General features: G+C 43.2%; 1 long non-coding RNA gene and 1 other non-coding gene across 3 annotated transcripts; both read left to right on the top strand.

Moving 5' to 3' along the window:
- Window positions 1–325: 325 nt before the first annotated feature.
- Window positions 326–113,800, top strand: LOC134732055 (uncharacterized). 2 transcript variants are annotated; one of them, XR_010114965.1, is made up of 3 exons: window positions 326–422; window positions 23,031–23,148; window positions 109,989–113,800. It is a non-coding gene; the product is annotated as an uncharacterized lncRNA (long non-coding RNA). The 2 variants fall into 2 exon arrangements; XR_010114966.1 differs by lacking the exon at window positions 109,989–113,800 and adding an exon at window positions 24,636–24,700.
- LOC129461337 (small nucleolar RNA SNORD56) lies at window positions 67,213–67,283 on the top strand. Its single transcript, XR_008650488.1, has one exon. It is a non-coding gene; the product is annotated as a small nucleolar RNA SNORD56 (small nucleolar RNA).
- Window positions 113,801–243,793: the final 129,993 nt, after the last annotated feature.

Raw genomic sequence — 243,793 nt, 5'->3', positions numbered from 1 at the left:
AAAGGTGAAAAGAAAAATTGGTGGCTTCAACTAAAGTACTGTTTCCAGACACGTGGGTCATACAAAATCGCCTGGGTAGCTTGTTAAAAACACATTTATAGGCTCCTCTGGACTTTTCCTCCTTGATCAGAGGTTCTCAATCTTCAGAGGGCATCAGAATCACCTGGAGGGAAGTTAAAATGCAGGAAGGGACCTGTAATTCCCACGTGTTGAGGGAAGGAAGTGATTGGATCATGGGGGTGGTTCCCCCATGGTGTTCTCGTGATAGTGAGTGAGTTCTCACGAGAGCTGATGGTCTTAAAGTCTGGCACTTCCTCCTCGCACTCACTTTCTCCTGCTGCCTTGTGGAGAAGATGTCTGCTTCTCGTTCGCCTTCCACCGTCATTGTAATTTTCCTGAGGCCTCCCCAGCCAGGTGGAACTGTGAGTCTATTAAACCTCTTTCCTTTATAAATTACCCAGTCTTGGGTATTTCTTTATAGCAGTGCGAAAACAGATTAATATATAAGCCTGCTCAGGATGAATCCTACAGCTTACTGTGCCTCCTAAAAATTGCAAATCACCTCCATTTCCTCATTTTATCGCAGCAGGTTGAAATAATTTGTTTAAACATCAACCTGCCCTTTGCTGTTCACGGGTGGCCTTCATCTTTGTAAGCGTATTCCAACCCCAGACTGCAATAGTGGAACAGGGTCTGTGCTTAGTAAACCTTTGGTTTCATCAATCAGTGACTTGGGAGCTGGTTCCGGGCAAGTTCCAGCTGATGCAGATGATGTAGAGGATGGTGGTGGGTCATGTGAGCTCCATCAGCTTGGCATGGGTGGATGTGCTTTGAGAATCCTCTTGCAAAAGTTCTGTCCTAGAACTGGGGTGAACCCCTATTACCAAGACAAGTCCTCTGAGCTTAACTTGCCATGAAGATCCTGATATCTCTGTAGCGGTCTAGCTTGGTTTCCTGACTCAATCCCTCTGTGACTTAATTTTTTCCCTGTACAAAACTGGAGCTCAGTGGGGATAGGGATTCATTCCTCTAGCATGCTTTCAAAAGCTCAAATATCTCCTCTGCTACCCTCCACTTATCTCAGATTTCCACCATTATGGATTCATTCCTTTGTGTTTGTCTTCGGGGGCTGGGATGTGGAGGATTGAAAGAGCTCCTGAGAAAGGAAGACTTCTCCAGTCTTCCTGGTCTGGTTAGATATTCTCACAAGATTAGGAGCACCTCAAGGAATATGTCTCATTGCCATTGTGCATTTTATACTTAGTACAGCCCTTGGCACATAAAAGCTGCTTAAGAAAAGTTTGTTGAATGAATAAATGATTCTCAGAAACCCACAGCAGATGTGTCTGTAGAGAATCCCTCTAGATCACCACCTCAGTCTATAAAACAGGGCAGATCCCTTTCCTTCCAGGCCTGTTCCAACGTAACAGTGAGAGCATGGAAGGAAGGTCTCACCTAGTCTCTGCAAACTTCATACCATATCCCACTCTGCTCAAGTTTCCTGGTCAATTTCACTTCCTCCAAATAGCGGGCTCCTTCCTATCTCCAGGCCTTTGCACAGGCTGGTTCTGATGCTTGGATTAGTTCCACTCCCATCCCATGGAGAGTTTCTTAGCTTCTTTTAAGTTGGCTGGGATCTCCCCAACTAAAATTATTCTGTGTCTGAAAAAGAAATGATGCAACTTGCATTTTTTTCTTTGCTTAATTTCTCTGCCTGAAAGTGCCGGACACCTGGCGCGATACCTGCAGGGCGCATGGTGAGGGGCTGAGTAATCAATGGGCTGAATGGAAGCAGGTGGTGGGAGCGGAGGATGTGTCCTTCCACGGAAGGCCAGCAGGTGTCGCCACAGACCGGGAAGAGGCGACGCGGCGCGGATTCACCTGGCGGCGGCCCTACCTGGAGGCTGGCGCGCTCCGCCTGCCCAGCCCCGCGCGAAGCCGAGAGCCTCGGCGCTGGCGTCGTCCGGGCAAATTGGGAAAGCAGTGCCTGGAGCCACGGGCAGGGGAGATGAAAGGCGGGCGTGGGCGGTCAGCAGCGCCAGGTGAGGCCAGGACCGCGCTGAGTCACGGCCCCTGGGCCGCGGGGTTGGGGTGGGGAAGGCCTCGCGCTTGGGCGCCTCTCCTCCCTTGTGCTTGGTCGCCACAAAACTCCCGAGATGATTTTCCGCGGGCCTAGAGTCACAGCGCCCTTCACTCATCAAGCCGTGTATGCCCGGCGTTTGCTGTTCCAGCCTCGCGGCCACTTGCTGAGGTCGGTGCTTTGCTTACCTCTGTTTTACAGACGCACCAATAGAGGATCAGAGAGGGGAGGTCACTTGCTCAGGATCACACAGCACCCAGTTAGCAAGTTGTAGAGTGGGGATTTGAACCCGGATCGGCCTCCGGAGGCTTAGCTCTGATCCTGGGTGTCCCCCTGTTTGACCTTAAAGTTCTGATCTCCTATAAATCATGCCCTATTTTTACTGTAATTTCTATTTTTCTTTTCCATCCCTCCCTCCCTCCCTGCTTGCTTTGTTTTCTAAAATGTTGTGGTAAAAGACACATAGCATAGAGATTCCGATTTTCACCATCTCGTTTGTTTGAGACAGGGTCTTGCTCTGTTGCCCAGGCTGGACAGCAGTGGTGGATCTCAGCTCACTGCAGCCTCTGCCTCCTGGGTTCAGCCGATTCTCCTGCCTCAGCTTCCAGAGTAGCTGAGACTACAGGTGCCCACCACCATGCCTGGCTAATTTTTGTATTTTTTGGTAGAGATGAGGTTTTGCCATGTTGGCTAGGTTGGTCTTGAACTCCTGACCTCAAGTGATCTGCCTGCCTCGGCCTCCCAAAGTGCTGGGATTACAGGTGTGAGCCACCGTGCCCGGCCCCATTTTCACCTTCTTAAAGCATACAGTTCAGCACATTCAGTGTTGTGTAACCATCATCACTATCTAGTTTCCCAACATTTTCATTTCCCCCAAAAGGAAACCCTGCACCCCATTCTCCTCTCCTCCCAGTCCCTGGCAACTGCTCGTCTGCTCCCTGTCTCCATGGATTTGCCTATTCTGGATATTTAATTTATCTTTTGGCTCAATACCCTCATCCTGTCTCAGGCTATCCCCGTGGTATCACAAAAGACCAGGAAGTTGGAATCCTCAGACCAGTGGTTCCCAAACTTTGTTTCACTTTTGGAATCAGCTGGAGACCATTAAAAAAAAAAAAAAATGGCTGAGTATGGTGGCAGCACCTGTAGTCCCAGCTACTCTGAGGTGGGAGGATCCCTTGAATCCAGGAGGTCGAGGCTGCAGTGAACCGTGATTGCGCTGCTGCGCTCCAGCCTGGGCCACAGAGTAAGACATTGTCTCAAACAAAACAAAGCAAAGCTGTGCTTGGCTTCCACCCATCGACATTCTGAGTTAATTGGCCTGTGATTGGGCCAGGACATCAAGCCTTTTGGCACATAGTATTTTTGTTTGCTTTGCATTAATATTATTTTTGATGGACAAATCATAATTATACGCATTTACCCTACTGATGCCCTCTTACCGTTTTCCTGCCTTTCTAGATATTTAACCTCTTTGTGCCCATTTTTTTTCCTCCTCCGTAAACTGAGGGTCTTAATGGTTCCTACTGGTAGGTTTATTGTGCTGATCAACTGAGATTATGTCTGCGAAGTGCTTAGCACCGTGCATGGGTTATAGCAAATGATATTCATCGATTGTTTTGCATGGGGTGGGCAGGGGGTAGAAGCGAGTGGATGCCTGAAAGACCATGAGCTCATTGAGGACAAGGACTGGGATTCTTCTCGCTGCATACTTGGCATTCAGTGTAGACCTTGCCATTTAACAGAAGTTTTTTCAATATGGAAAGAGGCTCTTGGTTGAGATCACACGCTCCTGTCTGCCTTTGCTCAGGCTGGGCCCCTTGTCTGGAATGCCTTTGCCTCTCCTTCCTCCCTCTACCCTCCCACTCTTCAAGGCCCAGGGCATTGGGACCCACTATATCAGGCCACCCTGCAGCGACTGAGGATCCCACTCTTTATACAGTTGTGTGTGTGTGTGTCCTGTTTCTATCACCTGACTCCATTGTTTTAGGAACCAGCCCATGTCTCCTGTACATCTCTGTGTCAGGCATGAGGCTAGGCACACAGTCGACATCTGCTAGGTACCACCTGAGGCCTCGATGACTTTCAGCTCCTGGGGAAGTTGGGGATGAGGATCCTCAGTGCCTCATGCCTCTGATATTCCTCCTTCCCCATAAGTGCATCCCAGGGAAGAAGATTGTTGTGGGCACCCCCCGGCCACCCCACTCTGTGTTCGCTTATAAAATCCCATTGTTGGGGAAAGGACTCTCTATTCAACAAATGGCGCTGGGATTGCTGGCTGCCATGTGCAGAAGAACAAAACTGGACCCTACATTTCACCATATAAAAAAACCAACGGAAGGTGGATGAAATATTTAAATGTAAGACCTCAAACTATAAAAATCCTGGAAGAAAACCTAGGAAATACCCTTTTTGACATTGGCCTTGGCAAATAATTTTTATCCATTCACTGGCTGTGGGAACCTATATGACCCAGTTCTGGCCAATGGGAGTCAATGTCAGCTGCTCTGGGAAATTCTGGGAAATGCCCTTTCTCTCCTCTCCCCACTGCATTTAAGAGGCTGACAGTCGTGGCTGGAGCTGAGTCTGAGTTGAAGCCACTAGAATGGCAGTAACATCAATCCTGAGCTCTGGCATTCTTGAGGTGCAGAAAGCCTTGGATGGCTCACTTCGGAATTATTATTCAGGAAAATCCAACCCCATGGCTGAAGGCACTCATGGTGAGGTGTCTGTTTGCAGCTGAACACTTCCTAACCATTATGACCATTCCCAACCTGCTCTTTCCCTATTTAAAGACAGAAGGAAGGGCAGACGCTCAGGGCGAATTTGCTAATGTTCTTCTCATTGATCTTGGAGTAAAAACTCCAAGGAACTGGAAGTACTTAGTGATGTTACCCTGTAGGGTTTATTTTTATTTTCTTTTATTTTTTGAGATGGAGTCTCGCTCTGTCACCCAGGCTGCATGGAATGCAGTGGCACGATCTCGACTCACTGCAACCTCCACCTCCCAGGTTCAAGTGATTCTCCTGCTTCAGCCTCCCAAGTAGCTGGGATTACAGGTGCCTGCCGCCATGCCCAGCTAATTATTGTATTTTTAGTAGAGATGGGGTTTCACCATGTTGGCCAGGCTAGTCTCGAACTCCTGACCTCAAGTGATCCTCCCACCTTGGCCTCCCAAAGTGCTGCGGTTACAGGAGTGCGCCACCGTACCCGGCCACCCTCTAGGGCTTGTGTCCACAAGTAATAATAATATTGATAAAGGTTAATATCTTCAACACTTCCTCTGTGCCAGCACTTTATGTGGATTATTCGATGCTCACTCCTTCCTATAACCATCCCATGGAAGCTGTTTTTATCCTCATTTTTACAGATGAGGAAGCTGAGACTCAGGGAATGTTGGTAATTTGGTGGTTGCGAGATTTTTTGTTTCCTGTTGCAGACAGAGCCTCATTTCCATTGTGAATCGGTCTCCCTCGCATCTCAAACACTCTGGCTCATCTCTTCATCACCCTCATTCCCTGGGGTGCTTTCCTTGCATATGGTTGGTGCTTCACAGATGTCTTTGAGAACTGTCACACCTACTGACAGGTCACCCCCTGTGATTCACTGTCTGCTGTCTTCTGTCACCTGCCATTCACCAATAAGTATATACTGAACTCAAAGGTCTCTTTTAAATGTTCTGTGTGTGTGTGTGTGTGTGTGTGTGTGTGTGTGTTGTGGGGTGCAGGTGGAGAAAATGGGCCTTATCCTTAGTAAAAATACCAGCTACCATTTGTCAAGGGCTTGCTGAGGCCAGGCACTGGGCTTTACATCCTTTTGTTTGCTGTTGTTTAATGCCTGCAATAGCTCTGGGAAGTCTTTCAAGAAATCAAGACTCTGTGAGGACATATGATTTGTTCAGAGTCACCCAGAGTGGATTTGGACCCAGGCAATATGCAGCTGGAGCCTGTGTCTTAACCTGGAGCAGAGGACGTAGCCTTGCACGCAGTCAGCATGTCCCTAACCAGAAGGGAAGCTCCTTCCTCTTTAAGGGAAACTTCGCTGGGGTGGAGATACCTGAGTTGAGTCTTGAAGGATGAGCAGGACTCCCACACGTGGGGAAGGGAAGAGAAGTTTTCACAAGAGAAAGGAAGGAAGGAAGGGCCTGGGCAAATGCATGGAGGTGAGAAAGTGTGTAGCTTTTTGGGGACTGGGGATTATAACTAGAAACCAGAACAGCTGGTCCCAATGTACTGCTTACTTATAGGAGTTACTGATTAGAAAGTTGGCACCATGGACTGAATTGCGCCCACCCCTGGTTCATAGGTTGAGTATGTTGGACCTTACCCTTAATGTGGCTGGCTTTAGAGATGGCGCTTTTGGGAGGTGATTAGGGTTAGATGAACTCATGAGAGTAGGGGATTTTAAGAACAGGAAGAGATCTCTCTCTGCATACACACTGAAAATAGGCCACAAGAAGACGGCCATCTGCAAGCCAGGAAGAGAGCCCTCACCATAGACTGACCCTGCAGACACCTTGATCTTGGACTTCCAGCCTCCAGAACTGTGAGAAAATAAATGTCTATAGTTTAAGCCACTTGGTGTGTGGTACTTTGCTAATGGCTGCCTGAGTAGACTTAGGTGGCTTCTGCCTTGTGATGTCATAGGCTTCTGAAGGCACTGCCTAGATGGATGCCAATTCTTCTGGCTCCTTTTAAAGGCAAAACCCATCCCACAGCAGCACAGCTGCTTAGATGAAGCTGATGGCCTCTTTGGAGAGTGGAGGTGGGCAGGACAGCTGTTAATTCTGGGGGATTGATTTCTCTCAGTGAGAATTTATTGAGCACTTACTATGTGTTAGGCACAGAGCTTGCCTTTGCAGAACTCATAATCTGGTAGCAGGGGGGCCATGAAAATGATTCCTCATGTCAGTATCATCATATGTGATGCCACTTAGCAAGCACCTGCTCTGGACAATGGTGCTGTGTGCTTTACAAACCTCTATCTCATTGAATCCTTCTGGCAGCCTTAACAGGTAGAGGGTTCAGAGGACTCATGTGACTTGCTCAAGATTCTGCCACTAGTAAGTGACAGAGATGCTGGGACCTCATTCTGGGACTTTTGGGCTATAATGTTCACATTTTTTTAGATTCTCTTGTTCTGTCTTAATATCATATAGGCAGGGAAGTGGGATTCCAAAGAGAAAATTTGCCTACATTCTGGGCAGTAAAAAGAAATGTCTGTGAGAAGGAAATTGATGAATAGATGATTATTACTTTAATTGCAGTAACAGCTAACATGGATTCAGTGCCAGCGAGGCCCAAGCTAACCATGTCACACATCCTATTTAGTCCTCACATGCCCTTTGACACAGTCACTAGATTCAGCCCCAGTTTACAGATAAAGAAACTGAGGCCCACAGGGTTAAATATCTTGCCAAGGTCACAGGTTTACTGTGGAAGAACCAGGATGTGAACCCAAGGCTTTCTGGCTTCAGTCTGAAGTACTTTTGCCTTCTCATGTAATGGTGTGTTGGTAAGCTAGTTGTCTGGGGAGATAAACCCAAAACAAACAACTCTGAATTTTGTGTGTGCTGATTTCCATGCTGTAATACCCTCACCATGACTGACTTCAGGGTACCAACAGTTCAATAACCAATTCCCAAAACTCCTATTTAACCATCAGTCCCAGCACATTCCAAGGTCACCTTTCAGTCCAGCCAAGCTGGTTATTACGATTGCAAGAGGACCCTACTCATCTGCAAGATGTCTACAGCCCTGGTGGCTTATGGGGTATCTGGGCATTTCTATTTATTTATTTTTATTTTTATTATTTTTTTGAGGTAGAGTCTTGCTCTGTCACCCAGGCTGGAGTGCTGTGGCGCGATCTCGGCTCACCACAAGCTCTGCCTCCCGGGTTCATGCCATTCTCCTGCCTCAGCCTCCCGAGTAGCTGGGACTATGGGCGCCTGCTGCCACCACGCCCGGCTAACTTTTTGTGTTTTTAGTAGGGGCAGGGTTTCATCATGTTAGCCAGGATGGTCTCGATCTCCTGACCTCGTGATCCGCCCACCTCAGCCTCCCAAAGTGCTGGGATTACAGGTGTGAGCCACCGCGCTCGGCCTGCTCATTTTTTTCTTTTGTGAGACAGAGCCTTGCTCTGTCACCCAGGCTAGAGTGCAGTGGTGCAATCTTGGCTCACTGCAACTTTTGCCTACTGGGTCTAAGTGATTCTCCTGCTTCAGCCTCCAGAGTAGCTGGGACTACAGGCATGCACCACCACGCCTGACTAATTTTTTTGTGTTTTTAGTAGAGATGAGGTTTCTCCATCTTGACCAGGCTGGTCTCGAACTCCTGACCTGAGGTGATCTGCCCAGCTTGGTCTCCCAAAGTTCTGGGATTACAGGCATGAGCCACCGTGCCTGGCCCTAGGCATTTCTTTTAGGAGTGCCATCTCATATGTTGTCCCTCTGAGACTTGATGGACCTTATCTGTGAGATGGATCTGGCCATCCCTTGCCCTTCCTCACCTGTAGCCCCTTGCTTTGCAGCTCAGGTCAGGCTGAGCACCACAGTATCCAGCAGGTGAAGGTGTTCCCTTGTGTGGGACACTGGAAAAAGGCTGGCTGGTTGGAGCTGTCTCTCTGCTCTTCACATCCCCTCTACCGTCAAAAGCTTTCACAGTGATTAGTTCTTCCCATGAAGGCATCTTGTTACAGTTGTACCAGGAAGGCCGCTCTAAATCTCCAACCTGAGATAAGAAGGCCGCCTCTTCTTTAATCTCCCAGCTTAGAGGCTACATGTTAATATGTAAGAAAGTGTTTCCAGGCTTGGGGTGGGATAAGAGGAGAGGTCGTCAGAGCCTGGCTAAATTGGATTTTGAATGCATACATTTATTGAAAGACCCTTCCCAGCTGCACGTGGTGGCTCACACCTGTAATCCCAGCACTTTAGGAGGTCGAGGCAGGCAGATCACTTGAGGCCAGCAGTTTAAGAGCAGCCTGGCCAACATGGCAAGACCCTGTCTCCCCTAAAAATACAAAAAAAAAAAAAAAAAAGGCACTAGATGTGGCCCACATCCGTAATCCCAGTAATCCCAGCTACTCAGGAAGCTGAGGCAGGAGAATTGCTTGAGCCTGAGACATGGAGGTTGTAGTGAGCGGAGATGGCGCCACTGTACTCCTGCTTGGGTGACTGAGCAAGACTGTCTCAAACAAAACAAAACAACAAAACACCATTCCTGCTCATTGAAGCTGTGGGGCCTGATGTCCCTCAGTCATTTCTTTAGAGTGATTTTCACTTGTGCTTGGACCAGGGGGCCCTGACAAAGGGTCTGTGTTTCTGGAGAAACCCAGCTAGGCATGGGGCTGTCTGCAGCACCAAGTCCAAAGACTGGCCAGTGCACATCCCCCTCCCAACCCCAAACACAAGGACCGTTTCAGGCCTGAGTCTTGGCCGTCTCCCCTTCCGTCGGCTGCCATACTCCTGGCAGGACCCAGTGGGAGTAAACATGGGAGACAAGAACCAACACTAAGTGAGCACCCACCAAGTATATGCCAGGTTCCAAGTGAGGAAGGCTGGTCGTCCGGCTGAGCTGGGCTTGACCCTTGTCTTTGCTCCTTAAGTGCTGTGTGTTCCTGGGTAAGTCATTTAACTACTCTGAGCTTCTGTTTTCTCCTTTGTCAAGTGGATGATGCAGTAGCTGCTTCACATGGCTGTTTTGGGACCGTAATAGACCTTTAAAGGGGCAGGTGGTAGGTTAGAGATTGGTCTGGCTTTGTTTTGTTTTGTTTTCAATAGATTAATCCAAGAAATATGTCTTCATTGTAACACTTGCTGGCTGGAACCTGTAGCCACTGTTTTGTCCTGGCCCCGCAGGGAGAGGGCAGGGAGGTAACCAGAGATTTACAGGCTTGATTCCTGAATTCTTACAGCTTTTCCCAGAATAGTTAAGACTCAGTGAAAGATCAATGAGAGTGTTAATTCCAGTGGTTCCCACATTCGTCAGGGAAAGTGGATTTTCAGACAATGATATGATGAAAATCTTCGGCCAGAATAACTTGGTTGAGACTTCCCTCAAGCCATACTGCCTTAGAGTCCCCCACAAACAACACTTCTCTCTTGACAGTCACATGCGACGTAATACAGCAAAATAAAAGTCACTTTTCTTGCATTTGTGAAAAAAAGGAAACTAACTGTACACTTTGTTTCCGATCCAGTGTAAAGCTGCCACCTCTCCTCTATGGAGAAGAATATCTTTTATTCTGATATGGTGTCCTTCTTTCTTTCCCTCTGGGGATTGGCCAGTACCTTCTCTCTCTTATGAAATGATAGTGAATGATGGTTTTATGTTTTTGAAATGTATTTTTGAATAGGCAAGACACACAGATGACTTAAAGGATTCAAAGAGGGTAACAGTTAAAAGTGAGTCTCTCTCCCTCTCTGGCTCCCCAGTCATCAGTAGCACCCCCTGAAGGAGGAGAATCGCCGTTGCCATTTCCTTGCAAATCATTCCTGACCTTGTCTAGCCCATGCATGTACACTCTCATGAGAAGGGGGCTGGCTGTATCACCCCAACAGGGCAGAACTTGGCTCTTGGTGCAAGGGGGATATCTTACATGCTATTTACATTTTATTTTACTTTTATTTACTTATTTATTTATTTTGAGATGGAGTGTCGTTCTGTTGTCCAGGCTGGAGTGCAGTGGCGTGATCTCTGTTCACTGCAGCCTCCACTTTCTGGGTTCAAGTGATTCTCCTGCTTCAGCCTCCTGAGTAGCTAGGGTTACAGGCACCCGCAACTATGCCTGGGTAATTTTTGTAATTTTAGTAGAGATGGGGGTTTCACCATGTTGGCCAGGTTGGTCTCGAACTCCTGACCTCAGGTGATCCACCTGCCTTAGCTTCCCAAAGTGCTGAGAATACAGGTGTGAGCCACTGTGTCCGGCCGCTATTCACATTTTATAATTGTTATATGCATAGTGCTGCTGCCTGTTATATTTTGGCTTTGCTTCAGTCTCACCTCGTCATTGGCCAGGTCCACCAGTTATACCATTGTTCCTATGGACAAGCAGGATCTACTTTATTTTTATTTTTTGATGGATGCTATCATTTTTTAGGAGACCTTGGGTGTTTTTCTTTTGTTTCCATAGGTTTTGGGGGAACAGGTGGTATTTGGTTACATGAGTAGGTTCTTTGTGGTGATTTGTGAGATTTTCGTGCACCCATCACCAGAGCAGTATACACTGAACCCAATTTGTAGTCTTTTATCCCTCACCCCCTTCCCACCCTTTCCTCCTGAGTCCCCAGAATCAATTGTATCATTCTTTTTTTAGAGATGGAGTCTCACTCTTTACCCAGTTTGGAGTGCAGTGGTGCCATCTCTGCTCAGTGCAACCTTTGTCTCCTGGGTTCAAGTGATTCTTGTGTCTCAGCCTGCTGAGTATCTGGGATTACAGGTGCATGCCACCATGCCTGGCTAATTTTTGTAGTTTTAGTAGAGATGGGTTTTCACCATATTAGCCAGGCTGGTCTCAAACTACTGACCTCAAGTGATCCACCTGCTCCTCCCTCCTGAAGTGCTGGGATTATGGTGTGAGCCACTGTGCCTGGCCCCATTGTATCATTCTTTTTTTTTTTTTTTTTTCTAGATGGAATCTTGCTCTGTCACCCAGGCTGGAGTGCAATGGTGCCATCTCGGCTCACTGCAACCTCCACCTCCTGGGTTCAAGCAAGCCTTCTTCTTCAGCCTCCCGAAGTAGCTGGGATTACAGGCGCCCACCACCACACCCAGCTAATTTTTGTATTTTTAGTAGAGACAGGGTTTCACCATGTTGGCCAGGCTAGTCTCGAACTCCTGACTTCAGATGATCCACCTGCCGCAGCCTCCCAAAGTGCTGGGATTACAGGTGTGAGCCACTGTGCTCGGCCCATTGTATCATTCTTATGCCTTTGCATCCTCATAGCTTAGCTCCCACTTGTAAGTGAGCACATACAATGTTTAGTTTTTCATTCCTGAGTTACTTCACTTAGAATAATTCTCCAATTCCATCCAGGTTGCTGTGAATGCCATTAATTCATTTCTTTTTATGGCTGAGTAATATTCCATCATATATACACACACACACATGCATACACACACACACACACATATACACACACACATACACACACACACACACACAGATATATATATATATATATATATATACACACACACACACACCACAGTTTCATTATCCACTCGTGGACTGGGCAGTTGGGCTGGTTCCGCATTTTTGCAATAAGCAGCATCTACTTTATAATAAGATGATTGCTTCTGTCTTCGATGCCATCTCTATGGTCCTTACAATGAGTTGTTTTCTACAGTGAGTGGGTGTTTGTCCCAGCCACCACATTCTCTCTCTGGTATCCTTAGGGCATTTTTTTGTGAGGAGACTTCTCTGTAAGATCACACAGGGCCTCAGAATCCCACTCGGCATAGTGGTCCGGGATATGGGCAAGGGAGGTGAAACCCATTTGACAGCACTGCTATAATACTTTAGTACAATAGTTTCCAGACTTTGGTATCCTATACACCAGAGTAATTTTTAAAAAATTAGAGGATCTAACATACGGTTGTCAACTTTGTTTAGACAGAAACTAAAAAATAAAAAACCTTGCCATGTAAAATCATCTGTTCATTTTTTTAAAAACACATTTGTTAACACCAAAAGACTTGGAAAGACATTTTCAGAATATAGGGTCATGAACATGTTTAGCTTTACTTAAAAACAAACTTTTTTTTGGCTGGGTATGGTGGTTCATGTCTGCAATCCCAGCACCTTGGGATGCCAAGGTGGGTGGATTGCTTGAGCCCAGGAGTTCGAGACCAGCCTGGGCAACATGATGAAACCACTTCTCTATAAAAAATACAAAAATTAGCTGGGCATGGTGGCACGTACCTGTAATCCAGCTATTCAGGAGGCTGAGGTGGGAGGATCGCTTGAGCCCAGGAGGTGGAGGCTGTGGTGAATGTTGCATTTCACCCAGTGCACTCCAGCCTGGGCCACAGATCAAGACCCTGTTTCAAAACAAAAAAAAAACAAAAATCAAATTTCTTCCCCTCATTGTTCCCGTTTTACTCTGGACACATAAAAATCTTCATTGTGAAATGACAACAGCTGGTGGACCACAGTGGCCAAAGCAGTGATAGATGGTGATATGTAGCGTGTCCATCTTCCTCTCTCTACAAATCACTTTCCATCTTCGAGGTTTGTAAAGACTTGTTTGTATGGCTTCGTAAGTAATTCTATGAAAAGTCAACATCATTACCTTGGTGAATTGAAAACTTACATATCTCAGATCCTACTGGAAGCTCACTAAAAATGACAGTAAATAAATCTTCAAGAGCACAAACCTGTAAGTTCAAAGAAAATAGAAGACATTAGATTTCACAGACTGTGACTCTCCTCTTGGGTGGCCTTTCTGTATCCCTTTCTTTGTCTTTTGGTTTATAGTTATTTTTAAGTGACATATAATAACTGTTTATATTCATGGGGTACATAGTGATGTTTCAATACATACAATATATAGTGAACAGATCAGGTAATTCGCATATCCATCTCAAACATGTATTATTTCTTTGTGTTGGGAACATTCAATATATTCCTTCTAGCTATCTGAAACGATTTCAGATGTTATTGCTAACGATAGTCATCCTGCAGTGCTGTACTCTCTAGCTCTCCTATTTCCTTGCTGCAATGTTGTGAGATGCCCTAAAGAGACACCCTGGTTGGGGGAAACTGAGGGTGGCCTCTAGCTACTGAGCAACTGAGGTTCTGAATCAGGTAGCTCATGAGGAACTGAATCCTGCCAACAGCCATGTGTGCGAGGTTGGGAGTGGTTTCTTCCCCCGTTGATCTTTGAAATGAGACTGCATCCCAGCGGATGTGTTAGATTACAGCCTGTGAGAGACCAGGAGTCAGAGGACTTGGATAAGCTGTGTCCAATCTCCTGACCTATAGAAACCATGAGTCAGAGTCAAGCAACTGTAAAACAGAAGGTGTTTAAGCCATCAGGTTTTGCGGAAATTTATTGTGTAGCAGCAGATAATTGATGCAGGAGGGATGGGTAAAAAAGCCAACCATGAGCAAACAGATTTGTACTCTTAGCTTTTCAGAGAAGCTCAAAATTTGGAGACACCAGATACTGCTGAGTTTGGGAAGGAGAGATGGGCTGAAAATAGATGAAAAGATACATAAGGGGAGCTGGGCTCTCAGATCCCCTCTCCAACACTGCAAATGCAGGGGACTGCTTTCCCTTCACTTTAGCTAAAATGTGGAGGTTTGTACCTTGAGGATGGGGATGGAACTGACAACAGGAAGATCCAGTGAAAATCTGCATGGTGAACAGAAAGGCCCCTGTTCACTTCCCTCACTTGGCCTCCAACCAGTAGCCAGAGGTCCTCTCTGGGAAGACTGAGCGTCCCAGCTAAAACACCCACAGAAAATGCTTTTTGGGTGTCTCTCGAGGAAGGAGCTAGCTTGTCACCTTATTGCCCTCCCACAAAGCCCACAGGTTGAAAGCTCCACCTAAACAGACTGAACCTTCAATCAGTTTTTAGTGCCTCATATAACAAATGACATGCAGAGGTCAAATCTAACAAATAAGAAGAAAAGTGGAACTCAGAGGATACATAGACAATTCAGAAGGTAGAAAAACGTTTCTATAAACATCATAATTAATATCTTTAAAATCATGAAACAAGAACTGGATGCCATAAAAAGAGCACTCAGAATAACTAAGTGCTCTCAAAAATACATACATGTATCAATACATCAAGAAAAAAACAATAGAGGAATTGGAAGAGAAAGTTGAGAAAAAGTCCTAGAAGTAGAAGTTAAATATGAAGGGATACAAAGTAAAAGTGAAACAATATTAATTAATCTAGGCAGTTCAACATCTGATTAAGTTAAGAAGTTATATGAAAAAGGTACTTGACATGCATGTTTATAGCAGCAAAATTTGCAATTGCAAAAATGTGGTACCAACCCAAATGCCCATCAATCAACGTGTGGATAAAGAAACTGTGGCATATATATAAATGGAATACTACTCAGCCATAAAAACAGAATGAATTAATGGCATTTGCAGCAACTTGGATGGAATTGGAGACTATTATTCTAAGTGAAATAACTCAGGAATAGAAAACCAAACATATGTTCTCATAAGTGGGTGCTAAGCTATGAGGATGCAAAGGCATAAGAATGGCACAATGAACTTTGAGGAAAGGGTGGGAGGGGGTGAGGGATAAAAGACACTACAAATAGGGTTCAGTGTATAGTGGGGGTACAGAATCACCCAAATCACACAAATCACTAAAGAACTTATGTAACGAAATACCACCTGTTTCCCAAAAACCTATGGAAATTAAAAAAAATTCCAGCAAGAAAAAGGAAAAAAAGAGTTGGACGTTATAAAGAAATAATACAGGAAAATAAAAAAAAAACATTAACGTTGACTTTAAAGGGTTTATCTAGTACCTAGCATGATGAATGACAAAAGACCCACATCTAGGCATGTCATCAAGAAATTTTAGAAATCTGTGTTTTAACAAGTTCTCCCAGCAATCTGTTTTAACAGGTCTTCCAGATGATTCTGCCACATGCTTCAGCTTGAGAACCATTGGTCAAAGCCAAGTCAGACCTGCCAGAAAGCAACCTTAATAGATACACTTTTCACCTGCACTTTTCTAAACTCTAGGGCTTTCTCTTTCCATTGTGGGTTCCTTTCATGCTCTCCACCACCCTCATAACACTTATCACAATGTTGATAATGGTTTTCTTCCCTCTACCCCTCACTCAACTTTAGGTCCCTTGTTGACTCACTATGGCATCTGCAATCTAATCAATGACTTTAGTATCTAGCAGGAGTGACCTATAGAATATGACTGTGACTCTGACATAGTGTAATAATATTTCGTCAAATGTGGTCAGATACTCAGGATCATATTAGCATATCTAATTTTTATTTCAATCAAATTATTTTAATGAGTATTCAAAAATATAGTCAGCACATCAAATTAAGATTTTAAGGATATTCTTTTTTTTCTTAGTAATTTTTAAGTTTTAAATGAAAGCAAATTACTATGTAAATATACAGTGATTTGCAAGTATGTCAAAAATCCTGATGGTTGTTTGTGGTCTACTGATGTTTAAGAAACATTGCTATGAAGGATATTGGTCCTGTCCAGCCTTCCCGATGTCTTTAATGATTGGACAGTGCTGGCTGCCGTTATGTCTTCAGTAGATGTCCATGAAATCTTCAAATACTGCATGCTTTATTTTCAGGACCAATCCTATTACTGACACACCTAGAAGTACAAGACCCTAATGCCTCCATCATAGGATTCTCCTTCCCACCCACCTCCCCACATCCCGAATATGACTCCCTCTCCTACATCTTTCTGCACATGGGCCCCTCTGCTGTGCCCTTTGGAGCATATGACCCATGATCTGCACACTTCTCTACATCCTAAATATCTTCTCTGGAACATCCCCTCAAATTCTTGCTCCAAATGAAAACTGGCTGCTCCCTGAGGATACCTTTCCCCTATAGTCTCTGTATCAAGGCTGTGGTTTCCTCCCAACTCTCCAGGACTCAGTACCTGGAGATAAGGTGGGTGTCCTTCATCTTTCTCATGGATACTTGGAAATCCTCTTTACTCCATCCTCCTCCAAAATCCCCAGCTAAGGGGATGGCTTGAGCCCAGGAGTTTGAGCCTGGAATGAACTATGTTCGTACCACTGCACTCCAGACGGCGATAGAGCGAGACCCCATCTCTAAAAGGAAAAAAAAATCCTAGCTAATTTAAAGAGCTTTTGAATAGACTCCTGCCTGGGTTAGCGTCTAGTTCTCTGGCTCCCTTTCCACCATCACTTTTACTATCATGCTCGGTGGCTTCAGCAATGACATGGACGAACCACCCAACACCCTAATGTCTCCGATCCTAGAACTTCTTGGCTCTAATGATGGCTGTATTGCTGCAACTTAACCACCCAAATATATTGCCAAAACTCAGAACTTGACTTCAATGCCACCTCCTCAGAGAAGCCTTTTTTGAACTCTACTCCCTGCAAGCTAGTTACTTTTCACAATATCACCATGTTCATCTTATTCCTAACACTAATTAACACCCAAAAGTATCTCATTTAACTATTAACTTGCATGTCTGTTGTCTGTTGTCTCAGATCCAGTTCCCTGAAAACAGCCTGAAATGGGAATGTAATTCAAGTGATTTATTAAGGTGGTTCTTTTGGGGTCGGGCGGAGCAGTAAGGGAGACAGGATAAGACAGGCAAAAAAGTCAAGCAAGAACAAGAATACAGTCTCAAGCATAAGCAAATAGACCAATGGAACAGAATCCAGAATCCAGAAATAGATTCATACGCACATAACTTTCAACAAATGCCCCAACACCATTGGAAAAGGACAGCCTTTTCCACCAGTGGCACTGGAATGACTCAATAAATATTTGAAAATAATTCTCTACACCTACCTTGCATTACACACAAAAACTAATTTGAGAAGGGCTGTATGCCTAAATATGAAAGCTAAATTACAAAAATTCTAGAAGAAAACATTGGAGACTATCTAAGCCACCCTAGGGAAGGCAAAATATTTCTTAGGAAAGTCACAAAATTTACTGATCAAAAAAGAGAATTGATGAATGGCACTTCATCAAAATTAAAAATTCATTTTCATTAAAGGACCCCAATAAGAAAATGAAAAGACAAGGCACAATCTAGGAGAAATTACTCTTAACACATGTGTCTGTCATGGAATTGTATCCGAAATATATTTAAAGCCCCACACAAATTGATAAAAAGATAAAGAAATGGGCAAAAGACTTAGAGACACTTTAGAAGAAAAGATACATGAATGGCCTGTAAGCATGTGGAAAAGCACTCAATATTATTAACCATTAGGGAAATGCAAGTTGAAACCACAGTGAGATATCATTTCACATTCACTAGAATGGGTAAAATTCAAAATCTGATAACACCAAGTGTTGACGAGGATGTGGAACAACTCTAACTCTCACATTGTTGGTGTAAAATGGTATATCCACTTTGGAAAACTGAATGTTTCTTATAAGTTATACATCCACCTTATGACCTAGTCATTCCATTCCTACTCATCTACCAAGGAGAAATAAAAGCATATATTCACAAAAATCATGTGTAAGAATTTTGATAGCATAATGGCTATACATTGGAATAAACCTGAATTTTCATCAATGGAAGATAGGACAGCTGGGCACAATAGCCCATGCCTGTAATCCCAGCAGTTTGGAAGGCTGAGGCAGGAAGATTGAGCACAAAAGTTCAAGACCAGCCTGGGCAACATGGTGAAATCCCTGTCTCTATACACACACAAAAAAGTAGCCGGGTGTGGTGGTGTGTGCCTGTGGTTCCAGCTACTTAGAAGGCTGAGGCAGGAGGACTGCTTGAGCACTGGATGTCAAGGCTGTAGTGAGCCATGATCATACCACTGCACTCCAGCCTGGGTGACAGAGCGGGACCCTGTCTCAGAAAAAGAAATTGTTGCCTATTTATACAATTGAATACTACTTAGCAATAGCAGATGACTTGCTTCTGGCAGTAAAATATGTATGATAAAAGATGAATTACTGATACATATAGCATATATTAATCTCAAAGATATTACATTGGATAAAAAGATACATGCAAAAGTGTTCATATTGCATGATTCCATATATATGAAGTTCAAGAAGAGAAAAAGTAAATCTATGTTGATTAAAAATCAGAAAAAAATGGCTATGAAAAAGGTTGGGATGAACTGGAAGCGGGCAGAAGATGGTGATAGAAATATTTTTGATGGGGGTGGTATTACTGGCAGATATTTGTCAAAACTCATGGAATTTTATATTTCATATCTGTATTTTATATGCAAATTTTGTCAATTTAAGTAATATAAAGTATCCAAAACAAATGTAATAGGAGGAGATAACTTCAGTCTGATCCCATGGGGAGCTCCAAAACATGAATTGCACCATGGAGCTGGTTCTCCTTTGAGGCATGGGGGCTGGGCTTTTGTACTCCATGCCATTTATTTAGTCTCCCAGAAGGGGAGGGTAGTTTAGCCTTCCAGGAGAGGTGTCTCTGATTTGTCTGAGCATGACAGCTATGAGTTATCAGCCAACAACAGTGCAGATGGGGGACAAGGGCACCTTCCAGTAAGGAGGGTCTGTGTGGGGCACCACCTGCATCTGCTGCAGTCCACCCATTTGCTTCTCACTTAAGTTCACTTTATCCAGGCATGGTTTCCCCAGGATTCTGGTTGGCCACAATTGTGGAAGAAGCTTATGTGAGAAAGGCATGAACTTAGAGGCCCTACTGCTGCAGTTAGCCCAGGGTCATCACTTGTACTCATCATCTCCTTTCTCCAACACTCATTCTAGACTCCCCTCTCCTTTTGCTGGTCTAAGTGGCTGACCTAGTGGCCCAGACCCTCATCTGAGAGGGGTCTGAGGTTGCATGTCCTGATCAGGCTGCATTGCCCATTTACAGTTACTTCTAGGCATGAGGGTAGCAAGAGATGCCCAGTGAACCAGCTGAGCGCCATACATGGACCTCCCTGGCTCTATTATGTGGCTGCAGCCTGGCTTCTTCATGATGATCAGGATCAATTGCCTTCACCAGCATAGTGATTACTTTTTTTTTTTTTTGGCCTTCAGGCCAACTGGCACAGGGGGCCAGCTACCATTTGCGTATAGTGGGCTTATTACTTTGTCCTCTGGAGAAGCCTCTTCTCTCTGAGTACTAGGGCTGCTAGACCTACAGAACTCCAGATTGCAGGGATGGAAAGCACAAATCCCCAAGCGAGTCCCTGCAGAGCCATGTAGGCGGGACACTCCTATGCCTGTCTTCCCACCATTAAAATGTCAGGTCATTGAGGCCAGCTGCTATCTGTCTTGCTCACTACTGTATCTTCGTTGCCGAGAATGGTGCCCAGAACACATTAGCACAAATGATTATCAGCCAATGTCCAGAAACTAGCTTGATGCTTTGTAGAATGTGTTTAAAGAATATCATACAAGTATTCTGTAAGACATTCCATCTATTTTATGATTACAGAGTTATACATGTTCATCATAAATAAGTTAAAATACAGAAAAAGCAGAAGAAAATAAAAATCACCTGGAGATAACCTGTGTTAACCACTACTATACCATGAACAGTCTACACTGGTGGCGTCAAGCGTGTTCCTGGAGCACTGCAGTTTCGGAGGAGATACTCTGGGAGTTCTCTGGAGAGGAAAGGGGAGAGTGTATCCCTCCCCCACTCCATAACAGGAATCCTTTTACAAGTTTTATTTAAATTTTGTTTGAAAGAAAGCGTTTGCAACAAAAACAAACAGTTGAAAACCACCAGTCTACACCACGGAGCTGGCAGTTCTCATTCAGCTGACATCCCATTTCATATCGCCATCAATGAACAGAGCAGATGGTCTGGGATCCACTATCGTGTGTGGCAGTTGCTGGCATGTGACCAGCCCTTGCTGTGGACTCCCTTTCTCCTAAGAACACTGCGGAATTAAGTGATAGACAAAGGGAGACTTTACTGCAAAAAAACAGATGTGGCTGACTGGAAGAGACCAGCAGTAGTTGAAAACGGAACTATGAATGAGTCATGTTCAATCATCTCAGACAAGCATAAAAGTATATAAAAGATTAGTGCAGAAGAGAATTTATACCAGTCTCAGCACTGTCTGGGAACATGATTTAGATTAAAAGAAGGAAAAAAAAACCCATTTCCAAGCCACCTGGAGTGCCGTCATCAGCAGGCTTTTAGATTTTTGGATTTCAGTATGTGTCACTATAAATTCTTAGGCCATTTTTATTTTCGGAAAGGCACTTGGATGTCTAATAGAACAATTAGACTTGGACAAGACTTTATGTGGTTCTGATTCAGGTGATATGTCAAGGAGATGTGACGATTCTGGCCTCCAGACTCAGGGTGCAGGCATGCACCCACCTGGTCTCCAGACTCAGGGTTCAGGCATGTACCCACCTGGTCTCCAGACTCAGGGTTCAGGCATGCACCCACCTGGTCTCCAGACTCAGGGTTCAGGCATGCACCCACCTGGTCTCCAGACTCGGGGGTCAGGCATGCACCCACCTGGTCTCCAGACTCAGGGTTCAGGTGTGCATCTGCAGCTGAGACAGCACATTCATCCCATACCCCTTTGATTTGGTGCTCAGGCCAAAATATGTGTCTTTATTCAACTGCGCTTGAGTTTATTGTTTTAACTGGGAAAACAAAGCTGGGTGAGATGCCGAGGAGGTAGAATGAAGGGCTGGTGGATTTGCCTGGTGTCTTTGTTGAGATGAAAATGCGATTTGATGATTTGAAGTTTCTAAGCAATTGCTGCTGCTCTTGGTTTCCTTTGGTTGTAATGAACACGGTTGACTTCACACCTAGCAACCTGGTTACCACCCAGCTTGGCTCGATGAAAGATGAACACAAATGCACTATATCCTTACCAACATTTGATATTATCCAACTTTTTAATTTTAGCCATTCTGGTAGGTAGGTAGTAGCCACCAGAATTTGGTGGGTAGGAATTTGAAGTGATATTTTCCTGGTAACCAATGATGTTGAGCATTCTTTTCCAGTGTTTACGGGCTGTTTAGAGAAACCCTTTTGCCACATGCCTGTTGACCCCAATGTCCATTAAAGTAGAATGAAAAATGGGGTACCATGGTTCCATCATAGAATATTATACAGCAATGAAAAATGAATCAAATACAATTACTTGCAGTGACATGGATACATTTCACACACACAACACACATATACACATTTTGTATATATTTTGAGGGAGAGAAGCAAGCTAAAAAAATATGTGCTCTATAGACATTATGGTCAAATGTATAAAATTCCAAAAGAAGCCAAACTAAATAAGGGTGTTAAAACTCAGGAGAGACAAAAGGTTACCTTTGGTTGGAGGTGGAATGGTGGAGTGTTTGGGGGTTGCAGTTGATGTTCTCTTTCTTGACCTGGGTGTTTGCTTTGTAATAATTTACTGATCTATATCTGTGTGACTTGTACATTTTTTCTGTATATGTGTTATACTTACAATTTAAAAAAGGAGAGAGAGATGGCAGGAGACAGCAAGAGAGAAAGACCCAGAATTGTCGCCAGGGAGAGAGACCCCAGGGAGTGGGCCAGGCTGGATGGGGCTGGGAATTCACCCCATGACTGTCTTCTCTGGCCATCTCACCATCTGCCCACTGATGTTTTGGGGACATATTTCACATTTTTTTCTCTCATGTTGTCCTAGGCTGGGTTCTCCAGGAAGCAGATGGACTCTGGGACAGAGTTTAGGTTGCAGGGTATTTATTGTGGAGTGCCATGGGGATCTATGCCTGTGGAAGGTCGGGGAAAGAAGAAGCAGGAATAGGCAGATGGGGAAGTCGAGTTGTGATGAGGGTTCAATGACGGCTTCAGCCCAATGACCCCATGGGGAGCTCTGGAGCTGAAGTGGCTCCTTTGGGTTTGTCCCATGTCAGCTGGGAGGGCCAGGCCTTTATACTCCTACATACATTGGTCGTTGGTTGTGGGCCACCGTGTATTAAGCATGCCTTTTCATTCTCATGTTTTCATACCTGGGACCCTTGCTGACTCTGCAGAGACTGCCTCTCCTAAAGCCAGCCAATTCCTTGACAGAGTAAATAAGTGGACTTTAAGTACAGCTTTCATATGCAAACCAACCAGCCCAAAGCCCACAGGCCCCACCACCTCCTTTATTGGCTCTCACACTATGGGCCACTATCCACCTACCCTAATCACTGCAGGGCCAGGTACCAGACAACTAGGGACAGTGCGATGCCCCAGAACCTACTGAAGTTATTCTAATGAGCCAATCCCAAGCCTGCTTACCCTGCCTCACCTGTTTCTTCCTTCAGAAACCGCAATCAAGGATCTTGCCTACTTTTTTACCCATTCCCTCTGCCTCCTGAACATCCCTGGTGCTGCTCCCCTGTGGCCACTGCATGGCATGACAAGCTCCCACACTTGGGATCTGTGAGTAACAATCTATCTTTTTAATATTCAATGGCCTCCTATCTGTTGACTTTGCCATACCTGAATAATAATAATGAAAACTATAAAGCCTACATTTAAAAACACACCCTAAGGGAGAGCATCAGGATAAATAGTTAATACATGCAGGGCTTAATACCTAGGTGATGGGTTGATGGGTGCAGCAAACCACCATGGCACACATTTACCTATGTAACAAACCTGCGTGTTCTGCATATGTATCCCAGAACTTAAAAATTTAAAAAGATAAAAAAATAAAAACACACCCTGAGACAGGGTATGGCTTTCTGCACCTTGAGCCATCCCTGGAAAGGCTGATAGCTGTAGGCTGTTTGCTGACAGGGCGTTCCTGACGGGGATGGTCTGTGTCCATCACAGAGTCTTTACCTTAAGGTCTAAATAACCCTTCATTGCAGGGCTGGGATAGGGAGAGACAAGTGAGTCACTGCATGCCCTGAGAGTGGGTGCCTTCTAAAATTTTGCTCCTTACGTGCTTAACTTGCCTTGTCCTGGTCTCAGCCCTGCTTCCCTCTCTTTGCTCAGCAGCTAGGGTGATCCTGTGTCTCTCCTCTGTTCAAAACCCTCCTCTTGTTCCCTTCTCACTCAACATAAAAGCCAGAGACCTTCCTGTGCCCTCCAAGGTTCTACAGGATCTGGCTTCCATGAGCTGTCTGTCCTTATCTCCTGCTGCCTCCCCCTTGCTCTGGTCCAACCACACTGGCCTTCTCACGCTTCCTCCACAGGCACTTCCTACCCCAGGACACGTTCACTTCCTTTGCCCTCTACTGGCAATGCTCTTCCCCCAGGTCTGCCCTTGGCTTATTCCTTTATGTCCTTCCATTCCAGTCTTTGCTTAGCCACCTACTCTTAAATTCCAGTGCTTCTCCCATCCCTGGCACTTCCTATCCCGCTTCCCTGCTTTATATTTCTCCATGTAATAATACAGTGCATTTGACTTATGATTTCATTGAATGTCTATTCTCCCCACTTGAATGTAAGTTCCAGGGAGTAGAGTGGGGAAGAGGAGGATTTTTGTTTATTTCATTCATTGCTGGGTCCCCATAGCCCAAAACAGGGTCAAGTGCATAGTCTTAAAAAATCATCCACTGGATGACTGCCAAGGCATATGTTTTGCAGAAGGCGCTCAGGTTGGCTCCTCTGCAGCGGTCTTGGACCAACTCTGGTTCAACACCCAGGACGTTCAGTTTAAATAAAGATGCATTTTAATTTCGCCATCTCTGCCTGCTCATATTCCTCTTTCATGTCTCTCCCTCCCCTCTTTCATATCCATTTTCTTTCTTTCTCCCACTCCTTCCCGCTTTTTGGTACTTGATGGAATCACATTAAACTAATAAACCTTTCATTACTTGATTGTACCCGTAATTACGCACACTGAGAGCTGGGTTTGTTTTGATTTTCTGCAGACTTTGGGTCGCTGATGCTTTTGAACACTTGTTTTTATTCCTCAGTTGCCACTTGACCTTCCCCCCACCCCCGTTTTAAAAAGGATGAAAAGCCTAGAAAAACATCAGAAATATCCTTTTATTTTTCCCGCAATGTATTTGGAGGGTTTTGTTTTGATTTTCCTCTTAGAAATGGGGGGTGTTAAAAAAAGAATCACATATTGCTAAACTGGCCACCAGGTTGTAGATTCTGAGATGAGAAGGAGTTAAAGTTTCCATTTACTGGGGGCCCTGAAAGAATTCATGTTAAAGGGTAAGTTTGGTGTAATCCCCTGAGCTGCCATTGAGGCTGGGGAAGGTTGAATTAGACCAGGGCCTCTCAACCTGGGCACTATTGACATTGGGCTGAAGACTTCCTTTAAAAAAAAAAAAAAAAACTGGGGGGGACAAGGTCTCACTCTGTTACCCAGGCTGGAGTGCAGCAGCAGTGTGATCATGACACACTGCAGCCTCCAAGTCCTGGGCTCAAGCAGTTCTCCTGCCTCAGCCTCCCGAATAGCTGGCATCACAGGAATGAGCCACTGCGCCAGGTGGGGCTGAATGATCCTTGTCGTGGGAGCTGTCCTGTACATTCTAGGATGTTTAGCAGCATCTCTGGCCTCCATTTGCTAGGTGTTAATAGCACCTGCCCTCATTTGGAACAATCAAGCATGTCCTTCAGGGGTACAATCACCCCCGGTTGAGAACCACTGGATTAGATCAAAACTTGTGTGAGAGTCTTCATAGCAGCATTATTCATCATAGCTAAAAGGTGAGCATAACCCAAATACTTGTCAACTGATGGTTGGGTCAACAAAGCGTTGTGTATCCATACAGTGGTATTATTCAGCCATAAAAATAAATGAAGTCCTGACCCATGCTACAACATGGATAAACCTTGAAAATATGCTAAATGCAAGAAGCCAGATGAGACAGGCTATTTATCATAGGATTCTATTTATATGAAATGTCCAGAACAGGTAAATGTATAGAGACAGAAAGCAGATTGGTGGTTGCCAGGGGCTGGGGAAGTGGGGGTGGAGGGGTGAAAATTTCTGGAACTAGACAGTAGTGATGATTGCACAACATTGTGAATGCATTTAATGTCACTGAAATGAGCACTTTAGTTAAAATGCTAATCTTTATATTATAAGTATTTTACAATTAAAATAAACCCACAATTCATGTGAGCTGCTTTTGCTGTATGTACAACAGCCATCCTCACACATCAGGACTCTCAAAAGTAAAAAAGATTTGGTCCTTTCTCTCCCCTTCTAGGGGAAGACATCTCCTTCCATCCCCCACATTTTCCTTTCCCCCACCCCAGGGATAAGAATCACCAATTTGCATGAATCAGATTCCAGTATATTGATGGGAGAAATCTTTCTTGGACATGGATATTTAAAGGGAATTATTTCAATCATCTTTTGTTATAACAGGATTACGTCTTTAACAACAACCATTTATTTGCTCACAATTTTGTGATTTGCACAGGGCTCAGCAGAGAACGTTCGTTTCTGTCCTGTGTGGTGTTGGCTGGGGCCACTCTTGTGGCTGCATTCAGCTGGAGGTGTGACTGAGGCTGGGATGTCCAAGGCAGCTTTCCTCACACACCTAATAGTTGGTTCTGGCTCTTGGCTGGGGCCTCAGTTCTTCATGTGGCCCCACTTCCTCCAATGGTCTAGACCAGCTTCCTGACAGCATGGTGCCTGGGTTTCAATAGAAGTGGGAGCTGAAAATTTCTTAATACCCAGATTCTGGAATTTACTCAATGCCATTTCCACCATTTTCTATTAGTCAAAGCAAGTCACAAGGCAAGCGCAGATTCAAGCAGTGGGGTTATAGACTCTGTTTTGACAGAAGGAGCTTACAAACGACTGCAGCTGTGATTTCCAGAGTCTTCTACAGGGATTAGGACATCAGTGGGTATGGTGTTTTTAGAAGACCCCAGACCCTGTGACCAGGGGTGGTGCTTAGACTCGGCTCTTAGAATTCTTTCTTTTCCTTCCTCTTTACACAGCCCTACACTCTTTTCCTTGGGGGGAAAAAGAATTCTCTGCTTTCTGCTTTTGTTTATCTTTGGCTCAACAAATACTTCTTGAGAACCAGCTTACATCAGTCACTGTTCTAAGACGCTGAGAATGCGACAGTGAGCAGGTCGGTTAGGGTCCCTGGCTTCAGAGCTTCTGTTTTAGCAGGGAGAGTCAAACCATTGACAAGTAAGCAAAAGATTTAGCAAGATAATTAGTGATAAAAGCTCTGCTGGAAATGGAACCAGCCATGGAGGAAGCTTGAGGCAAGTGGCCTTGGATAGAAGAACAAAGTGAGGGGGAGAGAGTGAAGGGGGTTAGATTAGGTGTCAGAGCAAAAGTTTGGATATGGGCCTATAAGTTGCCTAGGATTGGCTAAAATGCAGACTCTAATTCAGAGGGTCTGGGGGAGGCCTGGGACTCTGCATTTCCAACAAATCCAGGTGATACTGATGCAGCTGGTCCCTGGACCTCATTTTCAATAGCAAGAATCTAGATCTGGGTCAGCAAACCAGTGCTCCTGGGGTCAATCCAGCCTGCCACCTGTTTTTGAAAATAAAGTTTTATTGGAACAACGCTCTGTTCATTTATTTATGAATTGTATTTGGCTGTTTTTGTGATGCAACAGCAGAGTTGAGTAGCTGCCACTGACACTGCATGACCCACAGATCTGAAGACCGGTACTATCTGGCCCTTCACAGAAAACAGTTTGCCAGTCCCTGGTCTAGATTACTAGGTTCTTGAAAGAGTTTGAATTTTTTCTCTGAATGTGATGGAAAGTTACTGGAAGGCTTGAAGCAGGAGATGATGTGGTCTAAATTAGGTTTTAAGATGAACTCCCTGGCAGCTTTGTAGAAAATGAATGCAGGGAACCAATGTGAAAAGAAGGAGGCCATTTAGAAGCAGAGATTACCCAGGAAATGTAGCCCAGCTACAGTCCGTTTATAGTGAATTCTACTCAAACCTCATCTGTTTTATGTTTACCTCCCTTCTTCTGTAGAACATTCTACTTTTTAAGTTATGGAAATTTGAATAATTAGATCATTCTTGGCATATATATTATAATTTCCATGGCTTGTATGCGACCTTCTTCTTCTTATTTTTGATAGAGTCTGTGTTACTCAGGCTGGAGTCCAGTGGCTCAATCTTGGCTCACTGCAGCCTCAACCTCCTGGGCTCAAGTGAACCTCTCACCTCAGCCTCCCAAGTAGCTGGAAACACATATGTGCACCACCTTGCCTGGATAAATTTTATTTTTATTTTTATTTTTACTTTTAGAGACAGCATCTCTCTATGTTGCCCAGGCTGGTTTCAAACTCATGGCCTCAAGCAATCCTCTCGGTCTCCCAAAGTGCTGAGATTACAAGTGTGAGCCACCATGCCTGGCCTTTTATTTTTGTTTCAAGGATGATGTACTTGTTAAATCTAAAAACAGAAAGTAAAGCATTGGTTAACAACCTTAGAGAAAGTTCAGGAAAAAGAACCAGGGGCCCATTTAGAAGGCTGTTGGGATGATCCAGATGGGAAAGGAGGGAAATGATGTGGGGTTGGCCTAGGGTGGCAGCCCTGGAGGGGAGGGGTGTATGAATCCTTGCCTTAGTGGCCTTGATTCTGGAACTTGGGTATAAGGAGTGAAACAAGTAGAAAAGGCTTTGAGTCTGCAGTAGACTTAAGGCTATTGTAGCCAAAGGTTCTTTCTAGGTGGCCCAGCCCTGTTGAGTTGAGTGTAGGAGGAGTCTATGACCACCTTCCACATGTCCATCCATGCATATCATTCCCTCAGGGACCTCATGTGGTCTGGGACAGGATTCCAATATTCCTGAATCTTCTAGACATAATATCATCTGGTTATATTACATTGTTAGTGTTATTTTAAAAATTATTTATTTTTTAATTGACAAAAATTGTATATATTTATGGTTTACAACACGATGTTTTGAAATGTGTATGCAGTGTAGAATGGCTAACTTGAGCAAATTAACATGTGTATTACCTCAGATACTTATTATTTTGTGCTGCAAACAATCTGCTCTCTTAGTGATTTTCAGTAATACAATACATTATTAATTACAGTCACCATGCGTAATGACAGATGTCTTGAACTTACTCCTCCCAAATGAAATTTTGTACACTTTGAACAACATCGAGAGATGTTATTAGTTATTATGTTATTACTAGTATTACATTAATAACCACATTATTTATTAAATTGTTAGTGTTAGATTAGTAATTACATACATAACCCTTATTTTCGACATGCTTCCTATAAATTTTTAGGACACATTCTGATGAGTACAATGACTTAGATAGTGAAATGTTCTGGCTAAGTCAGCAAATAAGGTGATGTCAGCTGGATTCAGAAGGTGGCACCATTATTTCTATTCTCCTGGGGCTAGAAGGTTCTTTTTTTTTTTTTTTTTTTTTTGAGATAGAGTCTCTCTCTGTCACCCAGGCTGGAGTGCAGCAGTGTGATCACGGCTCACTTCAGCCTCAACCTCCTGGGCTCAAGTGATCTTTCCACTTCAGCCTCCTGAGTACCTGGGACCACAGGCGTGTGCCCCACCATGCCCGGCTAATTTTAAATATTTTTGTAGAGATGGGATTTCACTATGTTGCCAGAGCTGGTCTCAAACTCTTGGTCTCAAGTGATCTTCCCACCTTGGCCTTCCAAAGTGCTGGGATTACAGGTGTGAGCCATCGTGACTGACCCTAGATTTTTTTTTTTTTTTTTTTTTTGAGATGAAGTCTCGCTCTTGTCGTCCAGGCTGAAGTGCAACGGCGCGATCTCAGCTCACTGCAACCTCCGCCTCTCGGGTCCAAGTGATTCTCCCGCCTCAGCCTTCTGAGTAGCTGGGATTATGGGTGCCCGCCACCATGCCTGGCTAATTTTTGTATTTTTAGTAGAGACAGGGTTTCACCATGTTGGCTAGGCTGGTCTCGAACTCCTGCTCTTAGGTGATCCACCTGCCTTGGCCTCCCAAAGTGCTGGGATTACAGGCATAAGCTACCGCGCCTGGCCAACCCTAGAAGATTCCTTAAGAGACTCTATATTGTCCTTAGAGGATTTTAGAAATAGAAATAGCTATTCCATAGGCTTTGGTTAACCTTCTTTCCTCCTTTAAGAAAGGAGATGCATGCATTATCAGTAGGAGGGAATGAGACAAGCAGCTTTTGAAGGGCATGATGGAAATTTCTCAGAAATGACTATACAACTGAATGGCTTTCCTTCTGAGGGAAAAGCATGTCAAATCATGAAAGTTCTGGAAAAGGGTCTTTGAGATTGTCAGGTAGACAGCTGAGGAGACTGGGGTCTCAAGAGGGGACAGGATTTACCCAAGGACATACAGGGAGTCAGCTGCAGAGCCAGTACACGAGCTTAGGTTTCTTCCGACTTCTTGGCCGGGACATTGTCCCAGGGCCTGACAATGCCGAATGGCTTTCTCCACAAGGAAGGCTGCACACTTGCACACTGGTGCCCTTCAGATATGCTTTGCGCAGCCACAAGGAAGGCTGCACACTGGTGCCCTTCAGATATGCTTTGTATGGCCCCCATCGTGGTGATTTGGCTTTGTTTTATTTTGGTGCTGCTCATTGAATTAGTTGCCTTCATTTAAAAAGGGGAAGATTCTACCTAAGAATCTGGATTTGTTTTGGAGTTCTCTTGGAAAATTGGAGGAGCTAACAGACTAGGTTCTCAAACCTGCAGGGTTACAAGTGGGTGGAGCTGAGCAGTGGCTTTTTTTTTTTTTTTTTTTTTCTGAGACGGAGTCTCGCTCTGTTGCCCAGGCTGGACTGCAGTGGAGCGATCTCCGCTCACTTCTAGCTCCGCCTCCTGGGTTCACATCATTCTCCTGCCTCAGCCTCCCGAGTAGCTGGGACTACAGGTGCCCACCACCACGTGCGGCTAATTTTTTTGTATTTTTAGTAGAGATGGGGTTTCACCGTGTTAGCCAGGATGGTCTTGATCTCCTGACCTTGTGATCTGCCGGCCTTGGTCTCCCAAAGTGCTGGGATTACAGGCGTGAGCCACTGCGCCTGGCTGCTGAGCAGTGGCTTTAGATGGAACCTAGTCCCCTTTATTCTTTTTTTTTGAGTCTCATTGTGTCACCCAGGCTGGAGTGCAATGGGGCGATCTCGGCTCACTGCAACTCTGCCTCCCGGGTCCCAGCATTTCTCCTGCCTCAGCATCCCGAGTAGCTGGGATTAGAGGCACATGCCACCATGCCCAGCTAATTTTTTTGGATTTTTAGTAGAGAAAGGGTTTTGCTGTGTTGGCCAGGCTGGTCTCAAACTCCTGACATCAGGTGATCCACCCACCTCAGCCTCCAAAAATGCTGGGATTACAGGCGTGAGTCACCACGCCCGGCCAGAACCTAGTCCCCTTTAGATGGGACCTGAGCTTTTCAGTAGCCACGGGGACACCCAGCCCTTTCTCTCAGAATCTTTGCATATAGGGCCTGGGGAGTCTGCATTTTAATAAGCTCCCCTTGATGCTCACAGGTGCAGCAAACCACTATGGCACACGTTTACCCATGTAACAAACCTGCACATCCTGCACATGTACCCCAGAACCTGAAATAAGTTGTAAAAAAAAGCTCCCTCATGACCCTGGCCCTTTCTACAGTTGAGAACCACTGTCCCACCCCTCACATGCTTGTTAGTTTCCTCAGTGTCATCCGGCTATAAGCCTTGGGTCCCATCCTAGATACAGCTTCAGTGCCTAGCAGATACACGCTGAAACTCTCACACCATCACTTGCTAGTGAGGTGACCTTGGTTAGTTTTTCCTGCCTCGGGACTCACTGTCTCTTTGAAATGGGGACATGGATGTGCCAGCTGTTCTCTCTGTGCCCCTCCCCGCCCCCCATAACAACTCTCCACTCTTCTCACCTAACTCTATGCTTTGGGGAGCTGACCTGAACAGACGATCACCAGGTTCCCTCAGCCTCTGGCTTGCTTTTGGGATTGGCCGATGGACTCATTGGTGAGATTAGAGGGCAGAAGAGAAGCCCGGAATAGCCTGTTTCCATAGCTCCTTCCTGCTGGATGTGGTTTTAGGTCATGCTTTCTTCCCCCCTGACCTCAGCTCCTGTTGGGGTGGTTCCTCTCCCATGGTCCAAGAACAATATTTTCTTTGGCCAAGAGTGGTAACAGCTCCCCACTTTTGCTGGCCCTCAGGAATTTCAGTATCTCTTGGTGGTTCCTTTAGCCCTGTCCACACCTGTGTTTATTAAACTCTCCTCAATTAAACCCTTTGAGTGTGCCAACTGTCTCCTGCTGGGACCCCGAATTATACAACAATATCCTAGAGGCTTCAGAGAGGTCATATACACAGCCTGGCACTTAGTGAATGTTCAATACACTTATAGCTATTGCCCTCATTATTACTACTAATATTCCTGTCATTACTGTTATCCCAACATAACTAGAATTATAGGCTCTTGTAGTTGGAAAGAAGCAAGGAAATCATTTCCTGTCTGATGTTAGAAGAATAGCACCTGGCCTGTGTTTGTTGAGTGAATAAATGAATTTCTTCAGTTGGGGATGTCTCTCCTTTCATGCCTCCTGTTACATGGCACTCCTTAACGGACAGGGTAGCTTCCTGTGTTACAGGATGGCTTTGTTAATTCTACCAGGAAGCTCAGCAAACATAGGGCAGGTTATTGAGTGCTTTGCTGCCCTTGGCATCCAAGGCAAGAGACACAGGATTATGACCTGTGAATCAAAGAAAAATGCTCACCAAAATAATCAACCCTCCCAGGAGCCTTGTACAGCCCAGGAGGAAGATGTGGAGCCTTAACTCAGCCTGCAACTGGAATCCTGACAGTCCTGAAAATGGAAAAGCGTCTGGAGTTTTGGGTACTCCCAATGCCCCAGTTATCCTTTTATTACGCTGATTTACAGCATAACTTCATAGGAGACACTCTGATGAGCAAAATGACTCGGGTAACAAAATGATCTGGCAAAACCAGCAACTAAGGTAAGGAAGACTGGATAAAGACAGATGTGTTATTATTTCTCAAGGGACTATAAGATAATTTAAGAGGTTCTATAGTGTCCTTAAAGATGTTTATTGAAAACTTTTTCACTCTTTTCATGAGATCTCTGCTACAGATGCTGAGCCTAGAGGGGAAGATAAATAAATAGATGGAGGCATAAGATAGACAGCATTGCTGGCTCCTCTGCCAGCTCCCGTGGCCCCAGGTGCAAGGGTACAGCACATCATCTTGCCTTTGGACCGCAATCAATGGACCAGGCAGGAAATGAGAGGAAATTAATTTCCCCCCCTCTTATTTTTCCCTTCCCTGCCATCCCTCCTGTTTTTGCACAAGGGCCTTTTAAAATGTTGGTTACTCTGATTACAGCGCAATACAGTTCGCAAGAGCCTCTTCTTGACTAAACTCTCTCTGCCCTTAACCAGAATGATTGGCCGGTTGCCTTGGTAATTGTCCTCATTCGCCGTGTAGAAGCCACAATTATGAAGGTTTTCTGGGTACTGATCCTCTTAGTGCCTTTTTCTTAGAAGTTCGCGACAAGATGGGACAAAGGAGACCTAATAGATTTATTGCTCTGGCCCCTTGGAGTACTCAGGAGCTCATGACATACAGACATGAGCCGTGAGTGCCATTTAAATTGGTTGGCTTTGCCCGGAGAGAAAGCTTTATGCTCAAGAGAGTGGCTGAAGTCCTATTAGTTAGAGGGCCAGGGACAGAGAATAAACCTGCAGGCCTAGTTTCTCTACCTTGGCTCATAATGGAAACCCTAGATGGGCCAGGCCAGGTGGCATCTGGGGCCGAGAGCCAGGGCACTTTATCTTTCACTGATAATTGAAGGAAATGGACATGTAACTGCTCTCTCGAAACTCCAGCATGATTCAAGTTCAAGGCAGGAGAGCTCCGTGGGTTGTTGAAAAACCCAAGCTGGAAATGTTCTGGGCAGAGATGGCTCTTCACCCTCTAAAGAGAAACAGGACTCCATTAGCTGCGGGTAATTGCAAAGAAGAAAAAAGGGAAGGATGATGATTATGATGATGTTGATAATCATTATCACAATAATCATAGAATTTATCTGTAAAGGGTACAAGATGCTCACATTCATGAACTTTGCTGGTTCTCACAAAAGCCTGGGGGTTGTTAGCCCGTTTTTACAGATGAGGAAATTGAGGCACAGGAATGTAGGACAACGTGTTCAGGTTGGAAGGTGGCAGAGCTGGTATTCAAACACACACACACACACACACACACACACACAATCTTCCTACCTGACAGCACCTTCTTTCTCTAAAATAAAATCAATGTTAAGTTTTGTTAGGGATAAAGTATCAAAGAGATCTTTGAGCTCTAGTTTGAAGACTATCTACTTAGCTGTTCCGAGAGCTGAAATGCCTTCATTAGAAAGCCTTTGAATCTTAATGTGTCTCCAACTGGAACAGAAAAATCTCTGGTGGGGGTCACATCCATGGCTATTTCATCCAGAAGAACAACTTTGTTTGGTAGGTAGTAGCTGCGTTGAGAAGGGTTCTGAGGCTGTGTTTGGATTTACTGGGAAAGGATGCCATATTCGTTAGTAACGTTTGCCATCATGGAGCAATGGAAGTCATGTGTTGGTCTCCTCTGCAGGCTTATCAGCTGATTCCCTACTTTAGTTCCCAAGATTGCTTTTCTGTTATTATCTTTAGCTATTATTTTTGATTTTCAACTATTATTTGAAAACCCAGAACTATAATACAAGGTGGCTCTCACATTCACATTACAATTTGCAAGTCTTTTTATATATAATTTTGTTGTATATGATATGGCTTTTTATATCTCTGTTTTTCCATGTATTTCCTAAGAATACAGATAGCCTCTAATGTAAGCACATTGTGGTTGTCTACTGCAGATAACTTAACATTGATGCAATACTTTCATTTACCATCTGTAGTCCAGCTTTGTGAATGGACCCAACACGGTTCTCAGCATTCCTCTAGGATCCAGTCCAGCATCAGGTATTGCATTTAGCTGTCACGTCTTTTTAGATTCCTTTATGACATGAGCAAATTTGACATTCCCACAATTTTGAAGTGTCCTGGCAGAGAGGCTTAAAATATCCATTTATTTATTTGATATTTTTTGGGGAGCCCAATACATGTACTGTGCTGGATGCTGGGCCTTACCAAGATAAATTTGGCAATCGTTGCCCTAAGATAACCATCAGAGCAATGAAAGCTAACATTCATTGAGTAATTGTTATGTGCCGACCACTGTAGAAAGCACTTTATACATATTATCTCATTTAATCCTATGGTCCTACAAAGTATGGGCAGTATGATCATTCTCACTGAGGTTTTGAGACGTTAGGTAGCTTGCCTAAGGTCACACAGGCTGTACAGAGAGACCAGATTTGGTCTCAGGCAGCCAGGCTCTAGAAATCACACTTTGAACCACTGTATTATTCTATCTTGGAGAAATATTAATAAATCCAACAGCATATTAGAGTGGGTAAATAGCATATAGATGATTCATTCATTGATTCACTGATTTGTTGATTAATTAATGAATTTATTCATTTATTTGTTTCATTAACTGATTCACTGATTAATTCATTCAATTACTTATTAATTGATCCATCTATCCATCCATATATCAATTTATCTATCCATTCATTTATTCATGTCTCTTGTGGACAAGACACTGTCTTGGGTGCTGGGATACAATGGCAAAATACAACAGATGTAGTCTCTGACTTCATGAAGCTTACTGTTCCATGGGGGAAGACAGGCAATAAATAAAGTATAATTAGTGTTATGCAAGTAACAGTATAGGGAGTAGGAAAATCTAACCTCATCCAGAGGGTCAGGCAAGGTCCCCTTGACAAAGTGCCATTTAAAGGCTGTGTGGGAGTTAGGTAAAGGAGGGGGGGGTTGCTTCTGTCTAGAAGAAAGCAAAGAGAGCTTCCTGGAGGAGGCTGCAGAGGAGCTGAGGTTTAGAGTGTGGATGAAGTGTTAAGATGATTCAGAGGTGAGTGAAGGGTGTCCAAGGTGGAAGTAACAGCATAAGAAAAGGTAGGGAACTTGTAGGAATGCATTATAGGAAGTTCCAGCCATATAGTCATTTCTCCCAGGTGCATAGACTTTCCTAGTGGTCATCCATGTCTCAGGGACTTTTCATTGAGAGGCTGTGGACTAATCTTTAGTGCCAGTAAAATACATTGAGCATCTAAATCTTTTGTTTTCATGAGTTGGCCTCTCAAATGGGTACCATTTTGGGTACAGAACCTACTCAGCTCTGTATTGACCCATGCACCTCTTGAGTTCAGGGATAATTAATTCTAAAATCTTATTGCACAAAAATATATTGAGTGTCTCCTAGGTGCCAGCAATTATTCTAGCTGCTCAGGTTACAGTAGTAAACAAAACAGAAAAAAAAATTCATGCTCTCCTGGGGCTTGTATTCTACAAATTTAATTTGTAATTTTAATTGCAAATTTATTTGGAATTTACACATATAGGGCATTTTAGGGGTTGAAGCTCCCTTTGGTTTGAGTACAGTTGTCCAGATGAAGTGGTAAAATCTTCCCACCTGGCATGCAGGAGACCCAGAATAAATCCCTGCTCTACGCCTTCGTTTCCTCATTTGTCAAAGGAGTAGGCTCACTTAGACCTTTAAGGTCTTCCCAGACCTGAAATTCTTGGATTCTATGAACCGGAGGAGCAGACACACACCAGGAACCGCAGGCGCCTGTGTCTGGGTGAACCTGGACGTTTACTGCTTTTGTTCCCTGTTTTCATGAGGGGCTCCGGGGGGCGCTTCCTGACAGTTCACCCTTCCAAGGCTAATCAGAATTCTCTCTCTGCTTTGGTTTTCTGCACTTTGACTTGCATCATAAATTATTCTTTCTCTAAATGGCAGGCGTAGGTAAGTTACCAAAAGGTCATTCAGAACCCCGATCAATCCCAGCTGCTTTAATTACTTTAGTGCTGTTTGGACTTTGTGTGTGTGTTGCTGTATCAACCCAGAGAAGGAGCTCAAGAACTGTTTTCTGCAAAGGTGATTGAATTTCCTTTAAGGAAAGTTAATTGTGTTGGCTTCTGTGCGTGTTGGGAGAACACCCATCTGAGTAGACCTAGTATAGCTATTAGTAAAAGAAGGTAATGTATTTGCGGAGGCATCACTGGTGTTTGGCAGCCTGATGCAAATTTTGGAGACTAAATGAAGGATGGAACCAATGGAGAACTAAGATTAAAACCATCTAAAAAGCATCTGCTTGTTAAAGTAGGATGGTTTTTTATCCCCCGTCACAGGGCTTTGTCTCAAAGTTCCCAAGGAGGTTCTAGACGTGGTATTTCATCTTTAGTAAGAATTTAGAGGCAAAACTACACTACGAAGATGAATACAATTCAGCTTCAGCTCAGTTTGTTTCTGTGTTTGATGTCTCTGGGCTGCCTTGTGGGTGCAGAGAAAAACATTTCTACAGCTAATGTCTTGGACGAAAGGCTCAAGTCTTAAGAGGCTTTGGGAAAGGCTGGCCTTATGGTACTGTGTTTCGTCGTTGTTGTTATTTTTTATTTTTATTTTTTATTTTTGCTGGTGAAGAAGGGATTCTCTCCCTTACTCTGTTGGTTCAATCCCTTCCTTATGATAAATTGTATAATAATAAAATAACAATTTATAATCGCAGTATAGCAAACATAATTCAAGCTAACTTTTCAGCACATTTACATGCATTTTTCTAAGTACTTTGCATTTCTCGTCTCATTTAGTTCTCACAAATATTATTATCCCTACATTAGGTATGAGAAAGAAATTGAGGGACAGGAAGGTTACATCATATGCCCAAGGTCACCCAGCTTGCAAGGGGTGGAGCCACTTGTCTTATTCTATTAAGGCTGTTATAACAAAATACTATAAACTGAGTGGCTTATAAACAGCAGACATTTATTTCTCACAGTCCTAGAGGCTGGGAAGTCCAAGATCAAGGCACCAGCAGATTTGGTACCTGTTCCCTTGTTCATGGCTGCCACCTCTTGTTGTCTTCTCATGGTAGAAGGGCCAAGGCAGCTCTCTGGGGCCTCTTTACAAAGGCACTAATCTCATTCATGAGGGTTCCACCTTCATGACCTAATCACCTTCCAAAGGCCTCACCTCCTAATACCATCACTTTGGGGGTTAAGATTTCAACACATGAATTTTGGGGGGATAAAAACATTCAGACCATGGCATCATGGTTGAAATCCCCGCAGTCTGGATCAGACATGAGTAATTGCTGACTTTTATCATGGTTTGCTGAGTTCCAGAAATGGTGCTGAGCTCTTTAACAGTCCTTACAGCAGCACTGGGAAGCTGGTGCCATTATTTTTCTGAATTTGCATGTAAGGAGACTGAGGCTCAGAGAAGTGAGGTGACCTATGAAAGGACACACAGCTGGGATTTCACCACCCTTCCATCTGAATCCAGATCACGGATTGGCAAACCTATGGCCCAGGGGCCAAACCTGGCCTATTGTCTGTTTTTTGTAAGTAAAGTTTTATTGGAATGCAACCCTGCCCATGACTGCTTTTTGCCACAATGACACAGTTGAATGGTTGCCACAGAGATTGCTGGCCTGAAGTGACTAAAATATTTACTATTTGCTTCTTTACAGAAAAGATTGCCAATCCCTGCCCCAGACCTAGTGGTTTCAGCTACTTCCATCTCCTGCTGTCTGATGCACCTTGATTTCTAGGCCTGATGGGTTTCAATGTGCTTCTCCAATATTGGAGCACAGCCTCATCCTACCCAGCAGTGAAAAAGGGCTCTCCTATGAATCCCTGCCCCTTCCGGGTGGATGCAGCGATTCTGAGGGCTCTAACTGATCACAGGGTGTACATATTTGAAAGTGTGAGATAAGCCTCATGTGGTGGCTCATGCTTGTAGTCGCAGCTACTCAAGAGGCTGAAGCAGGAGGATCCCTTGAGATTAGGAGTTTGAGACCAGCCTGGACAACATAGCAAGACCCCATCCATAAAAAAATGAATACATAAAAATTGGCCAACATGGTGGTGCACACCTGTAGTCCCAGCTACTCAGGAGGCTGAGGCCAGAGGATTGCTTGAGCCCAGAAGTTTGAGGTTACAGTGAGCTATGATCACGCCACTGCATGCCAGCCCAGGTGACAGAGGAAGATACTATCTCTTAGGAAAGAAAAAAGACAAAAGAATGTGTGAGATAAATATGGCTTACTTATAATACCAGAAGAGCAGGAACCCTTGGAATTGCCCTAAAAACAGGTGCTTGTAAAAATATCAGGGTCCTAGGCCCCATCCTGGGATCTGCTGAATCAGAATTTCTGGGGGTGGGTCCTGGGAACCTGCATTTTGACAAGCTCTCTGGGCAGTACTGGTGGCCCGTAGCATCTGTGATGCAGCTGTCCTCAGCCCCCAGGCAGGCCCAGGCCCCGTGAATCACAAATGGAGTCAGCCTCTTCTGACAGATGGTGGGGCCGAGCCCTGGTTAACCCACTAAAAGTCATCTCTCCAGTTCCCAGAGCCTCAGCTCCGATCTCTCTGCTGCTTCTGCCTTGTATTCCAGCCTCACTTTTTATTCCATAGCCATTCCCAGCTCACTAAACTCCTTGCCTCCCAGGCGTGCCCTCCCATAAACACCCAAAAGAAATTCTGCAGCAAGAAGGTCCAGAGGTTTTTTTGTTTCCACCATAACACTAGTGATAGATCATTTATTTTTAGGATTTATTGTCTGTCATGATCAGGGCTAACTTAGTTACAGGCCGTTTTCTCATTTACCATCCACCAATGTCCCTGTATCCCGACAAAGTATCTTCTATCAGCTCCATTTTACAGGTGGGGAAACTGAGGCTCTGAGCAGAGAGTGCCTTGCCCCAGGACACACAGCTGTGCAGGACAGAACTGGACTTAACTTAGTGATTCTTGTGGCTTTGCTTTCAACCAGTGCCCTGTGTTACCTTCAAGGTAGAAGAGCTTTGACACTGGTGAGACTCCAGGCAAGAGAATACAGGGCAGTCCACACACTCAGTGTCTAAAATTTAAATGTTATAATGCAAACTAACAAACTGTTGAATAAAATGTGTCCTGAGCTCCAATGTGTACATAAACATCTGAAAACAACAAAATATAATTTTTTTCTGTGTAATAATGTGGTTTCTGTATAACTGAAGTTTAGCAAAATATCAAAGATGACTGAATTTAATTATTATTGTACAAGACTTGGTGTTCAGTTAACAGGCCAATGATGTTTGCATAAGCAGTAAACTCAAGGCATATGTATTTCACAAACTGCTGTGTATTCATAATGCAATACCTATTTTCTTTACTCATGTCAGCACAATGGCTAACTATATGGTTATAATCAATAGTTTCGGATAATTTGTGCTCTATCAAGGATGATGCCAAACTGGGGAAATCTGTCTTCAGGGATGGTACTTCTTAGGTAGTTTCTTTCTGAAATTAATTTTTATTTGTTTTTCTATTTTTATTTGTTTTATTAGATGTATAATTCATAAACTTATTAGATGTATAAATTATATATTCAATAAAAAGCACACATTCTAAATGTTACATTTTAGTGCATTGTGACAAATGTATATACTCATGTGCTTGCTACCTTAACTAAGATATTTATAGGGTAAAACAATTTCACTTTGGAGAAACCGTTCTGTTGAGGCAGTAGTTGCTGGGATTGTCAACGAACTTTTAAAAGTAATTCTCATATTTGGAAATAAACCATGGATTTAAAATTTCATGTTTAAACTTTATAATGGAGTCACATTTGATACATTATTAACATTGCCAAACATGTTGCGTATTTATTTTACTGTCTCTCCCCGACCCCTCCTCCAATAGAATGTGAGCTCCAGGATGAAGGCGTTCTCTGTTCTGTTGACAACAGTATGCTCAATCTCTAGAATGGTGCCGGCACTAAGTAAATATTCATTAAATATTTGCTGAATGGATAAATGTAACTTGGTCTCAAAAGTGTTAAGTTTTATGTGATTCTGCCTAATCTCAAATAGGACACTTTGATTTTATGAAAGTATCTGTAAGCAAAGTTTAATCTGCCTTTAGATGAGATGACACACATTAAGTTAGATCATGAAGCTTATGTGTATCTCAGAAGGCAGACATACGCCTGTATTCAGTCTTGTTCAAAGACAAGGACATTGGATTTGCAGATGCCTTTCAGCAGGTGGCCAACCTATACTGCCATGTTGGTGGAGGTCTTGATGCCACAGATCTTTTGGGCTGAAAAGCAGGTGCATCCTTTTTGATGTGCCAATAGTAGAAGATTGTGCTGAAGGAGTGAGAAATGTCAACCAGTGTGGTAGACAGGCTATATAAGATGGCCCCATTGGCCCCCAATCCCACTCTTCACACTTTTGTGAAATCCTCTGCCCCTGAGTGTAGGCAGGACCTGGGACTTGCTTCTAGCCAGTGGAATATGGAAAAGAAGATGGAATGTTACCTCCATGATTACATTATATAAGCTAGGAACTGCTGTCTTGCTGGCAAACTCTCTCCTTTGCTGTCTTTGATAAAGCTAGTTGCCATGTTGGGGATGCCCATGTGACAAGAAACTGAGGGTGGCTTCTGGCTATCAGCCAGCTTGAACTGAGGCTCACAGTCTAATATCCCAAAGGAAATTAATCCTGCCAACAACATAAGTGAGCTTGGAAGTGCAATCTTCTCCACTGAGCTTTCAGATGAGAACTTAACCCTGGCCAGTGTCTTGATTTCAGGTTTATGAGAGATCTAAGAAAGGGAACCCAGGCAAATGATGCCTGATTCCTAATGCTGAAACTGGGAGATAATACATGTGTGTTGTTTTAAGGTTCTAAGTTCATGGTGATTTTTAAATGTAGTGATAGATAACTAATATGGCCTAGGAGAAGGAAAGTCTCATAGTAAGATTTGATTTATATTGACTTACACCATACACTTTCCTGACACTACTTTATGAAGTCCCTATAACAACTCTAAGTTGATTCTATTTACATTTTACAAATAATAAACCAAGGCTCATAATTTAAGGATCACACAGTTGGAAGGTGGCAGAACTGGGATTTGAATCAAGACATGTATAACTCAAAAATTCTACCATATTCAAATCTCCCCTAACATATATTTCACCCAGTTCAAGAAAGGCAGAGTCCAATGTCTTTCCTTAGAGACTCATATTACTGAGAATAATATGATACCACTTAAATTCTGATTTTTACTGTGATAATTACTTGTTTTTTAGGTTTCTTTCTTTTTTTTTTTTGCTATTACAACACATTTATACATATATTCTATTTTAATTGACAAAAACTATGGTATATAATATGCTTTGAAATATGTATACATTGTGAAATGGCTAAATCAAGCTAATTAATGTATGCATTACCTCACATACTTACCATTTTTTTTGTGCTGAAAATGCTTACAATCTTAAAATCTACTTTGACCAATTTTTAAGTATACAATACGTTGTTAATAACTACAGTAGACATAAAATATAAAATTCTTTTTAAATTATACTTTAAATTCTGGGATACATGTACAGAACATGCAGGTTTGTTACATAGGTATACATGTGCCACGGTGGTTTGCTGCACCCATCAACCTGTCATCTACATTAGGTATTTCTCCTAATGCTATCCCTCCCCTTGCCCCCCATCCCCCCAACAGGCCCTGGTGTGTGATGTTCCCCTCCCTGTGTCCGTGTGTTCCCATTGTTCAACTCCCACTTATGAGTAAGAACATGCAATGTTTGGTTTTCTGTTCCTGTGTTAGTTTGCTGAGAATGATGGTTTCCAGCTTCAGCACCATGGAATACTATGCACCCATAAAATATGAAATTCTTAAAAGAGATTTTTTTCCCTCAGGTTTATGGTGCCCTTGCTTTGTTGATACTTTAAGCACTATGTTTTTAAACATTTGTATTTGCCAGTGCCTATTACAATGCCTAGCACATAGCTAGCAATTAACACATGCTTGTTGAGTGAATTGTTGAGGAACTGTGTCTTCAGGACAGATTCAGGTTGCTGCTACCTATACAATACTATGTTATACACAATAGGCCCAGAATTGGTTTATAGTGAGAGGTGAGTCTATTTTGGTACCACATCCAAACTTAGCCTTGAGGAGTCCCTTCATGGCATGTAGGATTCTTCAAATCAGTGAGTCCAAAGATGGCCTGGAATTTGTGTGTGAGCTCTGGAGGGGTAGACCCTGTTCTTTAAAACTGGGTGCTTCCTGAAGTCTGTGGTTCTCAGTCAGGTTTTATTAATTTGAATTGCATTAGGAGGCAAGAGACCCTGACTCTGGGGCTATGGGCCAATGGAAGCTTTGGCTAGGCTCCGTGCACATTCTCACCTGGAGGGCTCCTATCCACTTCGTGGGATGGCGGTCAGGAATCTTTTTCTCGGCATTGTGGTTAGTTGGCCTGAGTTTGAATCTTTGTTCCTCCCTTACCAGTTGGATGATGTGAGCAACTCATGTGGCCCTCTATAAGGACATCTCCCTCAGGGGGCATTGTGAGGATCAAGAGATAGGAAGTGCATGGGAAGCACATTATCAATGGCAACTTGTGTAACTGGCCATTGTATACAAATTATAACTTGTATAACTACTCTTGTTTCTTGCATTTCTCTCTGTCCCCAATTTCTTTTCTGTCCTTATTCATCTGCCCCTCACTCCTGGATGTCTCAAAAGTCCTTCAAGCTCACCATGTATAAACTTAAACTAATTGCTCTAACTCCCTCCTGTGTCCCTAAACATGCCCCCCTTAAAATAAAAGTTACCATCTTTATTAAGGATGCTGGCATTTACATGGTGACCCAGAAACCTCAGAGTTGTCCACACCCTTCCCTTGCCCCCTACCTTCCACATCATAGTTGACATCCAGACATTCCAAATTCTACAAGCTGAAATATTCCTACCCTTTTTTTTTTTTTTTGCTGTGGCAACTGCCCTAATGGAATAGTACCCAGCTCCTGGGTACTATGCTTCTAATTGTCCTCCTTGTCTTTACCTAGTTCTCCATCTTCCTTTAGAGTCCAGAGTGATCTTCCTCAGATCAAGCTGTGTCAGATCACCCCTCTGCTTAAATATCTCAACAGCTTCTCTCCTGCCCTCTAGAGTCAGATTTCCTTAGCCAGGCTACATAGTCCTTCAGACTTAGATCCAAATCAGACTTTTTATCCTCTCTTTTCTCTGTCTTCTCTTCTCTCTCTTTTGAAATTGTGGCATAATTCACACTTAATAAAATGCACAGATTCTAAAAGTTTGACTTTATGAGTTTTGATGAATTTATACCCCCATGTAACCATGACTGTAATCAAGATATGGAACATTTCCATGACCCTGAAGTATCATCACCTCCTTCTCCCTTCTGGTCAACCACTGCCCCACAGAGGAAACCACTGTTTTTGATTACTATCACCATCACTCCTCTCTCTGTCTCTCTCTTCTTTTCTTTCTCTGTCTGTCTCTCTTTCTCTCTTTCTTTCTGGTGGAGTCTCACTCTGTTGCCCACGCTAGAGTGTAGTGGCATGATATCGGCTCACTGCAACCTCCGCCTCTCAGGTTGAAGCAATTCTCCTGCCTCAGTCTCCTGAGTAGCTGGGATTACAGGTGTGCACCACCAGGCCCAGCTAATTTTTGTATTTTTAGTAGAGATGTTTCACCATGTTGGCCAGGCTGGTCTCGAACTCCTGACCTCAGGTGATCCGCCTGCCTCAGCCTCCCAAGGTGCTGGGATTACAGGTGTGAGCCACCACGCCTATCTTTCCAGCATGTAGTGTTTTGTCTAGAATTTCATTTAAATGGAATCGTATAGTATATATTATTTTGTGTCTGGTTTCTTTGACTCAATATGTTTTTGAGATTCATCAGTATTGTGGCTTGTATTATTTTTTCTGTAGGGTAGTCTTCGATTGTATAGTTATATCACAAAACTTTAAAAAATCCATTTACTTATTGATAAACATTTGGGTTTCTTCCATAGCCTCATCTGTTTCCGTTTCCTACTTAATACCCTAGCCAATTAGAATTTCTTTTTCTCTAGAGACACATCATGCTTCCTAGCTCTCTCCTCATCCATTGCTGTTCCCTCTGTTGGAATGCTTTTCCCTTCTTCATTAAGCAAACACCACCTACTCATCCCTTGAAACTCAGCTCATAGAACATCTCTTGGTGGTCTTTGTCCAACTCACTGAAACTGTTATTTTCTTCCTCCCCCATTAAAGCATGTTTACATGGTATTAAATTACCTATGTATGTGTCTGTCTCTTTAATGAGCTGTTTAGCTCATGAAAGGAAGGCAGTCTCTCATTCACCTGGAACATTCTGCTTAGTGTTCTGGTTGAACACTTGAGTGAATGTTACTCTAAAGAGGAAGTACAGGTTAGGAGTTACGAGTTCAGATTTTGGAGTCAGGCTGTCCCTGTTTTAAAATCTTATCTCTGCCTTTTTCTAATTGTGTGATTTAGGCAATTGACTCAACTTCTTGGAGCTTTGGAACTTACCCATGAGGCTTTGTGAAAATTGAACAACATAATGTACATAAAATACCTAGGACAGAGCCTGACACATAGCGCTGAGTAAAATGTGGACTACTACTATTGCTGTTGTTGTTATTTGAAAAAGCATTGTTCTGCAAACCAGGAAAAACCCCAGCAATCTAAGTCCATATTCGGGCAGGACACTTTCCATCTGTGGCGTGGTTTCTATGTCTATAGAACAGGGAGATTTTTTTTTTTTTTCTAAGATGCTAGCCAACAAGTTTCTCTTTGTGTTTTCTACCAGCTTTAAAACCTTCAGGTGGTGAGTCATCCATCCATCCTCTAGGTCCACCACAATATAACCGGTTCAGCCTGTTGGGGCACTCTTTCTTCTGAATGGTGTTGGGAAAAACAAACAACAAACAAATATATCCTTTCCTTCAAATCTGGGCTTCACCAAGCTCACTGCCCCAATACCTTTATAACTCCCCAATGCTGGGTAACAGCTGTTTCTTCCCACCAAAGTGGATTAGGCCAACCTGGATTTGGAGAGACCTGGGTTCAAATTCAGCTCCACCATTTAACTAGCTGGATAACTTTGAGTGAATGATTTAACCTATCTGAGCCTCATCCATTACATGAGGAAAAACATAGATACCTCTTAGGACTGTTGTGTTAAATAAGGATGCATGTTGAGTGTTTACTAGGAATGTCTGGTGCATGAAAGTGAGCTAAATTGTCTCTGCTTGTTAGTTTAAGTCATTACTATCCTATTTGGTTGGAATAAGAGGTCATTCTTGTGGATTGTAGTGGGTTCCAGACTATACAGGATTCCTTTTGTTATTGGCTCAGTTTCCCCAAGGCAGTCTTGGTTTCCTCAAGGTCAAACTGATTTCAGGCAAGGCTTCCAGTTGAAGACAGGAACCCAAGGGTTATTAGCCACCTTGGGCTGGAGAGAAAGGCCATTTCCTAGAAAGGCTTGTCTCTAACTGCTAGGCCACATTCTTTTCCAGGACAAAGTGCATTGTTGGTGCATTTAGAAAACCACCCTTACCCCTGGATGCTCTGTTGGTCTGAATCCCAGTTGATCTGACTTCTTGGGCTCCTGATTCTTGACCTTTTAAATGCCCTGGAGCCAGTCTGTCTGCTGCTAGTGTACAAAGCTCCACTAATGAGTAAACAAGGCATTCTGATCTAGGAAGGAATTGTCTGATTCACATCAGAAAAGACTTTATCAGCCTCTGTGTGCGTGTCTGCCCCAAATCATGCTGATCATCCTGAAGTTACAGGGGGTAATTAGTTCCTACCTCAAGGATAGATAGAGCTGGAGAAAGATGCAGAGATTATTTTTTTTTTTTTTGTATGTGAAGATGTGGGAAAATAGTGGATGCTGAATGTTGGGATATCAGGACACCTGCTCTCTCGAACTCACCTGCCTGCTTTAGAAGCCACAAAGCAGCAGTTTGCAGCCATTAGAAGTGCAGGCAGTGTCTAGCATTTTTGCATTGCTTGGGGAAACTGCTTCATGCCTCAGGGATTAGACCCTCCTGGAAAGTGATCACTTGGACTCTTCCTCATTTTGCATAGTGTCCACAGTAGCCTACTTTGTCCAGCAGGTGCCCAATAAATGCTTGCTGGATCTGAGTACATATGCGTGGAGCCTGTTACAAATGTGAGGCTTGGAGAAGGGTGTTCAGACCTACAGACATCAAAACAGAGGCCAGCTCAGTTTGTTTCACTGTCTCCATCAAACACCTTTAATGCCTTCCAAGGTCAGGGGCCAATTTTCCTTTTCACCTTTCTCCTACTATATCCACCATTTATGCAAGGCTGCATCAACCTGGATGATAAAGACTCATTAGCTGTGGGTTAGAATCCTATGAATCCAGCTCTCAGAATCCTAGACTAGAGCTTGGAACTGACTCCCAACCTGGAACAATGTCAACATCAGAAGCAGATCAAGTTGCTGGTGTCTGGTGGGAGGGGAGATCCATAGGACAGAGCAGTTAAGAACCTGTGCGTGGAAGTCCAGACAACCTAAGTTCCATTTCTGCTTTTTTTTTTTCCTTTTAGACAGTCTTGCTCTGCCACCCAGGCTGGAGTGCAGTGTCACAATCTTGACTCGGTGCAATCTCCGTCTCCCAGATTCAAGTGATTCTTATGCTTCAGCCTCCCAAGTAGCTTGGATTACCAGCACTTGCCACCACGCCAGGCTAATTTTTGTGTTTTTAGTAGAGACAGGGTTTAACCATGTTGACCACGCTGGTCTTGAACTCCCAACCTCAGGTGATCTGCCCACTTCGGCCTCCCAAAGTGCTGGGATTATGAGTGTGGGCCACTGTACCTGGCCTAATTTCTGCTTTTATCACTTAATGTTCTCTGAACCTCATTATTATCATCTGGAAAATGAGGATAATATTACCTTCCCCCTAGGGTTATTGGGTGGATTAGATGAGGTTATGTATGTTAAATACCTTGCCAAGTATCTGCCACAAAGTATATATTCAAAAAGCAGTTGCTATGATTGCATTATTATTATTTCTGTTGTCATTAATCATTATTAATAATTATTAATTTTGCTAGTGTAATGACAGTAAGGGGAACAAACCACAGGACACTTCTCTGCTGTGAGGCTCTTCCAGGTCAGTCACTGGATAAAGCTGTGCTGCACAGGGACCAGAAGCAGACGCCAGAAAGAGGGTGCTGACATGAATGGGGCAGAGAGCCTGTTGCTGCGGCTTAGTCTAATTATACCTGGCAGCTCATTCCCCCCCTAGTAGTGCCAGCCCCTAGGAGGTCAGATCACATTTCTGTCTCCTGAGTAAGCTGTGTTGTGTCATCTTCAGAATCTTGAAGTGTTCTTCCCACCCCGCCCCACCCCTCTCCCCACCACCGCCTCCAACTTGTCTCCATCTGCTGCCTTTTGGCAGCTGGGTGAGCTCTCAGTTCTGCAAGGGGAGGTAAGGGGGGAAGATACTTGGGAGATTATGACTGTGGGTGGATTTGGTAGAGGGGAGGAAGCTGCTGAGCTCTGAAAACAACCTCCTGATTGGAAATAGAAGGATCAGGGTGTTCAGCTGTTTGTGGGTCACTTTGACCTCCCAGGTCAGGTCATACATGTGCTTCTCCTGGCTGCTCATGCCAGCAGAAATTAGATACTAGACACACTCCCACCCCGTCTCTGGGTTCCAAGCAGAGCTCCATTCCTGTTCACTTGATCCCTTCCAACACATGTGCGTCCCTTCTCTTTCTCTCTCTCTCTGTCTCTACGAGGCCCTATATGACCTGACCCCAGCCTTCCTGTCCAGACTCATCTCTCACCACTTTTGCCGCAAATGCTGCACTCCAGCCAGATGAGCTATTTAAAGCTACTTTAAGCCCCACTCCCTCTTGCCCCCAGGACCTTGACCCTCTTCACTTGACCTCTTCTCCTCTCTTCCTTCCCATCCTGTGTAGGTTCCCCTTTCTCCAGGAGGTGTTCCTGGGTCCGTTTGCTGTGAGTCCCCACAGCTGTCTCCGGGCTTTCTCTGTTCTATGACTCTGCCATTGCCTGTCTACTTGTCTGTGTGCTCCACACCACTCTGTGATCTGGAAGGGCAGGAACTTTGTGTGGCTTGTTCACTGGGACTGGTATGTTGTAGGTGCTCAGTGCATGTTGCTTACATGTTCTTGTGCAAGCCCTTGTACTTTTATATGCTGAGCATTTGCCATTGCCAAAACTATCACTAGATTACTACTATTGGTCACAAACTTGAGAATGGGAGGGGGCATGGGAGTTTCAGATTTTGGGGTCCCCAAGCAGCCAGCATTACCCAGCTGATTCCAATAATGAGCTGTGTGTCTCTCATTTTCCCCTCCAGATCCACTGTCCACCCTTCTCCATCCAGCTCCCTGCCCTGGGGTGCTGACCTCTGTCACTTCACAGACCAGTCCCTGAGCCCCCTGGCTTTCTGGTGGCCTTGGCCAATGGGAGCCTTGGCGGGAGAGTAGGGTTAGGCATGTACCCCCTAGCTCCCTTGGTGTGGGGGTTGCAGTGTCCCTCAGCTTAAGGTCACAGTCCCTAGTAAGCAGCCTCTCTGCAGACAGCCTCCTCCTGAGGGAACTGCTCCCTGCCTTTGCCCCTCAGGCCTTTGGGATGGTAACAGTTCACACTGGCAGCAGCTCTGTGGTGCTTCACTATCCTCTGTGTTTTCCCCACACTCCACCCACAGCTTTGTAAACAGTGCCTTCTTGACATTATCCAGTTTGAGTCTGTTATCTGCTTCCAGTTGGGATGCTGACCTGATCGAACTTTGACACACTTAGAGGGTCCATCTGGCCCCAGCCGATAGCTCTGTCAGGAGATAATTATCTTAGTTATTATTTATGATACCAAAATGATTACAGTAGTGTCCCTGTGCCAGTTTCTGTGCTAATTGTTTAATATACATTACCTCCCTCCATTTTTACAATTCTATAAGGTGGTTATTTTTTCATTTCTTAATGTGAGAATGGGACTTAGACTAGCATTTATTGGATGAGGACAGTGGGGCAAGGGAAGCGCTAACCACTTCACAAACTTTCTCTCCTTTATTTTCTACAACAACCGTGGGAGGTGGTGTTGAACCCATTTTACAGATGAGTAAACTAAGGCCCAGCAAGGTGACTTTATCTTCCCCAAGGCCACCCATGGAGTAAGTAGTGGAGGTGGGAATTCAAATCCGTGTTGGTCTGACTCAGTGCCTAAGTTCTTAACCACTAGAGTATCAGACCTCACTTCAGGATGAACTCCACGGAGATGCTGGCTGGCTCTCTACCACGTGCATCAACATGCTCGGCATGAGTGAAGCAACCTGTTGACAGGGAGACTCATGTATCCAGGTTGCCTTGGACATAGGACCTTGCAAGACTTTCTCTATTCCTTCACTTCCCTTTCCTCCTCCCACCATCAGGCCCAGGGACTGGGTCCAGCTGCTTCCAGCATGAACTGCCCATTGCAGTGGTGGTCTATACGTCATCTTCCAGATGCAGGCGCTCATCCTCCTCCACTGGCAGCTGTGAGGTCACAGGTGGTGATGCAGGGCAGGTAAGCCCCAAAACTGGGGCTTAGCTCAGGAGAGTTCTTGGCTTCACCCAGGAAAGAATTCAAGGATGAGCCGGTGATGTTAGCAACTTTTATTGAAGCAGCAGTGTACAGCAGCAGCAGAGGTCCTTCTTGCAGAAGAGGGTTACCTCACAGGCAGTATGCCCACAGTAGCAGCTCAGGGGCAGTTCTGCAGTCATGTTTATGCCCAGTTTTAATTATATGCAATTATATGCAAATTAAGGGGCAGATTATGCAGAAATTTCTAGAAAGAGTGGTCACTTTTGGATTGTCAGGTCAGTTACTTCACGGAAAGGGGTGGTAACTTCTGAGGGTTGCTATGGCAATGGTAAACTGACATGGCACACTAGTGGGCGTGTCTTATGGAAAAGGGCTTCCACCCTGTCTCTGTTTTAGCTAGTCCTCAATTTGGTTCTGTGTCTGAGCTCTGCCTCTGGAGTTGAGTCTTGCCTTCTACCTCAGTGGGACTTTGCCAGTTCCCAAGGCAGCTGGACGACAGTGTCACCCCAGCATGGAGGTTGGGTTAGAGCAGCCCTGGGGACATTCACCTGCCTTGAGGTCCTGTGAGCCTTGAAAATGTTTGTGCCTCGCCAACCTCCAACTACAGGGAGTGTGATTTTGCAAGGGCGCCAGCTGCTACTCTGACACCCATGACTTTTTGTTGCCAGGCCTGGCCTCCCACTGTTTGCTCCAAGCCAATGACTGAGTGAGGAGGGACGTGAAGGCAGGCCTGTTTCTGGGAGACATGGGACTCCTCCAGCAGTGAGTTTGCTCTGGGACTCCCCAAGGGCCTTGCAGATCTATCTTCAGACTGCACATCAGTCTTGGAGGCCTCTGTCCAACCTCTCCTTCACTCAAGGTTGGACATGCATCTATCTCAGTCTGACGGCTCAGCCAGCTTCTTCCAGCTCCCTTTTCATTTTCTCTCACAGAAGCATTTCCCTCTGTACAGTCCTTGTACGTGTGATCTTGCCTGGCATCTGTTTCTCAGAGGACCTGAACTAACACACACACTAACACGGTATCCTAGAACCACCGGGGCTTTCAGGACTCCTGGGAGACTGGCAGCAGCTAGGCTGGGAGCCAGAGGAACAGGCTTGGGACTCTGGTGGGAAATTTGGGTCTTTCCAAGTTCCTACTCATTATTTTTATAGAGATATGAGTTCCCTCCAGATTTCTCTGCATGGCAGGAGTGGTTTGAAAGGGTATTGCAAAGCTACCCAAGTTTTCTTTGCAGAAGCGAGATGGCATGATGTTGAATGTGGGCGCTGCCATCTACTGGTTAACGCAACCTCTCTGACATTCAAATTCCTCATCCGTCAAGTGGAATAGGGATCCCTCCTCCCTCCTCAGAGGGCTGCCAGGAGCATTGAATAAAAGCAAGTGTTTGGTGTGCTGTGCGTATTGGTGGTAAATAGGAAGCTCCCAACACACAGTGACAACTTGGAGCCCTGACTCCTTTGCTCACCCTTCCTAAAACATCTGTAGATTTCACAGTTATTTTTTTTTTTTTTTTTTTTTTTTTTTTTTTTTTTTTTTTTAATTTTTATTTTTTCCTGAAGTTAATAAGGGCTTGGCTGGATGGCAAAGCTTCTGGAATTCCTGCAACCCTTTCAACCCCCCTGAAATGTAGTCATAGGTTTGAGAGTGCTTGGGTTCAAATGCTCATTCTGTAGCTGCTTCTTCAAGGAATGCTGAGCAAGTTACATATTTTCTCGTGCCTCAGCTTATTCATCTGTCAAGTTGGGGTTTATGATAATATATAGTATTTAACTCATAAGGTTGTTGGAGTATCCAAGAGGCAGTGAATACAAAGGGCTTAGCCCAGTGCCTGGCATAGTAAGGGCTCAGGAAGAGTAGCTTTTAGAATTCTTATTGCTGGTCCAACAATGATAGACTGGATTAAGAAAATGTGGCACATATACACCATGGAATACTATGCAGCCATAAAAAATGATGAGTTCATGTCCTTTGTGGGGACATGGATGAAGCTGGAAACCATTATTCTCAGCAAACTATTGCAAGGACAAAAAACCAAACACGGCATGTTCTCACTCATAGGTGGGAATTGAACAATGAGAACACATGGACACAGGAAGGGGAGCATCACACATCAGGGCCTGTTGTGGGGTAGGGGGAGAGGGGAGGGATAGCATTAGGAGATATACCTAATGTAAATGATGAGTTAATGGGTGCAGCACACCAACATAGCATATGTATACCTATGTAACAAACCTGCACGTTGTGCACATGTACCCTAAAAGTATAATAAAAAAATTCTTATTGCTGGTCTTGTCGTTGGTATTCATTATCCTCTGAACTTGATGAAACTCTGATTTCCCTAGCAGGGCTACCTGAGTCTGTGGACCCCGAGAGCAGAATGTGTGGGTTGCCATCTTGGCTGATCTCGGGCAAGTTTACCTAGGTTCAGCTCAATCTCCCAGTCGGTCTCTGCTTTCATTTCCTTAGCTGATAAACAGGGGTAAACCATGCTTTGCTCCAGTCTTCTCATTTGAGGGCTTTTTTCTTTGCCTCACCCTTTTTATCTGTAAAATGGGAATACCTGCTCATTTCAGGCACTGAAGGATGCCTGTTCCTCAGTGAGAAGCTCTGAAAAAATTCATAAGTAATGTGGGGTCAGGAGCATGTAGGGCTACAGAAAATGGATCAGCCCTTTACAAATATAAAGTGCTAAATAATAAATGGCTTTTATCCATTTGCTTAAATAACTCCTCTTATTGACATGGCTTAATGAGTCCCTCGATCCCCAAATGATTCAAGATATATGTCCTCAATTTCATCTCTTGAAAAATTCCTTCATGGTTCAAAACAAGCAGAAGTCTTTGGGTCTAATTTTGAGAACTTACCTGACTACTATTCATTTTAAGAGATCTGGTAATTGTTTTGTGTTTTTAAAAATTTTGAACTAAAGCTCTCATTACTTTGATTTATTTTTGTTAGCTGTTAACCTGGGTGTTTCCTGATTTGCATAGAAAGAAAAGAAAAAAAAGGATTTTCCAGTCTCTTTGACCCCTGAGATCTCAAAGCCCCTATGAAGATTGATCAGTTGGCATGGCTGGATTCAGACTTCCCAGGCCAAGAGGACTTGAAGAAATGATCAAATGAATCTCAGAAACTCAGAGTTTGAATAATGGTTATCGGTTATTGCACACTTGCTGTGTGCCAGGCATGGTGCTCACTGCTGCCCATGGATCATTTCACCTAATTTCATCTACCAGCCTGATATCTGCACATGTGACAAACTGAGACATAGGGAGTTTGCCTGGCTTTGGCTTTTGCAGAAGGAGTAACACAGGGTCATACCAACTTCCTCCATTTACCAATTCTGTGACCTCAGGTAGGTAAATTTCTATCCCCGATCATCCTCTCATTAAAATGGGACTAGGTAACCTCAAACTGTTGTCATGATGATTAAACTGCCAAGTGTGGTGTTTAATACATGATCCGTGCTTAGTCAGTTGTTATTTTTATTACGGTCCAAGTTCACTGGTCTTGGGCGTGATGGCATATTGGGAAGTTGACCCAGACCTGGTTCTGAAGCTTGTGCTTCTAATCATTATCCTGATCCTATCCAGCTTCAGTTAGGCTCTTCTGCCTCGGAGCACCCTGTTAAGTTTCATAGCACTTAGTAGAGTGCTAGTTTATAGCATTGTGTTTGTTTACGTGATTCTTTATCTGCCTTGCTAGACTGTTTGCTCTATGAGGGTGGGAACCATGTCTGCTTTGCTCAATACATATCCACTGACCGGAAAGATTATGCCAAGTTTCTCTCATGTCTCACCGTGGGTGCTATGAATTGGGAAAAATATCCTTTCCCATCAGAGTAATTCAGTGAGACTTATTCATGCCAGTTGGACGAGGAGCTTGGAATCTGACTGCTCACCCATTGGAATTATTTCAGAGCATCTCTACAGATACTGCTTTCACTTTCACAAGTTTTAAAAATGTATCCTGGTATCAGGCCAACACATATAAGATTTATCAGTTTCCCTTCAAGAAATGAATAGTGTCGCGTTGTTATTATTTTTGCCTCAGGTTGTTTCCTTCTTTTTTTTTTTTTTGATTACCTTTTTTTGATCACTGAAGTTGTACGCATGTTGGGATTGAAGAGTTGGGCAGACTGTTCATTGCTTGCCTCATATTGCCCTTTCCCCTTTGTACGAGAATCCAGGTTTTGTTCAGAGCAGCACTGAGCCCAGATCCAGTCTATGGATTATAATCGGTCAAAGTTCTGTTCTCTAACTTCCCAGCTTTCCTTGCATCTGAGATGGTATATGACCCAGCTCTGTCCAAAAGGTCTGTTGCAAAATGTTCTGGGAAAAAAAAAAATTATTGTCCTGGAAAAAGGGACAGATGCAGCACTTTCCCCTTCCATTTGTTTCCTGTCTTGAATTTGAATGTGATGGCTGGAACTGCAGCAGCTGTTTTGTCAAAATATTGGTCAAGATGTGGCTGAGCTGCCAAACCAGAACATGAAGCTGACCACTTCTGGAATTATTATGTAAGAAAGGACTATTAAATTAAGGCATATAATGAGGCATACTTATTACTTAGAGCTGAACGTATTACTAATGGGTAAAATGATGTTTCTAAAGATTTCCCTCAAAGGCAAAATAAAATCCCAATATTCATAGTTTTTTTTTTTTTTTTTTTTTTTTTTTTTTTTTTTTTAACTCACCCCATCCCCTTTACTCCCAAAGACTTTAAGACCTTCTATTCTGTACCAGGATAAAAATTGCTACACCCATTTAAAAGACGATAATGCAGAGGATTGAGGAGCAGAGATTTGCTATTCAAAATTTCAAAGCAGAGCCAAGAGCCTTGGTGTACACACTGTGGCTTCCATTCAAAGACTACATGCTGTCTCTCATTGGCTTAACACACCATTCATATTCCTTAGAAGGCTGAAAGGGCCACATTGATGCTGCCAGAACTTCAGACAGTGGTTCCAGGGAGTCTAGAGGGTTGAAACCCAGCACTTAAGGCTCGCATGCTGTTCTTCTGGCTTGGAAATTTATGCCACAGCTTTGAAATTCTGGAATTTGTTGAGCAGTGATTTGTGACTGCACGTTAAGAGGTGCTTATGCGGTAATGTTGTCTGCATCTTTATGAAGGTGGTGGATGCTGCTCTGAGCCTTCCAAACTGCTAATATTCTGGATATTATCTGTGTCCACACAGCCATCAATGCTCAAGCAGGGACATTAGGCTGATAAAGAACATCATTAAGGGCGAGAAGGTAGGAAGGAAGACTTACCAGGAAATGTCAGGATATTTTCTTCCCCAAAGGAAACCACCAAAGTCATCAATTCCAAATGTTGAACATAGTGAAACTTTCTCTAACAAAGAGGCTGATTTACCTTCAGCCTTTCAAGCGTGACTCCTTTATGCATTTCCCACAACTTTTCACTCTGTCAAAACCCATTTTAACTCGATTTTGTTAGCTAAAAATATCTTGGTCCAAAATGCAACCCCATCATCATAAGACACTTTATTTTCAGATTTGTGATTTCCCTTTGTTTTTTTTTCAAAGGCTTTATTTGCTTTTTTATTCCATGAAGATGATTCTTCACTGCTCTTTCCCCAAGCACGTCTGGCCATTCCATTTCTCTTTTGTACCGTTTCCAGACATTTCCTTTCCTTTATAGTCGTGACAAAATGTAATAGCTAATTCTTATATAGTCTTTGCCATATGCCAGGCGCTGTTGTAATTGATTTATAGGTATTAACTCATATAATCCTCACAACACCCTAAGGCACAAATACTATTATTTATCCTTATTTTACAGAATAGGAAACTGAGGCACAGAAAGGTTAAATAGCTGATCCAAGGACACACGGCAAGTGGCCAGGCCAAGATTCTAACCCACCAATCTGGCTGCAGCTGATTATGCTAATACTGATGGTAACAATAACTGACATTTTCCAGTACTTAATCCATATCAGACTCTGTGTGACTTTGCTGACCCGGTTGCTTGGTTAGTAAGATGCAGGCACTTTCAATGCCCAATGTACCTGGAACGCCCTCTCTCCTCCACCCTCACTTCTTTGCTTGGCTTACTTCCGATCATTGTCCTCTCTCTGGGAACGCTTTCATGGAACCCCCTCCCCAGTCTGATTTAGATGCCCCAGCTCTCATATCCTACAATTGTCAATTTTCTTACCTGTCTCACTCATCAGACCATGAGCTCCTTATACAATACATATTCACAGTAAAACAAGTATTAGAAACACCAGAAATTATAAAAACAGAAACTGCCCCCACATCTCTGGTACCATCTAGGCACCTCTCCCCATTGTCTATGTCTAAATGTATGTCAATATCTGTATCTATATTGATATAGATAGGTAACAAATTTTATGTTACCTATGTTTTATCAATGTCTGTATCTCTATCAATAGATATTGATAAAATATAGGTAACATAAAACTTGTTACCTATATTTTATCATATAGGTATCATATAGGTAACTTTATTAAGTTTTAACATAAAACTTGTTACCTATATTGATATTGATAGATATAGATATCTATTGATATTGATATCTATAACTATATATAGATATACATATCTATATATAGTTTGTTACCTATAAAAACTTGTTACCTATCTATACCAACCAGTATCTATCAATGTAGATATTGATAAAATATATGTAACATAAAACTTATTTTAAGTGTACAATTCAGTGGTATTAAGTACATTTTTGATGTTATGTAACCATCACTACTATCCACCTCCAGAACTTTTTCATCATCCCAAACAGAAGCCCTGTAATTCCCTCTCCCACTCCCCCTAGTCCTTGGTAACTTCTGTTTTTTTGTCTCCAAATGCCTATTCTAGGTACTTCATATAAACAGAATCATACAGTATGTCCTTTTGTGACTGTCTTCTTCCGTTTAGCATAATGTCTTCATGGCTCATCCATGTTGTCGCATGTATCAGAATTTTTTAAATTTATGGCTGAATAATATCCCAATGTCTGAACATACAGTTTGTTTATCTGTTCATCAGCTGATGAACATTTGGGTTGCGTCCACCTTTTGGCTACTGTGAATAATGTTGCAATGAACACTGATGTACAAGCATCTGTTTGAGTCCCTGCTTTCAATTCTTTGGGGTTTATACCTAGGAGTGGAATTGCTGGGTCACATGGTAATTTTAGGTTTAGGGTTTAGAGCTTTTTTTTTTTTTTTGAGATGGAGTTTTGCTGTCTTTGCCCAGGCTGGAGTGCAATGGCGCAATCTCGGCTCACAGCAACCTCCGCCTCCTGGGTTCAAGCAATTCTCCAGCCACAGCCTCCCGAGTAGCTGGAAGTACAGGTGCCCAACACCCCACCCGGCTAATTTTTGTATTTTTAGTAGAGATAGGGTTTCACCATGTTGGCTAGGCAGGTCTCAAACCCCTGACTTCCGATGATGCTCCCGCCTCAGCCTCCTAAAGTGCTGGAATTATGGGCGTGATCCACCGTGCACTGTTTTCCACTGCACCAGCTGTACCATTTTACATTCCCACCAGCAATGCAAAGGATTCTAGTTTCTCCACACTCTCACCAACGCTTATCATTATCAACCTTTTTGAAGACAGCCACCCTAATGGGTACACAGTGGTATCCCACCATGGCTTTGACTTGCCTTCCCTAATGACTGAAGCTGTTGAGTGTCCTTTCATGTGCTTCTGCTATTGCAATAGAGGAGATGTGTAATAAAGTAGAAATGTCTATTCAATCCCTCTGTTTCTATTTAAAAGATATTTTAAAAATCAAAGTGTAATTTGAATACAGCAAAGCTACCCTTGTTAGTGAACAGTTCTGTGATGAAAGCATGCTGTCTTGTAGACTGTCTGGGTTAGTTTCCCACAGTTGCTGTTCCTTGTGTCTTCCAGCTCCTGATGGCTTCAGGTGTTCCCTGCTTTGTGGCCACATCACACACCTGTGAATCTTCGTATTCACAGGACCTCTTTTCCTATGTGTGTCAAAACCCCCTCTCCTTTCTCTGCAAGGACAGTCTCATTGGGTTTAGGACCATCCTCAATCCAGTATAATCTTATCTTGATCCTTTTCTTAGTTACACTTGCAAAGACCCTATTTCTGAATCAGGTCATATTCACAGACACTAGAGGGTAGGACTTGGACATACCTTTGTGGGGGACACATGAACCCACTAGATAGCTTCACAGTCAAGATATAGAATAATTTTATCACTACCCCCCAGTTCCATTCTGTTTCTCTTTCAATGAAAAAAAGTCAAAATGAAGCCATATCTGTCAATGTAGCCATATCAATCAAAATCTACCAATGTAGATATTGGTAAAATATATGTAACATAAAACTTACCATTTTAAGTGTACAATTCAGTGGCATTAAGTACATTTTTGATGTTATGTATCCATCACCACTTACTGTTTTATAACCTGCCTCACCCATGTAATCATGGATTATATGCACTTTTTACATGTCAATAAATTCAGATCAAAGTGCTCCATTATTTAAAATAAATGTATGTTTTAGATGTGAGTTTCTTAAAGGACCAGCGCTTATTACACTAGAGTCTTACCCTCAGGGCCTAGCCTAATGCCTAGCATGTCGTAGGTGCCTGATAAATGTTTATTGAGTGAATAAATGAAGGAATCACTTTCTGGTGAGATACAATGATGCTGTCTGTGCCCACAGCAGGCCTGGGCTCTTAGAGTTTCCAAGGCTTTTGCCCTTTTTAGGTGTGATTTGCATTATCCAGTCCCCCATTTTTCCAAGATAGGTTGCTGTCTTTGCCTTCTCTGAAAACCTCCAGTGACTTTGAAGCAACTGCCTGGAGGGTCAGAGGTGTGTTTCTCCCCACTTGGGACTCTTCCCTGCTAAGGGTTTTCATTTCAGAGGGGGCTAAGCCAACTCTCTCCAGGTTTTATAAGCTGATAGAACAGGGCTGTCAAATGCTTTTTATGGGAGAAGAAACAGGAAGATGGTTTGTTTTGCAGACAGCAGGTTATTGGGTAATTACATTTTTATAGAGCTGCTGTGGGACAAGTCACGGACCCGCTGTCTCCTTTGATGCTAAAAGGCAGACAGCCCCATAAAGATCAGAACAAGGGGAGGTGAAAGGGATCAGGGACAGAGCTGCCCCTTGGGGGTCAGCTTCTGCCTGGAAGCATCCCCCTCCCCCCAACCACGAGGTGCCCCTTTGGGAAATGCCCTCCTTCCCTTGCCACGTGTTTTGATTAGAGTCACATTCACGCCAGCCTCTTTACCTGTTTCTCTGCATACAGAGAAAAGGAGAGACAGAAAAAAAGGCATTAACTAATACGACCACCCTCAAGGAAGCCATTGTCATTCATTCATTCATTCGCTCTTTTACTTCCCCCTTCACTCATGCAGTCACTATGTTACCCATTCACCCATTCATTCAGTAACTCATTCACTCACCCGCTCATTTATTCATTTGTTCATTCATTCACTTGCTCATTTATTCATCCCTCATTCACGCATACATTCAAGTGTTTGGACACTTAACTAGGAGACTGAATTATACTGATATATTTTTCCCAAAGGTCAATTTGCTCATTAATTCAACACATCTTCATTGAGGGACTACGATGTGTCATGCGTTGTGGCTATAGTGTTAGGGACAACTGAAGCAGTGGAGAAGAGATGCAATAAACCATTGCACCCATATAAAGTGTGCAGTGCCAGCCATGATAAGCACTGAGCAATACACAATTTGGCGGTGGGGGCGGGGTGGGTATGCGAGAGCCCATATGTAGCAGCTCAGCCGGTTGCTTAAGAGTGATCAGAGGCCGGGTGCTGTGGCTCACGCCTGTAATACCAGCACTTTGGAGGCCAAGGTGGGTGGATCATGAGGTCAGGAGATCGAGACCATCCTGGCTAACATGGTGAAACCCCGTCTCTACTAAAAAAATACAAAAAAATTAGCCAGGCGTGGTGGCAGGCGCCTGTATTCCCAGCTACTCAGGAGGCTGAGGCAGGAGAATGGCGTGAACCCAGGAGGTGGAGGTTGCAGTGAGCCGAGATTGCACCACTGCACTCCAGCCTGGGCGACAGAGTGAGACTCTGTCTCAGGAAAAAAAAAAAAAAAAGTGATCAGAGAAGGCTTCCCTGGTTGAGGTGAAATCTAAAAGATGGAGAAGAAATTGTCCAGGCCAAGGGATGCAAGGGATGATGGAGGTGGTGGAGCATGTGGTAGGGAGCGAACATTCCAGGCAAAGAGAGAAAATCCTGCACAGCCTCTGTGGAAGGAGAAAGTATGAAGCTTTCAAAAAAGGGGAGCAGTGGTGCCCTAGCCAGTCTGGCTTTTGGAGGAAGCTCCATCCTAGATGCTTCACCCAGGGCTGTGGTCAGAAATCCCTTTTCAGATCTTCTTGTGGCTCCATTTCAAATATCACTTCCTTTTGCAGAAATAAAACATGTTGCTAGGCTATCATCTCAGCTCCAGCCCAAAACTCGTGGGCACAAGTTGGGGGGAAGCCAGTGTGGTGGCCTGAAGAAGGTCTCTTCATTCTTCGCTTTTCTTCCTGCCCTGGAAGGTTCTAGAAAGCTGTGCACTGCTATTCCTTTTCCTGGGAGGTTTGGAATGAGGCTAAGGGCTGAGGATTACTGGTCCCGTCTGGAGACAAGTGTTTCAAATCAAGTTCCCCCCTTTTAAAGATGGCTGCCTTCTTCAGGGAGGCTCTATTTCCCCACCCACACTCCCTGTGCTGATTTCCTGCTGTGTAGACAAGTACCTTAATAAATGATTTTTTTTTTTATTGGGCAGCCTCTTCCATCCATGTCCAGTTTCCTGCTGTGACCTCCAGCCAGAATCCCAAGGTGTCTTTCTTAAAGGGGCCAAGGAGATGCAGCCTTTTCTAGTTTTTATTCTTTTTATGGCTGTGAGCTGTGAGTTCTACACAAGGCAGCTTTTCCCTGGGGAGGTTTCTTCCCTCCCAAAGTCTTCCCCTCATTCTGTTAGATACCAGCCTTCCAAAGTCCCCCAAAGCTGCTAGTTGGGACTGAGGGGCCCCCAGCCCTGGCTGCCTGTACCCCTATCTTGGGCTGCAGAAGAAGGCAGCAATGACCCTGGGAAAGGATGAGGGGTCAAACAGAACGGGATGAGGAAGTATCAGAGAGGAAGTCAGCCCAAAGCATTTTCACTGAGCTTCTAAAAAATCCATGTGTCCAAGGTGTCTTGGTGGTAAGCAGAGCCCATTTCCCCTAACCAGGGTGGTGGCACCAGGTCAAAGGAACTCCGTGTGGGTCCCTGCTTGGATTATGCTCTGTCCCCACCACCAGGCCTTTGCTTATGCTGTGCTCATTGCCTGTAGTGACCCTGTCTCCTGCCATTTGGGAGACCTAACATTTATAGAGGGCCAGCAAGGTGCCAGGCACTGTTCCAAGTCTTGGGGATGCAGTGATGCACAAAACAGCCCATTCCTGCCCTCATCAAGCTTGCATTTCAGAGCAGGCCGACGGACAAGAAATGAATACACAGATAAACACTATGTGTGGTCTGTTGGGCGGCTATAAATGCTGATGAGAAAGAAATCTAGCAGGACAAGGAGGGTGATGGGGTAAGTGGTTAGGGAACAGTGGTTTGAGAGGTGACAGAGGATCCAGGAAGTGTGTTCCTAAGAGAGGGAACAAAATGTCCTAAGGCCTGGAGGCAGGGCTGAGCTCTGTGTGTCCCCAGGTAGCTAGGAAGCCAGCTGGTGGAGGAGGAGTGAGCCAAAGGCTGAGAACAGAGAGAAAGTTGCTGGAGAGCCAGGCCATGTGAAGTTCCATGGGCCATTCACAGTGAGGATTTTGGATTTTATTGCAAAGCAGATGGGAGCCAATGGAAAGGTCTAAACTGAAGAGTGACAGGATCTGACTTACGTTTTAAAGGAATTACTCGTTGTAGTCGTTGACACATATTCATTCATCTCATCTTCAGCATTTTAAGATGCAGTGCTTTCATTTGTTTCCATTTTATAGATGCCAAACTCGAGGCACAGAAAGCCTAAGTAACTTGCTCAGGATGCCATACAGCGAGTGAGGGGCAGAGCCAGGATTCTGTCTGAGCCCTCTAGTGGTTGGGCACCATCAGCTCCAGGAAGCCTCTTCTATGTGCTCCAGAATTGATTGCACGAGGAGCCCCTATGAACTTCACCTTCCTGAGCCTCAGTTTTCTGTAAAATGGATATGATAGCAACTACTCTTGCCTTACTTAATACACAGTGCTGTTGGCAAAACCAAATGAGATAAGCTGCAAAATAAATGACTATATATTATTAATTAAATTGTTATAAAACCCAGCTCCTATTTATCAAGCATCTGTGGGGAGCAAATTCCTACTTATTGAGTCTCATTTAATCACCAAACCACTCTGTGCTGTAGGTGCTGTTGCGATTCCAGAGAGCCTGGCACAGAGACAACAGTCAAGAAACTTGGAGTGAATTAATAGTGATGATCTCATTGGATTCTTTTCTTTTTGTTCCACTGAGACTTCTGGAGTTCCCTTGTTCTAGGTTCCTCATGTCTAATGAATAGAATAATAATATTTACTTCCTAAAGAGGTTGTGAGGATATCCTGTAGACCGAGTCCCTTCCTAGGAAGCAATTAATCAATTAGATTTTTTTTTCTTTTTTTTGCTTTCAGAAACATTCTATGCAAATAATACATGCAAAGGATTTACATAGCACTAAATATTTTTAAAGCAAATGATATACAATACTATCTTGCCCTTTTCACTTAACAATGTGCCTTGGAGATAATTGCATTATAATACATATAGACAACATTGTTCTTTTTTAACAGCTACATAGTATTCCATTGCATGGCTGTTTTATAATTTTGTCTTTTGCGATTAACCAGTGCTGCATTGAATATAATTGTATGTATCCTGGCACACATATCAGGATATTGGTTGAGTAAATATCCTAAAGGAGAATTGCTGGGTCAATTTATAGATAAATTTAAATTTTTGATCGACATTGCCAAATTGCAAGTTACAGAGATTGTAGAAATTTACACCCTTCACCGGGAGTGAATAAGACTGCTTATTTGTCCAGAAACTTGCTAACATAGTATATTATTAAACTTAAAAAAATTCATACTGTGGGATCTTGATATACATACTGTTTTTTGGTATGCTTTTTTTAGCTTAACATTAAGTTGCAAAAAAAATGTTCAGTTTCAAGAAATATTTTTCATCAAAATGTTTAATAGTTATCAACTATTTCATTGTATAGATGTACCACAGTTTACTTGACTAGCTTTCTGTGGTCAGACGGTATTTTTAAAACTAATATGTTTGAGAAATTTGACTGTTAAAATGAAGAATATTGCTTATCAACAGACTTGTGAAAAGGTGGAAGACATTCCAAACTAGAAGAAAATATTCACGGCACATGCAGCTAACAAGGGAGAGTATTAATGAGCCATATGTAAAGAATTTCTAGAAATAAATAAGCAAAGCTCAACAACCTAATAGAAACATGGGCAAATGAGAAGAACAGATATTTCAAATGTAGAAACGTATGTGACTACTAATAAATGTATAAGGAGATGTGGAACATCATTAATAGTGAGGCAAAGCAAGACCAGAATGAGATATTACTTTGCACTAATTTGTTTGGTAAAAATTTTAAAAAGGCCAGGTGCGGTGGCTCATGCTTGTAATCCCAGCACTTTGGGAGGCCAAGGTGGGCGGATCACGAGGTCAGGAGATTGAGACCATCCTGGCTAATATGGTGAAGTCCCGTCTCTACTAAAAATACAAATTAGCTGGGTGTGGTGGCAGGCACCTGTAATCCCAGCTACTCGGGAGGCTGGGGCAGGGGAATGAATGGCTTGAGCCTGGGAGGCGGAGGTTGCAGTGAGCTGAGATCACGCCACTGCACCACTGCACTCCAGCCTGGGTGACAGAGTGAGACTCCATCTCAACATAAATAAATAAATCAATAATAAAAAAATAAAAATCTGACAAACTAAGGGTTACAAGGGATGTGGAGTTGCAGAGGGAATGCAAATTGGTGTATCCATTTTGGAAAAACAGTTTAGTGTTATAAACTCAATTGGAAAAATTATAATCCTGTGACCTAGTAATTTTTCTTCTGGATATAACCTAGAAGGCCAACAAGCATATGAAAAAATGCTCAACATTACTGATCGTCAGAGAAAGCAAATTAAAATCACAATGAGATATCATCTTACAGCAGTCCAAATTGCTATTATTAATTATTATTGTTGAGACAGGGTCTCGCTCTGTCACCCAGGCTGGAGTGCAGTGGTGTGATCATAGCTCACTGCACCCTTGATATCTTGGGCTCAAGCGATCCTCTCACTTCAGCCTCCTGAGTAGCTAGGACTACAGGTGTGAGCCACCACACCCTGCTAATTTTTTTGATTTTTTAGTAGGGATGAGGTCTTGCTATGTTGCCTAGGCTTGTCTCAAACTTCTGGGCTCAAGTGATCCTCCCATGTCGGCCTCCCAAAATGCTGGGATTACAGGCTTGAGCCACTGCACCTGGCCCTGAATGTCTATTAACAAAAAGTCACCAAATAACAGATGCTGGGGAGGATGCATAGAAAAGGGAATGCTTTATACACCCATGGGGGCAATGTAAATTAGTACAAATTGTATGGCAGATAGTATGGAGATTTCTTAAAGCACTGAAAATCAAACAATCATTTGATTGGCAATCCCACTACTGTGTATCTACCCAAAGGAAAAGAAATTGTTATATAAAAAGACATATGCACTATGAGGTTTAATGCAGCACTATTCAAAATAGTAAAGATACGGAATCAACCAAAGTGTCCATCAATGGATGATTGGATAAAGAAAATGTGGTATATACATATATACACACTATGGAATACTATTCAGCCATAAAAAGGATGAAATTATGTTTTGTGCAGCAACATGGATGGAGCTGTAGGCCATTACGTGAAATAACTCAGAAACAGAAAGTTAAATACTGTATGTTCTCAACTACAAATGGAAGCTGAATAGTGTGTACATGTGGACATACAGCATGGAATAACAGACACTGGAGATTTGGAAGGGTGGGAGGCGGGAGGGGATGGGGGATGAGAAATTACTTAATGGGTACAATGTACATTATTCTGGTGATGGTTACACTAAAAGCTCAGACTTCACCCTAAGCAATATATCCATGTAACAAAATTGCACTTGTACCCCTTGAATTTATACAATTTTTCCCCTAATGCCACGTTTTCTAGTATCAATTGGAAACAAATAACAGAATGTGGATGAAGAAGTGTGGTATTTTCCAATAATGGAATGTAACACAGCAGCAAAAAAACACAAAGGATGTTTTAAATTCCTTGAGACATCACCAAACTGCTTTCCACAGTGGCAGAACTAATTTACATTCCCATCAGCAGTGTGTAAGTGTTCCCTTTCCTCCACAACCTTGCCAGTATCTGGTTTTTTTTTGTGTGACATTTTAATAATGGCCATTCTAACTGATGTGAGATGGTATCTCATTGAGGTTTTGATTTGTATTTCTCAGCAATCCCACTATTGGGTATATACCCAAAGGAATGTAAATCTTTCTACCATAAAGACAGGCACCTGTGTGTTCATTGTAGCACTATTCACAATGGCAAAGACACAGAATCAACCTAAATGCCCATCAGCGGTAGACTGGATTTAAAAAATGTACGTGTACACTATGGAATACTAGGCAGCCATAGAATAGAATGAGATCATGTCCTTTGCAGCAACATGGATGGAGCTGGAAACCATTATCGTAAGCAAACTAATACAGGAACAGAAAACCAAACACTGTATGCTCTCACCTATAAGTTGGGAGCTAACCTTTGAGTATACATGCACACAAAGAAGCAATCGATGGACCCTGAGGCCTACTTGAGGGTGGAGGGAGAGGACCAAAAAACTACCTATCAGGTACTATGCTTATTACCTGGGTGACAAAATAATCTGTACACAAAACCCCCAATTTACCTATATAACAAACCTGCACATGTACCTCTGAACCTAAAATGAAAGTTAGGAAAAAAAAAAAAGTAAATCAGAAAAATAAAAAACAAAAAACAACAAAAATTAAAACACAAAGGGTGGAAAAGGCAACAATATGGCAAACTTCGATACAGCTGGCAGTGCTTGCACCTGTCCTGCCTCTAGCCCTCATGCTCACATCTTCAGTGTCCACCAGCTGGAGTGCACTTTGCCATCTCCATTGCAGGCTGGAAGCCCCGGGGAATTGACATTCCTTGGGAAGAGTTCTCAATCTTTGAATGAGAGGAGTTGGTAAACCCCAGCTGCCTCACTGCCCAGGTGAGATAACTCTGCAGTATGTATATGTACACCCTGAGCTTCCCCAGAGAGGTTAAGCTCTAGTTGCCCTCAGTGGTGGTTGGTTTGATAATGCACTTAAAAAAATTCATTTCAATAGTTTTTGGGGTAAGATGGTTTTTTGGTTACGCGGGTAAGTTCTTTAGTGGTGATTTCCGAGATTTTAGTGTACCTGTCAGCTGAGCAGTGTACCACCCCCTCCCAACCTCCCCACCGCGAGTCCCCAAAGTCCATTATATAATTCTTATGCCTTTGCACTTTTATAAAAAAAGATGAAACACACATAACACAAATTAATCATTTAAAAAGGAACAATTCAGTGGCACTGTTGTGCAACCACCACTTCTTTCTAGTTCCAAAACATTTTCGTTATCCTAAAAGGAAACCCATATTCATGAAGCTGTTGCTTCTCATATGCTGTGCTTTTGTTGACTGTCTTTCCTTCCCTGTCTCATTTCTCTACCTCCATCCCAAACAATTTGCACTTGAATCCTTGTCCTCAGTCAGCTTTTGGGAGAACCCAAATGAAGGCGCTTGAGAATGTCATATTAGGTAAGAGGAAAAAAAAATTCCAAGAAGTTACACGCAAGTTGATACTCATTTTTTAAGTTAAAAACTAAAATAAAAACATACTTTTAGGTATACGTATCAGATGTAAAAAGAGTGTAAAAATGCAAGCAGCTACAATGATGACAATATTTTTCATCAACAGAAATTAACCTAGTGAGTTTCGATATTTAGGGTATGAGTGAAAATAAAAATGCAAGCAAGGCATTGATGACTGAGATTCAGGAAGGTGGCAACATGAGGTAAGAGGAGTAGGAAGATGGGCTTGGGAGACCACAGGGTTGGGTGTGAGTTGTTGACAGGGTCCTAGGTTTTGTTGATGATGAGTTTCTATAAGCTAATGATATTTAAAAAATGACTAATAAAATTATTAAAAGCATAGATCAGAGATCAGAATGTGTCATACCAAATATTATGATGAGCCCAATCTGTGCAAATAAGCAAAACTGACATCAATGGAATTCAAATAAAAAGAGGACAGTATTTAAATTTTCCAAGTTCCATGTGGTAGGCTGAAGAAAGAGTTTTAAAAAGTGTATTTTATGTTACTTTTACTTGAGAAGGGATTTAATACACTCTTCCTTTATCTTCCCTAGAAGATCATTCAAAAGGTCATAACCTAAAAGCCCATTAATAGAGAGAAGTTATATTAATGAGCACTGTTCTTCATGGCCTATGATGCAGTCATTCAAAAGATCAAATTAGATAGATGTGTCAATATACAGAGATATCCATGCTTCATTGATAAGTTAAAGAAATTGAAGATATGTCTTATATGATCCTGTCTTTGAAGACTTTTTTTGTCATGTAAAATGTGATAAGTAATTTATTATATATGTTGTATATATGTGTAACCATTTATATATGTATATGAGCATATATAATTATATATTGGAAATAACTTACCCAGTATTGTTAACAATGTTTTCCTATGTGATAGAATTATGAAAAGTTTCTTTTTTCTTTGCTTTTTTTTTTTTTTTTTTTTTTTTTGAGACAGAGTCTTGCTCTGTCACCCAGGCTAGAGTACAGTGGCGGGATCTTGGCTCATTGCAAACTGCCTCCTGGGTTCAAGTGATTCTCCTGCCTCAGCCTCCCAAGTAGCTGGGACTACAGGCTGCATGCCACCACACCCAGCTAATTTTTTTGTATTTTTAGTAGAGACAGGATTTCACCATGTTGACCAGGCTGGTCTTGAACTCCTGACCTCAGGTGATCCACCCACCTCAGCCTCCCAAACTGCTGGGATTATAGGTGTGAGCCACTACACCTGGCTGAAAAGTTTCTATTTTCTTAATTATGCATGTCTATATGGGTTAAATATTTTTAGTCAGAAAATCCAATAAAAATGAAGAATAAAAAATTATGTATTCAGTAGATGTAGTTCTGTAAGTTCTTATATAGTTATTGTGTTGTTGTTGTTATTGTTACTTTGTATAGCTACTCTGTTAGAGTTTGCAAAGTACATCTTCAACTAATTTCTCCTCCATCCATGAGTATGGGTAAATCCACACTGTCTTTTAAATTATGTTGCTTTCATTTCACAGAGCCATATTTTATCACCAATGACTTTTCCTCCCCATTTTAAAAGCTCTTTGAAAATAATTCTTTTCCCTTCCTGCTTGCTACTTTTTCCACTCTCCTGGCCAAGTATATGTCCTGTGGTCTAAAGTTGCACACACTGTTTTTTGTTAAGACCAGTTACTATGAAATATGATGTTCATGTGTGACATAGATAAATGTTAACGTCATTGTTGGCCACTCTGTAATTTGATGACAGAGTTCTGGGAGATTCTGTAAGGTGAGAAACATTCTGCCTCTGACATCTGAAAACCCAGAGAAGTAAGCAATTTTAGAAAATTGAAAACATGAATGACAAGAACAAAAGAAAACAAAACTAAGTTCATTCCTTGGGTCGAGTGGTTATTCTTCCTCACTATGTCTGGGCCGGAAAGATTTCTTCTTCACATGTCCCTGGGCAAACTGTTATCCTTCTGACCTAATTTGGAGACTAGGTCTTCTCCAGTGGCTGAAATAGTGAGGAAATGAGATGCAACTGTATGTTGTTTCAGTTTTGTATGTACTTGGGTACAGTGGGTCATGAGTTGCAGTGGGTCATGAGTTTCGGGCATCTTATAGAAAACCTGGGAGCCCTTGGTGCTGAAAAAATTGAGTTTCAGATAGAATGTGCTTTTAGAACTCCTGATTAGAGAATGCTGGGAATACAAGTTTCTTGCTTTGTTTTGAAAGTTCTTTTTCCTCTAAACCACGCAAATGTTTTTTCAAAAACTTTTCTCATTCTTGATGATGATGATTTTTTTTTTGCCTACAAATAGGAACAAAAATGATTTTATTTTTTCTGCATAAAGAATAAAACGAATGTATATCTTTCTTTGAAAATTTCTCCTAGTCCAATATTTTTTGACACCTTGTGAATTGTAACAGGAGGATTGATTATAAGCAGCTGTAAATTCTCAGTCCACTTAGTGTGCATAAGGGTGCCTTATCCTGCAAGGTAATTTTTACAATGTGGACACTCATGATACCACCTATGACATAGTCTTGCCAAAAATAAATCGACCCTGAATCAATTAAGTCTCTAATTCCAACTGCAATGTACAGAAACTACAGAGGACAGAGGAACATGTAACAATAGCACCACGAGGATGCATTAGCAAATTCCAGACTGTCTTTGGTGATTAGAATAATGATTCCTCAAAGATGTCCACGTCCTAATCCCTGTAATCTGTGACTATATTAGGTTATGTGGCAAGGGAGAATTAAGGTTGTAGGTGCAATTAAGATTGCTAATCAGCTGACCCTGAGAAGGGTGAGATCTGGATGAGTTCAGCAGAGTCACAAGGATGCTTTTAGATGAAAGAGGGAGGTAGTAGAGTCGATATCAGAGTGATGTCATGTGAGAAAGACTCAACTGCATCGCTGGCTTTGAAGGTGGAGGAAGGGGGCCGTGAATTAAGTGGCCTATAGAAGTTGGAAAAGCAAGAAAATGGATCCTCCTCTGTAGCCTCCAGAAGAGAACAGAGCTCTGCTGACATCTTGATTTTAGCCCCTTGACATCTGTGTCAAATTTCTGCTCTCTAGAGCTGTAAGATAATACATTTGCACTGCTTAAGCTGTTAAACTTGTGGTCACTTGTTGCAGCAGAAATAGGAAGCTAAAATATGACCTGTTTATTTTAACAAAGAAAATGCATATCTAAAATGGAGATTGTAGTTGATGCTGTCAGTGCCTTCCCATAGTCGGTACTGGAGGTCAGCTGCACACTGCTTTTGCACACACCAAGGCTTCCTGTGTCTCTGCCTGAGGGTCACTCCGGCTGCTGAACTGTGCTGGCTCTGTCCACAGGGCAGGTGGGAAGTGCTGAGATGAGAGTTCATGCCCCAGGAGCAACCTTCTACCAAGGCGGGATGGGAGTTGGTAAATAGAGGCTCCGATTCCCATGCTGGACATTGTCTGCAAGGTCCTAAGTCTCCGAGGATTTCACACCATCTGCCTCAAGTGGCTACTGTTTCTGAAGGTGCACTTTATTGGCTCATATTCCTTCTCTCTGGGTCATTTCTCTACTTCCTTGCCATGTTTCCTGGGACTGCTTCCAAAATCAACTGTTTGCACCCAAATTCTTGTCTGCAGATATGCTTTTAGTGGAGTCCAAACTAAGACAGAGGGGAACCTATGGTTTTATAGAGACTTAAGAGACACAACAGTCTGTCACAATCTTTGGACCTTATTTGGATACTGATTTAAACAAACAAGCAAACAAAATACCTGAAAAGCATTAATGACATTGATAACTAGAAATCTGAACACTGGACCAGACATTTGATAATACTAAGAGATGATTGTGGGCCAGGCCTGGTGGCTCATACTCATAATCCTAACTTTGGGATGCCAAGGTGGGTGGATCACTTTAGGTCAGGAGTTCAAGACCAGCCTGGCCAACGTGGTGAAACCCCGTCTCTACTAAAAATACAAAAATTAGCTGGAGATGGTGGTGGGCACCTATAATCCCTGCTAACTGGGAGGCTGGGGTAGGAGGATTACTTGACCCTGGGAAGTGGAGGTTGCAGTGAGCTGAGATCATACCACTGCACTCCAGCTGGGTGAGACTGTGTCTCAAAAAAAAAAAAAAAAAAAAAGATTGTATCTCACTGCTGCCATCAATAAAAGAGGTGATTGTCAAATTTTGAAGTGGGATAATGCTATTGTGGTTATGTTAAAACAAATAGTCTTTATCTTTCAGAGATACATTCTGAAATATTCATGAATACATTGATTATTGATACAATGTTTGGGATTTGCTTCACAATAATGCAAGAGTTAAAGGAAGAGAGAGTGTAGATGAAAGAATAGCCATGAGCTGAGAATTTTTGAAATTGGGAGATGAGTAGAAGAGGTTTATGACACTATTTATCCTACTTTTATATATATTAGACATTTCCACAATAAAAAGTATAGAAATGCCCCCTTATCTAACCCACTGCGTTTGAATCAGGTTGCGCGCGTACCATTGAGCAAGAGTAGTTTTGACTGCTCTTTGGGTTTTGGGATGGACTTTGGGGTCAGATCAACCTGTATTCAAGTCTGATCCTGGTTTATCTTGGATGGTCAGTTGTGTGTGGGGTTGGGACAATCCAGGGGACTGGAAAGTGGGGGATGGAGGAGAGTCTCTGGGAAGGAGATAATTCCAAACAAAGGATGCTTCATGACTAAAGATATGGAAGTGAAAACAGACAGGAAGAACAAAGCTTCAGGCTGGGAGATTGATTTTGAGGCTGCAAGGCTGTATTACTCTGGGATCTCCAGAGAAATTGAACTAATAGCATTCGTGTGTGCGTGTATTTACATAGTTATAAATATAACTAGTATGGTTATTTATATATATTGTATAATATGTATAAAATAGTTTGTATATATTATATGTGAGTTTGTGTATATATATATGTGTATATATACACACACATATATGTGTGTGTGTATGTGTGTGTGTGTGTGTGTGTATATATATATCTCCAGAGAGAGAGAGACAGCGAGAGAGAGAGAGACTGATATTTGTTTTAAGAAATTGGTTTTAATGGGTGCAGCACACCAACATGGCACATGGATACATATGTAACAAACCTGCACATTGTGCACATGTACCCTAAAACTTAAAGTATAATAATAATAATAATAATAATAATAATAAAAAGAAATTGGTTTGTGCAATTATGGAAGATGGCAAGTGGAAAATCTGCAAGGTAGGCAGGCTAGAGGCTGAGAGAAGAGTTGATGTTGCAGCTTGAGACTGAATGCAGTCTGGAGGCAGATTTCCCTCTTCCTCTGGGAACTTCAGTTTTTTTTTTTTTTCTCTTAATTCCTTCAACTGATTGGACAAGGCCCACCCACATTATAGCAGTCAATCTGCTTTACTGTAAGTCTACTAATGTAAATGTTAATCTCATCTAAGAAAATACCTTCACAGCAACATCTGATCTGGTATTTGACCAAATATCTGGGTACTGCAGCTTAGCCAAGTTGACATATAAAATTAACGGTCCCCAAGGGCCATTGTAGTACTCCGGAGAAGACGTAATAAGAGTTTAAGCCAGTACATTGGCAGTGACAGTTAAGAAGAGGGGATAGTGGTAGCTCACATCTATAATTCCAGCACTTTGGGAGACCAAGGCAGGTGGATCTCCTGAGGTCAGGAGTTCGAGACCAGCCTGGCCAACATGGTGAAACCCCGTCTCTACTAAAAATACAAAAATTAGCCAGATGTAGTGGCACAGGCCTGTAGTCCCAGCTGCTTGGGAGGCTGAGGCAGGAGAATCAATCACTCGAACCCGGGAGGTGGAGGTTTCAGTGAGCTGAGATCGCGCCACTGCACTCCAGCCTGGGCGACAGAGTGATACTCTGTCAAAAAAAATAAATAAAAAAGAAGGGATAGATATGAGTGCTTTTGAGGTGCTAGAGTTCACAGCACTGGGTGTGGGTAAATGAGTAGACCAAGTTTTTAGTACGGATGCTGGGGTAACGTTTAGCAATGTGAGAAGAAAGAGGAATCTAGGTTATTCCCAGGTGATGACTGGGCAGCTACTGTGTTCCTGGCATGGAGCTGGTTCTTGGGACATGAGAGAGAGTAAGATGGACAAGGCGTCTGCTCCCCTGGAGCATGTGATCCTGCCAGACAGGCAGACATTGAATAGCCATTATCAGTGAGCTGAGGGCTATAGGAAGAATGAATGCGGGGGGCGAAGGTATCATCGACAAAATGAACCAGGTCAAGAGGCTCAGGAATGTCTCTCCCCAGGAAGTGACTTGTAAGCTGAGCTTAGAGGAATAAGCAGGAGTTTGGCCATGAGGAGGGGAAACAGCATTCTAATTAGAGGGAAGAACAGTGAGCAAAAGTTCAGAGGCTGGAAAGAACATAGAGAACTGAGAGCTCTTATTTTGTATAGGATATTTGCTTTGAGAAGCAAATAATCCTTCTTCTTCTTCTTCTTTTCCCTTGTGTGCAAATGGCGTGTTCCTATATTGATGTGACCTAAAGCAAGTTAGGTTTGTGTACTGAAAAGCATGTCATGTCATGCAGGCCTTCTTCAGGTTATTAAGAAAACTTATCCTGTAAGGTTGAAATTCAGGATCTTCTAGGACTTTACTAACAGACTGACAAGCTTACAAATCAGTAACTGAACCCTAGGTGTATACAGGGATAATTGATTGAGAGGGTAGAAAGAGAGTTCAGCTGGAAGGAGATCAAGGTTCTAGTCCCCACTCTGCTGTTCCTGGCTATGTGGTCTTTTTTTTTTCTTTCTTTTTTGATATGTAGTCTTGCTCTGTTATCCAGGCTGGACTGCAGTGGTGCGATCCCGGCTCACTGCAACCTCTGCCTCCCAGGTTCAAGCAATTCTCCTGCTTTAGCCTGCCAAGTATCTGGGATTACAGGCGCCCACCACCATGCCTGGCTAATTTTTGTATTTTCAGTAGAGACAGGGTTTTGCCATGTTGGCCAGACTGGTCTTGAACTCCTGACCTGAAATGATCCACCTGCCTTGGCCTCCCAAAGTGCAGGGATTACAGGCGTGAGCCACCACCCCCAGCCTGTGTGGTCTTGAACAAGTTACTTAGCCTCTCTGGACCCTGATGTTTTGTGTCAGAAAAATTTGGATATTGGACAAGATCACTTCTAGTTCTAGGATTTTTATGATTCTATGGGTTTGGGTGATGTGCAATAGGAAAAAAATACATGACGTTCTCAGGTAATTCCTCAAACACCAGTATTTCTGTATTTGTTAAACATTGGCTCTAGGCAGACTCTGTTTCAGGTGCTGGGGATTTAATGGGGAATAAGAGAGACAAGATTCTGCCTTAAAGGAACTAATTGGGCCAGAGGTAAGAGACAGACAAGTGGCAGCAGATGTACAAGCAGGACAGTTGCAGATTGTGATAAAGGGAGATTGTGTAAAGATAACAAACAGGATGATGTGAGAAGACTCTGTGTGTGTGTGTGTGTGTGGTTGTGTTGGTGGAGAGTAGCAGATAGGGCCAATCTGAGAAGCAGCATGGAGCAGAGACTGAGTGATCACAGAGACTTAGCCATCCAAAGAGCTGGGAGAATGCCAGGTAGAAGGAATGGCAAGTGCAAAGGCCCTGAGGCAGCATATAGTTAGCCTGCTGGAGAGCAGGGAAGGGGCACATTGTATCAAGAAAAATGAATGAAGAGGAACATGGCTGGAGATGACCAAAAAGTAGCCATAGCCACACATAGCAGGCCTTGTAGCCTCAGTGAGTTGGATTTTATATTTTATTTATTATTAAAAATGTTTTCTCCTCTCAGCTCACACCTGTATTTTTTTTTTTTTTTTTGAGACAGGGTCTCACTCTGTTGCGCAGGTTGGAGTGCAGTGGCATGATTACAGTTCACTGCAGACTTGATGTCCCGGGCCCAAGAAATCCTCCCACCTCAGCCTCCCAAGTAGCTGAGACTGCAGGCATGCACCACCATGGCCAACGAATTTTTTGTATGTTCTTGTAGAGATGGGGTTTTGCCGTGATACTCAGGCTAGTCTCAGACTCCTGGGCTCAGGCGATCTGCCCACCTCAGCTTCCCAAAGTGCTGGGATTAGAGGCATGAGCCACTGCACCTGGCCAAAAGTTGGATTTTATTACCAAAAATGAGAATGCACTTAACTGGTGCCTCAGTCAATGGTGGCATTTAACTGAAATGAACTCATACTAGTCCCCCTGCCAAAAGATCCTCTTTCAGTGCTCCCCATCTCGGTAAAATAAGCTATTTATGTATTTTGCAAATACGTATGTGCCAGGCCCTGTTCTAGGTGCTGAGAATCCAGTGGCAAACAAAGCCAGTGGTCCCTGCCCTAATGGATACATAGGGCAATGAGGGAGACAGGCAGTGACTAAGTGAACAAGTAAACAGGTAACATGCTCCATGGAAATGAGAGTTATGGAGAAATATAAAGTAGGATTGAGATGTGGACATCTTTGGAGGGTGGTAATTCTGCCTGTCACACCCATTTGTGGGGATGGGCATTGCTGATTTGTAGTGGGAGGCCAGGGAAAGTGTCTTGGATAAAAAGACACTTGAGGCCTTGTGGGAAGGAGGGACTGAGCCATGAGGATACCTGGGGAGGTGGTTCCAGGGGGTAGAAGTGGCCAGTGCAAAGGCCCCAAGGCATCACTCGGGGAGGGAAAACAGAGGGAAAAGAAGCCAGAGAGTTTATGGAGGGCCGTGTATGTCGTGGTAGAACTTGGGCCTTGATCCTAAGAAAGATGGGGAACAAACGGAAGGTTGAGCAGAGGAGGAATGGGATCTCGGGTTCCACGGGATGCCACTGGCTTTGGGTGGAGAATAGATGGTGGAGGCGCCAGGCTGGACACAGAGAGGCCATGCAGGAGGCTTCTGCAACAGTGCAGGGAGAGGTGGCTTTGACAGGGCAGGTGGGTGATAGCTGTCATTGCCCGTCTTGGTAACCTTGGCTTCTGTAACACATCACCACAAACTGGGTGGCTTAAAGCAATGGAAACGTATTCTCATGGTTTTGGAGGCTGGAAGTTTAAAATGAAGGTGTTGCCAGGGCGTGCCCCCACCAAAAACCCTAGGGAAGAATGCCTCCTTGCCTCTCGCAGCTTCTGTGGCTCCCGGCAATGCTTGGCATTCCTCCACTTGTGGCTGCATCCCTCTAATCTCTGCCTTCATCTTCACATAGCCTTCTTCTCCACTGTGTGTGTCACTGTGTCCTCTCCTCTTCTAATAGAACACAGTCATTGGGTGAGGGTTCACCTTAACCCATTATGACTTTATTCATTCTAGCTTGACCAATTACATATGCAAAGACCTTTTCTCCAAATAAAGTCAAAATCAGAGGTCCTGGATGTTAGGATTTGGACATATCTTTTTGAGGGACAGAATTGAACCCATGACATTGCCCAAGCCAGAGTCTTGTGACCCATCCTGGAACCATCCTTCTTCCCCTGCACTGCTCACACCAGCCAGCCCCAAGTGCTGCTGCCTGGGCCAGGGCAGCAGCCTCCTGTTCATCTCCTGTTCTCCACGCTGGCCTCCCCGCCCATCTTTTCCCAATCCAGCAGAAGAGCAATCGTTTTAGGGTGAACATCTGATTGTGTCCTCTTGCTTGAAACCTTTCTGTGCATCCCCATTGCTCAGAGGAGAAAGCCCCAAAACCTTCCTTTAATCTTCAGAGCCTTGTGTGATTGGCCCTCTGTGTACTCACCAGGTCCATGCTGAGGTACAGTCCCCTTCTTCCTCCATCCCAGTCCAACCACGTCCTCTGAGAAGTCCTCCCTGGCTTTTCCCAATTTAGGTCATATCCCCTTTCTTTATGTATCAACATTACAATGAGATACTTAACCGTGTGAATATCTGTTTGATGTGTATCCCCGACTGGACTTTAAACTCTATGAGACCAGGGACTCTGTCTTGTTTATCCAGGTATCCCCAGAGCCCAGCACCTTGCCTGGCACACAGTAGGTGCTCAGTAAATGCTTGAATGAATGAGTGAGCATCTCGTACTTGATAGTGTTCTCATTGACTCTCAGCCCCATGAATGGGCATCATTGTTGCAGACTGATTAGTGCAGTATTTTTGATGAAGTTTTCCCAGTTTATGGACTTGGTACACAATCACAGTTGCATTATTAGTTATCCAATTATTTGTTCAATGACCATTTCTCTGGATAGAATGTAAATGTCACAAGGTCCTCTGTTGACCATTATTATCCCCAGCATGATGCCGGGGGCACACGGGACATTATTGATGAGGGTGGGTGAATGAATGAAAGAACCATGCCCAAATCTAGGCCGACAACATGCATTTCTGCCCACACTCATCACTCATAGGCTCCATGTCTATCCCAGCCTCCCCTCTAGTATTCGTTTCCTACTCCTGCTGTTAAAATGACCCCAAATATTATTATCTTGCAGCTCTGCAGGTCAGAAATGGGCCTCTCTGGGCTAAAGTCAAGGTGTGAGCAGGGCTCTGTTCCTTCTGGAAGCTCTAGGGAAGAATCAATTTCCTTGCCTTTTCCAGCTTCTAGAGGCTACCCGCATTCCTTGATTCATGGCCTCTTTCATTTTTAAAGCCAGCAATGGCTGGTCAAGTCTTTCTGATATCATCTCACTCTGCCACTGACTCTCCTGCCTCACCCTTTACTCTTTTTTTTTTTTTTTTTTTTGAGACAGCGTTTTGCTTCATGGCTCACTGCAGCCTCAACCTTTCTGGCTCAAGTGATCCTCCCACCTCAGCCATTCTCCCCCCTCATCCTCTCAATTATAGTCCGGAGTAGCTGGGACTATAGGCATGTGCCACCATGCCTGGCTAATTAATTTTTTTTTCTTTTTTTAAGAGATGGAATCTCACTATTTTGCCCAGGCTGGTCTGGAACTCTTGGTTTCAAGCGATCCTCCCACCTGGCCTTCTATAAGTGCTGGGATTACAGGCATGAGCCACCATGCCCAGCCCGCATGAACTCTGGTGATTACATTGGTCCCATCCAGATAATCCAGAGTCATCTCCCTATGTTAAGGTCAACTGATGAGCAACCTCAGTTTCACCGGCTCCCTTAACACCCCCTTGCCCTGTCACCCAGCATATTTACAGGTTATGGGGATTAGGATGTGGACATCTTTGGAGGGTGGTTATTCTGCCTGTCACACCTCTTTAATTTTCTTATTGTTTGAATAAAGCCTGCAGTTATGGTGTGTACAGTGGGAAGAGAGAAGGGGGAAGGGAAAGGGCTTACCATGTGTAGGGAGGACCTTTATCGGTAGATCACACTTGAATGTAGGGTCATTGTCTAAAGCATTAGACTCAGCTTCAAGAGTCGATCTGTTTCCTGCTTTGCCAACCCAGAAATGGCTATCCCTTAAAGAGGACTGAATGTGTATGAACCAATGACTGGGATTTGTTTTCCCACTGAGTGTGGAGCCTGTACCCCTGCCAGTGTAGACAGTGGGATGGTGCTCATGTCCCGGTGATGTGTGGGAGTGAAGGCGCCCTTCCCTCCAAAGTAAATGGAGGCCAAACCTCTGCCTGATTTATCTCTTCTCCTTGATCCTCCCTTGCCTATCCTTGGGTTTGAAACCCAGAAGGGAGAAAGAAGAGCCTGAGCTTTCAGCCCAGCTGCACTGCTCACAAGCTGTAGGACCTTCAGCATGTCGCCTCCTTGCAGCCACCCTGCTTTTCTGTAAATTGGGCATGATGAGAACACCTGCATTGCAGGCCTGTTGGGTGGATTAGACAAGGAAGGCATTTGCAAAAGCACTTTGAACTTTGCATACAGTGGGCGCTCAATAAATGCTTGCTCTTGTGCCCTTGCCCTATTCTGGCCATGACTTTACTTTGCATTACTCCAGACCAGTCTCAGCTCTGCTATTACAGACAGAATGCCATTTTGGACTTGTCTTTAAGCTCATTAAAGAGTGTGCAGGCCGGTTGCGGTGGTTCACTCCTGTAATCCCAACACTTTGGGAGGCCGAGGTGGGTGGATCATGAGGTCAGGGGTTCGAGACCAGCCTGGCCAACATGGTGAAACCCCGTCTCTACTAAAAATGTAAAAATTAGCTGGGTATGGTGGCAGGCACCTGTAATCCCAGCTACTCGGGAAGCTGACGCAGGAGAATCGTTTGAAACTGGGAGGCGGAGGTTACAGTGAGCCGAGATCATTCCACTGCACTCCAGTCTGGGTGACAGGGTGAGACTGTGTCTCCAAAACAAAACAAAACAAAACAGTGTGCAAGACTACAATATGTTCTAAGAAGCAGCGACTGAACCTTGTTGCAGGTGCAGCGCTTGTACCAGGCAGGCATTAGGCAAACACTTGGCAATAGCCTTAGTGGAGCTGCAGACACCCTTGGTCCAGCTTGAGGGCAGATCACCAAACCGGATCACGTCCCAGTAAGTCCTAACTAAAGATGCTCCCATCTGCCTCACATACAGAGTATTTACTCAAGGAGGGTTTGCTGAACACCAGCTCAGCGCTGGGCACGCGGGCTCGGTGGTGGAGATGACATCATTCCCCCTGGGTGGCTGTGCTGCCTGGGAGATAACTCATAGGCCGTATGCACAGCTTGGGAGCACAGGAAGTCCTTTTACAGAACTTTCCACATTTTAGGAGTGAGGGATGATAGGAATAGGGCTTTGAAGCCCTGAGCCCTTAATAGGCAGAATCCTACATGGTGTTTATTTCACCCTAAGGCACCCCAGCCTCACATAGCAGTGCTGCAATTAACACAATACCACTGTCAGAATAACCTCTAACCACAGCCCCGGCTACATTGCTCACCTCCTTGGTGGCTTCTCTCTACTTGTAGGATAAACGCAAGCTCCTTAGCCCTGACTTACAGGGTCCTCCCCAGCTGGGCACCCACCCACCCTCACTGCTATGCTCTGAATGTTTGTGCCCCATCCCTAATTTCTATGTTGAAATCCTCACCCTCAAGGTGATGGTATTAGGAGGTGAAGCTTTTGGGAGGTGATTCAGTCACCGAGGTAGAGCCTTCTTGAATGGGATTAGTGCCTATGAAAAAGGGACTCCCGGGAGCTGCCTTGTTCCTTCCATCATGTGAGGACACAGTAAGAAGGCGCCATCCACAAGCCAGAAAGCGGTCCTCACCAGACACCAAATCTGCCCTCATCTTGGACTTCCCAGACTCCAGAACTGTGAGAAGTAAATTCTTTTAGCTGGGTATGGGGGCTCACGCCTATAATCCTTGCACTTTGGGAGGCCAAGGCGGGTGGATCAGCTGAGGTCAGGAGTTCAAGACCAGCCTGGCCAACATGGTAAAACCCCGTCTCTACTAAAAATACAAAAATTAGCCAGGCGTTATGGCTCATGCCTGTGGTCCCAGCTACTTGGGAGGCTGAGGCAGGAGAATTGCTTGAACCCGGGAGGCAGAGGTTGCAGTGAGCTGAGATCGTGCCACTGCACTCCAGCCTGGGCAAGAGAGTGAGACTCGGTCTCAAAAATAAATAAATTCTTTATAAGCCACTCAGTCTGAGGTATTTTGTTATAGCAGCTCAAATGGACTAGATGGAAAATCTCTCTCAGCTTCATCCCTCTTTTCCACTCCTAGCAGCTAGAGTTTCTCTAATCTCCTCAAAGGCCGCATTTTCTCTCTCACCTCTTAACCCTCTCCTTGGCTAGTCCCTCTGCCTTGAGCACTGTTCCCTCCAATCCTTTGCCTAGCCAACTCCAATCATCTTCAGGCTTCAGCGTAAATCTCACCTCCTCCTGGAAGCCTTCCATGATACCTCCATGCTAGGTCGTCCTCCTGTGCCCTCCAGATGTCCCTGAGCTCTGTCTTTTCCAGAACTCATCACTTTGTATTATACCTGCCTCATCCCTGTCTGTCCCCCAGGAAGACTGGAGTCTCCTGAAGGCTGAAGCAGAGTCTGATTTGCTCTTGGTTGCATCTGCAGTGCCTGCATTAGTTTCCCAGAGCTGCAGTAATTAAGTATCAAAAACTGGGTAGCTTAAAACCACAGAAATTTATTCTCTTACAGTTCAGGAAGCCGGAAGTCCAAAACCAAGGTGTCAACAGCATTAGTTTGTTTTGTGGAGCTCAGAGGGAAAATTTTTTCCATGCCTCATCCTCATCCCCAGCTTCTTGGGAAGTTATTGGTGTTCTTTTTTTTTTTTTTTTTTTTGCTTGCAACAGCATCACTCCAGTCTCTGCCTCTATTTTCCCATGGTCTCTGCCCTGTGTGCCTTTCTCTGTCTTCTTTTAAGGACAACAGTCATTGGACTTAGAGCCCACCCTAATCCGATATGACTTTATATTAACTGGATTATAGCTGCAAAGACACTATTTCCAAATAATTTCACATTCATAGGTGCTGAGGGTTAGGACTGGAACATATCTTTTCAGGGGATAATATTTAACTCACAACACTGTCTACTTCATCTGTTCATTGTAAATATTTGATGAATGAATGACTGAATGCAGAAAGAAACAGGTTGCCTAGGAGTCCCTCTTTTTTGAGGAAATGTTGAATCTGTGTTGTCACATAGAAGAAAGAATGTAGAACAGGAAAAAGAAATGTACAAGAGAATTTAGATTAAAGCATGCATTCATACACACACACACACACACACACACACACACACACACACACACACACACACACACACCGTTGCCAAGCGCAGCTGTGGGCTGGACAGGGGAGTGGTGGCCCTGGGCGGGACGCTGGGCAGCCATTCTCCCCCGTCCCTTCCGCCCCTTACGTGTCCACCAGGGCCACGCTGTGGTGGGGCCCAGGCACCATTTTATTAGTTGTGATCCACTGTGGTTCATTCTCTTAATCTAGACTTATGTGCCTATAAAGCCCAGACGTTAGGTATTGGATTTCCCTGATCAAAGGGCGACATGTGGGGGGCGCTGCCCAGGAGGGCTCAGCAAGGCTCGTAAACACGGCCCAGGACACACACACACACACACACACACACACACACTCTCTCTCTCTCTCTCCAAAAGATGGGCCGATCAATGGCTGGGGTGATCCTGTGTGAAATATGACTGCCGCTTAAATGCACCTTCTGGGATTTATGGCCGGGTATTAATCTACCCTGCTTAATGCCTTGACCTCTGCCCTCCAGCAATTCAAGGGATGGTGCCAGTGAGGCCAGAAGCTAATTCCATGGATTAAAGCAGAAGGAGCCCCCAGCATTTGGAAGTGTCAGGGACAGTTTAAGCGCTAGCAAAATGTCCCAGCTCTCCCTATTAACGGTGGCTGGGAATGGTTGGGTTTTTCAAGCAGGCAACACACAGAAGGATCATAGAGGAAAGGACCTTTTGGTAAAAGCAATCAGTTTCCTTCTCTAGTCAAGGCCTGTATGTACTCAATTCCTCTCTCTTCCTAGCCGCCAGGACTCTGCACATCAATTTCTCCCTAGAGTACACTTTGCTTTGTGCATAGTCAGGTTGCGCCTTAAATGCCACCTCCTCCAGGGAGCCTTTCTAGCCCCTATGCCTTGTGAATGCTGCTCACTTGCTCCTGAATAGCCTCAGAATTGTCACTGTCATTTTTGTAGTCTTATTCATCCACCAAATTAAACTTCTGAGGGCAGGAACTGAGTTGTCACCTAAACCTACTAGAGAGCCAAACTCATTGTAAAAACTCAAACAATATTTATTATACGAGTGAATCAAAAGAATTCAGGCAACAACTAAGACTGCAGTTGATTTTTTTTTTGAGACAGGGTCTTTCTCTGTTGCCCAGGCTGGAGTGCAGTGGCTCTATCACAGCTCACTGCGGCCTCAACCTCACAGGGTCAAGCAATCCTACCACCATCAAGTAGCTGGGAGTACAAACATTCACCGTCAGGCCTGGCTAATTTTTAAAACTTATTTGTAGAAATGGGGTCTTGCTATGTTGCCCAGGCTAGTCTTGAATTCCTGGACTTAAGCAATCCTCCTGCCTTGGCTTCCCAAAGTGCTAGGATTATAGGTATGAGCCACTGTGCCCAGCCCAGTTGATGACTTTTAGGGATAAAATAGTTGCATTTGGTGTGTTAAGACTTATGACCATACATGTCCTCATCCTCCCTCTGCGCCTCAGTTTCCTCTTTAGTAAGACAGGACTAAGAGTAGTACTAATTACACACCACCATCATTTGTTCAGTCATTCCACAGGAGTTTATTGAGCACTTCATACGTGCAGGTGCTGATCCAGAATGGGGACAGAGCAATGAACAAAACAGACAAAACCTTTGTCCTGGTGGACAATGACATTCTGGTTGAGGGGTGACAGAAAATATATGAGCTAGTGTTAAATGGTGAGGAACAATAACAACAACAAAAAAAAACAGAATTGGGGAATGAAGATTTAGGATGAGGGTGGAGAGTTTGGAATTTTAGATAGGTGGCTAGGGAAAGTCTCATTGACAAGGTAGTAGTTTTTGTTATTTTTGTTTTTGTTGTTATGGATCTTAATATTTAATTTTTAAAAATTTTAATTATGGATACATAATAGTTGTACATATTTATGGGGTACATGTAATGTCTTGATACAGGCATACAACGTATGGTGATCAGTTATTTCTTTGTGTTAAGAACATTCTATTCTTTTAGTTATTTAAAAATATCCAATAAATTATTAACTATAGTCACCATATTATGCTACTAAATACCAGATCTCTCTCTTTCTCTCTCTCTCTCTTTCTTTCTTTGATGGAATCTCGCTCTGTCTCCAGGCTGGAGTGCAGTGGCATGATCTCGGCTCACTGCAACCTCTGCCTCCTGGATTCAAGCGATTCTCCTGCCTCAGCCTCCTGCGTAGCTGGGATTACAGGCATGTGCCACCACGCCCAGCCAATTTTTTTTCTTTTTGTCCAGCCAATTTTTGTATTTTTAGTAGAGGTAGGGTTTCCCCAGGTTGGCCAGGCTGGTCTCGAACTCATAACCTCAGATGATCCACTTACCTCGGCCTCCCAAAGTACTGGGATTACAGGCATGAGCCACCGCGCCCGGCCTAGATCTTATTCTTTCTATCTAACTCTATTTTTTTACCCATTAACCGTCTCCTTTTAATACCCCCCTCCCACTACCCTTCCCAGCCTCTGGTAACCATCATTCTACTCTCTATTGCCATAAGTTCAATTTTCTTTCTTTTTTTTTTTTTGGCTCCCACATATGAGTGAGAACATGCAATGTTTGTCTTTCCATGTCTGGCTTATTTCATAATGTCCTGACACTTAACATAATGTCCTCCAGTAAAGACTAGGAAGTGAGGGAGAGAGACGTGTGACTATCTGGGCATTCCAGGCAGAGAACGGCCAGTGCAAAGGCCTGAGGCAGGACCCTGCCTGGTGTGTTTGAGGAAGAGCCAAGAAGCTAGTGGGATGTAGAGGGAGTGATGGGGAAAGAAGGAGGGATGAAAGACAGAGACTATCTGAGATTAAAATCAGTTAATATATATGAATTCCCAGCACTGGAATTAACTGAACAATCGTCCATTCATACAAGAGAGTTCTATACAACTGTTAAAAGGAATGAGGTAGATGTGTATGGGCTGATACAGGTATATCTCCAGCGGGTAGATCTTCAAGGTATAATTTTATTTTTTATTTTTTGAGACTGAGTCTCACTCTGTCCCCCAGGCTGGAGTGTAGTGGCGCCATCTTGGCTCACTGCAACCTCTGCCTCCTGGGTTCCAGCAATCCTCCTGCCTCAGCCTCCCAAGTAGCTGGGATTATAGGCATGTGCCACCACACCCAGCCTTTTTTTTTGTATTTTTGGTAGAAACGGGGTTTCACCATGTTGGCCAGGCTGGTCTCAATCTCCTGACCTCAAGTGATTTGCCCACCTCAGCCTCCCAAAGTGCTGGGATTACAGGCGTGAGCCACCACATTCTTAAATATTTTTAGAAACACATATATATTAAAAATACTGTGTGAGTAAAAATACCTCCAAACCCAAAAGAGCATATTTATGTGTGTCTATACAGCTGTAGATAAATGCACAAGAGAATGTCTGGAAGAACACATACTAAAATGTGGACAGCATTCAAATCTGGAGAGGAGATGGGACTGGGGGAGATAAAAGGGGACTTGAACTATTTTACTCTTTATGCTTCTGTATTATTGCTTAAGGTTTTCACAACAACCATGTACTTGCTTAAAGGATGCATTTATTTAAAAATTTTAGTAATCCTTTATAGGAGCAACAAGACAGAGAAGAGAGAGGGACTCACGTTTTTTTGTTGTTGTTTTTTTTTTTTTTTTTTTTTTTTTTTTTTTTTAATTTCGCCTTCTCAGGTGGATCAGAGAGCCTGGTGATCCACCTAGCCATCCTGGAATTTTAGTGGAATGTGCATTCCACTTGAGAAAGCTGTGGAATCATCAATCAGAAGCAGGTTGTGGAAAGAGCCCTTTGTTGGAGTTACCAACAAAAAGTCTATGGCATTTTGCCTTATTTGCCCACAAGAGCAAAATAAGGGACTGGAATTTTGTGATTAATTCCAGGCCTAACAGCAGCTTGGGGAGACTGATTCTCTGAAAGCCAGTGGTGTTTACTTCCATGGAAGGGTCTGCCTACAGATTTAGGCAAACTCACCCTAGGGAGTCAGACAAAACAGGAGCATGTCAATATTTTATGAAGATACAGAGAGCTCAATGCCTGTAGACCTTCAGGCTATTCTTTAATCTTTGGGAAGAGCTGCAGGGTGATCTCTTTGGTAGCCCCCTTAGCATTGATTCCCTCTTTTCATTGCTGGGCAGCAGCCACTAGAGTGGAAGGACAAAGCCCATATTTAGCTCCAGGGTTGGACTCTGACAGGCCCAAATCACACTGGACCAGTAATTCCATCCCTCTTCCTGGTGATTGGATTAGATTGGATGTGTAACAAAAAGGGTCAAGTCTGAGTAAGGCTTAGGATTTTTCTTGTTGACTTCGGGAATATCCAGTTTTAGGATGAAGACGACACTGTGTAAGGCAGTCAGAGAAGAATCCTGATGACAGCATTAAGTGCCTGGATCAAGCCACACCTGAATCCATCCCTTTTCTCTTTATTGTTTAATTTTACTTCCTGTTATCTTAAACCAAAAGATTTCTCAATGACACAGCTTGACAATTGAGATTTAGAATGCACGTTGGTAGCAGTTCTTTTCTATTTCTTAATTGTCGGGGAAATTAAGAAGGAAAATCATCCTTGCCCAGGAGTCTGGGGCATCGATTCTTGTTCAACCTGTGCTATTAACTTACTGTGTGACAGCATGTCATTTCTTCTATGTGACTTTCAGAGGACTCTCCTGTAAAATAGAGAATTGGGTGAGAGAGGATCTAGAAAGATCCTTATAGAGTTAACACTTTATGACCTTCTAAGTCCTCAAGGGTGTCATAGGACATGTTGACACACCACCAGAGAATCTCTTAAGGTCTATGTGAAACCCCAGATGGGGCCTAGAAAAAGCTGTGACTGTGTCATGGTGGTCTGGAGTTTGAATGATCCCTTTGGTTTGGAGATAAGGAGCTGTCACCCTATATCTTGGGAAGCTGGGATGATGCTGGTTGTGGAGGCAGTTGAGCTGGGTTTAACACGGCAGACGGAACCCAGGCTGGGGTCTGCCCTGTTGGTAGGTGGGGTGTGTGTGACCAAAGTCACACTCTTTAATGACTTTCTCTACGTGATCCTCAATTGACTATTCATGTTTTAATTGTATATTCATATGGCTTTCTATATTTTATCAGAGTCCAGTAGCCTTTGAAAAGCATAATTTTTGGAGAAGGAGCTCAGAAGCATGAACAATTCTCCATTCCATTCCCCTTTCTGGGTGGTGTTGGTGGCTGTTTTAAAGCTGGGCTTGAGATGCTTTGCCACAGTCATTCAGACACACTTGGGTCTATCTGGAAAATGATAGGAGGGACTTCAAGGAAGTTTGTTGGAATGAGTGTGACAGAGGGGCCTTCTTGAACAGGATGGGAAGGGTGCAATGCCTCCTGGGAGAGTATGGCTGATTCTGGCTGGGGCTCCCATGGGCTGGAAGCCTGGCCTGGCCCCCAGGAGACTTGGGAAAAAAAGTGTTATGGACTGAATGTTTGCATACCCTCAAAACTCACATGCTGAAGCCCTAGCCACCTTTGTATTGGGATTAGGAGATGAGGCATTTGGGAGATAATCAGGCTTAGGTGAGGTCATGAGTGTAGGCCTTCATGAGGGTATTAGTGCCCTTATAAGAAGAGAAAGAGACACTGGAGCTTCTTCTCTCTACCAGGCGAGGACACAAGAAGATGTCCATCTACAAGCCAGGAAAAGATTCTGCACCAGGACCTGAATCAGCTGGCACCTTGATCTTGGACTTCCCAGCCTCCAGAACTATGAGATGAGAAACAAATGTCTATTGTTTAAGCTTCCCAGTCTATGGTATTTTGTTATAGCAACCCAAGATGACAAAGACAACAAGCCTAAAATGAAAAATGGCAAAGTAACCAAGATGTCCTTCAAGAGGTAAGTGGATAAACAAACTAGGACATAGGACATCCACACAGTGGAATATTATTCCTCAATAAAGAGAAAAGTGACATAGCAAGCTGTGAGAAGCCATGGAGAAAATTTAAATGCATATTTCTAAGTGGGAAAGATCAAGACGAAAAGGCTACATATAGGATGGTTCCAACTATGTGACATTCTGGAAAAGGCAAAACTATAAAGACAATGGAAAGAATAGTGGTTGCCAGAGGGTTGAGAGGAGAGAGAGAAGGGTAAATAGGCAGAGCACAGGGGATTTTCAGGGCCGTGAAACTATCCTGTATGATACCATAATGGTGGATACTTGTCATTCCACGTTTGTCAAAGCTGGCTGGGTGCAGTGGCTTGCGCCTATAATCCCGGCACTTTGGGAGGCCAAGGGGGAAGGATGGCTTGAGGCCAGGAATTTGAGACTAGCCTGGGCAACATAGGAAGACCCCATCTCTACAAAAATTAAAAAATTGGCCTGGTGTGGTGGTGTATGCCTTTAGTCTCAGCTACTTGGGAAGCTGGGATGGGAAGATCACTTGAATCCAGGAGTTCGAGGCTGCAGTGAGCTATGATTGTGCCTCTGCACTCCAGCCCAGGTGACAGAAGTAAATAAGTAAGAAACAGAGTGAGACCCTGTTTCTTAAAACATGAAAAACAAGAAAATGGCAAAAAAAACCTTGTCATAGCCCACAGAACTGTACAACACAGAGAGTGGGCCCTAAAGTAAACTATGGACATGTATCAGTATTGGTTCATCAATCATAACAAATGCACCACAGTAATGCAAGGTATTAATAACAGAAAGTACTGTGTGGGAGGTGAGATAGGGAGGGGAGTATATGGGAACCCTCTGTACTTTCTGTGTGATTTTTCTATAAACCTAAAACTCCTCTAAAAAATAGTCTATTATCAAAAAATATGCCAGAAACCATGTCCTCTAAAAACGTTCAGCCACAGGTAGGGCAATTTGTATGCTCCCATGACAAAGTATAGCACAACACTAACACAACAACAACATCCTGCGTGGGACTCATTCTAATCTCCACGTATGGAATGCACTAGAGGCATGACCTACACATTTCTTATTCTATACCATTATCAGTAAATTTGTTTTTGCACATGTACTGCCAATGCATGTACATCTATTTATGTTTAACTATATCCATGAATGACTGTATTAATTTATTACATGCTGTTTTGGTTCACATTCCTTTTATAACAGGGCCTGTGACAATTGCTTAGGTACAGATAGTTTATTGAAGGTGGTCCCAGGTAGCAAGAGTGAGGCAGTTGGGGTAAGAGATACAGGACAGAGGCAAATCAATATAATAATGGGTTACTGAGTGGGTTGTCACTGTGGACACTGGGCTTGATTTTTTGTCTCCTGGAATTCTCTGTCCAGAGAACAGGAAGCTAAGGTGTTTATCTACCTGCTTCTGCCTCCCATCAGTGGAGCTTTGCCTCCTGGGACTGTCCATGTCCCTGCATTTCTGGGGCTGCACAGGTGGAACAAACGCTACAAAAAGCCAAAGCCCTGGGGCACAAGGCAGAAAGTTGAGTGAGTCTGGGGTGGGGCATTGTCAAAGGAAACTCAGCTTAATGCAAACATCTACCTTGGTTGCAGCCAAAACTGCGGTGAGCCAAAGGTTTGTGACATATGGCCCCATGATATCTGCTGCATTATAAATACACAGGATGCACAAAACCAGAACTTGAACACCACACATCCCAAATCCAAGTGCTATTATTTTCCTGCTTCCCAGTGGATCATTTTGCACATCCTTGGAGCTTATGCACCTCACTTTGCAGATCTGCTCTGAAGAACACTGTCAGTTTCACCATCCTAGAACAGAAGTGCTGGTTAAAGTAGAAGTCTTTTCTTTTTCCCTTTAAGGGGAGTTCATTGGGTGTTTAACAAAATATATTTGAAAGACAGTGAGATACCGCTACATACCTATTAGAATGGCCAAAATCCAGAGTACTGGCAATACCAAATGCTGGTGAGGATGTGGAGCAGCAGGAACAATCGGATGGTACAGCTGCTTTGGAAGACAGTGTGGCAGTTCCTTCCAAAACTAAATATACTTTGACCATACAATCTGGCTATTGTGCTCCTTGATATTTACCCAAAGGACTTGAGAACTTATGTCCACACAAAAACTTGCACACGGATGTTTATAGCAGCTTTATTCATAATTGCCAAATCTTAGAAGCAACCATGATGTCCTTCAGTAGGTGAATGGATAAATAAACTGGTACATCCAGACAATAAAATATTATTTAGCACTAGAAAGAAATGAGCTATCAAGACATGAAAGACATGGAGGAAACTTAAATGCACATTATTAAGTGAAAGAAGCCAGTCTGGGAAGGCTGCGTATTGTATTCTTCCCACTATGTGACATTCTGGAAGAGGTAAAACGATGGAGGCAGTGAAAAGATTAGTGGTTGCCAGGGGCTTAGGGAGGGAGGGATAAATAGGTAGTGTATAGAGGATTTTCGGTGCAGTGAAACTATTCTGTATGATACTAAAATGGGAGATATCTGCCTGTATTAGTTTCTCATGCTGCTAATAAAGACATACCTAAGACTGGGTAATTTATAAAAGAAAGATATTCAATGGACTCACAGTTCCACATCACTGGGGAGGCCTCGCAATCATGGCGGAAGAGGAAGGAAGAGCAAAGGGATGTATTACATGGTGGCAGTCAGGAGAGGTGGTGCAGGGGAACTCCCATTTATAAAACCTTCAGATCTCGTGAGACTTACTACCATGGGAACAGTATGGGGCAATCTGCCCCCATAATTCAATTATCTCCACGTGCCCCTGCCCTTGACACGTGGGGATTATTACAATTCAAGGTGAGATTTGGGTGGGGACACAGCCAAACCATATCAATGTCATTACACATTTGTCTAAACCCATAGAATATACAGCACCAAGAGTGAACTCTAATGCAAACTGTGGACTTCGGTAGTGATTTGTCAATGCAGGTTCATTGATGGTAACACCTGCACCGTCTGGTGAGGGATGTTAGTAATGAGGGATGCTGTGCATGTGTGGGGGAAGAGGGTGTATGGGAAATCTCTGTACTTTCTTCTCAGTTTTGTGAACCTAAAACTTCTCTAAAAACATAAGGTCTATTTAAAAAAAAAAAAACCTATTGAGCCAACACTAACGTCAGAAAATTTCATATAACAATCCCAATTTCTTAACTTGAAAAAGTGGGATTTGTTCTACCACACTGGACTCCTAGTCCCGTAGGATTGTTGAGAGGATGCAATGAGATGGACTATGTAAAGTGCTTGGTGCATACCAAGTACTGCATAAATATTAAGGCTTAATGTGTTTTAAATCCATGGGTGTTTTATCCTTATTGAGAATTGTTTGTGAATACCTACGGTGTGCAGGGCTCTTCCACCGACATCATCTCATCCCATGCTCACAGCCACTCACAGTCCGGCTCCATTAATAGCATGGTCCTAATTGGCACCAAATCAACAGAAGGTGATTGGGGGTGGCCTTTTTAGATGGGGCAACGTGGTTTCTGGTTTGCTGCAATCCCCACCAAGCCACTGTGTAAGGTTATGTATTTATACTGAGATGCTGGCTTCATAGGCTTGTGTTTCTCATTTGGTGCTGAGCTAGGAGGAGAGGCCAGACACTTAAAAGGGCAATGCAAGCATCTCCCTCCTCTTACTGCCTGGTGGAGACTGTGCCTGGGCTGGGCCCTCCATAGGTAGAATGAAGAGGGGCTCTCTGCCCTTCTGTGGCTCTCCAAATTTATTGGGAGCAGCTGACTGATTGCAGACAGACAGGAGCTTTCCTGGTGGAGGGAAGGACTTGTTGGAGAGAGAATCGCGATCTCAGACAACACTTACGAAAGTTTGCATTCAGGACAAACTGCGTGCTGTCCAGTACAGTGTAATAGCCGCAAGCCATGTGTGGCTATTGGGCACTTGCAGCATGGGGAGTCCACATGGAGATGTGCTGAAGTGTGAAACACACACCGAATTTCAAAGACCTACCAGTGACTCATGAATGCATTTTTCATGTTGATTGCATGCTGGAACGATACTATTTCTCCCCTATAGAGAAGATGTTTTGGGACAGAAGGCTATTCATGGAGCCGGACTGTGAGTGGCTGTGAGCATGGAATGAGATGATGTCAGTGGAAGCTCTGCACACCGTAGATATTCACAAATGAAACTCAGTAAAGGATAACACACCTCATGGGTTTAAAATAAATTAAGCCTTAATATTCATGGAGTACTTAGTATGCACCAAGCACTTTACATAGACCATCTCGTTGCACCCTCTCGACAATCCTATGGGACTAGAACTATCCTCATTTTGTATGAGGCACAGAGAAGCTAAGTATGTTGCCTAAGGTCACACAGCTGGTAGGTGCCAGAGACAGGATTTAAACACAGGTCTGTAGAGCCTCCCTATATATATATATATATATTTTTTTTTTTTGAGACGGAGTCTCGCTCTGTCGCCCAGGCTGGAGTGCAGTGGCGCATTCTCGGCTCACTGCAAGCTCCGCCTCCTGGGTTCACGCCATTCTCCTGCCTCAGCCTCTCCGAGTAGCTGGGACTACAGGCGCCCGCCACCACGCCTGGCTAATTTTTTTTGTATTTTTAGTAGAGACAGGGTTTCACCGTGGTCTCGATCTCCTGACCTCGTGATCCGCCCGCCTCAGCCTCCCAAAGTGCTGGGATTACAAGCGTGAGCCACCGTGCCCGGCCTGAGCCTCCCTATAAATCCTGGTAGTTGCTGGTGCGTGTCTTGGCAGGAACTGTTAAGAGGTTTTGGAAGGCAATGCATAGCATGGTTTTTTGGTTTTGGATTTTATATGGCATTAAAATGGCAGGTGGTTTCATCTAGGTCAATTTAAATGAACTTTTACAAAACAACTTAGGAGCTATTTGTCTCCATTCTGGGACTGTGATGGTGGTGGGTGACACACCCAGAGGAAAGTTCTCTACCCAAAGTTCTGAAGAGCTGGGTGAATGACTTCCTCACTCCTTTCTCTGGGTCGTGGCCTGGAGGATCTTCCATGGCAACAGTGTTGGTTTCCACCTAGAGATCTAGTTTGGGTATTTGGTATCCTACCTCCAGGTGCCAAGTGTGGCTAAGGCTCCTGAGGAGATAGTCAGGGACCTAGGGATTCCCGACCCTCTTGGTTCTCGGGACAACAACTCTGCCCATTAGCTGTGACTGAGTTGTCCCTTCTGACCTTACATCTGGCTCTCAATGTTGTAGTGGGAAGGGCTTGGGGCTTTCAAGCCACAAGGATGCAAATGGCAGCTCTGCCACTTACCAGCTTTGTACCTGGGTGAATGACGTGATCTTTCTGACCCTCAGATCCCTTATTTGTAAATTCAGTTGATAGCCATTTTTACTGAATCACATTATAAAGTCTTTAAAAAACCAAAAGATCATAGGTTCTTAATTCAAGGACACCATCAATGTATCATTCCTTCAAAATATATTCAAGTGACACCTATGGCCTGGATGCTATTTAAGTGCCAAAGATACAGCAGTGAATAAAGTGGACAAAGCCCTGCCTTTTGGGAGTGTACCTTCTGGTTTAGGGAGTCAGACAAGAAAGAAAGGATAAGTATTACAAAGGCAGCTAAAGCAGGATCAGGAGTGCTTTTATAAATAAGGTAACTATAGAAGGCCTCCCTGATGAAGTGACATTTGAGCAGAGACATGTGGGACGTGAGGATGCAGTACATGAGCATATTGGAGCAAAGGTGTTCTAGGCAGAAGAGACTGCATGTGCAAAGGCCCTGAGGCGGGTCATGCTTGGCATATTCAGAGAACAGCAAGGAGCCCCATGTGGCCAAAGCAGAGTGAATGACAGGAAGAGAGGTGGAAGATGAGGTCACAGAGGTCACAGGAGCCTGATCATGTTAACCATAGTAAGGATTCTACTCTGTATAAGACAAGATCAATGGGTGGGTTTTGTATAAAGGAGCAATCTAATCTGACTTAGATTTCATGAAGACAACTCTGGTAATTGTGTGGAGAGTAAACTATGAGGGCACAGGTGGAGGAAGCAGGGCCAGTTATGAGATTACTGCAATAATAATAATTGGCTCCAAGTTATTATTGATGTTTTAGAGAAACAAAAAATACAATATACTGGCTGTATGCATCAGTTTTAAGACATAATTGGATTTCAGAAACCTTTTAGAATCAAGAAAGTATGACCCTTAAAAGTTTTTAATTGAAAGGCTCATACTGGAAACCCACTGTTCGTTTCTTTTATTTCTAAACCTAATCTCCTTTGAAGCCAATAATAGGTAGATAGTAATAATTTTTTTGAGATACGTGTGTATTAATCAAATGATAAAGTGACATTTGAGCAGAGACAGATGGGACATGAGAATGCAATACATGTGAATATTGGAGCAAAGGTATTCTAGGCAGAAGATACTGCAAGTGCAAAGGCCCTGGGGTTAGCCATGCTTGGCATATTTAGAGAACAGCAAGGAGGCCCATGTGGCCAAAGCAGAGTGAATGACAGGAAGATGAGGTTAGAGAGATCCCAGGAGCCTGACCACATAAACCATGGCAAGGATTCTACTTTGTGTAAGACAAGAGCTATCGCTTCTCGGCCTTTTGGCTAAGATTAAGTGTAAGACAAGAGCTATAAGTGGGTTTTTCATAGAGGAGGAATCTGATCTGATTTACATTTTATAAACTCGATTGACACACAGATATCTCAAAAAACAAATTATTAGGATTTTATTACTACCCCAGTTGACTAGAAGTAGGGCATGTGTTCAGTGATGCATTATTGAGTATGAGATTCTTGTTAATCCAATGTTCTGATAAAGTGAGCTTTATACTTTGTAACATCTGGGGAGGGTGCTCTAACCCTAGTGACACTGACAACGGTGTGGGAATTGAACCTTAAAAAAAGATTTGGCCCATGACAGTCCCTAGATCCTCATGACTCAAACTGTCATTTGACAATCAGTGGATTGGCATCACCTGGGACTTAGAAATGCAGTCTCAGGTGCTAGCCAGGATCTGCATTTTAACAAGATTCCCAGGAGATTTATATGCTTTTTAAAGCATGAGAAGTGCCAGTCTGATTTGAGAGATTTGACAACCACTGCCCAAAATGAATGGTTCTTGATACTGGCTGCATCTTAGTTTCCCTGTGGTAGACGGGCCCTAAGACGGCCTGAAATGGTCTCACCACTGGATATTTATACCGTGAGTGTTGGCTGGACCTGTGGCTTGCCCTAGCCCATAGCACATGGCAAAGGGCATGAGATGTCTCTTCTATAATTATGTTGCATAAGATTGTAGCTTCTATCTTGTTAGCTGCCTCTCTCCCTTGCTGGTTTTGGTGAAGTGGGTTGCCACAATGAGGAGGCTCACATGGAAAATAACTGAGGGCAGTCTCCAGCCAACAGCCAGCAAGGAGCTGAGGCTGTCAGTCCTGCAACCTGCAGGAAACTGATTCTTGCCAACAACCTGAGAAGCTTAGAAGTGGATGATCCATCCACAGTTGGGCTTTCAGATGAGATCCCACCTCTGGCCAACATCTTCATTACAGCCTCATGAGACCCTGAAGCAGAGGCCCCAGCTAAGCCGTTCCTGGGCTCCTGACCCACAGAAACTATAAGATAATAAGTATGTGTTCTTTGAAGCCCCTAAACGTGGGGTACTTTGCTATGTTACAATAGAAAACTAATGGAATCACGTAAGGAACTTGAACAAACACAATAACAACTACCAACATCATTTAATGAGCCCAACTTCTGGCTCATCAAATATGAATTTCTAGGGGTTGGTCCAAGCAGCAGCAGTTTTTTTTTTTTTTTTTTTGAGACGGAGGGAGTCTCACTCTGTTGCCCAGGCTGGAGCGCAGTGGCGTGATCTCGACTCACTGCAACCTCCGCCTCCTGGGTTCACTCCATTCTCCTGCCTCAGCCTCCCAAGTAGCTGGGCTACAGCTGCCTGCCACAACGCCTGGCTAATTTTTTGTATTTTTGGTAGAGACAGGGTTTCACCATGTTAGCCAGGATGGTCTCGATCTCGTGACCTTGTGATCCACCCTCCTTGGCCTCCTAAAGTGCTGGGATTACAGGCATGAGCCACTGCGCCCAGCCAAGCAGCAGTATTTTAAAAACCCTCTCCATGTGATGTTGATGTGCAGCCAGATTTGAGGAGCCCTGCCCCCGATGTTGCTCCTAGGAAACAGTCTCTGACAATTTTAGGTTTATTGGGTATTCTCCTTCTCGCTACACATCCAACCCAATATGTGGTCATTTGAGCTTTCTGATTGTGCACCCCCTAGGTTAGCAAGAGTTTAATCTTTTCCCCAGCTTTCTTCCCCTTGTCTCACTCTGGGGTGAGGGGATTCTGGTACCCTTTCTGTCAGAAAGATGAAGGCCTTTGAGAAGATGGCCCACTGCAGGGATGTCTGATGGAGCCATCCGTCCATGGGAAAGGCCACTTAGTGCAGAACCCAAGGCCCAAGAGGCCCAAGACTCAGTCCACAGGGGCTTTGAAATCGGAGCTTTCATATCAGATTTACACATCTGAAACACATCAGAGGGTGAAGGACAACTGCAGGGTAATGGCCAGGAGGGTATCTGGCAAGAATGAATGTCTTGGGGACTAGATGAGAGACCTATGGTGACGTTCCCGTGACATCTGTCTGAGCCAGAACATTTTGTGGGGGGAGGGAGAGCGGGTTGGATGGCTGACATTGCACAGTCTGATGTTGGGAACACAAGCCTGGACACCTTGTGTTCCCTGGCCAGTGGCTTTATGACTCGGCCTGCCATTCCCCTGGCTTATGCTGGGTCATGTTTTCCAAAGATAAGCAGTTAAGGGGCATGTCGGAGACAGAGGATTTATGGCTAGTGAAACTCAACTTCTCTGGCCTGGCTGTCCCCTGACCCTGCCTGAGGCTGCCAAGGCTGACATATGGAAGAATAACGTTTACAAGAGGATTTGCAGGAAGCAGTGCAAAGGATGGGTTTACACCCAAGAACTGTGCAATCTTTAGAGCTGGAGAGGGCTTGGAGGCCAATAATTCGGGCTGTAGAGCAAAGTGGTCTAAGAGTGTTGAATCAAACAGCCCAGAATTTAAAACCTGGTTCTGTCACTTGGACAAGTGACTTGACAAACTTTAATATTCTCATCTCTAAAATGGAAGTAACAGGAATAAATATAATATATATAAATAGAGGGTTGACAGAATGCTTAATTGGGATGTAATGTATGCAAATGTATGTAAATATTTGGAAAAAAAGTGCTCAATAAAAGGTAGCTGTAAACCCACTTTTTTTTGTTTTGTTTTTTGTTTTTTTCTTTTTTGAGACACAGTTTCACTCTTGTTGCCCAGGCTGGAGAGCAATGGCGTGATCTCAGCTCACTGCAACCTTTGCCTCCTGGGCTCAAGCAGTTCTCCTGCCTCAGCCTCCCGAGTAGCTGGGATTACAGGCATGTGCCACCACACCCAACTAATTTTTGTATTTTTAGTAGAGACAGGGTTTCACTGTGTTGGCCAGGCTGGTCTTGAACTCCTGACCTCAGGTGATCCACCCACCTTGGCCTCACAAAGTGCTGGGATTACAGGCGTGAGCCATCGTGCCTGGCCAAACCTGCTTTTTCTTTTTATGGCTGGGGGACCTGAGCTAACCAAAGGGGATGGTATATTCTTGGGATGTTATTGGGTGGGGGGGGGGCATACAAAATATCCCAGCAGAGGTCTGTTAGCTTATAACATGTGTGAGCAGCCTACTGCACAGGTTTCAGTTCATATGCATTTGTCTCCCCTGATTAACAAAGAGTTCATCAGGTCATTTATTATCTGTTGTTTCAAAGCTTCTTTGTTAAAGGTCTTTCCAACATGGCCTGATGCCTTGTCTTGTGAAAATACTTGGCCCTCCTTTTTAGTTGGAAAGTTCTTGAGGACAGCTCATTCATCATTCTTAACTGTGGGGTCACTGCCCAACAAGGTATGAAGAGTAATTGCTAATAATAGAAATAATCATTGGGATAGGAGTAGTAAGGGCTCACTTTACATAGCATTTTCTATGCACCAAGGACTTCACACGGATTGTTTTCTGTAAGTCTGACAGCTGTCTTAGTGAGTAGGTGTGCAATAATGCCCCCTTTGACAAAACGAGGGAGTTGAAACTCAGGTTGAGGTAAACTTGGCTAAGATTACAGGTGTGAAAAGTGTGACTGACAAGGATAAAATACGGATCCTGATCTATAACAAAGTTCCTGTTAAAAAAAAATTTCCTTATTAGGAATTATGTTAAAGCATTGTGTTTTATCCTTTGCAATTTAAGGGTACAGAAACCAGGTTAGAGTTTATTAAAGCTCTTCTTGAAAATGCCCTCTTCTGATTAATCCCTGTGAGTTTATGAGAAGAGTCTTAGCATGAGATGGTGACCAGGATGACACACTCAAGGCAAGGAAGGCTGATAGCCTGAGTAGAAGTTGGAGGGAGCAGAAGGAGCCCTGATTTAGGAGTCAAATAAAACGCAGTTCATGTTCTGGCTTTAGCTCTTAGAACTTACGAGTTCTATGTTTCAGAGCACAGCATTCAGCTTTTCATTTCCTCAGTTTACCCCTTTAGGAAAATGGTATAATCATAATAATTACCTTGAGAGTTGGAGGGAACTATCAAAAGAAGAGAAAGTGCTATTCAAATGTGCAATGTTAATATTATTCTGTTCCATCTGACTTTCCTGGGGAGTGTGTTCAAGTCACGCATGCTGACCCCTTCCCCACCTTACTCCAACCCCCTAAACTCCAAAAATTCTCCTTCTCTTTCTTTTGCTTAAGGAAACAAGCAAACAAAACAAAACCCCAAAATCCAGAGCTAAAATATTTTCAAGGACTTCTTTTGCTTCTTGAGCAAGTAAATAAACCTCCTTGACCCAGGTTCTTACCTGTGAAATTGAGCTGAGGTACAATGTGACAACCTCACAAGTCTGTGACAAGTACTGACAGAGGCTGATCATGCAAACACTTGGCACAGCACCTGGCATCATGGATGTGCTCAGTAAGTGTTTGCTCTGTGATTAAAGATTGGTCTTTTCCAAGGCTTAGAAGACCCTGCAAGTCTCACCCTTGCTCTCTTTGTTCTATCTCATTCCTTGTTCTCCACAAGCCCTTTCTCCTTTCTGCCCTCCAGCAATTCAGTCTCCAACCACAGGGCCTTTGCACAAGCTGTTCCCGCTGCCTGGCACCCTTCTCCATGCCCACTCGTTGTATTTCAGCCCTCAGTTTAAGGAAGCCTTCCCTGATCAGTCCCCTGTCCTGAACTCTATGGTTAGATCTTTTTGTAAACACTCTTATCACGATAGGTAACTTCTCCTCAGGGTACTTATTTATAGTTCGCAATAATATATTTATATGTATGATTAACTGAGCTATTATTGCTGTGATGGAAGAGATACTGTCCGTTTATTCTCCTCTTTGAATTCTCAGAGCCTAGAACAGCTTCTGACACAGAGGGAAGCTCAATAAATATTTATTGAAAGAATGAACAAATGGCCGGGAGCGGTGGCTCACGCTTGTAATCCCAGCACTTTGGGAGGCCGAGGCAGGCGGATCACGAGGTCAGGAGATCGAGACCACGGAGAAACCCTGTCTCTACTAAAAGTACAAAAAATTAGCCGGGCGTGGTGGCGGGCGCCTGTAGTCCCAGCTACTCGGAGAAGCTGAGGCAGGAGAATGGCGTGAACCCGGGAGGCGGAGCTTGCAGTGAGCCAAGACTGCGCCACTGCACTCCAGCCTGGGTGACAGAGCAAGACTCCGTCTCAAAAAAAAAAAAAAAAGAATGAACAAATGAAATAACAAATGGAGTGATTTTTCTTATTGGGGTCCAGAAGCACAGTGGAACTTGTGACATCCCTGTGTCCTATTTCTTAGCTGAGAAGCTTGAATAGCTTGAAGTCACTTTGCTAAATTTATGCTGCCCTCAACTCCTATTGTATTTCTGGGAAGCCACGGAGCCATGTCCTCAGGGCAGATTCCCATGGTCCTGGGGGTGGGGAAGGTTGGCTACAGTGTTCCCCTCCTTGTGGTCTCGAAAAATATTTCCATGATGGATGGATGGCCCTAAGGGACATGCCAAAGAGAACATCTGTGAGCTGACTGGGATTGATGGGGAGGAGAAAGGATGATCTCTTCTCATCCTTCTTCCACAGTCAGGGAAGCCCAGTCAGTAGAGATGTTTTCAGCCCACCCAATGTTAATAACAAGCCAGGCGTGGTGACTCATGCCTGTAATCCTAGCACTTTGGGAGGCCAAGGCAGGAAGATCATTTGAGGCCAGGCGTTGGAGACCAGCGTGGCCAACGTGGCAAAACCCCGTCTCTACTAAAAATACAAAAATTAGCTGGGCATGGTGGCATGTGCCTGTAATCCCAGTTGCTTGGGAGGCTGAGGCAGGAGAATTGCTTAAACCCAGGAGGTGGAGGTTGCAGTGAGCCAAGATCACGCCACTGCACCTCAGCCTGTGTGAAAAAGCCAGACTCTGTCTCAAAAAAAAAAAAAAAAAAAAGCAATAACAAAAATAAAAACAGTGGGGACCATTCACTGAGTGCTTCCCATGTGCCTAGCATGGTGCCCAGCATACAGAAGGGTCCTACAATTATCAATGGAATGAGTGAATAAATATCAGACATTGTAGTAAGCACTTTCCACATGGCGTTTCCTTTTATCCTCAGAGCAGCCTGACGAGGGAGGTTCTATTATTATCCCCACTTTATAGTAAAACAAACTGAGGCTCAGAGACCTATGCAGCTGGGTCTCAGGCCCTCTCAGAAGCATTTGAAGGAACTCTTCTTTTGCCCTCTCTCAGTGTTTCACCATTTTTACCCTTCCTAGCTACTACCTCTGATGTCCTGGGCTACAGTCCACAAGATTGACACATTGCACCCCATGTTCTGTCTCCTCACCCTTGACATTTGTTATCAGGGCATGGGGAGAGTCTGTTCGTGGACATCCTTCTGTAATTGATGGGCTCATAAAATTTACAATGATAGCAGCAACTGTTTACAGAGCCCTGCCCTGAATCTTCCTGCCATCTCTGAAAGGCAGATACTATTCTTACACCCTGATATGGTTTGGTTGTGTGTCCCCACCCAACTCTCATGTTCAATTGTAATCCCCAGTGTGGAAGGTGAGACCTGGTAGGAGATGACTGGATGGTGGTGGCGGGGGTGGGGGGGATTTCTCATGACTGGTTTAACACCACCCCCTTGATGTCTGAGTGAGTTCTCAAGAGATCTGGTTGTTTAAAAGGGCGTGGCACCTCCTCCCACTCTCCCATGCTCCTGCTCTGGCTATGGGAGGTGCCTGCTCCCCCTTCACCTTCTGCCATGACCGTAAGCTTCCTGAGAGCTCCCCAGAAGCTGAAAAGATGCAAGCATCATGCTGTCTGCACCGCCTGCAGAATGGTGAGCCAATTAAACCTCTTTTCTTCATGAATTATCCAGTCTCAGAGATTTCTTTATAGCAATGTGAGAATAGCCTAATACATGCCCATTTTAGACATGTTAACGATGAGAAAATAATCTCACAGAGGTAAAATGAAATGGCTTGCCTGCCATCACTCCTATTAGTTTTTAGGTCTGCCAAACTTGGTGGCCTAAAACAACAGAAATGTATTCTCCCACAGTGCTAGAGGCGAAATGTCTGAAATTGAGGGGTTTGTGGGGCTGTGATCCCTCCGAAGGCCCTAGTGGGGATCCTTCCTAACATCTTCCAGCTTCTGGCGGCTCCAGGCATTCCTCGGCTTGTGACTCCATCACTCGTCTCTGCCTCTGTCTTCACATGGGCTTCCTCCCTGTGTGTCTGTCTTCTTTTTTCTGTCTCTTATGAGGACATCTATCACTGCATACAGGGCACAACTTAATCCTGGATGGTCTCATCTAGAGAACTGTACCTTTATTATCTCTGCAAAGACTCTTAGGCCCAATAAGGTCACATTCCGAGGTTCCGGGTGGATGTATGTTTTTTGGTGGTAGGCGGGTGGGCAGGGCAATACTCAAACTCACTGCAACATCCCTACCAAGTACTGAAACAGAGTTAATACCAGACAGGACCAATTCCAAGGCCCATGCCTTTAACAGTCACACAATACCAGGAGTGTTTCTACAGAAGATTTACAGTGACAGCTTGCTGTGACCAGTTTGGAACCCGGGGCCTGCAGCTCTCGACTCTGGCTTCTCTTCATGTGTGAATCTGAGTCTGTGTAAAATATATGTTTGCAATTTTCCAACAAAAAAGAAGAAAGTTGACTTGGCATTGAGGTTCACCCTTTCCCGCCTCACCACCACACAAAACTGGTCCAGCCACTAGGCATGTCCGTGGGCTGTTCCTACCTCTGCACCCTGATCCATTTCGTGCTCCTAGCTGCCTCCTCATTTCTTATCTCCTGTCCCAGTTGGAAGGCTTCATGTTGGCATTTTAGGCTTGAGAAGAGGAGAGAGGAAGGGAAATGCTAAGATGACCCTTTCATGAGGATGTGCAATTTACAAGCCAGCTGCATGGAGGAAGCACAACAGTAAATTAGCAGATCAAAAAATAGAAGAGAGATCTGTGCTAGCCCAGTTTGCTTGGCTGGGTTTGTCAGCTATAAAACAAATTGCCTATTGAGGAAGGGTGTGACTTACAAGGAGTAACAGGAGGGAATTTCTTTGTGGTGATGGAGCAGTTCTGCATCCTGGCCATAGGGAGGCTCACCTGTCAAACACTTATGCATATTTCACCCAAACTCTTTCCCTCTTGGAAAAGAGGGTTAAGACTTGTCTGCGCTTTTTCTAGCTTCTCTGAGGTAGTATAATGCTGTGGCTAAAAATCAGGCTCAGGAATTAGATCTGAGTTGGAAACCCAGCCTTCCCTATTATTGGCTGTGCAATTTTAGGCAAGTGACTTACCTCTTCTGAGCCCCAGTTTTTAATTTGTATAAAGTGAATATTGACCTCAGGACTATTGTGAGGACTCAATGACCTGCTAGAGATACAGCGGCCGGCATGGTACCTGGTGCACAAACAATACTGAAGAAAATGTCAGTGATGACTGCTATTATGATTTCTCAGTCTTACACACCTCTTATTCAAGTCTTCATCATTTCATTTCTCCTTAGAGTGGGAATACAGTGGTGATGCATGCTCTTTATCCCACCCAAAAAGGGCGGCTGGCCTGAGTCCCTGGTACTCAATGTCCCTGTGTCCTGATCCCGTCACGAGCTTGAGCTACTCATTCCCATTTCACCATGGAGCACACAACTTCTTTCTCTGCTTGTTTGTTCTTTCCTGTTTGCCGAGAGCTGATGTCATTAGTTTAACGCAGACTCCCAGACATCAGGGGCTGCGTCTGTGTAACTCGCTTTGTGTTTATACTACATGGATGCTTAATAGTGTCTGGTGATGATGGTGTATTACAAATGACAGCTGAGTCAAGAATGCCCCTCTGCTGGCCTGAATGAGTCAAGGGGGTTTTGAACCATCGTTCTTTCCACAAACAGTTGTTTAGCACATATTAAATGCTAAGTAGAAGGGATGCAATGATAATTAACTTAGGTCTCTGTCTTGCTTATTTTAGCATAGGTCTTAATCTTGCTTATTTATGTGCATAATCTGAGCTCTTTGAGGTCAAGGACCATGTCTTGACCCCTCTCACAAATTTCAATGCTTAGTACAGTATCTGGCATATAGTGGGTGCTAAATACTTCTTTGTTTTATTCATTGTTGATCCGAGAATTAGTTTTGAACTATCTAGTGTAGGCTAGGCTCTGTGCTAGACATTGAGAATACAACAGTGAACCAGGCAGGCAGTCATCTGGAGGTGACAGATGTGTAGATGAGTAATTCGATTCTGGCAAGAATTTGGCAGTTCTGGGGTGGAGAGGCAGTGGGACCATAGAGGACAGGTCAGCCAGCTCTACCTGGAGGAGGAGAATGCCTGCAGCCTTTGCATTGAGTCTTGGTGGAGGAGGAAGGGTCCCTCACGTGGAGGATGGAAACAAGGGTGTTCCAAGCAGAGGAAACAGCATGTGCACAGTCACAGAGGTGAGAAAACAGCTGGAGCTTTGTGAATAGCAAATGACTGACAACCAGTGCTCAAAGGATGGGTAAGGGAATGAATCTGGAACGATAATTGAAGGTAATAGGTAGCTGTGAAAGAATGTCATGAAATGTCGTAGTCTTGTTTCGAAAGACCACTGTGGGGGTTGAATGGAGGACGACTGGGGCTGGTAAACAAATCCTTCTCTGACTCCCTTGGTGAACTTTGTGGAGAATCTCAGAGCCAGAAGCTCTTCAGTGGGCCAGCAAATCAGCTTTCTGAACAAAACTTACCTGATGTGTACTGTTTGGCAGTTCCCATGGTGTAACTATTCCCAGCGTGGCTGTCTTCAAGCTACCAACACGATGTCCCTGAATGCAGAGTTGGGAAAGAGATGTGCATGCACTTAGTAAGCATGGTGGAAAATATTAGAGCCAAAAAGGCTTCATTCTGTCCCTTAGAGAGCTTCTGTAAGGGTCCATGGAGACAATGTGTGAGAAAGGAGCTTTGGAAATTGTAACTCAAATGTGAGGCAGTGGTCTGTGTGTGTTCACCAGCATTCAATCTGTTCTTCCTAGCAGCATTACCTAGCATTTTTCTGGACAGGTTTATCTCTCTTAGCCATGTGGTTTGGGTAGGACTGCTCCAACACCCAGCTTCAAGACCCAACTAGTGCAAACCAATGTACAAATCTCTCTCCACCATGCCCCCAGCCCAGACCACAAGCATTGGCTCAGGGTTGAGTACTGAACCAATCTAGGCCTGTGAAATGCAAGAAGACATTTGTTTGGATTTTTGACAGGCAGCCTTCTTTTCCCCTCTGAGAAAGCTACCAGTGGAGACCCTCTTTCCCCCTCAGGCTGCGGAGAAGCCATGTGTTCACTGTGTTGCTAACGGAAAGGAAGTTTCTAGAGCATCAGAGGGCCTTGTACAGACGTCCAAATGTGTACAAACACTGTTCAAATCTAACAGTTTCCAAGACAGAATGGAGAGGGAGAGAGAGGAACTGGGTCCCTGTTTGAACTGATGGGTCCTTATTCTAACTTGCTCGATCTGACATAGAATTTTTTGTTTTGTGAACCAATACATCCTCCTTTTTGGTTAAGTCTATTTGAGTTGGGTTTCTGTTCTTTTTTAGTAGATGGTATGCTTCTGATCATCACTGGCAGCTCCACTACCACCATCAGGACCCACTTAATTTATGAAATGACCAATTCTGAATGGGCAGCATGCTTATAAGGCAGGTTATAAGAGGCTATAACCTCAAGGTTTTAGTCCATACAGTTCACCCCATTATTGGGTGGAAGGGGCTGTGAATCCACCCCCCATGGGATTCTAGAAGACATCGATTGGGTTTCAATGTCATGATTATGTAGACAAATATGTGTTAGCATCTACTATGTGTTAGGTTCTCTGTTCTCTTCCAGGGGTTGGAAAGCAGCAGAGATAAAAATATACCTCTGTGAAGAGCATACACTTTCCCACCTGTTCCCTTGTTTGAACTTCAGGCCATCTGAAGCAAGTAGGGCACATCAGATTTCCCTCTTTTGCAGAAGAGGAAAGGAAGGCTGAGAGAAGGAAAGTAACTTAATTCAGGTCTCCAGCTTCTGTGTGGCACAGCAGGGTCAAGGGTCCAGGTCTCTTGACTCTTTTTAGGGAGCCCATGCCATTCTGGTTGGAAGCTTCTGTATTGTATCTGCAAGCCCATGTGGGAACCTCTTTTCCTTTCTTTTCTGAGCACATTGTTTGTTCCAGATCTTTTCTGCTTGTCCCTCCAGCTCCACTATCCATCTTCGTTTACTCTTTGCCTAGGAAGCTGTCCCATGCAGATGGCACTGTGGACCCCCTTGCCCTCTGGCTTCTAGGTTTGGCTTGACCAAGGGCATCCTGGTGGAGGGGAGATAGGAGGAAGAGAGATTGCTCCCTTGACGCTCTCCTTGGGTTACCTTGGTCTGGTTGCGTCCTTGGACTCAAAGTCACTACTTTTCTCCAGGAAGCCCTCTTCGTGGAGGGACACTGTCTCCTGGAGAGTTGCCACACATCTCTCTTTCTCTGGTTCTGGTACCACCCCCAATTCTCTTCCTTTCAGCTTTAGAGATGGTAAGAGTTGTACTGTGACTTGGTACCTCACTATGGCTCCCTCAACCTTTCCCATGCATTAAAAAATAGCCCTTGAATTAGCCCTAGGTAGTGGGTTGAATGATAGTCTCAAAAAGACATGTTAGGCCAGGCACAGTGGCTCATGCCTGTAATCCCAGCACTTTGGGAGGCCGAGGCGGGCAGATCATGAGGTCAGGAGTCCGAGACCAGTCTGGCCAACATGGTGAAACCTTGTCTCTACTAAAAATACAAAAAAATTAGCCAGGTGTGGTGGCAGGAGCCTGTAATCCTAGCTACTTGGGAGGCTGAGGCAGGAGAATTGCTTGAACCCAGGAGGTGGAGGTTGCAGTGAGCCGAGATTGTGCCACTGCCCTCCAGCCTGGGTGACAGTGCGAGACTCTGTCTCAACAAAACAAAACAAAGACAAAAAAAAAAAAAAACCCAAAAGACATACATATCCACATCTTACTCCCTGAAACCATGAATGTGGAAACAGGGTCCTTGCAGATGTAGTGAAGGATCTTGAGATAAGATCATCCTGGCATACCTGGGTGGGCCCTAAATCCTATGACAGGTGTCCTTACAAGAGACAAATAAAGGAGAGACAAATAAGGAAAAGGAGAAAAGGCCTTCTGAAGATAGAGGCAGAGGTGGGAGCGATGGAGTCACAGTCAAGGAATGCCTGGAACCATTGGAAGCTGGAGAGGCAAGGAAGGACCTTCCCTTAGAGCCGTCAGAGACAGTGTGACCCTGTTGACATCTTGATTTCAGACTTCTGGTCTCCAGGACTGAGAGTATAAATGTCTGTGTTTTTTAAGACACTTGGTTTGTGATCATTTGTTACAGCAGCCACAGAAAACTATTTTCAAATTATTCTAATCTGAGCATACTATTTCCTGCTGGAACTCTTATAGATACTTTACGTAAAATACAAGTAGGTTTAGAGGTGTCATTTGTGACTGTGATGAGGAAAAGAGAGGCAAGGGAAGGGAGGGTGTTTGCTTATGAGACTGCATTCCCAGAGAAGGTTGGCTTTTCCTACCAAAACACAGATCCCTGTCATTGGTCAAAAAATATGTACTGAACACCTGCTATATAACAGGGACAGATTGCTACAGCAGCAACATGGTCTGTGCCTTTATAACTTATGGGTTAGAGTGACAGAATATCACAGTGACTTAAAAGCCATAAAGTGGGGCGCAGTTCTTGTTAGCTAAGGCTGAGTCACAAACTGCCCCCAGACTGTGACTTAAGATGACAACAATCTTAAAACAACAATGGCAGCAATGTTGCTCACAAATCTGCAGCTTGGGCTGGGCTCAGTGGGGAAGGCTTGTCTCTTCCCCAATGTGGCATTGGTTGGGTTGACTAAGAGCTAGGGGGTCTATTTCCAAAGTGGCCTATTCATATGACTGTCAAGATGGTGCTTGCTGTCAGCTGGGAGCTCAGCTGGGGCCGTTGGCTGGGAGGCCTCAGTTTACCTCCACATGGGCCTCTCCACGTATTCTGGGCTTCCTCACAGCATAGAGACTGGGTTTCAAGGGTGAGTGTCCCAAGAGAAACCAGCAGAAGTGACATGGTTTCCTCACCCAGCCTCAGAGGGCATGTGATGTCACTTTCGCTGTATTCTACTCATGGAGACAGTCACAAAGTCCCTCTTAGGTCTAAGGGTAGGGGAAATAGACTCCTACATGGACATTTTTCAGACATGTTTAAAAACCATTCAGCATCTACCTTGGTTTATGGCATCAAGGGAGGCTTTTTTGTAAACACATTTCTTCAGCAGAGACGTGAAAAATAGGAAGAACTTATCCAGGGAAGGAGAGGGTAGGAAGAGCCTTCTATACCATCATGAGAGAAGGTCATTAGGACAGATGTGTTTTGGAGGCTTGGAGGGGAAGACAGTGTGACTGAGGCAGAGAGTGAGGGAGAAGGGAAGAAATAAGAACAAAAAGGTAGACAGACTGGTTCACATAAGACCTTGTGGATCAAGTTAAGGTTTCTGGACTTTATCCTGAGTGTGAAGGGAAGTCCATCAAAAGGTAGAGCAGAGGCACTATCAGATATGCCTTTTAGGAAGGCCACATTGGTCACAATGTGGGAAATGGCTTGAAGTGGCACCACCAGGGAGGGTGCTATGGGAGTGGTCCAGATGAGAGATGTTGGGGGCTTAGAAAAGGTAGTGTAAGGGGAGGGAGAAATGGATGGATTAGATATGATAAGCAAGTAGAATTAGTAGGAGTTGGTGGTTTGATATGTGGTATGGATGGAGAGGAAGGGTCAAGAAACACTTGGGGTGATTTGATTGAATAATTGGCCCCAATTCTTGAGTTCCTTGAAGACATATTACACATCCACAACCCTGCCATGGCCTCATGATTGGGTGGGGGTACTTTCCTGCCCCTTGACTCTAATACTTGCCATGGGACTTGTTTTGCCCAGTGGAGTGCTAGTAGATGTGATGTGAGCAAGACTTCAACATGAGCAGAGACTTGGAATGTGCTTGTGTAGTTGACCTTGACCTCTTGTACTCTGGTGACACACCATGTGAAGAACAGGTCCAAGTAGCTGCTGCTGTTCTTATACAAGTCATGCAGTCTTGAGCTGATGACATCATGGTAAGAGCTAGACATGAGAATATATGTATTCATTAGACATTTTAGTACTTAAGTAATATATTATAGACAGCAAGAAGCAATGTAGTGTAGTAGCAATGTTTGTATCTGAGAAGGAATTGTAGACCTGGGCTCTAGAATGTGACATGTAGAGCAAGCTACATGATCTAGGTGACTGCTGGTACAGGGAGGGTGAAAGACACTTGAAACAGATCTAAACCCAGTTTATAGCCTGGAGCCCAGAGTCAGAATCTAGAGCATTAAGTTCATCCTAGCTCAGCTGGTTATAGTCAACTTACAGATCTGTGAACATGATAATAAATGAATGTCCTTATAATGAATTTTGGGATTGTTTGTTATGCAGCATTATTGTAGCATAGCTGACTAATACAGATGGCTTGGGTCATTTGGGCAATGGCTTTCATATGTAGCATTGCCACCACTTGTGTGTTTGCTAAAACAGTCATCTCTCTGATTCCAATTTTGCAATCGTGCCTGCTGTGAAACTCATGGGGGCTTAACTCTGTCATTTCTTCTTCTGATAACCTCTGTACTCCATACTGGGTGGGACTTGTGAGTATGTCACTTGAAGCAAGACCTATGGGACAATGAATCAGAAAATCAGGAAGTTCTTCTTCCCACTACCTCTCACCTCACTTTTCTGCTGCCTGTTAAGCCAAGTGATTTAGAATACCTCAGAGCTTGGAGTGACCCAAAATTTATTTTAGGGAAAGACACACGGATGGTGACATGTGGAAGAAGTTACTTATCCTAACCAGATGCCCAACACTGATGATGTCATTGAAATGGAGGAAGACGGAAGCCCACCAAATCAGTATGGAACACTTCCTCTAGGAAACAGTGTGCCCTGATATATTAAGTGTTTGACTGTGTTCGGCACGAACACAACTTAGCTTTTCTTTTTATGAAAGCAATAAGCATTTATAAAATTCCACCCCTTCCACCCTTCACCTAACTTATAAGCCCTTTAGCTATAACCTCCTTGTGACCCTCAGTTTATATAGACCCAAGTCATTTAAAACTCAATCCAAAGTGAAACACGTTTCAGTCATGGTAAAATTAATTCCCTCAGTCTTCACTGGTCTGAGACCTCGTAGGGGGATCTGCGGTTTAAGGAGGGGCTGGGGAAAAGGAAAAGAAGGAGAGTTTTGTGAAGAGAAAGGAGGCTTCTAACAGGAAAGATATTTTTAAAGCTGCATTTGGGTACTGTTCCGTTTGAAAGGAATTTGTTATAATGGCAATATATAAATCTTTGAATGGTCTCATAAATCATAGCTCTATGCCCAGCCAATCGGAAGCCATGAAAACCTGGCACTGTGGAGCACTCAGTTGTTACTAGAAAGATCCTGTGTGGCTCCTTGGAAGTGGAATCGGAAAATTTGGCTACACTTGGGGGTGTGTGGAATGTCTTGAATTACTTCTCAAACATTTTAGATTTGATAAAACCCAAGACACAGCTTTTCCAGCCCCATTTCCCTTCTCTCCCACCCCCAATAATTATTAAACCCATGTGTACATCAAGAGAAGCTTAATCCATGTGTTTCTGATTCATTTACACTTAACTCATCAAAATATTGTTTTTACAGGACTGTTTGTTGTCCAAAAAGCCTTTTCCCCTAAGCTTGAAAGCTTAACTTCTCAGAAGCAGGAAGCTGCCTTTTGCCAAGAGTAAATGGGTGAGAAGTCCAAAGGTCTCGGTTTTGAAGTATGTGCAACGAATGTTCAAACAGGTTCTGAACGGAGCCAAATCTACTTTTCTATCTCCAAGAAATTTCGAGAGAGCCACGGGGCGGAAGTTTCAAGGAACATCGTCTCGTCCCAAACCGCATGAAATTGCATTCCAATGAGATGCATGGCCAAACCCACCAGAATACAAAACGCAGGGATGGAAGGAGACTTGATGACGATGACCTTGTGAAATGAGAGAATTGTCTTGAAAGGGAGCGATGTTATGGAAGATGCTGATTTTGGCATTCCCTGTCTGAAGCGCTAACTAAACTCATTGGGCTTTTGCTCTGCACCAGGTACTGATAGGAAAACTCCTATACTTTTCATGTGTATTCACTTACTTGACACCTGATGGAGGAGGTATTTTTCAGAGGAGAAAACTGAGTCATGGACAAAGTGAGTGACGTGCCTGAGATCATTCATCTAAGATGTTGCAGAGCTGGGATTTGAACCTAGTTTGTCTGCCTCTGGGATCTGAGCTGGTAAACATCACACGGCACTTTGTGGCTCGTTTGTGACTGGTCCGTCCATTAGAGGAAAATGGTTAGAAGTCCTACTCTGTGCCCCTCAGTGTACCAGTACTTGGAGATACTTCCGCCAGATGCTTCCTGGAGGAAGTAGTAGAGTCTTTACCCCCATGAAACTTAATCTGGTGGTGGAAGACAAACATAAAACAAATAATTGATTTGAGCTCTGAGAAGTGCCACAAAGGCAATGCACAGATATAACGATGGGGGAGGGAGGGGTGGCACTTGGTCTGGGAAGTAGGGGAAAACTGTCTGTGTAAGTGACATTTTATCTCAGACTGGAAGGGTGTTGTTATGGGTTCAATTCCATCCTCTTCTCCCCAGCATTCATATGTCAAAGTCCTAACCCCTAGACCTCAGAACGTGACCTTATTTGGAAATAGTGTTCTTGCAGATGTAATTAGTTAAGTTGAGGTTAGAGTAGAGTAGGGTGGGCCCCTGCTATAATACGACTGTTATCTTTATAAAAAGGGGAAATTTAGAGACACACACACACACACAGGGAGAAGGACATGAGAACAGGAGGCAGAGATCAGACTGGTATTTCCACAAACCAACGAGTGCCAAAAACAGCCAGCAAATCACCTTCAAAAGGAGCATGACATCTTGATCTTGGACTTTCATATTCCAGAACTGTGTTTTATCCACTCGCATCGTGGTACCTTGTCATGGCAGCCCTAGCAAATGAATACAGAGGGAAGGTGCCTGTCAGGTGAGGAGGGAGTGGAGAGTAGGAGAGAGGGAAAAAGAAACGAAACCCAGGAAGAAGAGCTAGCATGTGCAGAATCCCCAAGGGAGGAAAGAGCATGACACATTTGGGAAGGTGGAACCAGGGAGAGGGGAGGGTGGAAGATGAAGCAGGTGGAACCAGATTGTGGCGTCGCTAATACACAATGTGACGTTTATATGAAGGACGATGTGAAACCAGTGAAGGGTTTTAACCAAGGGGCAACCATAATTGGACCTGAATTTTAATATCATTGTTCTGTTGCTGTGTGGAAACTGAATTTTGGGGGTGGTAGGAAAGAATAAATGTAGAACAGTTTAGAAGCTATTGTGTTTGTGCCCAGGAGTTTCAGATGAATTCTTCAGATTGGTTATTCTTCCAAACAGGCCATTTTCCTCAAGCCATTTCCCTACTTAGACACATTCATTGTTTACACTGTACCAGGCTCTGAAACTGTGCTGTCCAATATGGTAGCCACTGGCCACATGTGGCTCATTTAAATTAAAATTAAATAAAATTAAAGACTCAGTTGCTCTGTCTCACTGAGATGTGCCTATGTGCTCACTAGCTGCATCATTCATTGAAAGTTCTGTTAGACAGCTCTGGTCTAGGGAAACGCAGAGGAATAGGCACCATCCCGTCCTTGTTTTTAGATCAGTAAAAGAGCCCCAGACAATTGGATTTCATAGACCAGCAAGAACTTTTTCTTTTTTAATTATACTTTAAGTTTTAGGGTACATGTGCACAACGTGCAGGTTTGTTACATATGTATACATGTGCCATGTTGGTTTGCTGCACCCATTAACTCATCATTTACATTAGGTATATCTCCTAATGCTATCCGTCCCCCCTCCCCCCACCCCACAACAGGCCCCAGTGTGTGATGTTCCCCTTCCTGTCTCCATGTGTTCTCATTGTTCAATTCCCACCTATGAGTGAGAACATGTGGTGTTTGGTTTTTTGTCCTAGACCAGCAAGAACTTTTATAAATACACTAAGAAAATGAAAAGGCAATTCACAGAGCTGGAAAAATATCTGCACCGCCTATGACTGGTACGGGGTTCTGTAAATAATATTTTAAGGTCTCCCCAAATCAGAAAATAAGAAAACAGCTCAGTAGAAAAATGCAAGAGACTTGAACAGGGATTTTCCAAAGGAGAATATCTGAATGGTTAATAAATAGATGAAAAGGTACTCAATCCTATCAGAAGTCAGAGAAATGCCCATTAAAGCTGCAATAAGATGCTACCCACACACACCAGAATGGCTCAGATGGAAAAGACGAACAATATCAGACTAAGGACATGCACCAGAGTTTCTAGGATTAAAAGACTATCCATACTAAGTGTTGGCAAGGATGTGGAGTGACTCAAACTCTCATAAGTGTTGGTGAGAGTGTAACTGGCACAACCTCTTTGGAAGGCAGTTTAGTGCAGGGTGGCTTTATAATTTATTATCCAAACCAGTTCACTTTCAGGAATGGAAGGGGGAAATGTTCACTGATTCCACAGGCATTGACTGGGAGAGTCCTTGAACATACAATTAACCTAATCAAAATAGATATTCATGTGTATGATCCATCAAATCCACACCTAGGTGTGTATGTGCATGTATGTGTGCACAAGTGACAAAATGTTCTCCGTGGCGCTGTTTGTAGCAGCTCCAAACTGGCAGCAACCAGAATGCACTGCAATACTGTGCATCATCAAAAATGAACTAATCTGTGTGAAATACAACAACAGGGAGGAATGTTAGAAATATATTGGGGCCAGGCACACAGCGGCTCATGCCTGTAATTCCAGCACTTTGGGAGGCCGAGGTGGGCAGATGGCTTGAGCCCAGGAGTTCGAGACTAGCCTGGGCAACATGGAAAAACCCTGTCTCTACAAAAAATACAAAAATTAGCCGCGTGTGGTGGCATGCATCTGTGGGCCCAGCTACTTAGGAGTCTGAGGTGGGAGGATCACCTGAGCCTGGGAGGCAGAGGGTGCAATGAACCAAGATCACATCACTGCACTCCAGCCTGGGCAATGGAGTAAGATCCTGTCGAAAGAAAGAATGAACGAAGGAATGAAAGGAAGGAAGGATGGAAAGGGGAAAGAAAGAAAGAAAGAACAGAAAAATGTTGCACAAACACCCATGTATGAAAGAATATATCACTTATAATCCATTTGGAACAGAAAACTAAAGGCAGGACTTGGTGTTGGCAATCAGGGTGGTGTTTTCCCTTGGGGAGGAGGGAGGGGCTGATGAGAAGTGCTAGTAGAGGGGTTTCTGGGGTGCTGGCAATATTTTATTTTTTGACCTAAATTGTGGTTACACAGGTATTCATTTCGTGAGAGTTCAGCTGTACAGCTATATTTTTGTGCTCTTTTCTGTATATGTGCTATATTTCACAATTAAAAATCAATGCAAAGCTATTATCTGGGCTTGTCATAGAGTTGTCAGGTTTTTATTTCACCTAATAAGTAAATCTAATAGAATAATGGCTACCTTCCTTTAAATTTATCACTTCATAGGAGATAAAAAATTCAACATCAAAGCAGAAGGGATATAATTTTAAAATTAAGAGCAGAGCTATAAAATAAATTTCTCATTTTGAAAAACTGACTAGACTGATGATGTAACTTTGATCATTTCACAGAGAGCCAGTGGAAACGTTTCCACAGAACCACTTCTGGAAACCTTTGGTTTAGTGGGGTCCCATCACTTACACAAGGCTGCCAAAGTCTCTTCTTTGGAACTAAAGAGGTCTTTTAAAATAAGCTAGAGAAGTGCAGGGATTAAACAAAGTCTAGTAGGTTTCCTTGCTGCAGGACTTATCAGAGCCTTTACCATACAAAGATGCACTGTGACTCTCTAGGAGATGGATAAATAATGCGGCATTTCCCAACCTCATTTGCTAATAGAACCATGTTTCTGTTGAACCATTTCTAGGGACAAGTGGTCAAAGGGACATACTTTGGGGACCCTAAGCCTATAGCAGGGGTCAGCAAGCCAGGGTCTATAGTCTGGATGCCTGTTTTTATAAACAAAGTTTTGTTGGATCGCAGTGATGACTATTCATTTACATATTGTGTATTAACTGTGATGACAACAGTGAAGTCATTGTGACAGAGACTGTATGAGGCCCACGAAACCTAAAATATTTACTATTTGAACTTTTACAGACAAAATTTGTTGAACTCTGGCCAGGAGGACAAAGTTTCAACTCTTAGAGTTCAAAACTATCTAGAATCAGACCAACCCAGCCTCCCTTCTGATGTTATCTTGATGACTTTCCTGTGTATGAAAGATCTGTTTTGGTCCCGTACATTCAATGAAACCCCTCTACTCTTTGTCTTTCCCCAGTCATCCTCACTGGCTGGACTAATGGACCCATTTCTCACTCCTGTCCCTTTTCCACTCCACAAGTGCCTACTCCATGAAGCCTTCCCTGATTCTCCATCTCCATACAGCTCAGGATTTTGGCTTCCTGGATCTCCCGTTGCTTTTCCTCTTTAATAGCAGTTGCTGTAGATGGACCCTGTATTATTTAGGATTAGATTGTTTGTAACCTCCACATTTTGTTTTCATAAATAAGTTAGATATTTATTTCTCTCCCTTGTAAAAGTTCAGAAGTAAGCAGTCAAGATCAAGCTTGCTGCTTTGCCATGGATGGCCTCCACATCCAAAGTTACCTTGTGGCTCAAATGGCTGCTCTGGCTCAAGCCATCATACTCTTATTTCAGTCAGAAGAAAAAGCAAAGCTGCTTTTGCTTTGACTGAAACTTGGAATGTAATTACATGATTACACCTGGCTGTAACGGAAGCTGAGAAATGCTGCTTCCCCCCACCCACCGCCGTCCCCGGCCACATCCCCAGGCATCATGGTTCTAAGGAAGAAGGGGAGTCTAGGCTATGGAAGGAAAAGCAGCCATGTATCTGTGCAGTGTGAGATTCGGTCTATTTTAGCTTAGTATCCTAGCATATTACCTACAGTGGCAGACATATGTGATTTCTGCCTGCTTAGCATGCATTTCTCCTTCTAGGAATATTACTCTAGTTTTGTTTTGGGAGCACTTTTGTCCCCAGCTGGGGATGTTGATCAAGGTGCTGTTCCTTCCTCAGTAAAGGGGTAAAAATGAGACCCAGGAAGATCAGCTGGACTCTCCTGGAAATTGAAGTCTTGAGTAGAGTGATGCAAAGACTGAAAATGGGTTGGAGCTGATTCACCCAGACGATCATGCCCAGAAGAATGTCACTATTGGTTCCTCGTCCCTTGACACAATGCCTTGCTTCCTGTCTTTCCTGAGTCCTTTCTTCAGGGTTCACGAGCCTATTCATTCATCTTACAAGAATGTCCTGCTTTGCTTATGTAATCCAGAGTTGGCCTGTGTTGCCCACAACTGAGAAAATCCTCAGGGTTACACGTGTGTACTCAGGGCTTCAAAATGGGTGGATGGAATTATTAATCAATACAGATCACAGAACTTCCCTTTGCCAGCCTCAGAAAATGGTCCTGTTTGAATTGGATCAGGACACATATGGTTCATACAACATGAGACACCATTCAAAGAGGAAGAAACCACTGGGGTTTCAGTTGCCACAACCCTGAGTCTCCCAATATAGGAGGGTCTCATGTTTTACTTGCCTGTCAGATTCATACCTTTGAGATGGAGAATGTTAAAAAAAGATCCCAGTCCATTCCCTGGAGGTCCATGCCAAAATATTTCCCTGCAATGGATTATTTATCATTGGTCGCTCATGGGTCTAGATCTTTGCAAGAATTGCTCTCTGCTAATGGTGGTATGTTTATATCTGGACCAACAAAGTTATGCCTGCCTCATCCCAACCACCAGCAACACTATTTTCATCTTAGGCTCCAAAGGCTCTTAAGAAATTTAGGCAAAGGCCGGGCATGGTGGCTCACGCCTGTAATCCCAGCACTTTGGGAGGCCGAGGCGGGTGGATCACAAGGTCAGGAGTTTGAGACCATCCTGGCTAACACGGTGAAACCCCGTCTCTACTAAAAATACAAAAAATTAGCTGGGCGTGGTGGCGGGCGCCTGTAGTCCCAGCTACTCAGGAGGCTGAGGCAGGAGAATCACTTGAACCCAGGAGGTGGAGATTGCAGTGAGCCGAGATTGCACCACTGCACTCCATCCAGCCTGGGCAATAGAGTGAGACTCTGTCTCAAAAAAAAAAAAAAAAAAAAAAAAAGTAGGCAAATAACTCAAGAGCAGGCTGTGTTCCAAAAATTTATTGTAAGTTGTTTGACAGGAATGAATAGGTGTTTCACCACAGGAGCAATGTTATGCCTGTGCAAAGTGGTACATAGGAAAGATCTCATTTTTGTTGTGCCCCTAATACACACCACATTCATGTGTATGTTCACACACACATATATACTCATATCTATCCATGCCTATGTAAAGCTATGTGAAAAAGTGGAAGAAATCACACCAGATTGCTAATGTGGGTATCTGTGAATAATGGGATAGTGAGCAATTGCTTTTTCCATGCCTTATTTACATTAAAAAAATTTCCTTCCAACGAACACAATTATTTGAATAATCTACAAATAATTACATATTTACAAAAAGAAAACATATTAAGGGTAGTGCACGCCTCAGGACAGCACTATTCTAATAATTTAATTGCAGTGGTTTGAGAATATTAACATTTATAAACCAACACAAACTTAATGCTGATTCTTTAAGCTTATTTAAAAAATGGTTTCTTGGCCGGGCATGGTGGCTCACGCTTGTAATCCCAGCACTTTGGGAGGCCGAGGCGGGCGGATCACGAAGTCAGGAGATCGAGACCACGGTGAAACCCCGTCTCTACTAAAAATACAAAAAATTAGCTGGGCGTGGTGGCGGGCGCCTGTAGTCCCAGCTACTCGGAGAGGCTGAGGCAGGAGAATGGCGTGAACCCGGGAGGTGGAGCTTGCAGTGAGCCGAGATCGCACCACTGCACTCCAACCTGGGTGAAAGAGCGAGACAACATCTCGGAAAAAAAAAAAATGGTTTCTTAGTGTAGCAGTAGGCTGAAAGCTGTGTGCATACAGGCACTGTTTGCTTGCATATGGTACCCCCAGTGTTAAGCAAGTAATAAAGGGGAAGAAGGCAGGAAAGAAGAAACGGGGGCCGTGTGGTATGGTAGAATTTTAGAAGACAGAGTCAACATTTTCGGCTTTCCCCTAGAGCTCTGTCTTTACTGAGGTGTGTGACCTTGGGCAAGTAATTTCTCACCTGAGTCTTGCTTTATCCATCTGCACAATGAAAAGATAGGGCTACATTTTTCTAGATCAGCGATTGGCAAACTCTGGCCTGTGTGCCAAATCTGGCCCACTACTTGTTCTTGTCAATAAAGTTTTATTGAAACTCTTTATGTACATTCACTTATGTATCATCTATGGCTGCATTCACCCTACAATGACAGTTGAAGAGTTGCAATGGAAAGACCTGATGATTTGCAACATCTAAAATACTTACTATCTGGCCCTTTGCAAAAAAAAGTTGCTGACTCCTGGTCTAGATGACTCTCAGTGGAATCTGTATGTGAATCTATATTGCCTAGGGTGTGGCTTTTCACTCCTGTGACTTTGGAGGTGGGGTATGCATTTTCCTCCCTGATTGATCCTCATCCCAATCCAATGAGGGGGAGGAGGTGGTCAACGGGGAAGCTTTTGAATTTTTGTGAGCCGCCCTAGTGTATAGTGCATCTCTTTACTCTCTCAATCTGCTGCTGGAGGGTCAGCAAAATTGACTATGCTGAGAGGAGGAATTTGAGGGGTGGGGACGGAAAAATCTACCTTTAGGATGATGCTCTAAAGTTAGAAAATTGCCCGAGTAATTGATTGTGCTGTCAGCACCTTTAAACGATCTGTAAAATAGATCCTTGGGCCCTTCCTGTGCTGTCTCTTATGCCAGCTTATGGGCACTTCTGAACAGTGTCCTTCTTCGATTCTTGGAAGCATTTTTCTTTCCTGTGCAAAATAATCATAATCATTTTCCTGAAGACGATCAGGCAATGGAACCCATCCTGCATGTGTGTGCTTTTCTCCCTGATGTAGTTGTCCTGCTCTTTCTGGACTCCTGAATTATAGATTATACTCTGCTTTGTGCCTTTTAATTTGGTCCATGGATACTGAAACCATTTCAACTGACCCTGCACTTTTCCCACTTACAGCTTTGCAGGCAAGACAGCCCTAATTTTCTGGACAAATGACCCTTTGCTGCACCAGCTGTGTCTAATCAAATCCTGGGGCTTCCTACTTACCAAAGATAACACTGAGTCACAAGTATTCACAATCTGATTCCCCAGGGAAGACAGGCCCCTGGCCCGGAAGGCCTGGAGACCCTGAAGCAGTGTGTAACCAATGCTCACAATTGTCCGCTCTCTGAAATATTACAACAGCTTATTCCAAAGCACTCTCCCTTGCTTCCTTTAAAGCACACAAGCCATGACTCAGTGAGGGCTGGTTGGTCTTTGTTTATCTCAGGGGATCTGTCTTTATTTGACTCTGACTTCTGGGCAAACCAAGCAAAAAATGGAGACCAAACACTTCTGAGTTTCCTTCCTTCCAGGCCCTCCTGCATTAGCAGCTCTTTTCAGATCCAAATCTTTCTCCTGAATCTTGTCTCTGCATCCCACATGGTCATTGTATTTCTTGGAGGCTATTAAAAAAGGTTGGTATGAATCGAAGATAAGGGAGAGGATGACATTGTCATATTTTTGACATGAGTCCACATTTAATGTCTTTCTTCCAAGGATGAAATAAAATAATGAATATAAAGTGTTTTCTAGAGCAACAAGCCTCAACCTATCATGTTTGCATGAATCTGCTAAAATTCAGATTCTGGGCTGGGTGCAGTGACTCACTCCTGTAATCCCAGCACTTTGGGAGGCCAAGGTGGGCGGATCACGAGGTCAAGAGTTCGAGACCATCCTGGTCGACGTGGTGAAACCCCGTCTCTGCTAAAAATACAAAAATTAGCTGAGCGTGATGGCGCACGCGTGTAGTCCCAGCTACTTTGGAGGCTGAGACAGGAGAATCGCTTGAACCTGGGAGGTAGAGGTTGCAGCGAGCCAAGATCGTGCCACTGCACTCCAGCCTGGCAACAGAGCAAGACTCCATCTCAAATTAAAAAAAAAGAAAAATTCAGGTTCTGTAAGTCTGGGTAGGGCTGGGAATTCTGCGTTTCTCTCGCTCTCTCTCTCTCTCTCTCTCTCTCTGTTTGAAGACAGGGTCTCACTCTGCCATCCAGGCTGGAGTTCAGTGGTGCAATCATTACTCACTGCAGCCTCTATCTCTCAGGCTCAAGTGATCTTGCCACCTCAGCTTCTCAAGTAGCTGGGACTACAGGCATGAGTCACCGTGCCTGGCTAATTTTTAAAATTTTTGGAGAGACGGCGGTCTCATTATGTTGCCTAGGTTGGTCTTGAACTTCTGGGCTCAAATGATCCTCCCACCTCGGCCTCTCAAAATACTGGGATTACTGGCATGAGCCACTGCACCTGGCCTGGATTCTGCATTTTTAGTAAGGTTCCAGGTGATGCTGATGCTGATGCTGCTGGTCTGAAGACCACACTTTGGATAACAAGATTGGATAACACAAGAAGGTTTGAATACATAGTATCCAACGGCATTAAATGTTGGCTTCATTTTCCAAGTATACTAGACCCTCGATAGCCCTTGATACTGACAAGAGGTGGGGCAGGGATCCAAACCCATGTCTGTGGATCTAGCCCACTATAGGGCTATAGGACTTCTGGTATACCTGTATCAGGCCCAGAGGATAAGGTGAGCATGGGATATGATTAAACATTCTGTTCAAGCAACAAATAGTTATTGAGCATATGCTCCACCCTTGAAACTCAGTGATAGTTCTAAGTTTTGGCCAAAGTGGCTTTTATATGATCTCATTTCTGTCTCAGGAGTTTGCACTTGTATCCTCTGCTTGAATTGCTTTCTCTTGGTCTTCCTGTTGGCCAGGCACAGACCCATGAGAGAAGGACTTGGTCAGTGCTCTTTTCTGGGTATATGGTTGGCATTCAGTAAATGTTTGTTGAATGAATGGACAACCCAGAAGAAAGATATTGTAAGCAACGTAACAGGGGCAATATTTAAACCACTTCCAATAATGCCTTTTGATTTCTTGTTTCTGGCAGAATTTATAGGCTGTCTACTAATATGCTGATGGTGAATTATTCTTACTGAGCGAATAAAAGCTGTTCTCATGAAGACCTTTGTGGTACCACAGCATTAGCAGAGTCCCAGCTAATATATGTAATTAAAAGCCACAAAATCAGTTACACGGGGTGTAGTAGTCTGCTAGAGCTGCCATGCCAAAATACCACAAAGCAACAGAAATTTACTTTCTCACAGTTCTGGAGGACAGAAGTCCAAGATTAAGGTGCCAGCAGGGCTGCTTTCCTGTGAGGCCTCATTTCTCAGCTTTCACATGGCATCTTCTTGCTGCTGTGTCCTCACATAGCCTTTCCTTTGTGTGTAGAGAGAGAGGTGGATTTCCAGTGTCATCTCCTCCTCCTCCTCCATCCTCCCCCCTCCTCCCCCTCCTCTTCCTCCTCCTCCTCCTTCCCCTCTTCCCATGGCCCATGTATAATCCTCCTCCTCCTCCTCCTCCCCAGCCCATGGATACTCCTCCTCCTCGTCCTCCTCCCCCTCCTCTCCCCCTCCCCCACCTCCTCCCCCTCCTCCTCTTCCTCTTCCTCCTCCTCCTCCTTCTTCTTTCTCCCCCTCCTCCTCTCCCAACCCCCCCCCTTCTTTTTTTGAGACAAGTCTTATGTTTTCCCTGACTGGAATGCAGTGCTGTAATCTTGACTCACTTCAGCCTCGACCTCATGGGTTCAAGTGATCCTCCTGCCTCAGCCCCCCAAGTAGCTGGGACTACAGGTATGCACCACCATGCCTGGATACTTTTGGGTGTGTGTGTGTGTGTATATATATATATATATGTGTAGAGATGGGGTTTGGCCCTGTTGCCCAGGCTGGTCTTGAACTCCTGAGCTCAAATGATCCACCTGCCTTGACCTCCCAAAGTGCTGGGATTACAGGCGTGAGCCACCACACCTGGCCAAGTGTCTTCCTCTTCTTATAAGGACAGCAGTCCTATCAGATCAGGACCCCACCTTTACATCCTCGTTTAACCTTAATCACCCTCTTAAAGGTTCTATCTCTAAACAGTCACGTTGGGGGTTTAGGGCTTCAACATATGAATTTAGAGGAGACACAGTTCAGTCCATAACCCTTTAAGAGATTTTGACCCAGGCTTAGTCGAGGTACGGGGGCTTGCAAATATATAGGGAACCCAGGAAAGCTTCCTGATGAGAGGGGCTTTAGGGTGCTCGGAAGCTAGTCTGTGGCTTCTATTCTAGCTCCTGCCATCAAGGTGACCCCCCTATTTACTGAGCATGTGCTTCTTTCTGTCTCCCTTATTTTTAAAACAAATTAAAAAAAATTTTTTTAATAGAGATGGAGTCTCACTATGTGGACCAGGCTGGTCTCCAACTCCTGGCCTCAAGTGATCTTCCCATCTCTGCCTCCAAAACTGTTGAGATTACTGGCATGAGCTACCACGCCCAGCCTCTGTCTCACTTCTAAGTGCATTTTTCCTGATCTCCAGCAGCACTTTATGTTTTCCCTTTTACAAGTCTTTTCACCTGTTACCTTAATTGCTTTTTAAACTCTAAGCTCTGGGAGGGTGCACAGGACTTTCTGTTTTGTTCTTTGCCACAATTCCAGAGCTTTGTAGAGATTCAGTAATCTTTGCAGGTTTAAAATGACCATGCAACCAAGCACTGCAATTGAGGTACACGTTGGGAAAAAGTCCGGGGCTTAGCATGCTGCCTTCATTTCTTTGGTTTGTGAAACCAGCAAATGTTCATTGAGTGTTTGCTCTGTGCCAGGCACTTGCTAGGCCCTGGGGATACAGCGGTGAATGAGAAACACAAGGTACCTACCCTCATGAAGTTGCATTCTACAGGGAGGGGGGACAGATGCAACACCAGTAAGCAAAACAAATTACAAGATAATTTTAGATAATGACAAGTGCTCTGAAGAAAGTGAAACAGTCATGTAGAATAAACAGAGTAGGCATAAACGATTTGTTGGAAGGAAGGAAGGAAGGAAGGAAGGAAGGAAGGAAGGAAGGAAGGAAGGAAGGAAGGAAGGAAGGCAGGCAGGCAGGCAGGCAGGGAGGGAGGGAGAGAGGGAAGGAAGGAATTGCTATACAAGGCCTCCTAATTGGTGTTTTCAGTTTCAAGCAATGCTAGTATGTTGCAGAGTAATCAGATATACCCATTCATTTTCTTGCTGCTTTCAAAAATTTTAACCTTTTTATTGAAATATAGGTGATCAGAAAAGTGAAAACGTTCATTGTAAAGCTTGATAAAATTTCACAAACTGAATGTATCCAGATCAAATTGCTGAATGCTAGCGACACCTCAGAACCTCACCTCACGCTCCCTTCTGGACATTACTAACACCATTCTGACTTCTAATTTGTGCTGGATTTTAAACCATCAGGGCCAATAATATTATAGAGTGGAATGCTAAAATAACTTCTGGTTTGCAGAGCACACTTTTGCAGATACTGGGTCCCAAATCATGACATTTCACCAAAATACGTGAGTTGGCTCTGTCCTAACAAACTTGTTAAAGTGGTCCTGTCCCTTCTCCTAACATAGGTTTCACAAGCTCTGCTCTCTCTTTTTGGTCTTTAACATCAGCCGTGTTTTTTTTTTTTTTTTTAGACAGAGTCTCACTCTGTCGCCCAGGCTAGAGAGCAGTGGCGCAATCTTGGCTCACTGAAACCTCCACCTCCTGGGTTCAAGCAATTCTCGTGCCTCAGCCTCTCAAGTAGCTGGGACTACAGGTGAGTGCCACCATGCCCAGCTAATTTTTTGTATGTTTAGTAGAGACGGGTTTTCTCCATATTGGCCAGGCTGGTGTTGAACTCTTGGCCTCAAGTGATCCACCTGCCTTGTCCTCCCAAAGCGCTGGGATTAGAGGTGTGAGCCACTGCGCCTGACCAACATCAGCTTCTGACAGATGAGGAATTTCAAAAATATTCTCAAATGCCAAACATCTCAGGACTAGATGCAAACCTCTCCACGTGCAAGGTTTTGCAAGCATCAGAGAACGGATGGAGATCTTTTACATTTAGTTGATTTCATTAAACGCCTTTACTACCCCCACACTGTTGCATTTGTCTTGTTTTTAATTTCCAATCTTGAGTCAACTCTGCTTTGCCAAGTTTTGGTAGAGATAGATGCAGAAGGGGTTTTAAATAAAAATTCCCATTTGTCCAGAATCTAGGAAAAATTCTACACAATGTTATATCAAAGGGCACATGAGTTGTGAACTTTCTGGGAGGGTTGGAAAAGCATGGAGAAATGCATTTCCTAGAATCTACCTTCCATCCCAGGCAGGGCTCAGGCCCTGTCCTCAATTCTTAGCCAGAAGCCCTGGGGTTAATCTTCCTAAATGACAATTAACAGGTGGGGCCTCTTGAAATCTCTGTGGCAAGACCTCTGGGTCTATAAATCTGCAATGGGACCAATGCTCTGAATTCTTAATCAAGCCTGTTTCCTTTATTAATCTCCAAGACTGGCAGTGATTTATAAGCAGGGCTTCCATTTGGTCCAGAAAATGAAATTCATTTCACAAACCCATAAGTGTGGTCCAAATCAATTGGCCACGATACTTTCCTATTTCATGCTCTGTGTCACACTGATCTTTTAACTTGATTGTTCTATTACCAAGTATTCACTTAAAAGCCTTTGCTGGGTTTCTGTGCCTCACGAAAATAATATTAGCCCCAGCACAATGATCATTACTGATACTAAGATTGGGCTTTTAGATGACTGCAATTGGAAAGGGATAGTGGTGAGCTGAGACGAGGAGGAGGTAATGAGACTTGAATCATTGTGTGTCAAGGTTCCTAAATGATGGAGAACTGAGTGATCGTGGGAAACCCATTCACCTGCAGGTCTCTGGGCCCCACCCAAACTCTGACAAATCAGTGTCTCTGGGAATGGGGAAATGATGTCTTGAGAATTCTACAGCTGAAACTAAAAATTCTAGGAATACAGGGAGCTTCTCCCTCAGTCTAGCAATACCAGGTTGTTTATTTCTTCAGCAAGTGTTTATTGAGCACCTGCTACCTACCTCAGGACCTACTCCTCCCTGTTCCTACCTGTCCTACCTGTTCCTGCCTCAGGACCTTTGCACTGGCTGTTCTCTCTGATGGGAACGTTCTTCCCCACCTCCTCGCTTCCTCACTCACTTTCTTTGTGTTTCTGCTCAGATTCATCTTCTTGGTGAAACTCACCCTAATCAATTCAACCTGGCAACTTTCCTCTCCTCCATCCTCATTCCTTATTTCTACCATTTCTTTCCTTTTCTTTTCTTTTTTTTTTTCTTTAGACAGAGTCTCACTCTGTCACCCAGGTTGGAGTTCAATGGTGCAATCTTGGCTCAGTGCAACCTCTGCCTCCCGGGTTCAAGTGATTCTCCTGCCTCAGCCTCCCAAGTAGCTGGGATTACATCCGCATGCCAGATACTGTGATAGGCATTTGGGATACATCAGGGAATCCATAGACAGGAATTCCTAGCTTTCTGGACATGGTAACCATTTAGTTGATTGTGGAGAATATAAAAAATAAGGATTAACCCTCATCGAATATGCACTAGAATTTCTCATTTAGTCCTCACCACAGACATAAGAAGTGGTGCATACTACCACTTTCAGAGATGGGAAAGTTAATACTCAAAAGACTGAATTACCCAAGGTCACAGCTGATAAAAGGTGGATCAGGGTTCCAAACCCAGGTCTGCTGAACCAGCCTGCTACAGCCTGCTAGGAATTGTACGTCTACACTTGTTTCAGGGGCTAAAGTGAGGATGACATATAATCGAACACGTCGCTGGTTCTTCTGTGCAAGCCACAAATAGTTATTGAGCATCTACTATGAGTAGACTCTTTTCTCAAAGGTGGAGACTCAAGGATGAATGAGGTACCATGTCCAGCAGGTGAGCGAGACACCTCAAAACACAACACAATGTATGCGACGGAAGTGGCAAGGGAGTTATAGACAGGATGCTCAGGGTGCTTGTGGCTGGGACTCCCAGCTAGATTTGGGGGTAAACAGAGGATTTGTGGAGGAGGTGGGGGAGGGTAAGTTGAAGGACACGTGGGAGCTTGCCAGGCTGAGGGAGCAGCATGTACAGTGAGGAAATGCATGTACAGGAGGCCCCTGGTTCTCAGCCTGGCTGGAGGTGAATGGGGGCTGGGGAAGATGATGCTGGAGAGGCAGGAAGAGCCTAAGCTTTGTTGGAGCTCTAAGGAATCTGGACCTCCCAAGGGAATTAGGAGAACATGGGATAGTTCAACAGTATCAGACTTAAATTTCAGAATGAGCCTTCCCCCGGTAATGGATTTGGAAAATGAGTTTAGGTGAAGCAAGAGGCTCATTGAGCCAGTTCAGAGGGAATGGGTGAAGGCATTCTTCCAGGATGCCTTGACAACCTCATCTGCGGTCTGTCCGTGTGCTGGAAAAGTCTGGGAAATGCCTCTTCGGAGAAACGGTGTTATGGTACCACTCAGCTGGGGCAATAGCCATCTGAGAAGAATTAGCTACACCTTGCGGTAGCTTCCAGGAGTCAAGAGTCAAGATGAGATAGGTGGCTGGTTTGATGATGTCAATACTGGTAGCCTGGAGCCTTGTCAGTTGGTGTCAATAATATTCAGATAATTTGGATAAGTATACAACACATTACCCAGGCAATGGCCCACTCGATTTGAGCAAAAGGCCATGAGTGTGGAACACACACTATTCATGGGGCAGATAGGTTGGATTCAGGGTTATTTCTGCTGATAGCAGGAGGAAGTGAAGAACTGGGCCGCTTAAGCAGAAGAAGTGTTAGCCCTGCTAATGGGTGCCACCTGGTGACCTTTTGGTGATAATGGTGTCAGACACATGATAAAGACTTGTGATGGCAGGAAACACCCTATGTTTACAGAGTAATTTTCTCAGCATAGGTTCAAAGTGCAAATTGCTTATGTTCATATTGCCATCCTCAGAACAGCTCAGGAAGGTGAGGTTATGCCTGTGTTAGCCTGGATGTTATTGCTGGAGTGCTGGACAGCACATCACATTGTTTGCACCTTCACCATCATCTTCATTGCCATCCTTGCACTTCTTGGAGTCTTCTCTGGGCCAGGCCACACTAAGCATATCCCATGTTCATGTCCTGACAGTGGTCGCAAGGCCCTATAGGATCTGCATCCTTATTTCTTCCCTGTCCACCTCCTTGGTCACTCTTCTCCAGTCACAGTGGCTTCCTCGCTGCAGCTGACTGTACCAGACAACATGTTTCTACCTCAGGACCTTTGCACTGGCTGCTCTTTCTGACGGGAATGCTCTTCCACACCTCCTCACTTCTTCACTCTCTTTGTGTCTCTGCTTAGATTCATCTTCTTGGTGAAACTCACCCTAATCAATTCAACATGGCAACTTTCCTCTCCTCCATCCTCATTCCTTATTTCTACCATTTCTTTTCTTTCCTTTTTTTTTTTTTTTTTTTAGGACGGAGTCTCACTCTGACACCCAGGTTGGAGTGCAATGGTATGATCTCGGCTCACTGCAACCTCTGCCTCCTGGGTTCAAGTGATTCTCCTACCTCAGCCTCCCAAGTAGCTGGGATTACAGGCGCATGCCACCATGTCTGGCTAATTTTTGTATTTTTAGTAGAGACAGGGTATCACCATGCTGGCCAGGCTGGTCTCGAACTCCTGACCTCATGATCCACCTGCCTTGGCCTCCCTCCCAAAGTGCTGGGATTACAGGCATGAGCCACCATGCCCGGCCTTTCTACCATTTCTATTGCCCTCCAATAGCACTTAACTTTTAACATTCAAAATAATACTTACTATTTCTTAATGTCTACTGTCTGTTTCCCTGCTAGGAGATAAGCTCCAGAGATCCTGGCAGAGAGTAGGTGCTCAGTTAATGTTGAACAGATCGTTAATCTCATCCTTAGAACGACTCTATATGGTAGAGGCTCTTCAACCTCATTTTGTGAATGAGAAAACTGAGGTTCAGAGATCTTAAGTCAGTAGCCCCATGTCACACAGAAGAGCTGCCAAACTCAACACAGCTTTGATCCCAAAGAAGCTCTTACCTACCACTCTATGTTGCTCTGTAAATGTGGGTTGAATTGAGTCAGGGACTTACAGAAGCCACTCAGCTTTTGTAGGGTTACTCCTTAAGATAAGAAAGAAATCCATTTTCCTGGAACCCAACCCCACACACTGCCTATGTGGCCAAATCTCTTCTCATTAGCTGCAGTCTTTGGTAGACCATTTAAGCCCTGGTTAGGCCAGCTGAGATGGGAGCCCAAAATGATTAATAGATTTCAGGACATCAGGAAATGGGCTCAAATTTTACAGGGAGATTAACCTGTCTTGATAAGGTCTGTTGGAATCACTGAAATTATTCCTGCCTCTGTATTCACTCCTACTGGACTCTAGAATTTCCCATGTGGGAACCCAGTACACTTTATTGCACTAATCTATTTATGAGCCTTAAAGGGACCCTGTTGTGTCCCTGCCCTGAATCTGCCCCTTCTTCATCTGGAAGCAGCTCTTTGATTTTTCATTGGAAGTCCACCTCTTTCCACTCTCAATGGCTTGGGGTTGGGAGCTGACCTCCCATTAGATGCAGAGCTTGACATGAGACTTGGTCACATCAGTCTGTGTAATCCATCCCTGAGCCCCAGTGGTGGATTGAGGGATGAGCATGAAACACAAATGGGTCCAGTGAGAATCAGCTCTGGGGCTTTGGCTGAAGCTTTTAGGAAAGAGTTATTCTCTATCAGGTTTCTAAGCTGGCTGAATGGGAGTCTGGAGCTCCTAGCAGTCTTTTTGGGAAGCACAGATGGAGAGCCTGTCTGGGTATAAAATCAACAAAGAGTGGAGAGAAGACCTGGGAGCTGAAAAGAAACAGATTGTTGATAATATCATTTGAGCCCCTGGATCAAGCCATGCCTGAAACCTGGGCCTTTAAACTCGAAAGCCACCCTAGCCAATGCAGTTTCTCTTTTGCTCAAGCTGTTCCAATTTGATTCCTTTCACTCAAAAGACTTCTTAATATAAATGGGCTTGGGTTTTAAGTTGGAGAAATAAACAAATGGGATTGTTTGTATCCCAACACAGTCACTTGAGGAAAATGCACTAAAAGGGGGTAGGATGGCTTCAAATTCTTCTTAATGGAGATGAGTGATGGTACTCCAAGTCACCTTATAGATACCTCTATAAAGCTGCTCCCTTATTCCTTTAAATGGGAACTTGAGCTGGAAGATTCATGACTTTCTAGATTTGGGGTCCCTCTCAGCAAAACTGAGAATGCAAAAAGCGTGTTACCTGGGTCCTCTTTCCTCCTCTTTGAGTACTTTCCATTTCCTTTCCTTGCCCTGAACCTGCTGTGCTCCATCTGTGTGGAGAATTGAATGTCTGTGTGCTCTCTAATTTGTAGCACCCTTCAGCCCTCCTTTCCTGTGGATCAACTTACGTCTTTGAAACTTATCATTCTATATTCTGTTCCCAGAGTCTTAGATAGAGTGGACAGACTAATTTGTACTAAAGTGTAAATTGCTAACAATACAATGTTTTAAGTGGAATATCTAAATAGGGAAGCACTTGAATCCAAACAATGGGAGTTGCAGGAGCTTTTAGAAGAAATTGGGGGAGATTTTTGAAGGCAATTGTTTTTTGGGGGAGTAGAGAAATTCCTGTTATGATTGTCTATCCATTCCACCTGAATGTGAGTTAGCCCTCTGGTGTTGAAGAAGGATGGGGCATTTTCCAAGCCTTGTATGCTGTCAAAAGTCAGGGGAGTAAAGGAGCAATGATGGTTCAGCCTAGGCCTCTCCATCTCTTCTGCACTCCCTTCCTAGAGGGCTGGGTGTCTACATGCTGCTGACCAGGAGCTGAGAATAGCCTGGCACTGGTCCCAGAGGTCATCCTCCCCAACCAAGGACTCAGAGGACAGAACAGTCCATGCCCCATAGCAGTAGGTTTTCCACCCTAGCACCTGATAAGCTGGAGCTGAGTTTAACAAAAGCACATCATGGGACATGTTTGCAGGAATAAGACGCCCCTATCGGTCCCAAGTGGAGGGCGATGGAGACACTGGCTGAGTTAATGCATTGCTGGCCCAGACCCAGGCTCTGGCGGCCCATTCCTCTCAAATTCCTCTGTAATCAGCTAAATTAGCCCATTGATAGAACAGCTCATCAAGGGGCAGCTCAGAGGAGGGATTGATGGACGGTCACCTTTTCAAGGAGGTCTGGACTGGGGGATAAATGGCCCATTTACTCATGAGGTTGCAATTGAGTGTTCTCCCTACATCAATAATTTTTCCTTTCTTGCCCTCACTCTTCCTGATCCTAGGCAGAAAGAGGCCCGTGCCACATCAGGTCTGATTCCTTCCTGAGCCTGAGTGCAAAGCTTGTGCTTAGCTTAACCTGCTCATTGCTGATGGAGCAGAGTCATCCTCTTGGAAGTGAAGCCTTCCCTTTATTTATTTTTTATTTTTTTATTTTTTTTTTAATTATTATTTTATTTTTTTTTATTATACTTTAGGGTTTTAGGGTACATGTGCACAATGTGCAGGTTTGTTACATATGTATCCATGTGCCATGTTGATTTCCTGCACCCATTAACTCGTCATTTAGCATTAGGTGTATCTCCTAATGCTGTCCCTCCCCCCTCCCCCCACCCCACAACAGTCCCCGGAGTGTGATGCTCCCCTTCCTGTGTCCATGAGTTCTCATTGTTCAATTCCCACCTATGAGTGAGAACATGCGGTGTTTGGTTTTTTGTCCTTGCGATAGTTTACTGAGAATGATGTTTTCCAGTTTCATCCATGTCCCTACAAAGGACACGAACTCATCATTTTTTATGGCTGCATAGTATTCCATGGTGTGAAATTGTGGCAATAATCAATAGCTTACCAACCAAAAAGAGTCCAGGACCTGATGGATTCACAGCTGAATTCTACCAGAGGTACAAGGAGGAACTGGTACCATTTCTTCTGAAACTATTCCAATCGATAGAAAAAGAGGGAATCCTCCCTAACACATTTTACGAAGCCAGCATCGTCCTGATACCAAAGCCTGGCAGAGACATAACCAAAAAAGAGAATTTCAGACCAATATCCTTGAAGTCTTCCCTTTATAAATACTGCAGCTGTCCAGAAAGCACAGGAGGCCCTTCCTACAGGAGATTATCCTACAGGAGAGGAGTTGCTAATATTTCGGTCCCTGCAAAGTCTCTCAGCTTACAGAGCACTCCCACAATTATATTATTTACACCAGTGAAGTCCTATTTGGGAATAACTTCAATATCAAAGCTAGTTCTCTGGAAGCATCTAGCATTCATCTGTTAGAATCAACAGGACTTAAGACTAATTTCAGGAGCTATGACTCAGACCTGCCAGTGTTTGATGTCATGTAAACCAGCCTTCCAAGGCCCACTTTATGAACAACTCTGTAAGTAGTTAGGTTGCAGAGATCACAAATAAACACCTAGAGGAAGAACAGGGGGAAAATCATAACTGGCCCAGCTGGACCCATGTTATGAGTATTGGTACTTGCAGTCTGGGATAACATTTTCAATGACAGTACAATGCATGGGTTTAAAATGGTTGTGTTTCCAAACAACTTGGGCAGAAGCAACTATGACATGCACTGAAATGCTGTATAAGAGAGTACAAAAAGTGGCTTTCTTAAGAAAAAGATGCAGGCAAAGAATTGGAATCAAATTGTTCCCTGAAAACAGTATGGGGATTTCTCAAAAAGCTGGAAATAGAACTACCATATGACCTATTAATCCCACTACTGGTCTATTCAAAGAACAAAGAAATTAGTATATCAAAGGGATACCTGCAGTCACATGTTTATTGCAGCACTGTTCACAGTAGCAAAGATATGGAATCAACCTACATACCCATCAATGGATGAATGGATAAAGAAAATGTGATAGAAGCCTCCAGAGAACTGAATGGATAAAGAAAATATATACACGATGGAATACTATTCAGCCACTAAAAAGAATGAAATCATGTCATTTGCAGAACATGGATGGAATTGGAGGTCATTATGTTAAGTGAAATAGGCCAGGTACAGAAAGGCAAATACTGCATGTTCTCATTCATATGTGGGAGCTAAAAAACTTGATCTCATGGATGTAGAGAATAGAATGATTCATATCAGAGATTGGAAAGGGTGCGGGGGATAGTGGAGATGAAGACATATCTGCTATGGGTACAAATGTACAGCTAGATAGAAGGACTAAGTTCTAATGTTTGACAGTAGACTAGGATGACTATACTTAGCAACAATAATATGTGTATTTCAAAGTAGCTAGAAGAGAGGAGTTGAAGTGATACCAGCACATAAAAATAATAAACACACAGTATGATGGATACCCCAATTACCCTGACTTGATTGTTACACATTCTTTGCATGTAACGAACACTCACTTGTACCTCATAAATATGTAAATTATCATATATCAATAAAAGGGAAAAAAGGGATCTTGAGATGTAGAATGAGAGAAAGTAGATTTTCTACCTCAACATTATTTTACACTGCATGTAATGAAAAAATACATCAAATTGATAAATTTCACATGATAAGTATTTGACTCATCTATTCCCTAGAAGTTTGTAAATTCATGTTGGTCAAAAATTCTTTTGCGTGGGCTCTCCTTATATGTAGGGATGTCTTATACTTGGCATAGTCTTAGATCCAGGTGTATATAAGATATTGGGTATTTCTGGAGGCATAGGGATGATTTGGAGAAAGACTTGGAAACTTTTTCTTGCAATTTTAGATTTAAACACTTTTGTACTATTTTGAAAGTGCTTGGAAAGGCAAGCAAGAAAAATAAAAGCATGTTTATTTAGGTTAGCATTTGCCTAAGTAAATTCTGTTCTGGGATATGCTTCCCAAGAAAAGGGTTCTATGACCAAATAAGTTTGAGCAATGCTAGGCTCAACAGCACCTTCTTGGGAAGTCAAACGTACTGAAAGTCCTAGAACTTAAGTTCCCTAGAATTACTAGACCTTAGAACCCCTTTCTTTACAGAACACTCACTAGTATCATACAAAACAAAACGGTATCCCAGAAACAATTTGGGAAATACTGAACTGGGACTATCTTGAAAATTTCAAGGAGAGGGAGAGTCACAAATATAACATAATTTGTACGATTATTTAGATAACAGGGAATGTTTGTGTCTTTAATTTCCCATGGTAAGAGTCCATCCCCTCTTCCCTATGTGGGAATACACAGGTTGTTACTGTGCACCCCAGGGAAGATTAGATTTTGTGACCAGGTAGACTTGGAATCAAACTCTGGCTTTTTTGTGTGTTGTGTGACCTTGAGCAAGTATCACCATCTCTCTGAGCCTCAGTTGCCTCCTTTGTAAAAAGGGAACCAGCCACTACTTATCTTAAAGAGTTTCTATGAAACAGGAAATGAGATGACACAGAAGAAGTATCTAGCACAGCGCCGGACAGTTGTAAGTGCTCAGGAAGTGATTGCTGTTGTTCACCATTACATCTCTTCTCACAGCCCCTGAATGGTTTTACGTTTGCTGACTTGTCCCAGCCTCATCTGTTTAGAAGGCTTGAATTGAGCTGAAATAGGGGTAGGTATGGATTAATTTAGGGTGGACTTTATTGCCAATGCAATATATCTTGGGAATATGCAAATGCCCTCATCAATTCCCATCGAAGAGATTCAGAAAGACTCACTCAGCTATCCTCCATCCCACCCAGGATACCTGCCCCAGGAGTGTGGTGATGTCCAGCTAGCTCACAGGAAATGAGACTGTTGGACATTTCAGAATTCAAATGTTTGCTTTTGAAAGGACAGTCAGCTCCCTTTATTAAAAAAGTCCACCTTATTGTATTTTAATGACAATTAAAATTCTGCAATGTGCACATTTTACAGAATTTTACAATGTGATGTTTAATGACAACGTCCAACATGCACACTGTAGAAATTTAAATATGGTGCAAATGTATGATGTGAACAGTGAGTCTTCTTTCACCAATTTCCAGGAATGAACACTGGGAGAGATGGGCAAATGTTCTTATGCACCCTTTTAATGCACCAAGAAGAAGAGGAACGAGCATGTTTTGAGTGCTTAATACATGCCAAGCACATGAAAATGCTTTCCATGCACGATCTCCTTTTGTCCTCAGGCTATATTATGCACTGGATGGGAACTAGGTGTCCCCTTATTTTACAGATGAGGCTACTGGGGCTTAGAGGGGTTAAGAAAACCTGAGGTCACTCACCTAGTTAGTAAGGGAGCTGGGATGTGAACTCTAGTCTGTTCAACCACTTTCCAAATCCTTAGTTATTATAACACACACACACACACACACGCATGCACACACACACCCCACATACAATTTTCTATCACCAAATAGCATCATATTATTTATTTCTAATGACCTTTGACTTGCCTTTTTTTCCTTAATGATCTATCATGGACACCCTTCCTTGAAAATACCTATAGCTGTAGTTCATTGGTTTTAGAAGCTGCATGGATTCCATTATGGGGATGAACATAATTTATTTTACCAGGTCCCTACTGATGGGCATTTAGGTAGCTCTGTCCATTTGCGACTCTTTCTTGTCCCTCCTGGGCCTCAGAAGGGCTGAGCTTTCTCCAGCTCTCTGGCTTGTAAGAGGAGAATCAGTGTAGCAACTCCATCAATCTAAGCTACGCAGTCTTTAAAAATACATAACCCAAAAAATAAGCCTCCATTAAACAAACTTATAAAATATGAATGGGTTGCTTACCCTACGCCTGTTCAAGAGCATACAGGTCAGCTCCCTGGAACTCAGGAAAGTGGAGCGTCTGAGATCTTCCTCCATATATTAACGAGAGCGGTGTCACCCTGTCAGGTGTGGGGTCTTGAATCCAATTAAATTGTGAACCTTAAATGGAAAGGACTCTAGTACTCTGATGAACCATGAAGAGCAGCTAAATGTTGCTGAGTATGTTTGTGTGTGCTCATGCATGCTTGTATCAAATCTCACACTCAACCAAATTTGCTCAGATAAACTCTTAGTAAACCAATGAATTCACCAGGCTTCTAGAGTGGGGCAGGGTAGCTTTGTGGTTAAGATCATGGACATGACGCCAGACCAACTAGTTTGGTGGCCCGGCCCTGCTATTTGTCAGCTTTGTGTAATGCTGGGCAAGTTACATAATGTGTCTCTACCTCAGTTTCCTCATCTGGAAAATGGAGATAGTCTTTGCCTTCTGGGGTGATGGTGAGGATTAAATGAGTTCAAATAGATAGAACAGTAAGTGCCTGGCACATGGTATCATACGTGGGCTGTCTATGATTATTATTAGATATGTACGTGCCATTTTAAATATGTTTATTGCGGCACTATTCACAGTAGCAAAGACTTGGAACCAACCCAAATGTCCATCAATGATAGACTGGATTAAGAAAATGTGGCACATATACACCTTGGAATACTATGCAGCCATAAAAAAGGATGAGTTCATGTCCTTTGTAGGGACATAGATGAAGCTGGAAACCATCATTCTCAGCAAACTATTGCAAGGACAAAAGACCAAACACCACATGTTCTCACTCATAGGTGGGAAATGAACAATGAGAACACATGGACACAGGAAGGGGAATATCACACACCGGGGCCTGCTCTGGGGTGGGGGGATCGGGGAGGGATAACATTAGGAGATATACCTAACGTAAATGACGACTTAATGGGTGCAGCACACCAACATGGCACATGTATACATATGTAACAAACCTGCACGTTGTACACATGTACCCTAGAACTTAAAGTATAATAATAAAAAATAAAAGAAAAAGAAAAAGACAAAATAACAACACAAAATAGGTAACTAGGAAAACAAAGTTAAAAGACATCATCCACTAATGATTTACTTCATGACATTAATAAAGAATAGAAAGCAACATAAAAAAATAAAAAAAAATAAATATTTTTGAATATCACAGTAAATATGTGGTCACTGATCAAGTAGTGTTGATTAGAAAGAACACAAACCACAACTTTATTTCCTCAAATCACCTGTAATCCCCCCAATCCAGAGAAAGGCCACTCTGAACATTTTGGTCTATAACATTCCAAACATTTTCCTCTGTGGGAATACACTTTCAGGCACACAAGCACATGCACACTGGATATATGATTTAATTACACAAATCTTATATCTTAAGTCCTCTTTTATAACTTGGCTTTTTTTAATCTAACAAATTATCAACATACCCAGAGTGTTAAGTTTGCCAGAGCTACCATTACAAGGTACTACAGACTAGATGGCTTAAACAACAGGAATGACGTTTCTCCCAGTTCTGGAGGCTGGAAGTCCAAGATCAAACTGTGGCAGGGTTGATTTCTTCTGAGGCCTCTCTCCTTGGCCTGCAGGTGGCCACCTTCTCCCAAGGCCTTTCCTCTGTACCTGTCTATGTCCACATTTTCTCTTCTTGTAAGGACACCAGTTGCATTGGATTAGGGCCCACCCTAATGATCTCACTCTAACTTAATTATCTTTCTAAAGACCTTGTTTTCTTTTTTCTTTTTCTTTTTATCCATTGAGATGGAGTCTTACTCTCGCTCAGGCTGGAGTTCCGTGGTGCAATCTTGGCTCACTGCAACCTCCACCTCCCGAGTTCAAGGGATTCTCCTGACTCAAGCCTCCCGAGTAGCTGGGACTACAGAAGTGCACCACCACGCCCGGCTAATTTTTGTATTTTTAGTAGAGACGGGGTTTCACCATGTTGTCCAGGCTGGTCTCAAACTCCTGGCCTCAAGTGATCTGCCCTCTTTGGCCTCCCAAAGTGCTGGGATTACAGGTGTGAGCCACCACACCCAGCCACACTGTTTTCAAATAAAGTCACACTTTGAGGCATTACACTGAGAGTTGTAACTTCAAAATAGGAGTTTTGGGGGAGCCAAAACAAGTCACCTCATACTACCCATTATTGAGCTGGGACAAAGCTGGGACAACCGGATATTCTCTGAACCTGGAATCACAGACATATTTTGTGTAATGTGAGGACTCTTAGTTGGTATTGGTGACCTGGAAGGAACAGTGTTGGGAAGGGTTCTGAGGTCCTATCTGGGCACAGTGAGAAAGATGAAGATGATGTATGTTGTGTGTAAAGCCCTGGGGAGCGATGCCACTCAAGCAGCCGTTTTGGCTGAAGCCAGCTTGAGCTAACCTGCTTTGCCATTTATTTCTAGCCCATCCAATCACAGAGAGCAATCTGGAATGTGGCTTTGCCCAGGGTATTTCCTCCTATTCTGACCACCGAGGTCTCACCAAGCCAAGGAGTGGCTGGTGCTTCCTGGTGGTGATGACGGCCAAGGAGTGGGTGGACAAGACTGAGTCCACGTGGCTGACACCACTGGCCACATAACCCTCAGCTCTGCAGAATCATCTGCAGCTGGCTGGACTGGATTTTATCTCTCCTCTGAAATGATCAACTGCTTTGGGATCATTTGGCCATAGTGGTTGGTGTTTACTCTGCTTGTGGTACTGATAAGTAAGGCCTGATTTGGGGTGAGGAAATGGAGTCTGTGTATATCCTTCCCTGGCTCACAGTTTCTTTTTCAGAGACTCTAATCAGTTTATCAGTATTTTAAATTGTATCTTCCAGTGATCTGTGGATGAGCAAAAAATGTATGAAAATAGATTTTTGATATAATTCATTCATTCCATAAATTAATTAATTTAATTAATATTTACAGAGCACTTAAATGTAGAAAGCGTTATTGCTCATTTAAGAGATGTAGAAAATGTTTCAATGAAGAGATGATAAAGGTAAGAAAAAGAATTGTGGAAAATGAAGCAGAGAAAAAAGAACTTTCTCTTGTACTTCACAGTTCATTTTTCTTGACTTCCACCCCATTAGTCTTTCTTCTTTCCTCTTGTGCAGAAACGTTGCCATCCTAAAAACACCAGAAGACCCTGGCATTGAGAAGAGAATAAAACATGTCAGTGTGGGGGAAGGTCTTAGAGATCAAACTCAGCTCCCACATTGCCCAGGTGGTGAAATGGAGGTTGCAAGAAGTTAAATAATTTGTCGAGGTCATACAAGTTGTTGGTGGAAGATCATGAGCCAGGAGTCAGGTATTCTTATTTTGGGCTCGATCCCCTTCTTGTGTGCCCTGAAGTTGACTCTCTTGGTAGCTTGGAACCCTCAAATCTATAGAAATCAGGTCCTGCTTCGTAGTGTTTATTGAGTACTCCCTTTAAGGGAACTTGCTAGACATTCACCTGAGATACTTACAAAAAATTTTTCAGAAGGGATAAATTAATTTGCTAATTTATGTTCCTCTCACTCATGTATGAGAGCATCTATAATAATTCACCTCATCTCTCTTCTTTCTGGATGTAGCCACTCAAAGCGAGAACCACCACAAAGCCAAAACTTTGCTAATTTGATTGGGGGGAAAAATAACATCACAGATTTTTCTACTTTTATTTCCTTGATTTACCATGTGGCTGGGCATTTTCTTAAATGTTAATTACCTGTATGTTTTTATTCTATTCTGAATTGCCTATTCATGTCTTTTTCGCATTTTTCTATCATGCAAATGTTGTTTTTCTAATTTACTACTAGTATGCTTTATCTAGAAATAGGGAGAACTATTCTTATAATTAAAATGTTAACCTTCTGGATGCAGCAAATATTTTAACATACGTTTTTGCACATGACCAAGAGGCTTTGCTATTTTTTAATCTTTTCCATCCTACTGGTTATTTCAGCAACTCTCTTCCTCCTAATTATGTGTATCTTGCTTTTTTTTTTTTGATTAAATCTCTTGGATCTTTGTCTGTATCTTTGTTTTGAATTTTTATAATGCAAATTTATGATTTCTCCTTTTCCCTGTGTTAATAACCCTTTTAACTTTACTTTGTGTTATTCTTTTCTAACTTCCTGAGTTACATTTATTTATTCTTTTAAATATAATAATAGTAGCATTCAATACTATGACTTTTGCTTCTAATTACAGCTTTGGGCACTTACCCTGCGATTTAAAAAGTACCCAGTATTCTTATTATTGTTATTTTCTTTGTTGTAATTGTTGGTTTTGACTTCCCCTTTGTCTCAAATTATTTGGGAGAGTGCCTTTCAATTTCTAAGTGGTCGAGGTTTTTCAAAATACTTTTTAAAAAGTAATTTCTAGTTTTATTACCTTGTGGTCAGATAATTCAATTTTCAGCAACTGTTCATCGCTTGATGTCTTGAGTTCAGACACTCTGAGACAGGCCTGAGAATGTCCCTGCTCTTTAGAAGGGTTAAAGTCAGAAGGGTCTCAGATCCTGGATGAAGGTGAAATAGCTGACATCCTCAGAGGGTTCCTGTTAGCAGCCCTGACGTAGATTATTGTGATGGCTGTTGAGGAATCAAGCATTAGAAGGATGGTTTGAGAATCTGCCTTTTCCCCCTGTACATTTTAAAGTTAGAAGATGCTTAATGTTATCGGAGGCTAGAATTTTCTCCTTGATATGGTTAGGTTTTGGGTCTCCACCTAAATCTCATCTTGAATTATAATCCCTATAATCCCCATGTGTCAAGGGAGAGACCAGGTGGAGGCAATTGAATCACAAGGGTGGTTTCCCCCATGTTGTTCTCTTGATAGTGAGTGAGTTCTCACGAGATCTGATGGTTTATAAGGGGTTCTTCCTCTTCACTCAGCACTGCTCTCTGCCGCCTTCTGAAGAACGTTCCTTGCTTCCCCTTCATCTTCTGTTATGATTGTAAGTTTCCTGAGGCCTCCCCAGCCATGCTGAACCGTGAGTCAATTTAACCTCTTTCTTTATAAATTACCCCATCTCAGGCAGTTCTTTAAAGCAGTATGAAAACATTCTTACACATCCCTTTAGGTAGGTGAAAGTCTAAATGACATAGAATTTATATTCCCTATCTACAAGGATCTAGGGTTTGAGGCTGCTCATGTTCGTTTGTCCAGAGAGAGTCCCAGAATTGATGTTTCATGAGGACTTGAATTTGCCTTGTGCTGGGTTGCCGCTATGCTGTAGAAGAACTGTTGGTCCATTTGGTTACTTGCTGCCCTTACCCTTGAGTTTTCAGAGGGAGCCTAGCCAGTTGGCTGGAACTACCTTTTTGATTTGCTGGAAAGGCATGTTGTTGAACCGTGGATTTTCATTTGAAGAAAAAAGTTTTACCTGTTATAGGGTCCACTTAAAAATATAGAGCAACAGAGAGATTTTTATTTCCATATGGATTATGTTAAGGAGTGTGTGTGTTTGTGTGAGAATATGTACACATACATATGAAAGAGAAATGGCCCTATTATAGGAAGCCTCATTAAAGAGGCCTGGAAAAGGTTAGTTCATTTGCAGACTATACATCTTAATCTCCCCACACTGCACACTAACCTGGAAGGAGAGAGAGAATCTACAGCCAGAGAGATCCTGGCTTCATTCCAAGCCCTGGATCAAGTAGACCTTACTCTTTCCTGCCAGCTACCCATCATTAGCACTATATATTAACCCAGAGAAGCTGTTCTCCCAAGGGGCTCCTGGAAATGGGAGAACGTGGAAACCAATTCAGAGTGGTGGAGACCCACACTTCTTGCCTGGACACCATTCCTTGGCTGGCAGGTGCACCTGGGGCTCAGGCCCCCTGAAATGGGGGTGCAGAAGCCAGGAGCATGTTATAGGTTAAAGCAGTGCTGATAGGTTGAGTGGCTGTTCACCTGCTGCTGGCTGGTTCCCATCTGTGTTAACAGCTTCCAACTGGCCTCATTATTTGGGAAACTGGAGGCCTTTGGACAAAGGCCCTTATGCCGGTTTTGCAAACATCACTAAATCCCCTGTAGGCTCTTTTCAGGTTCCAGGTTGCAAGCTCTGAGGAGTGGAAATAGGCAGGCAGGAGCTGGCTTCTGCCATTCCAGCCTTGACTCTTTACCTGTCCTTCTGAGTCTGTTTCCCTACGTGAAATGTGTGTCGGGTGGGCGGAAGGTGGAAACAGTTATTCCACCTACTCCTTAAGGTCACGAGGATTAAGGAGGAGGGAAGGAAGAAAGGAACTTTCTATTTTATTTATTTTTTATGGCATGTGCTGGGCTGTAGGCTGGCACTTCCAAACAGATGCTCAGAAAGCTTCTCCCTTCTCTTCCTGCCCTTTCCTTCACTGCGCCCTCTTGTGCTATGCAGCGCCCCCTCCCTTCTCCCAAGTCCCAGTCTCTGTCTTCCTGCAGCACCTAGTCTGCACCCTGCATTCTATCATTGATGACAGAGCCCCTTGAACCCCAAAGTGAGGTCCGTTCACCAGCACCCCCTGGAAGCTTGTTAGAGATGCAGAACCTCAGGCCCCATCCCAGACCTGGTGAATTAGACTCCACATTTTAACACTGTCCCAAATGACTTGTGTACATGGTCAGGCTGTATAAGGACGGCCAAAGCAGACTCTCCTCTACATGTGTGCCCGTGTGTTTGTATCATCCATGAGACCCTCTCCTTGAGTGGCTTCTGTCCTGGGGATTTCCAAAAACAAGAGGAGGCAGAGAATGTGCTGTTCTGAAGATTCAGACATAAGAGGGAACTGACTTCTGGACACACAATGTCCTTTCTCTTTGTCAGTGTTCTTTCGAGTTTTCTGATTACATCAAAAGAGAGACTCTATTTGGGGCTTATCTGTCCCTAATACCTTATAAAGAGTACCCTCAATCCACAGGCAAGAACAGAGATAGGCCTAAGGCAAGGCTCAAGATGTTCCTGGGAGCTGGAGACAATTAAACATGGAGGAAGTAGGCAAGAGTCATTGGGAATGTTTGAGGCCAAGACTCCTACATCTAGATGCTTTCCTGAATACGTGGTCTTCTCAGTTAAAAGTAAGCTCTGGAATAGAACAAATCTTGTATCTACTTCATTTTGTATGGCTCCTCTTCCCCCATCCCAGAGTGACTCACAATGGGTATTCAAATATTTATTGCCTTGACTTGGATTTTGGTATGTGGAGTAGGAAGGTGTTGAGATAATTGTTGATAGTAAATACACCACAAACACGGCCATATTCCCCTTGCCTGTGCCCAGGGCAGACATTACAAATCAATTGTTGCACTCTTCCATACTGAGCTTCAATCTGGGTACAGCACTATAAAGCATCACCAAGTGATCAGAGTTGATTAGGCATAGTTGGCTTCAGTCCAGATCTCCTGGATGCCAGGATCCTGTCTAGTAAGTCTGTTTCTGAACAACCCAGCTGAATGCTGTCACAAGTCAAGCACTGGTAATGGTGATGGACTTGATGATGATAAAATTACTGTCCGTTTCTTTCCCTTTTGGTAAGAGTGGGTTTAATGGAAATTGATCACAAATGATACCTAAAATTTACTTTAAATTTGGAAATAACACACTAATAACACATAAAGAAGAAATCCCAAAAGAAATTAGAAAATATTTGAGCTGAATGAAAATGAGAACACAGTATCTCAAAACGTGGGATACAGCTAAAGAAATGGTTATGGGGAAATTAATAGCATTAAATATTTCTGTTAGGAAAGAAGATAGGCCCATCCTAAATTTAAAAAAGAATAAATTAAACCCAAAATATATAGAATAAAGGAAATAATAACAGACAGCAGAAATCAATGAAATTATTTTTAAACACTGGAAAAACAATGGAGAAAAATTTTCTGTAATGAACAATAAAATTCATATACCTCTAGGTAAATTAATCAATGAAAATGGGGGAAAATTATTAATGAAGGGGAGATATCACTATAGTTTCTTTTAAAATGATAACAAGGAAATATCTGAAGCATTTTGTGTTGAGACAGCTTACAACCTTACAAGGACAAATTCCTTGAAAGATACATATTAACAAACGAATTTAAGAAAAATATAGAACATGGCTGAGCCCTCTGTAATTGAATTTATAATTAAAATTTCTCCCAAACAGAAAATTCCAGGTCCAAAATGGCTTCATTGGTGAACTTTGTCAAACATCTAAGGAATAAGTACTACAAATTCTTTCAGAAATTTGAAAGATGGGAACACTCTCTAGTATTTCCCAGGAGGCCAGCATTATTCTGACATCAGAAAATAATTACAAGAAAAAACTACATTATAATTCTATGTGAAAACAGACACTAAAATTCTTAACAGTTATTAGCAAGTCAAGCCCAGCAATAGTGAAAAAGAATACATTATGACCAAAGACAGTTTATCCCAATAATGCAAAGGTGGCTTAATATTAAAAACATATATCAGTGTCATTCACCACATGAAAGAAACGAAAGAGAAAAATTAGAATGCCAACAAGATGCAAAAAATAACTTACAATTTAACATTCATTTATGATTAAAAAAACTGTCAGCAAACTAGGAATAGATATAACTGCCTCAACCTGTTAATGGACACCTACAACTAACACTATTTCTTGAAAAATAATTTCAACATTTATTTTAGATTCAAAAAAGATTTATTCTTTTAAAAAATAACTCCAACATTTTAGACACAAAGGAAACATGTGCAGACTTGTTTCATGGGTATATTGCATGATGCTGAGGTTTGGGGTATGTATGACCCCATCACCCAGGTAGGGAACATAGTACCCAACGGTTTTTCAGCCCTTGTCCCATCTCCTTCTCCCGGAGTCCCCAGTGTCTATTGCTGCCATCTTTATGTCCATGAGTATTCAATGTTCAGCTCCCACCCATAAGTGAGAACACGTGGTATTTGGTTTTCTGTCTCTGTATTAATTCACTTAGGATAATGACCTCCAGCTGCATCCATGTTGCTGCAAAGGACATGATTTTGTTCTTTTTTTTGTGGCTGCTACTCTGTCCCTTTTGAGACAGCAGCCAGTCCTTGGTTATGGAGTTGGAGACTGAGATACTTGGAAATAATTGATGCCTTTGGCAGAGATGGAACACTGGAACCTGTTCTTTTTTGGTTCCAGCATCTATCATGTTATTTTTATTTTTATTTTTTAAGGAAAACCTAAGTCTTAGGTCTGGGGGTTCAGGTAGGGTAGATACCACTTCTGTATTCCGGGGACTAGCACATGACCAGTCAGAGCACTCCATCCCTCAGTGATTGGTTCAGAGAAGAGCATATGACCCAACCCTGGTGAGTTCAGACCTAGGTTTAGTCCAGGGTCTAGTTCAGGTTTGAAGATGGACAAGAGTAAATCCTTTGAACTTCAGTGGCTTTTGCTTTTTGTTTCACAACTAAAGCAGCTAATAAGCAATATAAAGGGATAAAGAGGCAAACCTGGAGGTGGTGAAGCCTGCAGGTGGATCGATCCCACTTCCTCCCTCATGATCTCATTGAGGCACATGTGGCCATTTGGTGGCCTCAGTAGACTGAGATGTTTGCCGTGTCAAAGTTGAGCAGAGCAGACTTGCTGTCTTTTATAGTCTACCAAGTCAGCAGTTGGGATCAGAATTTATTACACATAAGGCGGTAATTCTGTAACTCAGAAGCTGCATCAACAAGCCCTGATGTTCTAGGCCTTGAACACAGCACTGGGGCCATGTCTTCATATCTACATCTTTGCTGTGAGGCCTGCTTTATAGGGCCAGTCATAACTTATCATCCCAGGCTACTGAGATTCCATCCTAGGACTTGTGGAACTGTGGGCAAAGAAGTGCTTTCTGTTTAGAAGAGTTGGACCTGAGAGGACATAAGGCTAGAGCTACTATAAGAGCTGCAGAGAGAATTTTCTTGAGGATGAATAAAAATAGAACTCCAAGATAAGGGGGCGGTGGAGGAGGTATCATAATCTAATGACTTCACTTGAGCCCCTGGATCCAGCCATGCCTGAACCTTGTCTGCTCCTAGACTTTTCAGGTAATTGAGCTAATAGGTTCCCCTTTTTTTTCTTAAGCCAGTTTGAGTTGGACTTCCGTTACTTCCACAAAAACAGTTCTGACTAAGGCAGACGGAGAGTAGAATCTAGGAAGGGTTCTGATTGAATTTTGCTGATATTCAGAATTCATCAGTGGAAAAGGTAATGGCATGGAAACCATCACCTTCCCCCTCTGCCATCTCCCCATAATAACTCGCCTTCTTGGAACTTCAGTTTGCTTTTCTCTAAATCAAGTGAGTTTTGCTGGGTAGCCCTTAACGTGACTTAAGACACTAAAGGTGGAGGAAGCATTCCTCAAAAGCAGTCAGAAACAACTGGATAAAGTTCATGACAATAATAGTGTCTGCTGTTGTGCATTGAGCACTTACTCTCTGCCAGGTGTTCTGGCCACAGTCTCATTGAGTACTAGCCACAACCCTCTGAGGTAGGTACTCCTGCTATCCCCATTTTACAGATGGTAAAACTGAGGCACAGGGGGTGAAGTAAGTCACCCAAGATCACATTGCTAACAAGCGGTGGAGCCAGGATTTGAACATGAGCCTGCTGAGCCCCCTCCTTGCAAGCTCTGCCTACTTGCCTGGCTTGGGAAGGAGAGTTGGGGAGTGGGGGTCACATCTCTAAAGTGTTTCCTCAGCTGGTTGTCACCTCTGGAGCTAATGTCAGCTGACTGGTGCTGATATGCATTTAGTGCCCACAGCTAAACAATCTATGGCATCATAACTTAGAAAAGATGCCTGTAAAATAACTGAGTATTGAAGTCATATTAAAAAGATATTATTGCAAACAAGAAAGTACTTACAAACAAAGAAGAAATAAAACCAGGAAGATACATAAATGCAAACAAATAACATGGCAGAGCTGACATGTCTCTAATTCCTAGTTTAAGGCCTGGCCAAAATCTTAAAAATTATCAAGAAGACCATTTGAAATATGGGTTTATATCCACAATTCCTAAAGATAAATCTTACCTACAATACATAGCATACTTTGGGACATTGACCAATAATAGAAGCACAGGTCCACAATCCATTGTCTGTAAACCTAAAATCCATAAACCGCTGAAAGTTCTTAAGTTTTTGTGGTAAGTTTGAGATACACTTATTTGGCAATACCTGATCTGAATAGATATGAGGACACTGAGAGTATTCTCTTTAGTGTAACTGATCATACTTGTCTCTTTCTCTGTGTTTGTTTAGAGGGCTAACCCATATCTCCATGCGGATGTTAACTAATATTCAATATACACACCAGCTTCTCTTCCTAAAATCCAAAACAATTCTCATTTCCGAAGCATCTCTGGGCCCAAGAGTTTTGAATAAAGGATTGTGGGTTTGCACAAATATATCATTTATAAACTAAGCATATGTGTAGTGTGGGTGCATAGTAAGACTATTTCACTCATTGGATATACTATCAAAATGTACAGGTGACAGTTATTGGGGCTCCAGCATAAACAGGAAGTGCCCCATGCTCACAGATCCTCCCAGCTGTAATTTTCCTGCTGTCATGTCATTGCATGCTCTATTAGTATTCCTTTTCTATCCTTGGTGAAATATATTGTGACCATTTTCTTTTTTGTAGCGTCAAAGTCTTGCTTTGTTTCCCAGGCTGGAGTGCAGTGGCACAATCATAGCTCACTGCAACTTCGAACTCCTGGGCTCAAGTGATCCTCTGGCCTCAGCCACCCAAGTAGCTAGGACTATAGGTGTGCACCACCATGCCTGGCTATTTTTTAAATTTTTATTGTTGTAGAGACAGGGTCTTGCTATATTGTCCAAATTGGTCTCGAACTTCTGGGCTCAAGCGATCCTCCTGCTTCAGCCCCCCAAATTGCTGGGACTACAGGCATGAGCCACCATGCATAGTGGGTTGAGACCATGCTTTATTTGATGCTTAATATAGGTTTGGTACAAAAGGGGTGTGCAGTAAATGTGAAAAACACATAAAACAAAGAAGAAAAAAAAGAAAGAAGGATGAGAAGGAGCGAGGAAGGGAAGGCAAAAAGAAAATGAAAAAGGAAAGAAAAAAGGAAAAGAATGAAAGTGAAAGGAAAAGGAAACATAAGAAAAAGAGGGAAAAAGAAAAAGGAAAGAAAAAGAAAGATGGTGAGTGCTTTGGCTTGCCAGCCCTTTCCCATGTATTCCTGCTAGACTACCATGTTACTAGCCCCATAATGGGTGACCTCCCAGCTGAGGTAGGTCATTGCAGTGCTCACCATAAAGGAAATAATGTCTTCTAGGGTGAGTGTCCATGCTTGTGCCTAGTCTGCTAGTAAATTAATCTACTTACTCACTGTCTACTGCTTAGTTCAATCTGGCATGTTTTATCCACTTTTTAAAAATTTTACGTAACAAACCTGCACGTTGTGCACATGTACCCTAAAACTCAAAGTATAATTAAAAAAATGTATTTGTCCAATTTTTAAAAGATGCTGCGTCTGACAAGATCTGTGGATGGATACTGCAGTAAGTGGGCCAAAGTTGAAGGAGAAATAGGATATTTGCACGATCCCAACTATACTATCTTCTCCCAAGATATGTATTAAGTACAAAAGGATAAATAGTAATTTACGGTGGAGAAACCTGGCAAATGACACCAAGAAACCAAAGTTAGCATCACCAGTAATTAGACATTGTAACATCTTGAGCTTCTGGACACAATGCACTGAGAAGGACACAATAGCATTTCTGTCATGTTCTTGTCCACAATGCATGACCCCAATCCAATCATAAGAAAAGTCAACAAATCCAAATTGAGGGCCATTCTGCCACATAACTGGGCAGTCCTGTTTTAAAGTGCCATAAAAAGGCAAAGAAAGAAAGTGCAATTGTTGCGTATTGGAATGGATTAAGGAAACATGTTAACTTGATGTCAGATGGGATTCTGAATTGGATCCTGGAATACAGAAAAAAAATTAGTAAAAAATGGGTAAAATCCAAATATACTGTGTAGATTAATTGATAGTCCTGTACCACTGTTAATTTCCTGGTTTTGGTAATCATGCTATGGTTATATAAGATGTCAACACCAGGGGAAGGTGGATGAAGAGTATACTGGAACTTTCTGTACTATTTTTTGTACAACTTTTTATTTAAGACTAAGAAGATAAGAATAAAACCTTCAGTGCTGCATCCTTATATAAAGGCCAATGATGTGGAATAACTGGCATTTTTACATACTGCTGGTGGGACAAAAAAATTGAGAATTAGATTTAGAGGAAAGCCTTAATTAAACATGTGAGCCCCATTTGACCTTGCAGTCATGGCTTCCAGGAATGGACTCCAAAACAAAAACAAAGAAATAAAACCGAGGATAGGGGTGCAAAGATGTATGGGCAAAGATGTCCACTGCTGTGTTGTTTATAATACTGAAAAACTGAAGACAACCTTAATGTCTGGTACTCGAAATGGGGTAAATAAATTATGGGATATCCAAACAATAGAATAAATAGGTGACTGTTCAGAAAAATGATGTCAATATTTTTATATTGCTATGGAGACATGCCTGTTTTATACACAAGTGAAAAATTTAGTTAACAAAATAATATGTGTAGTATAATCTAGTTTATCTAAAAATGTCTTTAAAAGGCTGGAAGAATACATCAAACTGGTAACTGTGGATATGGATGGGAGAAGGGATTATGCGGACATTTTTATTTTCTTTATATTTGGATTTTCACAATCACATCTGATGTGGAAAAATGAAGATATAGCTTCGAGAAACAGAGGCACAGAGGACAGGTGGGAGCAAATGCAGTCAGCTCCTCCTTCTGTTCCCCCAGCCAAGCGGGGCTTTCCATATCTAATTCCTCACTTATCAAGCTCCATCTGCTGGAGCGGTGAATCCTGCCAACAAGAGATAATAAGCCTGTATAAAAGCTGCAGAATTGCAGGTACTTCCTGCTGACCAAGACCTCAGAGCAAAGGTTAAGGCGTGAGTCTCATCTGGGTAATCTCCAGGCAGGTAGTGGCCGTCTTGGGTTGGGCTCCTGAGAAAAGAGAATGCTGCTTCCTGGGGAGCCCCTGACTGAAACTTCTTCAGGGGCTCAAGAATGGGAATGGGGGTCCGGGCATGATGACTCACTCCTGTAATTCCAGCACTTTGGGAGGCCGAGGTGGGAGAATTGGTTGAGCCCAGGAGTTCTAGACCAGCCTGGGCAACATAGCATGACCTCTCATTGGCTGGGTTCATAGCTCCAGCAGATGGAGCTTGATAAGTGAAGAATTAAACATGAAAAGTGCCACCGCAGGCATGTCTCACCATACACGGCTAATAAAAAACGTCATGGTCAGCAGGAAGCACCTGCAATTCTGCAGCTTTTATACAGGCTAATAAAATTAGCCGTGCACGGTGGCACATGCCTGTAGTTGCAGCTACACAGGAGGATAAAGTAGGAGGATAGCTTAAGCTCAGGAGTTGGAAGCTGCAGTAAGCTATGATCACCCCACTGCATTCCAGCCAGGTGACAGAGTGAGACCCTGTCTCTAATATTAAAAAAAAAAAAAAAAAAAAAAAAAAAAAGGAAGGAGGAAGGAATCCTAGAGGGTAGAGGAGGAGGGAATAAGAGACGGTTCTCATGAGTCTGGATTCCAAGGATGGAATGACCTTGGGCCATAGTGATGAGTCTGGATTCTATTCTGGGAATGATGGTTCAGGAATGGGCATTGGAGGCCTGAACAGGCATTTGGGTGCTGTCTGTCCCCTTGGGAATGCTGCAATGTCCTCTTGATCCTCTCTCACCTTATCAGAGAAATGCCTCCAGCATGGAAATTTCCACACAAGGACTGAGCTGTAGCCAGGTAAACAAAGTCATCACTAGCCCCCCATGATAACATGAGCCACAGAGGCACAGAAGGGTGCAGAGGAGGGAGCACATTCTAGAAATGTAGGTATTTCCGTGACTTCCTTCACATACCAGCAACAAGGGGGCTGGGAGGGAAAGGCAGTGACGTTGCTGAGAAGTGGTGGTAGTGAGCTTGGTCCAGAAACCTGCCATGTGCCAGCTGCATGACTGTGGGCTCATCATTGAACTTGTCTAAGCCTTGTTTTCTGCCTCTGTGAAATGGGTATAAGAACAGGGAGTGCCTCAGAGGACCGTTGAGGAATCAAGTTAGCACAAAGCCTGGTGCTTAGTGCACGTCCAGTGACTCCTCCAGCTGGGGACTGCGGTCCACCCTCAGAAAAAAACCCATGAGCACCCGGGATGGTGAGCTGCTGTGTCACAATTGTCATTGCTATTGCTAGTATTTTATGTCTATGAATCTCTTCAATTTCTATCATTCAAACTTCTGGGACTATCTTTTTAGCCTGAAGCTTGAAAGAAGGGTCTCCATAATGGTTGAATGTGGCTTCAAATGCCCCTGATTTGAATAGTTTTCTCCCCAGTAAGGCACTCCTTATAACACCACTAATCTTCTCTACTCACTCCCACCCATGTCTCTGTTCATGCTGTACCTCCCTGCCAACCTGATACATTCTTTTCTTTTTTTTCCTTATGTTCAAATTCTGCTAGTTCTTAGGTCCAACCTCAATCATACTACCTCCCTGAAGCTTCCTCTAAACATTGTTTATCTATACAGTATCTCTCCAAAGCCTTATATTTTAGTTACTCTATGGTTTCCATTGTGTATGTCAATTGTGTAGGTCTTGCCTCCTCTACTTGATCCCTGAAGGAAGAGAGATGAATCCTTCCTCATAACTGCAAAATAGATGCAAGGGCTCCAGACCTCACATCCTCTCAGCCTCATGTTCAGAGGAAAGAGAGCTTTGAGCTTCATTGGGCTGATTTGGGTTAAATTTGATCTATGATCCATTCATGGTATCCAGGAAGTGGGCAGTATGATTAGTTTAGACCAGGGATTGGCATATTTTTCTTAAAGGGCCAGATAATATTTTAGGCTGTGAACCATGTGATCTCTATTGCAACGACACAACTCTGCTGTTAGTGTATGAAAAAAGTCATAGAAAATAAGTAAATGAATTGGCATCACTATCTTTGAATAAAACTATATTTGTAAAAACAGATGGCTGACCCATAGGCTATAGTTTGCTGACTCGGCTTAGAAAGACCAATAAAAGTATTGTTTCTGGAGCAAGAGTAGGGTCATCAAGCCTTTCCAAACCATATGGACTGATTGTATGGAGGGTCCACAAAGGAATTCAGAGACTATTCTACTATGAGAAAAGCTAAAGCTAAAGGGTGATGGGCAGAAAAAAACAACTTACTGACAAGGTCCAAGGTCCATTGCCACATATGAGTCTGTGAACCATGAATCAGTATCCTTCAGTACCTTCAAGCAGATGAAGAGAACCAGATTTGTCTGCTTAGGGAGCCACTTTACCCCCAAGGTGTTTTCAGAAGAACACCATGAAGTGGGGAGGAGAGAGCTGACTAAAAAGCTCTCACATTAATCTGCAGCCTGTATCCTTCCAAACACTTTCAAACTCTGCCTGCGAAACAGGAAGGTCAAGCATGTTATCGTCCTCATTTTACAGATGAAGATGCTTACCCTCTAGGTATTGCATGAAAAGCTTGCAGAAATAAACAGCATATTCTATTTTATTTCATTTTATTTATTTATTTTTTTTGAGATGGAGTCTCACTCTGTCGCCCAGGCTAGGGTGCAGTGGCACGATCTTGGCTCACTGCAACCTCTGCCTCCCGAGTTCAACTGATTCTCCTGCCTCGCCCTCCCAAGTAGCTGGGATTACAGGCACGTGCACCATGCCTGGCTGATTTTTGCATTTTTAGTAGAGACAGGGTTTCACCATGTTGGCCAGGCTGGTCTCGAGCTCCCGACCTCAAGTGATCCACCTGCCTCAGCCTCCCAAAGTACCACACCCAGCTGAAATAGCATATTCTAAAAACTGGCCATACAAGATTTGCAACCTATGTACCACTACTCTCCACCCCACTCTCATGGCAGACATCAATAGTCCATCACCATATTTCTTCCCACTGAGCTCAGATGGTGTCTCAGAATCCTTCCCACAATAGAGCAGCCAATCCCAATGGATCAGAGTTGGCACATGAAAGGAGGAAACCCATTTATTAGATTGGCTGACCATGTAGTAGTACTTGTGGAATTGCCAAGTTACTTAGCACTACCACTTGCAGCTGTTATTTACTGGGTGCTTACTATCTGCCAGGAGCTGTGCTCATCTCATTTATGTTTTAGAATTCCAGGCACATGTCACAGATGCCATGGTACATATTACCAGTCAATTCTGGTGTCAGCCTCAGTAGCAGTGGATAGTTCCCCCCATGAACTTAGACTCACCTTAAGCTGGCAGTCTCAGGGACTTGCTCTGTGTTTCTGCATTTGTCCTAGGTCATTTCTAACACTGAGCCTGCTAGGTGGCAGCCAAGCTCTGTCTAGGAGTGCAGGGACTAGCTGAATAAATACTCTAACCTCCCATTCTCCATGGGCACAGACCTGGGAGGCATTTCGTGCACTTCTCTGGAGGTCCCTGCAAAATCAAGACCCTGTTGCCTAGGGCAATGATCTTGAAAATACAGTCATAAAAGGGCATTTTTCCTTCTCACTTGCTCACTCTTCCTTCTTGATATCACCTTCCAAGTAAATTACCTGTACACAGGTTCATGACTAAGGCTCTGCTTTCAGGAGAACACCCATGAGAACAATCAGGATACCAACGAGGGCAACCATGAACCCCATTTTACCTGTTAGAAAACTAACTCTAAGAATCCGGGTAGCTTCTTCAGAGTCACATAGCTGGTCTTTCTGATTCTAAAGTTCATGCTCTTACCCAACAAGCAGTTCTGCCTGATCAGCAGAACTTCAGATCACAGGTGGGCACCAAGGAATGGTGTTCTGATACATTCAATGCTGCATTTTGGCTGGTGAAAGAAACTGATTGGGTTTGACAGAAAGGAAGTCAGGCAGTTTTTTTTTTTTCTCCTAAAATTAACCTTACTTTCAGTCATCCAATTCAGGAATAATCATGCTCACTCTAGGGAACTCCACCAATGTTTTAGAGCTTCTACGTAATTAAAACACTTCATTAAATTGAATTCCATGAGAAGAATATGGCAAAGATAAGCTTTTTTTTTTTTTTTTTTTTTTTTTTTTTTTTTTTTTTTTTTTTTTTGAGACAGAGTCTTGCTCTGTTACCCAGGCTGGAGTGCAGTGGTGGGATCTTGGCTCACTGCAACCTCTACCTCCCGGGCTTAAGTGATTCTCCTGCCTCAGCCTTCTGAGTAGCTGGGACTACAGGCACCTGCCACCATGCCTGGCTATTTTTTTTTTTTTTTTTGTATTTTTAGTACAGATGGAGTTTCACCATGTTGGCCAGGATGGTCTCAATCTCCTGACCTTGTGATCCACCTGCCTCGGCCTCCCAAAGTGCTGGAATTACAGGCGTGAGCCACTATGCCTGGCCAAAGGTAAGCATTTCAAACCACACAAAGTGGAAATAATGAGGAAGCATTCCTTTGTCTTTTATTTTAGCTGTTTCAACCCAGGCTAGCCCATAGATACAGAGAAGGGTAGAGGATGTGGCCAAGTAATGCTCTTCAAGGTATCATGGGAAACTCTTAGCTAGCTGGGTTGAGGTTGGAAAATGTGCCCTTTCGTTGACTATTTAGTTCTGAATGCAGGCCTGCTTGGTCAAAGGCCATTGCAGGTAGGTTCTTTTCAAATGGACAATAGATGTCCAGTTGTCAACTTTTCTGAAGAGGAAAAAGGGCCCTAGAATTGTGGAGGCAGCTGGGATGAAAAAGCCACATTCTGAAACTGTTCCTGACTGGACAGACCCTGGGAAGGTGAGCAGCAATTAGGTGGACATGAGTTGAAAATTCAGGAGGAATGGCCACTCTAAAAGTTTCTCAATCTGAGGCTGAAGTTGGATGTTTGTCAATTTCTCAGGATAAACAGCATATCCCAAAGTGGGAAACTGGCTGGTCCCCAACTCCACTTCTGTTCCTAGCTTTCCAGTTTACTCTTTTTTTTTTTTTTTTTTTTTTGAGACAGAGTCTTGCTCTGTCACCCAGGCTGGAGTGCAGTGGCGCCATCTCGGCTCACTGCAAGCTCCACCTCCTGGGTTCACGCCATTCTCCTGCCTCAGCCTCTCCGAGTAGCTGGGACTACAGATGCCCACCACCACGCCCGGCTAATTTTTTTGTATTTTTAGTAGAGACGGGGTTTCACCGTGGTCTCGATCTCCTGACCTCGTGATCCGCCCGCCTCAGACTCCCAAAGTGCTGGGATTACAAGCGTGAGCCACCGCGCCGGGCTCCAGTTTACTCTTAAAAAACAAAACAAAAAGATGAAAGCTGTCACATGGGTAAGATATTGCAAGCAGTTAGCTGCCCTGCCCTTCCATTCAATACATAGCTCATTTGTAATATAAAGGAAAATCTCCTGTAGGTTAGTGATACTGGTGAGGATGTTGTAATGAGTTCATGACTGTGACATTTGTGCTCATAAATCAATTTCCAAAGGCATATACAGTTTCTGTGGGACTTCTTTGAAAGCCATTCTAAAGATTAGTTTAGGGACTATGTTGATCATTCCTTTTGTTGTCCTCTGCACTGCTCAGTGCCCACTTCCTGTTGGGTTTGGCCAATAGGAGGCACCAGCAGGTGACTGGAGGGTGAGGGAGAGAAGGCCGAGGCGTTTATTCAATCAACTTTCCACTCCCTGCCTTACTGTGCAATGGCTGCCTGTCAAGGGGCCCCACTTCTAGAGATCCAGCATTTACCAGACTCTAGTGACACCCTTCCAACCCACACCCTTTTAAGCCCATGGGTGGCAACAGCTCTGAACTACAGCTAGTCCATGGATGTATCACCAAACTTTCTTTGTTCCCTTAACCCTGGCACATCTCTGCAGAGTCTGCTCATTAAACCTTCTTCTAATAAACTCTTTTCAAGGTGCCACCTGCTTCTTGCTGGGACCCTGACAGTCACAGAAGCCCTTCCCACAGTATCTTGTGCATGTCCTTCCTAGCAGTACCATTGAGAATTGTAAGTAGAACAGCTATTTAGCAAAGCACTCAAGAGTTCAGGCATTGGAGTCAGACAGATCTGGGTTTGAATCTGGCCTTTTTTTTCTTTTTACTCAATCACCAACTGTGTGACTCAGTTTCTTCATTTGAAAATGAGGATAATAGATCTGAACTTAGAGTTTTTGTGCCAGTTAAAGGAGATGATGTACATTAAGCTTAGCAAGTGTCCACTGTGTGATAAAGCCTTGATGATTTTTGACTGTTATTGTCACTATTATCATCATTGCCTCATTATCTGTCTGCCTCCTTAAGTTAAGGTGAGCTCCTTGGTAATGTAGTCCTGTCTGATTCATCTTTTCAGCCTCAGGGCCCCCCCAAAATGCCTTGTAATTTAGGTGCTCAAAACATATTTGTTCTTTGTTTTGAGACAGAGTCTTGCTCTATCACCCAGGCTGGAGTGCAGTGGCACGATCTTGGCTCACTGCAACCTCTGCCTCCCGGGTTCAAACGATTATCATGCCTCAGCCTCCCAAATAGCTGGGATTACAGGTACCTGTCAGAACGCCCTGCTAATTTTTGTATTTTTAATAGAGATGGGGTTTCACCATGTTGGCCAGGCTGGTCTCAAACTCCTGACCTCAAATGATCCTCCTGCCTCGGCCTCCCAAAGTGCTGGAATTACAGGTGTGAGCCACAGTGCCCGGCCTCAAAATGTATTTGTTTAATATAATAACATCATGGCAGAGACAATGCCACGAGACCGCCAAACTCTGCCTCATTTTCCTTTTGCCACACGAGAAGACTACATTTCCCAGCCTTCTCTGCAGCTGAGACCATGTCCTTGAGTTCTGGCCAACAAGATGTGGACAAAAGTGATGTATGCTCCTTTCCAGACTGGGCCATAAAACCCTAGCATGGTCTTCCAGTTCAAGAGCCAGCAAACATTTTCTGTAATAGTAGTAAGTATTTTTGGCTTTTTGGGCCATGAAATCTCTGTCCCAACTACTCAACTCTGCCACAGTAGCACAAATGAAGCCGTAGACAATATGTAAATGGGTGAGCATGGCTATGTTCCAATAAAACTTTATTTACACCAATAAAGAGATGGTGGACTGGATTTGGCCCACAGGTTGTAATTTGCTGAGCCCTTTACTAGTTACTCTCTCCACTTTTCATGGAAACCTTGGAAGCCAAGTGTTGCAGATGCTGAGAATGCCAAGATGGAGGGGCCTGGGTCTCTGAAAGTCTATAGTGAGCAGGGTCCCCCTGCCCCCACCCCCACCAGAGTACACCATGACACGAGCTTCCATTGTGTTAGGTTATTAGATACTGTGGATGTTTGTTACAGCAGCAAACCTATCCTGGCTCATAGATCAATGATCCAGAAACCAAATGCTCATCATGTCTGTAGCTGGGAAGAACAAAATATAAGAATTTAGATTGAGACTGCTAGAAGGATCATAGTAATTACCGTAAAAAAAGTTCACATATTCAGTATTTTGTACTTTTTAAATCCTCATGAGCACAGTCTCATTTGTAGCCTCGTAACAACCCCACAAGTCAGGCTCAGCAGATGTCATTATCTGCATTCTGTACATAAGGAAATGGAGGCTCAGGAAAGGGAATGACTTGCTCGAAGGCATGTTGCTGGTAAACCACAGAGCTGGGTCACCCATCAAAGTCTCCATTCTCCTGGGGCAGTGCGCTTCCCACCACTCCACGCAGTATCTGCTATCGAGGATATTATTTCCTTAATTTAAATAAAACCTCAGACTGCCAACATTTACTGATTCTTACCGTGTACCAGCACCTGCTGTAAGCATCTTGCATATGTCATCTCATCTGAACCTTGGAGAAGTTAAGCCACTTGCCCAAGACCACTAAGTTCTTAGGTGGCAAAGCTAGGATTTGAACCCAGGTCACTCTAACTTGAAATTTGGTCCTCTGAGAACTGAAATAAGGATTTTTAGTGGGAGAAACCTCAGCTGTTTTTAGCCTTATCACATTTTAAAGCAATAGTTAGATTATTTATTCAAAATATATTTGTAGATACTCCACCTGGTGGATTATCCACCTGTTTCAGGTGCTGTGGTAAGATCAGTGAAGCATATAGGCGTTCTATGTCCTTCTCTTGTGGCACTTAGAGATCAGTGGGGTCTTGGTGATAGTCAGCTCAGGGACAGTCCAGGCTCAAGTCACCTGTGCATGGCCTAGAAAGCCTAGAAGAGCCCCACTTGAATTCCATTGAATGCATTCTCCAAAGGAGCAGGGGTTTTCTATTACTAGAGAAGAGGAAAAGATATGTGAATTTGACAAAACAACAATATCATTTATAGATGCTTTACACTGTTGGAGAAGGTGGGAATCAAGAAGGATTCCTGGAGAAGTGACATGAGTAAGTTAAGCAGGCAATGAGTGGGCAAGAGGACAGTAATGGTGTTGTCAGTAAGACCACTCCAAGGAAGGACAGCAGGCTTAAGTATATGGGGGCTGGGGAAACAGAATTTTGGTGCAACCACAGCATGGATCAGAAGGGATGGGAATGGGAAACAAGTAAAAGAAAGAGATTAAATTGAAGAGACCCAACAATGAATGGCCTTGGCTACCATGTTGAGTTCTTTGGAATTGATCTTGTGGGCAATGAGGAGTCACTGAAGGGAGACAAGGAGCATGACATGATCAGATCTGTGGTTCAGAAAGATGACTTTGAGAAAGCCTGTCTCATTCACAGCTGTGCCTAGAAGAGTGTCTGGCATATAGCAAATGTTCAAGAAATATTGTTGGAATAAATAGCTTAAGCACAGATTGCTATGAGAACAACAGAACAGTCAACTGACTCCTAATTTCTGCTTTATTGTTTTTCTTGACCCAGAAACCAACCTTGAACCAATCTGGAAGTCAGGGTCCTCAGAAACTCTGTCTTTCTCCCCCAGGATGAAAAGTAACGCTGAGAGTATGTTGAAAAGTGCTTTTAGATTGGGGGTTCAAAGCAGTGCAAGTGACAAGAATATTATCTGTCATTTCCCTCATTCTCTCTGCTTTCAAAGGCCTCTGTCCTGCTTTATACCACATCCATCAGACACCCTCATTTTCATATCTTCGCCTTTGTATTAGCAAGTGGCTGAATGTTGCTAACTGCCTGCCCTCTATGCAGAGAGGCACTGGTTCCTGGAAATGAAGGCAGCCTGCTGAACATCGGCAGCCACTGTCCTGGGGATGTTTTCTTTTAGGATCAAGCTTTACCTACAAGCCTGAAAAGAAACATCGTGTATCAGGATGTCTTAGGGTCAATTCCAGGCCTTCTGGGCTCAGGCAACCCCCTTGACATATCAAAGTACTGGCATCCAAACTTACGTGTCATTGATGGAGACCATCTGATGTAGTTTTAATAAAGTAAGAGAACTGGCAAAACGCAGTGGCTCACGCCTGTAATCCCAGCACTTGGGGAGGCCGAGGCGGGCGGATCACGAGGTCAAGAGATCGAGACAATTCTGGCCAACGTGGTGAAACCCTGTCTCTAATAAAAATACAAAAATTAGTTGGGCATGGTGGTGTGTGCCTGTAGTCCCAGCTACGCGGGAGGCTGAAGCAGGAGAATTGCTTGAACCTGCGAGGTGGAGGTTGCAGTGAGCCAAGATTGTGCCACTGTACTCCAGCCTAGCGACAGAGTACTCTGTCTCAAAAAAAACAAAAAGAATTTAGGTGACATAGATGATCTGGGTTCAAAACTCCAGACTCTGTCACATACTAGTTGTGTGGCAACTTAATTCCTGTATGCCACAATTTTCTCTCCCTGAAAAATGGACATATCTATTCTGTTTTGAGATTATTTGGGGGTTTAAGTGAGCTAAAGTAGAAAAAGGTAGTAACTGTTTGGTAAAGCGTAGCCATTTATTTCTGGAGACATTCAAGCTCATATGGTATCGATGCGTGAGCCACTATATGAGTCAGAGACCCAACTGGGACAAGATGGGAAGCAAGTGGCAATTTTGGACCTATTTTCTCCCAGTGCTTCTCCCTCACCTGTTTTCTCCTTAATACCCCTTTTCAGATCTGTTTAAAATTTCTAAGTAGTAGATAGTATCTATGTGTGTGTGATGGGATATGGCAGCAATTGTAGAATGCTGGTCAAAAATCTCTTGGAGCTTTGCTGATTGCAAGTGATAGAATCCAAGTTCAAACCTTTATTGGCTTAATACCTGGAAATGACAGGTATAGAACTGGTTTCAGCAGCCCATCCATGAGATGAGGGCTCGTTCTCTCCATCTCTAATCGCAGCTTCTCTGTTGGTCATATTCTCCCCTCCAATGGGTACTTCTTTTCCATGGCACAGTGCATCGGGTGGCAGTGGGACAAGGTCACAGGAAACTAAGCTTCTATCATCTCAGCTTACCATCCTTAGAGGAAAGAGGACCCCTCTTCCTATCCACTTCAGACCATGGAAGCGCTCTGATTGGCATGTCTTGGGTCACATGTCCACTACTTGAACCAATCACTGCAGCCAGGAGATGCTGTACTATACCATGATTGTGCAGGCTTTGGTCATGTGATCCATGCCACACGTGATTGTTGCCACTGCGGGGTTCTGTGATTGGTAGTTCTATTAGAACCACATGGAGCTGGCGAAGCACATTCTCCAAAACCCTGTTTTATGTGGGAGGGGCCCTTTTACCGGAAAAAAAAAAAAACAAAACAAAACACGGTAGAACGGAGGCTGGGCAGACAACAATAACGATGTTATCACTGCAAACATTTCCCTTCCTGTTTTCTCCCTGCCTCCTGCAAGAACTAGGGGATCTGTGCTTGTGTTTGTGCTCTGTAAACACTGGCTCTGTCAGGACCTGCTAGAGCTGTGGATAGAGGTTTGGGGAGCATGAGTTTGGGCTCAGACATGTCTGAGATCAAATTCCAACTTTTCTCCTTCCTGGCTGCACTACTTTGAGCAAGGTACATAACCTCTCTGAACTTCAGTTTCCTCATGTGTAAAAAAGAGATCATAGCTGTCCTAATATAGTTGTGAAGATGAAATAAAAAGTGTTTCAAAAAGTGGTAGCTAGTATAATTACTATTATTATATCATCATAATTATTATTTTTAGGGCTGATATGACACTCTGAGAAGAGTACTTAAGAGAGGCTTGACTCAGTGTTAAGGTTAGATTAGAGATGATCTAATCTAATTACTTCATTTTACAGACGGAGAAACTGAGGCCCAACAGATAGCTTGACCCGTTTACATGAGGTTGAACTGAGGAATTGCAAAGACGAGTTTTTGCAGGAGACTGAGCCTGGAGCCAGTTAGCCTCGCCAAGAGCATTCAGAAATTATGAGGCCACAAAAATGCTTTTTGGCTTGAAGCGTCCAAATGGGCCCCACCCATCTCACAGTCAGGCCTCCTTCTCCTTGCTACTGGCCCCTGTATTTCCAGGCTGGTGAATGCAAATCTTCTTCTTCTTTTTTTTTTTTTTTTAATACTTTGTTCTTGAAATACTTTAGGATGACTGGGTCTTTTTGTGTGGGACTTAGAGCTTCAAAAACCTTGGTTTTTGGCGTATTCCTCTCCCCAATACCTATATGGGTAGTTTTCTTTCCCTTCCCCTCCCCTCCCTCCCTCCCTCTCTCCCTTCCTTCCCTTCCTCCATCCCTCCTTTCCCTTCCTCCCTCCCTTCCCTTCCTCCCTCCATTCCCTTCCTCCTTCTCTTCCCTTCCTTCTTCGCTTCCCTTCCTTTCTTTCTTCCCTTTATTCCTTGTTTCCATCCCTCCCTTCTTTGTTCCTCTTCTCTTTTAGTATTTAAACATACAATGCCGTGTTCTAGGCACTGTGCCAAGGGTGGGGTCAAAAAATCACTCATCTTTACAGTATTTCTCAAGTTCATCTTCTATGCCTGGCATTGTACCAAGGACCCTGGGCACTAAGGATGCAACAGGAAATGCAGCAGACTTCATTTCTGCTCTTACAGGGCTTACATTTGAGTATTTTCTCTTCAAGAACCTGGACGTTTAGTCTAGGTTGTATCTTCTGTGAGAAAGGCTGGTGTTGGGTAAGGCTGGAGAGGTGAGTAGGACCAGAGCATGGTAAGACGTTTGGAGTTTCTTTTGAGGGCAAGGGACAGTCACTGAAGTATTTTTAGCAGATGCGGGTCACACTTGGGCTCGTGTTTGAAAGGGGACACTGCTACCTGCCCACCTCTGTAGCATCATCTCACATTATTCCTCCCCTCACTCTCTGGGCTCCCATCCCTCTGACCTTCTCTTACTTTCAGCAATGTGCTGTCCTTCTACCACTTCCAGGCCTTTGCAGAAGTCTTTCCTTCCACCTGGGAAACCCTCTTCCCCTCTTTGCCTCGTGAACTCCTCATCCTTCAGTGTTCAGCTCAAATGTTCCATTCTCTGGGAAGTTTGCCCTGATTTCTACCTCCACCTTTCCCTGCTGAACTAAGCCAAATCCCTGATCTATGCTCTCAAAGTATCTAGTACTTCTACTTTTCCTTGAAATGATCACAATTGAAAACAATTGTGTAATTGTTAAATTTAGTTTTTTTTTTTTTTTTTTTTTTTTTTTTTTAATATTCTCAGGCTATAAGCTCCATGTAGATAGAAGTTGGGTCTGTCTCATTCATTGTTACACTTCCAGCATCCAGGATTTGTCGATTTGTAAATATTTGTCGAATTTAAAAATGGATGACCAAGGGAATGAGAAAGTGAATGGGTGAGTGAATGAATGAATGAGCAAATGAATGGATAAGTAAATAATAAATGAATGAGTTATCACCTACGATATTTGGGATGTGACCAGCCTGGGAAGCCTAAATCCTTAGAGCTTCTATGTGTTTTTTACCTGACATGGTAACCCCTCCCCTGATCTAGTCTATGACTGGCTTTTTTTGTTTTTTGTTTTGTTTTGTTTTGTTTGGTTCAAGACCTTATGAATCACTTACTGGTCTTGCACTCACATGCCAAGTAGAAAATAGTTTTCATCTCTGTGTCTACACTGATTGATTGCTTATGGCTGCTTGGAGCTCTAGGATTCAGAGACACTGGGAGGCTGCTTTGGGCTTGGTGGAGAATGCCACTATCTGTTAGCAATGTCTGCCATGGATACCTCAGGGGAAATGTATTGCCTGTTCTTCCTATTTGTTAGCCTTGGACTCCTGGGGCAACTGTCCCCTGATGGTGTGGTTCCTTTGAATCCTAAAACCACTTTCTCTCATTATTAGGAAAATTCAGTGCTCTTTGGGAATCTATGCTGACCTGAAATGTCAATTCTGCTGCTACTGCTTGGCATGTAGCATCTATGTTTTTGTTTTTTTTTTTTCTCTCTCTCATTCTTTTCTTTTCCTTCAACTCTGGTTTCTCACAGGGTTCATCACAAGCCCCTTGAGGGACCACTTAGCCCCATCTGGAAAATGAAATTGACAAATTCAATGGATTATTTTTATCTCTTGGGCTGAAACCAGAAAGTAAATCAATTCCCCCAGGGAGAATTTCTCAAAATGCAGTGTGAGATCAGCTGCATTCAAATCACTGGGAGCTACTTATTGGTTAAAAAGTAGCTTTCCTCAACTCACCTTCTCCCCTTACCTCTCAGTTAAACATCAGATGGTGGCATCGTCCATAAAAGGCAGGGTGTGAGGTCTGGTGAGGACAAAGTGATTTCTCTGGCATTGTAAAATGAGCTGGGGGTGGAGGAGAAAAGGCTGAAGCTGCTGGTTCTCAGCTCTGACCTGCAGTTCCCAGCTTCCTTCAGCTAAATCCTACTCCACTTATTTTTAGCATGGGGCAATGGAAAAGGCAATGGGCCAGCACCAGGAAATAGATTTCTATCTCTGCTCAGCTGGTTATTAGCATATGGCTTTGGGGCTTCAACTGTCTCATCTGTAAACTGAGTAAATTAACACCATTACCATCAACCCTTTTGCTAAGAACACCACTATCACCATTATCACCCCAATCATCATATATCATCATCATCATTCCCATCATCACCATTTTCACCAACATTATCATGCCATCATCACCATCAACATCACCATCATCCTCATCATCAACTCCATTACCATCATCCTTATTCTAGGTACCACTTACTGAGCATTTGCTATGTGCTAGGCACTCTGCTGTTCACAATATAAGCATCTTCTCACTTAATCCCCACAACAACTCTATGAGGTGTGTATGTATGTGTTAATACTATTATTCCAGTCTTACAGATGAGGAAAGTGAGGCTCAGTGAGGTGAAGCCCCACTTTCCCAGGAAGTTATAGAGCTTGAATCAAACCTAGGCTGGTTTTTGTTCTTAACAACTAAATCACAAAGGCTTTCTAAAGGTTCACTTAAGGTTCACTCTACATTAAAAAAAATCCTAGTGTCTTTTCAAGTTTTGCCATCTTCTGAATACAACCAGATATTTTCTTGATTAATGTGATATTTTCTTAAAAAACATGCTTCTTGGTAGAACCAGATGCATTAAATGATAAGGCTATTTCATGGAACCACTGCTAGAGGACCTTCCTGGTTTTGTCCATGGGAACCTGAGGGTCACTATGCCTTGTCTATGGCCACATACCAAATTAGGGTCAGTCCAGGACACAGTTTTCCTCTGGGCAGGAGGAAAATTGGCAATGAGTCCCTTGGTTAATTTTCCCTGTGCTTGCAGAGAAGAATTGGAAAGCAGGATTTGGAATCCATGAATCCGGTTTCAAAATCTGGCTGTTTTTTTCTTGGTTGGTAAGTGGTTCAGCTCTCTGGGCCTCAGTTTCCTTACCTGTAAAATGGGGATCATAGTACCTACCTCATTGTGTGAGCACAGGATTAAATAAGATAATGTATTCAGAGTGCTTACTTAGCGTAATACCTGGCACATAATAAATACTTGCTGCATCATGATTATGACCATATTATTATTTTTTTGCAATGTAGTTTATAAATATATATTATATACAATATATAATATATTATTATATTTTGTATTAACTATCTCTCACTGCTTTTTTTCTCTGCACATCATATTCCTCTACTATGCTATTCCACTAGAAGTAAAGGCCTAATATAAAGTGAACTGAACCCGGATTTCCTTTTTAACTCAGCCTGCAGATTTTCAGTGCGGCAAGGTATTGCTGGAGTCATGTGGTGAGGTGCCTCAGGAAGCCCTCAGACTTGTGCCTGTGTGCGGCTGAGAAATTGACTTTTTCCCCCCAGTCAAATTATTAATTAGTTGCCTTATTGACTAATTTCTAAGCACTCAGTCAAATTGAGTAACCAATCTAATTTGGACGGGAGAGCAGAGAAAAGCTTTAGTTCATCCATTTTTCAATTGGGTGCATTTCATTGTCTGGAAAAGAGACTTGAAATAAGGTCTCAAATCCTTGTTCAAGCGTGGAAAGTCCGGGGACTGTAATGATCGAACTGTCTTATCTTCATGTCTTCCGCTACTTGATAAAATAGGGCAAAAAATCCTTTCCAGTTTAAAGATGGGAAGAGTTTGAAAGGCTAATACCTCTACTAAGGTTAAATATTCAATATTGAAGGCCCACTCTGTGTTAGATACTTTTATTATTAGTAATCATTATTAGGCACTATTATGGGATTCTTACGTATTCAAACCAAACTGGGCATCAGGAATGGAAAGAAGTGGGCTGTCATATTTTTTTAATCTCTCTATTTTTGTGTAGCTATTTGCTTTTAAGGATTCCCAAATCTTTGAAAACAACATCTCTAGCATCTTTGAAGACAGAAGACAGTGAATATCGGTGCTGTTTAAAGGTAGGGATATTAAGGCCCAGAAAGTCTGAGCTGTTTTCTGAAAAGTGACAAACAGTTCCCCAACTCTTTGCATTGGCAGGGATCTTAAAACAGCCTTTGAGAGGGAAACAAAGACAGAACATCAGGGTTTGTAGACCTGACTGCAGGGCAGGCACTTTCTCTTTCCTTTTTGGGTAATACCGATGGGCAGTTTAGCTTCGTGGACGAGAGCGCAACAGTCCCCTATATTCCCCATAGGAGTGGGGCCAAGGAGGGTGGCCCAAACCCCAGCCCCTTCTCTGAAATCCTCTTAGGGGAAAACCAAAACAAACACAGCATAGTTTGGCTTTTCATTTGGGGGGAATTGCCTGGCACCACCCCTCCATCCAAAACATGCTTTTGATTTGGTTTTATTGGCTACTGAAAAGAATCATTTAATAGTCAAGAGCCAGGCAGTGACAAAGGGTTCAGGTAAATTAGTTTCAGTTCTTACGTAGACTGTCCTTCTTCTTTGGAATTTGAGCTTTAGAAAATAAAGCCTCCCTTACCATTTATTCCCTTTACCCCTCCTTACCCTTAAGCCTTTTAAAAAGGATTTTTCTTCCCCTTTCTAAATCTCTTCAAGAAAGAGTTTCTTTTCTTTCATACAGAGGGGTTGGGGAATTACATTTGTCAAAATATCCTAACATCAGTGCAAGAAGAAAATTCAATGAAATCCAAATTAAGTGCATTAAAAAAAAGTGTTTTTTTTTTCGCCTGGACCCTTAAAATATGCAGAAATACACCAAAAGAGAGCTTCAAAGCCCATTTTAATAACTAACTACGTACCTGCTGAAAGCATTTACTCACAGCTCCCGCTTTCGCTCCAGTCTCAAATGCTTAAAGTGCAGTTAAAGTTTAAGCTTTTAGTATTAACAATCACTCACATAGAAGTGGCGTCCATAAAATCTACAAGCCCAGTTTGCCATTACTTCATTGTAATTAACAATCTAGTAGTAAAGTAATGATCTCAAAATCTACAAATGGTGTGGAACTAGAGGTTTAAATATTTGACAATGTGTTGGGTCCTGTAATTTGATTCTGGAACTGAGACTCTCATGAAGGGATGACTCCCTAACAGTTAATGTATTTCTAGGCATAGACCAAAAGAAATCCATTGACAATTCTAGGTCCCCTTCTATCCCAGTTCTCCAGCTTTTCATTCCATCTGTGTTTTCTCTTACTTTCTCTGTATCCCCAGTTTCTCTCAGCTCAAACACCCTGCGATTCTATGATTCTTCTCTCTTGTTCAATACCCTTCCTGTTGAAAAAGAAATTCAGTTTATCCAGAGACAGCATCAGCCATTGGGATTAAAATGCAGTATATACATTTCAGGTGATGTGCTGTAAAGACCAGCAAAGATATAAAATATCCAAGGGAAAACAAAAGAAAAAAAATGGCAGGCAGTCTAAGACCAGCTAATGGTTAAATAACAATTTGGTGTTTAGACATAAGAGGCTGAAGTTAGGAAACTTGAGGTTCACTCATACATTCTGGGCTTCTAAATCTGCCATCAGTAAAGGGGCACAATGGTGTGAATTTTTAGCCAAGCATCAGTTGAACTTTGAATTTCCTGGGTTTTTGTTGGACTGTATCACAGTGAAACATTATATTCTTTTCCCCCAAATATATATCTAATTTCCTTTACAAAGAGCAAAAAATATTTTTCCCACCAAGCTACAAGAAAACACATGTTATCTTTCCCAATAGGGCATCATCTGTTATTGGTTTTTTGGAAAGCTAAAAAAAATGCTTCAAACAATGTTCTAAACCCGTTTATTGTGTTTTGTCAGGTGAAAAAAACTGATTTTGATTTATTATTTCATGTAGATATTATATAGACATTTGTGTTTGACATTTCCTGAGAAATATTTCTGTCTCTGAGGTCTTTTAAAAATGCACTTTTAGAAAACTTTATTATTTTTTTCTGTGCATGTATGTGTGGTAGCAGATGAGGAATTCTTTTAAGGTTCTTCACGTTTAAGATGTTTAGTAACTGAAAAGAATTTACTGGGAAATTATGAACTTTATAAAAGACCAACATTTGTTGAGAGTCAATTGCTTCCAATAGCCTTTTATTAAAGCCATTTTTCTATTCTTTCTTCTTATAATTACAGAATGTTTTAAATATGAATAATTATACCTTGACGTATCTCGTGATTTAAAATGGACTTTTGAGAATGATAGCAAAGTGGTTTCTGCATTTTGTAATTCAATACAATCAAAAACAGTTAAAAATATATATACAACTGGATGTGTTATTCTTTCAAAAATCAGTCGTAAATATAGACCCTTTTTGGGCGGGGAGAAAGGGGTGGGTGAAATTTCAGATTGGAACGAAGTTATAACCCACATCAGGAAAATCGGCCCTTTAATGAGAGAAATGAAAAAGTCTTAATCACCAAAACCCCTCCAAAATGACACTTTGAATTACATCAGAACTCTACATGGCAGTGCAAAATGAGAGCCTTTCATCTGAAAAATGAAATACTTAATGATTTCAATCAGTTCGTACCTCCCCTAATTTGAGATCTGCATAACGTATTCAGTGCCTGGATTTCTTTTATATCTCTAAAATATTTATAAAAACAATTCATTCTCTTGTTTTCTACCTACCTCCCCCCGTTTCAAGATGAAGGTAATTTGTTTTCTCTGGTAGAAGTTGCAGAGGGCAGCGGGGGATTGGGGAAGAGCAGCGTAGTTATAGAAAGCACCAAATGACATTTCCAAGCTATCTGAGAATATTAACGTTTGAGTGTGTCAGATCTGCCCAGAGGCAGGAGGCTTAAGATCATTTTTCTCCGCTGAGGTTTAATGATTGAATGCATTTTGTCTGAAGGGAAAAAAAAAGGAGGAAATAAATTTTTTGAAAAAGGTTTACATTTACAGAGAGTGCCTAACGAACTAGTTAACATTCTTACTATCAGGAAAGCCTAAACCATTCATAAATAAACCATTTTAAACCACCTTTACCCACATGCAGCACTCTTTCTTTCAGCTCCCTTTAGCAATTTGAAGTACAGGAGATTAAAGTCCTTTGGAAATTTCCAAGGTCAGACCTCAACTAAAATAGGATTAAGAGGGTAAGGGGGGGAGAAAAAAAATGAAGAGAAAGGTCTTATTCCCTTTTCCCCCTTCTCCTAACTATCTGAAATAAATCGGAAGTTATTTCTCGAAATCCTCCTTTCCCCTGGCCAGTGGCAGCTCTTCAAAAGCTTCTGAGATTGTTTAAAATTTTTCCTGTCCCTTCCTCCCCCCATTGTAAGAAAAACAAGTAGAGTGGGGAAGGGAAGTTAAAAGGTTGACGTTAGGGTCCCTTCTGGGCAATACTCCAGGGGGCACTGTGACATTAAGAACTTTTGCTGAAAGCGGCTGCTAGTTTGATCATTACTGAAAGAAGAAAAATTTTGCAACGTTGCAACCATTTTCTCTTTAGATGTTCCAAACCAGTATTCCAACAAAGGAAATGAAAAAGGGAAACCCACTCTTTTTCCCCTTTTCTTTCTGTGTTCCATTTGTAATGTTTAATTTCGGCACCAAGGACATACAGCTTTGAATCAGAAAACACACAAAGATAAAACAGCTCTCCTGCCCACAACTCTGTAAATGTTTCTTTCTTTCTTCTTCCCTTCCTTCTCTCCTTCCCTCCCTTCTTTCCTTCCTTTTCTCTTTATCATCCCCCCATAAATGTTTTCCTCTTTCTTTTCCATTTTCCCTTCCTTCAACTTCTCTCTCCCTTCCTTTCTTCCCCCGTCTTTCCTTCTCATTTCTAATTCCTCCCTACACGTAAACAACAACAGAAACCACAACATTTTTCCGTCTACCTTGGTTGCATTTGTTCTTGCTCTTAATTTGATCCATTCTTTTACAGTCTTCCTGGACGTTGCTTGCCTTTTAGTTCATCAGATTTCAGCAAGGAGAGCTGTCTCGGTACATTTTGATAGATCTTAACAGTAATTATGTAGGGACTTCAAAGCAAAACTACTTATGTGCTCTCTCTTTTTCTCTATCTTTCTGCATGCGAGCGTGCAAACACACACGCTCTCTCAATCCTAACCCCACTAAATCCAAACAACAAAAAAATCCTTTTCAAACAGGGCAGAAAATTATGTGGAAATTAGCAGCTGGTATTTCGAATGTATGATGATTGCAGAAACCTCCCCAAATTTCTGGGGGAAATAATGAAAGGACCCTATAAAGAAATAGTGTTTCTTATTTGACTAGTCTTCATTTAAAATGTTTTCAGTCATGCCTTGAAATTTCAACATTTTAGACTAGGGATCATGAATAACCTGCAATGATGGAAAAAAAAAAGGCTGAGAGAGAAATTAAATAGGATCTGCCAACATTGGGTCTGGTGCTGACATACGATTATTTCTAAATTGAATAATTCGGTCCTAGCAAATTTGTGCCTTTGAATAGGCCATTTTATGGCAAAGTACAAATATTTTAAAGAAGAGTTTTACATATTAAACATTAAAAAACGACGCAATTCTAGTTTTGTGTCTGCCTTTAAATAATCAGAGTTGGGCCATCAGGTTTCAAGGAAAAAACATTCATTCAATGAAATAATGAATAGCAAAGCTGGATGTTTCATTGACGAAATGTTTTCCAGGGATTTTGACTTTATTATAAATGAGGTTTTATCTCAGGAACTAAAAATACTAGAAAGGAAGGAAATCAACGAAGGGGCTGAAAATACTAGGAAATATTAACCAAGTGCTCCCCTTGAAGAAAGATCTGGAATTTGTAGATGCCTCTGAAAGTCTGAGCAAAGTACAAACAAAAGAAACTATTAGAATCCCAAAGACTCGTTCAGTGTAGAAAGCTTATACACATCTGACTAGTGAATGTATCTTCTTCGGGGTGGGTGCTTTTGAGGATAACATATCAAAACATGCATGTGTATATATGCAATGTATATTACTTTTCATATATTTGTCAAAATTTATGTGGATGGCCATCTAGGAAAACTCCTACATGGTGCAGTTGGAAAGAGAGTATTTGATTTTTGCATGTTATTGACATACTTCCTGAGAATATTACAAATAAAAACATGTCATCCGTTCTTCTAAAGAAAGGCGTCTTTCTTCTCTGTTGATTTTGGCAAATTTACTGTCTAATTTGAAACCTGAAGTAATAGAGGCAAAATAAACCCTAAAGAAGGACATCTAACTATGGGATTTTCCATTTTCTCTCTAAGAGGTGGCCAAATTATTTAAAAAGGAGAACTCCCAGTGTTTCCTCTGGTTTTTAAAGGACAACAAAAAATGTAATAGCCTGGAAAAAAGAAATGAGTCCATTTGATCTTAAGTAGAAATGCTTATTTTCATGGGAAACGCCTATCAACCTAATCTTAAAATATACCTGAATGAGCTGAATTCCTGCTCATTTGGCAGCACACTCATTCATTTCAGTTTCTTCTATTTATTTTATTTTTTGCCTTTGTTATGTTATGGTCTCATAAACTCTCAGAGGATCATAAATCTTTTTGCAAACTGTGATATGCTGATTTGGGGATCCAGATTAAAAGTGTGCAAAATTGGAGTTTCAAAGAGTTTATTATTATTATCGATTAACATAACACTGTAATAGTAATAATAAAAACATCAATAATAAAGCAATTATAAACAGAGTCAGTCTTTCCCAGATTTTTCATCTTGCCTTTAAATAAAAAAGTGAAAAGAAGGCTTTGTTTCTAAATGCCTATTCCCAATAATGGAAAAATGAGATATTAATATAGTAAAAAATTCATGTGTTCCTATGCCTGAAGCTATACCATCAGATTCTTCTGGCAGCCTTGAAGTGGGGGAAACATTTAGTGGTGTGGGCTAAGTAGGAAGATGTCTTATAAAAATAGTCAGCAGATGGCACTCCAGCCTCTGCTTACCAGTTTTGGACCTGCTTTGGGTGCTGTGCTGTTCTTGGACATACAGACTAGGGTAGGGACAGGCACTTTGGGCCTGCTTTTGGATAGTTGAAGTAACTGTCAAGAAATAGAGAGAAGGAAGAAGGTAATCAAGTAAAGGAGCTGTATTTGGTGGTTGCTGGGCTGGCCGGCCCTTAAGAACCTTTTGCTAGAGCTAGAAAGGAACCATTTATCTTGGTATGGGTGTATTTTGCCCTGCCACACTGAGCAGGAAACAAAACTATTACGTCCTCAGATTATTCAGATTCTTTCAGGGATTCAGGAAAGAAATGAATTCTTTGGTCAGTGGTATAATTACAACACCTTCACATGCCCCGTGGTAATGGAAGACATTATAAAAGTTTTCCTCAAACCTTTTCACAAAAATTTCTGCTGAATATAAATCATCACAATAGGAATGCCAGTGGTAGTGGGAGAAAAGGGAGATGATCATGTGTGGTTGTGTCTTTGTGCAGTTGTGTGCATGTGCGTGACATTGTTAGAAATGGGAAGGCAATTGACAGATGAATATGATTTTGAATGGTGAGGATAATGGTTGAAAGCAAAAGTGACATATATTATGAAGACAGAGTCAAATTATCTGAACTAAAACTGAGGATGCACGAACCAAAATTTTTTTCTTGACCACTTCTCAGTGTGAGAGGCAAGGATGGGGATTAGTTCAGAGGCCAAAAGGCTTTAAGTTCTGGGACAATGGATGGTTATAGAAACACTGCTACAAAGCATCTAAAGTTGGAAGAGTCCTCGAAATCGGGGGGCGTGGGGTGATGGTATTTGGCCACCAAAGTTTGGGGAGAAAAGGGAAAAAGAAGTTTTCATTTTCATAGAGGCTTCAAGGTCTTCAAAACACAGCTTCCAAGTGCAGTGAAAACCTCAGTGTACTGGAACCTGGCCAATCAGAGCCAAAGAGGCAAATAACCAGGAAACAAGTGGCTATCAGGAATGTATTAACAACAGAAATAACAAAACTTTTTCATGATACATCCTGGAGTCTAAGTAAACCAGTTCTTTGTCTCTTTTGCATTTTCTGAAGCTCTAAATTTATATAAGACAAAAAAATCTATTTTTGTTTATTCAACATACTGTTTTAGAATTACAAAATCTGAGTTAGAAAAGCTGGCAGTGGCATCCAAGCAGTTACTGAAGAAATGAATTCATCCCAATACAGAAATGATAATCGTGGATCATAGGTCCTTTGTGGAACCAGAAACTGTGCTTGGTGTTCTACATTTATCATCTCATTTCATCTTCATCAAAATTCCCGAGAGAGAGGTCTGTTCTCCCACTTTATAGGTGAGGAAACAGCCTCAGAGAGGTTAGGTCATTTGCCCAAGGTCACATAGCCTGAAAGATAAAGCTAGAGTTTAAACATGTGGCAGAGTGAGCCTCAGACTAAGACATTTAAGCATGGTTTTCAAGCATACATTTTGAGGCAAGAAAGGGCTCTCTGTTAATGAAGAAAATCCATTGAACCAAAAGTCCCCTTGACCTTTCCTGGAGCAATGTCCCAGGGGAGAGAGATATTTGAAGTATTGAGAAATGGAAGTGAAAACTTACTGTCCTAAGGAGATGCCATTTGGGTGGAGGCTGAGAGAAGCCAACAATTCTTTTTCTTTTAAGACAGTCTCACTTTGTCACCCAGGCTGGAGTGCAGTGTCGCAATCTCAGGTCATTGCAATCTCTGCCTCCTAGGTTCAAGCAATTCTTCTGCCTCAGCCTCCCCAGTAGCTGGAATTACAGACATGCACCACCATGCCTGGCTAATTTTTGTATTTTTAGTAGAGACAGGGCTTCACCATGTTGACCAGGCTGGTCTCGAACACCTCACCTTAAGCGATCCGCCTGCCTCGGCCTCCCAAAGTGCTGGGATTACAGGCGTGAGCCACCATATCAGGCCCAACAATTCTTATACGGCAGTGAACTTTGCACCACAAGTCTCATAGAACAGAAGGATATCCAGGCCTGCTTAGGCCAGGCATGGTGGCTCATGCCTGTAATCCCAGCACTTTGGGAAATTCAGGCAGGAGAATTGCTTGAGGCCAGGAGTTTGGGACCAACCTGAGCAACACAGTGAGACAGCATCGCTACCAAAAAAAAAAAAAAACAAAATTCGCTGAATGAGGTGGTATATGCCTGTAGTTCTAGTTACACAAGAGGCTGAGGCAGGAGGATTGATTGACCCCACATTGACCCCACAATGTTGAGGCTGCAGTGAACTGTTTTTGTATCACCACACTCCAGCCTGGGTGACAGAATGAGACCCTTCTCTTAAAAAAAAAAAAAAAAAGTCCTGCTTACCTGATGAAGTGCCATATGGGATACAGTAAGCCAAGGGTAAAATGGAGTTTTCTCAGGCTCAAAATCTGGGGGGAAAAGACTCTTCCAATTTTTCCGGCTCTCTTTCACTTTCCCCCACCATCTCAGTCCTAGTTGTTTGGAAACTGCCACGCAGGAATACAATTGGAGGCCTAAGCCAGGGGTCAGAGGGCCCTCCTGTCCAAGAATTTCTGCCTTCTCATTTGTTTTTCTTTTGCCTTCTGTCCTCACCGCAACCTTCTCTGTGACTTTGAAGGCTCCTTCCAAGTCACTTGTCTTGGAAGCCACATTGGTTGGTTAAGGCTCTGAGGCAAAGTTAGCTTGCTTGGAGAACTACGAGCAGACCTGTTTGGCTGGAATTACTTTGTAGGAACAAGTTGATTTCCTTCTTGGAACAATACTTGGAGAGATTGATTCTTCTGTGCACCCTGGGGTTGGGAGTAAGGGTTGGACTATGACTGCCTTCATTATAATGTTCAGTACCCTGCAACCCAACCATTCTAAGGAGGAAAATTCAACTTCTTCCTAGCTGGACACTTCCTCCTCTAGCCTGCTCCCATTTATATATTTATCCTGTTCATGCAACACCTACTCACTGAGGGCTTATTATGTGCCAGACTCTAAGACTCAGCATGTAAAGGATTCAGATCTAGAAGGGGTGATGAAGCAGTGAGTGGGCATTTATAATAGTGCCATCAGTGCTGAGGGGCAGGGGTAGGCTGTAATTGCACCAAAAAGGTATTGAATTCAATTCTTCTAGAGGAAGGTGGAGAGAAGGAGCAAAGGAGGCTTCCTGGAGGATGTGACATTTAAGCTGAGACCTGACACTGAGTAGATTTAGCCAGGTGAAGGGAATGGGGGAGAAAGGATCTTTCAGGTAGAGAGATGAACACAGGCACAGGCATTGGTGGTAAGGTGAGGAAGCCAAGATGCTGTGCTAAGACCAACTGTTCATTATCTAGATGGCAATGGAGAGCTATGGAAGGGTTTAGGGTGAGGGTTTGACTCAACCAACTCCAGCTATGGCTCAGTAGATTTGGAGAATTGTGTTTTCATAAGGAACATCGTCTTTCCAAAATATCAGTGCCACCTCCATCCACAGCCATTTTTGTCCCAGGCTCTGGGATGCAGAGACTCAAGAGAAAAAAGGTTGCATAGTCTCTTATTCATAGCTGACTTGTAATGATTAAACCAATGCAGAGCACAAGGGCCAGAATGCCCATCCCAGTAGCTGCAAAAATCAGGAAGAAATAAAACAAACCCAATGAAACACAATCTTATAGGTTATTCTTGGTTCTGTTGCTGGGAGGGGAAGCCAGATCTCAATGAAAAATGATTCTTGGCAGTTCCCAGTGAGCAGCGGCAAAAGAAACATTTTTAAAGACACAGATTTTTTTTTTTCTCTTCCAAAGAGTACTGTACACCACAAGCATCTTTTTTACAAAGAGAGAACATCTTGCATGTTGTGAGTGATTTCTCATCCGCGTGGCTGTCCTTCCCCAATGGAAGTAATTGGGGGAGAAAGGTCTGTGGAGCACATGCTTTGATGTTTGGGGGATGGGGGGAGCTTTTCAGCAAATGTCCACAGCAGACACAGTGATTGAGAAAGGCACATCCGTTTTGGAAAATGCCTGCTAATTAAATGAATGTTTTCAACTGGAAAGCATGTCTGGGCTGTTGAGGTACATCCCCGATGAAGGTGGAAGGAATGCCTTAGATGTTGGCCTGAAACGGGTGTTTCCGTGAGCTTTTCATATGCCTTGGCCTCATCAAGTCTCAGATATCACATCTCATTCATTAATTCGTTTGCTCATTCAGTAATTGTTTGTGGAGCTCCTCTGTGCTAAACACTGTGGTGGGTGCTGGGTGTTTAGTAATGAACAAGGCAGTCACGCCCTTGCCCTTATGGGAGCTTGTATTCCAGTGGGCAAAACAGATCTCTGTAAGAGCTCTTTTCTGGCTGGGCACGGTGGCTCAAGCCTGTAATCCTAGCACTTTGGGAGGCCGAGGTGGGCAGATCACGAGGTCAGGAGTTCGAGACCATCCTGGCCAACATAGTGAAACCCCGTCTCTACTAAAAATACAAAAAAATTGGCAGGGCGTGGTGGCGGGTGCCTGTAGTCCCAGCTACTCGGGAGGCTGAGGCAGGAGAACCGCGTGAACCCGGGAGGCGGAGCTTGCAGTGAGCCGAGATGGTGCCACTGCACTCCAGCCTGGGGGACAGAGCCAGACTCTGTCTCAAAAAAAAAAAAAAAAAAAAAAACTCGTTTCTGCCAAGTGTTCTTCTAAACACCAAACAGAAATAAAGAAGCAATAAAAATGTGTCTTTAAAGACTGACATACTTGGGTTCCAGTCCAGTCTCCCCTGTTTTTCAGCTGTATGACCTTAAATACTTGCTTAGCTTTTTTCAGCCTTAGTCTCCTTATCTATAAAATGAGCATAATATTAATAACTACCTATCTTGGAGGATGAGAGTGAGTGTTAAATGATTTAATGTGTGGAAATTGCTTAGTTTTGTGTTTGGTCCACAGCAGCAGCTTGAAACATGCAAGTTATTATCAAGATTAAGAACATCATGCATTTTAAAATTATAAATTCATGTTTATTGTTAAAAAAAATTCAACAAAAAGCACTCTGAGAGGCCAAGGCAGGCGGATCACGAGGTCAAGGGATTGAAACCATCCTGGCCAACCCTGCCTCTACTAAAAATACAAAAATTAGCTGGGCATGGTGGTGCGTGCCTGTAGTCCCAGCTACTCTGGAGGCCGAGGCAGGAGAATCGCTTGAACCCGGGAGGCGGAGGTTGCAGTGAGCCAAGATCATGCCACTGCACTCCATCCTGGCAACAAAGCGAGACTCCGTCTAAAAAAAAAAAAATCAACAAAAATAGAAGTCCCTGAAATAAATGGTAGAGGTTCTCTTATCATACCCAGCCAATTCCAACCTCTGTACTAATGAAGGTTGTAAGTGACTGCAACTCCATGGGGCTCCACCATGAAAAAGGAATCTATTGATTTACTAAGCTGAAAAGTCCAGGGTATACCTACCCTCACATACAACTTGGTCCACAGCTTCAAAACAGACCATAAGCCTCTGTTTCTCTTCATCTTTCAGCTCTGCTTCTTCTGCGTAGGGTGGTTCTTAGGCAGTCTCTTGCTAGGCAGCCCTGAGAACCTTCAGACTTATCTATTCCCAGAGGAAAAAGAGCTCTTGGCTCACAGGTCTGGGCAAGGCTCTGGCTTGTGTCAGGTGCCCAACCTGGACCGCTTGAGAGATGCTGTTCTCTTTTGGCCAGGCTTAGGTCACACGTCCATCACTGGAGCTGGAGATAGAGTCAATTCCATCCAAATCACATGGACTGAGAGAAGAAGGAGGACTAGGTTTGATTACCTAAAGTTGGAGTCCTAGGTTGTCAAGACTAATAGACGTTGATTGGTACTACCCAGAGGTTGTTACCTTTGTCAAACTTTGGTGTGTAAGCTTTCAAATCTTTTGTGTGTGTATCTGTCCATATTAGCATCTGCTGTGTGTATGTATATGCACATGTATATAGTGTATATATATGTATATTTTTTCCAAAAATAGGGAACTTGTTTTATTCACTTAACAAGTATATAAAATATCATGGTCAGCTCCGTACAGATAAATTATGTTATTTTTATTTATTTTTTAGAAAGCTCAGCTTTCTGATCTAAAATTCTGTTATTTTAAATAAGAATTTTAAAACTGAAAGAGTCCTTGAGCTCATTTAATTCAGGCACTTCCATTTTACAGATGGGGAGACTGAGGCCGCTAGTTGAGAGGGTCTCACTCCAGGTCACACAGTAAACAATTCTTCTCACCCTTCTGACCGTTGTCTTTTCCTTCTCTAAACTCATTTCCAATGACCTCAGTGAGCTCGGGGGCAGCTGGGGTCTGGTGAGAGAGTCTTGCACACAAATTACTGGAAGCGCAAGGAGCAAGGAGAGGAAAACTGGGTTTTCCTTTGAAGGGAGAGGTGTTTTTTTTTTTTTTTTTTTTTTTTTGGCATCTGTGTCTCACCTTTGCCGACTATTGCTGTAAACCAAGAGCTGGATCTGGCTAGTTTTGTGAGGATGGTTAAATATTGAGCAAGAGATTCTTTGATGAGCATGGAACTAAATGATAATTACTGGTAAGCTCCACTTTTAGGAAAAAAGTGTATCTATCTATATCTACCTATCTCCCTCCAAATATACACCTCCAGACTGACTGAATTATAGGGGAGAATCAAGAATCAAGCACACAAAGATCTAGAAACAAAGTCAACTCTTTCTTGAACTAGGAGTTCCTGGTCTGAATCCTATAAGTGAAAGTGCTGTGCTGTCCAATACCATTAGCCCTATGTGGCTGTTTAAATTTAGATTAAGTAGAATTAGAGCTAATTAAAACTTCAGTTTCTTAGCTCCACTAGCCCCATTTCAAGTAGTCTAGCCACAAATGACAGTGTGGCTACTGTGTTGAACAGCACAGATGTAGAACTTTTCTGTCATTGCAGAAGTTTCTGTTGGATGGTGCTGTCTTAAACCAATGTTTCAGAGAGAGCATCAGCTCTCCAGTTGCATCACTATTATCTGGGAAGGGAGTGCTTGGTGAAATGAAGATTTCTGGGCAGCACACCAGGACAACCACAACAGAAGTTATTAAAAGGTGGGCTTGGAATTTGTATTTTTAAAAAATTTGTTCTCTTAGTGACTTAGATGCACAATTTAAGTTTGAGGGGCACAAAGAAGGACAGAGAAGGATAAAGAGATTGATAGTACCAACATGTAGGTGGAGAATGAATGATAGGATTCACTGCCCATTCATGAACGATCAGAGTGACTTATTCAATTGGCCTGCAAGATAATGAGTGAATAGTATTTGAGGTCCTAATACCCAGTTGTTACAGAGCTTTCAAGGACATGCTCATTATGAAAAATTCCTTTAAAGGATTTGTGAGGTGGTCTTAGAAGTGATACTGTCATGAAAAGTTGTAAAAGAGGACCAAATCAATGGCTTATGATTTTTCTCTCAAAAGTTTCCGTGCAACCTGTTGCTGTTGTCATTCAGGCTGATCTTTCTTTGTTTATGAAAATGAAAAAAAATTATTTTTAAATACTCAACCCATAGAGTTAGCTGTTAAATTTGTTTTTAGTTCCTTTGTCTCATTTATTTTTTCAAATTAAGCATGAAACATTAGTTTATAAAGTGTTGTATATCAACCATTCCTTATATTTTTCCAGCAATATTTTATCCTGCGGATAAGTCATCTTTAGAGTAATGGTTATAGTTATCTACTGACCATTTCATCTGTCTCGGGTTACCTTTTCATGCTTGTCTCGCATTGCTCTCCTCCAGCTGTGGACAGCCTCTTTAAGGTAATCCTGACTCTTGGTGTTCACATCTTTGTGTAACCTTTTCCTCTTGGGTGTAAATGGGACCTGTAACTTTCTTCTAACCAATAGAATATGACAAAGGTGATGGCATATCTCTCCCATGATGACATTGCATTGTATAAGACACTTCTTGTTAGCAGACTTGTGCTAGAGATTTTTCTTTCTGGCTCAATGAAGTAAGCAGACATGGTGGGAAGACCCCAATGTCAAGGAACTTTGAGCAGCTTCTAGGAACTGCAAGTGGCCTCTGAAAGCTTAGGCAAACCTCCAGCTAACAACCAGTTTCCATAGCTGCAACTCTCGGTTCTATAGCATTAAGAAAATGAATTTTGGGAGTAATCTGAGTGAGCGTCGAAGTAGATTCTTCCGAAGTCAAGCCCGCAGATGAGAACACAACCTGGTTGAAATCTTGGTTACAACCTCCAGAAACCCAAAGCAGAGGACCTAGCTAGGTCATGCCTAGATACTTGACCTGCAGAAACTGTGAGATAGTAGATGTATGTTGTTTTAAGCTACTAAGTGTGTGATAATTTATCACGGAGAAATAGAAAACTTAATACAAACTGTGTTGTTTTGGATGAGTTGATTAACATTTGGTCTCAGGCTTGCCAGATAAAAACAGGATACAATTGTATGTAACCTCCTAGGTTTGTTATGAGAATTAAATAAGATAATGTAATTCAGTGCCCAGTGAATGACTCTTAATGTTATTATTTCTTAAAACATTGTCTTTTGGTTCCAGCCCTTCTTCATTTCAGTCTGTAGGAGAAATTCTGACCTGAGCCTGTATACAGATATTTTTCTCATTCTTAAACAAGTCCTTCTGGTACATATTGTAGGTGTTAACTCCTCAGGGCTACACTTTAATGTCCCTTCCCTTGTGCTTTCTTCTCAGTGGAACTCCTGGCCATCAACCTTACCATGACCTTCATTTTGTCTCTCTGCCCTCAGCTGTAACATTTATTTCAAATATTGCATTTTTTTCTTCTAAAATTTCCTTATGTTTCTTTGATATATTTTATATTTATCTGCTGACAGGTTTAATCTATTTATTCATTATAAGCATGCTTTAACTCATTGAGAAAGTTATCACTTTAAGATCCTTATGTGATATTTACAACATGTGAGATACCTTGAAGTGGGCTTCTTCTGTTTGTCTTTTTTCTTGATAATGGATTAAATTTTCCAAGTTTTTTTTATATATTAAGTAACTTTGGAGTATGTCCTCAACATTGTGACTGATGTGTTTGGAGACACTGAATTTTGCTGTATTCTTCCAAAGAATGATGAAGTTTTTGTTCTGGCAGGCAGTTGACTTGATTAGACACAGTCTACAATGTGTCTCAGTTGAGCACTATGGCAGCTCATTTATTTCCAGCCTTAGCAGGAAACTAGTTTAAGTCTGTTCCATGCAGGTGTGGTTCAGGAATCAGCTGGTGTCTTGGGAAGAAATTATACATAGAATTTGGGACTCCATTTCTCTCGCTTTTCTTTCCTAAGATTCTTCCCTCATTTTCTGGTGGTTGGGCCCCGCCTTGAGATTCAGCCATTTTATGTGAGGATATTTTATATAGGCCTATTTTAAGGTGAAAGCTGCAACAATATGGAACTCACCCTGTATCATTCCCTTCTTCCAAGTCTCACCTTCATTCCAAAATCTCCCTGCCATTGCTCATTCTCCAGTGCCTGTGGTAGGTTTTTATTTGTTAGTTTGTCCAGAGTTTAGAGTCACTATCTCCACCAGAGAGCTTATTCTAATATACTGAAGGAAAACTCCTCAGCTGTGGCCTTCAAAACTCTGGACCTCATGGTCCCTGCCCTGGCTGGTATCCTAATGACTGGGGCCCAAATCTGAGATCCAGCCTTCCCATCAGAGGACACCTGGGGCTTGACCCTTGTGTCCTCTAATCCACCTATCCACCTGCCCACCCACCCCCCTATCCATCTAAACTGCATTTATTGAGAGTATGAGCTGCTTCTGACTCTGCTATGAACAGAGACCAGGAATGAATGAGATAGACGTTGGATCTGGAAAAAAATTAGCCAGCTGTAGTTGCACACACCTGTGGTCCCAGCTACTTGGGAGTCTGAGGGAGGAGGATTGCTTGAGCCCGAGAGTTCAAGGCTGTAGTGACCTGTGATCACACCACTGCACTCCAGCCTGGAGGACAGAGTAAGACCCTGTCTCAAAAAAAAAAAAAAAAAAAAAAAAAAAAAAGAAAGACATGGGTCTTGATTTCATGGAATTATTGCTCTTCTGGTTTGTCCTGCTAAATACCCATACAGGCATGGGGTTTAGGGAGTGGGAAGAACAGGCTGCTGCTTCCAGCCACCAAAAATGACACTGTAGATAAGGATTTATGGACAATGGAAACATAGTTTATTTCAATATGTTGTTAAAGGGAAAAGCAAGTTAGGAAATACTAGGTACAGCAGCAGTAGCATCTCTCTTCGTGTGTGCAGACTAGCTAATGATTATTAAGCTATTACCAAGTACCTCCCTGTGGGCTAATTGCTTTACCAGTATCTGCTCATTTAGACATCATGACAACCTCATCGGTGTAGAAGGGACCATTATTGTCCTTATTTTAAGGCAGAGAATACCAAGTTGCCAAGAGGAAATAAGTTACTCAAGTTCTGGGTCATGGGCTGGAGGCGCTGAGACTCATCCAGGCAATCTACTTCCAGAGTCATTAATGTGCATTGGAGACAAACACAAAATGTCTAAAAGGAGGTATTGTAAGGTGCTAATCATGACCAAGTGGTCATCTTGAGGAGGGTGGATTGAGATCTCTTAAATTTTCTTCAATTTGCTTATTTATATGTGAGAAATTTTCTACAATAATTTCTGTTGCTTTTGTAATAAGAAAGTAATTAATTTTAAGAGAAGCAGAGGTAGGGAGATGAAGACAGAGAAGCAGAAAGAGAGAGACAGAGTGAGAAAAGAGGCAGAGAGAAACAGAAAACAGGGTGAGAGAAACAGAACAAGAGAGAGGGAGGCATAGAGAGAGAGAGACAGAAAGAGACTTCCTTCCCCACTGTGGAACATCAAATAGCTCCAAAGATGTAATGAAGTACTCCTTCCCAGCTTCCTGAAAAGTACCTCTCCTCCGAAACTTAGACTTTATTATTATTCACAGGAAAATAAAATGTAAGTCCTTGGAATGATCACTGAATGGCACCATGGAGAGCTGTGCTTTCCAGTATGGTAGCTGCTCGCCATCTTGGCTATTAACGATCAACATGATACGTGCTTTAAGTGTGAAGTACCTACTGGGTGTCGAAGACTTAGTATGAAGAAAAAGGATGTAAAATATCTCATTAATAATTTTACATTGATTACATGGCAAAATGCTAGTGTTTAGGGTATATTGGGTTAAGTAAAATACTATCAAAATGAATGTCACTTTTGTTGTTGTTGATGTTGTTGTTGTTGAGATGGGGTCTCATTCTATTGCCCAGGCTGGAGTGCAGTGGCGCCATCTAAGATCACTGCAACTTCCAGCTCCCAGGCTCAAGCAATCCTCCTGTCTCAGCCTCCCAAGTAGCTGGGATTACAGGAGCGTGCCACCACACCTGGTTAATTTTTGTATTTTTTTTGATAGAGATGGGGTTTATGGGGTTTCGCCATGATGCTTAGGCTGGTCTTGAACTCCTGAGCTCAAGAAATCTACCTTCTTCAGCCTCCCAAAGTGCTGGGATTACAGGTGTGAGCCACTGTGCCTGGCCCGAATGTCACTTTTTGTTTGCTTTTTACTCTTTCAATGTGGGTATTAAAACATATTATTATTATTATTATTATTGTTATTATTATTATTGTAACTAATTACTTGAGATGGGCTCTTGCTCTGTCAGCCAGGCTGGGGTGCATCCTCCCTCACTGCAGCCTCAACAACTAGGGCTCAAGTGATCCTCCTGCCTCAGCCCTTTGAGTAGGTAGGACCGCAGGCACGCATCACCATGCCCAGCTAATTTGTTTTTTTAAATTATTTGTAGAGATATGAGGTCTTGCTATGTTTCTCAGGCTGGTCTTGAATTCCTGGCCTCAGTTGATCTTCCTGCCTTTGCTTCCCAAAGTGCTGTGATTACAGGTATAAGCCACCATGCTTGGCCTTAGAAAATTTTAAATTACAAATGTGTCTGGTGTTATATTTCTATTGGACAGCACTCATCTGCATCCCCACGCTTTCCCAACCTCATGACCTCAGCTGAACATTTATGCATCAAGAGACAAAAAAGACAGACACAAACTCCAGCAATGAGTGCCCCTCCTCTCCCTCTGGAGAGAAGCCTCAGCTCACCCCTGCCACCTCGCCATGCCTTCCTTTGCTGGAGGGGCCCCATCTGTGGCTGGTGTCTCATGTGGTGCCATCTCCATTAGCACATTAAGTGGCAGCAGCTACAAAGCCCCTCGGAGCCCAGTCTCCATGACACCCAGCCAGGGGCCTTGGGCTCCGATGCACCCAGGGATGGGCTGCCTTTTCTGGGAAGTGCCACCGTTGCCTTTCGGAACAGGCACTCGCCAGGTGATTTTTTGCGGCTCTGCATTCATAAGAGCTTCTTTAGAAAGCAGAAAATGCTTCAAGCGAGTTTGGAGAGATGTGTGTTTACCAGAACAAATAATTTGCTCTCTGTCAGTCCTTGATTATATCTGACTGCTCTTTTCTGTCTGAATTGAATTCAGGGGGAAAGAAACCAGTTCATTTAAAGCTTAAAAATAATTTCACATTAGCCTTTTTCTTCGCCCAAACAAGACTGTTTGTGTCTGTCTCAAAGCCCGGCTCTTCCGCTTGTGCGCACCTCTTTTCCCTGGTTTGTATTTCAGAGGCAACTTGCTTCCCTTTGGCCTTTGTTCTGCTCTGGTTTCTGTAAATCAGTTTACCGTGGCAATCATAACATTCTATAACATTGGGGAAGTGTTTTCATATAACTCCAGCTTCCATGACGTGTATAAAATCTTTATGGTTTATCTTTATGGATGGGTGGGGGAAATGAGACTCATATCCAGTCAACATTTGGTGAGTATTTACCACGTGCTTGATGCTAGTAATGACCTCATATGAGTACTTCTCACAGCTCTGTCAAGGAAGTACCACCCCCATTTTACAGATGGAGAAACTGAAGCTCAGAGCAGTGAAGTGACTCCCCCCCAGGTCTCACAACTAGCTAGTGAGGTAGTACAGGTTTTCATCAAGGTGTCTTGACTCCGAAGTCATATTAATCTGGCAAATGAGAAAACTGAGGCACAAAGAGATTCAAAGGGCTGCAGCTGCTTGTAATCTTTTAGGAGCAAGTGTCAACCAGATTACAGGAAACTGGGCTTGGGGGTGCGCTTGTTTACGTGTTTTCAGTATCTTGGGCTTTATATTAAAAACTCAGGTAAACATTGCATTCTGCTCTGTAGTACAGACTTGTTTATATGGCATAAAATCATTATATTTTCTTTTTTTATAAGAAAAAATTTTATTCTTGACAGATAAAAATTGTATATATTTGTGGTGTCCAATGTGGCGTTTTAATATATGTGTGCGTTGTGAAATGATTACAACCAAGCTTATTAACATATCCGTCACTTCACAGTCATCAATTTTGTGTGTGTGGTGAAAACACTTAAGATCTATTTTCTTAGCTAATTTTAAGTACACAATACATTATTACTAAGTATAGTCACCATGCTGTACATTGGATCTTCAGAGCATATTCACGCTATAGCCAAAGTTTGTACCCTTTGACCAACATCTCCCCGTTTTCACTGTTCCTCGGCCCATGGTAAGCATGCTTCTACCTTCTGTTTCAATAAGTCCAACTTTTTTGTACATTCCACATATAAGTGAGATCATGTAATGTTTGTCTTTTTCTGGCTTATTTCACTTAGCAGAGTGTCCTCAAGTTTCATCCATGTTGTCACAAATGGCAGGATTTTCTTCTTTTTAAAGGCTGAATAATAATGAAATGGAATATCTATCATCTACTTATCTATTATCTATTACCGTTTCTTTATCCATTTGTCCATTGATGGACACTTCGGTTGCTTCCATAATTATATTTTCTAAATCCTCAAATAAGTGGATATTTTAGGACACTTTTTACTTAGAGTGGACCAGCAGCATCAGCACCACCTGGGAACTTGTTAGACACACAGAGTCCCAGATTTTTTTATTTTTTTTTATTTTTTATTTGACACGGAGCCTCGCTCTGTCACCAGGCTGCAGTGCAGTGGTGCGATCTCGGCTCACTGCACGCTCTGCCTCCCGGGTTCACGCCATTCTCCTGCCTCGGCCTCCCGAGTAGCTGGGACTACAGGTGCCCACCACCATGCCCGGCTAATTTTTTTGTATTTTTAGTAGAGACAGGGTTTCACCGTGTTAGCCAGGATGGTCTCGATCTCCTGACCTTGTGATCCGCCCGCCTCGGCCTCCCAAAGTGCTGGGATTACAGGCATGAGCCACTGCGCCCAGCCAGAGTCCCAGATTTTTAACACAGTGCTTAGTTGATTCATGTGCATATTAAAGTTTGAGTAGCACTGCTCTAAGATTACCTAACTAAATAATTAAATGTGCATTGAGCATCTGCCACGTGCCAGGCATTGTTCTGTGCACTGTGTTTACTGCAGGGAACAGAAGAGACAAAGCCCTTGCCCTCATACGTGTCCAGACAAGTAGTAAAAACAGGTGTTGAGTAACTATTTACAGGGGAAGGAGAGGTGCAAGGATCGTTGAGGACACATGTGTCTGGGAAAGCAGGGGAAGTCAGGGTAGTTTTCCTGAAGCAAATGAAATTTCACTGGAGGCCAGATAGACGGGTACAATATAGGGGGCAAGGAGTCAGAAAAATGGGTGCTAGTGCTCTAGGCAGAGGAAATAATAAGTACCAAGGCTTCAGGAGGGGAAGTGGCTTATCAGTGCAAAACTGCTTCTTTCATTCACATTCACTCATTCATTCAATCAACAAACCTAGATAAGATGCTTATTGTATTTGTAGTCAGCAATTTGCTTAATGATGGAGAAGTGCAGATGATGGTGAAGGAGTGGATGACAGTAATGAACACTTAAATAGCCAGACGTTATTCTAAGCGTTTTAAATATATTAATTAACTCATTTCATCATCATTAACAGCTCTGTGAGACAAGATCTATGTTTCCCATTTTACAGATAAGAACACTGAAGCAAGGAAAGGTTAATTAACTAACCCAGGATGATGCAGCGGAGCCTAGATTCAAACTCACAATGCCTGGCTCTGGAGTTCCTGGTCATCATTATTCTCCCATAAGTAAGACAGACATCTGCCTTCCAAAACCCCATCCACTGCCACCTTAAGCAGACTTTTCCTTAGAAGCTTTTCCATCCATCGCGAATAAACATCCTGTTCTGAGCTTCTAACATCCAATTGTTCTCCTCACAGATTTACTGGGGCCCCAGAAGGCACAACTCTCTAAGCTGCCTTACCTTCAGTGTCTCCTCACAACTCCGCTTCCCACCTGGTTGTCCCTTGCCTGAGGAGCTGAGGCCTCTCTCCATCTCTGCTCCCTGTGACTTAATGTTCACTCTCACAGCATATGTTTCTCTCTCAAAGTATCCTCTTCTTTTTCCTATCTCCTGACACCACATCTTTTTAAATACCCTTACACACAAATGCACACACACACAGTGACATATACACACAGACACATGCGCATTCCCACATCTGTTCACAGCCTCAGATTTATTTGCACACATGCACTCACACTCACTCATATGCACACCATCCATCTACCCCACGTCACATTTACATACATACCACATCCATTCACACACACACTCAAACATACACGAAAGCACACACTCAAATCCTATACATTTTCATTCACACACTCAAACATTCATACATACACACAAATACCTCCCCCATACACACACACACACACAAACTCACACACATCGACACACACACGCACACACTGGTACATTCTCTATCACAGACACACATCACAGCCTTACTGACTGCCATTCACCAAAGATCTTTGAAGTGATGTCAGAGAGGAAAAGTTCAAATGAAAATCAGATCTGGTAATTATAGGATTTTTCTACATGCACTTTTTTTTTTTCAGTCTGCACTTGAAAACAGAAGAGGCCCAGGAGATGAGAGCGTTTTCTAGGGCTTGGGAAGTAAGCAAAACCACATTTAAGGGAGTGATGAAAACTCTCTACGTTGCTCTTAAAACCCACTTCGTGGAGGAGAAGAGAACTGGTGACAGAACTTTGTTGTCAACAGTTAAGTTTGCCTTTTACATCTTTGTGCAGTGACTTTCTGTGGGCTTTTCAAGGACATGGCCAAGGCCTTTCTCTTTTAAGACCCCATTTCTATCTAGAATAAGACTCTGAATACCATTCAGATCAACCCACTTTGGCAAACATTATTGTGTGCCTAATATGTACTAAGCATTGGACAAGCCTCATGGGGTGCAATGTTAACTAAGGAGTGATCAGGGAGATGGGGGAAAGAGGTAAGTATTAGCTAGGCTATATTTGTTGCAGGGGACAGAGAGCTAAATACGAATGGCTTAAGTAGAGGGAAACTTTGAGCTTATATAATTGAAACACCCAAAGGTATCTGGCTTCAGGCACAGTAGAATCCAGGGGCTCAGACATTTATCACATAACCACACTAAGTATCTGACATGATCAGATAGAGCACTTGAGTGGCGGGGTGGAGACTAGACTGGGACATGAATGGAAGCTGGAAGGCCAGTTTTGGGGAAAGGACATTGCAATAGTCCAGGCCTAGGAGTGTGGTAGCTTGGACTAAGCGGATGAGGGGGAAGTGAGTGGATGTCAGAAATGAAGTAGATGGCAAAGACTTGGGATAGAGCATGTGAGGGCTAAGGAAGAGGGAGATATCAAGAATAATTCTTAGGTTTCTGACTTCGACATCTGGATAACTGGCTGAGTTGGGATACCTTATCCAAGAAGGTGGGTATAAAAAAATCTGACTTAAAAGGGGTGGTCCCATGTGAGTGCTGTTTGTATGGAGTTCTTTCTTTTTTTTTTTTTTTGAGACGGAGTCTTGCTCTGTTGCCCGGGCTGGAGTGCAGTGGCATGATCTTGGCTCACTACCAGCTCCGCCTCCCGGGTTCACGCCATTCTCCTGTCTCAGCCTCCTGAGTAGCTGGGACTACAGGCGTCCACCACCACGCCCGGCTAATTTTTATATTTTTAGTAGAGATGGAGTTTCACCGTGTTAACCAGGATGGTCTCGATCTCCTGACCTCATGATCCGCCCGCCTCAGCCTCCCAAAGTGCTGGGATTGCAGGCGTGAGCCACCGCGCCCGGGTGGAGTTCTTTCTTTATCCCTTCAGGTTGGGTTTAAGCAGGTTCCAATGGTAGGGGATGGAGAAAGTGGAGCCATTTCCCTTTTTAATTTTAGGCCCATGTGATTATGCTGCTGCCAATTTGCCAATGCTGCACAGATCAAATGGGCAAATTTAGGGAACATCAGCTGCACAACTATTTGGCATCTGCACTTAGGTACATTTCTTTATCTCTCGGAACTTTAAACTCCTAGTTTTAGAAAAGGTAGATAACATGTGCCATATAGTGAAGATTAAAGATAATATATACATAGATATTTATTTGTCCCTAGCACAGAGCCTGGGACAAAGTAGGAACATAATTAACAGCTGACTGGGGGAGCTAAACTGGAGTTGACCAGATCCCATTGCTGGAGTGATTAGGGCCTTTATAGACCACTCACTTCTTGGAAGAGAGGCAGAACAAAGAGTGTGGACCAAGCAAGGGTGGTTTATAAGTGGGAAGGCAGAGCATAAGAAAATCTTTACTATATGGCAGGACTCTTAACTTTCAATGTATGATGAACCCCTTTTGTAGTTTGGAGAAACTATTTCTAAATGCACAGCATATACATAGAATTACGAAGGATATCAATTATACAATCATGTGCTGCATAAAGACCTTCAGTCAACAATGGACCAAATATACTATGGTGGTCATCTAATAAGCTAAGGTTAATTTGTTATTTAAGAAAGAAGAAATTTAAAAATAAATTTAGCATAGCCTAAGTGTACTGTGTTTATACAGTCTGCAGTAGAGCAGGGTAATATCCTAGGCCTTCACATTCACTCACCACTCACTCACTGACTCACCCAGAGCAACTTCCAGTCCTGCCAACTCCATTCATGTTAAGCGCCCCATACAGGTATATAAGTTTATATCTCAAACAAATTTTTTCTTTATTTTACTTTAAGTTCTGAGGTACATGTGCAGAACGTGCAGTTTTGTTACATAGGTATACACGTGCCATGGTGGTTTGCTGCACCCATCAATCCGTCACTACATGAGGTATTTCTCCTAATGCTATCCCTCCCCTAGCCCCCCACCCCCTGACAGGCTCTGGTGTGTGATGTTCCCCTCCCTGTGTCCATGTGTTCTCATTATTCAACTCCCACTTATGAGTGAGAACATTCAGTGTCTGATTTTCTGTTCTTGTGATAGTTTGCTGAGAATGATGGTTTCCAGCTTCATCCATGTCCTGCAAAGGACATGAACTCATCCTTTTTTATGGCTGCATAGTATTCCATGGTGTATATGTGCCACATTTTCTTTGTCCAGTCTAGAACTAGAAATACCATTTGACCCAGCAATCCCATTACTGGGTATATACCCAGAGGATTATAAATCATACGTCTTTTATACTGTAATTTTACTGTTCCTTTTCTATGTTTAGATATACAAATACTTCCCTTTTGTGTTACAATTGCCTATAGTATTCAGCACAGTAACATGCTGTACAGGTTTGTAGCCTAGGAGCAATAGGCTATACTCTACAGCCTAGGCGTGTAGTAGGCTGTCCCGTCTAGGTTTGTGTAAGCGTACTCTATGATGTTTGCACAATGTCAAAACTGCCTAGACACATTTTTCAGAATGGATCCCCATCATTAAGTAATGCATGACTATATTTAAATGCTGTAGTAAGATTAAAGAAACCACAATATCACAACTATAAGTTATAAAAATATATGTTTTTAAGTTAATTCATCAAGTAACTAGGTCTAGTTTAATTCATCAGATGATTAGGATAACTCAAAATGGTGATGAGCGCACATGTTATTTTGAGGTTTCTCTGACAATTGAAATGCAATATAAAAATATTTACGGTTTCTGCGGATGGCAAATTCACAGGGACCATTAATACCATTGTGATTTGCTATCTACCTTCATTATTGAAGGAAATGCTAATTTTGGTTAGAGATTAAGAAAAATAAAGATATAGTTTTGTTTTTTTTTGATAAAAAAAAAATCACAGAGCCATTGAGTTTCAACCCTGGCCTCTTGGGGTTTTGCAGATCTCAGGTTAAAAACACTTGCTGGAGGGTGAGGGGAGGGCACCTGTCAAAACACTTATCAAAAGTAATTTTGTGAGTGTTAGAAATGCCTTGGAACCATCAAATTCCCATGAAATCAACTATATAATGGGAATACTAACATCACACCTCTTTTTTTTCCCTGTGGCAGCACAAAAATTTTTTAATTCAAAATTAGAGGGCAAAAACCATGAATGCCTTTGTCTAACTCAAAGGGAGGTAACATTTAAACCCTGCCATTTGTTGGAGCCACCTTCCATATCTAGGAAGTTTGAGTTCCCTTTTCACCTACATCTTTTCATTATCTAAGGCTACAGGAGTTAAATTAGACAAGGTAGGATGTTAACAGGAAGGAAATTTGGAAAAAGAGATGGGAACTTTACTGCAGGGCAGAAGGGATAACGCTGTCAGCTGCTGGAGATTTTAATAAGGAATGTTATGGATCTGAGACAAAAAATTGTATGAGATAGAGTATGTGGAATGGCATTCTCAAAATCACACCTTCAAGGGCCAGCCAGGTGACATAAAGCAGTGAGGCTGACTTGGCCTAATGCAATAGGGATGATTGTGAGTCAGGAACAGGAAGAGGATGCCCCTTATAAATAAACAGAAATTTCTATTTCTTTTTATTTATGGACTGCAGGCTATTGGCATGCCATCTGGGAAGCTTGTCCGCATGGATCCTTACTTGGCTGAAGAGAAGTGGCTTGGTGGAGTCAGCTGGTAAAACAGCTCTGGGGTTGAGGGAGTGAACACTTGAATTTGAACCCTCTAGACCTGTGTGGTCCAGTATGGTAGCCACTAGCCACACATGGCTACTTAATACAGTTTAAAAGTCAGTTCCTCCATTGCTCCAGCCACATTTCAAGTATGCAATATCTCTACATAGCTAGTGTCTACCATATTGGATAGTGCAGACGTAGATGTTTCCATGACCTTACAGAGTTCCATTTGACAGTGTTGCAGACCCTGATTCTTAGGGCCTCCAACCTGGCTGTTCTTTCCGGGAAGGAATTCAGAAAGTTCTTCTCACTGGGATTCTGCCCCACACAAGATGCTCCTCAAAGTTTGTGCTTGTCACAGGAAGATCTTGTGGTTTGAGGGTCTGGCCAGTCCCTGGCTATGGGTCTTGCTTGTTATAAGGAAGAAGTGTGGTGACAGTCAGATAGCAGCATAGACTTGTCCATAAAAACACTTTGCAGTGGTAATCCTTATCTAAGGAACAGGGAAGTTAAAAGCTTTGGAATCACACAAAGAAGATTTTGCATCCTGTCTGTTTAACTTTGGTCAAGGTACTTAAACTGGGAAGCCTCAGTTTTCTTACCAGTAAACTGAGGATATGAATTTCTGCTTTTCAAGGCTGTCGTGTAGTGTTTGTAAGGTAATGAATGTGAAGCATTTTGCCTAGTGCCTGGCATTTAATAAATGCTCAATCAAGAAAAGCAATTATTCTTAGAAGGCAGTAGGCTTCATTTTAGTTTTTATGACAGAGGGAGTTGGGAAGACTTAAAGTTGAAAAAGGTTCTTTAGAAGATCTTTCTTGAAGGGAAATCCATCTGTTCCATTGTGTTTGTTCTAGAGTAAAGACAAAGTTTGCTTAATAATGGCCACACATTTTTTTTCTCACATGCCTTGCATGAAGAGGTGAGGTCTATGTCTCTGCCCCTTGAATCTGGGTGGGCTTTGTGACTGCTTGACCAATAAAATACGGAGGAAGTGACATTTGGTTTGGGAGTTAAAGGCTAGAAGATTACACTTCCTGCTCACTCTGGAAACCCTGGGCAGCTATGTAAGTCAGACTACTGTGCTGAAGATTCCACGTGGAGAGGCTCTGAGACCATATGGAATGGGAGGTGGCCCAGCTGAGCCCAGCCTTCTAGAAGTCCCCACTGAAGCCATTTGGAACCCCCTGAACTTTCAGCCATTGGCTAAATACAACTGAGTGGCCCTTAGTAAACCACATATTGAGAATTGTCCAGCTGAGCCCTGTCCAAATCCCTGACCCAGAAAATAGTGAAAAATGAAAATAATGTTTCAAGCCACGAAGTCTTGGGGTAGTGTGTTGTGCAGCAGCAGATAATCAGAATAGATGGCAAAATGTTTCTTCTTGAGTCCCAGCCATGACTGACTTTGGTGGCTGTCTGGGTTATAGTGTTGAGAAGAATTTTCAAGCTGTATCTGGTCTTAGTAGGGAAGTGTGCTGATTGATTAGTAATGTCTGCCTTGGGTGTGTGTGATTAGAGGGTGGCAGTAAGAATGCTGCCTCTCCTAGATATAGCTCAGGATAAAATCAGTTCTAACAGTTATTGGTTCTGTTATTTTTCCCACCAAAAATTATGGTAACCTTTCTGAGTGTTCGGGAATAAATCTAAGAAATTGCTTTGAGATGTCTCCCTCTATGTGCTTCTATAGTGCTGTGGAGTGTCAGGACCATTGATCAAAACTGGTTGGTTTTGGCTTCTAGAATCCTTGATTTTGAGTTGTTCTGGGGGACAAGATAGGTTGTAGTGTGAACAGCATTGTTTTGTAATCCAGAAGACATGAATCCTAGCTTTGCCCCTACTTGCTTGTTACCTTGGACACATTAAGTATCCTGTTGAGTCTGTTTTCTCCCTTATAAAATTGGGTTAATAAATTTTCCCCAAATCACCTTACATGATAATTGTGTGGATCAAACCAGATAGTATATGGCAAAACCCTACATTAGGAAGCATTTTTGCTTTATTTTCTCAGGTAACCCACAAGTATCATAAGTAGGGATTATTATTTTCGTTGTATAGATGAGAAAAATTGAGCTAAGAGGAGTATTAGTGGCAGTAGCAATAGTAGCATTGGGAGGCATTTTTGGTGAACTGTTAGGAGCAAACAGTCTGGAACTGGAATACCTGGGTTCAAGTCCCAGCACAACCCTTTACTAGCTGGGTGATGTTGAGCAAGTGGCTAAACTTCCTTGTCCCTCTCTTGTTCCTCATCCTTAGAGTGGGGTGAAGTGCACCTATCATATAAAGTAGTCATAGGATTAAAGGAGACGGTACATGCAAAACCTTTAAGCTCTTATTTGGTACTTAGTAGACACTCAGTAAAGATGGGCTTTCATCACTACTGTTATGCACATCTTCCTCCCAGATTATGTGATGTGGTGATAGCAGAAGTCATGAGGGCTATTCAATATTTTCTGACCTCGTTCTGCAAAGAATTGGATTTTCATGCAGTTTGGAATGAGGGGGGCGGGGCTGTGGCCAGGTGACTTACGTTGGCACTAAATGTGAGTAGAAGTGATGTGTCACTTCCGGGTGGAAGTTTTAAGAGCTAGCATGCAATTAACAGCATTCTGTCTTTCTACCATAGTAATAAGGAAGTTTCTAAATGTTGGCTGCTCTGTTAGCCTTGTACCAGAGTGAGGACATGGTGGGCAGACCCCTAGATGATGTGTAAAAGAAACATAGTGCAAATGAGAAATTGAGCTCTGCTGTTTTAAGGGCCTAAGACTGGGGGTTGTTTGTTACTGCGGTAAAACTCGACTTATCCTGACTGATGCAGTGATGAGGCACTACAAAGTGGACCATAGAAATCTTCATTTTTCAAATAAATGTTTCAGGGAGTCACACTTTCATAACATTTTACAATGATTCCATTGTACAGATTCAAGTAAACATGAGGGGAAAGAAAGAAAACTTCTTTAGCTTTTGGGGAGATGTTCTACTCAGTTTTTTAAATACCCTGAAATGGATTCTTACAAACATGGGCTTGATGGAGAGCGGGCAGCTTTTATACATAATAAAAACTGAAGCTGGTGTCATTGTACATGTGAAAAGGAAATCTACAAAAACCACAGAGTGTTTTAAGAGGTTAAAGGTAAAAGAAAATTGACTTATTATGTCTCAGTTAAATAAACAAAGGCTTCTTGAACCAGAAAATCAGAATGGGAGAGTTTCTGGTTACCTTCCAACTTCTCAGAGATGTATTTAAAATATGGCATTAGATGTATCTGGAGGTTTTGTTTTGTTTTTGTTGTAGTCACCCTCCTAAACAGAGCATATAAGGGCAGAGAATTGCTCTTACATGTTCTGGGAGTTTTAGATGTTTCAGAAAATTCAAATAAAGCCCAGGTTTCCAGAAGGGGTTGTGGCCAGATCTTGGGAAAGTAGGGGTTTAACCTCAATCACAATCTATGAAATAAAAATCTGTGAGGTCCCCTGTGCCCCAATTTCAGAAGTGTATTTAATGTTTTGGAAATATTACTATGAATCCTGGAAATGATGTTTTGGGGATGAGACACTCCCAAGCCTCTTTCTTGACAGTAGGTATTTTGGGGTGTGTGGTTAACATAAAAATTAACTTCCAGGTTCTTGTGGCTCTGTTGTTATCTGGGAAAGGAGTGGGGCAGCATTCACAGTCCCAACAGGCACTCACATGGGCTTGTCTATGGTTTGCACGCTATGATGTAAGTGGGGATAGTATTTGCTGGAGCCTACGTGTTCACAGCCATGGCCTAAGTGACAATAATGGTAAAGTGCACAGCCTTGGCAGCAGACAGACCTCAGTTTGTATCTTTAGCTCCACCGTGGTCAATTTACATTACCTCTCTAAGATTCATTTTACTCATCTGTAAAATGGGCACGCTACTCCTTCTCAGGGTTTTTATGAGGATAAACAGACAAAAATGTAAAGTAAGGCTTACCCTAGCACAAACTATATGCTCAATAAATCTGAGTGATGATGAGCATGAGAATGATAACAGTGTCACAGGATGATGACCTGTGATGAGATTGGGCCAGACCTAAATCTTCAGTGACATAATTTCTGCCTGTGAAACACTACATTCAAGAATACAATTGAGATGGCCTAATGACCATTGGGATGTCAGGGTTGTGCCAGTGATATCTGGGATTTTATTAGCTAATCCAGCATCCGTGGTGAAGGCCAGGTGCTTGCTTCCAACTTGAGCTTTAACCCAACAGTGAACATATAAATCATTTGTTTCTTCTTTTTAAAGCATTGCTTTGATACCTGATGACCAACTCTCTGAAAAGAAGGTCAGTCCAGAAGCTGTTGTGAATGATCAGGAACCAAATTTCATATGGCTGCCTTCTAGTTATTCTCATTTTATTTAGAGCCTCCTCTGTTCAAGAACTCACAATCACTCCTCCTTGTCTGTTAAATCAAGTCTGAACTCCATATCACAGAAAATAATTCTCTGTTCTTTACCCTAAGATAGTTCTTCAGCCTTCTTCCTTACTCATCCTTTAATGTATCTTATACTCCGCAATCTTATGATGGCAAATACGTGGCACTTGGGCTCTCAAGTTCCCATCCCATGTCCATGGCAGACATCAAGAAGCAATCTCAGAACTCTTCTTCCAGACTCCTCAGTAGCTCACCATTAACACATTACTCCAGGCAGCCACTCTCAATTGATGGGGCTTGGCATGTAAAACAAAGCTGATTTACCAATCTTAACCTAGGCAGATTGGCTTTCTTTCTTGAACATTCTAGGTTTTTATCATGTTTAGATGCCTTTGAGTGTTGGCCATTTTGCCCAGGATTCCCTTGTCTCTGTATAACTAAGCCTCATTCATTCTTCAAGACTTTTAATATAGCTCATCAAGTTTCTACAAAGTAGCCACAGAATTATAAAATCACAAAATGTTTCTGGAGTTAATTTGAAATCCTGTATGATAGCCTTTCCTGATGACTCAAACTCGGTTAACTGCTGTTTGTCCTGATCTCATATAGTATATATTACCTGAGTATAATTATATCCAATATATTTTTTAGCCTATGGTTAATAAAGGTTTACATATCCTGTCTCTACAACTAGATTCTTGAGGGTAGGAGCCACATCGTTTTTTAGAGCAGGCAGATCTGAGTTCAAATCCTGTTTTTGTCATTTCCTATGAAAGTGACCTTAACTTCACTGAATGTTAGCTTCCTTATATGTGAAATGAAGGCTCCAATAAAACCTACCTCCTGGAGTCTGTTGTGTCTGTTCAATGCATATAAATCCCTTAGTCCCTTTTATGATAAATAGTAAGGGAAAAAATATAAGTTGCATTCTGTGTAGAACACAGTGAGATGCAGAGCCTTGAAACCAAAGTCCCAATTTCAAACCAGTTTTGACCTTTTATTTGCTTGAGGAAGTCACTTCTGAGTTTTATCTTGCTTATCTGTAAAATGAGCTTTGTGGCATTAATTAGTCTTTGGTTGGCTCCCGCTTGGATTTGCAATGTAAATGCAATCATGTAGTTGAAAGCAGAGGTGATACTAAAAATATTTAGCAATCTAGATGGAATGGGGATGAACCTGTTGGAACAGGTGTCAGCAGATGTTGGCTATAACAACTAAAATGGCCACTTTGAATAGTCACCCTTGGTAAGGGCATTCTAGAATGTATGAAGCACTGCTCAGATGGGAACAATCCCTACTGTCATTTATCCATGGGTAGATTGAAGATAGGATAATTTCCCAAATGATATCTCATAATATTATGGGCACCTCAAATAAGGCTGGCTCAAGAAGGTCTCTCAGTTGAAAACTACAGAATTCCAATGCAACAGGATTAAATGAAAATAAATTTATAGGCTCGAGTTACTGAAAAAAGATGGCGGTAGATTTAAATTTAGGCATGGCTTCATACAAGGGCTGAAATGATACATTCAGGACTTCATTTTATTCTGTTGCCTCTTGGGTTCTACTTTTCCTTGTATGGGCTCCATTATCTGGAGGTTTTCCCTTTGTAATAATATGAAAAGATGATACTAACCATTCCAGATTTGTGTGCTATTCTCCTAGCCTGAAGTAAAACAGAAAAGAACTTCTTCCCCCACCCCCTCCCCTAGTAGTTCCAACAAAAGACTTGAGATTAAGCCTCTCACTTCTCTGATTGGCTGTCAGTTGTCATGTGCTCATCTTTGGACCAATCACTAGTGGAATGCTCTGATTGGCAGGGTCTGCTTCATATGTATATCCGTCGGAAAGGTTCATGCCCACTGACGGGTAAGATGGATCCTAGCCAGACTGAAAAAACAGCTTTCTACAGCCATGGATTACTGAAAAAGCACCAGAGAATTGCAAGATGGCACTGTCCCTATCCAGGCTTGATCACTCCCAATTTGTCATAAATACATGGCTCTCAGATTAAAACAAAGGGTATTGTGTCTGAATTCTTTTCTCTAAGAAGCCAGCTAGTCTGTGAGGCTCTGCTTCCACTCATTAATACATGAGAACACTGATCTGTCATCCCACTTCCTTCTTGCACACAGGGCATGGCGTGGAGAAGACGCTTTAGGGTAGGGTGTTGGTGGGATATGTTGGCTGATGTCACATGGGTTTGGCAGGCTCTCTACAACGGCGTTTGCAAAGTCTTGGAATCATGAAGGAAAGGAGAAATCACAGCGTGACCATCCAGGCATTTTTTTCTTTCTCCTTATTTTTCCTCAAAGCCCTAGTACTTCCAGGGAAATTTAATCCTTATGTTTCTGTTTAATTTTCAGTCTACTTAGGTCACCAAAATGGAGCCTATAAAGAACAATTTGATGTCCAGGAAGAATTATGAGCTTGTATATAAGCCTCTTAAAATGTGTGTGTATGCTCGTGCATGTGTGTGTGAGTGAATGTGTGTATGCATGTGAGTACTTAAGCTTTACTCCTTCAAAGCTGTGCATTTCACTGGATTTGAACTCATCAGAAAGTAAGGTTCAAAGCTCACAGAAAAATCTTCTGAGACCTCTACTTCCTTTTTCACAATCATGCATGTAATAATGGAAGCATAATGCATACTTCCTCATACCCATACAATCAAGGGTGTAGATGTTGCTTTAAATGACACGTTTTAGATCAAGTTCTGTATACTCACTGCTTCTATTTTCTTACCTCCCACTCTTAATCCCCTCCAGTCTGGCTTACATCTCCATCTGGCCACTCAAACCTATCTCCAGACAGTGCTTGAAGATCTGCATGATGCTGCTGAATCCAGTGGAGATGTTGGAGTACTCACTGTACTTGACTATCCAATGTGTATTTTCACTGCTCGTTATGTCATTTCTTAGCAGCATTTGACAGAATTTGAGTACTCTCCTCTCTTGACATGCTTCCTCACTTCACCTATTACTGCATTCTCACATTGCTGTAAAGAAATACCTGAGACTGGGTAGTTAAACAGAAAAGAGATTTAATTGGTTCTGCAGGCTATACAGGAAACACAGTGGCTTCTGGGGAGGCCTCAGGAAACTTTCCATCATAGTGAAAGGCAAAGGAGAAGCAAGCATGTCTTATATGGCTGGAGGAGGAAGAAGAGAGAGAGAGGGAGGTGCTACACACTTTTAAACAACCAGATCTTGTGAGAACTCTATCATGAGAATAGCAGCAAAGGGAGAAATCTGACCCCATGATCCAATGACCTCCCAGCAGTCTCCACCTCCAGTATTAGGGATTACATTTAAACATGAGACTTAGGAGGGGACAAGATCCAAACTGTATCACTTGACTTGAGTAACTTCATTATCTCCTATTAATCTCCCATTTTACCCTCATCCTACCTCTCTGGCTGTTTCTTCTCTATCTCTTTGCCTTATCTTCCTCTTTATGTGTGGTCCTGAAAAAAGGAAAAACAGAGTCATTAAATACATTCAACAGCTGTGAAATAACAGATTGAGCATCCCTAGTTTGAAAACCCAAAATTTGAAATGCTCCAAAATGCAAAACTTTTTGAGTGGTGACATGATGCTCAAAAGAAATGCTCATTGGAACATTTTGGGTTTTGGAGTTTTGGATTAAAGATGTTGGAGTGGAAAGAGTAACACAAATATTCCATATTCTGAAAAAAAAAAAAACTGATCCAAAACACTTCTGGTCCCAAGCATTTTGAATAAGGAGTATTCAACCTGTATCTGAGGATCTCTAGGCTTAGCCATAGGCCATCTTCTCTTGTTACCCTATATTCTCTCCCTAGGTGACTTTATCCAGCCCCATGGGTTTAATGCCATCTAAATACTAGTGGTTCTCAAATATGTATCTGTCTCACAGGCAACTCCTTTGAGCTCCAGAGCATATAACCAGATGTGTTCCGAACATTTTCACTTGGGTATCTCAAAGGCACTGAAAACAAAGTCAGGACTGAAATAAACTCCAAATGCCACCCTCCCAATACAGTAATGTGTCACTTAACAATGGGGATACATTCTGATAAATGCATCGTTAGGTGATTTTGTCATTGTGTGAACATCATAGAATGTACTAACATAGATGATATTGTGCTCCTTTTGAAGGAGCTGGAAATTATTATTTTCAGCTCCTATTTTATTATTATTTTGGATGGAAATTATATTTTAATATAGGTACATGCGATATGTTATCTCAGGGTAATATATTTACATTTAATGCATTAATATATAACAGTTATCACATTTGTGACATAATTTTCATATGTTACACATATGTTAATGTTTTCCATTTGATTTTGTGAACAGAAACCATGTCTACCTTAATCCATGTCTACCTTAATCCATGTCTACCTTGATCCATGTCTACCTTGATCCATGTCTACCTTGATCCATGTCTACCTTAATGACCATTACAGTTTCAGTGTCTAGCACATTTTTGCACACATGGTAGGTATTTCAGGTCAGTTGGGGTTTATCAGTCTGGTGACCATGAAAATCTGCCACTCGGATCTCCTGTAATGAGACACTTTGTTGATTGATAGTCCCAGCTGCCTTCCTCCTGGATGCATTACCAGATTTGCAAAGAGTCGATGCTTCTCCAGCCAGTAACTGAGTTATTTAGGGGTACTGATGCAAATTCCTTTCCACAGGCTGTGGAACTTCTTTAACAAGGAACTTTTGGCTTAAGGACTTCTCATTGGCCTGGCTAAAAGATTTTTAAAACTAAGCTACAGTCCAAGGTTCTTCCCACCCAATACTCCGTCCTTTAGTATCTCCTTCTGTGGGTATTGGATCTTCATCATGGTCTGATGGCTCTTCCTGCTTATTCCTGCTTCCTCCTCTTCATCCTTCATAGGTATTACCCCAAGTAGATCTCTTGCAGGTGTGATTTTGTCTTAGAGTCTGCTTTTTGGAGTATCCAAACTAACCCAGGTGGTACTAAGAGTGATCCAATAAAGCAGAAAGTAAGATTTTGAGGATTTGGGACTGGCCCACTCACAGCCCAACAGGCAAAGAAGACGCCATCCCAAGCGATCCAAGATGTGGGTCACTGATAGTCCCTGAGGTGAGGTGGCAGCCTAATTGCTGAAGATATAACTGATGGTGACCCAGAAAAATACCCTGTTGGAGGCGAACATCCTTGCAGGTATAGTGGTTCAGATAGTTGAAAGACACGTGGGGAAGGGAGCAATGCATTTAAAGACAGTGGAGTTGGCTGGTTATTGCTGTTATATTGATGCCCTACAGAGGAATAATGAAAATCTGATGGCCAATACCAAGAAATTAAAGGGTAAGTGTGAGAGCCAAAGAGGCTTTTATGGTACCTTACAAAGAAGATCTTACTACCTGAAATGAGAGAGTGGACACAGCTGAAAAGTAGACTCAGGACCTGATAATCACAGAGCTCTAGAAAGGTTTAAATGCTCAGCCATGGCTGATCTGTTATAAAATCTGGACCCTGGTTGGAAAAACTGCAGATTCTGACATAGGGAGGGATAGGGACATCTAGATGAATTCCCGTGAATATTTTGTCCCTTAAGACTTCCATGAACCTCCAGAGCTTGAAGAGTTGGACTATCCCTTCTAGTAACTGCCTGAAATTCTCCCCAGGAGGTGCTCTAGAGATCTTTCCCTTATGTCTAGGAACCACCATTTTCTTCCCACAACTTCTTCAAAAGAGGAATGAAGCTGGAAGCTGTGAACAGGAAGAATCCTCATTTCATCTTCTCAGCCACAATAGGGATGTGTGAGGCTCAGATGTTCTTGTCATATTTGGTGGATGGTGAGGGGTCTTTGACTGTCAATGACACACTCTTGCTAGGGGTAACATATGCCACCCTCTTGGGAGCTTCACCCACCTCCTCTTCTGGCTGCCAGGCCAATACCTAGGGTTAAATGTCAGCATAATCTGGCTGCAAACTTGGTTATGGATGAGTCAACTTGGTATGCAGGTGTAAGCTGGAAATGTATAGTGCAGCATTACAGCCACATTCAGGGGCTGCTTTGAAAGAGAAGTGAATAGAGAAAATATTCCTAATTGGCAAAATTGTGACAGGTGAACCCTATTATTTATTTTATATAGAAGGAAAAGTGACTTGAGGTGAGAATATATATAGATTCCTGGGCAATAGCGAATGACCTGGCTGCCTGGTCAAGGGCCTGGGAAAATGGCTAAAAGTTCAAAGGCAAGGAGGTCTGGGCTATAAGCATGTGGATAGAACTAAGGGAGTTGGTATAATGTGTGAAGATGTTTGTACACATATAAATACATACTATAGAAAGCATACAAAAGTACTGAAACCACGAGTAGACAAAAAGACTTGGTCAGTTGGCATTCATAGAAACTCAATAAAATGGACTCTTTCTCGTGGCTGATCTAGTGCTGCCTCTGAATGTCCAATGGGTGAGCAATAGAGACCAACACTGAGCCGTGTATGGCACTGTTCCTTGAGGAGAAAAGTCAGCAACTTGGTGGAAAGTTGATTATATTAGGCCCTTTTTTATCCTGGAAGGAGCAGCAGTTCATCAGGATACACACTGAATCCAGGTATGGGTTTGCTTTTCCTGCCCATAGATCTTCAGCCGACACCATTATCTGGGTGCTTGTAGAATGCCCAATCTATACGCATGGAATTCCATGCAACAGAGCATGTGACTAGTGGACACAAATTTATAACTATTAGTTGTAAAACATACCACATACTCTAGAAAAAGCTAGCTTCATAGAGTTCTGAAACAGCCCTCTAAAGATGTAGCTGAAACACCAACTTGGAAGCAACACTGTGGATGGATGGGATCCCCCTTTCAGGATACAGGGTATGCATTAGATCAGAGACCCCTACATGGTACTGCGTCCTCAACAGAAAAAACTATGTGTCCAGTATCCAGGGAGTGGAAGCAGGAATGGCCTCACTTAGTATCATTCCTAGTGACCTGTTGGGGGTGTTTTGTATTTCCTGCTCCCTCTACTCTGGGTTCTTCCAGGTTGGAGGTCCTGGTGCCCAAGGGGACACACTTTTAGGGGCAGAACAAATGTCGTACTGAACAACAGGCTACAGATGTAGCCAGGGTGCTTTGGATTTTCTGGGCCCAGAAATGAGCCAGTAAGGAATCACCATACCAAGAGGAATTTTTGACCCTAATCTGTAGGAGAAGGTAGGGTTTTGTTTACACAATGGGGGCAGGAAACTCAGTGTGCAGAGCTCAGGTGTGTGGAACTCAGGCGATCTGCGCGGAGCCCCCTGCTACTCCCTTGCCTCATTATAACTGAAAATGGACACGTACAGCCTCACTGGCTTGAGAGACACCTCAAATGCATATGGAATGAATGAATGAGTGGCCTCAACTTCTGAGAGCACGTTGCCCACTTGTGTAATTAGTTTAAGTGTTAAGGGGAAAACTTTGGTGAAAAGATTTTTCCAGAGTCCCAGGACTCCTTTATCAGTCATGGAAGGAATTCTCTTTACTAACTCCCCTCTCCCAATCTATAGAGTCCTCATAGAAATGAGACTCCAGGAGCCTGCTCTGCAAAGCCACAGCTCCAAATCTGGGCACAGAGATGAAGTATCCTCAAGATCTTTCTTTACAGAATCCCAGTTTTAGAGTTAAAAGAGCTTTTATAGGTCATCTAGTGCTAGAGACGAGGTGGGAAAATGAAGAATGGGAAAGATTGGGTGATTTGTCAGAAGTCATTTTTAGGGTTGAAATGCTAGTTGAAAATGCTACTTAGTTTGGTTACTGCTAAATAGTGACTCCAGGGTATATAATACTAGTTGTTCTGATCATCATTATCATCATCATAATTATTGATATTAGAATAGCACATTTATTGAAAGAGTAGCCTGTATCAGGCACTGTGTTAATCGTTCTAACTCATCTAATACTTACAACAGCCCTATGATGTATATATGAATCCAATCTCCAGTTTTAGAAGTGGAAACTGAGGCTCAGAGAGGTAAGGCAATTTGCCCAAGCTCACAGTATTAGCAAGCAGTGGCTGAGCATGAAAACAAAAGTCTGTCTCACCAGGTTTGAGATGTCTAACCACTCTGAACAACCTGAAAATTTAAAAAATTTGTAATATTTTAGATACTGTTTTTAAAATTAATCTTAGTAGGAGACAGTTACAGACTGCTTCCCCCAGTCCATGAGTACAAAAATATCAAAGTATTCATTGTACATTGTAAGAGCAAACAAAATAGCCCCTGAAGCCATCTGGATTGACCAGATGGGCCAATCAACACTCTTTTTAGTTGGGGAAACTGAGTCTCAGGCCCCATAAAGCACCCGTGGATGTTGCTAGGGTCATCACTCAGGCCTGAGGCGTCTCTGTCACGGTTTTATTGAGCAAAGCTGCCTGCCGCCATATGCATTTAAATAATGAACAAGGATCAATACCTGTCTCTGTTCTTCTTGTCCACATTCCCTTGATGATGGCATAAGAACAAGAGGCCAGATTCACCACGGAACTTCAGCCTGCAGTAGCAGCTCATTATATCCTTGCTGTAGCTAAATTTTCCCCACTAAGAACCACGAAAGATATTGAAAGGGGTGGCAGGAAAGGTCATAGAGAATTCACCAGGATCTAAATCTTGAATGCTGGTGAGCTCATGTGGCTGAGTTTCCATAAAGAGACACTCATCCATCAACAAATGTTTATTCAATAGTCAACATAAACCCAGCTGGTAGACGGTATATCCCAGTAGTTAGTGTTCTGTGAACCCAGGTAGACCTGGGATCACATTTCATTTCTGCCATTTGCTAGCTGGAAGACTTTGTGCAAGTTTCTTTGCTCCCTCCTTCCCACCTTCCTTCTTTATTTGTTCCTTGCTAATTTATTTAGGTAAAACACACAAAAAGTAAAGTGCATTAATGTTAAGTGATTGTGTGTGTGTGTGTGTGTGTGTGTCTGTATCATCATCAACTAGATTAAGCTACGGTACCCCATAAAGTTCCCTCATATTGCTTCCTAGTGTATATATACCCACAGCAAGAGGTAGTCACTACCTTGACTTCTATCTTCTGTTGACTAGTTTTGCCTGTCCTTGAAATTCACATAAATGGAATCATGCAGAATATACCCTTTTATGTCTGGCTTCTTTCACTCAACCTAGTAATTTGTGAGATTCATCCGTGTTGTGTGTAGCAATAGTTCATTTCTTATCTTGACATAGTATTTTTGCATGAATACGCCACAATCCATTAATCCATTAATACAATCCATTCTCCTTTTGATAGGTGTTTGTACCATTCTGAGTGGTTACTTTGAAAAAAGAGGCTATAAACATTCTCATTCTCATATGTTTGCAGCATATGCAGTCCTTCTGTTGGGTACATAGCTAGGAGTGGAGTCAATGGGTCATTTTCCTTCTTTTTATTAGAACTTCACTTTTATTTAGAAAATGGAAATCATGATAATACTACTGCCTTCTTAGCATTGCTGTTTGGGGCTACTTTGATTGCTCTTTTTTTTTTTTTATTATACTTTAGGTTTTAAGGTACATGTGCACAATGTGCAGGTTTGTTACATATGTATCCATGTGCCATGTTGATTTGCTGCACCCATTAACTCGTCATTTAGCATTAGGTATATCTCCTAATGCTGTCCCTCCCCCCTCCCCCAACCCCACAACAGTCCCTGGAGTGTGATGTTCCCCTTCCTGTGTCCATGAATTCTCATTGTTCAATTCTCACCTATGAGTGAGAACATGTGGTGTTTGGTTTTTTGTCCTTGCGATAGTTTACTGAGAATGATGTTTTCCAGTTTCATCCATGTCCCTACAAAGGACATGAACTCATCATTTTTTATGGCTGCATAGTATTCCATGGGGGTATATGTGCCACATTTTCTTAATCCAGTCTATCGTTGTTGGACATTTGGGTTGGTTCCAACTCTTTGCTATTGTGAATAGTGCCGCAATAAACACACGTGTGCATGTGTCTTTATAGCAGCCTGATTTATAGTCCTTTGGGTATATACCCAGTAATGGGATGGCTGGGTCAAATGGTATTTCTAGTTCGAGATCCCTGAGGAATCGCCACACTGACTTCCACAATGGTTGAACTAGTTTACAGTCCCACCAACAGTGTAAAAGTGTTCCTATTTCTCCACATCCTCTCCAGCACCTGTTGTTTCCTGACTTTTGAATGATAGCCATTCTAACTGGTGTGAGATGGTATCTCACTGTGGTTTTGATTTGCATTTCTCTGATAGCCAGTGATGATGAGCATTTCTTCATGTGTTTTTTGGCTGCATAAATGTCTTCTTTTGAGAAGTGTCTGTTCATGTCCTTTGCCCACTTTTTGATGGGGTTGTTTGTTTTTTTCTTGTAAATTTGTTTGAGTTCATTGTAGATTCTGGATATTAGCCCTTTGTCAGATGAGTAGGTTGCAAAAATTTTCTCCCATTCTGTAGGTTGCCTTTTCACTCTGATGGTAGTTTCTTTTGCTGTGCAGAAGCTCTTTAGTTTAATTAGATCCCGTTTGTGAATTTTGGCTTTTGTTGCCATTGCTTTTGGTGTTTTAGACATGAAGTCCTTGCCCACGCCTATGTCCTGAATGGTATTGCCTAGGTTTTCTTGTAGGATTTTGATGGTTTTAGGTCTAACATGTAAGTCTTTAATCCATCTTGAATTAATTTTTGTATAAGGTGTAAGGAAGGGATCCAGTTTCAGCTTTCTATATATGGCTAGCCAGTTTTCCCAGCACCATTTATCAAATAGGGAATCCTTTCCCCATTTCTTGTTTTTGTCAGGTTTGTCAAAGATCAGATAGTTGTAGATATGTGGCATCATTTCTGAGGACTCTGCTCTGTTCCATTGATCTATGTCTCTGTTGTGGTACCAGTACCATGCTGTTTTGGTTACTGTAGGCTTGTAGTATAGTTTGAAGTCAGGTAGCATGATGCCTCCAGCTTTGTTCTTTTGGCTTAGGATTGACTTGGTGATGCGGGCTCTTTTTTGGTTCCATATGAACTTGAAAGTAGTTTTTTCCAATTCTGTGAAGAAAGTCATTGGTAGCTTGATGGGGATGGCATTGAATCTATAAATTACCTTGGGCAGTATGGCCATTTTCACGATATTGATTCTTCCAACCCATGAGCATGGAATGTTCTTCCATTTGTTTGTATCCTCTTTTATTTCATTGAGCAGTGGTTTGTAGTTCTCCTTGAAGAGGTCCTTGACATCCCTTGTAAGTTGGATTCCTAGGTATTTTATTCTCTTTGAAGCAATTGTGAATGGGAGTTCACTCATGATTTGGCTCTCTGTTTGTCTGTGATTGGTATACAAGAATGCTTGTGATTTTTGTACATTGATTTTGTATCCTGAGACTTTGCTGAAGTTGCTAATCAGCTTAAGGAGATTTTGGGCTGAGACAGTGGGGTTTTCTAGATATACAATCATGTCATCTGCAAACAGGGACAATTTGACTTCCTCTTTTCCTAATTGAATACCCTTTATTTCCTTTTCCTGCCTGATTGCATTGGCCAGAACTTCCAGCACTATGTTGAATAGGAGTGGTGAGAGAGGGCATCCCTGTCTTGTGCCAGTTTTCAAAGGGAATACTTCCAGTTTTTTTTCCATTCAGTATGATATTGGCTGTGGGTTTGTCATAGATAGCTCTTATTATTTTGAGATATGTCCCATCAATACCTAATTTATTGAGAGTTTTTAGCATAAAGGGTTGTTGAATTTTGTCAAAGGCCTTTTCTGCATCTATTGAGATAATCATGTGGTTTTTGTCTTTGGTTCTGTTTATATGCTGGATTACATTTATTGATTTGCGTATGTTGAACCATCCTTGCATCCCAGGGATGAAGCCCACTTGATCATGGTGGATAAGCTTTTTGATGTGCTGCTGGATTCGGTTTGCCAGTATTTTATTGAGGATTTTTGCATCAATGTTCATCAAGGATATTGGTCTGAAATTCTCTTTTTTGGTTATGTCTCTGCCAGGCTTTGGTATCAGGACGATGCTGGCTTCATAAAATGTGTTAGGGAGGATTCCCTCTTTTTCTATCGATTGGAATAGTTTCAGAAGGAATAGTACCAGTTCTTCCTTGTACCTCTGGTAGAATTCGGCTGTGAATCCATCAGGTCCTGGACTCTTTTTGGTTGGTAAGCTATTGATTATTGCCACAATTTCAGAACCTGTTATTGGTCTATTCAGAGATTCAACTTCTTCCTGATTTAGTCTTGGGAGGGTGTATTTGTCGAGGAATTTATCCATTTCTTCTAGATTTTCTAGTTTATTTGCATAGAGGTGTTTGTAGTATTCTCTGATGGTAGATTGTATTTCTGTGGGATCAGTGGTGATATCCTCTTTTTCATTTTTTATTGCATCTATTTGATTCTTCTCTCTTTTCTTCTTTATTAGTCTTGCTAGCGGTCTATCAATTTTGTTGATCTTTTCAAAAAACCAGCTCCTGGATTCATTAATTTTTTGAAGGGTTTTTTGTGTCTCTATTTCCTTCAGTTCTGCTCTGATTTTAGTTATTTCTAGCCTTCTGCTAGCTTTTGAATGTGTTTGCTCTTGCTTTTCTAGTTCTTTTAATTGTGATGTTAGGGTGTCAATTCTGGATCTTTCCTGCTTTCTCTTGTGGGCATTTAGTGCTATAAATTTCCCTCTACACACTGCTTTGAACGTGTCCCAGAGATTCTGGTATGTTGTGTCTTTGTTCTCGTTGGTTTCAAAGAACATCTTTATTTCTGCCTTCATTTCATTATGTACCCAATAGTCATTCAGGAGCAGGTTGTTCAGTTTCCATGTAGTTGAGCGATTTTGAGTGAGTTTCTTAATCCTGAGTTCTAGTTTGATTGCACTGTGGTCTGAGAGACAGTTTGTTATAATTTCTGTTCTTTTACATTTGCTGAGGAGAGCTTTACTTCCAACTATGTGGTCAATTTTGCAATAGGTGTGGTGTGGTGCTGAAAAAAATGTATATTCTGTTGATTTGGGGTGGAGAGTTCTGTAGATGTCTATTAGGTCCACTTTCTGTAGAGCTGAGTTCAATTCCTGGATATCCTTATTAACTTTCTGTCTCGTTGATCTGTCTAATGTTGACAGTGGGGTGTTAAAATCTCCCATTATTATTGTGTAGGAGTTTAAGTCCCTTTGTAGGTCACTGAGGACTTGCTTTATGAATCTGGGTGCTCCTGTGTTGGGTGCATATATATTTAGGATAGTTAGCTCTTCTTGTTGAATGGATCCCTTTACCATTATGTAATGGGCTTCTTTGTCTCTTTTGATCTTTGTAGGTTTAAAGTCTATTTTATCAGAGACTAGGATTGCAACCCCTGCCTTTTTTTGTTTTCCATTTGCTTGATAAATCTTCCTCCATCCCTTTATTTTGAGTCTATGTGTGTTTCTGCACGTAAGATGGGTTTCCTGAATACAGCACACTGATGGGTCCTGACTCCTTATCCAGTTTGCCAGTCTGTGTCTTTTAATTGGAGCATTTAGCCCATTTACATTTAATGTTAATATTGTTATGTGTGAATCTGATCCTGTCATTATGATGTTAGTTGGTTATTTTGCTCGTTAGTTGATGCAGTTTCTTCCTAGCCTCGATGGTCTTTACAATTTGGCATGTTTTTGCAGTGGCTGGTACCGGTTGTTCCTTTCTATGTTTAGTGCTTCCTTCAGGAGCTGTTTTAGGGCAGGCCTGGTGGTAACAAAATCACTCAGCGTTTGCTTGTCTGTAAAGTATTTTATTTCTACTTCACTTATGAAGCTTAGTTTGGCTGGATATGAAATTCTGGGTTGAAAATTCTTTTCTTTAAGAATGTTGAATATCGGCCCCCACTCTCTTCTGGCTTGTAGAGTTTCTGCTGAGAGATCAGCTGTTAGTCTGATGGGCTTCCCTTTGTGGGTAACCCGACCTTTCTCTCTGGCTGCCCTTAACATTTTTTCCTTCATTTCAACTTTGGTGAATCTGACAATTATGTGTCTTGGAGTTGCTCTTCTCGAGGAGTATCTTTGTGGCGTTCTCTGTATTTCCTGAATCTGAATATTGGCCTGCCTTGCTAGATTGGGGAAGTTCTCCTGGATAATATCTTGCAGAGTGTTTTCCAACTTGGTTCCATTCTCCCCATCATTTTCAGGTACACCAATCAGACGTAGGTTTGTTCTTTTCACATAGTCCCAAATTTCTTGGAGGCTTTGTTCATTTCTTTTTATTCTTTTTTCTCTAAACTTCCCTTCTCGCTTCATTTCATTCATTTCATCTTCCATCACTGATACCCTTTCTTCCAGTTGATCGCATCTGCTACTGAGGCTTCTGCAATCTTCGCGTAGTTCTCGAAACTTGGCTTTCAGCTCCATCAGCTCCTTTAAGCCCTTCTCTCCATTGGTTATTCTAGTTATCCATTCTTCTAATTTTTTTTCAAAGTTTTTAACTTCTTTGCTATTGTTTTGAATTTCCTCCTGTAGCTCAGAGTAGTTTGATCGTCTGAAGCCTTCTCTCAACTCGTCAAAGTCATCCTCCATCCAGCTTTGTTCCGTTGCTGGTGAGGAACTGTGTTCCTTTGGAGGAGGAGAGGTGCTCTGCTTTTTAGAGTTTCCAGTTTTTCTGCTCGGTTTTTTCCCCATCTTTGTGGTTTTATCTACTTTTGGTCTTTGATGATGGTGACGTACAGATGGGTTTTTGGTGTGGATGTCCTTTCTGTTTGTTAGTTTTCCTTCTACCAGACAGGACCCTCAGCTGCAGGTCTGTTGGAGTTTACTAGAGGTCCACTCCAGACCCTGTTTGGCTGGGTGTCAGCAGCGGTGGCTGCAGAACAGCGGATTTTTGTGAGACCACAAATTCAGCTGACTGATAGTTCCTCTGGAAGTTTTGTCTCAGAGGAATACCCAGCCGAGTGAGGTGTCAGTCTGTCCCTACTCGGGGGGTGCCTCCCAGTTAGGCTGCTCAGGGGTGAGGGATCCACTTTAGGAGGCAGACTGTCCGTTCTCAGATCTCCAGCTGCGTGCTGGGAGAACCACTACTCTCTTCAAAGCTGTCAGTCAGACAGGGACATTTAAGTCTGTGGAGGTTCCTGCTGACTTTTTGTTTGTCTGTGCCCTGCCCCCAGAGGTGGAGCCTACAGAGGCAGGCAGGCCTCCTTGAGCTGTGGTGGGCTCCACCCAGTTCGAGCTTCCTGGCTGCTTTGTTTACCTAAGCAAGCCTGGGCAATGGCGGGCCCCCCTCCCCCAGCCTCGCTGTCACCTTGCAGCTTGATCTCAGACTGCTGTGCTAGCAATCAGCGAGACTCCGTGGGCATAGGACCCTCTGAGCCAGGTGCGGGACACAATCTCCTAGTGTGCCATTTTCCAGGCCCATTGGAAAAGCGCAGTATTAGGGTGGGACTGACCCGATATTCCAGGTGCCGTCTGTTACCCCTTTCTTTGACTAGGAAAGGGAACTCCCTGACCCCTTGCGCTTCCCGAGTGAGGCAATGCCTCGCCCTGCTTAGGCTTGTGCACAGTGCGCTTCATCGACTGTCCTCCACCCACTGTTTGGCACTCCCTAGTGAGATGAAACCGGTACCTCAAACAGAAATGCAGAAATCACCTGTCTTCTGTGTCGCTGAGGCTGGGAGCTGGAGACTGGAGCTGTTCCTATTCGGCCATCTTGGCTCCACCCCTCTGATTACTCTTACAATGCACAATGAGTACTTCGATACTGTTGCACTCATGGAGTGACAGAAGCATTCCATAATTTTCTCCTAGCAAGTTTAATTTGAATGAGGTACATAGTCTAACACACAATAATCACCCAATACTAGCATTCTAGTTGTGTGTTTTCATGGTACAAGCTTAGAGAGTACGGTCTTGACCTAAGATCTTTTCAAAAGTCATGCCAACTTCTCATTTCACTGAAGATGACCATGAAGAAGTTGAACTGAGCATGCCAGGCCCCTCCCTGTGTAGGTTCTACATGGGAAACTTAGGCACAGCACTCACTACCCACCTGCTAAAGTTAAAAGTGCATTCCTCCCATCAATATTTATTCAGGGAACACTTTCTCCTTTGCCATTTGCCTTATTTCATCTCACCAAAGAGAAAGCCAGTATCTCACCACATTCTGGCAGCCAACATGCCTGCAAACCAAGATCTCCGAAGAAGAGCCCTTTTTTATACCTACATCATTTTTTGAAATCTCAGAGTTATCTAGATTGGCCAGATGAACCTCTAAAAGTAAAAGAAACAAAGCCTGATAGGAAGGACTCTTGAGAAACTTGGAGTGTCCTCATGGCCTCAAGAAGGGGCCAGCCTAAGAGGAGGGCACGTGAGAATCTTTGAGCCCTTTCTCCTTTCCAGGCCTGTGCCAGGCCCTTGTGTCTACATGAGCAGAAACTTGGGTGGACCCATAACAGACTGTGGTTGGAGCTAAAAGACAGCCTCAGAGATGCAATAAATCAAGGACAATTGTAAAGGTGCTTTGTGTTCTAGGATGTTGAAACCTCTCTCTCTGTCTCTCTTACTTGCTCGCTCTCGCTGTCTAATGGAACCTTCCCCCAGGCACAATTAACTGTAGGCATAGGATAACATGAAGAACCACTCTCTGACCCATTCCTTTTTTTTCTTCTGCAAATAATGGGATGATGTTTCATTTCCAAAAATAGCCCATTGGGCTTGGAACACTTTCCTTCCCTTCTTAGGACTCCATGGGATTATTGGATTATGAAGCAAAGGGTTTTTTTTTTTTTTTTTTTTTTTTTTGCTGGCATGGCTTATTGGTATTAGAGAGCTGGAAGCCAATGGTAGCTGAAGTGCGTGGAATCTTTCAAGTTTAATAATATTAGACATAAATGTATTGAGCACTAAGTTTCAGACACTGTGCTGGGTGCTTAACACTTAGGGTCTCAAAGAATTCTTATAATGATCTTACTATAAATAGATTCTCCCTTCCTCCCTCATTTATTTTGAGATAAGAAAGCAAGGAGGTTATCACTCAGGCTTGTTCAGTGCTGTAGACTGAATGTCTGTGTTCCCTCCAAATTCATATGTTGGGATCTTAGCCCCAAATGTGATAGTATTAGGAGGTGGGGCCTTCAGGAGGTGATTAGGTCATGAGGGTAGAGCTCCCATAAATAGGATTGGTGCTCTTCTAGGAGACCCCAGAGAGTTCTCTCGCCAGTTTTTTCTACTATGTGAGGACACAGTGAGAAGATGGCCATTTATGAACCAGAAAGCAGGCCCTCTCACCAGGCAGCAAATCTGCTGGCATTTTGATTTGCATTTCCCAGCCTCTGGAACGGTGAGAAATAAATTTATGTTGTTTAGAAGCCACCCAGTCTATGGTATTATGTTGTAGAAGCCTCAAGCTAAAAAACATGCAATTCGAAGGTAGCAGACCCGGGATGAGAATTCCATAGTTCATGTCTTTCATTTGGAAAATGTATCATTTGTCAATAGTACTTACTACTTTTGAAGTTTAATTTTGGGATTCCCCTCCCTTCCTAACATTTCTCACTGGTATCTATTTATTGTTCTAAAAATAAATGTAATCAGTTTTATTTTGATAATTTTCCCCCTTATACCTAACCCAGTGCTTGACGAAATCCAACCTTAGGACTTTGGGTCAAAATAACCTTCAACTGGTGGTCTATAAAATAAAATGATGCTCACCTAGCCTGATCTGTGAGTTCTCTTCCCAGCTGAAGAATCTCCCTCTTTTCCAACTTGTCTTGAGGGTGATAGTGGACATCTGTTAATTTTTAATTTTTATTTTTTATTGAGATGGGGTCTTGCTCTGTTACCCAGGTTGGAGTGCAGTGGCTATTCACAGGTGCAATCCAGTACTGATCAGCACAGGAGGTCTGACCTGCTCCATTTCCAGCCTGGCTGGTTCACTCCTCCTTAGGAAACATGGTGGTCCCCCACTCCCAGGAGGTCACCATATTGATGCTGAACTCAGTGCAAACACACCATCAGCATAGTGCATGACAACCCGGAACTTCTGGGCTCAAGCAGTCCTCCTGCACATCCTCCTGAGTAGCTGGGACTACAGTTGTGTAGCACGGGGCCAGGCAACATCTGTTACTGTTATTGGCTGTCCTGCCCTTTGGACTGCCCTTTTCTGCTCCGTGTCATTCTGGAGGTGGGACTTTAAATCAGGGGACCCTTTTTCTCCTATTCAACCTTTCTACCCAGAGCATCCCTGTCCCCTTGCAGGTGATGGATTGGTTCAGGGGTGAACATGTGAATCCTTTGCTGAGATCAGGATGGATGGTGGGAAGGAGTGGAGTTATTTCCTTTAGAAATGATGAGCTTCGGCCGGGCACAGTGGCTCATGCCTGTAATCTCAGTGCTTTGTGAGTCCGAGGCGGGCAGATCACCAGAGGTCAGGAGTTTGAGACCGGCCTGGCTAACATGGTGAAACCCTGTCTCTACTAAAATACAAAACATTAGCCAGACGTGATGGCAGGAACCTGTAATCCCAGCCACTAGGGAGACTGAGGCAGGAGAATCGCTTGAACCCGGGAGGTGGAGGTTGCAGTGAGCTGAGACTGTGCCACTGTACTCCAGCCTGGGCAACAGCGCAAGACCCCATCTAAAAAAAATAATGAGCTTCTCTAGGAATAATGTATGCTTAGTGTTGTTGAGGGCCATCTTTGATTTTATGAAAGGGGGGGCAGGAAATGTCATAGAGAATTCACCAGGATCTAAATCTTGAATGCTGGTGAGCCCATGTGGCTGAGTTTCCTTAAAAAGACACCTATCCATCAACAAATTATTGCTATGAATTGAGCCCAGAAGAAATATTAAGCAGTTGTTCGGGAAAGAAGATATGAGAGATGGGGTGGGGCGGGAGGAAAATCTAATGATCTATTCTAAAGTGAACTTTGGATTCAGCTGTGACTGTCTCAGCTACTTGGGGCACTCATGAACATGTGCTGCTCAGTTCTCTCTGCTGTGAGTAGCAGCATAGTAGACATCTCCAACAGCTGTAGCTTTAGATCTGCCAGATGTTCACTTTGAAGCCACATTCTCCCTGGGCTGCTCTCAGCCCAGCCAGTGGCTGAGCATGGTACAGGTTCTAGAGAGGATTATTTCTCTCCAAAGTGGGACTCATCTAATGGGGTAAGAGGTCTTTGCTCTTGGGCTTCCTATAGGCTTTACTGAGACTTTTTTTTTTTTTTTTTATCTGAGCTTTAGTCTGAGGCTTCTTCTTTCCGACCCTCCTTTCGTCCCTGTCTCCTTTCCCAGGTGTCAGACCTGGGTCATAGTCTAAATGTTCTCCCCGCCTCCTCCTGCTTCCTTTATTCTTCACAGGCAACTCCTCCAGTAAGTCTCTTGACTGTCTAATTGTGTTTTGGCTTCTGCTTCCTGGAGGACCTGAACAGACACACCACCCAAGGCATTCCATGTTTGCTTAATGAATTGGTTATGAATTGGCTCTCTCTCATTTTCAACCCAAATAATCTTATAGAAAATGGGATCTGGAAGGTAAAGCTGCTTTAAAAACTATGGTTCCTGTAGAGACATTGGTTATAACTATTATTATTAAGATACTAGTGGCCGGCCGTGGTGGCTTATGCCTGTAATCCTAGCACTTTGGGAGGCCAAGGTGGGTGGATCATGAGGTCAGGAGATCGAGACCATCCTGGCTAACACAGTGAAACTCCATCTCTACTAAAAATACAAAAAATTAGCCAGGTGTGGTGGCGGTTCCTGTAGTTCCAGCTACTCTGGAGGCTGAGGCGAGAGAATGGCATGAACCCGGGAGGCGGACTTGCAGTGAGCCGAGATCATGCCACTGCACTCCAACTTGGGCAACAGAGTGAGACTCCATTAAAAAAAAAAAAAAAAAAGCTAGCAAGGCTGTGGAGAAAAGGGAGACCATATACGCTGTTGGTGGGAATGTAAATTAGTCCAGGCACTGTGGAAAGCAGTCTGGAGATTTCTCATAGAACCTAAAACAGAGGTACCATTTGACCCAGCAATTCCATTACTGGGTATATATCCAAAAGAAAATAAATCATTCTGCCAAAAAGATACCTGCACTCATATGTTTATCGCAGCACTGTTCACAATAATAAGGCCATGGACTCAACCCAGGTGCCCATCAATGGTAAGTCAGATAAAGAAAATGTGGTACCTATATACCACAGAATACTACACAGCCATGAGAAGAACAAAATCATGTTCTCTGCAGCAACATGGATGGAACTAGAGGCCATAATCCCAAGCAAATTAAGTGAGGAATAGAAAACCAAATACCACATGCTCTCACTTACAAGTGGGAGCTAAACATTGAGCACCCATGGACATAAACATGGGAGCAAGAGACATTGCAGACTACTAGATGGATGGGGAAGCTAAGGAGGGGGGCGTTGGTTGAAAAACCATGTATCAAATACTGTTCTCCCTACCTGGGTGACAGGATCCATACCCCAATCCTCAGCATGATGCAATATTCCCATGTAACAAACCTGCACATGTACAACTTGTATCTAAAATACATGTACCTGGCTCATGCCTGTAATCCTAGCACTTTGGGAGGCTGAGCAGGGTGAATCACTTGAGCTCAGGAATTTGAGACCAGCCTGGGTAACATGGAAAAACCCTGTTTCTGCAAAAAATACAAAAATTAGCCAGTTGTGGTGGCACATACCTGTAGTCCCAGCTACCTGGGGGGCTGAGGTGGGAGGATCACTTGAATCTGGGAGGTAAAGGCTACAGTGAGCCGCGATTGTGCCACTGCACTCCAGCCTGGGTGACAAAGTGAGACCCTGTCTCAAAAATAAAAATAATAAAATACATGTACCCCCTGTATCTAAAAGTTTTTTTTAAAGAAGATTGTTTGCTGAGAGTTAAATGACAAGCGATTAGGAGTAACCCTTGAAAATGAACAAGATTTCCAAACTTGAAGAAGAAGAGAGGGTGGTAGGATGTCGGGTAAATCTCAATACCAATTTAAATCTTGTCTGGGACTATCTTTAGGGTTGATGTCTAAATTCAGATCTCTTATTCTGTATCTTTTCTTCAAATCCACCTATCCCAAAGCTTACTGGACATTGGCACTTGGCTATCTGTCAGGCACTGGGGACCCTACAGGTCTCAAATCTAACTTATTTTTTCCCCCACTTCCCAAATTTTCTCTTCTGTAATGTCCCTTAGCGTAAGGAATGTCCCATTGTCAATTCAGTAGATCAGAACAAAAATTCAGGAGTTATCCTGGACCCCTTTCTCTTCCTCCCTCCTCTGCATTCCAGCATACATAATTCTCCCTTTATGAAGATCTCATGCCCTCCTTCTCTGTTTCCCTAAGTAAGGCACACAAAGTACCTTAGCCTGTGCCTGGCTTGTGGAAGTTACTTCCAAACATTAAATGTTCATTTCCATTACTTCAAAACCTGGGATCATGTAGACTTTTATAAGTCAATAATCAGCTTTTTAAAATTTATTAAGAGACTGTTTATGTTAACTAAACTCAGAAGGTGGTTTATCCTCCTGCTTTCTTCTAGGAAGAGATCCCATTATAACCAGAATAAAAGGAATGGCCCCTGGAGAAAAGTCAACTTTGCGTGCCAAAGCAATGCTTTGTAAAGATTTGAAAGCAATTCTAAAACTCGTTGGGTTGGGAGACTGACAAAAGGTTGCCAACTCTTTTGTTTGCCAAGTTAGGTAACATTTTAAAAAGTTGCTATCTGCAATTACTATCAGTTTGTAAATGTGGCACTTGATTAAAACCGTGGCTCAAAAGTTTTAGTTCTGAAGCGAAGCTGCTTTCAAAGAAGTAGCATCTACACAGTATCTTCCCATCTAAAGTCATCTTAATTTTTAAATGACATAATGACCAATTCTTTTTTTTTTTTTTTTTTTTTGGAGATGCAGTCTAGCTCTGTCGCCCAGGCTGGAGTGCAATGGCACGATGTTGGCTTACTGCAACCTCCGCCTTCCGGTCGGTCTCAAGCAGTTCTCCTGCCTCAGCCTCCTGAGTAGCTGGGATTACAGGCATGCACCATCACGCCCAGCTAATTTTTTCTGTATTTTTAGTAGAGACAGGGTTTCACCATATTGGCCAGGCTGATCTCTAACTCCTGACCTTGTGATCCACCTGCCTGGGCGTCCCAAAGTGCTGAGATTACAGGCGTGAGCCACCACGCCTGGTCCACGACCAATTCTTAAAACCCATTTTCTCTCTTCTTATCTCCCCAAGTTTTTGCACCCAAACTTCCCAAATCTTCTCAACTCCCTTCTGCAGGATTTTAATTTTCTCCCCCTTCCTTCCCCATGTGTTTCTAGCTGTTTGCCATGCAGATTGGCTTACCCTCCCACCTTCTCAGTCCTTTCTCCACTTTTCTTTCTGGTAGCAGTGGTCTGTTCCTCCCTTCCTCTGGTTCAGCATCAAGAAAGCTCCTTCCTGCACCCTAGTCCAATTACCTAACAAAGGCAGAACTCGTTCTCTGGATAAAGAAGGAAAGACATTGGGAAATGTGATCTTTATAGCTGGTAGGGGAAGGAGAAGAAAGACTGGCTGGCATGAATTGCTCTTGTTCCATTGCCAAAGAGAATTTTTAATAACAATAAATATAGAAAGAACAGAATCTTAGAATAAAGGTCAGTTTTTTTGTATTGAGTACTTTTGTATTGAGTACTATATGAATAACTCATGACATTTTTCTCTTTTTGTCCATTAGCCACTGACTGATGAAAACTTAGGGGCCTTCCGGTTTATCTTCCCTGATTGGTTTTTGCCTCTTTTTTTTCCCTAGGTACATTGAACCTGTAGTTAGCAAACCCCTGTTAGAGCATCTGGATAGTCTTCTCATTGTGCGGGTAGGAAGGAAGGTAGCTCAAACTTCCAGCTCTGTTTCTATCTTCTTGTCACATCATCTACCCATGTTTGAGCTCCAGGTGGAGTCCTTTGATTACAGGGCAATAAACTCCATGCTTTGTAGGAACTGTCTAGGAAAATGAGAATTTCACATCCTTGATGAAGCCATGAGCTTTTCTTTTTTGACACAGAGAGGAAAAAAAATCTAAGAGAAATAAAAGAAGAAGCAAGACTGAGGATAGAAGAGAGCTTTTTACTCATACAGGTTGAGCATCCCTAATTCGAAAATCCAAAACCCAGAATGCTCCAAAATCTGAAACTTTTTGAGCACCAATGTTACACTCCAAGGACATTCTCACTGGAGCATTTGGGGTTTTGGATTTTTGAATTAGGGATACTGAACTGGTAAGCATAGTACAAATATTCCAAAATCTAAAGAAAATTTCAAAATCCAAAATGCTTCTGGTTCCAAGCATTTCAGATACGGGATACTCAACCTGTACCAGTTTGGACTTGTCAACTCAAATGAATTACACTTTGAGTTCATGTGTTCTCCATCACACCAAATGACCCCTTCTTGGGAGACTGCATTTCTAATAAGGTGCATCTCCTTTGTACATCTGACCATGTTGTAATTTACAGCATGTTTCTTTTACAGTAAAAAAAAGATCTTCATTTTAAATGTTTCAAATGTTTTAATTTCTCCAGAATTAACTTCTTTCTTGTTGGCTCCAGGATAGTGAGCTATTTTGCTTCTAATAAAACTATTCAGTGGGAGTGTGTAGAGAATAAGGCTCTTTAGTCATCTTGGTTTAATAATATGATTAAATATTTATTGAGAGTCTAATATATGCTAAGCATGGTGTTTGGCCATGGTACTCATGTAATTGCAACTCAAATCTGCTAAGGCAGGAATTATTATCCATATTTTACAGATGAGGAAACTGAGTGTCAGAGGGGTTTAGGCTCTTGCCTGTGGGTGTTGAGATGGTAAGTGGTAGAGCTGGATTCAAGTCCATGTTTGACTCTAAGACACATGTTCTTCCTGTAGACATCTTTCTGGGTAGCATCTATTGTCTGTTGTCTTTAACTGACATCTGGTTTGGCTGAAACTCAGGCTCAGATGATGCAAAGGGAGCTGCGGATTGGAAGAAAAGCTCGCTACTTCAGGGGAAGATGCATGGGGTCACACACTGAGTGTGATGTATTCTTGCTAATGCACCCAATTGCCCAACTTCTAAGTTAAACCCTTTCTTGTCTCCAAAATTTAGATTTTGTTCAGATAAGGACTCCTGGGGTGATATGATGGTGGAGATGATGGTTGTGGTAGTGATGGTGATGGTCATAGTGTAGTGGGGATGGTGGTGATGGTGGAGATACTATGGTGGTGGTGGGTAGAGCTGGTGATGATGGTGATGGTGAGGGAGGTGGAGGTTGTGGAGGAGATGGTGGTTCTGATGGTGGTAGAATTAGTAAAGTCGTGATGGTGGGGTGATAGTGATTGTGATGATGGTTATGGTGATGGTGGAAAGTGGTATGGAGTAATGGTGGTGGAGATCATAGTAGTGGTGGTAATGGTGGTGGTGATAATGGTAGAGATCTCATGGTGATGGTAGTGATAATGATAGTGGCAGAAGTTCGTTTGTGGGGTTAATATACCCCAGAAACTTGATTTGATCAGTGTAAACAAGTTGATGAGAATCTGGGCAAGTGATAACATCTTCACCACATTTCCATAAGACTGAGGTAGCAACCAGACTCTAATTGGGTAATTGATGGTGCATAATTCCTCTTTCTTACCACAAACTTAAGTCTGCTATTTTGGCTTTCCCAATCCTGAGACAAGGAAGCCAAATTAGACACAAGGTTTCTTTAGAGAATATGGAAGGAAAGGAAAGCAAGAATGATCCCTAATAAGCATTTGTACACTCCCATCCTAGGGGGAGACTTACTTACATCCAACCTTACTTTACATCATCTGTCTTTGTAGGTGCAATCTGACATCTAATCTTTCTAATCTGACAAATTTGGCGTGAGAGAAATTTCAAACTCATGACTTATCTGAGGCTTAATTTTCTCAATAGACAAATAATGCTGAGTTTTCCAAATTAATATAAGGATCTAATAAGATAATGTACATAGACTATTCAGTACAATTCTGGGCCCCAAATACTTATTTTGGAATTGGGATCAGATCTATAAAATGTCATTAAATTAATCCTTACAGCAAACCCCCAAAGAATCCCCATTTTAATGCTATGCAAACTGAGCTATAGCTCATTTAACAGAGGAGTGAAGTAACTTTTAATAGTAAGTAACACTTATTGGTCACATATAGGTGCTATGTACTTCGCTAAACATCACCTCATTTAATCCTGACATCAGCCACATGAAGTAGTACCCTTATTCTCCCCGTTTTACAGATGAGAATACTGAGGCACAGAGAGGTTGCATAACTTGCTCACATGGTGAGAGGAAGATGCAGGATTTTGCACTCAGGTTACTTACTCCAGAATCCACTTGCTTAAATGGGAATTGGAATGGTGGTGAGGCATTGGTCACATGGGGGTGGTGCTGGTTGGGGATCTGAGCAGAGGCTCATACAGATGCAGCTACCGCCTCAGCAGTGTATCTCTCTCTTGCCAGTATTTGCAGCTGATTCACCAGGATTTTCATGCTTCCCAAGGTCGCCTTGACTATGTATATGAGAGGAGTATCTGGGGCCAAGCCCAGCTGCTTTGGCAAGGATGTTTATAGAAGGAACGTCTCCTCCACACCCAGGAGGATGTGCTCTTTACACTCTTTGGGCTGCAAGAATCTGGCTCCAAAAGTATCAACTATGCAAAAAAGAAAAAAAAATTGTACTTGTTCTCTTCAGGGGGAAGAAAAAGGCAAAAAAAAAAAAAAAAAAAAGCAAGAACAAACCTCTCCCATCCATCTGTAACCAAATATATTTTGTGCTTGGTTTCCTTGGGTGGCCTTCTCTTAATGGTTTCTAATTCATAGAGACAAAAAACATAAAACAATTTAAGGCATTGGCACGCTCAGCTCGGCAAGCCAGTGTATTCCCGAGGGAGTGCTTTTGGCAGCGCCCTTCTGAAGTTGGCCTAGCTAGGAGGCTCGGAGGCTCTCAAGAACAGAGGAAGGGTTTTTTTTTTCTTTCTTTCTTTCTTTTCTTGTGCTGTTCCCTGCTTGCTGAGAGATATGTGAGGGAAGTGGGTTGGCCGGGTAATTATCTGGCTGGTAATTACAGCCAGTTGTGGAGAAATACTGCATATTCCAAACGGTCGCCATGCTAGCTGGGAAGAATCCTCACCAAGCAATGGATTTATGGCTGGCCATGCGGAGCAGGATGTATGTTTTGGCTTGTGCACTAGGGAGAGCTTGGCCTCTCCCTCTTTCTTTGCCTCTCTCACTCTCTTTAATCTCAACTTCAGAAGGGAAGGAGTTGGTCGTTAATTCATCTGGATTTTGAAATTGGGCTTTTTCACGTGAAAGAGGCAAGAGCTGTGAGGATTTTGTTCATTCTGTCTCTGGTGTCACATCTACTGTATTCAGTTAATATTTACTAAGCGAAATAAATTCATTTACAAAGAGCATTGATGTAATATCAACCGATATTTACAGAACATTTTCCAAATGCCAAAGCCCCTTATAAATAGCTTCCGTGTACTGTGAAGTGGATTCCCATTTTTATCTCTACTTTACAGATGAGGGGACTGAAGCTCAAAGAGGTGAATAACTTACCTAAGGTTACGCAGCTAGAAAGTCAGAGCAGGTATTCAAATCTGGGCAGCCAACCACAATACTATATTATGGATGGATACGTGGAAGGCTAGATATTGGCATGATAGATGAAAGACTTTCAGAAAAAGTTAACCCCATCCCGTTTATTTTTAGTGGATAAGAGAAGCACATGGCTGGATTCCAGGTTTAAGCAGTGAATTTGTAGCAGAGCCAGAGTTTTTGACACTTTGGCCAGAGCTGCTGCCTCTCTCTCTGTTGCCTCATTTTCTCCATGTCAGAGAAGTTTCTAAGTCCTAGAAAAGCTGCACATTCATACTTATAAACTCTCCCTCACCAGGCCTAGGTGTCTTGAGGGAATCATAGATAGAACCATCATCTTGACCCCAAGGAAAGTTAACCATCATCCTGGTTTACCTAGGACTGAGGGGTTTCCCAGGATGAAAGACTTTCAAAACTAAAAGTCTTGGAATGAATCAGTCACTCTATCCTGATGTGACTTGGTAAACTCTTCTATAGAGAGCCTATTTAAACCTGTGTTTGATAAGCCTTTTAGGAATGTCATCCAATGTAGGGCTGAGGACCTGTGCTTCAGCATCAGACAGACCTGGTGTGGAATCTCACCAGCACCACTTCCTTATCAGTGAGTGATCTTGGACAGCTTACCTACCTCTCTGAGCCTCAGTTTCTCCACATGTAAAGCAGGGATGATGCTTACATCTGTCTCATAGGGTTGTCGTGAGGTTGAAATGAGATAATGTATGTCAGACACTCAGCACAGGGCACCTCTAAGAAAATGTGAAATCAAGCCTCCGTCTCATGGTCTCACCACATAATTATAGTTCATTGTCAATGGCAGAGTCTGAAGTCATCATGCTCAGTTGGCTTCTGGCTCCTCTCAGCAGGAATGGCTGTTTTCTGTTATTTTCTGGGGTTGCAAACCCAAATGCATGTAGAGGCCAGGAATGAACTGAACCTACTATGTGCCAGATTCACCCATGTGATGTTTAGAGTCTCCCAACAACCCTGTGAGAGAGCCAAGGCTTCCATATTCATTTCTCAGATGAGTAAACTGAGACTCAGAAAGGTAAAGAGACTTGTCCAAAGTCATTCACGTACTGAGTGGTTGAGGTGAGACTTGAACCCAGGCAGCAGTCTGTCTCCAGAGCTTGGGCTCTTGGCCACACAACTGCTCATTTTTTCATAACTGCATTGAGTCCTTTTCATGTGCGGTGCACATTATTTAATGCAATCCTTCTTATTTTACACTAAGGTATTTTGGTTCAATTTTTGTAATTTTATTTTACATCTCTGGAAACAATATTGGGGTGAGGAATGTCCTTTATCTCTACCAGGATTTCTCAACTGTGGCCCTTTTGACATTTTGAGCCAGATGGTTCTTGGTTGTGAGCGCTGTCCTGTGTATTGTAGGATACTCGGCAGCATCCCTGGCCTCTACTTACTGGATGCCAATAGAACCCCCTTCAGTGTCTCCAGATATTGCCAAATGTCCTTTTTGCGGGGAGGTGCAAACTTGCTTTCTCTTAGGAACCATTGAACTATACCTTCGTATTCTGGCATGGAACATTTCCCGAATCCAAATGTTTGTGCTATTTTTAAAAGGTTTTTGATGCATAGTGACCAAATGTCATCCACGAAAGTTGTACCAATTCATAAGACCACCTGCGGTGCGTACAAATGCTGTTCCTCCTCATGCTTGCCAATGACAGTGTTACCCAGTACAGTCTTAGGGAATCCTTAAGAAGTACTTGTGTACTTCTAGATATGTAGAACAGACAGCCCTTTATAGATTGTCTAAATCTATCTTTTCAAGTAGGGAAAACTGAGGCTAGAAGGAACAAGGACTTGCCTCAGGCCACACAGTAAGTCAATGGCAAAGTTGGGGCTTTTCAAACATTGATAAACAGCAACTTGTAACTGTCGCCTGGCATCCCCAATAATAGCCTTGATCATCCCAAATTAGATTGAGTCATTGAGGCAAATACTATTTCCAGGATTTTTCTCCTAGATGGTATATTATTCCATAAAATTATTTTTTATTGTGCTGGCTGTGGATAAAGGCAGTATTTCGGTGGCAAGGCAGGGAGTGATGTATGCTGGGCAGTGGAAAGGCTGGTAAAAGTTTATGGGCTTGCGGCCTGCTACAAACTGGGTTTATTGTTCTTTGTAAATTCTCGGTCTTTTTTTCCCCACTTTGATGTCAGGAGTGATGAGATCAGTGGCCTAATTGATCCAGGATGGGAAGAGACTATGATACTCACAAAAGATAGGGTTGATGCGCTCCTGCGGCTGCATGTGGTTCAGTTCATGAGCTCCCAAGAGGGAAGTGCTCCGTTGACCCAACTCAACTCGGAATGAGCTTAAACCCTTCCCCAGTGCCTTCATGGCCTGGTCTGTGTCTATCTCTCTCACTTCATCTTCCATCTAACCTCCTTGGGCTCACTCTGCTGTAGCTGTGATTACCTGCTTTCTTTTCCTTGGAGAGCTGTTCTCAGGGCCTCGGGGCCTTGGCATTTGCTGTTTCCTCTGCCTGGGACTTTGTTTCAAGAGTTCTTATGGCTGATGCCTTTGATTGCTTTAGGTCTCTGCTCATATGCCCCTGCTTCAGAGATGCCTCCTTGACCACCCTATTTAAAGAAGTCCTTCCCTCTAGTATTGCGTCAATTCATCTCCTGTTTAGGAGATGAGATTTCACCATTTACTCTGTAGAATTTTCTTATGTGTCTACTAGTTCGTGACATGGGCTCCCTACTGGGGATGAAGACCTTGCGTAGCTGGTCCACAGGCTTATTTCCAGTAGCTAGAACAGTGCTGGGTTTACAACAACTACTTGTTAATGGAATGAAATATTTGAGGGTCTACTCTATGTAATATCTGGAGAAATATAATCAAAGCAGAGAAACAAAATATGGGCACACAAACTAATCACAGGAAAGTAGATGCAGATGGTGTTGAATGTTGGAGGCATGGTAAATGAAGATGCTATGATAGTCTGAGGATGGAGCTGGAGGGCTCTGAGTTTTCCTACAGGTGATGGCATTGGAACTGGACCTTCAAGAATGCAAAGGGTTTGAATGGGTGGGGAGGAGTGAGTGAGGCATTTCAGGCCATGTGTCAGATGAGCTGTTGGTAAAAGGCTAAAGTCTGCTCTGGAGACTGACCCATGACTGTTTGGCCAAGGAGGCAGAGTCACTGACACAGGACACCACACAGCACTGCATGTGCATGTTGGGCAAGGCTTTGGGACTTGAGTCTCACATGAGGATTGAAGGGTATGAATTGAAAAATAAGACAGCTCTGGAGTTAGATGGAACTGGGATTTAAATCTGCCATTGAGTAGCTGCATGACTGTATCAGTTAGCTATTGCTGTGTAACAAACCACTCCAAAACTTGATGGTTACAACAGCAAACATTTATTTCACTTATGCATCTGTGGATTGACTGGGTGGCTCTGCTGGTTTAGGCAAGTCTCCACTGGGGTTTTTCATGTGTTTTCAGACAGCTTCTGGGTCAGCTCGGGGCTGGCTGGTCTAAGATAGCTCAGCCCTGCCTGTCACCTTTGCTCCATGAGGCCTCTTCTCCTCCAGCAGGTTAGCTAGGCCTTATTTCCATGCACATAGCAGCTCAAGTGGCAGGAGAGAGAGAGAAAGAGAGAGAGAGAGTGTCAGAGTGAGAATGACAGCAAGCAAGAGAGAGAGAGACAGACAGAATGCAAGAGAGAGAAGAGGGAGTTTGCAAGATTTCTTGAGACCTGGACTTAGCACTAGCATATCATCACTTCTGCTTTATTCTATTGGCCAAATCAAATCCAAGATCAGCTCTAATTTTAGAGGTTGGGAAACAAACTCCACTTCTTGATGGGAGATAGCTGCCAAGTGCCATTGCAAAGTATGTGAATCCAGGGAGGAGTTAAAGATTTTGACCATTTTGAAATCTACCAGGGAGACTTTGAGCAAGTGATTTAATCTTTAATCTTGCTTTTTAATCTATAAAATGGGCTTCAAAATATGGCAGGTACATTTCTTAGCGTAGAGTCTAGCCCTGCTCAATAAATGGTTATCATCATGGTTGTAACATCTTTTATGCACATGCAGTCTTAGGCAGAGACAGAAAAAATGAGTTCAGATCTGATTATTAGCTGTGCAAGACTAAGCCAGAGTAAGCAAGTTGGGTTCATTCAGGATATCTGCTTCCTGTCTGTAAAATGGGGTCATAGTAGCTGCTTCCTGTCTACCCCACTGTTGTGAAAGTCCTTTGCAAATCCATAGCACAGCTCAATCCCATTCAATAAACATTTACTGAGTGCCACTGTGTGCAGGCATTGTGTTGGGCATTATGAGAATAACGAGTAAGAAAAAAAGACCTCCTCTGTGTCCAGTAGGGGAAGAGAATTGAACGGGATGCTCTGTAATACGGTGTGATGAGCCCTGATGTAAGATAAATATGTAATAACAATGTAAATAATGATACATGATAAATGGTTAAAATCACGCCTACTATTTACTAAGGGATTCCAGTGTACCACTGCCTCTGTGAAACAAGGGAATTTGTCTAGTACTACAGTGAAGAGCACAGTCTCTCCCTGTGCTTGAATTTTGTTTCCACCATTACTAGTTGTGTGATCTTGGCAGGCGACTTGACCTCTCTGAGCCTCAGTTTTTGCCTGTGCAAAATGGGGTCAATAATAGTGATGGACTTACAGGGTTGTTGTGGGATTAAATGAGATAATCCATACAGAGCCGTTGAACTGAGCTCAGCAAATAGTAAGTGCTCAATAAGGCAAATACATATCTATGTCATTAAATTATTTCTACAGTCCTGCAAATGAGGACATGTCCCTCATTTTATGGATGAAAAAACAATAGCCCTGAGGCTCCCAGAAGTACAGAGAGCTATGGGAACACCAAAATGGACATGAAATATTCCTGATCAAACTGGGGAGGCCAGAGAAACCCCAGATAGAGGTGGACCCACCAATCCCCTAGGTTTTTTTTTCTCTCTCTCTCTATCTGGTTTAGCAGGCACTGCTTGCCTGGTTCTCTATTTTTTATTTTATTTTTAATTTTTCTGGGTGCATAGCAGGTATGTATATTTATGGGATACATGAGATGTTTTGATACAGGCATGCAATGTGAAGCAAGAACCTCATGAAGAATGGGATATCCATCCCCTCAAGCATTTATCTGTTGAGTTGCAAACAATCGAATTACACTCTAACACTTACTGCCCTAGTTGTATAGTGGGTTGGCTCTAAGGTGACCATCCCCCCCCAAGTTGTGTCCTTGTATAATCCTCTGTGCTTGTATGTGGGCAGCACCCGTGGCTTTCTTCTAACCAGTAGACTATGACAATATGGAATATCACTCCCGTGACTATGTTATGTTGCATGAGACTCTCTGTCCCAGCAGACTGGAGCCAAGGACTCTGCAGGCCTTGAAGATACAAGCTGGTATGATGTGAACTGCCACATGGCAGGGAACTGCAGGTACCCTCTAGGACGTGAGGACCTCAGTCTTACATCTGCAAGAAACCAAATTCTGCTGACAGCTATGTGAACTTTAGAAGAAGACCTGGAACCTCCAGAAAGGAATGCAGCCTGGCCAATGTGCTGATTGCATCCTTGTGAGACTCTGAGCCAGAGGACCCAGCTAAACTCTGCCTGGACTCCTGACCCATGGGAACTGTAAGATAATAAATGTGTGTTGTTTGAAGCTGCCAGATTTGTAGTAATTGGTTACACAGCAATGGAAAACGAATTCAGCTGGAGATCGGGTCGTCCTCTGCTCAATATACATTATTCGTGATTTTTAGTCCTTCCAGCCTTGAGTTCCACTAACCTTTGCTGAGCAGTTGCATGTGTCAGCATGGCGTTTCCATGTCCTAGACATGGTCTCATTTCATAGGGACTGAGAACATGCATCCTGAAGCTGCTTACTAGCTTTGTGTTCTTGGGCAAGTTACTTACCCTCTCTGGGTCTTGCTTTCCTTATCTTCAAAATGGGGCTAAGTAGTAGCACCGGCTCATTTGGGTTATATAAGGGTTAAATGACTAGGGCATGTAAAGAATTGGGAAGGGTACGTGGATGAAGAATGCTTAAAAATGTCAGTGATTATAGTTAATGTTAACAATGTTACATATATTAATAGGACATTGTTGCTATCACTGTCATCATTACTAATTTATGCAGTAGATGGTGAGCTCTCCATTTTACAGATGGGAAACCGAGGGCTAAAGGCAATAAGTGGCTTGCTTAAGGTTCCAGGTTTATTTAATGTCAAAGCGGGGACTAGAATCAGCCCTCTCCATTGTTCCTCTTTTGCCTGCCTCCATCTCAGACCCTTTTTTGTCCACAACTCCATATCTTTCTCTCTGTGGATACATATATTTTTTTAGACAGGGTTTCGCTCTTGTCGCCCAGGCTGGAGTGCAATGGCGTGATCTTGGCTCACTGCAACCGCCACCTCCCAGGTTCAAGTGATTCTCCTGCCTCAGCCTCATGAGTAGCTGGGATTACAGGTGCCTGCCACCATGTCCAGCTAATTTTTGTATTTTTAGTAGAGACAGGGTTTCATCATGCTGGCCAGGCTGGTCTCGAACTCCTGAGCTCAGGTGATCCACCCGCCTCGGCCTCCCAAAGTGCTGGGATTAAAGGTGTGAGCCACCGTGCCTGGCCACCCTCATGGATCTTTGTTTAAACTAATGACTTAGCCATTTCCAGTCAATAGTTGACCATTCAGGGCTTATCTCTCTCCTCTGGGGCTGCCTCACCATGGAGCTCACCTGGCAACTCACCTGGCAGCTGCTCACTCTGCCGACACCATGGACACATGCAACATTTATTTATTTATTTATTTATTTATTTATTTATTTATTTATTTATTTATTTTTCTTTAAGTTCTAGGGTACATGTGCACAACATGCAGGTTTGTTACATATGTAAACATGTGCCATGTTGGTGTGCTACACCCATTAACTCATCATTTACATTAGGTATTTCTCCTAATGCTATCCCTTCCCCCTACCCCCACCCCACGACAGGCCCCGGTGTGTGATGTTCCCCACCCTGGTTCCAAGTTTCTCATTGTTCAATCTCCGTCTATGAGTGAGAACATGTGGTGTTTGGTTTTATGTCCTTGTGATAGTTTGCTCAGAATGATGGTTTCCAGCTTCTTCCATGTCCCTACAAAGGAAATGAACTCATCCTTTTTTATGGCTGCATAGTATTCCATGGTGTATATGTGCCACATTTTCTTAATCCAGTCTATCGCTGATGGACATTTAGGTTGGTTCCAGGTCTTTGCTATTGTGAGTAGTGCCACAGAACACATGCATCTTTCTCTGAGCCCAGGGTGGGACCAGATCTTATTTAATTCTGAATGTCAGGACTTAGCCCTGTGTCTATTACAGAGTAAGAGCTCAGCATATTTGTGAATAAATGAGTAAATGAATGAATTGAAGAAAGTTAATGCAAAAACAAAATCCATAAGGGCTGTGAGTTTAGGAAAAATCTAGATCTCCCTCTACTTCGAATCCTGAGCCTAGAGAGGAGCTTGGCACATTCATTGAATATAGACATGACTGCACAAAGATGCTAGTAATAAACAGAGTCCCAAGAGGATTCTGAACTGGGAACTCCTCAAGAGGAGAGCAGGCCTTTTCTTATCTTTATATTTCCTTGCTGGGCACACAGTAGGTGCTCAGTTGATGTTTGTTGAATGGATTACTAAGTGTATGCATGAATGAAGATAGCAATATAAAAACTGCCACAGTGCAACTGAGAATTGTGAGTTTCTCAAGTTAAAAGACTGACTTATGATCCATCTTGTATCTTCAACTCACCAGGCAATGCCTGGTACATACTCGCCGGGCAATGCCTGGTACATAGTAGGCCCTCAGATTCCGGAAGTCAGAAAAACTGACCATCAACCCTTGGGCAGATCAACCAAACCCATGCTCTGAACATCAAAGAGAACACAACTGCCCTTTGCCCTCCAGAGCCAGACTTTTTCTACCTTTGCTAAGGTTTTTTTTTCACTCCTGTTGTTTGAAGCCAGTTCCTTAACATTGTGTAAACATGGTTTTGTGTGGTTAAAAATGTATTTTAAAAACGTCACTAATTACCCAATAGCCTGTAACCACTCTTTCAGGGACTTAATGGGTCTGTCATGTAAATGCCTAATTAGGGGTCTTGGAAAATGGGAGCGATGGAAGTTTTGGTGTCCTGAGGCTTTCTGGCTACTTGTTTCTCTAGAGGCCCAGTGGAAACACTGGGGTCCCCTGCGTCAGCAGCTAGAGGGACATTCTCAGGCTGCACTGGGGCCCTGGCACTCTGGCCTCTGGGATGGTGCTGGGGCCGGAATGCATCTGCATGCGGGGAATCCTCAGGCTACTAAGCTTAATGGGCACCAACTGCCCCAGCCTCTCCTCCATGCCCAGCAGAATATGATCATTTCAAACCCAAATAACTCACACATGTGAAGCTCTGGCTCCCCACTTTCCTTTTCACCCCAAATAGCCCAGGTTGCTACGGTCTGGTCCTTACTCATAGAACATCTACAATTCAATACGAGTTGCAATAATCCAGGTGAAAATAGGCAAACTCCTCAGTTGAACCCATTCTAAAGGATTCCATGTAACATCCCCACATCCCACACTTTGTTGCCTTGCTGATGCCTCAAAGGACAGGGCTGATGTTTAATTTGCTCTGGACTAAAACAGCTTTTCATCCCAGGCTAGACTTTGGGCACCAACTTTTATTTGTCTCCTTGCAGATTTCTTTTTATGACCTCCCATCTGTGTGGGAACGGCAGAAGGGTATTGATTGCATCTGGTCAGACAGTAGCCATTACTATAGAGATGTGGCAGTGGCTTGAGCAATGTCCATGTCCCTTGAGCTTGTCCTGCTTCAAAGCTTTTCCCTGTAACCAGACCCCTGGCTTGATGGTAGGGTAATTGTCAGGAGCCAAGGTTACCCAGCTCTGTGAAGGGCTGAGCCACCCTGGTCTGGGCAGCACATGCTTCCTTTCCTCGTCCTGGATCACACCAGTTGTCAAGTGTCTACCAAGTGCACATATAACTTAGAAGTTGGGAGAGAGATGGCAAAATGAGAGTCCTGCCTTCCTTACCTATAAGCCAGGAGAACATGCTCAAACTCTTTGCCCTTCTGAGCCTCAGTGACCTTATCTAGAAAATGAGTTGTTGTTAGGATGGAATCAGAACAGGATCTAACTATAAGATGTGCACCCTGTGAATGATCACTGTTACTTATAGATCTGCCTTTTTATCTGTAAAATGGGAAAAAAGCATCTACCTCATTGGCTTATGGTGAGGCATAAATGACTTCCTGCACGTAATGCTCTTAGCATAATGTCTGAGATGCTCTAGGTGGCCAAGATGTGTTAATCGTTACTTTTGCAACTCTTTCTTTATTTTTATGATTATCTCCTTTTGGCCATTATCAAGCTTGGAAACTGACAGACGGAGCAATTAAATGACTTGCCTCAGGTCATGCAGGTTGGAAGTGACAGAGCTGGGATTTGAACTCAAGTCCACATGATTCTGAATCTGTGGTTTCCATGTGCCCTGCCATCTTATCTGAGTTCATGCAGAAAGTACTAAGGTTGTGGGCAAGTGATGGGTACAAAGAAGGTTTATAGCTCTCAGTTACAAGAAAAGGAGCCAATGAACAAAGAAACACCACAATTTGTGGAAGAGGGAAGATAGTGGGGATGGGTGTGAAGCTTTCGTATGGCTTGGAGGCTGATGTATACAAAGGCAGGAAGAAAAAAGACACACATAGAAAGAGAACACATATTTTTGTTCATTGCACTTAAAAGAAGCCAAAATGATTAATTGGTGATCTGATATTTTAATTTTTTGTGTAGGCATTTCTTTTGCTTCCATGATGGCAAAACAGTTGTACGTGTATAGGACATTAAAAGATATTTTGTAATAGTGTTAATAAAAATACCCCAGTGGATTATCTTTCTTTGTACGCTGTAAAGAGGGGTTTTCCTTGAGGTGGGAGAATGCAATTTATTGATTAAATGGTGAATTGATTATTATTTTTTAATCATCAACCTCCTTTGTGATTTTTGATAAAAACTTGAACATGCAGAAAAATAAAAGACATAAGAAAACATTACTCATAGTTCTTTTGTCCAAACATAACCACACTTAATGTTTTGGAGTGTGTGTTTCAGTGTTTTTTCTCTAATGGTTGAAAACACATAAGTTTAATAATACCATTAAAGTAATATTATATACTGCATATCTCATGTAATATTTTAACATGAGCATTTCTGTATTATTGTATTTTTTTTTTAAGACGGAGTCTTGCCCCAGCAACTCCTGTTGCTGGAGTGCAGTGGTGCCATCTCGGCTCACTGCAACCTCCGCCTCCTGGGTTCAAGTGATTCTCCTGCCTCAGCCTCCCAAGTAGCTGAGATTACAGGCACACCCGACTAATTTTTTGTATCTTTAGTAGAGATAGGGTTTCACCATGTTGGCCAGGATGGTCTCAAACCCCTGACCTCGTGATCTGCCTGCCTCAGCCTCCCAAAGTGCTAGGATTACAGGCGTGAGCCACCGTACCCGGTGTTTATGAACAAATTTTTAATAGTTTATCAAAGCAGGTAATTAATAATTCTTGTAATGTTGATATTCCATGTTTTCTAATTCTTCACTATTATAAAGAACAAAGCAATGAACACCTTTTTTATTGGCATGTTTTTTCCCTCCCCTCCCCTCCCTACCCCTCCCCTCCCCTCCCCTCCCCTCCCCTCCCTACCCCTCCCCTCCCTACCCCTCCCCTCCCCTCCCTACCCCTCCCCTCCTCTCCCTACCCCTCCCCTCCTCTCCCTACTCCTCCCCTCCTCTCCCTACCCCTCCCCTCTCTTTCCTTCCCTCCCTACCCCTCCCCTCTCTTTCCTTTCCTCCCTTCCACTCCCCTCCCTTTCCCCTCCCTTCCCCTCCCCTCCCTTTCCCCTCCCCTCCCCTCCCCCTCCCCTCCCCTCCCCTCCCTTCCCCTCCCCTCCCTTTCCCCTCCCCTCCCCTCCCTTTCCCCTCCCCTCCCCTCCCTTCCCCTCCCCTCCCTTTCCCCTCCCCTCCCCTCCCTTCCCCTCCCCTCCCTTTCCCCTCCCCTCCCCTCCCTTTTCCCCTCCCCTCCCCTCCCTTTTCCCCTCCCCTCCCCTCCCCTCCCTCTCCCCTCCCTTTCCCCTCCCCTCCCTCTCCCCTCCCTTTCCCCTCCCCTCCCCCTCCCTTTCCCCTCCCCTCCCCCTCCCCTCCCCCTCCCCTCCCGCTCCCCTCTCCTCCCTTTCCCCTCACCTCCCCTCCCCTCCCTTTCCCCTCCCTTTCCCCTCCCCTCCCCTCCCTTTCCCTTCCCCTCCCCTCCCCTCCCTTTCCCTTCCCCTCCCCTCCCCTCCCTTTCCCTTCCCCTCCCCTCCCCCTCCCCTCCCCTCCCTTTCCCTTCCCCTCCCCTCCCCTCCCTTTCCCTTCCCCTCCCCTCCCCTCCCTTTCCCTTCCCCTCCCCTCCCCTCCCTTTCCCTTCCCTTTCCCTTCCCCTCCTCCTCCCCTCCTCCTCCCCTCCTCCTCCCCTCCCCTCCTCCTCCCCTCCCCTCCTCCTCCCCTCCTCCTCCCCTCCCCTCCTCCTCCCCTCCTCCTCCCCTCCCCTCCTCCTCCCCTCCTCCTCCCCTCCTCTCCTCCTCCCCTCCCCTCCTCCTCCCCTCCCCTCCTTCTCCCCTCCCCTCTTCCTCCCCTCCTCCTCCCTTCCCCTCCCCTCCCCTCCTCCTCCCTTCCCCTCCCCTCCCCTCCCCTCCCTTTCCCCTCCCCTCCCTTTCCCCTCCCCTCCCCTCCCTTTCCCCTCCCCTCCCTTTCCCCTCCCCTCCCTTTCCCCTCCCCTCCCTTTCCTCTCCCCTCCCCTCCCTTTCCCCTCCCCTCCCTTTCCTCTCCCCTCCCCTCCCTTTCCCCTCCCCTCCCTTTCCTCTCCCCTCCCCTCCCTTTCCCCTCCCTCCCTTCCCTCTCCCCCCCTTCCCTCTCCCCTCTCCTCCCTTTCCTCTCCCCTCCCCTCCCTTTCCCCTCCCCTCCCCTCCCTTTCCCCTCCCCTCCCCTCCCTTTCCCCTCCCCTCCCTTTCCTCTCCCCTCCCCTCCCCTCCCTTTCCCCTCCCCTCCCCTCCCTTTCCCCTCCCCTCCCTTTCCTCTCCCCTCCCCTCCCCTCCCTTTCCCCTCCCCTCCCTTTCCCCTCCCCTCCCCTCCCTTTCCCCTCCCCTCCTTTTCCCCTCCCCTCCCCTCCCTTTCCCCTCCCCTCCTTTTCCCCTCCCCTCCCCTCCCTTCCCTTCCCTTTCCCCTGCCCTCCCTTTCCCTTCCTTTTCCCCTCCCCTCCTTTTCCCCTCCTTTTCCCTTCCCTTTCCCCTCCCTTTCCCCTCCCTTTCCCCTCCTTTTCCCTTCCCTTTCCCCTCCCTTTCCCCTCCTTTTCCCTTCCCTTTCCCTTCCTTTTCCCTTCCCTTTCCCTTCCCTTTCCCTTCCCTTTCCCTTCCCTTCCCCTTCCCCTTCCCCTTCCCTTCCCCTTCCCTTCCCCTTCCCTTCCCTCCTCTCCACTCCCTTTCACTTCCCTTCCCTTTTCTCTTCTTAATGCTTGGATTTTTCTCTTGCCTGAATTCTTAGGAGAGAACTACTAAATCCAAGCTGTGGAAATGTTAAGGTCCTAGGTATGTATTACTAGGTTGCTTTTTGATCAATATGTTCCATGTGACATCTTGAGGTCTCTTATTTTCTGGTTTCATAACTATGAGGACAGCAAATATTCATTTATTCTTGCATTTCTTCATTCCTTCATTCACCAACATCTACGGAGCCTCCACTTTGTGCCAGGAGTTGTGGGTATGTTTCTGAAAGCATAACTATTGGGCCTTATCAGCTGTGCGTTGGAAGTCACAATGAGTCAAAGATGTGGCTGATCTGAAATTTTCAACTGTTCTTTGGGAACTGGCCCTCAGAGGTCTCCAAAGGGACCCCTGACTCTTTTTTATGGGCGGGGCGGGGGGGTGGTGCTCGGTGGTCCACCATTTCTAGGAATGCCATCTTATTGTACACCAGCACCCAGCTTCTGTGGGACAAAAGCAGCAAATGCTCATTGTTTGAGCTCCTTGGAGCGAATACTTAAGTGTCCAAGTAAGCATTAAGCACTCTGCCTCCTCCCCACCACTTCTCTCCAACAAAGCTTTTATACGGAGCACGAGTGCCCATAAATAACAGACCAACCTATAAATAAATACAGCTGGGAGCCCACAAAAGCCCTTGACAAATGCTGTTTATTTAATTTCTCAAGTGTGGTCCATTTGGGATCCAATTGGAAAGGCCTGCTAAGCTTTTAAAAGGCCAGCTTATGTGCTTAATCTTGATTCGCCTTTGGAGGGGCCATCCTGGCATCTCCCCCACACCTGCTTAGTTCAGTAAAGCAGCTGAGTTGTCTATGAGGGATTTGGGACAAAGGAGGGTTTCACAGGCTCTTCTCAATGAGGGGCACTCAACTCTGGACAGGTCAAACTCACATCATCATTAATCTCGCTGCAACCTAGCCGATCTGATCTGTCCTCATTATTCATTTACTAGGTGGGGAGGTCTGGATCCTTCCAAACTACCTACCAAGGCGTGAGGAAAACAGCAGTAACAGCAATGTGGAGCCAGTGTAGTCATCTTGCTGTGAAGGGTCTGACTCATTAATTATTTCAGCAGCAAGCAAATCGGGCAGCACATCACAGAAGGAGAACATCTTCTATGAGCATTCGAATGGCCATACGGGACCCTCTCCTGCCCCAGGGCCTTTGAATATGCTCTTCCTTCTACTTGAGGTATTCTTCTCTTCATTTTCACATAACCAATTCCAGCTTCAAGTTGCAGCTTCTATGCTGCTGCTTCTGGGAAGCCTTCCCTGCCTGAAACCATCCCCCCTCCAAAAGAACAGGCGATCAGTTTCCTTGTTATGCTTTCTGACAGCATCCTGTACCTCTCTGTTGTGGTTCTGTTCACAATTTTCAATTAAATTATCCACTGTGCAATTATTTGTTGATGACATGTCTTGCTCACTTTTGCCCTGTTGCTCATGCTGGAGTGCAGTGGTGCAATCTCAGCTCACTGCAACCTCTGCCCTCCAGGCTCATGCAATTCTCATATGTGAGTCTCCCAAGTAGCTGGGATTACAGGTGTCTGCCACCATGACTGGCTAATTTTTGTATTTTTAGTAGAGACAGGGTTTTACCATGTTGACCAGGCTGGTCTTGAACTCCTGGCCTCAAGTTATCTACCTGCCTCGGCCTCCCAAAGTGCTGGGATTACAGGCGTGAGCCACTGTGCCTGGCCCTGTCTTTCTCACTTCTTATTTGCTACACCCCAAATTTGAGCCACCATTGCCACTCAGCAAAGCAATGGTATCTGGATCCTCATGGATCTCTGTTTCCCCCAGCCTCCACCCCTGCAGCCTCTGCTTACCATAGCAGTCAGAGGGACGCTTTGAAAATATAAGTCACATCACATCCCTCCTCTGCTCAGAACTTCCCAGGAGCCCCCCTCTCGTTCCGAGTGAAAGTTTCTTTACAGTGGCTTACCAGGCTCTACAAGATTTGAGCTGTGATCTCTCTAATACCATTTTTGGCCACTCCTCACTCGCACATTCTGTTCCAGCCACCCTGGTTTCCCTAGGGCTCCAGAGTAGTCCAGGCACACTCCTGCCGTTGCCGTAACTGGCCACGTGGCTCAGTCCCTCATTTTCGAGTTCCTACACAACTAGCATGTCATCCAAAAGGCCTTCCCTGACCACTCTTACCCCTCCCTAAGAATCCTCTCCCTTTGCCTGACTTCATTATCAACCATTGCATTCACGACCACTTTACACACCTTGCATTTAGTCTGCTCATCGTTGATCTTCTCTTGCAAAGCATGCAAGCTCCATAATATTTACTGGTTTTTTTTCTGCTCTATCCCCACTGCCTACACCAGTCCCTGACACCACATAGGAAGTGCTTTATGAAAATATTTGGCATAAATGGATGTCATATTTTGATCAATGCAAAGCTTTGCATGGGTTTAGCCAACAAGTAAGACAACTGAATTCTTGAACTGGGGCCTCCTGATCTTGTGTGGGATTTATCAGCAGATATCTGTCCATCTTGCTTTTCTTGTCCAGCTACAGGCAGATATTCTACAACAAAAGTCTTAGAGATTCCTGGTGGAATATAGATAGTTAGGAGGTAAAATGTCCTCCCCAGGAACAACATACACTGGGGCCTATTGGAGGGTGGAAAGTGGGAGGAGGGAGGGGATCAGGAAAAATAACTAATGGGTACTGGGCTTAATACCTGGGTGATGAAAGAATTTGTACAACAAATCCCCATGACAAAAGTTTACCTATGTAACAAACCTGCACTTATACCCCTGAACTAACAAGTTTAAAAAAAAAAATGCCCTCCCCAAGGAAGACCCAAGATAGGGAGAAGAATAGGGCCTCCTGGTAAACATGGAGCCAGTGGGAAAGGATACACTCTGGGAAGACAGCTGGGATGCCGCTGCGACCAACTTGTCATGGGGCCCTGAGGTGTGTGGGTTTGTCTGTCAGCTGCCCAAGAAGCAGCATGGGGCAGAACCAGCCAAAGGCGAGATTAGCTTGGACTGAGCTTCAGTGTCCAGCTTTGGCTGTCGCTAAATTCCATGAGAGATTCTGATGTTAGACTCTGCTGCTTGCGTTCTTATTTGCCTACATGAAAAAGCCCCAGCTTGATGTTTATCCCAGGAGGCAGAATGGGATAGTGGAAGGAACATGGACTTGGAATTCAGAAGGTCCCAGTTTTGAATCCTAGTTCTGTCACTCATTAGCTATTCTTATGACCTCTTTTGGGAAATTACTTCACCTCTGAGTTTTGTTTTCTTTAAAAGTAATCCTACCTCCCTCCAAGGATCTGCATACCTCCTGGGCTTCACCTGATTCTCCTCTTCCTCTTCCTCTCACCTACTGTGTTCCAGCCACACTGGCCATTTTCCTATTTCTTGAGGCAATCCTGCCTCAGGACCTTTGTACCTGCTCTTCCTTCTGCTAAAATGTGCTGTTCCCAGTTCTGCAGGCTGATTTCTTCTCATCACTCAGGTTTCAGGCCAAATGTTCCCTCCCCAGAGAGGCTGTCCTTGATCACAACATCAAAAATCGCCTCTAGCCACATACCTAATAGGCAGTCACTCTGTTATATTTTCATTATAACATTTAATATTATTTAAGAGTATCTTATATATGTATTTATTCACCTGTTTTGTCTTTGTCTCTTATTCACCACTAGATGTTAAGTTCTGTGTGAGTAGGGACTTTCTCTTATTTACTGATTATTTTCTCAGCATCTGGAACAGCTTTTGACACATGGTAGGTGTTCAATAAATATTGGAAGAATGGATAAATGGTTTGTTATAAGGAATACACGGATTGTGGTAGAATAATTGCAAAAAAAAAAAAAAAAGCTGCAATTCTTCAGCCATTATGCACCCTTTGCAGTGATTTTGCAGCTAATTCCATCAAAAGATAGGGCCAATTGCTCTGCCTAAGCTGAATCTAAGCTGGGCTTGTGACTTACACAAGCCAATAAAATGGTGGCCATTAAAAGGGGCCATAAAATGCTGCAACGTGACAGCATGCCAGTTCCAAGCCTCAGCTTCACAAGGTTTTACATGCTTCTAATCTAGCTCATGGAAACCTGACTTCATTATGAGAGACATGTGATCCAGTCACCCCTGTCACCATTCAATAGTGGGACATGTGAATGAAGCCATACTACACAAGCAGGCCCTAGCCAACCTAGCGGCTGAACACAGATGCATGAGAGAATCCAGCTGAGATCAGATGAAGTAACCCAGATCAACAGCAGCAACCAGCCAAAACACAGACTTAAGAAAAGCCACTGAGTTTGGGGCAGTTTGTCATGCAGTGATAACTACCTTATACATGGAACACACACATGCACACACACACAGACACACACACACACACACCAGACACATGCTTTTAGCTTGACACATAGTAGGTGCTTAATAACTGGTAGCTACTTACTGGTGTGGGAGGTGTGCATTATTTGGTGGTTGAAGAAGCCTTTTCCATGTGGGGATCATAAGTTTAACTACGAGTTGTGTGGCCATTGTATTGACCAGGAGATACGTGTCCCCATTAGGCCCTGGGCAGTCCATTTCTACTAATAGCAAATACCTTTCATGCCTTGCACTTGGTCCCTTGACCTCAGGGTCAGAAGAGTATTGAGAAGCCGTATGCAGACCTGGCTCTTTGTTTGACCTGAATAATACATGCATTTTCCTCTTTCTATGATGTTTTTAGGCCACTGATTTATGGCAATGAACATGCCCCTCCACTTGCCCTGGCTTTTGTTAATGACCTATCATGAATTATCCACAAAAGAAATGTTAAACGAGCTAATTAGACATTAACCTTACATTATAGATCAACCACACAATTGGATCCTTCACAGCTACAAATGTGATAGCATAAAGCATTAAGTATTGATGGTCCCAGGAAGGGCTGAGAGAATGGAGGGAGAGAAGCAAAATGAACCAGGACAGGAAAGCGATGAAGACACCTCCTTGCAAGCCTGCTGGTAGGAGGGGGGATTGGTGGGACGGAGTCATCCTGCCTGGGGTTTGAATCTAGATGTACTCACTTATTTGCTGTATGATCTCATCAAATAAAGAATGGTAGCGTAGAGCTCTCACAGAGCTGTGAGGAGTAAGTGAGATAGCATATCATAAGGGCCTGCCACGGACAAGGGCCGTGAAACAGATTCTCTTCCCTCTCCTTTTGGAAAATTTGTCTTATACATCCCTCACTCCCCACCCTATAAAGATAAGCCATGCTTAATTCTAGGTAGAATCAAGTTAGTATTTTTTGAGAATCGACTTTTATTTTAGATACAGGGGGTACATGTGTAGGTTTGTTACATGGGTATAGTACCCAGGTAGTGAGCATAGTACCCAGTAGGTAGCAGTTTGATGCACAAATTAGCAAAGTCAAGTTGGATAACATCCTTCTAGTAATTAGCTAGGTGACCTTGGGAAATAACTGTCTCTATAATTACAAATAATTTTACATATAAATAATATGTATGATGTATATATGTATATACAGCTATACACTGGGGAGTGTGTATATGTTTGTGTATATGTGTGTGTGTCGATGTATGTAGTACTTTACAGCATACAGAACACTTTCTTATCAATAAGCTAATTTGCTTCACAGAACATGCCAGAGAGGTAGTCAGGGCATGCTTGATTTTCTCCATTTAACAGATGGAGAAATTAAGGGTCATAGAGGGTAAATGACTTGTTAAAGGGGTAGAGCCAAGAGTTGAACTTTAGTCTTTAATTCTAAGTCTTGTTTTATTTTCATGATGCCATTCAACCTCTCTCTCCAAGTTGCTTCCACTATTGAGAAATGGTCCTCAATTGTACGATGCAGGATGTATGGAGCAAGCTTGCTCTGCCCACACTGCCTTCTAAAGGAAACTTTCCTGGCCTGAGTTTTTGTTATGTAGGCGGCCATGTTGTGTATCACATGATTCTGCTCCCTTCATTCACCCTAGCCATAACTTATTGGATGAGAGGTGGGCACCTGATCAACGGCAGCCAATCAGTAGGTTTGCCCATGAGTAGGGGTGAGACTGGGCAATCAGATGATCTCTTAGGAACATAAACTAAGTGGACCCAAATGTGAGGAATGGCAAGAGGTTGAGGTGGGACTGGGGCAGACAGGAGCCAAGTTGGGGCAATATTCTGAGAACAGGAACGTTATAGAGTTGAGGGTGATGGAGCAGATTAGGAGCAGACACAGACAGGGAGAGGAAGGGTGAGGAGAGAAGAAAGGGGAGGAGAGAAGGGGGTGGAGAGGAGAGGGATGGGAGGAGGAAGGACAAAGAAAGAAGGGACAAAAGAGAAGGGATAGGAGAGGAGACTGAGGAGTTGAGAAATTGCTTTGTATCCTAATCTATTCTGGTTCCATTTGTAGCCCCTGCATATCCTCACCCCCTTTTTGCTTTGAGATAGCAGGAGGGGGCTTAACAGTGATTGTCAAAGCCCAAATTCTGGGCTTCCTGAGCTCTGCATCTGTATATTCTTGACATGACATGGAGACAAAGAGCATACGTACTACTTCACTGAAAAATAATTCTTGACCTCCTGTCTTCCAAAGCCTATTCGATGGCTATTTGGAGGAGACAGAGGAGCCTTAGGCAGAATTCTGGGTCTTAATGGAATTAAACATGAACACACGCCTTTTGACACCGTCAAAGAGTGTGAAGGGACCATGACAGGGGAGCTGGATAGCTGACACCATGGTGAGTGGCCGACTTTACAGATGTGGGGCTCCCCACCCTACTCCAGGGGTGCCAGGGCCTTAGATCTCCATGTCACATGGTGTCAGATGTCCTTGTAAGATGAGAGTCTACAAAGGACCCTCCCTGTTACACCTGTGTAGATGATGAGTCATAGGAGCTCAATGTCATTGCTGCTCTTGTTACTCACTGCGTCCCTGGGATCAGATACTGTCCCCAAGCCTGATTCCAGAAAGCCTTGTGAGGAAGTGAAGCATTAATTAGAGTGGTAGAAAAGTGAGTTATATCAGATGTCATAAGGCCATTTTTGGGTGGACTTGGTGTGAACCTATAACCAGGAGGGTCAGTTTCGCTTTGCTCTCTACACCTGATGATTGCGCCGGGATTCAAGATTTCCACTGCAAACTCTGGAGGGGCTGAAAACATTGTGTCCCAGGAGCTGAAGCCATGACATATTAATAATGCATTCTGGATGCTTTGAGTTTTATTAAAACTGAAAATATATCTACATTAAAAACAAGTAGTGGCTAAATTTCATTTTGCAAAAAAGTGCTGTGGTTTTGCTCTTTTTAAGGCTGTTTTCAAGGGGAAAATACATTTGGAAATACCAAATTACTTTTATAATCTTTTCGTTTTTTGAGCCCTAAATTAGTGAAGGCATTTAGAGCAGTAATTAAGTGGATATTCTTGGCCTACTTGTGGTGAGGCCAATCATTCTGAACTCAGGTGTACAAGAGAAGGGCAATTATCACCTATAGTCTATATGCTTCTAGAGGAGAGTTTTCATGCAGGAATTTGCTAAGCACCCTGTCTCATGCAAATGACAGTGGAAGATTTAGTAACCTGAGGTTGTCCTGCCTCCCTAAATCCCCCAACTAGCCTTCCTTCTTCCTACTTCCACTTCCAGGTGACATCTTGTTCTTCTATTCTTTTTTTCTTCTGAAGACAGGGTCTTGCTCCGTCACCCAGGCTGGAGTGCAGCAGTGTGATCATGGCTCACTGCAGCTTTGAACTCCTGGTCTCAAGCAATATTCCCACCTCAGCCTCCAGAGTAGCTGGCACTACAGGAGTGCGCTGCCATGCTTAGCTAATTTTTTAAATTTTCCACATAGTGAGATGTGGTCTCACTATGTTGCCCAGGCTGGTCTTGAACTCCTGGCCTCCAGCTAGCCTGCTGCTTTGGCCTCTCAAAGTGCTGGGATTACAGGTATGAGCCACCCTGCCTGGCAATTTTCTTCTATCCTGATTTACTTCTTGCCTCTCCTCCCATTGCTTTTTAAAAAAATTGTGGTAACAGATATAAAGTCTGCCATTTTAACTATTTTTAAACACACAATTCAGTTCATGTTGTTGTGCAACAAATCACCACCATTTATTTCCAGAACTTTTTCATCTTCCCAAACTGAAATTTTGTACCTGCTAAATAATAACTCCCCCTTTTCCCCTCCCTCTAGCCCTTGGCAACCACTGTTTTACTTTCTATGTCTGTGAATTTTACTACTATAGGTGTCTCATATAAGTGGAATCATATGATTTGTCCTTTCAATGTCTACTTCTTTCTGTTAGCACAATACTTTCAAGTTTTATCTATGTTGTTGCATATAGCAGACTTTCCTTTCTTTCAAGGCTGAATAATAGTCCATTGTATAGATAGACCACATTTTGTTTATCTATTCATCAGTTGATGGACATTTGGGCTGTTTCCACCTCTTGGCTATTGTGAAACCTGCTGTAATGAGCATAGGCATACAAGCATCTCCTTGCCTTTGCCGCCTTCTTCAGAGAAGTATTTAAGGTCACACAGTGGGGAAGTGTCCTTCTTCAGGGGCTCACCCTGCAGCCTCTAGCTTTGCTTTTTATCCCATGTCACAGTCAATGGGACTAGTCAGACCAGCCAGGTCTAAGGATACAACAAGTATGGACCATCAGCTTGGTATGTGGTTTTAGGGTAGGTGGGACTGGGGAGACAGAATAAAGAGGTGGGGTGACAGTCAGAGGTGGTGTCCAATGGGGCATGCATATTCTAAATGGCAGGGCAGGATGCTTGAGAAGAAAGAGCTTGGACTTGGTGTTACACCATCCGGGCTTGAATTTAGGCTGTGATCCTTACCATCCTCAGCTGCCTCATGTGGAAAATGGGCACAATGTTTCCCATGCTCTGGGGGCATCTTGAAGATGAAAGGAAACAACCTGTGCTCAGGGCAGGCATACAGGAGTGCTCGATGCTGCTTGGCTTCTTCCGGCCTTGCATAGTACAGACCTTAATCAGCCCAGGAGCGCAGAGACCAGGGCGTTCAAAGGACAGATTCTTCCACTATGGTTTCAGGCAGAGAAGAACTAAAAATCTGAAATCAGAATTTGTTTCAGGAAGGGGCGGAGGGTGCAGTGGCTTCAGGCCTCAAGTTTCCTCCAGGAAAGTCTCACTCTGTGGCTCCCTGCCCTGGGAGACCTCTTCGGCTTCCAAGAAGCTGTGGCTTGAACTCCATCTTCTTTTACATCTTAAGATCCATCTTCAAGTTGGAATGATGCCTTCGAAGCTGTTTGAACAGAGCTGGCTTTTCTCTTCTTTGCCGTTTCTTTCCTTTATTTAGTGTGCAGAAGGGGGCTGTCTCCTGCCCAACCTTGGGAATCCTGCCTCTGAATGGGAGTTCCACCCAGCAGTCGAAGGAAGGAGAGAAATCCTGGGTTCCCATGTCCTGGATGAAGGTGGGGCCTTTTCCAGACGTTAGGGCTTCTGCTTTCTTGTGTCCAAGAAGGGGAAGTCTGAGCCCAGCAGAAAGAGGGTATGGTCCTGTCCCTGTGGCTCATTTGACGAACATTTCCTGAGCACCTACTATCTGCCTGGCTTTGTGTTAGGTGTGTGGATGTAGCAATTGATGTCAGCTTGTTGCCCTCATGGTACTCAGAGTCTTGAAGGAATGGCAGCAGCAAGTGAAATGACAGTGCCTCTTCATCAGGATAAGGAGAGTAATGGTGAGAGGCCCAGGGTGCCATGGGAGCAGAGAAAAGGAGCAGCTAATGCAGGGAAGGCTTCCTGGAGGAAGGAGTGTGACCCCAGAGAAACCTATGAGATGCAGACAAAATAGCCACATTAAGAAGCATAGAGAGGGCCGGGCGCGGTGGCTCACGCTTGTAATCCCAGCACTTTGGGAGGCCGAGGCGGGCGGATCACGAGGTCAGGAGATCGAGACCACGATGAAACCCCGTCTCTACTAAAAATACAAAAAAATTAGCCGGGCGTGGTGGCGGGCGCCTGTAGTCCCAGCTACTCGGAGAGGCTGAGGCAGGAGAATGGCGTGAACCCGGGAGGCGGAGCTTGCAGTGAGCCGAGATCGCGCCACTGCACTCCAGCCTGGGTGACAGAGCGAGACTCTGTCTCAAAAAAAAAAAAAAAAAAAAAAAAAAAGAAGCATAGAGAGGCCAGATGTGGTGGCTCACACCTATAATCCCAGCACTTTGGGAATCAGAGGCTGGAGTATTACTTAAGCCCAAGAGTTTGAGGTTAGCCTGGGCAACACAGTGAGACCTCATCTCTACAAAAAATTAAAAATTATCCAGGTGTGGTGGCTCATGCCTGTAGTCCCAGCTACTCAGGAGGCTGAGGTGGGAAGATTTCTTGAGCCTGAGAAGTGGAGGCTGCAGTGAGCCATGATCCC

This window comes from Symphalangus syndactylus, chromosome 13, assembly GCF_028878055.3.
Source record: "Symphalangus syndactylus isolate Jambi chromosome 13, NHGRI_mSymSyn1-v2.1_pri, whole genome shotgun sequence".
NCBI classification, from domain to species: Eukaryota; Metazoa; Chordata; class Mammalia; order Primates; family Hylobatidae; genus Symphalangus; species Symphalangus syndactylus.
This window is presented reverse-complemented; position numbering and strand designations above follow the sequence as displayed.